Genomic DNA, 285,343 nt, shown 5'->3' with positions numbered 1-285,343 from the left:
CCATTTCTGGCACCCACTGTAGGTTGCCAACTCGCCAGACAGGTCTTCAGTGGTTCAGCCCTCTGGCCAAGTCACACATTCAGAGCAGTCCCACTTCAAGGGTAGCAGAGAGTTCACCAAACTGCCAGCTCTCACCAGGTCTTCAGCCCTCTCTCAGTGCCCTTTAAGTCCAGCTCAGGCTTCTAAAGGAGCCTTGTCCCCTTCTGGGAGCTTAGGCCACTTTACCTATGACTGGTAGGGGATCCCAGGCCCACCCCCTGCTCTGGGTCCCAGCCCGGGGACCCTACACACAGCACCCACCTACCACCTAGTTTAATTAATTGCTGCTGTTTTCCCTGGGCCTCTTCCCACCTGGTTCCTTTATCTTCACCCATTACCTTAGCTTGCAGTTCTCAGGTCCACCCCCTGCCAGCTCCAAACAGAGCTCCCTTCCTCGCCCTACAGTCCCAGCCAGGGTCTACCCTGCTTAGCCCCTGCAGCGTCTGTTATCTGAGCCCGCTGAGCTCTGATTGGCTGCATCCATGCACGTCGGAGGACCTGCCTTTGCTGCTCCTTTCCTGGGGTGTGGTACGGTAGGACTGCAAGGCCTCTAGCCCAGGACCATAAGGGCAGGTGCGCACCATCACTGGCACAAACAACGGAGTTTTGCTTTGCAGTTCATCTTTAAATAGAACAAAATTTGGGCCTACACCCAATCAGTGGCTCATTAATTCCACTGCTCTGCTTACACAGTTCACAATGCTTCCTAAAGTATCCCTCTGCCATGCAGCACTCGGGACAGACACAAGGACTTCAGAATAACACCAATCCAGACAGAATTCATGAAGAATCAGCCTTCTTCTTTATTACGCCTTCCCTTCCCCCTGCTTTCTAAGTCATGTATTGCCTGTCCTCCCCAGTTCTCAAAGCTACTATGGTCAGTCCTATGCATAACACTGTGCACACCCTTGGCTGTATATGGTCAACATACAGTAACAGGACCCTGCACTCTTTGATCTGAATGCTTAGGGCCGCAAGCTTACTCTACAGGATAATCAAAATGTCATGATGTTGTACCATTATGTTGTACGGTGCTGGTTAGTGCAGAGGTTCTCAAACTGTGCTCCACGGACCACCAGTGGTCTGCGAGCTGCATTCAGGTGGTCCACGGATAGTTCCCTTTAAGGTGCGCAGGCGTGGCTCCACTAATTAGGTGCCTGGACCCTGGAGAAGATGCACATGTAAGGTGAGGTGATGGCCTTGGGGGGAATAGGGGGTAGGTGGGAGGGGACAGTGGGGTGAGAAGAGGGGGTGGGGGGAATTTGGGACTCGCAGGGTTGTGGCGGCCAGAGAAAGCGGTGACTTTCCCCAACTCCAGGGCTGCGGCTGCTGGGGAGAGATGTCCCTCCATCCCAGCTCCAGCTCGGGGGATACTGCGATGGGGGAGAGAGGGAGAGATCCCCCTCCTTCCCAGCCCCAGTTCGGGGGCTCCCAAGGCGGAGGAGAGAGGGCACATCCATCACATTAGAGAGGTAAGACTACTGACATTAAAATGAGTTTTTTTTAACCAAAGTGCTTTGTGCCAGATATTAAACTGATAAGAACAGATATAACTTAGATAATATTTTTACTTCAAGGTCCCAGAGACACAGACAAGGTTTTCATCTCGAGGCCAAAAGACCAAAAACATCAAGACACTTGATCACGGCCTTGGATAGGCCAAGAGACTACTGACACTTGATTTGAGCTCCGAGGAGCTGAGAAACATTCATATTCCCCTTCATGCTTCAGCCACCATTCCAGAGGACATGCTTCCAGGCTGATGATGCTCATTAAAAAAATAATGCATTAATTAAATTTGTGACTGAACTCCTTAAGGAAGAACTGTATGTCTCCTGTTCTGTTTTACCTGCATTCTGCCACATATTTCATGTTATAGCAGTCTCGGATGATGACCCAGCACATGTTCATTTTAAGAACACTTTCACAGCAGATTGACAAAACACAAAGGTCCAATGTGAGATTTCTAAGGATAGATACAGCACTCCACCCAAGGTTTAAGAATCTGAAGTGCCTTCCAAAATCTAAGAGGGATGAGGTGTGGAGCATGCTTTCAGATGTCTTAAAGGAGCAATACTCCGATGCGGAAACTACAGAACCGGCTACAACAGTGCCTTGAGAACGCCTGTTCTCACTTTCAGGTGACATTGTAAACAAGACGTGGGCAGCATTATCTCCTGCAAATTGTAACCAAACTTGTTTGTCTGAGCGATTGGCTGAAGTAGGACTGAGTGGACATGTATTCTGTGTTGTAATTGAAATCAATATATTTGAAAATGTAGAAAACATCCAAAATATTTAAATAAATGGTATTCTATTATTGCTTAACAGTGCGATTAATCGCAATTAATTTTTTTAATCGCTTGACAGCTAGGGTGACCGGGTGTCCTGATTTTATAGGGACAGTCCCGATTTTTGGGTCTTTTACTTATATAGGCTCCTATTACCCCCCAACCCCCGTCCCGATTTTTCACATTTGCTGTCTGGTCACCCTATTGACAACCCTAATTTAAATAGGTGGATTTAATGCTGGGGAAAGGTGCTGCATTACCCACAGGAGAGGTACAGCATGGGCAGGGATAGGGCAAGGTTCCTTGCCCAGTCTGACAACCTGCCCCAGCCAGAATCAGATGCCCCTTCACAACCAGAGGGGAGCTCTGTCTCCACGGCCCATTTGTACCCCAGCTTATCTGCGAAGGGCTGTGTGTGTGTGAGAGCGAGTGTGTCTGCCAGAGCTGCTGTGTGAGTTTTGCTGTTGGTGTTTTGTGAGTGGGTTGGTGTGTGTGGATGTTTTGGGATATGTGTGAGTGTCTGTGTCTCGGCATGGCAGATTTCCCCATCTCACTAGCTGCAGTAACTTTTTAGTCCAATTGAAGAGCAATTTGTCCGCATTTGTAGCAGGTTGCAGTCTGAGGCCAGCTAGGGTGACCAGACAGCAAGTGTGAAAAATCGGGACGGGGGGTGGGGGGTAATAGGAGCCCATATAAAAAAAAGCCCCAAATATCAGCCTATAAAAATCGGAACATCTGGTCACCCTAAGGCCAGCAAGCCTAGTGGGCAGGCCGTGGCTCATCAGTGCTTCCGCCCCCAGAGACCTGGCAGGGGTGGTCGACTCACCGAGGATGGACTCAAGCAGCAGCTTGTCAATTCCCAGTGCTCCAGAGTTCTCCCAGACGGACGAGGGGTGGAGGGACAGTAGGGCAGCGTTTTTCAAAGTTTGGGTGGTGACCCAGTACGAGGACACGGCATGTAAGGCACTGGGTCGCCTTGCTCAGCACCCAGGGACCCTAGCGGCTCTGGGCAGCACCGCCGACAGGGATGTTAAAAGTCCCATCGGCGGTGTGGCCCAGCTCCAATACCATGCTGCACCCCAGAAGCGGTCAGCAGCGGGTCCGGCTTCTAGGCAGGGGGACCACAGGGCTCCACGCGCTGCCCCTGCCCCGAGCACCGGCTCTGCAATCCCATTAGCTTGCGCACCTTCACCTAGGAGCCAGACCTGCTGTTGGCTGCTTCCGGGGCGCAGCGCAGTCCGCGGTGCCAGGACAGGCGGGAAGCCTGCCTCTGCACCCCGGCTGCGCCGCTGACCAGGAGCTGCCGGAGGTAATCCACACCCCAACCTCATGACCCAATCCCCTGCCCCAGGCCCCCCAAAACCCAGAACCCCTTCCTGCACCTCAAACCCCTCATCCCCAGTCCCACCCGAGCCTGCACCCCCAGCCCTGACCCCCTCCCGCATCCCAAAACCCTCCCCCAACCCTGAGCCCCTCCCACATCCCAACCCCCTCATCCCCAGCTCTGTTGGGTCACGGGCATTAACAATTTTCTTCAACTGGGTCCCCAGAAAAAAGTTTGAAAAATCACTGCAGTAGGGGGACCCATCTATCCTGCTCCAGTGAGTCCCTGCCCAGTGCCCAAGGGGGAGAGATGTACAGTGTCTCGGTCCCCTCTTCCTGGTGCACCTGACCAGCCTCTCCTGGGCCACTTCCTGCCCCCTGCTCGCTTCGGTTTGGGGCCTGCGAGGTCCCGGTCAGCCTCAGCAGCTCAGCCCTCTAACTAAGCACTGCCCAGCGCTCGCCCCAGTATCCCTGGGTCAGGCCCCTGCCCTGCCAGCTGGGCCTTACCCCTCTCCAGAGGCCCACTTGGTCCCAGAAGCTGCCCCTGACTTCCAGCCGTTGGACAGCCTCCCTGGTAGCCTGGCAGCGCCCCACTTCAAGCACATCCCCCACTTGGGGCTTGCTCTGCAGTGTGCCAGGGCCCCCTTGGCCCAGTCTGGCTCCTTCCTTCCCTAGGCCCCCGCAAAGCCCATCGGTCTCCCCAACTCCCACCCACTCCCAGCCCCACTTCTCTTCCTTCCATGCCCACCCCACAGCCCCCCTTCCTTCCATGCCCACCCCACGCCCCCCTTCTCTTCCTTCCATACCAGCCCCATGCCCCCCCTTCCTTCCATGCCCACCCCATGCCCCACACCCCCCTTCTCTTCCTTCCATGCCCGTCCCACACCCCAAGCCCCCTTCTCTTCCTTCCATGCCCGCCCCACGCCCCCAGCCCCCTTCTCTTCCTTCCATGCCTGCCCCACGCCCCCAGCCCCCTTCTCTTCCTTCCATGTCCGCCCCACGCCCCCTTCTCTTCCTTCCATGCCTGCCCCACGTCCCCAGCCTCCTTCTCTTCCTTCCATGCCCACCCCACACCCCTTCTCTTCCTTCCATGCCCACCCCCAGCCCCCTTCTCTTCCTTCCATGCGTGCCCCACATCTCCAGCCCCCCTTCTCTTCCTTCCATGCCCGCCCCACACCCCCAGCCCCCCTTCTCTTCCTTCCATGCCCACCCCACACCCCAGCCCCCTTCTCTTCCTTCCATGCCCGCCCCACACCCCAGCCCCCCTTCTCTTCCTTCCATGCCCGCCCCACACCCCCAGCCCCCTTCTCTTCCTTCCATGCCCGCCCCACACCCCAGCCCCCTTCTCTTCCTTCCATGCCCACCCCACACCCCCAGCCCCCCTTCTCTTCCTTCCATGCCCGCCCCACAGCCCCAGCCCCCCTTCTCTTCCTTCCATGCCCGCCCCACAGCCCCAGCCTCCCTTCTCTTCCTTCCATGCCCGCCCCACGCCCCCCGTCTGGCCTTGGGGGGCCCGCGGGGTTGCAGGGCCAGCCAGGCAGCCTCTCTGAGTGCGCAGAGCCCGCCCCGGCCGGGAAGCGCTGCCCCCGCCTGCTACAGGCCCGTTGCCCGGCGTGGGAGTTTTGCCACTAGCTCCAGTGGGGACAGGATCGGGCCCGCCTGGAGCCGGGCCGCGGCCCCGAACCCCCAACCCCAGCCACTGCGCTGAGCTCATGGTACAGAAATACACCCCCCCCCCCGCCTCGGAGATGGTTTGCGTCGCGCGTAGCCCTCCCCCCCTCCCCACTAGAGGAGATGGTACGTTCCGCCGACCAGCCCTCCCGACGTCCGTTGGCGCTGGGGCAGGAGCTGCTGGCGAGCGGGGCGCGCGCGAGTGGTGCCGCGAGCCGAGCCGAGCCCAGCCCAGCCCCCAGCTGCAGCGGGCCGAGCCCTGCGTCCGGCTGGCCCCGGCCCCGCCCGGGGGGCATGACTCTGTTCGGCAGCGAGGACGGGTGCTGGAGATGTGAGTACGGCCCGGCCCGGCCCGCGGGCGCTGCTGGCGCAGGAAGGCGGGGACCGGGCGGGCGAGCGAGGCCGCGCAGCGGGGCTACGGCGCGGGGACGGCCGGTCCCCAAGCCGAAGGGAGGTGCCTCCCTTCCCCCGCCGGGGCCGGGGCCGGGGCCGGGGTCCGCCCGCGCTCTCGGGGTGGCCGCGGGAGGCCGCTGGGCCCGGGAAGGCCCGAGGGGAGGCTGGGCCCGGTCTAGTGGCGCTTGGCTGCTCCGCGCCTAGCCGGGGGGGTCGGGCGGCCGGGGCTGGGGGGTCGCTCCCGGCTTTGGTCTCGGGCCAGGAGGAGCGTTCGCTGCCGTTCAGCGGGGCCGCGCCATCTCGGGGAGCCGCGACAGCAGCCTCGGGCTCGGCCTCCAGGGGTGCCCGGATCCGCGGAGTCCCAGGGCAGAGTCCGGGATTGAGACCCCGAGACAGGAGATGCGCTGGGAGAAGCCGGTACATTAAGGAGCAGCAAGTCCCAGCACTGCGCGGTGTCCCCGGGAGTGCTGCGGGAATCCAGTGGCTGAACTGCTAGTAAAACCTGCCATCTCTCGCCTGGAGGACTGACGGGGAGCCAGTGTTGTGCCTGGAAAAGCTGCTGGGGCCATTTTGGGAATGGCAAAGCAGTGAGCCTTACTTCTGTAACTGGTTGAAATCAGAATTAAAGTAGAATGGTAAAGCGCCTACATTAACACGGGATGATGGGGATAAACCTGCGTGGCTTCTGCAAGGAATATCCTGCCTCTGCATCCTATTAGAATTCAACGAAAAGGAGAACAGCTGACATGGTTTATTTGGAGTTTTAAAAAGCTTTTGACAAAGTCCTTCATGACAGGAAACTCACGAAACTGGAGTCCAAAATAAGGAATTAACATGGATCAAAAACTGGCGAAGTGACAGAAAAACAACAAGCAGGATTATTTTCAACATGGCAAAAGGTTAACAAGGTTCTGTACTATGACCGCAGTTTTTAATATATTAATCAATGATCTGGAAAAGGAGGTGAGGTAGCAAAAATTTGCAGGTGACACAGGATCATTTAGAACAGGAGGACTTGTGGCACCTTAGAGACTAACACATTGATTGGAGCATAAGCTTTCATGGGCTACAGCCCACTTCATCGGATGCATAGAATGGAACATATAGTAAGAAATATATATACACATACCGAGAACACGAAAAGGTGGAAATAGCCATACCAACTGTAAGAGGCTAATTAATTAAGATGCGGTTAGTCATTTAGGTTAGTTAAGACTAGAGAAGACCAAGAGGAACTTCAGAGGGACCCAGTTAAGCTAGGTGAATGGGCAGCATGGTGGGAAGTGATATTCCATGTTGAGAAATGCAAGGCAATGCACATGGGAAGAAATAATTTGAACTACTCCTACACCTTGTTGTGTTCTAAATTAACTGTAACGACTCAAGAAAAAGTCCCGGATGTCACTCACTGAAAGTTGGCAGCAATAGTCAAAAAACCAAAATGTTAGAGTGCTTAAAGAACTGAATGGGTAATAATAAAAATATTATAACGCCATTTTATAAATCAATGGTCTGGCTTCACCAGCAATACTGTATTCAGTTCTGGCCACTTCATCTCCAGAAGGATATAGCAATAATTGATGGGTTTCAAAGATGGGTGACAAAAATAATTGGTGAGGGAAGACTTCTGTATGTGGCAAGATTGAAGAGATGGGGTCTGTTTAGTTTAGGGAGGGGCTGTGTGGAAGTATACAAAGCCTCAAGGAATACAAAATAATGAGTGGTCTAGAGCAGTGGTCTCCAAACTTTTTTGATCGCGCACCCCTATCAGTAAAACACTTTTGAGCACACACCCCCTGCTCTACCATTTTTGCCAAAGCAAAAAAAAATAGTCCTCCTCCTGCCGTGCACCCCCAAGGATCCTCTTGCACACCCCACTTTGGAGACCACTGGTCTAGAGAAGGGAGATCAGGAACTCCTGTTGACCCTCTCTGATTACTAGAACAAAGGGATGGTCAAATTGAAAGACAGCAAATGTAAAACTGTTAAAAGGAAATTCATTATACAAAGCATAATTCGGCTGTGGAACTCGCTGTCACAAGATATTGATGAAGCCGAGGGTCTAAGACAGAATGGACATTTATATTGATGATGAGGACATCTATAGCTCCTTCAGAAAGGATATTAACACCAATATTTTTAGATAGAATGTGAACACTCCTTCAGGGTACAAGCCAACTATGAAAGGATTTTGGGAAGACCCTTCCCCTAGGGGCAGGTTATTCCATTATTGTCCACTAGGGGGTTTCTTGCACATCCTTCTGAAACATGTGATGCTGGCCACTGTCCGAGGATGGATCTCTGAGGCTCTGATCTGGTGTGGGAATTCCTACATTCTGTTGATTGATGGTCTGTTGCAGTTTGCAGGCTGTTTGACAGTAGCTTAGACTGAAGCCCTATCTGAACTAGCATAAAGCAATGTTAGTGACACTATATTGCAGAGGCACTCGTACTACAGTGATGGGGGTCATAGAATCATAGAATATCAGGGTTGGAAGGGACCTCAGGAGGTCATCTAGTCCCACCCCCTGCTCAAAGCAGGACCAACACCAACTAAATCATCCCAGCCAGGGCTTTGTCAAGCCAGGCCTTAACCTCTAAGGATGGAGATTCCACCACCTCCATAGGGAACCCATTCCAGTGCTTCACCACCCTCCTAGTGAAATAGTTTTTCCTAATATCCAACCTAGACCTCCCCCACTGCAACTTGAGACCATTGCTCCTTGTTCTGTCATCTGCCACCACTGAGAACAGCCTAGCTCCATCCTCTTTGGAACCCCCTTTCAGGTAATTGAAAGCAGCTATCAAAACCCCTCTCATTCTTCTCTTCTGCAGACTAAACAATCCCAATTCCCTCAGCCTCTCCTCATAAGTCATGTGCCCCAGCCCCCTGATCATTTTCTTTGCCCTCCACTGGACTCTCTCCAATTTGTCCACATCCTTTCTGTAGTGGGGGCCCCAAAACTGGATGCAATACTCCAGATGTGGCCTCATCAGTGCCGAATAGAGGGGAATAATAATAGTCACATAAGTACTTTAGATAGAGAACATGGTTTGTTGTCTTGCTGGTTCTTACAAAAGCTCATCAAGACTACATTTGACAGAACCATTCTGTAGTGTCATCACACAGTACACCCTACAGCCAGGGTTGTGCCAGCACATTATGGGGCTCCGGAGCACCTCCTCCGTAGTGGCCAGCTGGAAGCTGGAGTTTTGGGATAAATCCTAAATGTAAGGCACTGCCTCATTGTGGGATGGAGTTAGGAGGACTGGCTAAAGTAGTGCAGCTGCATGACTTGTGGCTTCCCAACCACAGTGGGGAGAAATTGTTGTAAGCTACACAGGTTCAACTGGACCTGAGGTAAAGACCTCATCCTTTCCCCCCTTACAACCTGGGCTTGCAAAATGATGGGGACAGTTTCTGTGTCTGCACTCTGTGTTCTTTCCATATGGTGGTTTGGTGCAAAACCTTTTCACTTGATATTATTTGAAGTACTGGTGCAGGCTGGTCTAGGTCCACCCATAAGTAAAACCCCTCCCCATCAACTAAAGGGGAGAAATCACAAAGTCCAGGCTCCAGTTGATTACAGGGGACAACAAAGGAGAAAACAGGAATGGGAGTGAGGTCAAAGTTTGAAAATCAGGGAACCAGAGTGGGACACCAAGCAGAGAATCTCGGAAAGCGCTTCCGCCCCCAAGGAATCAGAGGACACGGCCCAGAGGAATTCTACATAAAGATATGAACAACGAGGGACTGGAAATGGGCCCCACCATAGTAGATCTCTCTCTCTCTCACTCACACTCACACACACAGTAGCTTCCTTCTCGTGGAGTGATGGATGGAAACTGACCAATGCCAGGAGGAAGGGAGCCACGGATAATCTTGATAGAGAGTTCCAAAGGCTGGCTTCTATTATAATTATTTAGTTCAAGATCCAGCAGGCTCCAGCATGCTTCTTGGGACACTGCGCCCTCACATACCCCAGAAATGTAGGCTGTGCTCTCACAAAACAGGCCCAAAGATCAGTAGCATGGCAGCCTTGGGGTGCATTGTGCTCAGGAGTGCCAAGCCAGGCAGGCCTAGTTTGGGGTTCGTTCTTCCTTTCACAGATGGATTCGAGAAGCTATTTTAATTGGCAAGGCATCAACAGTAAAAAGCGCCCCTCCTTCCATTTCTTCTCCAGCAAGTGGGGTGGCATGCTCCTAGCTGGACTGCAGCATCACCAGGGCCAGGTGGCGGGGAGAGGATCTTAGTCTCTGTCCCTTCTTGGGAGGCAGCGATGCTCAGATGGGTCAGGACTAGAGACTTCTTAAGCTCTAGTCACTCTCTGGAGCCAGGTCTCGCTCCCAACTCTGTCCAAGCTCTGGGAGTGGGTAGCTGTGCCCATCCACTGGCCTTGCACTGGGTGGATGTTGCTAGCACCTCAGCTAGGGTCTGGCCTTGTAGGGGACTCCCTGCCCAGCAGGGTGAAAGCCTGTTTCCATCATCTGGGAGCAATGCAGTTTGAAAGCCCCAGTGTGGTCAGGGATTCAGTTAGCTGTGATTGCACATGGGGGCCTGTGGGGAAGCTGCAGGGTGGAGGTTTCGCTCCACATGTGGTCAGCCAGAGATGGAAGGTAAGCAGAGAAATCACTGCAGGCTCCAAGAGGATGAAAACATGGTTTCCTGGGTTCCCTCCTAGGGGTCTCTACAGAGGGAGCTCTCAGCTTGGAGCTCCTTGAGGGTTTCTTGTCTTCAGTATTTATCATATTGGCTTCTACAAACCCTCGTACAAATCCAGGAATTCAACGGCCTGCCACTTCCCTTCAGTCTCTTCCACTTGCACCCCAAGTCATCCATTAGATCCATATGACCATCCACCCTTTGCCTCTGTAAATCTGCCTCCCACTTCTGCTGGTCTGCATGGCTCCTCCGTATCCTGATCGTCTCAGTACCTGACTGTCACCCACCCCATGGCCCCACCCTATCACCTCAGTACTTCACTACTACCCCCCCCCCGATAGCCCCATCACCTCAGTACCTGACTGCCACCTGCCCCATGACCCCTCAGTGCCCCCCAATTACCTCAGTACCTGACTGCCACCCACCCCATGGCCCCACCCTATCACCTCAGTACTTCACTACTACCCCCCCTGATAGCCCCATCACCTCAGTACCTGACTGCCACCTGCCCCATGACCCCTCAGTGCCCCCCAATTACCTCAGTACCTGACTGCCACCCACCCCATGGCCCCACCCTATCACCTCAGTACTTCACTACTACCCCCCCCGATAGCCCCATCACCTCAGTACCTGACTGCCACCTGCCCCATGGCACCTCAGTGCCCCCATCACCTCATTATCTGACTGTCACCCACCCCATGACCCCTCAGTGCCCCCATCACCTCAGTATCTGACTGCCACCCACCCCATGACCCTCTGTGCCCCCCAATTATCTCAGTACCTGACTGTCACCCACCCCATGGCCCTTCAGTGCCCCCCATCACCTCAGTAACTGGGTGCCACCCGCCTCATGGTCCCACCCCATCACCTCAGTACTTCACTACTACCCCCCTGATAGTCCCACCCCCGTCACCTCAGTATCTGACTGCCACCTGCCCCATGGCACCTCAGTGCCCCTATCACCTCAGTGTCCCTATCACCTCAGTACCTGATTCCACCCGCCCCATGGCCCTACCTCCATCACCTGAGTATCACCTGTCCCATGGCTCCTCAGCTCCATGCCTCTTGCCGAGGTGGTTTTATTTTGCCGGCAAAGCAAAGGAGTTTTGTTCGCGGAAAGAGCATTGTAGTGTGTGCAGTTTTGTTGATGAAATCTGACTTTTGTTGACAAAAGTCTGTAGTGTAGACAGGGCCTTAGTGTTGCTGATGTGCCTGCATGGAATTGTTACTGTGAAATCCAAAATCACTCCCATTGTCCACCTCAATGCCAGCAGAAGTCACACCAGACAGTCCTTGGCTTCTTCGCTAGTCGCCTGTTATGTTGGTGAGATTTTGTTTTTGTGTGTGATATGGACACTTCCCCACTGGGAACTAGACCCACAATTCAGAGACCAGTGAGTAGCATCAGCGGTTTGGTCTCCACCAAGCTATGCTGCAGTTCAAGTAGGCAACAATAGTGTTTGGAAGTCCTGGACAACTAGAGCATTATCTGGCTGACAGGATACAGTAAAAGTTGTTCTAATCTTCAAAAAAGGAAGCAGGGCTGATCCTGGCAATTCCTGCCTTGGAAGTCTAATTTCTAACCCTAGTAAAATAATAGAACAAATATTAAAAACAAAAAGAAAGCACTAACGCTTTGGAGGATAAAGGCACTATGAGCAATAACGAGAACAGGTTTAAAAAGACGAGTTCTAGCCAAAAAAATCTTGCTCATGCTTTTCGACAAAATTGGATATATTTAGAGATTAGTAAAGTATTTGCCACAGTGACTCACAAAAATCATACTCTTAAAATTGATTCAGATTGGCTTTGATATGGATATTACATGGACTAAAAAATTATTATGAAACCCTAAACAAAGGGCATTGAAAAGGAGCAGTTGAAATTGCAGGTGGAGAGGTGGGGATCCAGGTGGATAGGGGTTGGAAGAAGGTAAACGTCATATTAGTGAAACGTGCCAGAGTCTGCCAGTCAATGGGATAGAGTAAGATGCTATTCAACAGAAGAGTGGTTGAATCTGGCCTTAAATTTGCAGATGACACTAAATTGGGATAGTTGCCTACAGCAGAGAGGATAGAAATAGTACCGGTGAATTGAGAGAAACTGGAAATATGAGCAGAAAATAAAATGCAATTCCTCTTGGAATAAAATGCATAGTGATTTGGGGACAATATCATCCGATTTACAGATTTTCAAGGGAAGAGTGAAACCCGGAGGGCAGTGATGCTGAAAGAGACTGACAGATGACAGTAGAGGGCAAATTAGACATGGATGTGCAGTGTGATGTGGCAACAATGCTCTTTTGGACAGAGACCTCACATCGTGGACAAGGCATGAATAGTCCCGATCTGCATGAGGCACCTGGAATAGGGTGTTCGGTTCTGGACACCTCGTTCCCAGAAGAGAGAGTGAAACTGGAAGGGATTCAGAGAAGAGCAGCGGAATGATGAGACAGACTGGTTGTAGAGGAGCTGAATAGATAGCACGGCTAAGGTGGGGACATGACAACAGCCTGCAACTATGGAGCCTGTAAACACCAAGAAGGAGGAAGAATTATTGGCTGGTACAAGGCGGTGCAGATAGGAGCAGTGGGATGGAGTGATAATGTGTAGTGCAGGTTTTCTAGTGCTGGAAGGAACCTATTGCTTGGGCACAATTCAAGCTAGATGGGACAAAGCCCTGGAGAATATACTCTAGGGGACGATCCTGCACTGGCAGGGAAAGGGGCTGGATGACCCAGGAAACGGGCCTGAACCAAACACTCCAAACCTTGGATCCAGATCCCTGTTTCCACATCTGGCCCTTCCTCTCTCCTGTGCTGAGCCTAGCACCCAGAACTTTGGCTATGAATCTCGTATCTTGGGGCCATCCGTGTTTCTTATTATTCTGAGGCATAAAGGCCATCTCAGACACCCAGTCCCCACCCCAACACTTTATTGCCTTGCTGCTGTTATGTATGTTACCGTGTTGCCTAGAGGCCCAGAGGCGCTATTGCTGTCAAGACACATAGTGGGACGCAGTCCTTGCCCCAAAAAGCATACAGTCTAAATAGACAAGGTAGAGGGGCCATGGCTTGCCAAAGGTGACAAAGATCTGGGAATAGAACCTAATTCTCCTGAATCCCAATCCAGTGCTCTACCCATTAGACCACACTGCCTGCCAGCATGGCCTTGCTGGAGTGAGAGTCTGGGAGCAGCATCGCTGCAAAGCAGTGGCAATGTGAAAGGTCTCCCAAGTACGCAGGCACATGAGTGGGGATATCTTGGGATGGTTTCCCTCCTGCACCCCATTCCTTCTTAGCCGTGCCAGGCCATCTCTGCAGAGTCTGTCGCAGCTGAGGCATCTGTTGTTTGCCTGGGAACACCTATCAGCATTTCATGAATACTAATTCAGCTGGTACTTGGGCTCCGTGAGAAGTGTTCCAGAAGATGGAGCCCCGGGGATTACTGCAAACAAGAGGAGACCGTGTTCATTGCACAGGTGATGATGTGCAGACATGTAACAGGTGCAAATGCAGCGCCATGGAGAGAGGAGGGGCTGTCGGAGCAGTCCAGACCCTTCCAAGGCACTGGCAACCAACATACTAGTGGAGTCCTAATGGTTACTAAAGACTCGCTGTCAAGATAAAGAACTGGCAGCAACAGGAAGTACATCTGCTTGGCTGGGGCGCTGCCTGGAATTCCACAGCTCTGTGTCCTGTCCCAGCACATACTGGGTGTTGTATGGGCCCATCTCAGCCATTCCTGAATCCTGCTCTGGATCTCTGTGCGGGGCAGAGTAATGGTGGCGCCAGGATGATCTGTGGTTGCATGGCGTACCGGCACTACTCTTTGGATGCAGCAGCAAAGATACTCGGGTGATGAGTGCAGTCGGTACCAAGATAGATTTCCAGTCCATGTGCTGGGATGTGCAAACGTGGATGGAAAGCAGGAGCTGCGCCGATGGGAATGGTGAGCTCTTAGTCTGGGCTTTTGCTCCTACTGCATGTAACTCCCGCAGGTCTGTATGCGCAAAGCATACCCCTGGGGAGGCTCTTTCACTCATTCTCTCCACTGTGGGAAGGCAGAGGATCTTTCACCTCCATCCCCCATACTATTTCCTGCCAGCTCTGAGCTTCTGCACCCCTGACATTGAGCTCTGAGACTCCCCAGCACTGATTGGGGCTGGCACATGGGGTAGGGGACAGCGATGGTCCGTGGTGGGATCGGTGGATAATGGTCTTGCTTGAAAGGTTGTTGCATCCTCCCCAAGCTGCACTGGACCCTAGTTCCCCCTTTGGCAGGACCATTACTAAAGGGGCTTTCCTTCTACTGGGCTGGGAGAACATTCGTGTCCTGCACTGAAAGGCAGCAGGTATCAGCTGTTTGTGACGTCCAGCTGAGTGACATCTTGCCAGACTGGCTTGGCCTTGTATTCTTCTGCAAATTTTGTTTCCAGACAGCGTTCTGGACCCAGTCAGCACAGTTCACACTCAGCTGTAGGCACACCAGGCAGGGGTGGTTTATTCAGCTAGTGACACTGGATGCAGACAGGGTTAATGCACCGTGTTCTCTACCTGGGCTGACCCGTGCAGTTCTTAAGCCAGGTCAAAACATTCTCTGTCCTGATCCAGTGCAACTTCACTGAACCTGGGCTCAAGGCCTGTGTGGTTGGGGCCATGTTATTATTGGGACTGCAGCATCGACTCTCCAGCCGAGAGCTGGTCCCCATTGTGCTGGCCTCGGTACATATACTAACAAAGAGACTGTCCCTGCCCCAAAGAGCTCACAGGCGGAGGGGCAGCAGCTTGCTGAAGGTCACAAGGTAGGTCCGTGGTAGAGGCCTCCTAAGTCTCCCACTAATGCCTTATCTACTGATCCGTGCTGCTGCTAATAAATACGAGGCTTGAATCCATGACCCTGAGATTAAGAGTTTCATGCTCACCCAGTGAAGCCACCAAGCAAGGATGGCATCGGTCGCAAGAAGTCATTTGCTGCCCTGGCAGTGGGCCCAGCAGCTGCTTCTAGTGGAGCAGATAGGGGCGGGCGCCTCCCATCTGTTCATTCACCGGGAGCAAAGAGAAGAGCGTGGGCAGGATTCCTGTGCCCACCTGGAATGGACTTTGGACGCAGCTCCTGCCATGAGAAGAACCAGGACTGGATGTCAGTGGGCTACAAGGCCAAGCGCAGACCCTCACGTGGCTGTTTGCCTGCAGCAATAGAGGAACTTTACCTGTGGTTCTGGGACTATGTAACTTCTGCCCTTGGAAGCTGGGAATCCCCATCTGCAGAGAGGCTGCCTCACACGGGGGTGCCCCAGTCTGTTGAAGGCCCTTTCTAAAGCAGGCCACCAGCCTGGGCCATGTCTGGCAGTGGCCAGGGTACCTCCTGGGGTAAGAAGAAAGGACTGAAATGAAGCTCTCAGAGTAAGTGCAAAGAAAGTGCATTTGTGCCAATGGGAACATAGGGCCCTGGAGTACACGGAGACTGAGACACGAGTAATTGATTCCCCGGGGGCAACATTTCTGATGTTCAGATTGCCGTGTCTTTCACTGTTCACCCACCGGGCTTTTTATAAACCGTCTGGAGACTCCAGAAACACAGCAGCTGCAAGCCCCGTGTGTAAACTTTAGCGACCTGCTAACGCTCGCTCACTCCCCCTAGCTGTGTCAGTGACCATGGTGTAGGTGCTGGTGCCTCTCCCCTGGGAGGTTACAGGGACCACACCGGCAGGGGCACTGGCTCAGCCAGCCTGCAGACCAGTCACAGATTGCCATAGCTGCACCCCCTGCTCTGAAGCAGAGGTGAAGGGCCAGGCAGCTCCTCAGAGGGTAAATACTTTACTGTCCTAGCAGGGCTTTTGTGTGGCTAGCAGCACCCTGGCCTGGAGATGGCTTAATAACAAACGTTCCTCAAAGTCCCAGAATAGAGTCCATCAGCACAACACAAAGCTTCTGCTCTGACCTCTTCAGCCAGGCTTGGAGCGCATCTTTTGTCCCAAACTGCTCTGCACCAAGCAGCCACGCCTGGCCAAAACTCAGCTTTCTTCAACTCTCCCTCTTTGGCCTAGAGAGGTCAGCAGGCAAAGCCCCTCTGCTGCTCTCCTGGCCACCGCGGGTAGGACCTCCTGCCCTCTGCAGCTTCTGCCCTTACTTCCCCAGCAGCTCCCTCACCTCCCTTGGGTGAGAGAGATCAGTGGGTAACCAGCCTTCCCCTGCTGCTGTCGCTGTCTTTGTAAGACCCAGGTTCCTTCCCTTAAGCCCAGTTGGGCAGGAAGGAATCGATCACAGGTGCACTGGACTTCTCTTCCCTCCCCTCCCCCCCCCACTTCTTAAAGGGGCCAGTCAGCCTGTGACAGCCATCAACTGTGGTGACAATGCAAATAATTACCTTGTGCCCTAAGGCTGTTTAAACCCCTGGGACTGAGACCCCTCCCAGCCTCACCTCCTGTGAACTTCACCCCTGGAGGGCGTCTTTGAAACAACACTTGTACAAAGTGCTGCATATCCATCTGTGCTGATCCTCTCCACTTCAGCCAGAAATGGTAAATGGAAGGCTGGGCTGCCTCTTTGTTCAAGAGACCTTCAAAGAGAGCCCAGCCCTCTGCTGGAAGAAGTGCTGGCTACCCGTGGGTAGGACTCAGGTGGCATCTTGGTGACAGGTAGGGTAACCATACGTCCCGTTCTGGCCAGGACAGTCCCTTTTTTAAGCCCTGTCCCGATGGTCCTGACTTTTTTGGCAAAAGTGGGCATTTGTCCCGTTTGCTCTTGTCAGCTTGATCAGTTGGCAAGAGCAAACAGAACAAATGCTCACCTTCTAAAAAAAAAAGTGGGGTGTGGAGGAACGTGCTGGGGCAAGCAGTGATGCCAGCCCCGCGCAGGGCGGGGAGGCAGGGCTCAGGTGAGGGCATGCAGGTCGTGGGCAGGGGGAAGGCAGGGCACGGGTGAGTAGTGATGCCAGCCCCAGCCTTGCACAAACAGTGATGCCAGTCCCGCATGGGGGGGCTCAGGTGAATGGCTCAGGAAAGGCTTGCGCTAGCCCCACGTTGTGTCCCATTTTCCCTTTGGGAAATACAGTCACCCTAGACGGGGTGCTGTGACCGGCTTTTTGATGAGACCCAAAAGCAAGGTCCTGATCACTTGTGGTCATCAAAGATCCCGTGCCACTGGGATGTGAGTGGTGTTACACTGGCCAAACTCTAGTGTGGATAATCTCATTCTGCCTCTTCCAGCCCCCTTGTCGTTGCACTTGGCTGTTGGTTTTCTCTTCACATCCTGTCCTTACTGCTTGTGTCGTCTGTCCAGCATCTAGCACAATGGGGTCCAGTTCCTGGACTGGGGTCCCTAGTTACTACCATAATATAGGGACTACCTCTAATAATGGGGCTCTGTCCAGGAACCTGTACCCCAGGCCTGACCAAGAGGGACCATGTACAGACAGGCCATCAGCCATGTTCTGTAACTGGGTTAAAGCCCTGCTCACGCAGAATGTGAGCATCAGGCATCACGGGAGGTTGTGGCAGTCATTGGAGGATCTGGAAAGGAGGGTGCTTAGGGGGTGTGGGTTAGTGGTGATTATGGTGCCTTTGTATCTTCAGCATGTGGCAGTATTGTGTGTGGAGCGTTGCTCAGTGGTTGGAACCAGTGACTAGGAGTTGGGACTCTTGTATTCAGCTCATGGCTCTGATGCTAGTTTGCTTTTAGGCTAATGTGTTCAGAAGTGGCCTCTGGTTTTGGGTGTTTAATATGAGCCTGGTGTTCCGACGGTTCAGGCACCCTGATCTCCAGTTGAAGTCACGGCTACTGTGAGTGCTCAGCTCCTCTGACAGTTGGCCCCACCTGATTTCAAGTCAGGCATCAAAAACTCTCCCCCGCCAATCAGAGGCTATTTTTCAAAATGTGGCCTCTAATATCCCTGTGCCTCGGATCCCGTCAGTAAAATAGGGATCGTGATAGTGACTGGCCTGCTTGGGAGTGGGGGGATGAGGGAGTCCCTGTGAAGTGCTTGGAAGTGTGACGTGCTAGAGCCACCCTGGAGGTCATTCAGTCAGTCACCAAAATCGCTCCTCTGGTTCTCGCTGCTTGTGGTTCAGTTCAGAAAGGAGTGGGGGGGGCTTGAAAACAATAAGAAGATTCCAAAAGTGCCTAAGGGAGCAAGGGCCCAGTTCCGCCAAGGCATTTAGGCACCTGAGCCCAACTGAAATCAGTGGAAGTTAGGCGCCGAGGTGGTCCCTGAGAGCCAATGGGTGTTGGCTGCCAGTTCCCTGAGGTGTTTTTGGAACCCCCATGTTAAGGCAATAGACGTCTGTTTCTTCTCGTATCCCCCTTCCTTTCTGTCCCCACTCCTAGCCCTGTCTCACTCCCCCTCTGTCTCTTCCCCTAGACTTGGACATGGCCAGAGAACCCAAGCCGAGCCGAGCCAGGCCTGGACAGAAGCGGCAGCATGGTGGCACCCTCTACCAGTGAGTCTGCGTGGCGTGTTGTGGTCTGTTGGGGGTGGGGGTGCTTGCTTCTGGGCCTGGGGATTATCCTCAATAGTGTCGGAAGAGCCTCGGCGGGTCTCTCGTGAGACAAGACCTTTGCCCCGATGGTCTCTCTTCTCCCACCATCCCTCCTCCCCATATCCCATTTTCTTCTGCTCTTCACTCAGCCAGGTCCTGCTCCCTCCAGGTTCTCCTCCCATAGCCCACAGGGCCCCCTGCACCCCACCACAGCCCAGCCCTTGGTTGGCAGGGCGTTCAACTCTCGCTCTCTGCTGGGCTCTGGATGACGTCTCTAGTCGAGCCACAGGTGACTCCCAGAATGCCTTGCGTCCCACTGTGGGGTTGGAAGGGGTGGGGTGGCGCCAGCAGAGATGGGGTGACCTGCTGATACGCCGTGATGGCTCTCCGCAATGGCACAAGGCCTGCTCTCATGGGAACTCAGCCTCATGTTTTCAAACCTCAGATAAAGTGTCCAAATTACCCATGATCCTCTACTACACCCACTGTATCGGCCTCGCTTTCTACTGGCCGGGGGTCTGAGTGACACAGACTCGCTTTGAGCTCACTGGGGAGCTGGTGCTTTGGGCACCTTCATGTCCCAGGAGGGGCGGATTCCTTGTGGATGGTTTCCTCGCGCCGTTCTCCCTGGGTGGGGGTGGGGGTTTCCTCGCACCGTTCTGCCTGCAGTGGGGGGGGGGGGGGGGGCAGGGTTCCTCGCACCGTTCTCCATAGCTGTCAGAAGGCTGCATCTCAATGGAAACTAGGAGTTCTAAAGGTTAACCTGCTTTAGACATAATATGTTGAAATTCACAGTCCCAGCCCTGGAGATGTTGGTCCCTCTGAGGAAACTGCCAGGCTTGAACTGAGGAGCACAGGTGTTGCCAGACTGGCTTAGACCCAGGTCATAAGAACGGCCAGACTGGGTCAGACCAAAGGCCCATCCAGCCCAGTGTCCTGTCTTCCGATAGTGGCCAATGCCAGGTGCCCCGGAGGGAATGAACAGACAATCATCAAGTGATCCATCCCCTGTCACCCGTTCCCAGCTTCTGGCAAACAGAGGCTAGGGACACCATCCCTGCCCATCGTGGCTAATAGCCATTAATCCTCCATGAATTTACCTAGTCGTTTATTAAATACAGACAGTAGGATTTAAGTGGTTTCAAGTAGTAAGAGACAGAACAAAGTAAGTCACCAAGCAAAATAAAATAAAATGTGCAAATCTATGTCTAATCAAACTGAATACAGATAATCTCACTCTCAGAGATGCTTCAGTAAGTTTTTTCCTCAGACTGGACACCTTCCAGGCCTGGGCACAATTCTTTCCCCTGGTACAGCTCTTGTTCCAGCTCAGGTGGTAGCTAGGGGATTCTTCATGATGGCTCCTCTCCCCTTTGTTCTGTTCCACCCTTTATATATCTTTTGCATAAGGCGGGAGCCCTTTGTCCCTCTGGGTTTCCACCTCCTCCTTCTGAATGGAAAGACACCAGGTTAAAGATGGATTCCAGTTCAGGTGACATGATCACATGTCACTGCAAGACTTCATTACCCACATGCCAGCACACACATATACAGGGAGACTCACAGGCAAAACACAGCCATCTGCAGACAATTGTCCTGGTTAATGGGAGTCATCAAGATTCCAAACCACCATTAATGGCCCACACTTTGCATAATTACAATAGGCCCTCAGAGTTATACTTCATATTTCTAGTTTCAGATACAAGAGTGGTACATTTATACAAATAGGATAATCACACTCAGTAGATTATAAGCTTTGTAATGATACCTTACAAGAGACCTTTTGCATGAAGCATATTCCAGTTACATTATATTTAACTCATTAGAGTCTTTTCATAAAATCATATAGGCTGCACAACGTCACATCTGTCAACTCCTCTTTTTATAAGGGCTGAACTGAAATTCTGGATCCAGGCTGTCACGGAGTATGGGGGACTCAGGGCCCTGCACCCCCGGCTTCCTGCGATTCACCATGACTCTCAGCCAGCCAGTAAAGCAGAAGGTTTATTTAGATGACAGGAACACAGTCCAAGACAGGTCTTGCAGGCACAGACAACAGGACTCCCCTCTTGGGGTCTCAGGGCACCCCAGTCCTTTGGGAGGTCAGAGCCCCATCTGCCTCCCAGCCATTCCACCAGCCAGCTTCTGAAACTCTCCCTTCAGCGACCCCTCCCACAGCCTTTGTTCAGTTTCCTGGGCAAAGGTGTCACCTGGCCTCTAACCCCTTCCTGGGTTCTCATGTTACATGCTCAGGTATTCTCCGTAGGTCAGTCTCCCATCCCCCAATGCAGACTATCCTAGCCAACCTCCCCTGTCAGCATTCCCAGCCCACAGTAAGAACAGGCCCAGTTCGGCGCACAGGCATCCTCAGGCAGTGGGTAATGAGTTGGGTCTGGGACCCTTCTCTGCTCGTGAGCCAGTCCATCCTTCCCACATTAGCATGGAGGTGGCATAACAGAGCCCCTGGGGCAGGACGCGAAAGCACAGACCTTGCCTTTTGCAACCATCACGGTTAACTGGAGCCATAAGGGAAGGAAGGCAGCCTGGCTCGACTCCCCTGCAAGGAGACAGGTGAGTTGGGCAGCCACTGACCTTGCCGAGTAAACGGCCGGAAGTCAGCACTCTCCCTGAGGAGCAGGGCTGGGCTCCGGGGAAGGTAGCGTGTGGAGCAGGAGGGACACTGCCAGCTGGCCAGAGCTCTGTCTTGCTAGAGAGCGCTTGTGCATTGAGCTAACTGTTCTGTCAGTTGCCATGGGGATGGTGTCGCAGCCTGCTGGGATGAAGGCAAAGAGGGGACATCCCTGGCCACATGAGATCCATTGTTGCTGCTCGTCCCCCTCCCCCCCAGCTTATTGCTCAGCAGGCTGCATCTGGGGCACCCCACTTTGTGAGCAGGACAGTGCTCCCCAACATGGCTCAGTTATAGTGCACTACAGAGGCAGGTAACTCAGCAGTGCCTTGCACAGATGAGGAAACCGAGTCAGGGACTTGGCCAAGACCACAGATCAAGTCAGAGCCAAGGGTAGAATCCAGGCTCATGCCCCACCCAGTGGCTCATAATGCTGCATTTCAGTGGGGCAAGTTGTGGGGACCCAGACGGCTCTGCTGCTGAGTAATTGCCTTTCCTCTCCCACCTATGCAGGGCTCATCTCTGCAGCTGGTAAGCTCTTTGGAGCCGGGCCTGTACAGTACCTAGCGTGATGGGGCCCCAGTCTGACACAGGCCTGTAGATGCCATTGTTATACAGTACGTCAATCCTATCGCTGGCTACAGTTCTATACGGAGTGGTGTCCTTCCATATGAACGCACCCTCCCTTGCAGCTCTCCTGACATAGCCACTAGCCCACGCATGTTACCTCTCTGCTCTTCGGGAGCCTGGAGAAACATCCGGCTTGTTAGGAGCTTGGGAGCACTGCCTACACCTCCAGGCCTCTCACTGATTCATTATTCTGTATTGAGAGTCGCCCAGGACGCTTGCCATTTTCCCTCCAGGGAGAGACAGGCCTGCCCCTGTTGTGCATCTTGTGAAGCATGTGGTGGTTTTACTGCTCTCTGGGGGTTAATGCTGTTGACAGCATGAAGCTGAATACTCTGCGGGGCGGGGGGAGGGGGAACACTGTTGCATTAGCCAGGAATCGAACCCAGGCCTCCTGCATGGCAGGTGAGACTTCTTCCACTGCAGGAACCGGCTGACAGCAACCCCAGTGCTTAGCCAGGAGGATTGAGATACTGTAATCACAATTTTTGTCCAGCTCAGCTGCAGTGATGCTGCCGCTCCAACAGCAGGGCTAGGTTCTGGGGGAGGGGTGGGAGGGAACGATCCATTGGAAGGATCCTGCTTTGCTTGTGCTTTGTTCATTCTCAAGGATCCAGGCTGCTTGGGAAGTGGCTCGTGGTACAGCGAGCCCAGTGGGAAATGGCCCGGAGGCGTGCTTGAGGAGAGGCAGCTACTTTCGGGTTCTGCCCTGTTTTACTGCTAGCTTGACAAAGCAGTGTTGGGATTACAAAGAGCTCCATTGTCTGGGGAGAAGATTAGAGGGGGTGGAGTTTTAATTTTTTTTTTAATTGACAAAAATGATTTGGCTGCTGGTGCTTTACTGGGTGGCTGGTCTGGGAGGACTAGGCAGGGGCAACAGGGGGGATTTTCTGTACACTTCAAGCTTGCGCTCTGTTTGCTATCTCCAGCCAGCTGTGAGCTAGGACTGGATGCTGTAGGCGTGGATCTGAAGGACTGACTGTCCCTATAAGAACAGGCCAGAGAGAGAGATCCCCCGATGGAAACTTGGAAAACAAAAGGGCCTGAACAAAGAGTCCCGAAATAACTCCAGGTGCAAACAATAGCAGCAGTGGCAGTGTTGCCTGCATTCCTGGCGGCTGCTCTCCCCTCTGCTGCCAAAGAGCTGCTGCGCTGTGCCTTTAAAAGGAGGGCTGTTGCTATTGTTGTCTGTCGGACCAGCATGAACCATTCCTGAAACCCTCTAAAATACCACAGCCTCCTGCAACCTGAAATCCAGAACCAGCCACGTCCTCTGAGCAAGGCAGGAAGGGGAGCCAACCACCCCCTCCACCCAGGGTGCTTTTGGTTAACGCCCAGTGCTCATCAGCTCTAGGGGAGAGATAGCTCAGTGGTTTGAGTATTGGCCTGCTAAACCCAGGGTTGTGAGTTCAATCCTTGAGGGGGCCACTTAGGGATCTGGGGCAAAATCAATACTTGGTCCTGCTAGTGAAGGCAGCGGGCTGGACTCAATGACCTTTTTGGGGTCCATTCTAGTTCTTATACTATCTCATATCTCCATACATTATTATTATTAGCAATCTGATCAGTGCTCCAGAGCTGTTGTACGTACCCCAGGCTGGGCTCTAGGGCTTTGGGTGATGGTCCTCAGGAAGTGGGGTTGATGATTCTCCCCTTGGAGTCAAAGCCAACCAGCTGGCCCCCACCCCAGCTCGTTAGGGACTGTTGGAGATGCTGTCTTCTGGGCAAGGTTGTCCCCACTTGTGGTGATCAGAGGTCCCCTTGACACTTTTCCTGGAAGTCTCGGGGTCCAGGCCAAATGCCAAGGTAATAACATCTGGCACTTACATCGCTGTTGTCACCCAAAGGTCTCAAAGCATTTGACAAGGATGAATATCGTCATTCCTCATTTTACAAGTGGGGAAACTGAGGCACAGAGAGAGGCCAGGACGCGCCTGCCCAGGTCGCACAGCTAGTCTGGGACAGAGCAAAGAGCAGAACCCAGCCCCCTGGCCCCACCTAGTTTTGTCATTTAACCATGAGACCAGGAATGGATAACGGGTAGCCAAGGGGCTGCAGCTGGCCCCTAGACATGTTGTTGGGCCCGCCAGCCGAGAGAGGAGGCGGCACCACCATCTCTGCCCGGAGGGAGGGAAGGGGTGAGAGGCTCTGCCAGCACTGAGCGGCAGACAGCGAAAGGAGGCAAGAAGTGACTTTTCCCACCGCCCTGAGCCCGCACCTGCTGGAGCCAGAGAGGGAGGCGGGTCCCAGCAGGCTTCCTGCGGGATGGCCCTGGTGGACAGTGCCCAGGGGCAGTGGGGACCAGGGCAAAGGCAGGTTGGGGACCTGGCCTTGTCCCCCTTCCCGAAACCAGGGAGCTGAACACAGGCGGGCTGGCGCATGTGACGCCGCTGCGGGACCTGCTGCTCCGACGCGCTGCCCTGGGACAGCACGGCCCGCTTTCCTCCTCGACCGCGACAGCCCGCCAAAGAGTGAGAGTGGAGTGTGTGGCTCTCTGCCCATCCCTGGGTCAGCCCCTTCTGCCGCCTCGGCAGTGTCAGTAGAACGTGCTCGTCTTCACATCCCACCCTACAGCTCGGTGCCAGGTGCCGGGATCCCTGCAGCTGTCACTGGCTCCCTCTCTCGGAGCTCTCCCAGCTCGTTGCAGCTGTTCGTGGAGCCAAGATCTGGCCCCAAACTCCGACCTCTTTTCATGCCATGAGCCCCGTGCACAACCTGGGCCTCCCTCTCCCTTGCGTCTGATGGCGCTGGAGCCCAGCAAGGTAGCGAAGAAAGGGTCCCAGGGGTTGGATGCCACTTCAGAGCACGCTCCTCTACGGCCAGAAATATCCGCTTTGTAGTGGAATCTCTCCGCGCTCTCTGTGGACTCTCCTTTCCCACTACGGGGGATGCTGGGAGGGGGGTCACGTCAAATCTTCCTGCTGAAATATGGCTGTGCAGCTCATAGGGCTCGCCCCCACTCCTTCGCCTTGATTTTCAGCAGCAGCCCAAGGTGCTTGTTTCAAACGATATTTTGGATGCTGGGGAGAGGATGCCTTTGCACCGCCTGTGCTCAGGAGAGCCAAGCAGGAGAGCAGGGGCGGGGAGAGGGGATCCGTCGCTTACAAAGGTGTTGCAGAATGAATGAGCTACGGAGCCACTGTGTGAACTCTCCTGTCTTCCTCACCCCCCCCGAATGCCAGAATTCAAGATCCTGAGCTGAACATCCCAGGATTTGGGGTTGTTCACCTGGGGGCTTGGGCTTGGTCTGGGGGGAGTTTGGATCTGGAACCACTCTCCTGCTGGGTGCAGCATAGTCAGGCTCTGACCCCACTCTTGTTCAAACGTTTCCCTCCCAAAGTACGCAGATGAGGGGGGCAGGGAGGGCGTTTCCCCTCCCACTGCTGGAAGCGCTTTGAAATATGGTTTGGAATTACATTTTCAAGGAGGGACCACAGGGCCTGAGGAGAGAACAGCTCAGTCTAATGGGGACTGGGACCAGGGGCAGAACGCCCTGGGCCAATAGGCCTGAGGCACGTGGTTGCAGAAACTGAAGAGGAGGCCTCCTCGGATTCCTGGCTGTGTTTTGTAGCCGTTGCTTGAATTCCCCAGCGCGGGGTGGGTGGGTGGGTGGGTGTGTGTGTGTGTGTGTGTGTGTGTGTGCGTGTGCGTGCGCGCGCAATGGAAGGGGTCTTGTTTTGCTATGTGTGCGCTCACATGTTCCAAGATTCCTTGTTGGCTGGGGAATTCCAGCTCTCATTGGCCGCCTGTAGCATGTGGGCTAGAGTCCTTCCTGCACCCTGAAATAGCTGTTGGAGGCTTAACATATAGGAGAAGGGGAGATAAGCCCCTGGCACTATCCTGCTCTGACCTTGGAACACCGTGTCCTGGCTTCTCAAGCTTCCCCAATGCGTCGTGGTTGGGTGCGGGCGTTTCAGCAGCACTGTAGTGCAGAGGCTGCCTCTCCTGCCGTACGGGGCCAATGGCCTGTGTGACCAAGTGGGGATTTCCCCTTCTTACGTTGTATGTGAGTCTTATTACTGAGCCTATGTGAGTTTTACTGTTTTGCATGAATACGGTGCATGCCTCAGTTTCCCTGTGTGCTGCACCAATACCTCGGTGGTGGGAATAGCGGTGTGTGACTTTGGCTGAGACCTCTGGGGCAGGTGAGGCTGCTCCTGCTGCCTGTACGTATGCTATGACTGGTGCCCTTCGTAACCTGAAACCCAGGAGGGAGTGCAACCAGGTGACGACCAGGTGACTCTTTGCGGGAAGCAAGACAAAGACCAGGAGGAGGAGCAACGGGGGCAGGGGGGGTCAGAGGTCGGGTTGCTGGAAGCGGGCAGTCTGTTTGGGGCACTGGAAGAGGGAGAGTCCAGGGCATCTGGCCCAGGACTCCCCAAGATAGGACGTGGCTGAAAGTCACCGATGTCTGTAATAGCAAGCTCTGTTCTACACTTTGCTCCTGTCGACTAATAAACCTTCTGTTTTACCGACTGGCTGAGAGTCACGTCTGACTGCGGAGTTGGGGTGTGGGGCTCTCTGGCTTCCCCAGGAGCCCCGCCCGGGCGGACTCGCTGCGGGAAGTGCACGGTGTGGAAGGGGATGCTGAATGCTCCGAGGTCAGACCCAGGAAGGTCGAAGCTGTGTGAGCTTCTTGCCCTGGCGACAGTCCTCTCAGAGAGAGGAGACTCCCCCAGAGTCCGGACTGGCTTCGTCTGGAGCAGTTCCAGAGCATCGCCCAGTGACTCAGTGACAGTCTGTCCCTGGAAGCCGTCAATGGGTGACACGGCCCACGAAGGATCAGGGATCCTGGATATCCAGTTGGGATTTCAGCCATAAAAATAGTTCCTTGTGTACTGCTCCTAAAACCAGCTCCCAGACCCTGTGACCACAGACTTCTAATAGACTCATAGTAATTAGAGATGAGAAAATTCTTAGCTCACCGGTGCCACCTGTCTGCATCCAATACCGGTTTTTAAGATTGGGAAACTGAGGCACGGTGCTCTTTCCAGGATCACCAATTGAGTCAGTGGCAGAGGCAGGACTCACCTCCCCCCTCTCATGGCCTAGTAGGTAGGGGGAGAGAGACTGGGACTGAGCCCCACCTCTGCCCCTGACCTGGTGGGTCACTTCCTCTCTCTGTGCCTTCGTTTTCCCCTCCTTTCTGTCTTGTCTAGTCTGTCAGCTCTTTGGCTCTTGCAGTCTGTTTGTACAGTGCCATGCACCATGGAGCCCTGACCTCAGCTGCGATACTGTGATAGAAATGAAATAATCGAACCAGACAACAGGAGGATTATGATCCCCAGTTTACAGATTCGGAGCTAGCCCCGGTGCCATTAAGTGACTCGCCCAAGGTCATACCAGGATTCTGGGGCACAGACAGGAATTGAACCCGCTCTCCTGAGTTCCAGGGGCCCACCAGGCTAATTCTGGTGGATGGGTGGCGTAGCGCGAGGGTCCCTGTGTCCTTCAGCAGTGCAGCATGTGTGTTCTGAGGGTGCTAACTCACGGCTAAGGCTATGTTTTAGTCACACGTATTTTTAATAAAAGTCGTGGACAGGTCACGGGCATAAAAAAAAAATTCACGGCCTGTGACCTGTCCATGACTTTTACTATATACCCCTGACTAAAACTTGGTGCTCGCTGCGGGTGCTGGGGAGACGGTGGCGCATGGCCCGGGACCCCCGGTGGTGCTGGGGGAGGGGGCAGGAGGCGGTGCGTGGCCCGGGATCCCCGGTGGTGCTGGGGGAGGGGCCGGGCGGCGGTGCGTGGCCCGGGATCCCCGCTGGTGCTGGGGGAGGGGCCGGGCGGCGGTGCGTGGCCCGGGATCCCCACTGGTGCTGGGGGATGGAGGGCGGGCGGCAGCGCGTGGCCCGGGACCCGCGCTGGGGGATGGAGGGCGGGCGGCGGCACGCGGCCCAGGACCCCCGCTGGTGCTGGGGGAGGGAGGCCGGGTGGTGCCGCGCGGGCTAGGACCCCCGCTGGTGCTAGTGGGGGGGGGGGGGGGGTTGGCGGGGCTGGCCGGCTTCCTACCTGGCTCCAACTGGCATGGTCCTGCAGCTTCTAGGGGGAGGAGCGGCCAGGGAGGCTCCCGGTACAAGCGCCGGCTCCATAGCTCCCATTGGCTGGGAACCACAGCCAATGGGAGCTGTGGGGGTGGAGCCTGCGGGCGCAGGTAGCATGCGGAGTCCCAGCTCCTCGGCCTAGGAGCTGCAGGGACATGCTGGTGGGAACCAGGGAGCCTCTTCCCCAAGGTAAGCGCCACCCCACAGCCTGGTGCACGTGGCCCTGATGGACCATACGATTAAGTCTGTGTCTCCAGTTCCGTCGGTACAAACCTCTTGGAATTGACAACCACCAGTACCGACGCCATCCACGCCACGGATCTCCGTGTCCGACGCAGTGCCAGGGCTCCGCTGCCCTGTTCTCCCAGAGCATTGGACTCAATGACATCTCCATGCCGTGCACCATCTTTCTCCACATCACAGTCAGATAGTGAGCAAGGGCACTTGGGTTCCACCATTCGTCCTGCCCTCCATAGGGGCCCAATTTCATCAGGGACACCAGACGTACTGCCTGCCCAACTCTCAACCTCCATGGTTTGGGCAGCCATAGTACCAGCCACCAGCCCCCTTCCTCAAGGGCCGTTCTGGGACTCCTGGCAGGCCCAGAGGCAACAAGACTCCCAGACCCCTAGTGTGGTGTACCAGCAGGCAAGGAGGCACCCTCCTTCCGCTGTGACGTCAAAGGTTGGGAACCTCCTGGGCACTTGGGGGAGGAAGTTGAGGCTGAAGCAGAAAGGGAAGACACCCTTCAAGCTGGTCTCTCGTTGTCCTCACCTGACGAGGTGGTGATGCCCCCTCTGCCATCCATGGTGGATGATTTTAAGTCATTCCAGGACTTAGCTCAGAGCATGGCAGAAGCCCTGCAAATACAGCTGCACCAAGTGACTGAGTCTCACCACAAACTGGTGGCCATTCTACACTCTTCCACCTCTGCCAGAGTGGCCCTCCCAGCTGAGAGGCGCTCCTGGCTCCTGCCAGAGTTGTGGCAGACCCCTGTATCCGTCCCGCTGACATGCAAGCGAACAGACAAAAAGTATTATGTGCTGGCTATGGGCACGAAATTTCTATTCTCCCACCTGCCTCCCAATTCCATTATTGTGGATGCAGTTAATTCTAGGAGCTCCAGACCGCATTAGATGCGGCACACGTGGCGGCACGTTCAAGTTCCGCAGCCGTGATTATGAGAAGGGCCTCATGACTGCAGTTGTCTGCTTCCCTAAAAAGGTCCAACCCACGGTGGAGGCCCTTCCCTTTGAGGGAATGAAGCTGTTCACTGAAAAGACAAATGTTCCTTTCACACATTGAAGGATTCTTGGGTGACCCTTTGTTCCCTAGGGATACATGCCGGCCCACAAGAGAAAATACAGCCTTCAGCCGCTGTTTAAGTCCCGGTCATCGCAGTACGTGCCTCAGTGCTCATCACAGGGATCTTATGGGCCACAGAGAAAGAAATCAAGGTTCACCAAGCGAAAGCAATCGGGACCACAGCTGTCTTCATCTCACCCCTCAACCTCCAAGTGGCAGTTTTGACGGGTTGGTCGAGGTGAACATTCCTCACCACCTTACGCTGGGAAACCCCACTCCTCCTTTTGGAGACCGCCTTGCCCCATTCCTCAGCATCTGGGAACGGGTAACCTCTGACAAGTGGGTGCTGGAGATCATCCAGAATAGATATGCCATCTACTTCTCCTCCCTTCCCCATCCTGCTTCAGGGACCCTTCTCATGAGAGTTGGCTACGTCAAGCGGTAAACCATCTCCTCGGTCTCTCCTCGTTGATAGTGCTATCCAGCCCCCAAATCTTGGCCAGGCATTGCCTTCAGCTTCTGGGGCACATGGCCGTGGGCACATCTGGTATTGCTCATGCCAGACTACACATGAGATGCCTTCAAGCATGGTTGGGTTTGATTTACAGGCTGAACAGAGACAATGTGGCAAGCTTCTATCCATGCCCACCAGGGTCATGCAATCCTTAGACTGAGAAATGTGTGTACGGGAATCCCGTTTGCTCAATCTTCCAGATCCCTTCTCCTGACCACCGACGCATCCTTCATAGGATGGGGAGCACATATTAGTGGTCATACAATACAGGGCAAATGGTCTGTTGTGGAGACAGGCCTCCGGTCAACCTGCTCAAGCTCAGAGCAGTCAGAAATGTGCGCGCTCCCTTCCTCCTGCTGATCAGGGAAACGCACACAGAGGTCATGACGGACAACCTGGCCCTTACATATTACATGAACTGGCAGGGAGGTGCCAGGTCTCATTCCCTGTGTGTACAAGCACTGAAGCTGTGGAACCAGTGCATCTCCCATAACGTCTTAATATCGGTGACCCTACCGTCCCCGAGTCCCCAGGCGATGCTCTGGGACTGCTCCAGACGAAGCCAGCCAGGACTCTGGGGGAGCCTCCTCTCTGAGCAGACTGTCTCCAGGGCAAGAAGCTTCCACAGCTTCAACCTTCCTGGGTCTGACGTCGGAGCATTCAGCATCCATTCCACACCGTGTGCTTACCGCAGCGCGTCCGGCCAGGCGGGGCTCCTGGGGAAGCCAGAGGGCTCTGCACCCCAACTCTGCAGTCAGACGTGACTCTCAGCCAGTCGGTAAAACAGAAGGTTTATTAGTCAACAGGAACACAGTGTAGAACAGAGTTTGCTATCACAGAAATCACTGATTTTTTCAGCCAAGTCCATCTTGAGGGGAAGGGAGCCCCCTGAGTCACAAGCCAGCCAAGACTGACCCACTTCCAGCTGCCTGTCCCCTGCCCGTTGCACCTCCTTCAGCCTTTGACTCGCTTCCTGGGCCAAGAGTCATCTGGTCGCATCCCCCCTCCTGGGTCTCAGGTTACGAAGGGGCGGCCACAGCATCCGTGCAGGCAGCTGGAGCAGCCCCCACAAAAGTCACACCCCCTTATTCCCACCACCTAGACACAGGGAAACTGAGGCACAGACAGCATTCATGCAAAACAGTAAGACTCACATAGGCTCACATACAACATAACAAGGGAAAATCCCCACTTTGTCAGACCTACCTACTGGGAATACACAACACAACGGCCGACAGTCTCAGCCGCAAATTCCCACGTGACCATGAATGGGAGATAGTCAGCGATTCTACATGACATATTCCAACAATAGGGGATGCCAGTAATAGACTTGTTTGCTGCTCACCAGAAAAAGAAATGTCCACAGTACTGCTCCAGGGTGGGGATCGGACGACACTCCATGGTAGATGCTCTCCTTCCTTGGGACAAAGGCCTTCTTTACGCCTTCCCCCGTTCCCACTATTACTGAAAGTCCTGTTGAAGATAAAAATGGAAAAAGCAAAGATCATTCTGATTGTCCCGACCTGGCCCAGGCAGACGCAGTATCCTTACCTGGCGCAGCTGGGATGATGTCTGCTGATGACTCTACCTCCTATCGCAGAATGAGGGTCACACCCTCCTCCCCAATCTGCAGATCCTGCAACTCAAAGCATGGCTCCTTCATGGTTCCGACACACAGAAACATCTTGCTCTGAGGAGGAACAGGAGGTGCCGTTACACAGTAGAAAGGGCACTACTTGTCATACCTACCTTCAGAAATGGAAGAGGTGCCAGCCCAAGGGGTCACCCCTAATTCAGCCACCCTACCGGTGGTCCTAGACCACCTGTTAAGCTTAAAGAAATCACATCTCTGTATTAGCTCGCTGAAGGTTCATTTAGCATCAGTTGCAACCTTCTACCAGCAGGTAGAAGGCTACTCAATCCTCTCCCACCCAACTATAAAGAGGTATAGCAAACCTCTTCCCACAACCCAGGCCCCCACTCCCTAACAGCACCTCAACCTAATGTGAAAAGAACTGACTAGACCGCCATTTGAGACATGGCCTGTTGTTCACTAACTCAGAAAGCGTTCCTCATTGCCATCGCTTCGGCCAGGATAGGGGAAATACGAGCTTGGATGGCGCATCCCCTTTTTACTGTGTTCTTCCCTGGCAAAGTCACACTCAGACCCCATCCGAAGTTCACCCCTAAAGTGTCTTCTGCATTTCACATGAATCAACTTATGCAGCTTCCACCATTTTATCCCAAACCTCCTGAGGACAACAGGGAAGCCATCCTCCCTATGCTCGACGTGGAAAAAGCTTTGGCCTTCTATTTGGACAGAACAAAGACCTTTAGAAAATCTCTTAAACTCTTCCTCTCCGTTGCAGATAGATCAAAGGGTGTAGTGATCTCAGCTCAGCGGCTCTCCACGTGGGTCTCTGGCTGTATTAAATTCTGCTACCAATTGTGTGGGGTAACACCCCCATCTTCAATATGCACACATTCCATGAGGTCAATCTCTTCGTCAATCACCTTCTCCAAGGTCCCCCTGTCACCCACCTAGCTGCTCTGCAGATCTCTATCTGTGCATACCTTTGTATGGCACTATGGGGGATTCGGCTACAGACGCCCAGTTTGGTGCCACAGGACTGTCGTCTATATCAGACTTGACTCGGAAGTCCCATCCTCCAGTGGTGGATACTGCTCGGGAGTCACCTACATTGGAGCACTTATAGGGACATTACTTGACGAAGAAGATACCTTGTGCCCTAACGATGATTGTTTGAGATGTGTCCCCCTGTGGATGCTCCACGACCCACCCTCCTCCCCTTTACTTCAGTTCCCTCTGGTTGACTGTGCGGTCGAGAAGGAACGGAGGAGGGAAATGCCCACGCAGGCTGGCAAGCCTTGTGGTGAGTGAGGTAACGCACGTGCGGGACAGACTATTGAAATTCTCCGATCGGCAGTGTGGGGCGCACACATTCCTACAGTGGAGCACCCATAGGGGAGGCACATCTCAAAGAACCATTGTTACTGCACGAGGGTGAGTAACTTCTTCTTGCTAATGGGGAAAACACATTCTGAACAGATCAGCTCAGATTTTGTTCTGTGGTTTATTGAACTGAATAATGAGTCAACAGAAATATTCACTCCCGTGAATGCTTTGCCTGGTTGCAGCCAGCTGTTGCGTGGTGGTTGGTGGAGGAGTGGAACATGTTCTCTCCCCACTCTTATTCTCCTGATGATGTGGCCCCTGTGTTACCAGATTTGCCTGTGACTTTGGGGTTCGCTTATTTATTGGGGGGGGGGGTGTTTCTGTAATTCTGTCAATGTACTACTTGTGTCCTCACAGGGAGCTCTATTCCTGCAAGTCCCCCTCCCAGTGGAGCTCTGCTGCAGGACCTAGGTTCCCCAGGGCAGGGTTCTTCCGGCCCCAGGATCAGACGAACACACACATGAACAGAGCGCGTCTGAGAAGACTGAGTTAATCAGCACTCCCAAGCTGACCCCCTAGATGTCCCTGGACTCAGCAGGTTGGATCGAGCTGCACCTCTAAGCTGTCACCCTCATCTGCCGTGGGCACCGCACCAGAGTACAGCCCGCCTGAGCAGGCTGGGTCAAGCAGCACTTCCAAGCTGTCACCCTCATATGTCATATTTAGCATGGCCCTGTCCTCACATTCACGTTACAAGGGTTCTGGTCGTAACCCACTTGATGAGCAAACCCCACAGCGTTTTTGGGCGCTGCAGGGATCTTTAGCTTAGATACGAGGAGTGTTGCTGCAGAGCGAATGAGGAAACCAAAAAACCCCATGAAGGCGGACGGGGGCGGAGAAGCAACCAGCTTAACCATGAGAGTTATTTATTGCCAGGTACTAACGAGAGGGGAGCCGAACAAACAAGACCGTTATAATATTAAATCCAGCTTAAATTTGATTATAAAAGTCAGGTTTAGAAAACTGTAACTGATCACACAAGTCAGGGTCAGAAGGCTATGCCTAGAGAGAGAGAGAGCTGGGTTCTCACCACTCCACGAAGCTTGAATCGATCGGGGGTCCCAGGTGGTGGTGGTAGCTGAGGGGCTGGAGTGCTGGAGACAGGCAGAGCCCCCAGCATGATCAGTCAGGAGAAGATGAAGTCCCAGTGGAACAGATGCAGATTTTGGATCCAGGCATCAGAACACTTACTTGAGCAGGGTAGGGGTTTTTGTAAGGAAAGAACAATGGTTCAAGCGAGAACACTAGATCTGTTTATGGGTAAACTGATGGCTCAAGGGAGGATACCAAAGTTGTTTTGTTCAGGCTAGACCATAGGAACTGATCATTCCTGGCTATGGGTGGTGTTCCTTCCAGGGAGCTCACAATGCAATTAGGCAGCTTCAGTATTTTGGATACCAATAAAGGGTTTATTACTAGAATTGGTCTGATAACTACTGAGCTGGGTGTGTTCAGGCATGGGTTCATTAACATCTGGTGCAGAGATCCCCCATCATGCACTGCTTCCCTGGTCCCAGAGTTCCGGGCGGTTCTTGCCTTGAAGTCTCCATTCTGTATGGTAATGGAGATGCCTCCCTGTCCCACCTCCGAAGCAAATGAGGCCAGGGGAGTTGCCTTAATCTGTCACCCTTGTCCGGAGGGGTTTAGGGGTGTCTCCCATGGCCTTTTCATTGCTTTTTGTAAGTCTTTCTTCTGATCGGCTTTGGTTCAAGCAAAGGCTGGGGAAGGGGATGATCTTTTGTGAGTCAGACAGGCTGGATACTGCAGCCCAACCAGGTTCCTGGTTCCCCAAGAACACAGAGCTGATAGGTAACATCTATGCCCAGCCAGAAGCCTCCTGCATTCTCACTTCTGGTTCCCCCAAACTTTTACACCATGGTGTCACCTCTCATTCTTTGCCCTTCATCAGCCCCTTCTAGCCAAGGATCTCCAAAGCACTTTCCAAACATGAATGAACTAAAACTCAAAACCATTTTTCTGGGTGAGGTGAGGATCATTATCCCTGTTATACAGAGGGGGAAACAGAGGCAACGAGATGGGAACTGACTCCTCTAAAATCATACAGTGGCGCTGTGGGAGAACCGAATTCAGATGTCCTGATTCCCAGCTCTGTGTCTCCATCACAAGCCCTTCCTTCGGCTCCGATGTTTCTGCTGATGTAATAGAAACACTGGACCGCAGGAAACTTGCTGTGGACTTCTGCAGCCTTCTCCCGCCCCGGCACCTCGCAGAGCGGGGACACTCCACAGCGAAGCTTCACATTAGTATTCATCCCACAGCTGCTGACTCTGCCAAACTACAGCATCTGTTATTACATCCTTCATGCAGCCCCCAAACTTCTGGTTCATGGTGCATGATTTATCACAGGCATGCTGGCTTCTCGCCTTGGCGATGCTCTCTGACAGATTGCTTCTTAATTTGGAGCTGAAAGACCAGATAGTGTGTGCACAAAACCCGAAACCATGAAATTTAACATCAGAAACCTGTAACTGCAGATTCCCAGATAACGGGTCCTGCTCAGACTGCTCGAAGGGGGCTCCTCTCTGTCTAAACTCCCTGCTGAGACACAAACACGCTCAGTAATAGACTTCCTGGAGGGGTCTAAATGCCCTGAGAATCCAGAGTGAGCCTCAGTGGCAGTGTCCCACACAGCCAGAGACACCCCTTCGGTGCCCGTCTCCCCCAGAAGGCCGTTCCTGTCCCATTTGTACTGAAAAATTCCTGGGTTTGACAAAAGCCATAATTCCATTTTTATTGATTTTTTCCCCCCTAATTTTGGAAGTGCGGGAACACGCTAGATCCAGCTCCCCGCTCCGGAAGGAGAGATGAGTGTCCCGGGTGACCTCGCCGCCATCTCCCCTTTCTGACTGGGGAGCTGGGTCAGTGCTGGTATACGTCGTGTCGTCCGTTTTGCGCCTGCCGCATACAATACCAGCTTTACAGATCGCATGGAGAGTCGTGACAGGAGGCTGGGCACGAACTGCTGAGCCGCCCTCTGTCACGCCAGCTCCTATTAAGGGAAGTAAATCGGAGCTGGCTAGAGAAACCTGTTCCTGAAACAGCTCCCAGCCTGATTAGTCTGGGGCTCCAGAAAAGCTTGGGGGGACAGACACAAGAGGGGAAGCCAGGAGGATGGGAGCTCTTCTCTCCTGGCTCCAGAGGCTGGGAAGTCCTTCAGCCTGAAGCCCCCATGCTGTATATGATGGGAAGGTGGTGGGATTGCACCGGTGATTGCTGAACTTGAGGGTCTGTGGGAGGTTTTTGGAGCAGAGCAAGGGGGGCCGTTCTATGCCCTGTTACACGTGCGGGCTTGTCCAGGATCCTGAGCCAACGCGAGAGTTTGGTGGCCCAGAGATGGAAGAGCCCCTGCAGTGGCTGGTAAAGCAGCAGGAGGAGATGCAGAAGGCTATGCAAAGCTTGAAGCAATCCCCCCAGGTGGAGAGGCAGGATTTGCTTACCTGGCAGGCCGAGCAGCAGAAAAGCCTGCAGGAGCAGGCCAACATACAACAGAAGCTCCTGCAGAGGATGGCATCTGGGCACAGGACTATGGAAGATGGTCCCCGCGGATGACCCAGATGAATTCCTCCACACTTTCAAGAGGGTAGCCATGGGGGCTGGATGGGATAGGGCACCCTATCTAGCAGGCGAAGCCCAAGTGGCTTAAATGCTCCTGAGTGAGGAGCAGGCCAGGAAATACGATGTGGTAAAGCCGGCTGTCCTGCATTGGGTGGGACTGTCCTCTGAGAAATACCGCCAGAAGTTACGGTCAGCAAGGGGGTGTGTGGGCGGCCCTGGGCGTTCGCCCAGAGGTTGATGGACTGGGCCACCCGCTGGCTGAGACCCAGCACCCAAAGTGTGGGGGGGATTATGGACGCGTTGGTCCTAGAACGGTTCCTACAGGGCCTCCCCGACAGCATACGAGTATGGGTTACGTGGCATCAACCGAGTATGGTGCCGGGGCCATGAAGCTGACTGAGGAGTATGCGCAGGCCAATTTCCCCAGGAAAGAGGGACGACCATATAAAGACTTGGAGTCTGGGAGAAAGCCCAGAGAGGAAAAGGGAAGGCACCCAAGGAGCTCCCCCTGGGGCCTGACCATTTAAGAACATACGAACGTCCGTACTGGGTCTGACCAAAGGTCCATCCAGCCCAGTATCCTGTCCTCTGACAGTGGCCAATGCCAGGTGCCCCAGAGGGAGTGAACCTAACAGGTTCAAGTGATCTCTCTCCTGCCATCCATCTCCACCCTCTGATAGACAGAGGCTAGGGACATAACAAGGGGGACAGCCTGTACTTGGAGTGTGGCTGTGCTGAGTTTTGCAGCTGGGCTAACGCTGGAAGGCAGGGGAAAGGGCAGAGATTGTCCATCGTTCCGGTGATGGTGGGGAGGAAACCCCAGAGGGGCCTGGTAGATACGGCCTCTGCCTGGTTTCTTATCCAGAGAGGGCTGGTAAAGCCACACTGGATGGTTCCTGGAGCCAAGATGAACCTTGAATGTGTCCAGGGGGATGAGAGACAGTCCCTGTGTCCCAGGTGCCCCTTGAGGTCTGGGGCAGGTTCCAGTGGAGACGGGTCGGGGTAGTGGAGAGGCTGCCTTATCCACTGGTGTTGGTCATGGACTGGGACCCATTCCCAGGAGGGAAAGGAGGTGGTGGGAGGAAGACTACGGTGGGGAAAAGGGGAGGTCCCCCGAAGAAGGAGGTGGAACCACCTAAACCACAAAGCTCCAGTAGAGAGGGAGACCAGTCCCCTCAGGAAATTGCAGTGAAAAGCCCTAGACAACAGAGCCCGAGTCGGGAAGGAAGTGAGGAAGGAGGGATGGGGGAGACATCCCGCCCAAGACCCTTAGCAGAGGAGAAAGGCCCACCGGAGCTCTCTACAAGGCGACCCCCAGGAGAAGAGACCCAGGTCCCTGCTTGTGGGTTTGAGAAACCTGAGGCCCTGGGTGTCCAGGGGGAAGTAGGGACCAAACCCCGAACCCCTGCCGGAACGGAAGGGGGAAAAGGATGGGGAACACACCCGGGGGTGTGAATGGTGTGAGGACCTGTGGGTTGCAGTGGACCTATGGGGGTATCCACCCCCCACACAGTGTAATTTCTGCGGGTAGGGGGTAAATGAATCCCACAAGGAGGACCCCGGGAGGTCACCCGAAGGTAGAAGGAGATCTCCCCTGGAGTGCCCAATCCGGTAGAGGGGATGGGGAAGGACGAACCTGGCAGTTAGGTAAGGGGGGGAGGTGTGTGACAAGGTGCTGGGTACGAACTGCTGAGCCAGCCCTGTGCCACACCAGTTCCAGTTCCGGGAGGTAAATCGGAGCTGGCTAGAGAAACCTGTGCCTGAAACAGCTCCCAGCCTGATTAGCCTGGGGCTCCCGAAAGGCCAGACAGAAGAGGGGAAGCTGGAGACTGGGAGCTCCTCTCCTGGCTGCAGAGGCTGGGAAGTCCTTCGGCCTGAAGCCCCCAGGCTGTATATGGTGAGAAGGGGGTGGGCTTGCACCCTGTAAATAAACTGCACTGGTGACTGCTGAACCTGAGGCTCTGGGAGTGGTTTTTGGAGCAGAGGCAGGACCAAGGGGGGGCCCTGCTGTGCCCTCTTACAAGAGTTGTCAGCGTTGAAAGCAAATCAAAGTTGGGCAGCTGCTTTTCATGCTGAAGTGGGTTGAAAAGGGAAAGTGGTAGCTGACTGTGTTTCCGAACATGAGGGGTTTTCTGACAGCTTCCAAAGCCAAAAGCAGCAGAAGAGAGCGATCCGTACCCCGAGATTTATCCAGCAAACGGCAACGGTCAGTTCTTGCACCCGTACCCCCATTCTTTGTCATTTTTATAATAAAAACTAATAAATTTCCAGGAAATTTTAAATAAAACACCCACCCACCAAAGGCCTTATAACCCAGCCAGCCCCTCCGGACTGTTCCTCCTAGCTAATCCAGAGACACCCACAATTGCAAATATCACAGTGGCCTGCAGATGCTGCTCGCTGCTGATCCCTCCCCATGATCTAGAGATGCCCCCTACTCCACATGGTAATCCCCACGCTGTGTAAGCAGAGAAATCTCACCAACTACGCATTGCTGCATCCTCCTGGGAATTCCCAGGCCCCATGGCTGTGTGGCATTGCTGGGATGGGGGCATGGGGGAGGCACAGCTACCATCATGCTCACCACTGCGAATGATTCGTTCTCACCTCCCTTGCTATCTTCTCTCTCCTTCTGCAGCAGTAACTGTGACCTGGACTATGAGCTCTACAGGGACGATTTCCCTTACAGGTGAGCGATGTCTGGCCCCTGGGCACTGCCAGCTCTTCCCCCTGTGGTGTTTCGAGGGGGGAGGCTGATGAAGTGCTGTGATTGAATTCCTTTCCCCCTGTATCCCAGCTCTGAGTGGCCAAGTTTCATCTACCTCAGGGTACGTCTCCGGTGCAGAGGAAGAGCTGATTGCCGCATGGGCTAGGCACGCCCGTGCCAGCGTTAAGCTAGCTAGTGTGGATAACAGTAGTAGTGTAGACGTGGCAGCTCAGATTAATAACCTGAGCACAAACCTCCAGGGGAGCCAGGCTGCGCCTTTGGGTTGCTAGCCCATGCTGCCACTTGGTCACTATTGCTGCCCATGCTAGCTAGAGGGAAGTAACCTGGGCGTGCCTGGCCGCTGCAGTGACACCGTCACGTGCCGTAGACCCGACGTGTCAGCCGGTGCCTGTCCGCTGCAGTGACGCCGTCGCGTGTCGTAGACGCGACGTGTCAGCCGGTGCCTGGCCGCTGCAGTGACACCGTCACGTGCCGTAGACCCGACGTGTCAGCCAGTGCCCGTCCGCTGCAGTGACGCCGTCACGAGCCGTAGACGCGACGTGTCAGCCAGTGCCCGTCCGCTGCAGTGACGCCGTCACGAGCCGTAGACGCGACGTGTCAGTCGGTGCCCGTCCGCTGCAGTGACGCCGTCGCGTGCCGTAGACGCGACGTGTCAGCCGGTGCCTGTCCGCTGCAGTGACGCCGTCACGAGCCGTAGACGCGACGTGTCAGCCGGTGCCCGTCCGCTGCAGTGACGCCGTCACGAGCCGTAGACCCGACGTGTCAGCCGGTGCCCGTCCGCTGCAGTGACGCCGTCACGTGCCGTAGACGCGACGTGTCAGCCGGTGCCCGTCCGCTGCAGTGACGCCGTCACGTGCCGTAGACGCGACGTGTCAGCCGGTGCCTGTCCGCTGCAGTGACGCCGTCACGAGCCGTAGACCCGACGTGTCAGCCGGTGCCCGTCCGCTGCAGCGACACCATCACGAGCCGTAGACGCGACGTGTCAGACGGTGCCCGTCCGCTGCAGTGACTCCGTCGCGTGTCGTAGACGCGACGTGTCAGCCGGTGCCTGTCCGCTGCAGTGACGCCGTCGCGTGTCGTAGACCCGACGTGTCAGCCGGTGCCTGTCCGCTGCAGTGACTCCGTCGCGTGTCGTAGACGCGACGTGTCAGCCGGTGCCCGTCCGCTGCAGTGACGCCGTCGCGTGTCGTAGACCCGACGTGTCAGACGGTGCCCGTCCGCTGCAGTGACGCCGTCACGTGCCGTAGACGCGACGTGTCAGCCGGTGCCTGTCCGCTGCAGTGACGCCGTCACGAGCCGTAGACCCGACGTGTCAGCCGGTGCCCGTCCGCTGCAGCGACACCATCACGAGCCGTAGACGCGACGTGTCAGACGGTGCCCGTCCGCTGCAGTGACTCCGTCGCGTGTCGTAGACGCGACGTGTCAGCCGGTGCCTGTCCGCTGCAGTGACGCCGTCGCGTGTCGTAGACGCGACGTGTCAGCCGGTGCCTGTCCGCTGCAGTGACTCCGTCGCGTGTCGTAGACGCGACGTGTCAGCCGGTGCCCGTCCGCTGCAGTGACTCCGTCACGTGTCGTAGACGCGACGTGTCAGCCGGTGCCTGTCCGCTGCAGTGACTCCGTCGCGTGTCGTAGACGCGACGTGTCAGCCGGTGCCTGGGAGCGGCGCCAGGGCCCTGGGGGAGTAGGCGCTCTGCCGCCGGGAGCTGGGCTGGCACCCGCTGCCCCAGGAGCCTTGCAGCCAGGCTCTGTTCCGAGCTGTGCTGATTTGCACCGGCTGAGGATCTGGCCCCGATCTCATCATTAAGCCTTTATCTAATAGCAGCCGCTTAGCAGAGAGAGTCCCTGGGGATTAATGTTTCCTCCGTCTGTGCTGACAGTCAGTAGGCAGCCAAGTGCATTGGGGGCTGGGAGGGATGGTCTGTCTCTGCTGCACGACTCCTGGTAACGCTCAGGAGGGTAAAGAGCAGGGGGCTGCCCCTTCAAAGGAGCTGAAATCCCCCGGTGGTGCCAGGCGGTTTGGTGACTAGCCTGAGGGCACCACATTTCACCCATCCCAGAGCCACAAGGGCAGCTTGCCAGGACCCCTGCGCGGCACCGCATTGCCCTTGCCTGCAGCAGCGCTCATCGGTAATAGAGCAGGACGTCATGTCCCAGGGGCTGTGCGCTGTCTGGATCCCAGGGGCTGCTGTGGGCTGGAGTGTCCACCGGCTGCCCCGGGCATTCCTGCGCCGCTCCAGCTGGGCTTCCTTCATTCGGGGCTCAGCCATGTGCCTCTAGGCCCCCCACTCACTGACCGCCCAGGGGAGGGAGGAATTGAGCAGGGCGTCCCGACTGCCCCTGAGAGCACGCGCTGCCCTGAGGCGGGAGGGCTTGTGCCAGACCACGGGCCCCTGCTCCCCTCTGTCGCATGCTGCAGCCCGTTCTTGGGCATTCAGGCCTTGTGATTTCCAGGGCTAGCAGCTCCCTGCCCCCCACTCCTGCTCCCTGCTGGCATGAGAGGGCTCCATCCTCCCCACTCGTCCTGCAGACCCCTTCGTCCCCCGAGGACAGTGCAGTGCCTGTGACACTGCGCAGGGGATCATGCTAGGGGCTGTGTCTCCCCCTTGCAGGGTGTACGAGTACCAGAAGATCCCGCCCCTTATTAATCGCATTCCGGTCAAGACCAGACGAGCCCACGTGGGAGCAGGGGGCAAGAGCAGCCTGATCCCCCACCCGGGGCCGAGAGGCAGCAGCAACGCACCATTGGGTCGGACAAAGCGTAAGCGTTCCGGCTCGCGGGGGCGGGCGGGGGCTAACTGGAGGGGATGCTAGGGACACTGAGAGGATCGCTGCCTTAGGAAGTGGAGAGTGTCCTGGGGAGGGCGAGGCCCCAGGACAGCACGGCTTGGGCAGAGCGTGGCTCGGGGAGCACGCCTGGGGCGGGGGCTCCTCAACATGGCTTGCAGGAAGCACGTTCTCCATAGGAAGGAGCCTGCTGTCGAGAGCGCCCAGCTCGAGTAGCGAAAGAACTTCGCCTTTAAACAGGTTTTACAGGCCACTGTCTCCAAAACCTGCTCCAGGAAAGCAGCGCCTGGGCTCGGCTGCCTGGCGTGGGAGTGTGACAGGCCCAGCGTTTGCAAACGTAGGTGCCCCCGAAGCTGGGACCTTCCAACGTGCCAAGGGATTTGGGGAGCCTTGTGGAGGGGCCCTTAAAGGGGCCTGATGTTCCAGAACCCAGGCCCCTTCCAGGTGCCTCCAGGGGGGAAAAGTTTGGCCCAACTGCTGTGCATTTAGAAGAGGAAATACACAGCAGGTGCAAAGGGTGACAGGGACCTGCCCGCAGCTTGGAGGTTCAGACGGCAGCACCTAGCACGTAACTGATGCTTAACCACCAAGAGCTGAGTGTGCAGAATGGCTCTGAGGTGGGCCGCCCAGCCAGGCTGCCGGCCTCGCTGGGATCGCCCTCCCCATCACTTCCAGGCTAGGTCCGTCTCCACGGAGCTAATGGCCTCTCCTCCCTCATGCAGTGCGTGCCGAAGAGCTGCATTCCATCAAGGGAGAGCTGAGCCAGATCAAAGCCCAGGTGGACAATCTGCTGGAGAGTCTGGATCGGATGGACCAGCGGCGGGAGCGGCTGGCTGGGGAGAGAGGTGAGAGGAGCGGCGAGGGGAGGCTGTCAGAGCATTGGGTGTGCACAAGTAGGCACGTAGGCTGCTTGTGATCATGTGCCCCCAGATGGAGCTGTGAAGGCCCAGCATCCGGGCAGGAACCCCCCCCACACACACACAAGAGCGTACGCAGGGACGCCCCTGAACTGGTTCTGAGTACGGCTCCAGAGATGGCCTGGGGGCTGCAATGGGGCCCGAGCTGCACTGTGCAGAGAGGATAGGTGCAGCGCTAACCCGGCTGGTCCATTGCCTCCTAGGAACCTCCCCCGCCAGGCTTGCAAGTAGGACACTGCAGCCTGCTTCTTTGGGAGGATTCAGGGGTGACTATCGGGCTCCTGGCTGGCTGCCGCATGGCCCTGGAGTGGCTATCACAGACTAACAGCCCTTTGGCCTGGGTCATTTCCCTAGTGCCCTGTGAGCCCGTCCCTCCTGGGCAGAGCACAGAGCAGCCAGAGATCTCTGCTGTCTAGGGGCTGCTCTGATCTTGCAGGCTCCAAGGAGGGGGAGAAGAAGAAGAAGGCTCAAGTGAGCGAAGAGCCCTCGTACCCAGCGGGGGAGCCGCAAGGGAAGGAGAGCCCAGCTGCCGATGCGCAGAGCGACCTGAGGGACATCGACAGTGAGGAGGAGAGCACAGACACCGAGGAGACGGTAGGTCCCAGCAGAGCTGCTCTGTCCTGGGTAGCGCTGCCAACCGTCTAATCACACAAACACAAACCCCGCCCCTTCACTGAGGCCCCACCCTGCTCATTCCATCCCCCCCCTCTCCGGCGCTGGCTCTCCCCTACCCGCACTCACTTTCACTGGGCTGGGGCGGGGAGTTGGGGTTTGGGAGGGGCAGGGAGCCTGCCTTAGCCCTGCTGCGCCACTGGACTTTTAGTGCCGAAAATCTCCCGGTTTGGCTTCAGTAGCTTCCAGCAGAGAGCGCCCATTCCGGGAGCCTCCCAGCGAAACCGGCAGGTTGGCAGGCCTAGGCATGGGCCCTGCGTGGCTTAGGCAGGGAGAGAGCTTTTGGCCGCTGACTTTCTCTGGGCTTTAGCCAAAGGGCCCTCACTTGCCTGCGTGGGGAAATGTGCTGGGCATTCCCCTGAGCCACAGGAATGGCCATCTCCCAGCCCGTGTACCTCGGCCTGTGTCCCACCCCCGTCACGCCAGGCTCCCCTGCACACATCCAGCTGCGCTATGGGAGAGGGAGGGCTGCTGAGTGCGTGTAGCTGCTGGTGGGGGCGTGCGGAGAGACGGGCACTGAGGCCAGGGGCGTGGCAGTGTGTGTGCCGTGTGCCACGAATTAGTTCCTGGTTTTCAAGCTGGGGCCACCTGAGCTCAGAGTTGCTGGAATAGAGTTTTGGGAGAGGCTTGGCCTCCCTGCAGGACACAGATTGCCCCTGGCTGTAGCCCTAGCCAGCCAGCCCCCTCCAGGCCAGAGCTGGCATGCCCAGGACACAGACACTGTAAACACGCCTGGAGCGAGGAGATGCCCAGGGAGCAGGCTCCACCTGCTGCAAACAACCCTGCCACGGCGCCTTGACTGGCTGCATCCTAGCTGGGTGCCTTGGCAGCCCCTCCAGTGATACAGGTGAGCCAGTCAACGTGGCAGCCCCCCCCCAGGACACTCAGGAAATTAAAGGGAACAACACAGGGGCTGTTAAACAATTTTCTAACCAGCTGGCTTGTAACAGAGCATCATGATTTTGAAACAAATCAGTCTCATTTACTACTTTAATTCTTAAGACAAATTACTACTAACTTAATAAATCAGGACGCCTTTGTCAGCGAGTGGTACTGGGTATGCTTTGACTAACATTGTCCCAGACAGGTGGAGCAGGGCAACGAGGCCCTGCCATCTCCCTGCCATCACTGACCCACAGGTAGTCGTGTGCACACACGAGCAGGGGCCGTGCACAGGGATCCACAGGTAGCCATGTGCACATGAGCGGGACCGCACACAGGGCCCATGTGTTTTGGTACATGTGGCCGACAAGGATGAATAATGTAATGTAGTAATCTCTTTGCAGATGAAAAACCACACGTCAGACCCGGAGGGCAGCCAGTAACCGGACTGGGGCGCCACAGCCTTCCCCAGGTTGGCTAGCATTTCCTTTCCTGTGTTTGTATTTCTTTCAAGGCCGCCAGCTGGTGCCACACATGACATGAGTGTACCTGGTCTCAGCGCTAGCGCAACAAAGCCGTGTCCCGCGCCTCATCATTTCCACCAGCACCAGACCCCACCACACGGAGGGAAATCTCGGTGTTATGATTGTTCCTTTTAGCAGCGGGGGAAATGTAGTGTGGGGGAAGGGCAGGTAGAAAGCCCCCGAGGCGCTAGACTGTCTGGACCCTGGTGGCGTATTTAAGACCCATGTAGAAATCCAGGCAGCCCTCGCTTTGTCCGCAACCTGCACTGTTGGAACAAGAAGGTGTGTTGCTCTGTTGGTTCCCAAGCCATGCCATTGCTGTATGCAGCCCTGTGCCATGCAAGGGACCCACTGTCTCCCACTGCAGGGTTCCCCCCCCAGGCCCTACATCACCCCCTCCCGCTCAGGGACTAGCTCAGGCCACATGCAGCGTCGGTGCAGGATGGAGCTCCCGTCATTCCCTGTTTTTCCTGTGTGCCTCACTGTGGCTTCTTGCCCTGCCTCTGGGCCTTGATTGGTTGAGAGACGCCTGGTGCCACAGGAAAAACACTCTGGCTTTGGCCACTCTGCTCAAATGCCAGCTTCATCCGGAGCAGAACAGGGACCTCCTGGGGGACCCTTCCCATCGCCTGTCTGCGTGACCCACGTTACGGAGCTCAGTGAACCTTGCAATGAAGCGGTCCTAGAAAGAGCCAAAATGTCACCCACTCATGGCCGCAGCAGGCCGACGCGCTCGCCCAAGTCAACATTTAAGGCCCTGAGTTCTCGCTGCACCAGGTCGTTCAGAGCAGGATTTCCATGCCCCGATGGGATGGTCAGGCTCTTGCAGTCCAGCAGAACGAGCAGGGAAGCAGCAGGCATTTATTCCTTGCCTCCCACAAGGGCTAGCGCAGGGCTGCAGCGTGGTGACCCGCAGACAAAACGCTCCAGGACTAGTCTTGCTGCTTCCTTGTGGTGCTCATGGAAATCTCAACGAGGCAGAGCTCTGCTGGGACAGAACTGGCTTGTCAGCTACAGCTCGTACCCTGGGGCTCAGCCATGTCCCCAGCGTTCAGTCCCCCAGCCAAGGCTGCAGCATCTCTCCGAATCGCTGCTCGCTCTGCCGAGGCATGGCTGGTCACCAAGGGGGATCCCTCCCCCCCAGGGCTGCCAGAGTAACAAACATTCCCCCTTCTGTGGAATCACTAGGAAACCACAGAGCGAGAAATATCATTTCCATGTGCCAGGCCTTTTAGAGGCAGGCAGAGACAGACTCCCTGGCCTGGAGATTTTACATCTAAACCTCAAGGTTAGAGGACAGCACTGGGAGGCAGGTTTGAGCGCTACACCTAGCTCTGACACTGGCCTGCTAGGTAACCTTGGCCAAGTCACTCCACCAAGTCTCTTGTGCCTCAGTTTCCCCATTTGCGAAAGAGGGACAATACACAAGCCACTGCACAGGTTCATTGGGAGACTTTATCTGCTGACCTGTACATGAAACATTTGGACCTGGCTTCACTAGGGAAAAGGTGTGGTTAACCTATGTAACAATCCTAATGTAAACACGGCCATTGTTTTTAGCCTGTCTTGTGAGGAGGGGTATTTGTCTAGCTCCAGGACCCCAATGCTGTACAAACACCCAACATAAAGATGATCCGTGCCCCAGAGAGCGCACACGCCAAGAGCTGCAGCCAGGCAGCCGGGGGCACAAGGGACCAATGCCAGCACTGGTCAGCGGGACAGGCAGAGCGCCCAGCACTCCAGCAGCCTTGTTGTTGGCATCGCAGCAAAGGAGAGTTTTAAGGCAGGGTTGGAAGGGGTGGATAATGCGGCAGCTCCAGGGATGCTGACGGGGCACAGCTACCACGTGGGAGAGGCAGCCTGGGCAAGCACAAAGGGGCTGGTTTGAAGCTGTAACAAGTGGGTGATGGAGATTGGCCTCATGGTCTGGTCAGAGGCAGGCGCCAGCATCTCGCTAGTGAACAAGAGACGGTAGGTTGGGTGGGGACAGGCTGTGAAGGGCCCCAGAAGTAGGACAAAGGCTTCCTTCCATTTGATGTGCTAGAAAGGGAGGCTGGTCATAGCAAACACGAGGGGGGAGCCAGTGGTTCACGTTGACCAGCTACAACTTGCCTTGTCTACACTGGGATTTTAACCCAGGTTAAAAATACAGCTTGATTCCTAGTGAAGACACAGCCTTTGAGACCCACAAATGGAAAGGGCTTCAAGTGCTTGGTACTGCCATTACGTGGATGCTGGTAACAGCCCAGGGCCTCCTCGCCCAGGCAGTGTGGCTGAGAAACCGCCATCAAGCCAGTGCCCCTCCGTAGCTGTGCAGAGCACCCCTAAGAAGCTGTCGCTGTTTGCAAACTGGATAGCTTTGATTTTCCACTGGCTCAGAAAAGGTTTTTCCTTTAGTCTCACATGGCTTCTCTCTACCGTGCTATGTGATATGGTTCAGAGTCACTTCCTAGGAATTCCATGAGCAGCTTTACCAGAAATAAAAGAGGAGTGGGATTCTTTTCCCAGCAGGCTGATTCCTGCTACGTGAACAATGACATGCCCGTGCTTTGGGTTGTTTCACCTTCACCCAAAGAACCTGTATTCCCCCTCTGCCCCCATACTACTGTGTTTTGGAACAATTGTAGCTCCTTTCCGTGTCCCTCATTTCTAGGTAGTCTCTCTCACGCTGGTAGGAAATTGTGTCTGTATTTCTAATTTGCTCTGGAAAAAGAGTGTATTTGTGTTGGAAGGAAAAATAATAAATTTGTATTTCTTTTCTCTGGTTATTCGGGAGTCTGATGCTTTGATTTTCACATTGGAGAGAGAACAGCCTTTGTCCAACTGCCATTAGACAATGTCCCGGTTCTGGACTGCAGGGAACTGCTAGATTGGGTTTCTATAGCACCCATCTAGCCAAGTATTCTAGATGCCCAACACCACGAGTAACTGACTCATGCCAGCTCGAATTAAAATCAGCAGTAAAATCACCATGCCCCACGCCAGACCTCTGGGAATAATCTTGCTGTAAAAAGGGGACCATGGAACTAGCTGCCTCCTACAGGGAGGAAATTATGTGGCCACAAGCCCCCAGACTTCTATGGCTGCATCCCCTAAGGCCTCCGGAAACAGGATTGTGTGGCTAGAGAGAGAAAGGTCACTTGGACACAGCCCATTTCAGATGTTTGATTAAAACTAAACTCTTAATCTCTGCCTCCCAGAGGCAGTCGGGGAGTAAAATGAACGCACTAGTAGATAGGCAGAATCACAGCAATTAAGAGATTGAAAAGACTTATCGGCTAGGTCCTTAGACCCCCCCCCCCCCCCTGCTAACATAGGATTGTCCCTGTGCTATAGTATTTTGTGCATTGTGCAGTTTCATTGTAAATGGCTGACAGATGAGATGCTGGGAAGGTCATTACACAGGGAGTGGACTGCCCCCTTTCTGCACTAGAAGCAGATCATGGCTCTCATACTCTGGGTTTGTATAGGGCCTAGCACAAGGGAGACCTGATCCCAATGAATGGGGCTGGTTGGGAGCAGCGGTGTAAATTGGGAGTGGGAATCTACCTCCACCTGGGAGTTTGCCCCAGGATTTAAAAAATGCCGTCATGGAAGGAAGGACAACACTGGGACACTGCCCCTCCTCCACCCAGCCCTTGTGCAGGGCCAGAGCACTGCCTGGGCAGTTTTCCTCTGGCTTCCGTGGGGCCGATGGGGAATCAGTTTCAATACAGCTGCCCCAGTGACAGGAGCAGAACGAAGGGGTGAAAGGGTAGAGGACTTGGAACGAGGAGTGGAGGGCATAGAAGCCACACCACCAAAAGGCAAGCATACACCAGATGGAAATAAACCCAGGAGGAGCCCAAACAGAGAAGGGGGGAGAATGAAATGGCAGAATTGCTTCATTTTAGGGTGGAGAGTGTATCTGAGTTTCTTTCAGTTACCAGCCTAGTTAATTGTGGTAGTGAATTGGATTGGGAGGTGAAAAATACATCAGAAATAAGACATCTCTGCCTACAATGTCTGAAACCCATCTGAAAGGCGTGTGTGCAAATTCCCCTACAGACAAACATGACATCAAACTCATAGGCAAAAAACTGTGTATAGCTTTCTTGAGCCTGGAGAATAAAGACAGGATGGGTAGCATGATATCGAGTGCGATAGCTAGCTTCCTCTGCGCTACCTAATTGAGCTGAGAACATCTGCAGTTTTTGACCCAAGCAAGGAAACTTTTGTGCTCCGATAGTTTGTGTAGAAGTTATTTATTGCTCTAATTAGATGCTGTTCATTATCTCCCTTGTCCACCTATAACATTGTAAATGGCTCGCTTTGATTTGTTCATGTGTGACTAGAAACTGAGCTGGACCTACTCTGTTATGGAGATTTATGGACAAACTGTAGAGATGCCAGAGCTTACGGACAGAACAGACCATAGTCTGTCGTTACATTTTCTTAACCCTGACGAGCAGAGTGTCATTTTAGTGTCCTCTTCCTGTTTGCTCACTACAGCACAGCTACCCGCTTTCCACTGCTGAACTGAGAGAGGAAGAGTGTCCCTCTACCGAACCTTCAACATCCCCACCAAATGCCACTTGGCTCGTCACACCCTTTACCTCCCTCATAGAGGTGTTGTGAAGCTTAATTTCCCAAGGCCTGTGAAGTGCTTTGAGATCCTCCAGTGGACTGTGCTATGCAGCAAAGTTATTTATTATTTGTCTTATCAACTGGCCTTTCTGCTTCAAGAGGGCCATATCATAGTCACTGACCAAGGACTTCCTAGAACCCAGCCCCACCCTGAGGGAAAGGATTGGTCACTTCTCCATAGCACTATCTCCCTACATCCAGCCTTATGGATGGATCTATCCCCAGTCTAGACAGACTTTTAGAAGGCACAGTCAGGAGTACTAGCACATAAGGCTGGCCTATGTCTCTTTAGTTCACTTAACCCTAAGCTTCTCCAATTTACCTTGGTAAGGGACATTGGCCCTCACCTTAGAGGGGCTCCTCTTACCTCATTTCGTGCCACCTCTTGCCCTGCCACCAGTACAGAGGCCTTGATGCAGAGTGCTTCCAGATCAGTGTATCAGCTGCTAGGTAACAAACAGGTTATTAATTACCTTCTTCTGCCATATTTCCTAGCAACCATCAGCTGACTAATGACTCAAGAGCTCTCTAAAACAACCCTTACCTCAAAGCATTCTGCCTGGTGCAGCTCTGCTCGATTTCTGGTACCAGTTACAACTCGCCACGGGAGAGAAATTCAGACACTAAATCATCTTCCTTCCACCCCTGATCCATGTTCATCCACGGTACTCTCTAGCTTGTCTTCAGCCCAGAGCTACAACCAATAGTGGCTATAACTAAAGATCAGCAAACAGGCTGAAAGAGTTTTGCACAAGCCCACTCTATTACCTGCATGTCCAACCAATAATCAACCTTCCTGGAAGGCAGCTGTGACAGCACATAACTCCAGCCAGTATCAGACTGATGTCTCCCTCCTCAGCCCAAACAAAGCGTTTTATAAAGTTAAAAAGTCACCCGTGCATTCTACTTTGTAAGCCTTTGCCTGGGGTAAGTTAGTGTGCTGTTCTGCCAGTGAGAAATAGTTGCTAGATAAGAGAGGAAGGATGGCCTAATGGTTGTGTCATCATCCAGGACATCTGGGTTCAACTCCCTGCTCCACTAGACTCACTTAGGGCCAGGTCTTCACTGCAAAAACAGATGGTTTTTACACTGTGATTGCTACTCGAATTAGCTCCCTCCATGTAAAAGTCTAGGAGACAAAGCACAGCTATGTTTGTACCTCAACGTAGCTAGTCAAGATCAACCCAATACCCCTGCGCCATGGGGCTGACCTTGGTTAGTTACATCAAGGTAAAACTACAGTGCCTTACCTGCCATAGGATTTCACACCAAGATAGCTATCTCGATAGAAAAACACACCTTTCTTGCAGCGAAACCATGCCCTGTCTCTTGATAAGAGCACTTCCCTATCCCCTGGGGGGTGTTGTGAGGATAAAAATGTTAAATATTGTGGGGTGCTCAAATACTACTATGATGGGGGCCCATAAGTAAGAACTAAGAACAGCTATAATGAGTCAGACCAAAGGTCCATCTAGCCCAATATCCTGTCTTTCAGAAATGGCCAATGCCAGGTGCCCCAGAGGGAATGAACAGATCAGGGAATCAAGTGATCCATCCCATCGCACATTCCCACTTCTGGCAAACAGAGGTTAGGGACACCATCCCTGCCCATCCTGGCTAATAGCCATCGATGGACGTATCCTCCATGAACTTATCTAGTTCTTTTTTGAACCCTGTTATAATCTTGGCCTTCACAACATCCTCTGGCAAGGAGTTCCACAGGCTGACTGTGCATTGTGTGAAAAAAATATTTCCTCATGTTTGTTTTAAACCTGCTGCCTATTAATTTCATTTGGTGACCTCTAGTTCTTGTGTTATGAGGAGTAAATAACACTTATTTACTTTCTCCACACCAATCATATCCCCCTTAGTCATCTCTTTTCCATTTAAGGGAGATCAATAACATCTACACCTCTGCATAAACACTAATAGCTGTAATGCCTTCCCCTCTAGGACAAGACTCAAACCCAGCCCAGCTGTTACAATGTGCTCTTCCGTAACCATGGTGAAATTTGTTGCTGTCAATCCAGTTTCTAAAGCAAAGTTTTACGTAATTCCCCTTTTCCATGAGTAGAGGCTGATATGCACAAAGCTACCCTTTCCACACTAGAGGTGACCCCTATGGCTCAGAGCTGGAGAGCGGGCAGGAGGTGAAAACTAGCACTACCACTGCCTATACTCTATCTGATGCGTGGAGAAGTATGGATTTTCAGTCTGCAAGGCTGGGGACCTGGCACTTTTCACCAACACAGATTTCACCTGGAAAATGTTCCCATCAAAGGGCCATTAAAAAGGAGAGAATGAATTAAGATACTCACATAGATCAAAGTCAGGAAAAAGTGAACTTCACAGTAAGAAGATTTATTATCATATACAAATGTTTCCCATCTAATCAATTATCTTTGGTGGTGAATTACAAATAGGTCTTATATATGCACTGGATTTTACTGGGGAGTGGTTTCTGACTGTTGCACACATTTTAGTCACAAAGCATAAAGGCTACAGCCAACCCGTTTCATCATCATCACTTCTGTCTGGAACACATCCCCCAAATCAATACAATCCAGGGGTTGGGTGAGTTACACTATTACAGCACATTCGGCATGAAGGATCTCATTACCAATTCTTCCTATTGTGGGCAATTATTAACACTTTGAATGCAACAAGAAAAGAACGCAAATGTAAAGAAGCCCACAAAGAAAAAAAAAACTGCATTAGTACATGTCCATTGTATGGAGAATTTGAGTTGATTGGCACCTCTGCAAATTAAGCACTGACAGACAAAGAACCCCTACTGAGCAGAGTTGCAACCATAGAGGTAACAAGAAAGGGCCAGATCAAACCAAAATAATCACACTAGCATGGTTCCCTCCATTGTAGGGAAAGTGAAATGAACACCATGTAAAATGCAGTCTCGATTTTCAGGGGAAGAGTTAAGATATAATCAACAAATGTCACCAAGAAAAAAAAAAAATCACAGAAAAACATTTCAAACCATCTAATAAAACAGTTGTCTGCTGATCAGCAGTATTTCTTGCCATATCCTAGCAGTCAGTCAGGAGGCAACAGAAACCTTTTCAAATCTAAGGCAGGAGGGGCAGTTTTTTTCTGGAGCACACACTAAATACATTCGTACACACCAAAATATCAAGGAAGTGTAATCCTACCAATGGAACAATTGGACAGCTTCAAACTTGGCACAGAACCAACCACCTGCAAAACCCAGTTCATATCTCAGTGGCATCTGCTGAATTGTATTAACCATAACCATAAAGTACAAAAACCATTTCTATGATACTTAAAAACACACTTAAGAGTAGACAGTTGTATGGCGGACGATAGCTGCCATGGGCACGATGTGCCACTGGGTGTGGGGGACTTGCCCTAAGGTTTGCCACAGTTTCTATAACTTCTGCAGTGTTAACACCCATCTGTAAAGTCTCTTCTACAAGACATCTCCAGCTCACCCCACTCAGTACTGGAGCTGAGAAGAAAAGAAAAAAAAGTCCCTCCAGATGTTCACTCTCCAGATTCTGCCTCTCGTTTTCAGGCCCAATTACAGTTGAAATGTCCACAATTTTGCCATCATGCCAGTGCAGAATTTTCCTCAGGGCACGGGGGCTGGAAATGTCTATGATGTGTTCCCCTTGGTAGACCGGCCCCAATTCGGCTCACTTTTCCTTGCTGAGTGGAGCAGCCACAGCCTGGGGCTCTGGTCACACTGCCCCCTCCTTGGATCCCAGTGGCTTTCCCTTGGGAGAAGGTGCCGCTGCTCCGTGGATCAGTTACTCCGTCCCCTTAGCAGTCCAGCAGCAGGAGGGTGGGGTTGCGGCTCTGCCCTCCCCCTCCCCCCCAGCAGCGGGGCAGGTCTCAGCTAGCTTTGAGGGGGGGCTGCTGTCCTGCTCCCCAGCAGCGAGGGGGGACTGATCTCAAGTCACAGATTTACCACTGACACCCCCAGATTATCTCGGGGCAGGGGGGGGCTGGCCTGCTGGGACCCCCCCAGATTACCTCTGGTAGAGGCAGTGCTGCTGGGACCCCCAGATTAACTCTGGAAAGGGGGAGCTGGGCTGATCAGGCCCCCCAGATTACCTCTGGGAGAGGCAGTGCTGCTGGGACCCCCCCAGATTACCCCGGGAGGGGGGGCTGGGCTGCTGGGACCCCCCCCCAGATTATCTCTGGGAGGGGGGGCTGGGCAGCTGAGACCCCCCAATTACCACTGGGAGGGGGGCTGGGCAGTTGAGACCCCCCCAGATTATCTCTGGGAAGGGGGGACTGGGCAGCTGAGACCCCCCCCCCAATTACCCCTGGGAGTGGGGCTGCCCCATACCCTGCTCATCCTGGGGGCAGGGGGTCGGATCCGTTTCCCGGGGGAGCCGGGGGGCGGATCCGTTTCCCGGGGGAGCAGGGGGTCCCGGCCCGGGGGAGCAGGGGGTCGGATCCGTTTCCCGGGGGAGCAGGGGGCCGGATCCGTTTCCCGGGGGAGCAGGGGGCCGGATCCGTTTCCCGGGGGAGCCGGGGGGCGGATCCGTTTCCCGGGGGAGCCGGGGGCCGGATCCGTTTCCCGGGGGAGCCGGGGGTCCCGGCCCGGGGGAGCAGGGGGTCGGATCCGTTTCCCGGGGGAGCAGGGGGTCGGATCCGTTTCCCGGGGGAGCAGGGGGTCCCGGCCCGGGGGAGCAGGGGGTCGGATCCGTTTCCCGGGGGAGCAGGGGGTCCCGGCCCGGGGGAGCAGGGGGGCGGATCCGTTTCCCGGGGGAGCCGGGGGGCGGATCCGTTTCCCGGGGGAGCAGGGGGTCCCGGCCCGGGGGAGCAGGGGGTCGGATCCGTTTCCCGGGGGAGCAGGGGGTCCCGGCCCGGGGGAGCAGGGGGGCGGATCCGTTTCCCGGGGGAGCCGGGGGTCCCGGCCCGGGGGAGCAGGGGGTCGGATCCGTTTCCCGGGGGAGCAGGGGGTCCCGGCCCGGGGGAGCAGGGGGGCGGATCCGTTTCCCGGGGGAGCCGGGGGTCCCGGCCCGGGGGAGCAGGGGGTCGGATCCGTTTCCCGGGGGAGCAGGGGGTCCCGGCCCGGGGGAGCAGGGGGACGGATCCGTTTCCCGGGGGAGCCGGGGGGCGGATCCGTTTCCCGGGGGAGCCGAGGGTCCCGGCCCGGGGGAGCAGGGGGTCCCGGCCGCGCGGCTCAGGCGCTGGCCCCGGCGGCCCGCGGGCCCCCGGCCGCCCGGCGCTCGGCGGCGCGGAGCAGGCTGCGCCGCAGCAGCGGGTAGAGGCGCTGGCAGCCCTCCAGGCCGAGGCGCAGGGCCTGGGCCCAGCTCTCGGGCGCGCCGCCCTGCCCGCTGCCCAGCAGCCCGGCCACCTGGTGGAGGCCGGGCATGAGCGCCACGGTGAGGCGGGCGGCGGCCGCGCGCTCCTCGGCCTCGCTGGGCTGCAGCAGCCAGGCGCCGCCGGGCCCGGGCGCGCGGCACAGGCCGCAGCCCACCACCAGGTCGAACATCTCCACGCCCGCGTCGGCCAGCGCCAGGGCGGCGGCGGAGAGCGCGGCCGCCAGCGCCGAGCCGCTGTCCTGCAGCACGAGCGCCGTGAGCTCCAGGCGCGCGCGCGGGTAGCGCGCCAGGCGCACGGCCGGCGCCAGCGCCTCCTGCAGCGCCAGGCCCAGCTCGCGCTCGCGGGCGGCGGCGGCGGGGCCGGGCCGCGGGCGCGCGCCGCGGGCGGCGAAGGGCGCGCGGCGGAACTCGCACAGCAGCCGGCCGCGGCCCTCGGCCGCCTCCCGCGGCCCGCGCACGGCGCACAGCACCTTGGTGCCGCCGCTCAGCTCCACGTAGGCCGAGCCCTCGGCCTGGCTCAGCAGCCCGGCCCGCGCCAGCAGCGGCCGCAGCGCCGCCGCCTCCCGGCCCGGGGCCTCCGCCTCCGCCTCCGCGTCCGCCTCGCCGGGCGCCGCGTACAGCAGCGGGGCCTGCGACTCCTCCGGGCCCGGCACGCGCCGGTGGTCCAGCGCCATGGCGGCCTGCGCTCGGGGCGGGGCGGGGCCGTGCCGGGGGCGGGGCTGACCCTGTTCCCGCAGTGCCCCGGGGTAGGATGTGCGGGGCCCGCCCCTGGGGGGAGCTGGGGCCCAGGGCCTGGCCTGCGGGTGTTGCTCCCTTGCGGTGAGTTCAGGCACAGGAGCTGCTGTCTAGCCTGGGGCGGGGCGGAAGGAGAGGGGGACACCGGGGGGTTCCTGTTGCCCCGCCCCGCCCGCTTCTCCCCGGAACTTCCACACACCCTGGGGCAGCACTTCAGCGAGAACTACAGGGTAGCTGGGTGGTTCTGTGCCCCTCGCTCCCGTCTCTGCCATCAACCCCCTACTTCCCCAGGATCACACCCCAACGAGGCTGGGCTCCCTCCTGCCGGAGACACAAGGCGGTTCTGGGATTTTTCCAAGCTGGCTCAATTACATCAGTGCTAACCTCTACCATCCAGGCACTATACCAGCACAAAACAGGGCGTATGCTGGTTTGGGTTAGGTTTGTGGAGGCTGAATTGAGCCTTAGGGTACATTGGTAAAGTATCTATGGAGCCATACCTGCTCTGGTTTCCTGCACTTCATTCTTCCTTTCCTCATCCCTCTGTTTCTCCTTTATGGAAGCCTGGGGACTAATTCATAAAGGAAGCAGGATAAGGCCATTACAAGATACTACAGGGCAAGGGTCACTAAGGCCATGTTAGGGAGAAGCCATCCTCCGGCCCTGGTGCAAGCCTCTCTGTATACATTGCTCCTTTCCCTACTTCTCCAGGTGCACAGTGAAAAGCAGTTCTTAGGCCAAATGAACCATTGGATTCATTAACTTGTTCTTGACAATTTTTGCCAGCGGCAGGCACGACTGCAGAGGGCCAGATCATCTGATTAATATGCTGCTCCCACACTAATTGTCCTCAGCAAAGAAAAATGGCAACTGTTAATTTTTAATTAACAATCCTTTAAGTTCACAGCACTCACTGCCTCTGTCATTTTATTAACACTAAGCCTAGTGCTCACAGGTCCAAGCAGAGGGAGGTTTGTCCAGCTTAAGGGCAGGAGGGTGATATAACTACAGCAGCTTAGATTAATGCAATATTAATATTGTCAATGAACTGAGTAAAGAGCTTCCCCCATTATCTACAGCTGGGTAACAGAGGTGAGGGACAAAATACTCTAGCAGCTTGGAGCCCAGCTCCAACACCCATTCTCATTACAGCTCATGCTTCCAGTGGTTGTAACAGAAAGGGGAGGTTGGTATGCGCAGACTCTTGGTTTTGATGCATTTTAATTTATTAGAAGGTTGACAATATTTACTAATATTTAGCACACTGGATTGTGCTCTGCAGACTTTACATTAACTAGTTAATCCTCACAGCAGCCCTGGGAAGTAGGTCAGTATTATCAGCTCGATTTTAGTCAAGGAACAGCGACAGAGGGGTGAAAATGAAGTGACTTAACCATGGCCACAGCAGGAGACCTCAGAGCTGGATTAGGACACAAGTTGCTGGCTCTCTAGCCCTTGTTTTGAGCACAACGGCATGATTCTGCTTTTAGTCTGCTAAAATGGATTCAGACGGAATGACGTGCAACATCTGCCTCTGCAGACTCCATTAGAGTAAACTGTAACCTATCAGCCAGGCTGATGAGAATGAGGAGGGAGTGGAGAGCATTCCCTTATGTGCCATGAGCCAGTGCAGGGGCATTAGGTCAGTTCTTCAACTCGCCCAGGTGGAGCCTGGCAAAGTCTGTGGCCAGTTTCAGAGCCTTCTCTAAGCAGCCAACATTCTTGCCCGTAGCCTGGGCAGAGACATCTTTCCCACCACCTTTGCCATCCATCAGCCCCGACACCTCCTGCACCCACTGGTTGGCCTTCAGCCCCTTGTTGGCTGCCTCCTGGAAAAGCAAAAAAGAGTTCAGATTATTATAAAGACAGCAAAGTTTGGAGTCAATTCCAGTGCCGGCTGGGGGAAGGCAGGATTTCCAGGCTCTGTGCTGTGGCTGACAGTGCCAGGGGTTGAAGGAGCTGTCTTTTCCAAGCAGGCAAAGAGCCCCCATCTTTGTTTACATCAGTGGCTCAGACTACTGTACCCCTTTCAGGAGTCTGATTTGTGTTGCATACCCCAAGTTTTACCTCACTTAAAAACTACTTGCTTCCAAAATCAGACATGAAAATACAAAAGTGGCACAGCCACTAGTACTGAAAAATTGCTTACTTTCTCATTTTGACCATCTAATTATAAAAAAAATCAATTGGAATATAAATATTAAGAACAGCCATACTGAGTCAGACCACTGGTCCATTATAGAATCATAGAATATCAGGGTTGAAAGGGACCTCAGGCAATCATCTAATCCAACCCCCTGCTCAAAGCAGGACCAATTCAGATTTTTACCCGAGTTCCCTAAATAGCCCCCTCAAGGATTGAACTCACAATCCTGGGTTTAGCAGGCCAATGCTCAAACCACTGAGCTATCCCTCCATCTAGCCCAGTAGCCTATCTTCTGACAGTGACCAATGCCAGGTGCCCCAGAGGGACTGAACAGAACAGGGAATCATTAAGTGATCCTTTTCCTGTTGCTCATTTCCCAGCTTCTGGCAAACAGAGGCTATGGACACCATCCCTGCCCATCCTGGCTAATAGCCATTGATGGACCTCTCCTCCATGAACTTATCTAGTTCTTTTTTGAATCCCACTATAGTCTTGGCCTTCATGATGTCCTCTGGCAAGGAGTTCCACAGGTTGACTGTGCATCGTGTGAAGAAATACTTCCTTGTACTTACAGTTCAGTGTATAGAGTATAGAGCAGTATAAACAAGTCATTGTCGGGATGAAAGAAGTCGTTACCTTGTGCAGTAACGATGGTTCTTCGAGAGGTTTCCCCCTGTGGGTGCTCCACTTTAGGTGTCGGTGCGTCCTTGCACTGCAAATCGGAGATTCCAGGTAGCAGTGCTCGGTCTGGTCCTGCATGCGCAGTATCGTCTCTCGGTGTTGTTAGCGCCTCATGTAGCATGCACATGACCCAACCCTTTCAGTTCCTTCTTTACTGTGGAGCTCGAGGTACAAACTTTGAAGTTGGGGGGGGGGAGGGCAGGTAGTGGATCATCCACAGGGACACAGATCTCGAAGAGCCATCATTACTGCACAACGTGAATAACTATTTCAAGTAGTGTCCCTGTGGGTGCTCCACTTTAGGGGTCTATAAAGCAGTGCCCCACTGTGGACGGTAGGGGCTTGGGAGTTGTATGTTGTAGCAGAGAGCACAGTAAGGCCTAGTATAGCATCCAACATAGTGCACTGGGTGATGACATAGTGTTTTGCAAAGATGTGCTCTTATGCCCACGTGGCTGCCCCACATATATCGATTAGAGGGACATTGTTCAGGAAGGCTATGGATGTAGCCATGGCACAGGTAGAATGGGATCGGATGCCTGGTGGAGGTTCCTTGTTGTGCAACTGGTAGCAAAGTTGGATACAGGTAGCGCTCCATTTAGATAGAATGCTCCAAGGGCTGGGCAATATCGCTCTGTTATGGAGATACACAGGCTTGGGGATTTGCGGAAGGGTTTGGTTCTGTCTAAATAGAACACTATGGCTCATCTGACATCTAGTGTATGTAGGGCAACCTCTTGTGTATCCCCGTGTGGTTCAGGGTAAAGCGTGGGTAGGTGTATGGTTTGATTTACATGAAAGGACGTCGCTACTTTCGGTAAAAAACATGGGTGTGTGGTTGTAAGATGATTTTGTCTTTAGTGAACACAGTGTAAGGAGGTTCAGCCATAAGTGCCCTGATTTCGCCGACTCATCTGGCTGATGTGATCGCTACCAAAAACACAACTTTCATAGACATATGAAGGAGTGAACAGGGCGCCAGTGGTTCAAAAAGTGCTCTTGTAAGGCATTTGGTACATGATTCAAGTCCCCTGGTGGTGCCGGTTGTCGGACTTCTGGGTGCATGTTCCGTGTAACAACGAGGAAGCATATAGTGGTTGGGTGAGCGAAGATTGGCGTTCCTCCCTCCATCTTATGGTGAAAGGTTGTAAAGGCTGCTAGGCATACTTTGACCGAGCTTATGGCTAAGCCCGATTCTTCTGAGTTCTAATATATAATCTAATATGATCAGTAGGGCGCCGTGACTGCAGTTAGTTTTTGTTGGCACCATAGTGAGAATCTCTTCCATTTCTAGAGGTAGGTATGTCAAGGGCTAAATCTCCTGCTATTTAACAGCAGCTGTTTCACTCTTTCTGAACAGTCTGATTAGCTACGTTGGAACCATGTAAGAGCCATGCTTTGAGGTGGAGTTTCGCCGGATTCGGATGGAGAGTCCAGCCTCCATTCTGTGAGAGGCGATCCATCCACAATGGAAGAGGTCATGAAGCACACACTGTTAGGTGCGACAGGTAAGGGAACCAAGTCTGTCTGGGCCAAGTGGGAACAATCAGAATGTGTGCACTCTGTCGGACTGTATCTTGTGAATAACTCGTGGGATTAGAGGTATTGTGGGAATGCATACAGGAGTGATGTGTTCCACCATATGAGAAAGGCGTTCCCTAGTGACTTGGGTACTAGTCCCCCTCTGAAGCAGAAGAGTGGGCACTTGTGCTTTGCTGCTGATGCAAACAGGTCTATGGATGGATAGCCAGTTTAAGGACATTCATGTATTTCCCATTTGTGTTCCTCGGAGAAGTGTCTGCTTAACCTGTCCCGGGGTGTCGGAACACAACAGCGAAGGTGATGCCACAATGGTTATGTTGTGGCGAATGCACTAGTTCCACAATTTCAGGGCTTCTGTGCAGAGAGAATGGGAGCGAACTCCTCTTTGTCGATTGATATAGAACATGCATGTTATGTTGTCGGTCAGTATGCGGATTGATTTGTTCTGTATGATCGGGAGAAAGTGTCGACACGCATTGTATACTGCTCGGAGCTCCAGGAGATTGATGTGGAGTTGAGTTTCCGCTGCTGACCACTTGCCTTGTATGGCGTGTTGGTCTAAGTAAGCACCACATCCTACCAGGGACGCGTCGGTCAGGATTATTAGTGATGGAGGGTCCTGTTGGAAAGGGATCCCTGTGCAGATGTTTTCTGGTTTCGTCCACCAGTGTACTGACGCAATGACCTTTGAGGGTAGTGTCACTTTCTTGTTTAGAGAGTGTTTGCTGGGCTTGTACACAGTGCTCAGCCAGCCCTGTAGGCATATGTCGTCTCGCATGGTGCACGACGAACGTCGTGGCCGCCACATGACCTAGTAGTTGTAGGCAAGTCCTCACAAACGTTTGTGGGCTGCTGGTGACTGTCAATATGAGATTAGTTAAATTTATGAACCTGTGGTTGGGCAGCATTGCTCTGGCCTGTGTGGAATCGCGGTAGGCCCTGATGAATTCCAGTAGTTGTGTCAGGTTCAAAGTAGATTTCTGTATATTTATCTGCAATCTTAGCGTGTGGAACAGTTCGATGGCTGGCTGTACCCTGTGTGTTGCTTCTTCCCAAGTCGTACCTTTCAGTAGGCAATCGTCTAGGTACAGGAAGATAATCATTCCTCTCCTTTGTAAGTGGGCCGCGTCATTACCTGAAAGGTTTTTGAAAAAACTTGAGGGGCAGTGGAAAGGGTACCAAAGGGTAGTACTCGGTATTGGTAGTGGTTGGACCCTACAGAGAATCTTAAGAATCATCTGTGAGCCGGGTGTATGGTAATATGGAAATAGGCATCTTGGAGATAGAAGGCTGAAAACCAGTCCCCCCTGTCTAGTGTAGGGATAACTGTGGCCAGTGTGACCATCTTGAATCTGTGACTGCGCACAAATTTGTTGAGTTTCTGAAGGTCTAAGATGGGTCTCCATCCACTGATTTTCTTTTTGGTGAAAAAATAATGGGAGTAAAAACCCTTCCCTTTGTATTGATTTGGAACTTGCTCCATGGCACCAAATTGTAGGAGATGGTTCACTTCCTGTTGTAAAAAGTGCTTGTAAGAAGGATCCCTGAAGAGGGACAGGAATGGCATAACCCGATCTTATGATCTCCAGTACCCATTGGTTCGTTGTTATTGCTGCCCAAGCATAGTAAAATGGGCGCAGGCGGTGGCCAAAAGTTGGGGTAGGAGTGTCTAGCAGCACTGTACTGTGGGGGAGGTCGTTCAGACCCTCAACCAAGACTTCAAAACTGTGGCTCGGTTGCAGATGTTTGAGAAGACGAGGACTTGTTCTGTGGAGCCCTACGTCTTTGTGGACGTTGTTTGTTTCTGTTGTGATCAAATTGCTGTTGTTGTGGGTGTTGGAAATATGTGTCTCTACCTTTCTGGTATGGTGTATACCAGCGTCGCTTAGTAGACAGTGTGTATATGCCTAATGTGCACAGGGTGGCCCGAGAACCTTTCATCGTGTGTAAGACCTCATCCGTTTATGTGCAGAAGAGCTTTTCCTGGTCAAACGGAAAGTCCTCCACCTTCCCTTGGAGCTCTTTTGGGATCCCTGATGACTAACTAAGATGCTTTACATATTACGACAGCTATGGCCGTTGTTCATGCAGCAGTGTCTGCTACATCCATTGAGGCTTGTAGAGTCGTATAGGCAATTCTCTCTCCCTTGTTCATGATGGCAGTGAATTGGGGACGTTTGTCCTCTGGAAGGGCCTCTAGAAAGCCTTGCAGCTTGCTATAGTTATCAAAGTTGTATTTTGCCAGGAGGACTGAGTAATTGGCAACTCTGAATTGGAGTGTGGATGACGATTACACTTGATGACCAAAAAGGTCTAATCTTTTGTGCTCCTTATCCTGGGGGGTGGAGCGGAATTGAGGTTGTTTGCTGCGATGGTTGGCAGCTTCAACCACCAGGGAGTTGGGTTGTAGGTGGGAGAAAAGGAAGTCCATCCCTTTTGCTGGTACAAAGTACTTTCTGTCAGCCCTTTTAGGTAGGCGGTACAGTTGCAGGGATCTGCCATATATTCTCTGCCAGCTCCATAATCGCATCGTTGATAGGAAGTGCAATTTTTGATGAAGTAGATGTCTGCAATATTTGTAGCAGCTTGTGCTGGTTCTCTTGCACCTTCTCAAGCAGAATGTCCTGGCTGGCCTCTACTCTTTTGAAGAGGTCCTGAAACGGTTTCAGGTCATCTGTTGTACTTGGAGGTGGTGGTATGACAGCCTCATCAGGTGAGGAAGATGAGTTATGAGCTGGTGAAATGCCTTTCTGTTCCTGTTCTGAAATTTCTTCCTCTTCTTCTGCCACCCCTTCAAGTGCCTCCGATGTTTCCTTGCTCGGGGAAGGTGGAGGAGAATGAATTTCCTGTCGGGCTGGGGTAGAGGATCTACTATAGTGGGCTCTATACGCCGCCCAGGGGTCCCAGGGAGGCCACTGCATAGGGAAAGGTGGTGGTGGGCAGAATCAGGGTTGCCCATACCATTGTTGCATCTCATGAGATTGGCAGGGATTGGTTCTGGCAGCTTCCCATGGAGGTGGTCTCTCTGTAGGCGAAGAATGCTATGAGAACTGGCTACCCTCTGCATCCTCCCTCTTCATCACTGTAGAGAGACTGAGGCAGGCGATGTGAGGAGCTGCTCCGTTCATTGGCCCGGTGATTGCTCGGGGACGAGCAGCAGTGACTGCAGTACCGATGAGACCGCTATGTCTTTCTGATGCGGAAACTGCAGTGGTGCAGATGTGGTCGGTGTCGTGCCATTATTGTGGTCCACCTTTATCGAGATAGCGCCATTCTCGATCTGTCTGCCAGTACTGACGAATGAGTTGATGCTGATGGTGGCAGCATTGCCAGAGGAACTGGTCTCGGTGCTGAGTTCTGCATTGGAGTGGTCAGTGCTGTGGAGGAGGCATGACGTTTCGATTCCATGTCGGTGCAGCGGGGCTCGGCAGAGGTCCACAAGGGGCCAATGCTCCGGAGCCTCAAAGGTTCTCGCTTTAGATGAGCTCGGCACCGAGGATACCGATCTCACTGGGGACCTCTTCTTTTTCTGAGTGTTCCCTTTCCCGGAGGGGAGCGGGGGGGTGTCGCAGCTCATTTCCTAGATGGTTTGGAAGACTGAGCACTCCCGTTATTAGAGGTTTTGCTCAGAGAGCTCTGCTGATGTGGATTTGGTTTCCTGAGGAAGCTGAAGATATTTTTCCATCAAAATCATCTTGAGGCGGAGACCTTGGTCACGCCTTGCCCTACCCTTTAGGTTGCTACAATGAGCACATTTCTGGGGGATATGGGTCTCCCTCAAGAAATTTTTTTTTTGAATAACTGACTAATTAACAGTCTATGTATCTAAGAACTATATAACTACAATCTAAAACAGGGGTCGGCAACCTTTCAGCAGTGGTGTGCCGAAGGTAATACATTTTAACGCTTTTTAGAAGGTCTCTCTATAAGTCTATAATATATAACCAAACTACTGTTATATGTAAAGGGTGGCCTGCTGGGACTCCAGGCCTGAAAGCAGGATGAGCAAGGGCTGGAAACCAAGATTGGCAGCTGAGGTGAGTGGAGTAGGTGAGCTGGTAGGCCTGAGCAGGGCTGGAGGCCTGGACCCTGTCTGCAAGAGAGCCTCCAACCGAAAGCAAGGTGAGTGGAGCTACGTGGTAGAGACCCCTGCTGGCGAGGGGCCAGCAGCCAGAACCCCAGAGCAGCGACTGGCTCGGCCTGCCGCCACTCTGGGGTTTCTGCCCCCAGCTCCTGCCAGCTGAGGTCTCAGCCCGCTGCCAGCCTGGGGTTCCTTCCCCCTCAGGCCAGCAGCGGGTGCTGAATTGGACCCGCGGGGACCCCGGCTGGCAGGAGCCGGCAGCGGGAACTCCAAAGCAGGGCAGGCTGAGCGGCTCAGCCCGACCCCCGCTCTGGGGTTTCGGCTGCAGGCTCCTGCCAGCTGGGATCTCAGCCCGCTGCCAGCCTGGGGGAAGGAACCCCAGGCCAGCAGCGGGTGCTGAGTTGGACCCACGGGGACCCGGCTGGCAGGAGCCGGCAGTGGGAACTCCAGACCGGGGCGGGCTGAGCGGCTCAGCCCGCCGCGGCTCTGGGGTTTTCACCGGCGGCCCCTGCCAGCTGGGGTCTCAGCCCGCTGCCAGCCTGGGGTTCCTTCCCCCCCAGGGCCAGCAGCGGGTGCTGAGTTGGACCCGTGGCAGGTCCCGCAGGAGCCGGCAGCTGGCAGCGGAAACTCCAGAGTGGCGGCGGGGCTGAGTGGCTTAGCCCACGCCGCATGCCAGGAAAAATCGGCTTGTGTGCCAACTTTGGCACGCGTGCCGTAGGTTGCCGACCCCTGATCTAAAACTAAATTTATTTCTAGAAGGAGAAAAATGAAGAGGCAGCACTGCCGCTGAGCTCTGTCTGCAGCGGAGGATGGTTGAGAAGGAGGCGCCAACGTCACCGCAAGACTACTGCGCATGCGCGACCCGAGCACTGCTACCTAAAATCTCCGACCTGCGGCGCAAGGACTCACCAACACCTAAAGTGGAGCACCTCCAGGGACACCACTCAAAGAAGAAGTTTAGTTTGTACTAACTTCACTAGTGCTTTTTATGTCGCCTGTTGTAAAACTAGGCAAATATCCAGATGAGTTGCTGTATCCCTGGAAGACCTCTGTGTACCCCTGGTTGAGAACCACTGGTTTACATTACAGGCATCCCATGGAGAGAAAAGAGGGGTTGGAGGATGTCACGGAGTCCCCAGGCGATGCTCTGGAACTGCTCCCCACAAAGCCAGTCAGGACTTTGGGGAGCCTCCTCTCCCATGGAGCAGACTGTCTTCAGGGCAAGAAGCTCACACGGCTTCACCTCCTGGGTCTCTCCTGGGAGCATTCAGCATATGCCCCTCTGTGCGCTTCCCACAGCGAGTCCGCCCAGGTGGGGTCCTGGGGAAGCCAGAGGGTCCTGCACCCCCACTTCACAGTCAGACGTGACTCTTAGCCAGCCAGTAAAACAGAGGTTTATTAGATGACAGGAACACGGTCTAAGAGAGCTTGTAGGTACAGCGAACCGGACCCCTCGGCCGGGTCCATTCTGGGATCCTGCGAGCCAGACACCCCCGTCTGCCCTCACTCCTAGTCCCAAACCAGCTCCAAACTGAAAACCCCCTCCAGCCCCTCCTTCTCTGGGCTTTGTCTCTTTCCCTGGCCAGGAGGTCACCTGATCTCTTTGTTCACCTTTAGCTATTTCCTTGCAGGGGGGGAGGGCCCTGGCCATTTGTTGCCAGGGAGACAGAATGTCAGTGATTTATGCACACTGGCCTTTATCCCACCACCTAGAGACTTAAGAAATGCATAGGGAAAACTGAGGTACCCACACAGTATTCAGAGGAAACATTAAGAACAGTCCCACTTTGTCACAGGGACGAGAAGCCCAGTACTTCACATGGTCTATAAATACAGCATCCAGGGTGAAAGGGCAGAGGGAGATGCTGGGCCCCAATATATACAGGATAATATCAGTGATAGGGAAGTGAGAGCCAACTGAACAATGGGGGGCGGGGGAGGGGGAAAGAGTGTGTCATGGGAAACAGGGAACAGAAGAGAGGTGAGTGGACTTCATCTAATCAATGGCCATGAGCCTGATCCAGAGCGATTTCACTCTGAAGGCTTGTCTACACAGAGGTTTTCAGGAACAGCTTTCAAAGTGGGTTAGACTACACTAGCAACAAGGCCCTCTTATTCCAGATGAAGAGTGTCTGCATGTGGTGTTATTCCAGAATAGCTGTTTCTGAATAACCCCCATTGTATATCCCTGAAACTACCCAGGAAGTTTGTCCTTAAATTGGACCAAGTTACTGAAGTTATTCTTCAGTATGGCATCCCTTCCGCACCTTGTGCCTGACCCGGTTCCCGCCCAGGCAGATCTAGGGACCACTGGCACAGAATTAAAGTGCCAAGCAAAGCAGCCGGTAGACACGTTCCTCACTGGAGCAGCAGGGAGCTCTCACTCATGGAATATCTGCTGCACAGAGTTCGCACCTGCCAATGCCCAAGCCTGGCTCCAGCATCTACTGCTCATGTCACCTCAGGAAGCTCGGACTCTTGGTTTGCTCTTTGTAGTAAGGCGAAGCCCTGCTCTTGCACCAGTAACAGAACAAAAAACTGCAATATGCCATTGGATGCCAGTGCGAGGCTGAAGGGGCGCAGTCAGAGCAAGAGGACAGGAATTACAAAAAAGACCAGGTAGTACTCTAGAGCCTCTCTCCTCAGTGGCAGCTGCCCATTTTATGGGATCCTAATTCAAGGGTTTGTGTCTATTCCTATTTTTTGATCTCGTCTTACAACAGTGGTCCCCAAAAACTTTTCAGGGTTGCACCACCTCTTACCCCTGTCTGCCCCACTCACCCCAGAGCCGGGGTCAGGAGCGGGGCCGCGGCTCCCAGGGGGAAAGGGGCAGAGACTGGGGTCACAACTGGGAGTGGGGCCAGGAACCGGTGCTGGGGGTGGGGTGGGGCTGGGTCCCATGGGGGCTAGTCCTGGCCACGTCAAACCTTCCTCTGTGCCCCCCACAGTTTGGGAACCACTGGGGGGAGGGATAGCTCAGTGGTTTGAGCATTGGCCTGCTAAACCCAGGGTTGTGAGTTCAATCCTTGAGGGGGCCACTTAGGGATCTGGGGCAAAATCAGTACTTGGTCCTGCTAGTGAAGGCAGGGGGCTGGACTCGATGACCTTTCAGGGTCCCTTCCAGTTCTATGAGAGAGGTATATCTTCTCAGGATTTTTTTTTTTTTTTTTTTTTTTTTCCAAAACATGGTGGACACCCCTGTGCATGAGGGATGCAGGAATCCTGTAGTGGCCCCCAGCTGGTGGTGAGTGCTCTAACCCTCCATTTGAATGACTGCAGGGTTGGGCGCATGGATGCGCACACACACACGGTACTACCTGAGGTACTTGGCATAAGCAGGTGATCTTTCCAGCTTCATTATCCACTGAGAAGAGCATGGCCGCAGTCTGAGGGGAATAAGCCTTGAATAGCTTCAGAGATTCATTCAGGGCCTGTAGAGTGACACATATATACAGAGAGTCATGGCAAGAACCTGTCCATCCCAGCATACCTTCCACCTGGCCTCAGAATACACCGCACATTGCAGGCTCCCACACAGATTACTCTGCAGCCCCAGCCAGGACAGTCCCCACTGGCCCTGAAGATAACTTGACACAAGCCATTACCAGGCCAAGATACTGGATCAAGATCTTCCTCATGCATTTTGCCTCGAAGCAGCAAGCAGCACCTCTGCAGCACTCAGGCCTGCAGGACCTGAAAAGTGATACCTAGAATACTCAAGGAGCTGACTGAGGAGATGTCTGAGCCATTAGTGGTTATCTTTGAAAAGTCATGGAAGATGGGAGAGATTCCAGAGGACTGAAAAGGGCAAATATAGTGCCAAGCTATAAAAAGGTGACTAAGGAAAACCTGGGGAATTACAGACCACTTAGCTTAACTTCAGTACTCGGAAAGATAATGGAGCAAATCACTAAGCAATCGTTTTATAAACACCTAGAAGATAGTAAGGTGGTAAGTAACAGCATGGATTTGTCAAGAACAAATCGTGTCAAACCAACCTGATGGCTTGTTACCCTGTCAAAGAGCTTTCTGGATAGAGGGAAGTGGTAAATGTGGTATATCTTGACTTAAGTAAGGCTTTTGATACTGTCTCACAAACTAAGGAAATACAACCTGGATGGAGCTACTGTAAGGTGGGTGCATAACTGATTGGAAAACCATTCCCATAGAGTAGTTATCGGTGGTTCACAGTCAAGCTGGAAGGGCATATCAAATGGGGTCCCACAGTTCTGTTCAATATCTTCATCAGTGATTTAGATAATGGCATAGAGAGTACACTTTTAAAGTTTGTGGATAATACCAAGCTGGAAGGGGTTGCAAGTGCTTTGGAGGATAGGATTAAAATTCAAAATGACCTGGACAAACTGGAGAAATGGTCTGATGTAAATAGGATGAAATTCAAGGACAAATGCAAAGTACTCCACTTAGGAAGGAACAATCAGTTGCACACATGCAAAATGGGAAATGACTTGCCTAGGAAGGAGCACTGAGGAAAGGGATCTGGGGGTCATAGTGGACCATAATCTAAATGAGTCAACAGTGTAACACTGTTGCAAAAAAAGCAAACGTTCTGGGATATATCAGCAGGAGTGTTGTAAGCAAAACACAAGTAGTAATTCTTCTGCTCTACTCTGTGTTGATTAGGCCTCAGCTGGAATATTGTGTCCAGTTCTGGGCACCACGTTTCATGAAAGATGTGGACAAACTGGAGAAAGTCCAGAGAAGAGCAACAAAAATGATTAAAGGTCTAGAAACCAGCTATGAGGGAAAATTGAAAAAATTGGGTTTGTTTAGACTGGAGAAGAGAAGAAAGAGGGGACCTGATAACAGTTTTCAAGTACATAAAAGGTTGTTACAAAGACGAGGGAGAAAAATTGTTCTCCTTAAGCTCTGAGGATAGGACAAGAAGCAATGGGCTTAAATTGCAACAAGGGAAGTTTAGGTTGGACATTAGGAAAGACGTCCTGTCAAGGTGGCTAAGCACTGAAATAAATTGCATAGGGAGGTTGTGGAATCTCCATCATTGGAGATTTTTAAGAGCAGGTTGGACAAACACCTGTCAGGGATGGTCTAGATAATACTTAGTCCTGCCATGAGAGCAGGGAACTGGACTAGATGACCTCTCGAGGTCCCTTCCAGTCCTACGATTCTATGATTAATCAGCAGAAGTGGACCGCATGGAGGGTGGGAGCAGAGAGGCTGCATGGACTGGCAAGAAACAAGTCCCTGAGCACCAGGCACAAAGTCTTTCCAAAGGAGATGGAGCTCCCTCACTCGGAGAAAGATCTGGTGTATTTACAGAACTCCCAGGACAGGCTGTGTGTGTGGATAAGCTGATGCACACGACTCCAGTTATACTGTGAGATGCTGCCAGCCCAGGGGGCGCTGTCAGGATGTGATGTCTGTAATCCCACTGTGTGCGCCATCCCCCAGCACATTACTACACAAGGGACATGCCAGCAGCGCAACGCAGAAAGGTCCTGGACTCTGGTAATGGAACATAGCAAGGGAGATGCTGTGCAGATCGCAGTAATGGCCCCAGAAGAGAATTCTAGATCTAGAACAATGTTCTACTTCCCCACAGAAGCCAACAGGCCTGCAGATACTATGGAGACGAGGGCTGTGTAAGTGGGTGGCTGGAGCTGTGACACATAGGGCAATTTCTGGCAATATCTTTGAAAGCTATTAACTCGATGTCTTATTGTGGGCCGGGATTGGATGGCTCTCAAGATCGGTGGGGAGACCTGGGAGCTCCAAGGACTATATTGAAAATGTGCCAAACACTGGACTCTGGGGACAAAAAGTCTTCAGTAGATTTCCTGCAGACTCCCGAGGGCAGGTTACTACAATTTCCTCCATCTCCAGTTATGGAAAATCCCAGCCTTTGGAAGCTAGGGTCTAAGGCATGGGTCATTCCCTGCTGATCACCTGTTACCAGAAACTGGAGATCAGCCATTGCTTTATATAGCTCGGGCCTCTGAACTGCCAGCCTGGTTCTGGTTTGGAGTCAGAGCCAGTTATGAACTTGTCACTACAGGGAAAACCCAGTTGTGGGTTCTGAAGGACTGACATCTACTAGAGCCTGAGACTGGAGTTGGGGTGACCTCCAGTGCCTATGGGTTTTTGTTTTTGTAAATAGGATTTCTCTGTAATGCTGCATGCTAACTTATAACTGCAGGCAATGCACCAGGCCTATCTTCTGGAGAGGAGGCAAAGTGCAGCCTTGTAGGCAGTCTGGTTTGCTGGCAATAGCACAGTGTAGGCAGGGAGGAGTGCAGCCTTAAAGGTCCCCTGGTCAGGAGGGAGTACAATGCAGGTCTCCGCTCAGGAGAGGTGACGGCTGGGAGATGGAAGTGGCCTCTTGGGACCAGAGGGGGGAAAGCTGGTGCAGTTACCCTGAAACTGGCAGGAGGGATGGCTGGAATGAGAAGAGCTGGGAGGCTGTCCATGGAGAAGTTTAACAGGGGCATTCAAAGCGGATGGCTGCAGCCTCGTTTACCATGACTGTCCATTTACGACTGGTGCTTGTCAGTGGTAGAGCTCACTCAACCAGCACAGCCAAACAAGCGCCGCAAAGACGAAAGAATGGATTCAGCTCGTGGCTACTTGAGATGGAGGGGGATGGGAAATAAGCTTGCTCCCGCCTGTAACAAAACCAGCTGGACAGGCTACAGAATCTAAGAAATCAGAGCTGGAGAATGACACTCCACTCTTCCCTTGCGCTTGTCCTAGGCTCCACCTAGTCCCTGCCTGGGGGCCAGCACAGGACACACTGTACTCACCTGGCTAGTTTTCAATGTCCCATGTGACAGAACTTCCGCTGCTTCTCTGCAAATCTTCCTGTTCAGAAATGTTTCCAGCCTGTATTTCCCCTTATTCTAGCTACCTCCTTGGGCTACCGTTACTTGGGTCACTTAGGAAAGTCATTGAGAGATTTTTGAAGGGATCCCCATCCGCAGCCAGAGTCTGGAAGCTGGGATGTGGAAGCAGAGGAGAGCTAGAAGGACAAGTAATGGAGATCCTCACCATTCTGGTTATGTTTAGGGTGGGCTTAGTTAACCCAGAAGGAGGGGTGCAGAGACCCAGCACGTGAACAGCAGCACACCCCACTCCCCACCCTAGTGTGTGCCCCCAGATGGAGGCTCTCAAACCGGCTGTGTAATGAGTACGCTGCGGAAGTGTCCGCCTGCCCAGAGCACAAATCCAAAGGCTAGGTTCCGTGTGTACACAGGGGCCTGGAGAGGCTGTTCTGCCCTGGGAGCTGGGTTACCTTTGCTGAAGCTCCACTCTCCAATTCCAGGACCACCAGTGGCTGGTTCGGATGACTGTCAATGAGCTGCTTGGTCTTCTCCAGCACCTGCGAGAATAAGCGGCGAGTCAGACTGTAAATCGGTGCGTGTCGCTTGGACACGGGAGGTCCACTAGTGACAGGGCAAGATTTCAAACCTCTGCCAGCTGGAACTCCCCACCTCCCCCCTCCCCTCCCTGATCACTCCACCCCAATCCTGCACGGACCCAAACACTGGGCCAGCCACAGGGCTGAAAGTAACTTACAGGACTTACCGGTACTGCCGGAGTCCTGAGGGGCGTGGGCTCAACCGGATGAGGCAGGGCCTCTCAAGATTTAAAGGCCCTGGGGCACCGGCTGTGGCTAGGAGCCCCAGGGCCTTTAAATCAACCTGGGGCTCCCAGCTGCAGAGGTGGCTGGGAGCCCCCAGGGCTCAGGGGCAAATTAAAGGGCCAAAGGCTCTGGCCGCCGCGGAGCTCCAGGCCCTTTAAATCCCCCCTGCAGCTCCAGCGACCAGAGCTGTGGGCAGGATTTAAAGGGGCCGGAGCTCCCGCAGCTGCGGGGAACCCCGAGCCTTGCCGGGCTGGGGCAGGGATTTAAAGGGCTCTGGGCTGCCCGCAGCCGCGGGGAGCTCTGAGCCCTTTAAATCCCGGCCCCAGCCCAGCCGCCAGAGCCCTTTAAATCCCCGCCGCGGAGGCCGGTGCGGCACGGCATACTGGCTCTTGCCGGTACACCGTACCGGCTTACTTTCACCTCTGGCCAGCCAGGAGTGCAATGCAACCCTTGAGCATGTGCAGAGGACGATCTGTGTATGTGACCCAAGAGAAGGTTGTGCTGTACACAGCCTCCCCAATGCAGTCACCAGTTACCACATGGAGTCAGAAGCAATAACTACCAGTCCATTCAGCTGCAACCCATGAATACCCCACATCAGGCCCTCGGCTGGCCCTGAAGCATTTTCCAGGAACTAAGGTGGCTCGCCCACCTTTCTGTCCAACAGCACCCCTGGTGGTCAGCTGAATACATTTATTACTGTTACAGAGGACTGTCCAACCTCACTCCCATGAGGTAGCTGCAGAGGCATGGAGCAAAACAAACAGAGACCTTGACTGGAAAAGGTGGGTGCCAGCTAGACCCCCACATTTAGGCAGCGCAGGCCCCTTCCACAGGGAGGAGAGCAGCATACATTTATTTGGGTTGGGAGCAGGAAGCAGAGGCCACACGGATGTCCACCATAACCCCCATCCCACCAGCGTTATCCAGCTGGGCTAATGGGCTCACTCGTTTCTGGACGTCTGCTTTGCTTGTGCGGTCCAGGTCATCCATAACCTTCTTCAGTGCTCTGAGCGCCTCTCTCAGCTCATCCTTCTGCCACTGTGGGATAACTGCGGTAGCCAGTGTCTGGAAGCAGAAGAGCGGGGTTCAGGCTCAAGGCCTATCTCAACAGGAGGCCGAGGTTTCTATGCTCCCCTCCCTAATGAACTGGCTTTAAACCCCAAAAGCCACTCAAGCAGAGCACCCAGCAAGAAACTCCCTTCCCAACGTCACACATGAGACAGAGAACGAGGTGGCATTCGCTCAATCTGCAATGCACGGTCCACCTAGGATACTTCTGTGGCCTCCATCACCGTACTGTCCCAGTGCCTCCCAACCTCTAGCAGATTTAGCCCCTCAACACCCGTGTGAGGCAGGACAGGGCTATTACTGCTATTGGAATAGTGGGGACTGAGGCACAGAGATCCAGGGACGTTGGCAGAGCAGGGAATTGAACCTGGGTTTCCCAAGCAGCCCTTTAGGCACTAGACACAGGTCCCATGCACCCTTTGGCCCCAACTGCTAAGTGACTTGCTTTGATTTAAGAACCCAAGCTAAGGCATCTCACTCTTCTCTGCTCCTGCCAGTCTGATGCAATGCTCCTGGAGGGGCGGGGTCCCAACCCACCTCACTGAGGTCTGCAATCTCCTTCTGCACGTCCTTGTTGGGAGCAGTCTGGACCTTCACTTTGGCATCCAAGGCAGAGAGCGATTTCATGAGGCTGTCCGCATTCCTGAGTGCCTGAGAGCAGAATTCAGTTCTTAGCTCCATTGGAGGGCTACCGAGCACTGGGCTGTCCAACACCATGCAACAAAGGACAGAAATACAACCCGCGAGAGAGAGATGTTTCCACAGGGAGCTACAATGAAGATCTCTCAGCAGCAGAGCTCAAGAAGGAGGTGCTTGTCTATTAGCCAATCTCACACCCAGTACCTGCCACTCCCCTCCTAGTACTGGCCTATATCAGATGCTTCAGAGAAAGCCATTAAACCCCACAAAGATGCACCTCACTGACCCTGGGAGAAAACGCCCTCTTGACACCAGCTAGGGACCAGTTTACACTGCCCAGCACAAGGACTGGAACTCTTGTGATGTTTAGTCTTTGTTCACATAATTAATTGCAGCTGACAATATAGTGGTTGTCCCAAGAGCTCTGTCTCCACAGCTCTGCTCCAGGGCCGTGTTCTTTGTGCCATTTGCTCAGTAAGCGCAGAGAACACTTACAGATCTATCGTACAAGAGCTGAACTACTTTCCTGGGAAAGCATCATCCCATAAGACACCAGCCCAAGCATGGAAGTGCAGCCACTTCAAAACTAGCAGGAAGCATTTCTTCTCCATTTCTCTCACCCCTTTCACCACTCTTTGCCATCCTTCCTCACACCAACCTGGCTTGGCATGGCCTGGCAGGAAATCAGACACTGTAATCACTCCTGTTGCACTGCCAGTCTGACTGACACAGCTGGAGGGTGTGCAACAGTATTGCATGCAAGGCTCCCCAGCTCCACCCTCTGGCTGGAGGCCTGGCCAGGGAACCTCCCACACAGTTCTCCTAGATCTGCAAGGGCATCACTCGCTTCTCCCACCGGGCCTGCAGCTCTGAAGCTAAAGTTAGAAGCTGTAAATGCTGCAGGCACCTGGGGTCAAGTGCTTAGTGGTATCACCCCAGTGGAGTCAGCGGTGCAAGGACCATTTAAACCCAGTGGAGGATCTGGCTCTTAATCTTTAATACAGATGAAAATCTCTTGTCCACGATCAGATTGCCACACGCACATGCTCCAGGAGGCTACTCACAATACTTGGATTTCACAATGATCCCCCTTCTCTCTCCACTTACCTTCAGCGCCTCAGCACCAGTGATTGCAACTATCCTCCGGATGCCTTTAGCAATCGCTTCTTCAGAGGCAATCACAAAGGGGCCAGCATGGCTTGAGTTCTGCAGGTGTCTTTGGAAAGAACAGACAAGGTGAGGTGGCTAAAAATCTTATCACTGCCTCCCCATCCTCTTTCTGTTCAGATACTCACGTCCCTCCACAGAACTCGACGGAAGTGATGGAGCCAGCGGCGCTGGAGGGATCGGCCAGCATGTCCTCCACGGGGATGCCAATGGAGACGACACGCACGGGATCGGGGTAGGTCTCATCAAACACAGCCCGTAGGCCCTGGATAGCTTTTGCTGCTGCCAGAGGGCAATCCTTGGCATACACAGTCTGGGGAGGTCAAAGCAAGGGGGATCAGATGGGCACTGCCAGCACAGACAGAAATGCAGATACAGGTTAACAGCTGTAACCAAAGCATCAGAACTTCTCATCTCACTTTCAACAAGCAACAGTTGCATTTGTCTCTGGGTGAGCAGCCTCTACTCTCACACCTTCTCCTCTGAGACATAACGCCCGTTCTGTGCTAACCACTGCTTAGAGTGTTAGAGTCATAGCCTGACAGATTTTAGCATCCAAATTAGCCTATGGCTAATGGCTCATCAATGATCCAGCGACACCTGTGTGCTTTTCCAAACCTGGAGAACAGTGACCATGAGTACTCTACTGGCCAGCCCACCAAAGAGAGGTCATGTACACTGACAACAGGTGCAGTGAATAAAGAACAGCCAATTTATATTCTGGGAAATATTGATGAGGCTCTCAGAGTTCAGTTTAAACCTGTATTTTCCCATGAAAATAAAGCCACATCTTACCAGGAAATCTGAGTTTACACCAAAGAGGCCAACAAAGAGCAGCTCCTTACCCTCCAGTGACTGTGGTTCTTTGAGATGTTGTACTCAGTGTGGCTCTCACTCAATAGCAGTGCTATGAGAAAGAAGCCGCTCTGAAACACGGGGTGCAGGTATCCCTAGGATGGGATGCACATTGACACACACTTGAGGAACGTCTCTTGCTGAGAACATGATCCTCATGCTCTCAGCTTTGCAGTACCATTGCATCCCGCTCAGGACTGTGCCACATTACAGATCAACACTGGCCACCTCCAGACCCAATCTAACATGAAGGGCATGCAGCTAGAAGACAGAGAGCCAGCTCCCGTAGCAGGAGATATTCAGGTCATGTCTGAGATGAAACCTCTACCCAGGAAACATGGGCACAGCTATGCAGGGTGATCTGCTGTGAGGAGACAATGGGATCCTTGATCTGCTCTGGTCAGCCAATTCCACACTTGCTCACACTACACAGCTGACAGTCAAGAGGGTGGGACAATAAGGAACTGGGCTGTCAAGGCAGCACGTGTCTTTCCGTCTGCCCCACTCAACATCAGCATCATTTTTTCTGCAAATTAATGCCCTGATTCTCCACTTGGCCCAGGTTTAGGAGGTAGAGAAGGAGTGTGCGTGTAGCATCACCACCACCACCACCGGGGAGTGAGGCGGAGGGTTAACTCAATGGACCGAGCACACTGGCAAGCTGAGCCTGCGGTCCCACCATCAGAGTCCTCCAACAAGCACCCTCTCCCCTGAGCACACCTTGGCTTCCTTTATCATTTGGTTGGCACTCTCTTCTGTTTTCTTGATCTCCTGGGTGGACATGGCTCCCCTGGCGGTGAAGTCAAATCGCAGCCTGTCTGGGGCAACCAGGGATCCTCTCTGGTCGGCGTCCCCCAGCACCGAGCGCAGGGCAAAGTTGAGGATGTGGGTGGCAGTGTGGTTGCTCATGATGGGTCTCCGCCTTGGCTGCAGGGAGCAGAGGGAAAGCAATTATTAAAGGGCTCTGTTGGAGGGGCTGCCACATGCCCCCTGCTTACACACCGTTGGCCCAGCCCAGTGAGAACTGACTATCCATGGGACAGAGAAGCAGGAGGTTACAGCTACAAATCAGTTCTGCTTCAAGAGAAATCTGGGCCAATGCTGGATGGAGAGATCAAAAACAGCTTCTGTCTTGAGGCTGCTCTGGGACCAGCATCAAGGAAAACAGTCTCAATCCAGTTCCCAGGACCCCGGTCACAGAGATCATCTCCCCAACTGTCCCGCTGGTTGGCAGTGCTTGGTGAGAGGCTGCGGAGGGGGCGAGGCACAGTGGGGGGAGTACACAGGGCGTGGCAGGCTGCCCATGTACAGGAGAGAAGAAGATTTTACATGCTAGGGTTCAACCAAGTATCTTCTATCAACATTGAGACACCCGAGAGAAAGAAAAATTTCTTCAAAAAAGAACTAGATAAGTTCATGGAGGGACAGGTCCACCAATGGCTATTAGCCAGGATGGGCAGGGACGGTGTCCCCAGCCTCGTTTGCCAGAAGCTGGGAATGGGCGACAGGGGACGGATCACTTGATGGTTATTTGTTCTGTTCATTCCCTCGGAGCACCTGGCATTGGCCACTGTCAGAAGACAGGATACAGACCTTTGGTCTGACCCAGTATGGCCGTTCTTATGTCCTTATGTAACTGAAACCTCGTAGAGACCAGGGCAGCTGGACAATCCCTTCCTAGCCAGGATTTCACTAGTGCCCCAGTCTAACCCCCATCGCATTAACCCTTTAGGGCAGAACACAAATTCCAGCCGCCAGCTCCTGGGGGACTCGTGGCTCAACCTTAGCTCTACTAAATGACATGTGCTGGGATGCCCTGGTGGGAGCAGGCAGTGGCCTCAGAATGGTGGAAGAAAAGGAGACACCGATCTCTCATGGGAAAGAGAGATGGTGTCACTCACCGTAGCATTACTCTAACTCACCTCGTCAATATACAGACGGACTTGGTCTCCCACTTTCAGGCTCCCGTAGACCATTCCTATGTGAAGCACGTAGCCCCCCCGGATCTGCACGTTCTTCACCGTGAACTCCGTTTTCTGTACCAGATGGGGGAGAGCACAGACAGCAGGGGAATTGTTGTTATTATTCCACCCAGCATCCTGGATGGCAACTGAAAAGCCCCCAGAAGAGTAAGTCCCAGGAACACAGGCCTCTCTGGTAGCATGAGCAGCATGGTAGCATGGGTCGGCCAGCTCTCTCTGGGGACTGACAGTTGCAGTGGGAGTGGGGGACAAACAGGGAACTAGAAAATTAAATTAAGACCAAGGAGGAAAGGTGGCTCTGGGGAGTGCAGTGCAGAGCTCAGTTAAGCCCCGATTCCAATCACTGAACAATCGGCCATTACCGCTCGGCAGGTCAGGATCACGGACAAAGAGCCAAAGGGGGGGGCCTGCAGATTTGGCCTCCATCACATGTGAGCACTCGATCATCTGTACCGTTTATCTGCACACACCCCTGGGAGGCAGGTCAGGGCTAGTCTCCCCATTGGCATCGACAGGATTAAATTCAATAGTGCAAACTACTTCACTTTGGCAGGGAAAATAAATCAAATGAACAGCTACAAAATGGGGACACCTGGCCAGGCAGTCATATTGCTGGAAAGCACCTGGGGGGGTCCTAGTGGATCACAAATTGAATCTGAATCAGCAATATGATGCACTCGCAAAAAAGGCAAATGTCATTCTGGGGTGTATTAGCAAGACTGTGGTATGTAAAACATGTCCTGTGCTCAGCTCTGGTGAGGCCCCAGCTGGAGTACTGTGTCCCAGTCTGGGCACCATGCTTTAAGAAAGACGTGGACAAACTGGAGAGAGTCCAGAGGGGAGCAACGAAAGTGATCAAAGGTTCAGAAAGCCTGACCTATGAGAAATGGTTAAAGAAAGTGGGCAGAAAGGAAAGCTGGGGGTATGGGAGGGGAGGGCTTGATAACAGTCTTCAAGTTATGTTAAAGGCTGGTACAAAGAGAATGGTGATCAATTGTGCTCCATCTTCCCTGGGGGTAGAACAAGAAATACAGGGCTTAATCTGCAGCAAGGGAGATATAGGTTCAATACAGTATTAGGAAAAACAACGAGGAGTACCTGGGGCACCTTAGAGACTAACAAATTTATTTGGGCATAAGCTTTCGTGGGCTAAAACCCACATCAGATGCAAGGAGTGGAAAATACAGTAGGCAAGTATAAATACACAGCACATGAAAAGATGGGAGTTGCCTTACCAGGTGGGGGGTCAATGCTAGTATTAGGAAAAACTTTCTAACTCAAAGGGTAGCTAAGCTCTGGAACAGGTGTCCAAGGCTGGTTGTGGAATCCCCATGGAGGTTTTGAAGAACCGGTTGGACAAACACCTGTCAGGGCTGGTCTAGGTTTAATGGTCCTGCCTTTGCGCAGATGACCTCTTGAGATCTCTTCCAGCCTTCTATGATTGTACAGATGGGGAACTGAGAGCCTAAGTGATTGTCTGTGGTCCCTGTGGCTGAGCAAGGAATTGAAACTGGGTCTCCCACAGCCTAGGCCAAAACACTATCCACCGCACCACCCTTCCTCTCCCTCCCTGTCCCAGCCCCACTGTCTTTTCACCCCTCTTTCCCAAGAATGGCACTCAGGGAGTGGTTCTGTTTGTACGTCAGCACACAGGTGCCTGGTCCCACTTACATCCTCGCTGCTGTCGTTGTCCTTGACCAGGTAGCCCTCGTCATAGATCTGACCGCCCTGCTCGGCGTAGAAGCAGCTCTTGTCCAGCACTATGCCGCACTCCTGGCCCGTGGATACTTCCTCCACAAACCTCTTCTCCCTGCGGATTGCTTGCACAGTGGCCACTGGGCTCTCAAACTCTGTCGCCGGTGGGAGAGGCAAGGTCAGTGAGACGACAATCCCAGCCATTTACACATAGCCATAGACACACATGCCCAGCAGCCACTTCTGGAGTGCTGGAGCGATTGCTTAACAGTTTAAGACAAGATGTGAAGGAAGAACACTGAGTGGAACCTGCAGGGGGACATTTAGCTGGGGTGCGGAAATCGCTGGGGTGGTCAGCTCTGTGGGGCAGGGGCTGCCTTTGTGTTGTGTCCGTACGGCACAGAGCACAATGGGGCCCTGATCCATGACCAGGGCGCCTCAGGGAGCAGGCCCAGGGCTCAGTAATGGACCAAGATACCGGGGAATCCAGAGATGCCCAGATACAAAGCTGGGGTGAAAAGGAACCACTAGGGGGTCCCAATGATCAGGCAGGGAGCGTATGAGCTGGACAGTCCCTAGAGCAGCCAGAGAAATCGGTTCCCTTTAAAAGGTTTCCCTGTCTCCAAACGGTCAGTGTCTTCTCCTGCCAGGCAGTGGATTTGCCCCTCTGATTTGCACTATCCTCCACCTGCCTCTGTTGGCAGCTGTCAGCCCGGCATGGTTCTCTCTCCTCCCTCAGCCCTAAAGGTTGCCAGCCAATCACCGGGCAGGCGTGAGATGCAGGAAGACACAAAGGCACCTTCGCTGCAAGCTGCGGCAGAGTCCACAGACTAGCCTCCAGGCCTGACCCCATGCAAGACCCACGAAGCGAGGCTAGGAGCAGGGGAACCATTTGGAGGACACTTTGTCACATACCGTAAACACCACTGGGATCCGACGTGTAGTTGTATTTAGGCGAGTCGTCAGTCACCTCCAGTCCCCGGGTGCGGAGCTCTTCAATAGCATAGATGTCCAGCATGATGAGGTCTTCCGCCCCATCTCCCTTGCCCTGAGACTTCAGCTGAGAATGGCAACAGGTGGAAGTGTTAGGGGCAGGGAGAAGATCCCTTAGTACTGCCACAGGGATCCAATCCTTGTGCATCAGCTGGTTGGGCTTTAGCAGCACATGCAGGGCTGGAGGCATGACTGGGGCAGAAGGGACACCCGACATCGTGGGCCAAGTCTAGTCTATGCTGTAGCCCTGCATCAAACACACCGATATTCACAGCGAGTCTGCCAAGAAACTGAGGAGGCAAGAATCCAGTGGGATGGCAGGGATCCACGTTCTGTCCCCCTGAAGGCCACCAGGTGAAGGATGCTCTGAAGCAGGGTGACTGGCAGCACGACAGCACTTTGGTAGCAATCCCGTCCACCCACTGTGGGGCGCTCCCTGCACCGCTACTCAGCTACTGCCAAAGGGGGGGCTAGCGAGGGTTCTGCTCATCCCGCGCCTGCTCTACTGCAAGTCAGCTGCAATGCAAAGCAGCCAAGCTGTGAATCCAATACTGCACTGGCTGTGCAGGACCCACAGTGCCTAGCTCTGCGCTACTGAAGCACCCAGAAGGTGCTCAGCGGGTAGCATGAAGAACACAGCTGGATTTGTAGGAGCTTTGTCTACACTAGGGATTGGGGGCGGGGGGCTCCCGGTTTCTCTGGCCCTGGGGCAGCTTCCATGCTGATTCCAATGACGGGACCACAGGTCTAGGCAGAGCGCTAGGGTTCTAACCATCAGATAGCTCGGCTGCATTCAGAGCATGCCTAGATCACACAGCATGGCCTGAAGCCTGCCTACACCAGTGCTCCCACAAGCAAGGCTGCACCATCCTACAGTAACGGGGGGAGGGGGAGAGAGTCTCTCAGAAACTCTCCTGTAAATAAGGCCTATTACTATAGGGTAGATTAAAACCAGGGCATCTTGGATCTAGTCTCAGGATGAGGGTGCATGGAGCACTCTTGCACTGGACGTTGTAGAACCGAGGTGCAGTAAGTTTCCCCTTTCCCCCCCTTCATGCAGAGACAGGCGCTGGCAGGATGATCCAGGTGTCTTCCCAGTCCCATAAATGCAGCATTACATGGCATGAGTCCCAGATCCATGTAGAGCAGTGGTTCACAACCGGGGGCTGACGAGCTAGTTTCAGAGGGTCCCCGAACCCCGGCGCCCTGCAAGGCAGAAGCCCCGAGCCCCAGTACCTTGCAGGGCAGAAGCCCGGAGGCCTCGCCCCCTCCTGCTGGGTCTGGAGTTTTTAATAGCATGTTGGGGGGGCCTCAGAAAGTAAGATTGAGAACCCCGACCTAGAGACCCATCTACACAGAGATTGCTGTTGGCTACACCCACACTGTTATTCCTCTGTTGAAGAAGTCTTAGCCCAGCCTACAGAAATCTAATCAGTGAGTCTGCTTCAGGCAGCAATGGGATGAACACAAGAGGGCATATTTTCAGAAGAACCTGTGACGTGGGACAGATAGAGCCCAAGGGGGACACAGGCCAGAGCAGATGAAAGGCAGGTTTCCCATAACCACACAGGAGGAGGAGGTTTGGAGTCTGTGTGGACAACATGGTGCTCTCGATTGCTGAGATCACGAGAAAGAAGGAAGGAAAACCACACGACATCTGCACAGCCCCCCGTGAAGGTTTGTGATAGCAGGGCTGATTCTCATGCAACCTGCTCACTGTTTACTTCCGGGAATTCAGCCTTCAAGAGGGCAGTGGGGAAAAAAGCTCCATGAGAGCTGGCAAGGAGCGAGGCACCCTGGGAGGAGGCAGAGGTGCCCAGTGTTTCTCCATGCAAATGAGGCTGCACCCTCAGGATCTGCCCTCCAGCCAGACTTCTTGTGCTTTGCCCCAGCCTGCCCCAGGACCCAGCAACATGGCCCAGGGCACTCAGAGTCAGATTTTCTAGGAGACGCCCTGTTGTAAAGGCGCAGAGTGTTGTCCCTTTAAACCACTAACAAAGGAGTCTTCCCACACCTGTGCCCCCGCCTACTCCTTGTAGTAGGGTCAACACAGAGGGGCTGGTCTTTACCTGAGCCATCTTCCGCTCTTCCTCGAAGCCTTCCATGTCCACAGTGAGGCCCTTCTCCTCGGCAATGAGTCCAGTGAGATCCACGGGGAAACCATAGGTGTCGTATAACAGCCAGGCAGTGTCCCCTTGAGAGGAGAAACAGATCAGTCAGGTCTCCCACTACTCCTCCATCAGAACCCTCCCACCTGGAGCAAACCAGCTCCCAAAGGGCCTGGGACACTTCCTCGGCTAACGGGGAAGCCTACGAGACTCGGCAGTGGACCTTGGAGATATGCCTGGCTAATGGGCACTGCCAGTCAGCGGTCACAGTGCCGGGGTCACAGCCTGCAGGACACCCGTAGATGGATCTCAGTCCAGTCCCTAGCAGACAGCTGTCCACAGAAAGATGTCGCCACCCACCAGAACAGGAACCAATTGTTGGCAGCCGCATCAGAGAGCCCAAGGACTGAACAGGCCATGGAGACGGGATCATCTTGTAGGTCACAGGTGAGCCCGTGGCAGGATGGTGCCTGGGGGGGCTCACTCTACAGCTGCCCCCGCTGTGATAGAGGGCTTCAGTCTCCAGTACCATCAATCTGACACCTTTCACCCTGCTAAATTCACAGGCAGCCCAGCTGAGCCCTGAACGACTCAGTAGCAGATTTCCACCGGACACAGCTGGTGTGTCGGGGCAGGAGGATTCCCTGGAAGCCTCATTCAGCATGAAAGGAGTGAAAACAAACCTTACCAGGGATCGTTTTACTGCCTCCCAAGCTCTGGATCTTCCTGTCTAGGATGCGGCGCCCTCTACTGAGCGTTTTCAGGAACTGAACCTCTTCTTCATTGATGATATCCTTCACCATATACGGGTCCTTCTTTAGCTCGGGGAACGCATCGCCCTGCAGACACAGAAGTAGCAGCCATTAAGAGCAGAGATCAGCATCAGACAGTGGATGGAGTCTCCAACCATGCACAACCTTGGAGTCTCATGCAGTTACTGTGCAGCAAAGGGACCTACCAGCGACTGCACCACGACGTCGACCAGTGAGGCGAAGAAGCCCTTGGGGGCATTGAGCTTCTCGTGGGAATAGCGCACGGCCCGCCGGAGAATCCTTCTCAGAACATACCTGCAGGAACAGCGCAGAGAAAGGGGATCCTCATTCCGATGTTACACCCCTCTCCCCTCCCACCAGTGGGATCCACCAGCAGCTAACCATGGGCAATGCGACTGAGGGCCTCTTCCTCAGTTCCTCCCACCTAGTTTTGGAATCCACGCCCTCAGCTCCTGTGGGTGGGAGATGAGGTGCGCTGGAAGAGTGTGGGAAGCAGGACTAGAACAGCAGAGGGGCTAGGTGTCAGGACTGAGGGACATCAGCACAGCTGTGAGAGACACGAACATGCGCCAGGCTGCATCAGAGCCTAGGTCCATCAGAGGAAGGTGTAAAATCCCTACAGTAATAGATGGGAGATAATCTGCCCTCTATTAGTTAGAGCCTAGCTTCCACCCAGCAGCATAAGGTTTCACATCCCGTCCCAAAATGTTGGGATCAGTAATTATGATCACTCTGGCTATTCTTGATATCTGTATAAGTGTCCAATGCCTTTTTGAATCTTGCTAAATTCTTGGCCTCACAGACTTCCAGTGTTCATGAGTTCCACAGTCTAATTATGCACTGCGTAGAAAAATATTTCCTTCTATTAGTATTGAATTTTCTTCCTTTGAATTTTATTCAATGTCCCCTTGTTCTTGTGTTATGAGACACAGACACCAGAACTACTGGATCTACCTTCTCTAGAACAGTCAGTATTTTCCATACTTCTACTGCATCCCCTTTGCTCTCTCTCTTTGCTCAGGTAACAATCCCAGTTTTTCCAATCACTCGTCACATGAGAGTTTTTCCAGGCCATTGATCATTCTCATCACTCTTCTCTGACCACCTCTCTAGTTCTGCAATGAGATAGGGTGACCAGTGACAGACAAGGCCACACCTTTCATTTACATCAAGGCATTTTACTACTTTCAGTGTTATTCTCCACCCCATTCCTGACATCCTAAGTCTCACTGCTTTGACACCCAGGTCCCTTTCTAGGGTTGATCCATCTATGAAGTTTACCTCCTTTATTTTTAGCTTTGGGGCCTTTTTGACTAACCTTCACATTTTACTGAAATCTCCCTTTCTAAAGGTTAATGATGCTGTGTCCCTTTCTGTAGCCTACACGCCCCTTGGATATCAACACTAATTATATTGTGGTCACTGTTAGAGTGGCTCAACTCCTCTCCCTTCTTGAACTGGTGCCTGTGCATTCACTTAAAGCCGAGTTAAGAACGACCTCTCCTGTTGTGCTCTAGAACTAGCTGACCCAATGGGGCCAAGTTGGAATATTTGACCATTTCACATGGTTAGTGGGGGTCTCCAATTACTACCATGTTGTTCGATTTTGCTACCTCTGATCTCTCACCACTGCGCTCACTCAATCTCCTTTACTTGACACAGAGGCCTGCAGTATAGCCCTATTCATATATTTACATCCTTACAGCTTGGGAACTGCCTCCCTGTGGAGCAGCTGCACGTCAGCATTGAGGGACATTGGCCGAAGCGTGTGTGTGGCAAGCCCAGAGCTGGAATAGCAGGGGCAGAGCTGAATCTCAGGACCGAGATGCACTGGCAGCACTGGGTGAAAAGTCTGCACAACACTTACCCAAACCACAATAAGCCTGGCTCCAAGCCCTGCTATTGATCCCTTCCAGCCTTCTCAGTTACAAGGAAACAGGGCCTTGCATGTGGAGGTGGTTCAAATGCGGGATCTCCAGATGCCCAAAGGAGTGAGAAGACCCTCACTGCACCCAAAGCAAAGGGGGACATCACACCACCTCTGTTTCCAAGATCAAGATGTCAATGGCTGTAAGTTTCACCTCCCTCTAAATGGTGGAATTTCATCATCGCCATGACTGAATTGCAGCCTCTGGACACACACACCCGCAATAACGCCACTCTGGCTTCCTCCCCGGTTCAGTAATGCACAGTTGTGCCACATGCACTCTTACCCTCTGCCAGTGTTGTCAGGTCTCCCTCCATCAGCAAGAGCCACGGTGATAGTTCGGGCGTGGTCTGCCAGGACTCGGTATGCCATGTCTATACCGTCTACATCCTCAGCACCAACCTTCCCTGTGTACGGCCTGGCCCCAGTGCCCTAGGCAGAGAGAGGAGACAGTGGGTATGGAGAACTTTGCTGTCCTGCCTGATCAGAGAGACACACACACACATATGGTTAGAGACATGGCTCTGCTCGGCAGCATGGCTTGGATGACCCAAAGTCCACGGCTGGCCTTGCTCTCCTTGCTCAGGGCCAGTGGAGGCTGGGAATGTTATGGAGGCACCACACTCCTCTGGATGGGAGGAGGTTACCTCGCTGCTCTGCTCTCCTCCTCCCCCCCCCCCCCCCCGGAATAGAGGTTGAGTGGCTCTGGAAGGAGCCAAGCTCAGCTCTCCCTGATCAGAAGGTCACGCTGGGCACACGCAAAATGAAACTGCTTGGTTCCAGCATTCAGACAGAGCCCAGGTCAGCGAAGGCAGAGACCGGATTTGGAGTGACAGCTGGGACAGGGGCACGGCTGGTTTTGCTATGTTGGGTCACAGACTCCAGCCAGGCATAACCAATACAGCCAACAAGTCTTTCCCCCAAGCAGTTTCACTGCAGTCCCCATTCCATTTACCACGCTCTGTTGCTGCTTTCAGGGCCTGGCTTCTTCCTTCACTGACAAAGCCAGACAGTGTTCAGGCTAAGCCGCCTTAAAGGCGACCTGTGAAGAGAAACGGGTTTGTGGCCCTCTCTTTGTTCTTTTATGGTCGATGGAGATGGCCTGGGAAGGCTTTTCAGAAACAAGCCCCCAAAATGCAGCTTTTCTGACTGGTTTTTTTTAATATTCAAATATTGATCCTGTCAACTCATTGGCAGAAAGGACTCTGTGGACAACTGGGAGACTGGTAGGATGAGGATATCAGAAACCCCCAGTAAGTGAAAGCCTACTGGGGAAGGGATTTTTATCAGACTGTGAAACCCATGTGTTAACATCTAGAACGAGGGAAACGTTCAGGAGAAAGGATGTCTTTGTTAAAGATTCAACACCCCTCACCCCCACCCCCACTCCAAGGGCTAAGATTGCTCCCAATCCACAATTCAGAGTCCTCCAGCAAAATCAAGATGATCACATGGATATTCCGAATGAGAAAAGCAAGCAGAAAAACAACTCTTTTTGAAAAAAAATCTTTTCAGGCTTTATGTATCCATCAAAAAGGAGCATAAATCCACCCTCTTCTGCTGCACACCTTTCAGACACCACCCAGCAGGCCAGCATACAGAGATGGATTATAAAAGTCAAGCTACATAGCCCGGCAAGCCTTGGAGCAGGGGGTTTTAAGTAAGGCAGGTGACTGGATGCTGAAGTTTGGCTTTGGACCTAGTTTCACCACCTAGATCCCCACATTGGGTCCCCACAGTGTCTTTCCAGTTGAGAAGAGCTGGACGTGGCACCCTCCAGAGCACAATGAGACTTCCCCGAGTGCTTAGACAGGGTCGGGGAGAGTAATCAAAAGGAGAGATGGGGCACCCTCTCCACCAAGACTCCCAAAGGAGGGACATGCTGCTTCTACAAAGTTCCCAGCCTCTGCTGGCCCTGAGCATGACAAATGGAGCTTGGCCCTGAACACGGAGCTGTGCCATCTCAAGCCTACTGATCAGGTCTGTTTGTTTAAAATGGAAGTCCCTTTGAGTCAGGCTTTCTAGGGCTCTGAAAATCTCTTAGTGCAGTTAGAAAGCTTGCAAAAGGAAGGCAGCTATAGAGGGGCGGGCGGTGTCTCCTACTTTCAAAGACGACTAAATGGTTCATGGTCAGCACATCTCACATGTTCTCCCCAGATTCACTCCTAAAGCAGCAGCTACGGAATAGTCTAGTCTTCTACCCTTGCCAAGGTACAAATCTGCAAGCCAAGCGCTTTTAGGTTCATGACAGGTCGTTCTCACAGCTGCTAGGAAGTCACCATGGTCCCATCCTCTGGGACAGCTTCCCTGACTGCACGGTGCCATGCACACCTATGAGGCTATGCATAACAGGGGAAGCAGATACATTTTGATCAGGTTCAATGGCCCAGTCATGGATCTGTACCTTCTGGATGGCTTCAAAGTAGGGGATGAAGAGATCAGTGTCATAGTTGGACATCTTGTTTTGCAGCACAGACACCAGCCTTTCCAGACCCAACCCAGTATCAATGTTCTTCTTGGGAAGAGGTTTCAGGGTCCCGTCAGCCTCTCTGCCCAACCCCAGGGAGAAAGACAAACAGTCGTTGAACGGGTTGCTGCAGGGAGGTTGCCATCTCTTCCCTCATCCCCACATGACTTTAAATGATCCCATTGGTCTTATGAGGCAGGCATACACATGGGCCCCTGGGAGCCTTAATAAGAGGGTAATGAACAAGACACTCAAGAGCAAACTAGAACCAGCATAAACAAATCCTCCCTCACCCCAGAAAAATGGGCTGAATAAGTGTCCGCTGCCTCCCGTATATGGGGGTAGGGGGGAGCACCACCAAAGTCACAGGCCAGTGGCGGAATGGCCCTCCTTCCAGAGCTAGAACGAGGGAAAGGTCAGCAGCCTCAACCCCACTGATCAGGGGCTGTGATGGGAGATGGCACAGACGTGAGCCCGGTGTTCGGTCTGAAGGACTCTCACTGAATGACAGGCAGCTTGCAGAGCCTCCGAGCAGCTGTGCTGACACATTCTGCTCTCACTGCTCCATGACAGTCCTTTCACTCAGTAGCTGGGCTTGGTTATTTGCTCCCAATGGCTGCTTGGGCAGGATGGTTAACACACAAAATACGCTGTACCAAGTGACATGGGGCGCTGAGAGTGCAGCTTATCTGCGCGGGTGTGGAGGGTGAAGAAAGAGGAGTTTTAATGGGGCCCCCCTGTGCCTGACGAGGAACAGCAGTGGCGGGAGCTAGTCACAGGGCATAGGTGTTACCTCCCACTGTTTTTCTCTGTGTAACAGCAAATGAACTACAACCTCCCTCCTCCTAAATCCCAAATTTCACAATTTAACCATATTCCCCCAACACCCATCGGGGGCAGCTCAGAAGCCAGCTGTGGGGTTGGCGAGAACAGTTCACACTGGAGGGTGGAGGCTCCCAGTGCTGCGGCTTTCCAGAGCTGTCTTTTTACTAGAGTGAAGTGCTCATTCTCCATCAAACAAGAAATGTGTGGAGGGGGCAGGCTCTTGGCTCACCTGTTAAACTGTATGAACACCAGATTCCAGATCTCCAAGACATTGGGGTCATCTTGATTGACGAGGTGCGCGGCATCCCTATCCCCAATCCGGTCATAATGAATCTCACTGCAGGGGCCGCAGGGGCCTGTGTCTCCCATTTCCCAGAAGTTATCCTTCATGCTGCCAGGCAGGATCTTGCTCTCAGCCAGTCTGTACCAGGAAAGTGCCCGTTAAATTAGAGAGGTGAGAGCAAGACCCCCCCCAATTCAGGGGCAAACAAAGAAACCACCTTTTACTCGTTAAAACTCATTGAATGGATTGGAAGAGCCCACAGGCTTTTGAGAGAGACCCAGCTGAGATCCTGCTTTCTAACACCTACCAGTTGGACTTCCCATCCTAGCAGGACCAAACAAGTGCCCCCCACCCAAACTGACACATTCACAAGAAGCTCATCTCTCCTGGGGAGAGGCCTGTTGCACAGAGAATATTTTTAAGGTGCCACCATGTGCTTTTAAAACTGAAAGTGATCAATTTTTTACAACCTTCTGTCCTCAGGGAGGAGGCCCTAAAGGCTGCAGCTGGCCACTGGCCTTGGTTAGGCTTCATTAGAGGTTTTCTTCTGTGTAGAATGCCCAGGCTTTATTTAAACAAAGCTACAACGGGATGCACCTCAATCACTCCCTTTTCATAACGAGTGTCACCTCAAAGCACTTGGCTTTATGGCTCTGCCACCCAGAGAACATGATCTGTGATATGCTGCCTCGGTGAAGACCCATTGATGTGCGTCCATTGCCAAATAAGACATGCTGCATTTCCTTAAAATAAAATGCCATGTGAAGTAAATACCACCCACTGTTCCCACTGCAAAGTATATGGGATTTCAGCCAGCAATGTATCTTGGGCATGGTCATAAATTGGTTTCCATGTGGTTTCCGATTCCATTTCAGTGGTATAAGGCAGGGATGATTTAAATCACTAGTCAGGAAGACTCGATTTAATCATGGATTTCTACATAAAAGTGCATTCTTGTTGGTTGTTATAACCTTAATACATATTCTTCACAGGTAGAGGAACTTCATTAAAATATTCCCAAACTGCTGTCATTATAGGTTTTCCCTTCTAGTGAGAGAATGGTATGGTAGAACTCAAATCAATGAAGGCTACACTCAGAAAGGCCTCACGACTTCTGGAATATACTGCTCAAACAGTTTCATTTTTGTTTCTACTGCCTGTCCCTCCCTTCTCAAATTTATCTCCAGACATCTTCTCCTTGTCCAGATCTATTTATCCCCCAACAATCTTCTATTCATTCAACTTTTTGAAACTTTGCACTTTTAGAGAGAGGGAAGGGATTGACTCCGTGTACACAAATTTGCAGAGGGACAGTAGGGTTGAGGTCTGCTATTTCTCACCTCTATATATTATTTATTTATGTCTTTAAAAACATTTTTGCTGTTAACAAGCATGTTATCTCTGGAGACAAATCCACAGTTTGAAAACTGCAAAACTAAGCATCTCTGATGGTATCTTCTAGACTGGGCACTGAGTCCCATTGGGTCGATAGAAAGATTAACCTAAATAATCTCTACAGCAGCCCCTGGAACCCCATAAAATTGGGTCCCTAATCCATGAACTGTTGGAACTGATTTACAAAACTTTTCTTAAACATTACATGAATATATTGTCTCATACTATAAAATTAGGATTTATGATCCCTGTTCCGTGATGAGATATCTTTGAGCTATAATGTATCTTAATTAAAACTATCTTTAGATAGATTTTTCCCCTCAAAAAGCATTTTATCAAAAAAATCCGATTTTTTTTTTTTTTTTTTTTTTTTAAATAATTGATTTTTATTCACCCTGCTTTAAAGGTTAATTCTTTCACGGCAATGGCCCACTCTTGCTGATGGAAGAGAATTTGCACATCCTGAGTCTGTCCAGTAATCCTGTGCTGAAAGGATTCAGCCTTCACAGGTGCATCTACAATCCCAGAGATCCCACTTCCTAGCTGGCAAGGGTTGCATGGTTACGCAGGGTCAATGTTTTACTTGTTTCAATCTCTAATCGCCCAGGCTCAGGTGCCACTGGAAATCCAATCTGTGACTACAGAACAAAGCAGCAGCAGATCTCAGCTCTTGTAAAGGGCAGTAAATTAAATCATCACTAAATGGAAACTTCCCTTCCCCTCAAATTTCCCCAGCCTTCTCCCGTTCCAAACACCCATTCGAAAAGACAGATTTTGCAGCATGCCCTGGAAATCAGCAGATCCAGACTATTTCAGCCCAAGAGGAAAGCAATCCCCAAGTCACAGGCTCCTTGTGGAAAACACCAAGTCAGCAGCTCCCATTCTGGCAAGCCAAAGCAATTCCACCTCGAACGTTTTTGCTGAGCACTACTGCAGCAGGATGGCGCAGGAGTGCTCTATCAGGCAGACACATCCCAGGCCGTTTAGGGCTTTACCGATCACATCCTACACCTTTAACTCCATCTGGAAACCAACAGGCAGCCAGGCCACGGAGCATCAGTGTCACGTGAGTCATCTCAGGAGGGAGGTCAAAGACTGACTGGGCTGTGGGGAGTGAATTATTTCTCACCCCATCAGGCTGTCCCTTTAGGGTGTGGTTTGGCTCACTGGTGAGACAACGTGAAGCTTATTCTGCCTCAACCATGGCATGGGCAAACAAGGGACTCCAGGTGCCAAGGCTGCCAGGCCTGCACCTATCACCAGCACTGTTTTCATAAGAATAGTTATATTTTTAAATGCCCTTACCCCAAATCCCGCCAGATCTGTTTGCACTCAAGGTCTGGCTCTAATCCGGCTGCCTCGTTGCCACCAAAGTAAGTGACATAGAGTCTTTCAATGGGGATGCCAAACTCGTTGGTGAGAAGGTCCAGAGCCAGTTTACAAGCCAGTTCCTGCACCAGGAAAGACAAGGTGAGTGAGGAAAAGCAAAAAGATCTTCTTACCCATACAACACAGCCCAACCCAGAGCAGACAGGGGTTGAAGGCACAAACTGTAATGCCTCAGAATAGGCTTTGCACATCACAAGTCTAAAGTAAACTGAATAGGAAGCACAGGGAACACAGGAAACATCCTCTCACTGACTCCATTGCGTGCAAAAGAATTGAGGCCTGGAACCTACACAATGGATTGCCCCTCTCTCTAGACCCACTGCACATACCCCTTTGAACTGCCAGCTCTGCCAAACACCTGCCCCTCAGAACCTGAAATGAGCTGAAGTCTCAGACTTTTAGATAGCAAATAAGCTCAAGAACCGGAGTGCTTTAGCTAACGACAGCTGAAACAGGCAGGCCAATATTTGCAGGGGCCAGGAAATCCCCATACATCAATAAACTGAACGTTCCCTGGATGGCTTCATACAATCAGCCAAAGAATAAAAAATTAACACCTAGCAGGTTCCATTGTGATTCTCTCTTTCCTCGTTGATTTTTGGTTCAACTGTTATTTTAATCACCTTGCTGCACTTTGATCAGCTTTATGAAGTTCCTTGGCACAGCATTAACTCTTGAACTAAGCCACTTGCAAGGACATCACACTTCCCCATTTTATGCTCCTATCTCCTCAGCAAGTCCTTCTCACTAACTCCGGCTTGCACCCAGAACATCCGCTGGAACCTTGCCTCCAAAGTTCTAATGCCTGCAGTCTGAGTCACCTACAAATGAAGGGCTGCAGAAAGTGCACTGGAAAATGATCGTTCTGGATGATAGCCTGCCTAGACGCTAAAAGCCTGATACAAGGATTTGCTTTGCCTTTCGTAGCCCACTGGACCAGGAGACTTTAATCCAATTTAAAAATACTGGTTTATTTGTATTTTTTATTGATTCCCTATTATTATAAGAATGAATGTTGGTCACGCTGCTGTAGTGCTAACAAGATGTTCAGATAGTGCTGTGTAAGAGGTCATAAAAGTACAGAGATTAGACAGACAAGAACAATTCTACAGAGAGCTTTTCACATGCGAAGTGCTTTACAAACGTTAGCTAATTAATCCTCTCAACATCCCTGGGAGGCTGGTAGGCAGCTATGGGCTTTTTCCACCTATAAGAGTCCCAAGTGCTTTACTATCCGATGCTCAGATACGTTCTTCTTCGTTTTTGCATTTTTACTTTCTATCAAATCAATGGCCCCACTGCTGTGAGGTGGTATACAGAATTTTCTGTCTTAGGCAACTGACTTATGCATCTTACTACCATGCTCAGGGGCTAATTGATCACCAGATTTGGGGTCGGGAAGGAATCTTCCCTCAGGTCAGATTGGCTGGGACCTTTAACCAACCCTCTAACAGGCATAGCCAACCTAATCAGTTCCCTGCCATCACAGGGAACATGGGCATTAGTGGCATCTTAGTCACTCCCATTCTCTGCAAGCAGCACACAATAGTCCTTGTGTTAGCCTCCCAAGGACTGGTTTAACTGAGGTCATTCGGCTCAATGTAGAGGTATTTGGGTGAAGTTTAGTGACCTGAAGGTCAGACTAAATGATCTCATGGTCCCTTCTGGCCTTAAACTTCAAGAAAGCTCCGCTTAGATTCCAGATCCCCATTGACCTTGAAGCTTACCTTGAAGTAATCTCCAAATGACCAGGACCCCAGCATCTCAAAGAAGGTGTGGTGGTAGACGTCTTTCCCCACATCATCCAGGTCGTTGTGTTTGCCCCCAGCTCGGATGCACTTCTGGGTATTGGCGGCTCTGGTCAGTTTAGCCATGGGGTGGGAGGGATCAAGGGTATTGAGGAAAATGGGTTTGAACTGGGAGGAAATAGCAACAAGATGATTTAAACTTAAGAACTCACCTAGGCAGCGAGCACTCTGTGGGTCAGTATATGTGGGCCAATAAGAACATGCCCGATGCGTGTATTTAGAAATGCTGAGGTCGCCACTCCACCACACTAAGGCACCTTTCCATCACTCCTGCCAAACCAGGAGCAGTACTGGTGGACTCCCAGGGGTGCCGCATCCACCTGTCTGTGCCAAGGAGGACAATTATGCTCCCCCCTCCCCCCAATTCAAATAAAAAGACTACCAATGTTTTTTTAAAAACATGATTTGTTTGCTTGGTGCTAAGCGCCTGTAGTCTTGTCCTGACTGCCTGGGTTCTTGGATCAGGCCCTAGTGACGCAATGACAGAATGGGAATGAGGAAAATGCGGCCTGGTGCACAGAACGGAAATGTCTCTGACGAGCCCTCTGTGTGTGAGCAAGACTCCCCTGAGAAGCAGGGAGCAGTCTGCACCTCCACCAAGGATTCCGTATGGGGAGGGAGGGAGGCTTTAAACACCAACCACGGCTTAGCAGAATCATTGTGGAGAAAAGCTGCCCAGGGATATGCTGATTTAGTACATCCCCCGGGTGCCATGGCCAGACTCCATTCCCAGTCAGGGATGCCCTGCTCTGCGCCCTCCAGAGTCCAGGGACATCTTATCTATAATCATCACATCACAGCACTGGGAGCCCACAGCCTGACAGGGGAACTGTTGGAGCAATTCAGGCCCATTATATCTCACCAGAATGAATTTCAGTGTGATAAGTACTACCCACAATATACACGGCTAAGCACCCCTCACTTCTTTGCTCCTGCAGAAAGCACAGGACAAGTACCAAAGTCACACAGTCCTGGGAGAGAGTCCTACCTGATTCATGCCAGCATTGGCAAAGAGCAGTGTAGGATCGTCCAAGGGGATAGTCGCAGATGAGTGGACATAGGTGTGCTGGTGCTCCTTGAAGAAATCAATGAACTTTTGCCGGATCTGCCTAGCTGACAGTGTAGTTTCCATCCTGAGATCACCACGCAAAGCTAGCAAAAGAAAAAAGAGAACGCAGATGGGTGAAGGACACATTCTACTCAGTTTAATGGGACAGTCATGAATAAGGATCCTGGGGAAGGGGCAACTGGGATGTAATTCACCCAATTCTTTTGTCTGGGTCTCAGGAAAGTTCCGATTTTCAGATGTTAATTTCTAGTCTCACTTGTTTCCAGGAGTGATGTGAGAGACTCACTGTGCCATACATGGTACTGGGCTAAAGGATCACAGATTCCACAGCTTTAAGGCAAAACATCCCCTCCAAACTTGTGTGGTGGATACCAAACCATTAAGTCAGATTGAGCCTGGCTCCTCTGGGGAGGGGCCCTGAGTCACAGACACAAAGGCCTGCAGTACTGGTGACTCTGTGTTGTGGCTCATGAATGCCATCCAACAAGGATCACATTGCCTCGCAAACACAATAGACAGAAAATGGATTTTAAGTGATCATTGCATGCTCTACAAACCCCGAGTTAGGGCTGGCAATTCAGTAATTCACTTAGCAGGAAAAAAGGGAACAGATTGTTATAGTTTAAAGAAATCCTAAACACCAGGATGAAAGGAAATCGGGACTTAAGGATCCTGCACCAATCATCACTATCCTACAGCAAATTGACTCCCAGCCCTTCTCCCCAGAGAGCACTGGCAGCTTCCCGCTTCATGCTGCAGTCCCTGAAAGTGTGTATGGGAGAACTGATAAGCGAGGTCTACTCCAGCTGCCAGGAGACAGCAGGCAGATGTAGGAAAGGGGTCTGAATGGCTTCTTTCTGGCTGCTTCTCCAGAACCACAGGAGCAGCAAAGGAACCAGCAGCATGATTGTCAGTGCAACACCCCTTCACCATTTCCACCCAGGCCCAGATTCACAAAGGCATGTAGGCACCTAGCTCCCATTCAATCTCTAAATATCTTAGAGGAGCTGAGTCTTGGAGTCCATTCTGGAACCCTCCAGAGGAACTGAGAGAGAAAAAGGTGTCCCATTTTCACAAACAGGAGATGGAGCAGACTCTGCCTGTCCACCACTCAAGTCATTAGAGCAGCAGCCGCTCTGACGCTCTCTGAGCAAGAAAGAGGAGGCTGGGGTTGGAAGCAAGGGGGAAAAAGTTACATTTTTTTAAAAAAATCATTTTTGAAGTGCACTAAAACCCCTACTGGCATTTTAGCTGTCAGGCTGTTTCACTTCTCCCAGAGTGAGGATTTTGGCAAGAACCACCCATTTAGCAACTTGGCCAAAGGTCACATACGGAGCAACAAATTGAACCCAGGAGTCCTGACTTCCAGTCCCCTGTTCTAACCAATACCCCTCATAGCATATGCAAATGGAAAACGGGCTATGCCATGTTAAGCAGGGCTAAGATGATGCAACAAGACCCCAAACAACTACAAATAGGGAAACAACCCCAAAGCACCTGGCATTGGCTACTACGAGAAGACCATTGGTCAGACCCAATACGGCCTTTACGTTTTTAAAGTACATTTAACATGCAGGCCCAGAGGGCCTGACATTTGGGAGATCTGGTTTGAAGTATTATAGGCAAAAAGCTGCACTCAGCTCTACTCCAGAATGCCATGGCCAGGGTAGTACCGGAGCCACGCCATGTGCGGCACTGATACAGGCTCCCTGTGTGCCAGGAGGTCCCGCATCCCCGCCCCGCAGCAGGTCTCCCCAGCCCTTCTGACGTGATGGGGCGCCCACCCCTGCGCCCACGTGGCACGACTCCCAGGGCACATGGAGCCCCAGGCCCCGCCACCCGGAGCCACGCCATGTGCGGCACTGATACAGGCTCCCTGTGTGCCAGGAGGTCCCGCATCCCCGCCCCGCAGCAGGTCTCCCCAGCCCTTCTGACGTGATGGGGCGCCCACCCCTGCGCCCACGTGGCACGACTCCCAGGGCACATGGAGCCCCAGGCCCCGCCACCCTGAGCCAGACTCCCAGCATCCCCTGCGGCTGTGGCCCTAGAGCACCAACCCCAGGGGATGCTGGGAAAATGGCTCAGGAAATGGGGCACCGGGGTAAGGGGGGGGGGCTGCTCCCTGCCGGCACGATGTAGCCCAGTCCGGTCTCCCCTCCCCCGCCCCCAGAGCCAGCCCCCCCCCCGGGCCTGCCAGGCTTTACCTCTGCCCCGCACCGCCACCAGCAGCACCGCCGCGCCTCGCCGCGCAACCTAACCCGCTGCAACCTCCGCCCCGCCCCCACACCACCCTCGGCGCGGGCGCCGGCCAGCGATTGGTCTGTACCGCTGACAGTCACCCGCGGGGCCCTGGGGCGGCGGGTTTGTGACGTCACGTGGAAGGGGCGGTGAGGCGGCTGATGCAACGCAGTGAAACGGCCTCTCGTGGGGGAGGGGACAGGGCCGCCATCTTAGTTTCGCGCTGGGCGGGGCCCGCTGGGAGAGAGGGGCCTGGCGGGGTCCAGGCTCCCCCTGAGGCGGGCGCTGCCCGGCCTGCCCTCGGGTCCTACAGGCTCGCCAACCGTTCAGCTGTCAGGCCAGGCCCCTCAATCGGCGTTAATTCGTTTCCCAGCCCCACCAGCAAACTGCCCTCGGTGCCATGTCCCTGCCCGGCTTCTCCGAGCCCCGGTGTCCCGGTGGGGACGCGGTCGGCTCCGGACAGGGTGTCGGCGTCGCGGTTAGACAAGAGACAGCAAGGCACCGGGCTGGCATTGCAAGGCACCGGGCTGGCATTGCAAGGCACTGGGCTGGCATTGCAAGGCACCGGGCTGGCATTGCAAGGCACCGGACTGGCATTGCAAGGCACCGGACTGGCATTGCAAGGCACCGGACTGGCATTGCAAGGAACGAAGTACCTTAGCCAAGCCTGAGTGTATGTGTGCGAGAGCAGAACGGAGCCTCAAAACTCGCCAAGAGTTCAAAGCTCATGCCAGGATCCCAACGTGGGGTGACGCCATGGACCCGTACCATTGAAATACCAGCATTCAACTGTTCAGCTACATCACTCACAGGAAGTTACACTAGGGGCAACGAGCAGAGAATCCAGACATTGCCCCTCAGTAACGGGGAATTGAAAGGAGGTTGTCTGTGAGTAAATACGATCCACTAGAGAAGAATTTCAGCTACTTTCCCGTCTTCAGAGAAGCAGCCGTGTTAGTCTGTATCCGCAAAAAGAACAGGAGTACTTGTGGCACCTTAGAGACTAACAAATTTATTAGAGCATAAGCTTTCGTGACCCAGCCCTCCCAGTCTTTATTTAGGCAAGACATTAAAAATCATGATCTTCATAAAGATACTGGATTTATGATTAATTACAACAACCTGCAACCCACTAAGCTCCCCGTTTGTCCTGGGATTCCAAGGGAGTTAATGGGCTACTTCACCTTGAATGGTCCCCTTGAAGATGTGCTAACTACTTGTGCTAAACTATCTGTTAGATCTAGTGTTTAGCTGTGACACTTGGCCTTGGCTACACTTGCAGATGTACAGCGCTGTGAGTTAAACCTGACTTCATGCAGCTGAGTAGGGAAAGCGCTGCAGTCTGTCCACACTGACAGCTGCCCAGCGCACTGTCGTGGCCACATTTGCGGTAATTGCAGCACTATTGGGAGCGGTGCATTATGGGCAGCTATCCCACAGAGCACCTTTTCCCATTCTGGCGCCGTGGGTTGTGTGAAGGGGGCGTGGGTGCAGGGGATTCTGGGTCCTGTCCCAATGCCCCGTGATGCATCGCTTCGCATCCCAGAAATCCCTTTGTTTCCGTCCACCTTTGGCGCCATCTTTCAACGGTTTCTGTGCAGCGCGATCTGTCTGCGGGAAATGGAGTCTGAACTGCTGAGGCGTATGCTGACGAGTCTTGCCAGCACGTCACGTTTGGCTGTGGAGCTATTCCTTAAGATCCAAAGTGACAGTGAGAGTGAGGGTGAGGAGTCCGATGATGCTATCGAGCCGCGTAATGCGTATGACACGAAATTGCTTGTGGCATTCACGGACATGCTCAGCACTGTGGAACGCCGCTTTTGGGCTCGGGAAACAAGCACCGAGTGGTGGGATCACATCGTCATGGAAGTCTGGGATGACGAGCAGTGGCTGCAGAACTTTCGGATGAGAAAAGCCACTTTCATGGGACTGTGTGAGGAGCTTGCCCCCACCCTGCGGTGCAAGGACACGAGATTGAGAGCTGCCCTGCCAGTGGAGAAGCGGGTGGCTATTGCAATCTGGAAGCTGGCAACTCCAGACAGCTACCGGTCGGTCGCAAACCAGTTTGGAGTGGGAAGGTCAACTGTTCAGGAAGATGCAGGCCGGGACTTTTTTCCCAGAGCGGAAGATCACAGTAGGGGAAGTTGAAATGCCCATTGTGATCCTTGGAGATCCCGCTTACCTGTTAATGCCGTGGCTCATGAAACCCTACACAGGGAGCCTTGACAACAGCAAGGAACGGTTCAACTACAGGCTGAGCCGGTGCCGAATGACTGTGGAGTGTACCTTTGGCAGTTTAAAGGGCCGCTGGCGATCTCTGTATGGGAAGCTGGACTTGGCCGAAAACAGCGTCACCGCGGTTATATCTGCGTGCTGTGCCCTCCATAATATTTGGGAAGGGAAGGGTGAAAGCTTCACTCAGGCATGGACCGCCGAGGTTCAACACCTGGAGGCTGAATTTGCACAGCCAGAGAGCAGGGCTATTACAGGGACCCAGCGCGGGGCTGCAAGGATTAGGGATGCCTTGAGGGAGCAATTTGAGGCTGAAAACTAGCAGTGATATCTGGTGCCCTGCACGGGAGTGAAGTGCAGTAGTTCCAATCTTTAGGAATCAGAGTCTGCTTAGCAGACAAGCAGACTTGCAGTGCCTGTTTATTTCCTGGGCTAAGGAGTCTTTTACTTTATGCAATAATAAAGAATGTTTTCAAAGCCAAAGAATCCATTTATTGAAAAGAAAAAAATTATTTATTGAAAAGAAACAAGGGGGTGGAGTGGGGAACGGTACAATCACTGATTCGCGTATGTCCTTTCTGGTGTGCTGTGCAGTGAGTGCTGCACTTCAGGATAGCTATACTGCATGGTGATGGGGGTTGAGTGCAGAGGGTGAGGGTCGTGGTTTTCAGGGCTGGGTGGTGACGATACTGATGTTGGAGGCAGCGGGTGGCGTGAAGAACACGGAAGTTGGGGAAAGTGGGTTGGAGGTGACAGTGGGGCAACGGAAAGAGTTTTGGGACAAGGGCTGTGGGGGGGTGGCGTTTGCATTTGTGGTACTGCTCCTCTTTCTGCATGGCTACCAGCTCCTGGATAGTGTCTGCTTGGCGCTCCAGGATGCTTATGAACCTATCAGTGCTTTGCTGCCGGTGCGCAGTGCTTTGCTGCCGGTGCGCTGCATTTTCCTGGCGGATCCTGCTTTCTCTCTCCCTCCAGTTCTGTGCTTTCTCATTCTCTTTAATAGATTGCCGCATCACTTCTTGCAGCATGTCTTCTTTGCTTTTTCGCGGTCTCTTCCTGAGTCTTTGCAGTCTCTGAGGAGGCAATAGAGGGACGGCTGAGGTCTCAAGGTTGATGCAGCTGTATAGGCAAAACGCAACATTTAACAGAGGCAGCATTGTTTATACCAGACAGAGTAATGATTTCCCCCTCCCCTCCCCGCTCTTAAGGAGTAGAAAACACACAGAGTCTACACAATAGCATAATTTTCCCGTCCGAAACAGAGCACACATATCCCACGGAAGCCTCAAAATGGTGAGTAAGGGAGACTGTTTCAGGGCTGCACTGTCCTCTGGGTTTCTGTGCCTTGGGGAGAGCCAACAGCTTCAGGGGGCACCTACACTGAACACTGTCCCAACATTTTCCACAGGAGTTCGTCCTGGATGATATCTCGCTGCTGAGGGTGACCTGGGAAGCAAGGGAGGGTCTTCTACTGCAATGCGGCTTCCGCCCTGGCCCATATGCAGCTTGCCTGTGTGCAGCAATGGTCCCCCCGCCCCTCATGGCACAGTGGCGCGGACACGATAGCCTGGCTGGGACAAGGACCACAGTGGTTCTCCCGATAAACCTGAGCAAGCGCATTGCACACGTTCTGGATGAGACATTCGAGGAGATTACCGAGGCCGATTACCGCGATGTGATAAACCACATCAATGCACTATTCCGCATCTAGGCATGCATGCCTAACTCTCCTCTCCCAAAGAGCCCGCACCGAAAAAATTCCTTCCCGAAAAAAAAAAACGCTTACCGGGAACCTGCTCTTCTGTTTGTCCTCCACCAAGTACCGGCTGCTGCGACTGGCTACCTTCCTCCTGGCTCGAGAAGAGCTCCTGGCTGCATGGGTCCAGGGATTCCGGGGTGTCTCCATCCGGCCCACCACCATCACTCCCATTTTCCTCCTCCTCCTCCCCCCACCGGCTCTGAAGTGTCTATGGTGGTGCTCAGAGTGGAGGTGGGATTAACCCCAAGTATTGCATCCAGCTCTTTGTAGAATTGGCAGGTCGCGGGAGGGAGCACCCGAGCGGCCGTTTGCGTCGCGGGCTTTGCGGTAGGCACTTCGCAGCTCCTTCACTTTAATCCTGCACTGCAGGGCGTCCCGGTCATGGCCCCTTTCCATCATGTCCTTTGATACCTTCCCGAAGGTATTGTAATTCCTACGGCTGGAGCGCAGCTGGGACTGGACAGCTTCCTCCCCCCAAACACTGATGAGGTCCAGCAACTCGCCATTGCTCCATGCTGGGGCTCGCTTGGCGCATGGAGGCATGGTCACCTGGAAAGATTCGCTGATAGCACTCCACGCCACGCCGGGCTGAGCAAACAGGAAGGGGATTTTTAAAATTTCCGGGGAATGTAAAAGGTTGGTCACATGGTTGGTTACCTGAGGCCAGGGCAGTAGAGTTTGAACTGATGACCAGAGTGGCTAGAACAGGCATTGTGGGATACTGCCAAATAATTCTGGAGGCCATTCACAGCGCATTGGGCGGCCACACTGGTGCCACAGCACTGCAGCGGCAGCGCAATACTCACTATTCCTCTCGGAGAGGTGGAGTACATGCAGCGCTGCAACCACGGTGATACAGCGCTGCAAATGCCTTGCCAGTGTGGACGGGAGTGAGTTACAGTGCTGGAGGCGGCTTTACAGCGCTGTAACTCTCAAGTGTAACCAAGGCCACAGTATCTTTTCAGACCTGAAGAAGAACTCTGTGTAGCTCGAAAGGTCTGTTTTGAAGAATGGCCACTTTTTTAAGTCCGTTATTGAGTGTCCAGGGAGATTGAAGTGCTCTCCTACTGGTTTTTGAAGGTTACAATTCTTGCTGTCTGATTTGTGTCTCTATTCTTTTGTGTAGAGACTGTCCGGTTTGGCCAATGTACATGGCAGAGGAGCATTGAAATCAAGTTTACAGAAATTAAGAAGGAAGGTACTATACATCTGGGGTCAGGCTTGAGTTAAGAGAGATTACAAGTATCGGTTACAAGGTTCACAAGATACATACATAGACCCAGAGTGTTAGCAAATAAATGATCTTGGATATGCCACCCATAGAATATATTTAGAGTTCAAGTTAGTATTGGTGTAACAAATTCAACTGATTCTATTTTTTAACCACAATAGTCTCCCCGAGGGGAGGTGCACTGTTCCTGGAAGTACTGCAATACCAGGTCAATGCATGGAGTGGATGGAGCAAGCTCCCATTCCATCTCCCTGTTCCAAAAATCCATTTAATATATAGTCTTCAGCTAGAGAACATATCAGATATTAAACTGATAAGAACAGATTTAAAATTTTATTAGAAAATATTTAAAAATAAATGATACAGAGAATTTGAAGCGTCAGTTATTGGTCATCAGGGGTAACATACAGAGTATAGGGGGGATGCTAGTATTTTGTTAGTGGGCAGCACGTAGCATATACAGTCTGCAATGTCCCCGATGGGGGGTATACATACAGTGGGTGAGATCAGGATACTGTCAGCAAGCAGTGAGGGTACATCACTCATACAAAAAGTACAGGCAGTCATGGGTATATAATTAAGCAGGCCGGGTAATAGGGATGGGTGACCCTCACATGATGGAGTTCAGTTCGGTTCGGTGGGTTCAGGGCTCAGGGGATAAAGTCCAACAGGGGAGGTTTACAGGTCTCTTCCCCCTTGTGGGTGCATGAAGTCACACTGGCTCACTCCCGGTATTGGCCGTGGCCGGTGGTATGCTCTGTGTAAATGTCTTGAGACCATCGAATAGTGTCCGAGAGACCATTAGACGTCTCATGAGCCGCACGTAACGACGGCCCACCCCACAGGTCCTCAGCACACGTTCATTGCAGGGGTCCCAGGCACCCAGGGCCCCAACGATCACAGCGTCGGTGTAAACCTCGTAGTCCTTTGCCCGCAGGGTGTCAGCTAAGGGAGCATACTTTTCTAGTTTGCGGGCTCGGGCTTTGCAGAAGGCCGGGGTCCTGTTCTCGAAGGGGATCGTCACGTCGAGGAGGAGGATCTTTTTTCGGTCCTTGTCCGTGACGACGATGTCCAGGCACAGCGGGCTGTCGGTGTCGGGGATGGTGCGGTTGACGGCGATCTCTCCCAGGTGTGGGGCGATGGCCTTTACTAGGCGGTCTTGGACGGTGTTTTGGCGCAGCTGCCAGGCTCTGGTGTGGGGTTTGCAGCTGCACAGTACGTGGGGCAAGGTCTCCATGGTGTACCCGCACTTCCTGCAGCGCTTGTCCCGGTTCCCGTGGCGGATGGCTCCATTGAGAGGGACGCAGTTCAGACGGACATGGTGTATGAACTGCCAGTCGGCGAATCGGGTGAAGCTGCCCACAGGGAGAAAGTGGTTGCTGGAGTCCCACTTGCTGGTCACCTCGAAGGCCTTGCCCTGGTCCGTTTTTATCCTCAGGGAGTCCACGTACAGCGCGTGGACGGCGGCCTTCAGGGACTTCTCCAGCACGCCTGTGGCTCCGGGGCTGACGATGGTGTTGCCCTCCATCCCGATCCACGGTATCAGGACTCCCAGCTCCTGCCATTCCTCGCTCCATTCCCAGCAGCAGCCCAGTCACTTTCCCAGTCGGCGTGTGGCATTGCAGGCGCGGGACCACAGCGAGGCGATGTCGACCCCGTCTCAGGCGAATTCGCCATCCAGGGAGCCGCTCAGGAAGGTGGCTACATCTCGGTCGGAGGGAGGTCTGCCGATTCGCTTCTCGATGACACCGCGCAGGGTGGTTGTTGCAACATTCTTTACTTTGGCATCCGGGCACGTCAGGAGGCGGAAGGTGTGTGTGATGACCGCGATATCACAGAGGTCTCCCATGCGGGGGACGTTGGCGCCACCGTGCCTGTGTGCGATGTATATGAGTTCGTTGCTGGCTCTCTGGGGCAGGGACAGCCATTTCTTGACCAGCTGCCAGATGGTGTTGTCCACCTTGTTGAGGGGTACCTTTGCCACGGCAGATCCTCTCAGGACGAAGGCAATGCGGGGGATCAGGAAGGTGTTGAGTGCGTTGATTTTCTGCCACGGCACCAGCAGGGACGCATCGATCTTGGTGCCGTCCTGTAAGATCTCCTGGATGGTATCCTCAGGGGTCTGCCGGACACGGAAGCCCATCGGCGTGCCTAGGTGCTGGTACGCCTGCCCCTCTGCCAGGGGAATGACGGACTCGCCCTGGATGAGGAACTCCGTCGTCAGTACTGAGTCCCTCTTGCTCCCGTCGACGTGGAGGGACGTGCACTTCTTGGCATTGAAGCGGAGTCCCGTCCAGTCCGCGGCTCTCCCGATGGTGTCGAGCATGCCCTGGAGCCTCTCAGAGTCGTCCGTGATCAGGACCAGGTCGTCTGCGTAGGCCAAGATGCTCAGGTCGCCGTGCAGGTCGAAGCCATCGGCGCCGTCGGAGAGCACCCGCAGGATCGGCTCCATGGCAAGGTTGAAGACGATGGAGCTGAGGGGGCAGCCCTGCTTCACACCGCTGCGGATCGGGATCTCGGCGGTCTCCCCTTCCACCGAGCGGATGGTGGTGCTGCAGCCCTCATAGAGTTCCCGGATCAGGCGAAGGAAGGTCTCCGGCATCCCGAACTCCTGGAGTGTGCTGAAGATGTGGTGGTGGGGGACGGACCCGAAGGTGTTGGCCAGGTCAAGCCACGCTACCGCGCACTGCTCCCACGCTCTCCTGGCTGTCTGGTTGACGGTCTGGAGCAGGAAGTTGTGCTCGTAGCACCCCTCCGATGGCATGAAGCCCTTCTGGGCGGGGCTGATGGCTCCCCCTGTCATCGCCCACTCCGTGATCCTGGCTGCCAGGCAGCTGGTGTACAGTTTGTACATCGTGGAGCAGAGGGAGATGGGTCTCCAGTTGCTGGGGTCATCTCACTCACCCTTCTTGTGGATCAGGACGGTCATGGCCTTCTTCCAGGAGGTGGGAGACCGGCCAAAGCACCTGCACAAGTTAAAGATGTTGGAGAGCATGAGGCAGCCGGGGTCTCGTTTCTTGAGGAGGCTGTAAGGGATGCCGTCTTTTCCAGGTGCAGTGTTCTTGGTTCTGGAGAGCCTGGCCGCCACCTCTTTAGGCGTGAAGTCGGCCTCTAGGTCGTCTGCATTGGCAACGTGGGGTAGGGGGCGGAGGCACTCCGGGTGCTGCGCGTCGTTCCTGGGCATGCCGCCGAACACTCCAAGGAAGTGGTTGTAGAGGCGCTCGGGCGGGATCGTGCGGCAGGACGGGGGCCCGTCGAAGACTCTCTTACGGCCTTGAGGCGGTTTGTTCAGTACAGCTTCTGGATCCTTGAAGCTGCTGTCGGGTCATAGCGGCGGCTGGTGTTCCTCCTTCCAACTCCTCTGGTGGTGGTGTTGTGATTCGGGATGGGCCGTCTGGGGGCAGGCCGGACGGTTTCCTGGTTTAGTGTCCTCTTGGAGGCAATCTCTGCAGACAGCTCACGGGTGAGACTGTCGATGAGTGGGTCAAATTCCTCGAAGGAGGCTGCCGCTTGGAGCTCCTCGATCCAGGCGGCCTGCCAAGGCTTGTCTGGCCTAACTGTCGGCTGCTGGTCCTCGGGTTCCTCGGTTGGCGTGGGCAGTGGGTTTGCCATGTGGTCCGTGGGTTGTCCCACTTGCGGCTCAGGGGACCTTTCGGCTGGTTCTTGAGGCATAGTCGCCGGTGGGGTAGCATTATTGCTGGTTGCTGGTGGGACCTGGATTGGGTCGGTGGGTGCGGGGGTGACGCCCGGTCTTCCGCGTGCGGCTGTTGTCTGGGGGGTTGCTGTGGGAGCGTGTGACCTTCTTGGGGCAGGGATCGGTCTGGTGTCTTTTGGGTCCGTGCTGGTCCGTCTGACGATGGGGGTCTGGTGCTGTGGTCTGGTCATGGCATTGGCTCCCCTGATGGTAGAAGTTTGCGGAGCGGTCTGGGGGGTGACCCCGATCCCCTGGTGGGTGGGGTTCGCAGTGCGGGCTGAGGAGTCATGTTGGCTCCTCTCCTCTTGTGGTTGGTGTTTGTACGGTGGTCTGAGGGCCGGCGTCGGTACCTCCGGAGGCAGGATCTCGGGCAGCCACTCATGGTGGGGCGCTGACCCTTCTTGGGATGGGGTCACGCTGGTTGGGCGTCGGGAGGGCGCCGAGACATCTCAGCTCAGAGAGCTTCCGGGTGACCTGGGAAGATGTGACAGGTCTCCTGCTGGCAGGGGCTCAGTCGACGTTTCTCACTGCGGTAGGTGTCGTCTCGATGGCGGGGCCCTGGTCCACCGGCTTGGGGACTGGAGTGGGTCTTTGGGCAGCGGCTGGCGGGGGCACCCCTGTTTCCTTGCGGCGCAGGAGCAGCAGGCCGGGGCACAGGGCGGGGGGACCGGAACCGGGGCCGCTGCTGTGCGGGCTTTCTTGCAGCTGGCCTGGTGCGTTTTGCATCTCTTCTGGGACTCAAAGGGCAGGCTGCAGAGGGCGCAGCCGAAGGCGGTGGACTTGTTGTGGCACCTCTTCAGATGCCTGGTGACCCCTCCGAGGAGATGGAAGCGTCGGGGCGGCAAGCAGATGGGGCAGTTGAGCGCATCTGCGGCAAGGGGGTATTTCAAATAAATGAGGTCGTCATCAGTCCCCTGTGGAGCGGGGGTTTCTCCGGCTGGTCTGTCCCCTCTGGGGGGGTGGGGTCAGGTGGTCTGACTAGGCAGGCGTCTGGTGGAGTCCTGGGATCCCTCTGGTTGGTGTCTGGGGCTGAGCAGCCATCTCGGTTGGGTGCTGGGGCCCTCCTGGCCGCCTTCTGGCGTATGGCTGGTGGGGGGGGGCATCCCGCAGCAGCAGTTGTGCCTCAGGAGCACTGGGGATGCTTCCCGGTGGCTGGAGCTCTTGAGGAGCAATGGGGGTGTCCCGTTGAGGGTCGGGGGGGGCTGCTGGAGAGCAGGGGGTGTGTCCGGTGCCCGCAGGAGAACAGGGGAGCAATCTTGTGACGGCTGAAGCTGCTTTGGTGGCTGGGGCTGCTGGCGAGTGGCGGGTGAGTCTCTCTCTGGCTGAAGTGCAGTGGGGGCATCTCTTCGCCTCTGAGGCTGCCAGCGAATGGCAGGTCGGGGTCTTGCCTGCTGGAGCGCATCGGGAAGCTCCCAAGGCATCGTAAGCAGCGGCGGCTGGGGTGCTGGCCATGGCTCCCCTGGTGGCTCAGGCAGCAGCGGCCGGGGCGCGCTGTGGGGCTCCCCAGGCTGCCCAGGCAGCGGTAGCCAGAGCGCAGGGCAGGGGTCCCCTGCCAGCGGCTCGGGCACCAGTGGCTGGAGCACGTGGCGGGGCTCCCCGGCTGCCGCTGCCCAAGCAGCCCGGGGAGCCCCACAGCGCGCCCCGGCCTCTGATACCGAGGCCTCCCTCCAGCGCTTGTGGAGGGAGGAGGAATGGCGAGTCTGGGGAAGAGGCGGGAATTTGGGGAGGGAGCCAATAGGGAAGGAGGGGGCGGAGTCGGGGCGGGACAAACAAGCAAATATTGGGACAGTCCTGATAAAATCGGGATGTCTGGACAACCTACGGGTCCCCCACTGATGCAGTGCGTGGAAGCTCTAGGGTCTCCCTGCCCCTGGGGCTGGGCTGCTGCAGGGTCCCCTAACCTGCAGGCACCGCCCCCGCAGCTCCCATTGGCTGTGACTCCTGGCCAATGGGAGCTGCAAAGCTGTGTGCTGGCTCTGCCTACTCTGTTTGAAAGGTCGCTTCCTTGCAGTGTGAATTCAATCAATGGGTGTGGCTGATGTGCGACTGCCCTGCTGGGAGAGGCCCGGAGGCAGTTTGGGAAGATGGTACACACTTATGTAGGGAAATGGCTAAAGTACGAAGGTAGGGCCCTATGAAATCCGCTTTATCACTGGGGATTTACTATTTTTTGATTTTGGTGTTTTCCATTTTTTAAAAAATTAATTCCAGCTTTATGGGGCTTTTTTAAATCAAAATTGTTTGATACATTGACAACATTTAGTGGCCTCACTATAAATGCCCCCAAATTTTCAGAGTTGGATTGCAATGGGCAAAACGGATTTTACTAAAGAAAGAAAGAAATCCTACAATGTAAACAATACACCCTGCAGATTTACAGTGTATGGTAAAAGTGCCACATTTAAAATCCCTTTGAAAAGTAGCATTTGGTAATATGACCGAACTGACATTGCTGAACAGTGACACTAGCAGTCCGCAGACGTGGGGGCAGAGGGGAAGGGGCGTGTGTGTGCGTGCCTGAGTGAGCGCTGTCTCTTTAAGCAGAGCACTCACCAGCCTGAACACTTGTTCAGACAGCAGCTGGCAGCAACCGGTCCTGAGCCAGAGGCTGGTGCACAGTCAGGCACCCGTTTGTGCCCCCACCCCCATCCAGGGCCGGTGTAACCACTAGGCCAACTAGGCGGCCGCCTAGGGCGGCAAGATTTTGGGGCGCCAAAAAGTCCACAGCAGCATCCCTCCTAGTTCTGCGCCGCCTCCCGCTGCCACTCCCAAGGCAGGAGCCAACGCCGGGCTCCAGCGATCTGCGAGGGACAGAGGCGGCGGGCGGCATCTGAGCATGCCACCACCTCCTGCCCGGGCTCCAACTTTCACAGCTCCCGCCCTCTCCAACCCGTGCGCCCTCGGCCGGGCACTTCCCCCGTGCAGCAATAGCCAGAGCTGGGGGGGCGGGAAGTTGCTGTGGGCCCCACGGTTCAGGGAGCTGGGAAAGTTGGAGCCTGGGGAGGAGGCAGCTGCGCGCTCGGATGCCACCCGCCGCCTCTGTCCTCCGCAGATCGCCAGAGCCCAGCGTTGGCTCCTGCCCTGGGAGCAGCAGCGGGAGGCGGCGCAGGACTAGGAGGGATGCTGCTGTGGACCGTGGCCACCAGGCAGAGGGGTTTCCTGTGAAATGTTCCTGACCATCGCCGTCTGGCTGGCTTGGCAGGAAACCTTCGCGACGCCGACCCCTATAGCCGATGACTTGAACCTGGGAGTTGTAAATTGCAGCTACTCGGGGTCCCCTTCCCATCATGTCGCAAGGGCCAAACCTCCACAGCTCACAAAAACCCTGGACTTTCTAGTTGTATTTCCCTGTCAGGATTAATCTGGGATATCTATGAGAAAACAACCTGTTTAAAAAGCTACATGATTAAATAATTGATATTTGCATTAACCTAACTTTCAAAAATATGCCCCAACTTTTTTTATTTGCAGTGTTTAAATCAAGAAAACAATTCCAGCTGCAGTGATGCATCTTGCTCTTTAAACTGTTCAGAAAGCCACAGCATACAAAGAAATTAATGTAGCTAACATTTTAAAAAGTAATTCAACTAATTATAAAACATAGCCACAAAACTAGGAAAATCGTGCCAAGACTGTTGGTTTCACACTTCCCACATAAGGAAATGATTAGTAAAGAAACACATATTATGCATAAGTAGAGTCAATGTCAAATAGAAACAGAAGTTTCAGTAAATATTAGTTTAAACTTAAAGACAAACTTTACAATATGAAATCATATGGGAGGAGCCTATTTTATAAAGAACATTTCAAAAAAGCACTTTTCAGCAGTTGTTGGAAAGTTGTCAGGTCATTTTTAAGTAGAGATGTCAAACGTCTGAAAATCTCTTATTGAACTTCTTACTATGAACACTGGAAAAGGACCAGAGTGATGGGATTTAGCAACAGGGACACATGATTTTATACGATCCCTTGTGCTGTCACATTATTTAAAAGAGACAAAGTGGATGAGGTGAGATCTTTTATTGGACCAACTTCTGTTAGTGAGAGGGACAAGTTTTCGAGCTACACAGAGTTCTTCTTCAGAAACCATTGAAAGATGGCGCCAAAGGTGGACGGAAACAAAGGGATTTCTGGGATGCGAAGTGATGCATCACGGGGCATTGGGACAGGACCCAGAATCCCCTGCACCCACGCCCCCTTCACACAACCCACAGCGCCAGAATGGGAAGAGGTGCTATGTGGGATAGCTGCCCATAATGCACCGCTCCCAATAGCGCTGCAATTGCCGCAAATGTTGCCACGACAGTGCGCTGGGCAGCTGTCAGTGTGGACAGACTGCAGCGCTTTCCCTACTCAGCTGCACGATGACAGGTTTAATTCACAGCACTGTACATCTGCAAGTGTAGCCAAGGCCAAGTGTCACAGCTAAACACTAGTTCTAACAGATAGTTTAGCACAAGTAGTTAGCACATCTTCAAGGGGACCATTCAAGGTGAAGTAGCCCATTAACTCCCTCGTAATCTCAGGAAAAATGGGGAGCTTAGTGGGTTGCAGGTTGTTGTAATTAACCGTAAATCCAGTATCTTTATGAAGATCATGATTTTTAATGTCTAGCAACGTTTTGAATTCAAGCTCCCAGGCTCATCTTTTGAAAAGTGTTTTGCAGGTTTCCTTTGAGGATGAGGACTGATAGGTCAGATATCAAGTGATTTTGTGGGGGCCCAACTCATGAGTTCTGAATGTTTGAGGTTGGCAATACTGAATATTACATCATGTCACCAACGAAATTTAAGTCAAGGTTGCTCAAACTTTTTCACAGGCCGCATCTTAATACAGTTATTGTTTCATGGCCCAAATCCTCCCTCTCTGACAATCACGTTGTATCCAAATATGGTAACCCTACCTACGCCAGCTCTGCGTTGCGGGCACCAGTGTACTGTTTCACTACGGTACAAAGTGGCAATGATTTTTCTCGTTGTGCGCAGCCATTACCCTTCTGACCGGCTGTTTATAGTGCTACATTTACTAGTTTTCGGAGGTTGTCGACTGAGGCGAACTATTTTTGTTGAGTGGTTTCAGATCTAAGTCTCTGGCAGTTGCTGCTGCATCATTTCGCTAACACTTTGTGTCAGTTGTGTGTGTACGTGAAGTATTTGAGGGCATATGTTTATCATGTGCGAATATGCGTGTGCAGGTTGTTGAAATTTGTCATATTGATATTGTCAGTTGTTGTTGTATGATGGAGTATCCGCCATTCTAATTTTATACATTTTATTAATAACAATAATTGGATGTTCTAAAGGTAGAATAAAATGTAGAAGATTTTGATATGCAAAAATGAAGGATGGAAGTATACGTGACTAAAAAGGTTGTATTTCCCATTACAATCAACATTGCTTAATTTTAAGGAAAAGTCATCTTGGTCTCTTAATCAATGTTTACATCAAACAGTTGATGAAATTCAAATAGTGACTCCTGGTTAGTAAGTGACATGTATTCTCTATCCTTTACTTTGAATAGTGAACAAGGAAAAGAACTGATAGGAATAAAATTTCATGTTTTTTGTTTTCAGTTGATGCAGCCTCACGGCAGATAGATATGTAGACTAAATAATAAAATTAATACATTTTCAATCTGAATGTGTATTAAGTCTAATGAACAATGCCACATTATGCAGTATTCATTTTTGAAAGTATATAATAAGCGATGCTCCGGGGAGCGGGTGGGGAAGGGGGAGGGGAGGTGCAAGGTGGAAGTTTCGCCTAGGGCGCAAAATATCCTTGCACCGGCCCTGCCCCCATCCCAGCTGAGTGGAGATCGGGTACACCGGCAGGGGGAGGGGGACCCCCTGACATCAGCCCACCCCTCCCTACTCTGCACAGTAAATCAGGAAGCTCCAGATCCGGAGCAGCTCAACTCTCTGAAGTGCTGGTGCACCGAGCTCAGCCATGCAGCCTGCCACTGTGGTCCTAGTGCTGTGGAACGCAGGATTCTGCAGTCATGTTTTCATTCCGTGAGTCTGTCTGTGTTCTCGTGAACGCAGATTTCATAGGGCCCTATCTAGCTGTGGATTGCACTGTAGGTCTGATTCTCTGTAATATCCTGAGTATGTCTGGCAACGTGAAATCGCATGAACTGGTCCTTTCGTATGGTCTGGCTCTGGTGAGGTAAGATTGAAAGATCTTCTTTGCCCAGTAGGAAAAGGACAGACTCGGGGGAGTGCATTATTCTCTTCAGCAATTCCATTTTGTAGTTCTTTGACAGCAAGATCCCAGTTGAATGTGTGGGTTAACTCTCCCGGGCAGGGTCAGGTTTTCTGTTTGCTGTTTTTAATTATTGAAATGCTCTTCTCTTGTTTGTAACCTACGCATATGTTTGTGCATCTAATTGCAGAGCAGAAGCAGAAAATTGTCAACGTTCCCCTGAGAACGTCCATGTGGGTGTCTGTCAGTGAGGTTTCTCTTTCTGTTATATGTTAAATGTTTGGCTATTTGTTGCTTGGCTGTTGCCAGCTAAAAGGATTTAGTATCAGAGGAAGGATATATCCTCCTGGTTAGCAAAAAAAAGCACCACATTTCGTGACCAGATTGTTGATTTACAACTAAATATATTTTGATGGTTCCTAACCAAGGAAAGTCAGCCTTTCTTTAGGAAAATGACTAAAACACAAATAAAATTATTGATTTAAAGCAAGGTTTTGTGCATGGTGATTTACAACTCTTTCATTTAAATCAAACCACCCTGATCTGAGCAATTTAAAAATGTTAGCTTAACTCAAGGTGGTTTAGGTCTAAAAGAACCTTGCTTTTGTATTAATTGAAGTTAGTTCTATTTACCGTTCCTAATCTATTTTCATGAACATTGGGGGGGGGGGGGGGGCGGGCAAGGAGAACCCAGTTCCATAAAGAAGGCTACCCTGCAAAAGGGGAAATACGGCGGGGGCGGGGGGGAGCAGCAGAGTGGCATGGGTGGGAGGGTGGCGGCAGGGGAAGAGCAGGCAACGGAGGGAATGAAGGAGGCAGGCCCTTTCCCTCCAGCCCTTCTCGGTTTGGAGAAGAGAAAGGAAGATCTAATCCTGAGGCTGAGAAGAACCAAACAGGAAATGTGAAGATGCTCCTGAAAAGCCTCCCAAGCCAAATGAAAGGGCCGGGGGAAGGGAGGGAAAGACGAAGGACTCAGTGGCTTGATGGGAAGGGTTGACAAAAGGAGCTGGCACCGTTTGATGGTCATTGAAAACTGGGTATCGTGTTGTAGGTGCTCCTGCCCCTTCGCTCTGCCACACTCTGGGAGCTGGGATTACACCTCTACGGCAGAAAGTAATATTGCCAGATGTGTGTGTTTAGATTCTGGCACCAAAATCCACAGAAAGGGACTTAGCTCTGATTGGGTGCTGTCGCTTCTCAGCACCTCTGCACTACCTTTCTCACCAATGTTGGATTTTCAGCCCCTCCATGTAAGTGGCCTGAATTTAAGGTGTCTAAGTGTATGTACCCAAGTCTGCACATGCTGGGTTAAGTCCTGCACATGCTGGCTAGGAAGGGACTTTGTGAGAAGACAGGTTGTCTAATCCACAGTTTTTCAGCATGTGGGTCGGGACCCAAAATTGGATCACCAGAATATTTCAAAAGGTCACATGGCAGCTCCTGTCCCACAGGGCCAGCTGGGTTCCCTTCCCTGCCACAGTCACTGCAACCTCTGGGCTCCCAGAACCACTCAGGCTTGGCCCAGCCATCATGATGACTGCAGTCTGGGTAGGCCAAACTTGAGTGAGTGGCCCGGCAACCCCCTGAGCCATGTCACAAGTCCACTCACACAAATGCGGTCGAGTTGGGGGGTGAGGAGGCCAACCTGAGTGGTGCTGCACCCCCAAGGTTGCACCACCCAGAGTGGAGAGCCAAGCCCAGCCAGCCCCACAGCACAGGCGCTGTAGGAGCCACCACTGTGAGGTGAGTGCCGGCAGAACCCAACCCACCGGGAGGCGGAAGCCACCCAAAACCACCCCAAGGCCTCCACCCCCAGACTATTTACTGGGTCGTGACAGGCCATAAACAGTTACAAATGGATCCTGAGCCCACAAAGGTTGAGACCCACTGGTCTAATCTGGAGTGGACCCTGAATTCTTACAAGTGGTTCTAGCTAGAAAAAAATTCCTGTCAGGCAGTTCTATGTTTATAGTCTTCACGCAGGTAACAAACACTATAATTAGGTGCTTGAACACTACAGGGATGGGCACAGTATAAGAATCTGATCAGTTTCCAAAATTTCTACCTCTTGGATTGACATCTTCCATGCTTGGACTCTGTCTAACACGGTGACTGCTGACACACAACCCCCGGGACTGTCTGTGTGTCTTGGATGTGCAGTCAAAAGAATGTTCCTTTCTTAGCAGCGGGTTCACCTTATCCATAGGGTTTGTATTAGTTAATCTCTGAATTCAGTAACTCTCCAAAGACATTAGTCCCTAGTGCAAATTAAGCAAGTGCCTACTGTATTCTACTCAATGGGGAACTTCTCTGCGATAAAGAGAGGGAACAAATGTGTGTGTTGCTGTGTTTGCCTTCAGGTTGGGATGTGGTGCTGGGGTGGCTACGGCAGGTGTATTGGAGCCATCACCTGAGGAAGAATCTGGTTGGAGGATATGGAGAAGAGCAGGCTGAGGAAGTGGAGACAACAGCATCAACAGAGACAGAAGTGGACAGTGCCACAGAGGAGGCTCAGAACCCACAACCGCAGGGCAATCAGAAATCCAACCCGTCACAACCTCTTTATTCCAGGGGCTTCTGCCGTGTCTTTCCACGATGAGTGGGCACGATTAGATAATCTTCTGAGTGATGTCAGTTGCCTCCTACAAAACTAGGTGCAAACAGGAGTCCACTTTATTTACAAACAAAATAATCAGGCCCCAGGTCTACGTGATCAATCCAACAAGTGCTGATCAGATCTCCTAGTAGCAGGAGCCACTTTCAAAGAGAGAGGCCACCAGCAGATCAGATGCCCCTCTGTTATCTGTCACTCTCATTCTTTTTTCGAGTCCTGTGTCTAACTTACTGTTGACTGAAGCAGAGTGTTATAAGGAGCCTCCCAGCTGGCCACGTAACCTCTCTGAAGAAGGAAATTTCAGTCAATTTTGGCTATAGCCCTATCTCTCTTCTCTATTTTCCTGCTCATCTGCAGACACATGCTGTTCCGCCTGGTCCATCCTCCTCTGGAAGAAGCTGTTCTGCCTTCTCCGAAGAGATCGGGATCAGTAGCAGTTGTGTGTAATTGTACGTGTCCTAGCTACAGGAAGTGTTGCGTAGTGCATAGTAGCTGAGGAGGTAGAAGCAGTCCTCCCAGCAGAAACAATTCAGATGGCTCCTAGGGAAATGTGACCTAAATGGAGCTCCTATAACTAAGGTGGGTGCAAAACTGGTTGGAAAACCATTCCCAGAGAGTAGTTATCAGTGGTTCACAGTCAGGCTGGAAGGGCATAACGAGTGGGGTCCTGCAGGGATCAGTTCTAGGTCCAGTTCTAGGTCCAGTTCTATTCAGTATTTTCATCAATGATTTAGATAATGGCATAGAGAGTACACTTCTAAAGTTTGTGGATAATACCAAGCTGGAAGGGGTTGCAAGTGCTTTGGAGGATAGGATTAAAATTCAAAATGATCTGGACAAACTGGAGAAATGGTCTGAAGTAAATAGGATGAAATTCAATAAAGACAAATGCAAAGTATTGCACTTAGGAAGGAACAGTCAGTACTGCGGAAAGGGATCTGGGGGTCATAGTGGACCATAATTTAAATGAGTCCACAGTGTAACGCTGTTGCAAAAAAAGTGAACATCATTCTGGGATATATTAGCAGGAGTGTTATAAGCAAGACACAAGAAGTAATTCTTCCGCTCTACACTGCGCTGATTAGGCCTCAACTGGAGTATTGTGTCCAGTTCTGGGTGCCACATTTCAGGAAAGATGTGGACAAATTGGAGAGAGTCCAGAGAAGAGCAACAAAAATGATTAAAGATCTAGAAAACATGACCTATGAGGGAAGATTGAAAAAATTAGGTTTGTTTAGTCTGGAAAAGAGAAGACAGAGGGAAAATAACAGTTTTCAAGTACATAAAACAGCGGTTCCCAACCTTTTTCATCTGGCGGGTGCCAGATGATGAGCCACGGAGGACCGTGGCGGCGGATGAGCATCCACCGAAATGCCACCGACAAGCGGCAATGTCAATAGGCGTCAAAATGCCACCGAGAAGCAGGATCATCCGGAGGCATTGCCGCCAAAATGCCACCGCATTTTGGCAGATGCTCATCTTCCGGTCAGTACGTGGGTGCACTTAGACGCCCCAGCGGGCACTGGGTTGGGGCCCCTGATATAAAAGATTGTTACAAGGAGGAAGGAGAAAAATTGTTCTTCTTAACCTCTGAGGATAAGACAAGAAGCAATGGGCTAAAATTGCAGCAAGAGCAGTTTAGGTTGGACATTAGGAAAAACTTCCTAGCTGTCGGGGTGGCTAAGCACTGGAATACATTGCCTTGGGAGGGTGTGGAATCTCCATCATTAGAGATTTTTAAGAGCAGGTTAGAGAAACTCCTGTCTGGAATGGTCTAGATAATACTTAGTCCTGTCAGGAGTGCAGGGGACTAGACTAGATGACCTCTTGAGGTCCCTTCCCGTCCTATGATTCTATGAAAAAACTAGGCTAAGAGGAGGACTGTTGAGTGCAGGTTTATAAACATCTCTGCATGGAATTGAATGTAGGGGTTACAATCTAATGGAGCTGGGGACAAACGCTCTATCTCAACCAGAAGTTATGGGCTTGATGCAAGAATTCCTGGGTGCAATTCTATTGTTTGTGTTAATGTGGGAGGTCAGACTAGATGAACACAATGGTCCGTTCTTGCCTGTGATTTTGTTTTTTGTTTTTATCAGTTGGTCTGCTTTCAGAGCCTGCCTTGCAGTTGTGAGCCCAGTCTATGTTACTTGGTGGTTTTGTGGGGGTAAAGTGACCGGGAGGCAGAGGGTATTGGCTTACAGAGACAATGTCTTATGCTTTGAGACAAATATGATTAAATTCTTTAAGATTCTTAAAACTAGAAAATACTGTGAAGAACTCTAAGAAGGCCTAATGAAAGCCAGGTGATTGGACAGCCCAATGGCAGATAAAACCCAGTGATGAGACATGCAGGGTAATGCCCTTTGGAAGAACTGTTACATCTTCAGCCAGAACACCATCTTCATTTGTGGTCATCTTGTTTCAGAGTCCAGAGGTAGACAACAATTCAAAACTGATAAAAAGAAATGCTATTTGCTTTACATAATTCGCCTGTGGAACTTGTTGCCACAATATACCCTCGAAGCCAAGAGTTAAGTGGGATTACAAAAGGGATTGGATGTTTATTTGAATAGTAAACATCCAAAGTTGCATCACATAGGATTTAAAACAAAATCTTAAGGGGTAGAAACCCTCATGCTTCAGGGCATAAACCAACCAGTAACTGTCAGGTGTAGGAAGAGATATTTTCCATGGGCAGGTTAGTTCATAGCTTTGTACTGCAGGGTTTCTTGCACCTTTCTTTGTAGCATCTGGAAGTGGTTACTGTTGGAGACAAACTAGTGGACTAGGTGGACCACTGATCTGATCCAGTCTGGCAATTCCTGTATCGAATTGAAGAGACTGAGAACTGCTAATCTCATATAATCAAAGAATTGCCAGGTATGGATTGATACAATCTCTGCCTTTCCCTGCCTTCTGCCTGGAGTAAGCATTGAGCAGGATGTAAATGGTTTGCCCAAGGGGAGCGGTTTGGAGAGGATAGCTCACTAGTTCCTTCAAGAGCGGAAGGTTCAATTTCTCTATGTGAAATGAGAGTTATATTAGCCCCTCCCTCGTTGCCTGTTGTTTGAACCATGTAACTGTATTTATCTGTAGAGAAAGTCAGAGATGTGCTGGTGTCCTACAAAAATCAGCAGTTTGGGGTAAGTGCGATTTGATGAACTCTTCAAGAACTGCTTCTTTCCCTGCTATGTGACAGCTTCTGTGCTCTTATCACAAATCTTCTTGTTCAAAGACTGGAAACTGACATGCCTTGGAAGAGCTGACTTGGAATAGCTGGGTGCAAGGTAGCCTAGTTTATTACACCAGAAGTTTCAGTTCACATGGAATTCTAGGAATCCCTTTCCCCCACCCCACCCTCAGCACTTTTAAAATCACCCTGGGGGCCAAACCTGCATAGGATTGTCACACCAGTACTTCTGGTGCTTCTGGCCACTCCTGTTCATAGTAGTAGAGTGAAACCAGTTTGATTGTTGCCAGTTGCAGAAGTGCCAACGCTTACCTAGTGTGAAGGAGCAGTGGTGTAGCAGTTCATCCAAGGACCTGTAGATGGGGCCATGAGCATTGCTGATAAGAGAGAGCGCTCTGGTCTCAGGCGGACCTCGCTCTGCACATCAATGTCAGAGAACTGAGAGCGTGTGCCTGGTGTGCCAGACTTTCAGAGTCCATATATCAGCGTGCTGTGTATCAGTCCTCATGGGCAACAGCACAGCGATGTTTTATATCAACAAATGGGGGTGCATGCTCCTCTCCCCTGTGCCAGGAAGCCCTCATGCCGTGAGACTTCTGTGTGGAGCACTCGATCACCTGCAGGCAGCAGGCATCATACCTCCCTGGGATACAGAATGAGCTGGCAGACAGTCTCAGCAGGTCTTTTCATGGCCACGAGTGGTCCCTCCGGCTGGACATAGTGAGCTCAGTCTTCCAACACTGGGGCTTTCCCCAGATAGATCTGTTTGCCACACAACGCAACAGGAAGTGTCAGCGATTCTGCTCCTTCCTGAGTCACAGCCCAGGCTCCATCACAGATGCATTCCTACTTCCGTGGGGAGGCCGTCTCCTGTACGGGTTCCTCTCGTTCACAGCAGATGCAGCCTCACATACAATGGCCACAGGGGTTGTAATGAGGAGGGGTTCCTGGTTGCAGGTCTCTGGTCTACCCCATGAGGTCCAGCAAACAATCCAGGACCTCCCCTTCGAGGGTTCAGCCCTCTTTTCTGATAAAAAGCTGCTTCCGGGAGCTGCGCAGAGCAAGCCCCCGACCCCGCTCCCCGGCAGGAGCTCGAGGGCCAGATTAAAATGTCTGAAGGGCCAGATGCAGCCCCCGGGCTTTAGTTTGCCCACCCCTGGTCTAAAGTCACCCCCTTCATGGAGCTCAACTTTATTAACAAACAAAACAAGAAGATACTATTAAAGCACTGATGAAACCTTGCCTGCTGCGAGGGTTCCTCTGTCACCACTGCTCAGCCCACACTTTAGAAGACCCTCTATCTCTGAGAGCCACTCCCCCTCTTATATCCACATAGGGTAACAAGGCACATGCCTCAGGGAATCAGCCAAACCCACTTCTCTCTTTCCCAGATGTATTAACACTGGCTAACCTGGTGAAGTGTTTCAGTTAAACACAGCCAGCCCGTTACCATTAATGGTTGAAATCTTGGCCCAATTGAAGTCAATAGCAAAAGTCCTATTGATTTCAGTGGGCTCAGGATTTCACCCACTATGTTTCATTTAGCTATGTTGCCACTGGGAAAAAAATTGCTCTATATACCTTTTAAATGACAATTGCACTAGAACTGCTATTAATTGACAAAATGTACAGTAATTGAACTCGTTTTGGTTAGTTTTTATTGTGTGGAAAAGCTGTTCCCTTCCCCTTCCCCAATCATGCACAATCCAAACTGAGGGCAGGTCTACACGTCAGACTTAACTCGATCTAACTTACGTCGCCCAGGGTGTGAAAAAGACACCCCGAGTGAGGGAAGTTACAGCGATGTAAGAGCTGTCTGCACCAGCCCTATGTTAGTGGGAGAGACTCTTCCGCCGATATATCTTCTGCCTCTCGCAGGGGTGGAGTAATTATGCTGCTAGGAGAGTGCACTCCCATTGGCATAGAGTGTCTTCACTAGACGCCCTACAGCAGCTGTGCCGACGTAGCGTTTCTAGTGTAGACCTGCCCTCAGCTATCATCGTGAATTCAGAAATTGTGAAACAGGAGCAGAAAATAATTTGTACCAATCTTGGGGGAGAGAAAGTTGTTGGCGAGAGGAGAGGAACAGGAGTGTAGTAAGAGATCCATATCCAGTGCATTGGCTGGGACAGATAAACTAATGTTAGGTGGGCATTTCAAAGAAGCCTTGGAAAGTTCCAGCCTTGGTCATTACTTGGACTGGTCTTATGAGTTTAAAAAGATGCATTCAGAAACTGATACAAAAATAAAATAGTTTGGCAAGTATTTCATGCTTACATCAAGTTTTTGACTGTAGCAGTGCTCTCAAAATAGGAGACTTGTAAGCTGAAGGTAACCGTTTGCACAGCTCTAGAGCACTGAAAATTGTCAGACAAGTGCTTTGAGAGCCTTGAATTTGAAGCGGCCACATGTTGTTTTGTTATTAAAAAGCCAGTAGATAATTGAGGAACATTTGTTTTTGCATTTATAGATGAATGTATTGGAAGAAGATTGGGCAGTGAGTTTTGCTGTATGAATGTTTAAAATATGATAGAAAAGTCCCCCAGTTACATTGCTGTGTTTTATGTAAATTGTGAACTCTTTCAGAGGGTTTTCCTGTTTTTCTCTGTTTTTACAAATAAAAAAGGAAAAGTCTCACCGTTCTCTCAATCTATCGTCTGCTGTTTGTGTTCCATATCGCTCACGGTTACACCTGTTTTGCAGCTTTATATGTCTGTCTGTCTCTCTCTCAAAAAACAAACAAACAAAACCAATGGAGCCTAAAGTACAGTCAAACTTTCTTTTTCTTTTAGTCTGTTCAAGTACTTACTGTTGTGTATTAATGTTTGTGCAGTTCTTTGGAATACTCCGATGTGGTATAGAGGATGAACATAATGAAGTGGAGAGCATTATTTAAAATATCCTAAATTAACATGAAAAAATTATAGTTACTAAATAAATGTGCAACAGTTCAAACAGCAAAACTGAAGAAAACAAATAATCCAATAGGATGCTAGGCTGGAGTTAAAGTTTAATTTAACATTACTTATTTCCTCTTACTTAAGTGGGCTTTTCACTAATTAAGTGTCAATGGGGGTTACTTCTAGCACTGAGAAAAGTATTTTCCATTTCTTTAAAAGCTTGCTGTAGAGTCCTCTTTTTAGATGTTATTTTTCTTTCTTGCATGTCATCCATTAAAGATTAGCTGAGGGCGGTTGGAGCATGGAGAGATTATGAATGGCAGAACAACTCCTGTGGAATAATAATCAGGTTTTGATATTTAATGTTTCTTATTAACCTTTGGTACAAAGAGAAATCCAGGTTCCTGATAACTCATGGAGAAGATGAATTAAAGATCCTCTTCCAATTAAAGTGAAATAAGACCTATATTGGGCTTTAGCCAAAAGAACTCACTAGTTATCTACCCTTATGTTTATAAACCTAAATACGTATGACATTCTACAGTTGTAAAAAGTATATAATGCATAGACTTTCACAAATTATTCAGCTCTCTGCGTATAATTATTCCTTGTGTTTACAGCATACATAATTATTCCTTGGTTTTCTTGTCATTAATGTTGCATTATGCAGACCCACTTTCTAAATGTTTTATCAAAATGTGTCGTTATAAATAGTAAAATCTTTAAAAAGACAATAGTGTTTGAGTTATGAGGTTGGGAAAGTACACTGAGCTGTCGAAAGAACAGACAATGTAGATTTTTCTTTGCAACTCTGATGAAGAACTGTTGGCAACATAATGAATGTTTCACTTCAAAGTTTACTTTGAAATGATCAGAAATGTCAATAGTCTAAAAACAATATACAGGTCACAACTATCTAAAGTATAAAATTTGATTGGATGGAACAAGTTCAGCATTTTAGTTATTAAGCCATGGATGTTTTTTGCTTTTATGTAAAAATAAATCCAGCATTTATTTCGGATAAGGCCCTGTTAGTGAGTTTTTGCTCCATGATGCCAAGTAAACCGTATATATAAGAATTGTTTTTCCTTTACACACAAAATAAAGGACTTCAAATCATGTTCTTTTTAGGGAATAGCATGGATTAAACCCACTATAGTTGTTGAAGTATAACACACAAACATGACCATAATGTGCTTACATTTGTATACGTACCCATGTTACTTACCCATCTTTTTTTCATTAAAATAATGAAATAAAGCTATTCAGGAATCAAGAGTTATTCACAGAAAAAGGCTGAACAAGATTGCTGTTCAGTTTTTGAAAAGTCAGCTGTGTGGAATTCAGTATGTTGAAAGCAGCGGGATTAAATTTGTCCAAGGATTAGCTTTCACAAGAACCAGGTTAGGCAAGTCCTGTGGAGAGTCGGTATCTAAACCCACAAAAATTACTTTTTCTTTTTCACTGGCTTGGATCTGAGCACACAGTGAAACCATGGTACAGAGACACTTTTGATAACTGCCAACTATGTAGTTTTAGCCATCAGTGTGTTTACAGCATTGGAAATGTAGGAGCAGGTGAATACAACAAACTAAATATATATAGCAAACACAAAGCAATAAAAGTGTCAGTGTGTTTTAGCTGTGTTTGTACAGATTGATTTATCTACAGAGTCACATTTATATGTAATAGCTTGTAGTCCGGTAACTCCTAGTACAGACCAGTCAAAAATGTTTTGCAATTTTTGTACATCAGCAATGTGCTTCTAATTTTAGTTACATGACAAAATTTAAAATAAATTAATGGTAATTTTCAAAATTGCACTGAAGAACCTGGCCAAGTTGTCCGTTTCATAGCAGAACATTACAGATCATTTAAAAAAAAAAAAAGTAAGACATGGGAGCTTTGCCATTGAGTTCAATTAGAGCAGAACAGGGCCTTTAGGGTTAGAACATTCCAGGCTTATCAGCATTTTGCAATGTGTGTGGAGGCGGATTAACCGTACATTTTAATGACAGTCACAGCAATGTAATTACTCTGTTTCAGTTTAATTGACTGTTATAAGTTCAATTTCTAAAATAAGAAATTGGGGGTTAATGACTAGACTCAAACTTGAAAAAAGTCTGTCAATTTATTTTGATTTCTAAAGTAAATGAATAAAGAAAAGATTTTTTTAATGGAAATTGTTGGCAAGTGTTTTTAAACAAATATCAATGGTACTGGCCCATCTAGAAATGGCAAAGACAGGCTCCAAAGCCTTCTCTGCCCAGAAGGGCAGGGCACCCCAATGCTGGGGGAGGTGCAAAGATGAAAAGGAAGGTGGTTCTTAGTGAACCCCTTCCCCATTTTTCTCCTTTCTTGCCCCATGCTTGCCCTCCTTCCAAAAACAAGTGTAAGCAGAGTCAGGATGAGCTCTACCCTGACATCTGGTAGTGAATTATGGCAAGGGTGGAAAAGAACTTCAGGGGCTGATCTTGTTTGCATAGGCACACCCACCAGCCTAGCCTGGGACAACAACAACTGAAAGTGGTTACTTTGGCTGGTGTGGGATCCCCAGTTTCTCTGTTATTGGGGCAGGAAGAATAAAGTGTTGTTACTCTGATTCTGTGAATCAAGGCCAGTGGAACTGTTGTATGACAGAGGGACTCACCAGTAACTAAGTAGCACTCGCTAGACAAGGGGCATGGGTTACAAAACCCAGTGAATTGAGAGAGGTTGGGGACAGAGATGTGTACCTGATAGTATGGGCCCGAAACACCAATTACACTACCTTCTCTCCACTGTTAAATAGCAGAGCTAAGTTTGCTTCCATTAGAAGTCTAGCTAGAAGTTGCTGAGCTGAATTCACTTTGGGCCAATGGTGTACCAGCACTGGGGTTCCCTTACTACAAGCTGAAATCACTGAGTACTGTGTTAACTAGTGGGGGAGCCTGAAGAAATATTGCTAAGCAGCTGGCAGAGCTGAGCAGTTTGTGGGACGGTTGGACCGGCCCATGGAATAGTGAGCGGAGCGGAGCTAGCTGTTTGCGAGGTCAGCTGGAGCAGTTCATGGGACCGCTGGTGGAGTGGAACGGCTAGTAGAGCTGAGCAGTTTGTGGGACGGTTAGAGCGGCCCACAGAATGGGGAGCAGAGCAGTTTGCGGGGATGGCTGGAGGAGAGGAGAGGCGCGGCGCGGCTGGTAGAGCGGAGCCATTTGTGGTAAAGGCTGCAGCAGAACTCCACGGAGAGGAGTTCTATATAGGTGGGGCAGTTGGCCTCAGACCACGTAAGGTGCCCCTTAACACCCCGTGTGCCCCCCCATTTTCTGCCCAGGCTGGGGGAGGGTAAAACTCTGCAGATAAACTTTTGAACTCTGGGGCAGCACTGACCAGGAACAGAGACTTTGGGGTTGTTGGACTTTGGGGTGATTGGACTTAAGACCCTGAGGGGAAAAGGACATTGCCAAACTTACTTGGAAGTGGGTCTTTTGCTCATGGTTTGTGTTATGAATCCTGTTTGTGGTGTTTCCACAGCATAATTCCGCATTGTTTCCCTCCTTTATTAAAAGGCTTTTGCTACACTCAGATTCCGTGCTTGTGAGAGGGGAAGTATTGCCTCCTAGAGGCACGAGGGGGGGTGGTGTGTAATTGTCCCAGGTCACTGGGTGGGGGCTCGAGCCGGTTTTGCATTGTGTTATTGAAATGGAACCCCTAGATACTGAACCCGGCCCTTGTTGCTGCCAACTTAGAGGGGCAGAAGGGTTACACAAGCAAACCCCCAAACCCCCAAAACCATTTATACCCATTCCACGGGATAAATTTCAGCTGACAGAGTCTTCATAGAAAGAACTAAACAGAACAAACAAGAGACCCATTACAGGAATCTTAAATTCAAAGCATGATTTTACCAAGTGTGGTGTTTCTTGTATTTTACTTTCACTTTGATATACGTTCGGTGGGGAGGGATAAATAGAAAATATGTCATTTACTTTGTTTTCCCACAAACTAGAGCTTAACTCTCTCTAGAGCTGTATGGACGTATTAGTCAAATCATATAGTAAAAAAGACTTTGAAATATTTTATTTTCAGTTCTGAAAAATTTTAACTAAGGAAACACCAAGCATTTCTTCATAAAAATGTACCCTGTTACCCCAGCATTGACCATAACATTAAAAATACATACAGTAACTCCTCACTTAAAGTTGTCCCGGTTAACATTGTTTCGTTGCTGATCAGTTAGGGAAGATGCTAGTTTCAATTTGCGCAATGCTCCCTTCTAACGTTGTTTGGCAGCCACCTGCTTTGTCCACTGCTTGCAGGAAGAGCAGCCCGTTGCAGCTAGCTGGTGGGGGCTTGGAACCAGGGGTGGACCGGCAGCCCCCCATCAGCTCCCCCATCAGCTCCCTGCTCCCCTAAGTTCCCTGTGCAGCAGCCACCCAGCAGGCTAGCAATTGCAGGCAGTTCAGCTGTCCCTCTCCCGACTGCCGTGTGCTGCTCCTCCCCTCTGTCTTGGAGCTGCTCCCAGGAGCTGGGGGGGGGGGGGGCTAATGTCAGGGTGTCCCCCTCCCCCGCTCCTGCCCCCCCACTTACCCCTTCTCCATATAGAGCAGAGTAGGGACACAGACGAGGGAGAGAGCTTGCTGGCCACAGCTGCTGTCTCAACTTCCTGAGAGTGGGGTCAGCGTCCTTAAAGGGACAATTCACAGCTCTCTCTCACTCACACGCACACACACATATCATATGTCTCTGTCGCTCTCTGCCATGCTGTCTTCCCTCCATTCGTGCTGCCTTGTACAGTGTGAGAGGCTACATGAACGTGTTAACCCTTGAGGGCTCAGCCAAGTGCTAGTTCATCATTTAGCAGTAAGGCATTCCCTGGGAAATATCCCACCTTCTTCCACCCTCTGACTCCATCACCTCAACCAAGCTTCACAATCATCATTGCTGTGTACAGTATTAAATTGTTTGTTTAAAACTTATACTGTGTGTCTGTGTCTATATCTATCTATATATATATAGTTTTTTTTGTCTGGGTGAAAAAAAATTCCCTGGAACCTAACCCCCCCAATTTACATTAATTCTTAGGGGGAAATTGGATTCGCTTAACATCGTTTTGCTTAAAGTCGCATTTTTCAGACCCATAACTACAATGTTAAGCGAGGAGTTACTGTACTACGTATAACCATTACAAGTACTGTGATAATTCCAACTCTAAAGAAAAGCCCAGGTCATGCAGAGTTCAACAACCACTAATCTTGAATACTAAATCCAAAACCAAAAACCCCTCAGATCATCCACCAATATATTATAAACCGCAAATTGCTTTTGCCACTCGTATTCCATGAACATGCCCAATAAACAATCACAACTAGAGTTAGTAACAAAATACTAACAAACAAATAAAACCCTGCAGTACTTCTTTGAGCTTTTGGTTTTTGTTCTGACACACACACACATACACACACACACACACACACACACACAGAGCAGAATTTTATTATTTAGTTTATAAAACACCTTATAAAGTGCAAAAATATTGGTATATTTTGAAAGTCAATTACACTGCTGTAATATTTATTATATCTTCTGAGATAATACCATGGATAGTGATCTCATCTTTTTGTTATAAGGTCTTGCCTTTTTTCTGGCTTTTTCAGTTTTTGATCGGAGTAATGTTAAGTGATTTCTGCTGAGGGCGATATTTTAAATCCTAACAATTTCTTCTTTCTTGCCTTTCCTATTCAGCTTTTCTATTTACACATATGACCTCTAGGAAATCAGCAAACAGTCTTCTTTCCTGGGAAACATACTCCCTTCCTTCCCCCAAAGTTCTGTTGTTTGGAGAATCATGAACTAATGTTTAAACTAGAATGATTTCCAACACGCTCTCTTGCTACTACTGTATTTTAAAGGTAGTTTAAAAAGTGTGGAAGACAGGTTTGCAAACAGAATCAGGTTTAACTAAGAAATTATGTACACTACTTTGACTCAGTAAACTCATACTTGGTACGGTTCATCTCCTTCATGTTTACTTTCGCCCATATTAGAAAACAATTAGCTTACTAAACAAATTTGAGTATTTGGGGGGGGGGGAGAATCTACTTTGAGCCTTTCTCATTTGACTAAGAATTACAGGATATTTGATAAGCTTGTTTCAAAATGGGCATATCCAAATATTCTTGTAAACACCCAATAATTTGTTTTACCTGCAACATAAGTATTTTACTTAGTTGGCTTACATAGTAGCTAATAATATTTGTTAATGTAATTTAATGGCTGTGAACCTTTACTGAATAAATATTGAAAGTTATACAAGTCAAAGAAAGAGGCTCTCTAATAACTTTTGGAAAAGCTTCCGTTTAATAGTTAAGGAGAAAAGTTTATAGGACATAGCAGAAGCAATTAACAGCAGATTTTACATTTCATAAAAAGAAAGAAGCATATGTATTTGCTTTATTCAGTCCATCATAATTTGCATGAGAGCGGTGGGTGTTTAATGAGCACATTCCAACTAAAACGCTGTATTGATTTTCTAAGTGAACTTTGTAATGGCTGTCTACCTCACCAAAGCGGTCTGTTTACAGTTGTTTTCTTTACTAAAAACTACAAATATTTTAGAGTTGATGGGCTTAGCATAAGGATCATTTTGAAATAAAGAGCTCCAGTGTAATAGGTTTTTTGGTTACAAAGATGTTATTAAATTATTCCAGAGCAGATAAAATTTAGCTATTCATCAATGTAATATATAAATATATTTCAAGTACACTTTTAGTAAGCATTGGAAAAGAGTCTGGGGTGGTTTTTTCATTAGGTGAATTTTATCTAACATTGTAGGAATAACCTCTAGTAACTCTTGCATGTCCTGAGTTATACGTGCTATTGCTAAATTATTGTTTTAATTTCTTATTTCTAAAGTCTTCATTTTAACTTAATGCCTGAATATACATATTCAGTTCATGTCATATCATGTTTCAAGGGGGGGGGGAATTGTATACAACATTTTATTCTGGTTGGTCAGCTCTCGAGATAAACAGGGTAGGGTTGGTTGGGACTTCGATGGCAGGATTCCAAGGAAAACCCAGGAGGGTGGAATTGGTGATTAAGTCGCTGGTTCTCATTTCTTAGGCTACATCTACACTACAGGGGGGAGTCGATTTAAGATACGCAAATTCAGCTACGTGAATAGGGTAGCTGAATTCGACGTATCGCAGCCGACTTACCCCGCTGTGAGGACGGTGGCAAAATCGACCTCTGCGGCTTCCTGTCGACGGCGCTTACTCCCACCTCCTCTGGTGGAGTAAGAGCGTCGATTCGGGGATCGATTGTCGCGTCCCATCGGGACGCCATAAATCGATCCCCGAGAGGTCAATTTCTACCCGCCGATTCAGGCGGGTAGTGTAGACCTAGCCTTAGAGTCAGACACTGAAGTAGGTGCTAGCATGGAACTATGGGCCATTGTGCTACTGCCGGTGCCATCTTTCGTTGTGAACATAAGAACCCAATTGCTTATGTTCATACACAAGCCCATGACACTTTTCATAAGCATAGAGCTATCGGTCTTGGTGTTCCAGCCTGGATAACTGCATTCTTTCGATCAAAATATCTCCCATGGAGTTTTATTTGGACTCTCATTCTTCATATCCTGTCCTAAATATAGCATCAAAATATTGTGCTGTTAACAGATGTTCTCTTTCATTCCAGAGGTGGCTGCATTTCAGTGGGTGATGATTTCTTTATAAAGTTTGTAAAGCATTTAGAGATCCTTCCAGTTGAAAGATGCTATATAGGCAAGTAAAGTTGTGGTATTGTTGCTAGTGGTATTTTTCTGTAACAGAATGCTAAATTATATACAAATACTCTCTTTTTTCTGGTCACTCTTTTGGTCCTTATTTCTAGAGCAGTTTTCGATAAAGGAAGGTGCTAAGTATGTGTCAGTGCTCACAAATGACATCATGCTGCCCAGAATTCTCCAACAGACACAGGGCGCCTGGCTACCGCAACAGCATGTGAGGGCTCCATGTGGCTTGCCCAAGGAGTGGGTGTGGCCATGGCTCCCCCTGGCCATCCATGGGGTGACTAGTGTCATTCAGTCCTAGTCCCCATAGGCTCACAAGGACAGAGATTAGCTCAAGCCCGCCATTGGAGTTGGGGGGAGGGAAGGTATACCTTGTCCCCTGCACCATACTCCTTGCACATTCACCCTGGGGTAGCTCTAGGCAAAATCCTTTTTTGCTTATTTATCTTCAAATATGAGCTTGATACTGGGTGGGAGATAATTTTTGTTGTTGTTGTTGCAGTTGGGTGTTTCTCATTATTAACTTTGAAGAATTACCATTTTATGCTCCAGTCCTACAGCCCTCCTGAACTCTGTGCAGCTGCAGGCGTCTGCCTTTGCCAGGCAGCTTGTGGGAGTGGGGCTGTACTTCTATACCTGCCAGATCAATAACTCTTTCAAATGTTGAATATTGCTGTGAAAAGAAATGTCTCAGCCCATGTAGCTACTGTGATAATTGCACCCTGTCTGAAAGGATTTTTAAAAAGAAATATTGATATAATTTTAGAACATTTAAAATTTATGAATATTAATTGTCAGATACTGTCAGAAATGAATGAACATGTTGACCATGAAAATATGGATGTAGAATCAGAAGAGAATCTGGCCAGCAGAGAAATCTGGCAGATGGTAGATGAGACTTCTGCAACCAGTCAAGTGAGTTCAGCAAGAACTTTGCTGCTTTCACAGGGAATGTATGCAACCAGGAGGGCAAATGTCAGGGACACAATGTTCCCCTATCTGTTATTTGCTTACTGGAAGGTTGTGGCACTTTGTGCCTGAAACCAGCATCCTGGAACCCCCATACTCACCCGTCATATAATTATGCTATGTTGTGTATGTACAAAGTATGCCTTGTGAGGCATCATTTTAAAAGGCTTGATCTGTTGAACATTAATGTCCTGTTAGATTGTATGTGCTATCACTGTATGGGAAGTTATGAAGTTTTGCTATGTGTGTGTTACTGGAATATGTTGTGCGGTTGGGAACACCCACAACCAGCTTTTCTGGTGCACAATGGAGCAGCCAGACACTGACGGTGGCCCATTAAGGGAATCCACACTCACAAGGGCTGCCCCAGGAACTGTATACAATGGAGATGTCTCAGAGAGAGCACATAGACAATGGAGACTGCTTAACTCACATCATAGCCAAGGCCCTACCAAATTCATGGCTGTGAAAAACATGTCTCAGACAGTGAAATCTGGTTTCCCCCATGAAATCTGGCCTTTTGTGTACTTTTCCCCTACACTATACAGATTTCACAGGAGAGACCAACATTTCTCAAACTGGGGGTCCCAACCCAAATGGGGGTCACAAGGTTATTGTAGGGGGGTCATGGTGTTGCCACCCTTCTGCGAGGCCTACAGAGTTGGATGACTGGAGAGTAGCAGCTGCTGGCCAGGCACCCAGCTCTGAGGGCAGTGCCCCTCCAGCAGGAGTGCAGACGAAAGGGTGGCAATACCATATTATGCCATCCTTACTTCTGCGCTGCTGCTGGACGTGGCACTGGCTTCAGAGCTGGGCTTCCAGCCAGCAGCCACCACTTTCCAGCTGCCCAGCTCTGAAGGCAGCGCCACCAGCAGCAGCAGCGCAGAAGTAAGGGTGGAAATACTACGATCCCCCTACAATAACCTTGTGACTCCCCCTCCCTCCCAGGCCAACTCGCTTTTGGGTCAGGACCCCTAGTTACCACACTGTGAAATTTCTGATATCATTAAATTTATGATTTTAAAAATCCTATGACTGTGAAATTCCACAAAATGTGGTAGGGCCTAATCACAGCAAAAGGTCTTTTATACTTTCTTCCAGCTTGGTGGAAAGTGACATCATCATTTGGCCTCTTTCCCCACAACTCAACCCCTGGAAACACGTCTGGAGGACAAAGCCTGAACTGGGGAAGTGGTCCCAGGCTGAAGAGACGTCCAGCCTGTGTATGGAAGAGCTGTGACCTGCTTGTATTATCTAACCGGGTGAGCCAGTGCTTGATTTAAATCCTGGCTAGTTTCGAAAACGCAGATTGCAATGTTACTTTTATTTATTAGGTAACCAACTTTGATCTGGGCGCTTATCACTTGTAATCACTTAAATGTTTTATATTTTACCTTAAACAGGGTGTTTTGGTTGAGGTGCTTGGGAAATCTGCTCTGTGTACAAAAGCTGGTGCACGTCCTCTCACATTGAGGCAGGGGCAGACTAGGTAATAAGCTTTCACTGGTCAGGCTTCTCACCAGGGCAAGATGGGACAGCTCTGGGGTGCAACACTGGGGAGCTGGAGGAATTGGCTAGAGCCTCTCTATTGTTAGTTTGTGAGTGGCTAGGAGAAGCATTCATGTAACTCAGCTGGCTGTGTGAGTGCAGGATCTGGAGGGGTTTGCAGCTTCTCACAGCATCACTATGTGAGAGGGCGCTCGGGTTGGTAAGCCAGAGGGCTCAGCGGTACCCCAGTTCCAGATTGCACCCCAGGGAGAACCCATCACAGAAGTACCCCAAGAGTCCACAAGTTTTTCCCCATTTCATCTGCTGTATAGGAGAGACATCAGAGGTCCTCTTGATCACAGAAACTCCTGGGAGCGTGGCTCTGAGGCAGAGGGGAAGCTGGTGGCTGAATATGTGCAAAGGGCTGGGAGGATTCACAACCTGTGGTGGGGATAGTGCAGCAAAACCTCCCCAAAAGCCAAGCAGCTCCAAAAGCACGGTCTGATCCTAACCCTTGGGAGTGGGGATTTGACGGGGGTGAGTCCCTAGAGTTCACAATGCAGAACGCAGGGAAGGGCCCGTGGAGGTGGGAGGAAGGGTTCATGACCTTACCTTCAGCGTACAAAGGCCCCGCACCAGGCTGCACCTCAGACTGTGCTAGAAACAGGTTCAGAACATATCACAGCCAAGAAGCCTTTGTAACCGTGACGTGCTGTGCAGGGCAGGATTCTCACAGCCCCTGGCCTTGGGAGCTGAATGCCACGGTGACACCTCCCCATGGAGCACGGAGGGATGTGAAGAGTTAACCCTCACTGACAAGCAGATGTTCTGGTGGTGCTGGGAAGGGACCGGCAGGTATTTTCCAGTAGGCCAGGATCTGCCTCATGAAATGGTCCAAAGCTGGATACTGCGGGATCGCAACCTGCACTCAGCCCATCGGTCAACTGGGAAAGGGTAGGAGCAAACTCCTAATGAGATCAAAAGGATTTTGGACATGGGGATAATTTCAGAGTCAGATGGTCCCTGTGTTTCTCCAGTTGTTATGAGTATTAGTAGCTCCTACCCTGAGGCCAGGGTTGAATCCCCAACCAATGCAGAGAAATCAAATTTCTGCACAGCTAGACCTGGGAATTTTTTGCTAACATTTCCTACAACAGACAAAGCCTGAAAATGCAGAAGGGATTTTGCAAGAGAGAAATTAGAATTTGGCCAGGAATAATTCCCTGGGTCCTATGGAAAATTATTTCCAGTCTGAATAGCGTTTGTGTTATGGACAACGTTATCAGCACACTTGGCCTTATAAAAAGAAACCAGATTATTGAATGAAAACTGTTGAATGTATGTTATTCATTAAATGTGCAGTAACCATTTCAAAAGGAATCGAATCCCAAAATAGATTAGAACAGAGCCCTAGATGTATTTCCTCATACTCTGTATTGTTGAAGTAGCGTACGTTTATTACAAGAATTGGAATGGCCGACCTAGCTGCTATTATGACAGGATGGTTTAGGTGAGTGCAACAAGAACTTGTGACACTCTATACTGGGTAGCAATGAACGTATGTAACGCTTTGCTTGGCGTCTGGTAAGGCGGGGTTCTCAGGCCCTACACAGCAGATGGACCAGAGGAGGCTAGCATGAAATCAGAGCTTTGGCCAATCTGACCATCTTTCCTCATTAGACTGTAGTGACTTCCAGCTACTGCTCATCTCCAGATGAAATACCATACAACACCAGAGGCCTAAGATACACACACACCAGGAGAAGGAACAGATACAGATTTTATTTTGTACAACATAAAATAAACCCCATTTTTCCAACTGTGGCACATGAAAGAAAACCAACCCATCCGATACAGTAAAAGTGCTCATAATACTGAAACCAAAGGGCAGGGGAGAGCAGGCTGCTTACAACAGAAGGAGAGGAACAGAACGCTTCAGATTAATCCTTTTATTAACAAAAAAAAAATAGTTTTAAGACAGTCGTGTGTCGAAGTAGCAAAGTACACAGAGGCTATGGGGAAGGCTGGCAAGCTGCTCTTCGGACTGGTTTATAGGAAGGGTGGGTGAAGACAGGGGTGGACCATGAGTCACCTTTACAGAGAGCCCGGCAGTGCCAGGCATCCGGCAGAGGACTGTAAATTCAGTAGGATACCACAGGACCCATAGGTGCACCACAGAGGAACCCTCCATTTCTCCAGTTGGTGGGAGCATTTGGGGCCCCAGTCCACCAGAGATGCACGTGAATAGCTCCACTGACTCGAATGGAGCTACGCAGCTGCATGAACCTGCACATGTGCAGAAGGAATCCATGCAGAATTGGGCCCTTGGGTTGTCTTTCAAAGTTCCTCAGGACTGAACCATCCTGGACCAGCCCTGAATTGACAAACTTGCTCTCTGCAGCTCCCCGCACGTCAGGACTGCCCCGACTGAGTGCAGAGCGATTTCTGAACTGTTTTGATGGTGATGGAGATAAACTGGGGCAGTCTCAGCTGAGTCCAAGCTGGTTCCGCTCGTCTCAGCTCCATGCTGGAAGGCACCAGTGCCCCTTGCCCATAGCCTCTGTGTAGTTTCCTCTATGTACAGTACAGTGGTATTTGTAGACAACGCACCCCACATTCCCATTTCCGCGGGGGTGGGTTGCAGCATGCTCATGCAGGTGTTTGTTGGCCAGGCTGCTAAGGAAAGAAGTGTTAGCAAGTCCTTGTAGCCGGGTGAACTCACGGAAAAATGGAATCACTCCTCCTCCGGCTGGGCAGTGTGCGCTTTGCAGGAGACCTAGCCGCCAGACTGGCTCTTGGATTCGAGACCACATGGTTGGTGGGGTGGCTCCTGTCACTCCTTGACTGTCAAGCCAGTCCCACCCTCTGCCCATCAGCCAGGAGGGAGACCAGCCCTTCCAAAGACAGCAACTGGATTTTTAACCAGGTGCTTCTCCCATCCCGTTGCACCAGCCAGCACCAAGAGCAGCAGCAGCTCCAGAAAAGGCGGCGTCTGGCAGCCTCTCTGCTCTCCCCAGGAGTGGCGTTTTTCAGCTAACCCCAGCACCTCGCTCCGATTGGTTTTTAACATGGCGGCAGGGAAACAATGAAGGAAGCAGCCAAGCCTGCCACTGAAAGCAGAGGACATGGACATCCTGGCATGGTTGGTGAACCCCAGACACAGCAGGGTCAGTGGGTGGAGTCCAGTGTGACAGACAGTATGTGATTCAAGGCACTCTGTTGCTCATGGTTTGTTTTTTATTTCTTAAAAAAAAAAAAAAAAAAAAAAAATAGATAGCGGAGAGTGGGCTTGCACTAAACCACTTCTCCCTCCCCTGGTTCCCAAGAAGAGAGCGGTGCAGAAAGAACACAGGTTTCACTGTCCTATCAAGCTCCCCAGCATGCAAGGACTTGCTGACTTTTGGTTTCCAATACACTATTACAAGCCTCAGAGGGTCACTACTATGGAGTTACTTCTTTTGGCCTGGATTATCCAAAATGACTGCTTGGCAAGCAGGTCATGTGATCGCATGACATCACAAGCAGAACCTTTCGTTTTAAAAAAACAGCCTCAGACCTTCATCCACCTCACTTCTTTAGAGCCCTGTAGACTGAAAACGAGAGCCATCTGTCTGGCTGCTGTAATAGGCCCCAGGACATTCATTTCACAACTGCAGAAGAAACCTCAAAACGGGAGAGATTGCCATACAGAAAAGTCACAGATACCAAAAGAACCCCCTTTCCCCATCCTAATTTCTTTAAATAACTATTGCAAAAAGGAGACCTGGCCGCTCTGGGCCCTGTGTCTCCCAATACCACACAATCCAACGAGGATACAAACCGGAAGAAATTATTCTATTCAATACTGTTTGGCATGATTGCATTTTATTTAGTCCATCAAATACCTACCTGAAAACCCCACCAAGCAAGAAATAAGAAGCCGTTCTCCTTCGATTTCACTAATACTTCTGAGAGCATTTCATAGCTGCAGGCTTTGCCCCCTAATGGAACACACCCCAGTTTGGACCAATCCCACCAAACAAACCTCTGTAGTTGGATGAGGTTATTTCACTCTCTCTTTGCATCCTACCACTAGGCCAGGAGCTCGCACTTGACTGTGTAAACCCCACGAAGGCAGAGGAGATGATAGTTCCCAGTGCAAAGCAGGGACTGGCTTAGGTTGGGTTCCAGTCCAGTGGCATGGTCCAAGCCAAGCTAAAATGAATGCACAGGAAGGGCAGGACATCCCTATTGGATGAGAAGAGTTAAGGGTGGCAGAGAGGTCTCAGCTTGCAAAAGGGAGCCTGTGAAAGTCAGCAGAAATGAGATACTCCTTCCAGTGGTTATAAGATTTCAGAGAAGCCTTTCCCGTTACCCTTAACTCAGCCTCCTGCCCAAAGGCAATTAGTCCATGGAGGAGTCAAACCCTAGAGGTCCTTCATGATTAAAAACTGGGCAAGCGCTTCAGGATTTGGGCTGTCTAGATTTAGTTTTTCATTTTTAAACACACTTCATTCACCCAAATTCTAAGTGTTCTACAATTTGCTCTTTCATCTAGTAGCAGAAAGGAAATCCATTTTTTTCCTTTATCTAGTGTGCAGAAGCACCCCCAGGCCAAACACTGTTGGGATCTCCATCAAGGACGGTCCCCTACCTGGATTCAGAGAGCTTTCAGCAGGTACCTTCCTGGCAAGTTCTCTACAAATCCATCCTCCCTGCTCCCCACCTCTCTCCTTTCAAGTCTTCCTTTGATGCCCACCGGCCAACTCTCACTAGCTGCCCCAGCTGTCTCTTTGCAGGGGCAAATTAGCATCTGGAACGCGGAGAAGCAGCCCACTAGAGAGAGGAGAGGCTCTGCCCGTAACATCAGCAGTGAGATCAGCTGTCTAAGGCTAGGACAATCCCTTCACCAAAGCCTGGCAACTTCCAGCTAAATGGCTAGTTGCTACCGCAGCTCAATTCCGAGGGGAGGATGAGCGGGGAAATTTACAAGGAACCTGGAAAAGCAGGACCTTACCCAGCCGTGGGCCACCACTTCCCAGTCATCAGAACTTGCCTTTGCAAGAAGCCAAGACTCTTACAAGGACAGCTTGTTGCAAGAACACGCTCTGGTGGAAGAGATAATGGAGGCTACATTTGCGGGGGAGGGACTGGGGTGGGGAGGTAGATTGTGGTTCTAGACTAGACTAGAGAATTCCCCCTTCCCTCTCCAAACCCAGGTGGGATTGGGATGGAGATGGGGAAGGGGTCTAAGCCACAGGTTCTGCAGACTTCTTAGCTGCCTTTGGCATGGCTTCTCTTCATTCGGTCCTATCAGCCAGTCCTAGAGCAAGACACAGTCCCTTCTCACGGGAGTAAAAAGGCAGACACCAGGCTTTCAATGGAGGTTCCCCCTCCTCTCCGTTCCTCCCACTTATTGAGACTAGCTCCCAACCAGCGTTAACCACTGGTCAGTCTCAGAAGCTTCCAGTCTGCCAAGACCCTACATCAGAAGCACCCAGATGCTGCTTCTCCCTCTTGATGTTTCCAATGGCTTTAAAATCCTCTGCTCAGCAAGAACTCTTCTCAGCAGGCTCCATTCCTAATGGTTTGGACCCAGCTGGCTGTCAAAAAGCCAAGAACCGCCCCACACCCCTTCCTCTACTCCCCCATCCCCTCCCTTTGCCAAGCTGGAACGTTCCCAGTCACCGATTGTGCCCACACCCAAAAGGAACTGATTGTCTGGTCAGCATTTTGAACCAGATTGTACAAAATAAAGAGACACTGGAGCCTCCTCTGGGAGAGCGATTGCCAGGCTCCAAGAACGTTAAAAAAGGAGACGTTCACCCGGGTGTTTCCAAGCTTCTTCCGGCTGGGCTCAGAATGGGGCGGCTCGTGTAAAGACCACCCCACTCCATAGGGTCAGCCAGGGCTGAAACTCACAGGCTAGTGTCATTCCACTGGGAGATTGGTCGAAACATGCAGCTTTGCCTTCGGCCTGTGGCCACGATTGGTTGGGCTTTGTTCTGAAGTTATGATTGTTTTTAAAAAAAGAGCAGCATTTGGTTTGACCATGAGGCGAACCGGGCTGGAAGCCTCCAACATAACCAGGGGCCGGTTTTCCTTGTAAATCCTTTTCATCCGAAACTTTTAAACAAAAAGAAGTTTCCTTTTCTCTCTAAACATGATTGGCCAGCAGAACCAAGTACCCCCACTTGGCCACTGGTCAGGTGGGGTCACAGACCGAACCCTGTAGCTCATTGTGATTGGTCGGGGATCTGTCACAGCGAGGCCAGCGACAGCGATCCGTCTCTTGAAACCTGATTCTGAAATAAAAGCTAGAGGACAGAGCCCAGAGCGTCAGTTGCCGCGGTAAACTTGGATCTTGCTGGTTTTCGCCAGCATGTCAATTATGTGCGCCTCAAAGTCCGCATCATGCACCCCGGTCTTCCGGAACTCCCCTGCATAGCGATTGTTCTCCCAGTAATGGTGCCAGTTGCCCCGGCTGTCTGCCCCGAATCCAAAGACATTCACCTGCAGCCAGAGAGGGGGAACAGCAATTACATCAAGAGCATCAGAGCTTGGCAGGCGGAGATGCTGCTTCTGGGCAGGAAGCAGCACAGGGCAGGAAGGTGCATTGTGGGTTTTTCTGCCTGCCTCTGACATCAGGCATTAGCCAAAGGTCCAGCCTGGGGAATCCTGCACTCTGGTGTAACATGGTACATTACAGCAGTCTGCTCAGGGAACCCTTTCTGAGCACCAATCTGGAGCCCAGGCATTAGGAGTCGTCATACTGAGATAGGTGCGGTCCATCGGACAGACAGAAGTTGATCCCACAACCCCGGACGTGCTTGGCAGGTCAAGAGCACGGCCTCATGCTCTAGTTTGGTAAGGAGTGGGCTGGAATTAAGATTGGGTCACAGTGTATAGGCACCAGCGTGTTACGTAACACTGGGGGGAGGGGAGGGAAGGTCTCTGGCCTGGGTCATGCAGGAGGTCGGACTAGATGATCACAATGGCCTCGTCTGACGTGGGATCTCGGAAAGACTACCGTTTTGGGCTGTATTTTGCCTGAACGAAGAGATTCTAAGGGACGGCTGGGGAAAGGTACCAAGCGGCACAGTGGGCTTCAAATAAACCCCGGTAAGAAGCTACCTGAGTCCAAAGCACAAAGCAGAACCCTTAGCCCAGCCCAGCCTAGGATGCCCTGCCACCACTCCTGGCAAATCACCACCACTCCCAGAGGGAGCCGACGCTTTTCCCAGAGTAAGAAAGCCTGCAAGGACTTGGATTGGCTTTTTCAGGCCATTTCAGCACGAGATGGATAGACAGTAGCAGCAAACCGCTGTCTAGGAGACAGTCGCCATTGGCAACCGTGGGCAGACTTCAGCAATGCTGTGCTCCCGTGCAGGAATGCTAGGCATGGTACCAGCTGCATGAAGCTGGCTAGGACTGAGTGTTACTGGCCAGTGCGTCTCTTGCCTGCGTGGTGAGGAGGCAAGTGCAGGGGAGGGCACGTCCCATGGAACCCCAGATCTCTGGCTCTGCCCTGGCGGCCTTACCAACCATTCCTGAACCCACCTCATCGCAAACATGAAGCGCGAAGAACAGCACTAGCATCCCCGTGGAGGGGTATCGCCCGTGGTGTTCGGTCCACCTGTCGTGAATGTATTTGAAGAAGGCTGGGTTGTAGATCTGCACCTGGAAGAAAGCCGAGGTCCAGAGGTCAGGCTGTGTAAATGCTCCCCAAAACTAAAACACAGGGAGGGGAGAAGCACAATCACAAGTAGCTCAGGAGTGTAGGCTGGTCTAGAACCTCCCTCCTCTAATGGTCAGAAACATTCTTCTAATTTGGGCATTGCAAAGTCAGTCCCACATTGCTTGGTTGTGTGGGAATCTGGTGCACTCTCCCAGTACCGATCAGCTCCAGGCCACCCCCCTCATGGGGACACAACTGAATGCAAGATCAGCTGTGGGACCAGCAGAACATGGTGCGACCTTTGGAAGAAGGCAACCCCCGAACCACAAGAAGTGAAGAGTCTGAGAAGTTCACGGTACCCCTCGTCGAGAAGATACAGCAACGTTCACTGGCTTCTAGCTACCCCAGAGCCCCCGCAGCCTTGTCTGTGCTAGGGATGAAGCTGTTGGACAAAGACATTCATTTTCCAGCCAGGACTGGAACGGTTGCCCACGCTCTCAGTGCTGAAGTGCCAAGGCAGAGTTAAGGGAAACGCTCCAGAGTGGACAGGAGTGGGGGTTTCTCTAGCCAGCGGATGCTGAGCAGGGTGTTCTGTAGCCCCCCTACAGTCAGGGCTGGCCTAGGAAAGGGAGCCTGGAGCCAGCCTTACCTTCTCCTTGTCCACGCGAAGGAAGGGCTTCACAGGCGCATACGTGCTGGAATAGCAGAGAGGCAGGTTATCTCCAAGGCCACCCAGCACTCCACAAGGTGTAACCATGAGAGGGGACACACAGCAGGGGAGAGGTCAGTCACTTGCAGCCCGATTCAGGAGGGTCCTGCAGCCTGGTCCCACTGACATCAGGAGCAACGCTCAGCTTAAGTACCATCCTGAATCGGGGCCTTTGAAACAGGGATCCAGGCCTGCCGAGGTCCCCTTCTGCCGGGTGGTGAGGGGGGAACTGCCAATGCACTCCTCCCTCCCTGCCCAGCAGCTGGGTCCCGCTGGGGGGGGGGAGAGAGACCCCCGCCCCTTTACAGATGGGGAAACAGAGGCCCAGAGAGATTACGCAATTCCCCCCCCCGCCCCATTTCCTTTTATTTTCCCTGCATTTACCTTCCAGTCACCTTGGCAATGGCTTCTCATTCTAGTATTATGGGATAGTGTTAGAAGGAGGTGCCCTTCCGAATACTGAGGTACCTCAGGCAGTACCACACCTTTCCCCTGGAGGGCAGCAGTGGGGGGGCCCTCTGCAAGTGATCCCTTCCTTCCCTCCCTGCATTAGGAATGGCGCCAATTCACTCTGTGGGTAGAGCAGCGAGGGCGAGTTACCAGCCCGTGCGGGCATCTGCAGGGGGTGGCAGGCGGGTGTTACTGCAACACTCGCGAGCGCATGCTCTGCTCAGCATTAAACAAGCTTGACGGGGAGAGACAAGCCCATGGGTGGAAGAAGAGCTGCTCAGAGTCTCTCCAGGGCCCCGTTCGCACAGTAGGCGTTAAAGGGTTCTGGCTTAGGGACCGTACATTTCCACTGCCCAGTGGCCTGGTGCCCCAAATTAAGTAGGCAGATGCTGTAATTCTCTCCACGCCAGTCTGGCTCCCAGTCAAGCCACCGGCTCTCGCCCACTCCGCCCTCCTGCCTTCCTCTGGCGAACGCTACTAGCCCCGCAGATCTAAGTCCCCCGTTCCGAGCATGGAGCAGGGCCTGGCCAGCTTCCCCCGCACTACGTCCTAGTAGCAAGTCTCCTCCTGCACCTCAAGGGGCTGCCACTTGGGGAGTGCCCTGGGCACTTCTGAATACCACAGACAGCTGAACGAGAGCCTCATTTAGGGCCTGATCCTTTGCCCAAGGAATCCATGGCAACATTCACTACTGGCTTTCAGTGGTGCAGGATCGGACTCTGAGCAGAAGCCATCAGGAGATGGTGGCTTCTGTTCATTCCCAGCCCTGCACTGGGAGCCAGCAGCCAATGGGGACAGGCTCTGTGTCCCCCGCATGGCGCCAGAGGGGCTGGCACACAGCGTCTCAGAGCTCGCCGGCCAAAGGCCAGGCAGGAGGAGTGTTTCTTCCCACAGCCTCGCCGGCTACTCACAATCTGATCTGCCCGGTCGACAGGGCACTCGTGATCCACAGCAGGTCCAGGGCTTTGAAGGGCACCAGCACGAAGCTGACGTTGGCAGGCAGGTTCTTGGCACTCTCTGGGTACATGAAGTGATGGGTGGTCCTGCCCCCGACGTCGGCTTCAAACCCCACCGTGGGGGCCTGGTTCATTCTGCAGAGAGAGCAACCGTCTCGTGACCGTCAGGTCATTTGCACAGAACAATTGGCTTGGTTAGACACATAGGGCAGCAATCCTGCTTCAGCTAGGTACACTGCGTATGTGCTTCGTAATCAATGCAAGGAACCCTTTCCATTCCCTCCCCCGCTGGTCAGTCTCCAGCCGCCGTGCTGCATTCATTGAGGACTCTGCATTTATTTGAGGCTGTCTCCTCTTCTCTTTAAAGACTTTTTTTAAAGACATCCCAGCTATGGTCCTGCAGGGTTCAGAACTCACCGTCCCGAGCCAGCACACCTCCACCTGCTCCGCTCAGGCGCACAGCCAGGGCCCGAGCTGCAGCCACGTCAAACACCCACAGCAGCCTTTGAACATCCCCGGGAGTTTGGGGAGCTGAGCAGCCAGCCCTTAGCTGTAGCTGTAACAGTGTCAGTGGGACAGACAGAAGCAGGACTGCAGTCCAGCAAACATGTACCCAACGCCCCATGGGAACGCTGCTTTTTAAAGCTATAGATTTCCACTTGGGGGCAGGGACTAGCTCACGGTCGGTGTTTGTACAGCACCTGGCCCAGTGGTACCCCAAACTCAGCAAGTTCTAGGAACAGGCCCTGCCAGACCGGACTAGGCCAGGGATCCATCCCAGTGGAGAGCAGCCTGTGCTAGATGCTTCAGTGGGATGAGCAAGAGACCCAGCCCCAGGGAACGCATTTCCCAACTCCCAGTATTCCCCAGTGCAGACTGGCTCTACGGGCCAGGGGAAGTGACCCTGGGAATTTAAAATCCCCCACAAAGACTGGCTGAGTTCTAGATGAGGGCAGGGCAGGGAAGGCCTACAGAGCGATCTGAACCCTTGGGAAGATGGCCCCAGTCAAACAAAATGTGGTAAATACACCTAAATGCAAAGTTATACACCGAGGACCAGGACTGCAAGGAAGCCAGATGGGAGACTGTGCCCTAGAAAGCAGTGACTGAAAAAGATTTAGGGGCCACATGAGCTCTCGTGTGATGCGGTGGCCAAGAAGGCTCGCATGATCCTTGGATGTACAAGCAGGGAAGTAGTGGGTTGGAGCAAGGCGGTGATTTTACCTTGGAACATGGCATTGATAGGACTGATACTGGAATCATGCATCCAGTTCTTGGGTCCACGTTTTAAAAAGGATGTTGAAAAATGGCAGAGGATGCAGAAAAAGAGCTGGAGAAGACACCGTAGAGCAAGAGAGTTAGTTCTGTCTGTTCAGCTCGTCAAAAGGCCGATTGCAAGGTGACTAGATTAGCGTGCAGGTACCTTCACCAAGAGAACATCCCTGGTGCTAACAGGGTCTTTAATCAAGAGGAGAAAGACCGAACGAGAACCACTGGCTGGAAGCTGAAGCCAGACAGAAATTAGGCACAAATTGTTCCCAGTCAGGGTGACGAGCTGGTAACAGTGGGTTCTCCATCTCTTGATGCCTTCAGATCAAGGCTGGATTCCTTTCAGGAAGATCTCATCAAAGTGAAGTTATGGGGTTTCATACAGGGCTATCTGGGTGCAATGTAATGGCCTGTGATCTAGCTGATCTAATGGTCCCTTCTGGCCGTGAATAGGAACTCAATGGCTCTTCCCATCAGCAGTCATGACGTCACGTTTCTCTTGTGACTTTGCTCTCTTCCACCATCCAGAGCTCCTTGCTGCACTGTACCACATCACCCAAAGTCCAAGCTGCATTTCACCACTACGTGGCAGCAGCGAAGCAGGAATTGGACACGGAGCCGGTTCCGGGAGAAGCCCCGGCTGCACGCATTTCTGGCCTGGCTTGCGGCCTCAGTAGTGAGCATCCTTTCCAGGGTGCAACTGTCCCCAAGTCACAGACGGATGGAACGTGACGAACCCTATAAATGTTCTATTACGCACACGACAGGAAACGCCCCAATAACAGGTGCTTGTGCAGCCTCCCGCTAGCCCCTGGCGCTGCCGGCTTTAATGACACGACCACTTTCCCTGCAGCAGGCCTGGCTCATTTTGTGCCCAGGACGGGGCAGTGCTCAGATAATGAACAGCTATGGACAGTTCTGACTGCGATCCACCGGCCAGTAACCACTGCCCCCCAAACAAACAGTGCCAGAGGCTGCTGGCACGGTGACAGGAGCTAGCACGGACCCCTGATCGAGCCATTGCGGGGGACACACAGGCCAGCCTGGAGAACGTTCTCCGTGAGCTTCCCTGAGGCTGGGCGATTAGAGACAGGGCAGCAATCGAGGAGTTTGTCAGCGTCAGGAGCTGGTTTCTGGAGCAACGTCCTAACGGAAGGATCGATACAATTCCGCTGGGGCAGTGAGACTGCAGCGAAGGTGGAGCTGGACCAATTCCTGCCTCCTGCAGCAGCTGCTGCATTCGGCTCCGGCCCCGCTCTCGGCTAGCTATGTATGGGCAGGGCCCTACCAAATTCACGGTCCATTTTGGTCAATTTCACGGCTGTAGGATTTTTTTTAAAAAATCATAAATGTCATGATTTCAGCTATTTAAAATCTAAAATGTCACGGGGTTGTAACTGTAGGAGTCCTGACCCAAGAAGGAGTTGTGGGGGGATCACAAGGTTATTGTTGGGGGGGGGGGTACTGCTACCCTTACTTCTGCGCTGCTGCTGATGGGGGTGCTGCCTTCAGAGCTGGGCAGCCACAGAGCAGCAGCTGTTAGCCTGGCGCCAGCTCCAAACGCAGCACCCAACAGCCGCCGCCCTGCGGCCGCCCAGCTCTGAAGGCAGCGCAGAAGTAAGGGTGGCAATACCCCCCCCCAAAATAACCTTGCAACCCCCCTGCAACTGCCGTTTGGCTCAGGACCCCCAATTTGAGAAACACTGGTCTCCCCCGTGAAATCGGTATAGTATCAGATAAAAGCAGCAAGAGACCAGGTTTCCCGGGGGAGAGCAGATTTCATGGTCTGCGATGCGTTTTTCATGGCTGGGAATTTGGTAGGACCCTACGTATGGGGCAGGAAGAACAGTTTGATTTTCAGACCCCAAGCTGAGCTGGCAGTTCGAGCGAGTTTTGTTCTGGCGTAGGTGAGCGAACAGCGTCTGCAAGTCAGAGGGAAAGTAAACAGCAGCCAGGCATTTCTACAGCACCTTCCATCCCAAAGGCTCCTGGGGGCTCCACGAACCTTTACATATGCGGCGCAGCGCCACTCAGAGGCAGCTGCCACAGGACAGAGCATGCCGGGCTGGCAACATCTTGCCTAAGAGTCGGGTAGAGCAATGCACACAGCGAGGGCTGATTCTGGTCAGTGAGGCTGGGTAAGCCTCTGCACGGAGGCAGATCGATGGGACGTTATCCAGGCCGACTCTCCGCTGCAAGACTGGGCTGGCATTTGGGGAAGAGGCACATTCCTGATCACAGCCCTACTTCAGAAGTTATTCCCAGAAAATGACACTGCACAATCTCAGTGCCTAGCACCTGACGCTTGCTGCAGAGGAGCGTGGAGACACAGGGGTGGCCTCCCATGTGATCCAAGGAGCCCGGATTGGTCTCAAAGCCCTCACCTGGGTTCGGATACTTTTGGAGCCATAATTCCCCATGGCTGCGAAGCGCCAGTGTTTTTGAGAACCCTGGGTCAGCATTAACTTAGACAGGGACCTCTCCCTGCAGCTGAATGTTCCCAGCCCCACTCAGAGTCAGGGCGACATCTTCTCCTGCCCCCCACTTCCCTGGCAGAGCAGCAACTCCACGTGGGAAGCCAGTCCCCAAGCGCCTCCCTCCTGCATATAGGAGACCCCAGCCCAAATATACCCTCCCTGATCCAGTGCAGTCCCAGGGCCCCCAGAATCCAGCCTCTGCACAAACACAACCCGCCGCGTGCCAGCAGCCACAGGGCCCGGATTTATGGACTCCTGTGTCGGAGGGTGAGCTCCAGCGGGCAGAGGACAAAGCCAGCAGGAGCGATCACAGCGGTAAGACAGCAAAGGCAACCGGGCTGCATCCAGATGAACCGCTGGCCAGCTTACGACAAGTGGGCGTTCCTCCTGCTAGCTGCAAAGGGAAGCGGGGCGGAGAGTCTATGACAGGGCCAGTGATGCGGCCCTAGCTACGCCATGGTGCGGAGCCAGGCCTGGCCAGGGAAGGGGTTGGGGAAAGGGCGCGGGGAAGGGAGGAGGGTGTCCAGGTGTCTGACAAGGGCAGGGGAACAGCCAGGTGTTCTAGCTACTGCTCAGGGTCATCTAGTGACCAGCACAAGGACACTGATGAAAACGGACAGCGAATGGCTGATCCACCTGGACCATTCCACCAAAGCTCTTGGTAAGAGGCCTTCGGGCTTCCCGAGAGGGGAAACCAGCATGCAGAGGGGGGTGCGCAGCAGTGGGGTCTTCAAAAGGGTCCAGCTGACTTAGGAACACCAGCTCCACCAGGACTTGTGCTCCCCAGGTGATTCAGAAGATCTGAACCCGTCCCCCAGAGAGTCAAAGGGCTCTTGGCCTGTGTGGGCAATCGCACCCGGCCGTTCTGATTTTTGGAGCAAAGAGCGTGGATCAGAGAGCAGAGCTGTCTCAGGTGGCAGCTAGGCTGGGAAGCGAAGGCCGGATGGAAGGAAGGTCCTCCCAGCAGGGCTAAACACCCTGGAGGCCAAAACACCCAACCCCTGTCTACCCCGCAGCCCCCACCAGTGCTGCCACGCACAGCAAGTGAGGGATCCCTGGTCCCTCTAGTGCAGAAATGGGCATCGCGGCGGGGAATCAAGAAGGAAGAAGGTGGGAGACCTCACCACGAAGGTGGATGAGCCAGTCCCAGATCAGCCAGCGGCCTCCTGCACCGCCCTGGCCAGGGGATCTCCGCCTGCGATTTCAGCACTCAGCTCAGCTTGGTGTGGATCTCGAACCCTGGACGCGTCTCTACTGGTGATCCTGAACATTGCAAGTAGCCGACTCTTTCCTCCCTGAGCCTGCACTGTGCCACCAAAGCATGCTGGGAAACCTGCCTTCCCACCCCACCCCACCCCATTGGGGGCGGCCATGGGGAAGCTGGGTACACAGAGATTTTATCGTTCCACTGTTTCAATGATCGGAAACAGAAAGGTCTTTAAAAGAAGGGAGAAGGATTGTTCCTCCCACCACCGCCATTTACTAACCAGGGCCTGAGTCCTTGGCTTGAGCCTCCCAGTCGGGCTGAGAGTGAGGAGCAGCCGCCTTCCCTTGGAGCTGCGGGGCTCGGGACTCAGCCCTGGCCCCACATCTGGGCTTGTGGAACTGGCGTTTCCCAGATTGTGACCCTGGGCTGACAGCTGCTGGACGCGGCTCTCACCGTCATGCTGAGACCCCCGGCTCGGGCCTGCAGCCACGCTACAGAACAGGGCTTGGACCAAATCACAGCAGGACTCGGGCTCTGACTCACCTCCTGGCACGCTCCTGTGGCCTGTGATTCGTGTGTGGATGGAAGGGGGTGTGGGCTCAAACCTGAGTCACAGCCCAGGCTCAGTGTGCAGTGTAGACATACCCAGGGAGGCTGCGACCTGACGCTGCATGTGCTAAACACTGCAGCCACCTCTCTGCACACCCCACTCCCTGCTTTCCAGGGCAGGTCCCAGCCTGGCTGTCCTGCGTTCGTCACAGACAGCCGCTCCCCAGGGACACGACAGCTCCCGACACACGCAGCTCTTCCCCTGCCCAGCAGCCACTTCCCGAGACTGGAGTTAATGAAACGAGAAGCCCCGGCCTGGGGAGGGCGGTGGAGACAGGACTCAGCCTGCACAGAGCCAGGCCCGAGAGAGAAGGTGCCCTCTGAGGACTTGGAGGGGCGGGAAGCTGCTCTGAAATGCAGGCAAGAGCAGCACGTGCGGACAAAGCGCTTTCACCTACTTTGCTCAGACATGATCCAACGCGAAAGCCGGCCCGGCGCTCAGATTGTGCCTCCGTCCGCAGCTCGCTGCCCCACGGGAGCCAGCCGCACCCCCTCCCCAGCGGCGCCAGCCACCCACCTCATGATGAAGTTGTGCCCGTCGATCTCTCGCCCGTAGCCAGAGCCGCGCAGGTTGCCTGAGTTGCCCACCACAGCGCAGCGCCGGCACTTCCTGGGGTCGCGGGAGCCGTAGGGATTCTCGCCCGGCACGATCTGGAAGAGCTTGCCCAGGACTTCATTAGTGTTGTGGGACTTGAACTGGGGCTGCAGCATCTGCAGAGACACACAAGGGCCAGTGAGACGTCTGGTTTCTATAGCACCCATCTCCATGGCACCCAGCCCCAGCCACCCACCTGGGCTAGACAGTCCTGCTGCCAGGCACTGCTCAGACTGCGCCCATCGGCCTCCGACTGGCAGCCGCTCCTGGGGCACTGGGCAAAGGAGGAGATGGGGCCGGCCTTACCAGCAAGCTCCTGTGGGCATGGGAGCAGCATGAACAACGCTCCTGGGACAGGACCGGAGACCCACAGTGGTGGGGGGGGAAAATCGGAGGAGAAAGGAAGGGGCAAGATGTTAAAGCAGGGCTGGGCAAACTTTTTGGCCCAAGGGCCACATCTGGGAATAGAAATTGTATGGCGGGCCATGAACGCTCACAAATTGGGGTTGGGGTGCAGGCTCTGGTTGGGGGTGTGGGCTCCAGGGTGGGGCCAGAAATGAGGAGTTCAGGGTGCGGGAGGGGGCTCTGGACTGGGGCTGGAGCCGAGAGGTTTGGGGTGCAGGAGGGGGCTCCGGGCTGGAATCGAGGGGTTCAGAGGGCGGGAGGGGGAATCAGGGCTGGGGCAGAGGGTTGGGCCGCGGGGGGAGGCTCAGGGGTGCAGGCTCCAGGCAGCGTTTAACCCAAGTGACTCCTGAAAGTAGCGGCATGTCCCTTCTCTGGCTCCTACACAGAGGCACGGCCAGGCGGCTCTGCACGCTGCCCTGTCCACAGGCGCCCCCCCGGCAGCCAAGGCCGGCTCCAGGCACCAGCTGAGCAAGCAGGTGCTTGGGGCGGCCAACGGAGAGGGGCGGCACGTCCGTCTCTTCAGCAGCAATTCAGCGATGGGTCCCTCGCTCCCTCTCAGAGTGAAGGACCTGCCGCCGAAGAATGAAGTGGCGGCGGTAGAGCTGCCGCCGAAGTGCTGCAGATCACAATCGCGGCTTTTTTTTTTTTTTTTTGCTGCTTGGGGTGGCAAAAATCCTGGAGCTGGCCCTGCCTGCAGCTCCCATTGGCTGTGGTTCCTGGCCAATGGGAGTTGCGAGGGCGGCGCTTGGGATGGGGGCAGTGTGCAGAGTGGAGCCCCCTGGCTACCCCTACGCGTAGGAGCCAGAGGGGGGACATGCCGCTGTTTCCGGGAGCCGAGTGGAGCGGCCCCCACCCCTGCTCCCTGGCTGGAGCACCAGAGTGGGGCAAGCCCCAGATCCTGCTCCCCAACGGGAGCTTGAGGGCCAGATCCAGCCCGCGGGCCGTAGTTTGCCTACCCCTGTGTTAAAGGAACAGCGACATATTTTCAGTCTGGGCCCAAGACTTCTGCCCCGCCCCGCAACCCCTGTGCCTTTAAAGACAAGGTCAAACGTGCAAGACCTTGGGATGGTTTGATCCCATGAGCGGCTCACCAGTCTGAAACACAGCTTCAGCATTAAGTGGGCTTTGCTGCAGCCCCCAGGGCACACACCAAAAATAGCCCCTAGGGGATTACTCACACTGCCTGGGTCCAACCCCCGGCTGGATAACAAGCCGAAGCAGTTGGCACACGGCTGCCACACATCAGCCACTGCTCCTCCCACTCAGAGTCTCTCTCGCAATTGGGGAAGCCAGCGTGAGCTGGGCCTGGCTGAGATGATGCCCAATGTGCAGCTTGGGTCTCTTAAATGCTTTGAACGGACTGCAAGACTTTGCATTTAAGCGGAATCCTTTTGAGACAAAAGTGTCTCGGAGAACCAGCAGCATCAGGTTTCAAATTCTTTGCATTTTTAACTATGCCGTTTCCTTCCCTGTGTCATTTACATTTTGGCCTGGTAACGCGGGAAGGCGGGGTGTGGTTTTGTCGAGTTTGTCTTCTGAAGATGGAGCTTACGACCAGGATGGTATTCTAGGGGCGTCTGTGACCCTTCCAGACCATGTTCTTATGTTTGAAAGCTCTTTGTTCGGCACCATTAAACAGCAACCCAGAACTGACAGACTGGATCACACCCAGACCCCATCTAATCCACGTTCCATCTCCAGCAAGTGCAGGGACCCAGGGGTGGGCAGCCATGGGATAATCTGCCCCACCCGACCCCCCCCGAGCTCTCCTCCTGGTCTCTAAGCCCATCGTCTTGCAGTTTTGTCCCCGCTGGGACAGCAGAACTGACCTAACGAAGTCACCCCCCTTTCCAGTGCACTGCCCTGCCAGACTCTTTCACACTGGTGTGACAGCAGGCTGGTTTGCCAGCACTGCAGGGGAAGTTGTAATGAAACCCATCGCCAGCCAGACGGAAGAGCGTCGAGAAGGACGGTTCACATAGTGCTGTCAGCCTGCCTGGCGCTTCGGAGACAAGTGAGACAATGAGGGACCCAATTCTCACTCACACTCCGCTCACTTCCTTATTCTTGAGTTACATCCGCACACGAGTGGACGCGGGCCCACGCTGCTTAAAAACACAATCACTCTGGAGGGCAGGAGGGTCTAATGGACGGGGCACCAGGCTCGGACTCTGCAGATCTGGGGTCAGCTCCCTGGCTCTGCCACAGACTCCCTGGCTGACCCTGGCCAAGTCTCTTATTTCTCCCCGTGCCACTGGTTTCCAGCTATAAAATGGGGATAGCGCTTTACTGGGGTGTTAAGGAGGAACTCTGTGTTTGTGGGGCTCGGGTATTGCAGGGATGCGAGTCCTCACAGGTCCCAGCCAGTGATTTCAGTCCACGTTGCCCTGAGAGCATCTCGTATGAAGCACCTGCCTTGTTCTGCCCAGCAGCCGAACGCAGCAGGCTACAGAACGGGGGGCGGAAGGGCAGCTTGGTGCGGAGAGCCAGAGTGCTGGCTCCGAGACCCCCCACAGGGCAGCGGTGAAACACGCGGTTGTGCCGGCCGATGGCTCCAAGCCCAGCCTCTCCCATCCCTGCAGAGGGACGCTCTCCCGAGCTCCCACCCATCGGCCTGGCCCAAGAGCATCGTCGGCTTTTATAACAGCCACTGAAGACCCCCCAGATGGTAAGAGTTTGCAGGACCAGCTAGGTCATACAGGAGCCAGTGGCTGCAGTGGAGCAACTCCCGATTCCCAGGGTGGGAACTGTCTCTAGGAGTAACACTGCATCAGGGCAATCGTCAATATTTAAAGCGCCCGATGCTCCTGCTCCCATGGCTAGATTCTGCTGGGCGAATAACCATCCCGAGGCACTCTCCGCTCACAGGAGACACGGGCTGGAGTGAAGAGGGTCAGTGCTAACCGAAATTTCCAAGGAACCATCCAGCCGTGCCAGGGCAAGTGAGGAGGACTCTATTGTCCAGGGGATTAGGGCACTCGCCTTGGATGCGGGACACCAAGGTGAGTAATTTAGACAGAGTGGGATAGCCTGAGAAAGCTCCAGCCCAGAATAGACCAGTGGCCAGGGCTCCCTGCTGCAGTGCGGAAGAGCCAACCTGAAAGCCCTTCACCACATCAGGCAGTGTGTGTGTGTGTGGGGGGGGGGGGACATGAACCCAGATCCCACCTCCCTGATGAGTATCCTACTCACGGGGCTAAAGTTCACAAGGGTGGGGCCCCACCCCAGCCGTTTTGGGACTTGCTTGCTGTTGTCAAAACGCCTGAAAGTTGAAACTAAATGCGGGGGTCAAAGGAAACATTTCACCAAAGGAGACGTTCCAGCTTCTCCCGTCTGGAAGCGATTCAGGGAACTCGGCAGGAATTCACCAATACTTTGGGTCAGCCCCAAACGTCCTTTTTCAGCAAACAAACCATTCAGCTGAAAAACATCACCCAGCCCTACCCGTTCGCCAACCGCAAATCCAGGGCTAGCGTAGGGAGAGTGGTGGAGGCAGTGGTACCGGTGGGTAGGCAGAGCTTGCTCACTTCTCATTTAGGAGCCTAGATTAGTTTATCCACTTTTTTTTTTTTTTTTTTAAAAACCACTAAGCCACTGGAGCAGGGCTCTCGGGGCCCAGAGCCAGCATTGGGCTCAACTGCAAGAAGAGCGGGGGGACGGAACGAGCCCCTCGTGGCGGATCGAGAGCCCACGCACCATCACAGCTGACGGGGACGGGCGGGGAGCACAGGGGCTCTCGTGGACTCCCAGAAGGGACGTGGGAGATCCCAAGGACGAGAGCTAAGACTCTCCCGCAAGCTCGGCCTCAGCTGGGCCAGCCAAGGCTGTGCCAAAGCAAAAGTGGCCTCTCCATCGCACACCCCTGGCAAGCTCGCCACAGAGCCGTGCAGCAAGCGGCAGCAAAGGCTGCGAGCCCATGGACAGACGGGGCTCATTGCCCAGAGCTATTGGGCAAGCAAGGGGCTTCTGTCTCCATGCCACCTCTTGGCCACTAAGCCTGGAACATCAGCTAATGGCCCTGACAGGAGGGGCGGGGCAGGCCCCCCCAGCACAGGCAAGGAGACGAGTGGGAAGAGCAGGAACACCCCCCCCTCCCCCGCCCCGGGTCCTGCACAACTCAGGCGCCAGGGGACAGGCCTAGCAGGAGAGAGACCCGGTCACCCCCACAAAACAAGCCAGCCCCTTCCCAGACAGCAGCCAGGCCGAGATGTAGGAGCTGACGCCTCCTTCCTTCTGGAGTGGGGTGTAGCCGCCAGGCCCCATTGCAAGCTAGGCTGGCCGGGCTGCTCTGGGCACAACAAACTTTTGGTCCATGGGGGCCTAGATGCACCGAGCCCCCTCAACTCGGCAATGGCTACACGCACTTGGCACTTCTGGAAGAATGAAAAGCACAAGCTGGCAACTGACAGCTCCCCTCCCCCCGCCTGGGCAGCTGCATGTGGGCATCTGGACGGGCGGCAAGCTGGACAGCTGGCTTGAAACCCAGAACCAAGGCATCTGTGTGTCAGGGCCCCCAATTTGCCGGTGACACATGGCACCCAGCAGCAGGGCGGCTGTGGGCAGCAGGCAAGGTCTAAAAAGCCTCGTTTTCACGTTGGCATCGCCTTTCCCACGGAAAAGAATCTCTCTGGGCACAGGCAGCAACACCAGCAGCAGAGATCCCCTCACTGCCCCCCATGCCCAGCAATCCCTGGCATCTTAATTGGGTTTCAGGACATCTGCCTCACACCTAACCAGGTGCTCCCACAGCCCCCATCATCTGCATGAGTGCCAGGAACGTGCCAGGATTCTCTATCCAGGGTAACAGGGAGACGGGATCTTTACTTGCTGCACAGTTAAAGCACACGAGACTGGATGCATGTCTCCAGAGCAGAGGGGAGCTATCCCTGACAGCATGTGCTAGGAACTGGGGGCCGGGAGAGGCGGAGCCTTCAGCCCACGCGAGCTGATGTTCTCGGGGTGTCCCCTCCCCTCCAGGAATACATCCATCTCCCTGTGAGGTGCAGTTCACTGCATTTTAAGTTGGGGAAACAGAGGCCAGAAGAGTGACTCACCCAAGGCTAGGGAGCAAGTCAGTGGCAGAGCTGGGATGGGAGCCCAGGGGTGCCAATTCTCCGCTGCCGCATGCGCAGGGGTGTGATTTTACAGCTGTGCCGGCAGGACCGAACGGCAGAGCTCTGCTTCCTGGCAAAAGTGACTTGATGAGAAGCGGGCAATGGAGGGTCAGGTCCAACTCCCAGCTGTGCTGTGTGCACTAACCACTAGACCGCACTGCTCCCTGCAGGCTAGACACGGGAGCACCCCAACTTCCCCAAACTCCACCCTCTGTTCAGTGCACCCAGCCCCAGGGAAGGCAACGGGGCTGCACAGGGGTCACGGAGGCAGCGCTCAGCCTGGGAGATTGCCTCATTAGCGGGGCTAGGAGGAGCCCAGTTGGGCTCAGCACCAGCATGAGCTCATCTCATTGCCAGATGGCCAGGGCCCGTTTGATTGGGAGGCCCCGAGAGCCTGGCAGGCCATTTGCACAGAGACACGTTGCAGATTAGACCTAGGCCGCCAGCAGGCTCTGGGCCCCTAGAGGGGAGTGGGTCAGGCATTCGAGCAGGCCTCCCGGGAGGCCAAGCAATGCGGCCTGCCCAGCAGCAGTGCGGCCTCCGGGTGGGCGAGGGAGAGAAGGAGGAGGGGAGGAAGGGGACTCCCTCCCAGCGCGAGTGCTTGAGATCCACCGACCCACGGCCCCCTAGCAGGGGCTCACTCACCATCCACCACCTCTGAACATCCGGCAGGAGGTCCATGTTCTCCTTGGTCCACACTGGGGAGATGTTGCTGTCGTAGTGGCTGGTGAACCACGCCAAGGCCCCTGCGTCCTCCGTGCACCTGCGGCAGGCGCACCCCTCCCCGAGGCGCCCGCCCTGCCGGAGGCGCTGCATGCCGGCGTAGCCGGGCACCAGTTTGACCCGGTGGAAGCCGCCCGGGCTGTCGGGGTCCAGGTAGGCCATGCTGGGGTGCGAGTACGTGAAGAGGAGCGACATGACGAACACTAGCAGGAAGGCGGTCGAAAGGAACCAGAACCGCAGGGAGCACTTCATGGTGGAGGGGGGATAGGAAAGGACCACCCTGCCAGGGCGGGGTCACCGGGTCCACTGGGCTGGCTGCTGACGTGCCAGCCGGCCTGTGCCGACAGTACGCTGCCCACCCTCTCTGCAGCAGCGGCAGAAGGGCATAGGGCAGGCTGGGGGGATGCACAGGGCAGGGGGGAAATCCACTGGAGATTGGCACAGCGATGCGTCCGGCTCCCCAGGGGCGCTTTAATCACCGCAGGTGCAGTCACGGCTCTCTGGACGCCACAGAGCCCAGCTGGGTCCCAGATGCTCCGATCCAAGCCAAGGCGGGGAGCAAGGGAGCGGCTGCAAGTCCGGCTGCCAATCCCCAAGCCCTGGATTAACAAGCAACAGGAGCCCTGGTCTCTCGTGGGCAAACAGCTCCCCTCTGCCTACGGCCCCAAAGGGGAGCCGTACTCCTCATCTCCTGCAACGCCGCTGGCCCGGGGACGAAGGGAGCAAGTCTTGGTGCGCGCAGACCCAGGGTCTAGCCCCTTGTCGGCCGGTCACCTGCTGCACGACTCTGTCCAGGAGGGGGAAGAAAAGTGCATCTCAGGGGGACTCTGCACAGGGGGCTAGAGCCAGGTTCCCACCGCGCCTCGCCCGCACCTGGCTGGCTGCTGCTTTCCATCAGCGTCTCCTCGCAGCTGAGGGGGCCTCGCCGGCTCTGGTTGCCTGGGAGACAGCTGAGCTCTTGAGGAGCTCCACATCTGGAGCAGGGCCCGGGAACAGCTGCAGCTCGGAGGGGGTCTCTCGGCGGCCCCCCCCGCCCCTGGGCCGTGTGCGCAGCTCCTGCTCAGCCCTTCCACATGCTCTCAGGAACCCCCAGCTGGCGTTCAGCTGCAGCCTCCCTCATGCTCTGCGGAAGCCGGCCTTCCCCGCTGCGTGGGCCTGTCAGTAATCCCCTGGCAATCGTCCCCTGCCGCTCGGTTGGAGGAGCTTCTGCTGTGACAAAGCCCTGGAACTGCAAGGGGGCAGGGATGGAGGAGAAAAGAGATTTAAAAAAAACAAATCACTAACAGCAAATAAAAACAAGCTCAACTGCTAAACCCCACAGAGCTGGCCACTGCCACCACGAGCCTAACCTCAGCCAAGGGGCAGCCGGAGCCCAGTAGCCCACCTGGGGCTGGTGGAGCAGGGGAGAAGCTAGATGAAGATCTCCATGAGTGGTCAGGGAGAGTCCTGAAACATGCCCCCTTCTCCCAAACCTCCCCATGCTCCACCTGAACGGACGTCAGCCTCGTACATGGTACGCCAGGTCCTCTCCGGTGGGAGAAGAGGAAGGGACCCCCCTGCTCCGAGACCACTTTGCATGGGTCTCTTGTTCAATTTGGTACAGTGAGGTTAGAAGTCCCCGCGTGAGTCAATCCCGGGAAATCCCCCTCAGACCACCCATCACAAGAGACATTGCATGGTGAGGTGCAGTTGCTTGGAGAGGCCCAGGGCTTCCACAGCAGGGGTAATGCAAGCCAGGCCGAGCTATGTGGGGAGCTCAGCCCTGAACCAGAAGGGGGTGCTGCAAGGTCAGGACAGAGGTCTACCGACAGCTGTCTGGGGGAGGAGCTGGTGCTAAGTGGATCATCTCCTCTGTGCAGGTAGGTGCACTGTATAGGGAGCCTCTTGGTGATGGGCCAACAGTCAAGATGAGCCACTCACGGCCTGGAGACTCTCCCCCATGCCCAGATCCCACGGGGCCCGTTGGAGCCAGCAGGCGCCGCTGCCACCAGAGTTCAGGTGAGAGCCGTGTCATCAACCTGCACAGATAGAACGCTGCTTCTCTGGGCTAGCTCGCGACCGCCTCTAGAGGGTCAGTGGAGTCCCTGCGGCCCCTGGGAGGTGCTGCTCGGGGCCCGACAGTCAGGGTGGAAAGGGCAGCCATAAGACCATGCTTCTTTACCCTCCACGGGTTTGCTGGGACACAAGGTGAACCCGCTCCTCACACTCCTTTCCCCGCTCCACCTGGAGGCTGCTTTTCAGGCCCCCACTGCAACACCTGAGGGACTAGACACACTCAGAAGCAGGCCCTGACCCAGCCACAGGACTCAACCCCCCATGGCAGCCTCCAAGACGTGACCAGCGTTTCAGGTGGACCCATCCTTGCCAGGAGGAATATCCCTGCTTCTGCCAGGACAGACTGCCTCAGCGCCAGGCCAAGCCAGAGCAGCCACTGGCACAAGCAGGCATGGCGTCGCCGAAGGGCTGGTTACACATCATTCCAGGGAAGGCGCTGCCCATGCACAAAGCAGCTCCGGACTGGCTGAGGGAGGGATGAGCAAAGGTTAAGGTGGCTGCGTGGCTCAGGATTAGCAATGGCGTCTAGGCTCTTTCACTCCTAGGTGGCCGGTTCAAGCCCGGCTCACGCCAGTGGCCACCCCACCTCAGAGCCTTTTGGGTGATCTCAGTCCAGTTCCTCCTGCATTTGAGAAGGGAGCGCTCTCCTCAGAGATGCAGGAGGCCCACGTGCAGCAATGAGAAGAGAAGGGGTCGGGGCCAATCTGGGACTCTACAGAATTGACCCTCGGTCTCCACCACCACCAGCTTCCTGTGGGCAAGTGGCTTGGTCTATGCCTCAGTTCCTCATCTGTGCAATGGGGACAACAGGCCTGCCCTCCACACATAGGCACGTGAACCACAGGGGATGCTCAGATACCATGGTGACAGGAGCAAGGTAGGTACCAGAGGCAGAGGAAGGCTGGGCAAGTGGTGAAGGTACAGGTGTGGGGGAGGGGTTGGGGCATCAGGAGACCCGAGTTCTATTCCCAGCTCTGCCAGTGGACTCCCTGCGCAACCGCCTCCAAAGCACTAGGGATGAGTAATTCCCACTCCCGCACAGGGGAGGGGGACATGCGAGATAATTTCTATCCGTGAAGTAAATCACTGGTACAATTCATTAGTATCTTAGCAGAGCACCCAGATGCCCCAGTCACGGACCAGCACCCGGCGGTGTCAGGCGCTGTACAAGGATGCCCTTTGCCCCCAAGAAGATTCACCAATGGACCGTGCTGGAGGAGTGCAGAGCCTCTGTTAGGCTGGTGTGACGCCCCTGCCTGGGGAGCTCAGCCAGCGCGTATCCAAGCACGGTCCAGAGGAAATGGATGCATTTCTGATACAAGGGACATGTACAGAGGGGTGTGTATAGAGCAGGGGTGGGCAAACTAAGGGCCAGATCCGGCCCGCCAGCCGTTTTAATCTGGCCCTCAGGCTCCCACGGAGGAGCAGGTTCTGGGGCTCGCCGGGGAGCCGCAGCATGGCCCTCCTCCAGCTCCTACGCGTAGGGGCAGCCAGGGGGCTCTGCTCTGCATGCTGCCCCCACCCCAAGTGCTGCACCTGCAGCTCCCATTGGCCAGGAACTGCAGCCAATGGGAGCTGCAGGGGCGGTGCCTGTGGACGGGGCAGCATACAGAGCCGCCGGGTCACGCCTCTGCGTAGGAGCCCGAGAAGGGACATGCTGCTGCTTCCGGGAGCCACTTGTGGTAAGTGCCGCCCGGAACCTGCACCCCTGAGCTTCCCCCCGCACCCCAACCCCGCTGCCCTGATCCCTTTCGAACCCTCCAAACCTCTCGGTCCCAGCCCAGGGCCCCCTCCTACACCCCAAATTCCTCATCCCCAGCCCCACCCCAGATCCGCACCCCCAACCAGAGCTCTCACCCCCTCCCACACCCCAACCCCAATTTTGAGAGCATTCATGGCCTGCATACAATTTCTATTCTCAGATGTGGCCCTCAAGCCAAAAAGTTTGTCCACCCCGGTACAGAATTTCATTTCATGTGTTTGCCTACAGGCGGTCAGTAGGGGGCGTATTTATACCTGCCTAGTCTCTTGTGGAAGCAGATGCTTCTCACCTAGCGAACTGCGGTTCCCGTCTGCGAGCAGTGGGCAACATGACCTTTCAGAAAAGCCTCCCCATGGCACTCTGAATCCTGCTGCCTCTTGCTTTCCCTGACGCTGGACTGTGCAAGCACGTGGGAGGAGCCTTCTGCGAGGGCCAAGGCCCCGAGCGCTGTCAGAGGCAGAGCCTGCCAAGGCTTGCAATCAATTGCTCACAAACCCAGCCAAGCAGAAGATGGAGAGGACAATCTGTTCCACTGCATTGCCTGCCTGGGGGCAGTGCCCAGGTGAGTGGTGCCTCTCTGGATTTCTACCCTAATGTGGCCTCACAGGCTGATAGACTGGCAGCACAGGGACTGTAAAGGCAAGTTCAGTGCATGGGTTATCGGAGACCTATGTTCATTCATTGCAGTGAGCCAGGAGATGCATCCCCCGCACTGCCAGGCCTGGATACCACCTTGGGCAGCCTCAGTCGGTGAGCCACAGCTGGTAAGATTTCGGCTATTAAGACCTGCCTCCCCTTCAGCCCATGCACTGGCAGGGCAGGAGCGGGCCCTGTGGACAGCCCCCTCAATCATCGGGAGCCGCGTGACTTGCTGCCAGAGACAAGGTCTGGAATTCCCAGCTGGATCCTGGCTTCCAGGCCCAGAGTAGATGGGCTAACGGGCTGAAAGCAGGAACGTCCCAGGCAGAATGGGAACGAGAAAACCCAGCACTTGTGGGACCTGCCAGTGCTCTCAGTGACACCTGCGATCACGGCTGTCAACGGGTATCAGAGGAAGGGAGTTTAAGCTCCTTTTCCAGTTCGCCATCTTCACACCTGCGCGTTCCCGTGCTGAGTGTTTGAGGAAGTTCTGATCTAGTTCCAGTTCTGGCACTCAGGACTTAGCTGACCCTCTGCTGCTGTGTGTGTGGCTGCCTGTCTGGGACAGGCTGCATGTCTCACTTGAAACGTTATCCTAAGGTGAGTCACCATAGAGCACAACCAGAACCTGTCCCCTAATGCGCAGCCCGGCAGAGACGGGATTGGAATTCCATGGACCACATCCACCATGGGTTCCAGATACAACGTGCCGATCAACGCCACTACGAGCTTGGAGGCTAATGAGTTCCCTAGAGTTCGAGCTGGGCCAGCATAACCTTCCCCCACGCTGCACCTCCCACTCCCCAGCAATGGGCCACAGCCCTCCCTAGAGGGATCCACAAGTTTCCACAGCAATCTTGTGCCCTCTGAGCTGAGGCCAACAGCGAGGAGGTGCCAAGGGTGGCATTTGCTGCAAGTCCCTGCATCAAGACCCCACTTCCACAAAATCATAAGCCACCTAGGAGCCAGACAGCCACAGCTTTCCTCCAGGCAGGGCCGGCGTTAAGCCGATTCGGCTGATTCCCCGGAATGGGCCCCGCACCTAAGAGGGCCCCGCAACGTCCGGGGCTGCCAGCAGAGCGGGGGAAAAGAAAAAGCTGCATCCTGCTTCTCCCCCCATCCCTTCAGCGCTTGCACCGCCATACAGCTGATCAGCGCAAGCCTGGGAGGGAGGGGTGAGGAGGAGGAATGCGGCGTGCTTGGGGAAGACGTGGGGCCAGGGCGGGGATTTGGGGAGGGATCCAATGGGGCAGGGAGGGGGCGCGAGACAATTCGCGTCCTGGCGTGGGGCCCCGCACCTGCTAAAGCCGGCCCTGCCTTCAGGTCAAGCTGGGCTGAATTCAGACTAGCCACTGAGAGGTCAGCAGCACCGTATCCCCATTACCCATCGCCTCAGAAGACAGGGCCGGCTCTGGCTTTTTTGCCACCCAAAGCAAAAAAAACGCCCGGCCGGCTGGAGCAGCGGGGGGAGGAGGAGGAAAACAAACCTGCCCCCGGCCGGCTGGAGTGGCGAGGGGGGGTGGGGGGGAGGGAAACAAACCAGCTGGCTGGAGCAGCAAAGGGGGGGAGGTAAACAAACCTGCCTCCAGCCGGAGCGGCGGGCAGGGGGGGGACGACAAACTGGCCCACCTGCTGGAGCAGCGAAGGAAAGAAAAAATAAAAACAAACAAAAAATACCTGCGGGGTGGTGGGAGCGTGGGTGCAGAGGGACTCCCGGCCCTGCAGACCCCAAGCAGCGGAGTGCGCACCCCGGCTAGCGGGGGTGGGGGGGAGGGGAGAACGGAGGGGCCAGGGCTCCCTTAAAGCGGGGCGCTTGCCACGCGGCCCCGCCCGCTGCGCCGCCTGCTGGGAGGGCTCCGCGCCGCTCCATTCAGCAGGCAGGGAAGGATGCGGGCTGCCCTACCGGGCTTGATGCAGGGCGCTCCCCTCCTCCGCCCCCTACAGGGCAGCGGGAGCAGTAAATCAAAAAGAAAAAACCTGCTGGGGCGGCCAAAGCGGTGAAGCGCAAAACAAAACCAAAAGGATTCGCTGGATGCTGCCCTTTGAAATCTGCCGCCCCAAGCACGAGCTTGCTCGGCTGGTGCCTGGAACCGGCCCTGTCAGAAGAGGCCATGCGACAGTAATGAGCCTCTGAAAATACCAAGGCAAGTGGCTTATTCATTGTGCTCACCTAGCCTGACCTCCAGCATAACACAGGCCAGAGACCTGCCCACGATCACTCCTAGAGCAGAGCGTTTAGAAAAACCTCAACGCTTGATATAGCTAGTGTCAGTGATGGAGAATCTCCCATGCCCCTTGGCTAATCGTTCCAGTGGTTAATTGCTCTCGCTATTAAAAAATTACACCTTCTTTCCGGTCTGAATTTGTCTAGCTTCAACTTCCAGCCTTTGGATTGTGTTAGACCTTCAGCTGCTAGACTGACGAGGCCATTATTAAATATTTGCTCCCCATGTAGATTATAATCAAGGCATCTCTTAACCATCTCTGTTAAGCTAAGCAGACTCAGGGAGCTCAATCTATCATATAAGGCAGGTTTTCTAATCTTTTAATCGTTCTTGTGGCTCTTCTCTGACCCCTCTCCAATTTATCAACATCCTTCTTGAATTGTGGGCACCAGAACTGGACACCGCATTCCAGCAGCGATCGCACCAGTGCCAAATACAGAGGGAAAATCATTTCTGTACTCTTACTCAGAATTCCCGTTTATACATCCCAGGATCGCATTAGCCTCTTTGGCCACACTGTCGCACTCGGAGCCCACGTTCAGCTGATTATCCACCACACCCCCCAAGTCCCTGCTTCCCAGGATAGAATTGCTCACTGTGTAAGCATGACCTACATTCTTTGTTCCTACATGTACACATTTATATTTAGCCATATCAACATGCATGGGGTTTGCTTGGACCCAGTTTACCAAGCCATCCAAATCTCTGAATCAGTGACCTGTCCTTTTCTTTATTTACCACCAATTTGTGTCATCTGCAAACTTTATCAGTGATGATTTTAGGTTTTCCACCAGTGCATTAATAAAAATATTAACTAGCCCACTGGAAACACACCCATTCAAAGATTCCCCATTTACAGTTACATTTTGAGATCTATCAGTTAGCCAGTTTTTAATTCACGTAATGTGTCATGTTTATTTTATATCATCCTAGTTTTTTTTTTTAAATACAAATGTTGTGCAGTATCAAGTCGAATACCTTACAGAAGTCTGAGTAAAGCATGTCAGCATGACTACCTTTATCAACCAAACTTGTAATCTCATCCAAAAAAAAAAAAAAGCTATCAAGTTAGTTTTACAGGATCTATCTTCCATAAACCCTGGCTGATTTGCCTTAGTTACATTACCCTCCTTTGAGTCTTTATTAAAATCGAGTCCTGTATCAGCCATTCCACTATCTTGCTTGGGGGCAATGTCAGTTTTCTACAATTCCTAACATCTGATTTATAATTCATTATTATTAATTTCCCTTTGCTGCCATTACATATCCAGCTGCCTTCATTTCCCATTTAAACCAGGTCGTCGTTTTTAAAACCAGAACATCCTTCTTCTCTGTTTGGGGCTATCTGGGCATCGAGCCCGTTCTCAAATGATTCCCAATGGTCATTCACATTTTTCTGATTCAATTCTTCCTCCCATTTGACTTCTCAGCTATTAAGACTCATGCACCCTTGTTGATAGTCTAGAAAGGCACCATGGTACCATAACAGAAAGGATTTTTGCAGCTATGAGCCCAGTCTTGTAGCCCTGGCTCATGCAAGGAGCCCCATCTACGCCAGTGGGGCTAGTAGTACAAGAGGGTTTGCCAGGCTAGCCTGGACTCGGACATTTCCCAGCACTGACAGCTACGTAGTGATGAGCTATCTCCCATCCAGTCACTTCCGCTGGTCTCCCCAAGGACCTGCTGTCATAACTATAAAGGGAAGGGTAATAGCTGTCCTGTGTACAGTACTATAAATCCCCCCTGGCCAGAGACTCCAAAATCCTTTTCCCTGTAAAGGGTTAAGAAGCTCAGGTAACCTGGCTGGCATCTGACCTAAAGGACCAATAAGGGGACAAGATACTTTCAAATCTTGGGGGGGGAAGGCTTTTGTTTGTGTTCTTTGTTTGGGAGTGTGTTCGTTCTCGGGGACTGAGAGGGACCAGACATCAATCCAGGTTCTCCACATCTTTCTAAGCAAGTCTCTCCTATTTCAAACTTGTAAGTAAATAGCCAGGCAAGGCGTGTTAGTTTTCCTTTGTTTTCTCAACTTGTAAATGTACCTTTTACTAGAGTGTTTCTCTTTGTTTGCTGTACTTTGAACCTGAGACTAGAGGGGAGTCCTCTGAGCTCTTTAAGTTTGATTACCCTGTAAGGTTGATTTCCATACTGATTTTACAGAGATGATTTTTACCTTTTTCTTTAATTAAAAACCTTCTTTTTAAGAACCTGATTGATTTTTTCCTTGTTTTAGATCCAAAGGGGTTTTGGATCTTGATTCACCAGGAGTTGGTGGGAGGAAGGAGGGGAATGGTTAATTTCCCCTTGTTTTAAATCCAAGGGGTTGGATTTGTTTTCACCAGGGATTTGGTGAAGGTTTTTCAAGGTTTCCCAGGGAGGGAATCCATTGAAAATGGTGGCAGCCGAACCAGAGCTAAGCTGGTAATTAAGCTTAGAAGTTTTTATGCAGGCCCCTACATTTGTACCCTAAAGTTCAAAGTGGGGATCTCAGTCCTGACACCTGCTTTTTCTTTTGACTTGGCTACGCAAGCCAGCAGGAGCTCCATGCCAGCAACGCCAGACTGGCATGGAGCGAGAGGCAGAGGCAGCTTGCAAAGGGAAAGGAAAAGAGAAGCCATGCTGCAGATGTAGTCGCTTCTGACCTGGAGGCAGATGAGCTGTGTATGAACCAGGCAGGCCATGGCATATTCCGCAGCAGGCAGGTGCAGCGCCAGGCAGTGGTTGTGGGGCACATGGGATGCAGCCTTCACATGGACCCCAGGAAATGTTGCCTATCTAAACCCCTCATTACTCTAAAAAAGCCCCGCCTCAGATCAAAGCAACCAATCACAGCTTCCCTGGGCAGGAGGGCACCTGCATCGGGGCATGTGTTTAAACACAGAGCACGTGAACTGGAGCCAAAACGAATCGACGTGGGGAGAAGGGGGAGCCAATTCAGACTGAATCCCTCCCAACAGCCCCAGCCGCCTCACTCACCTCCTCAGGTGGTTCCTCTAGCCATTCAGCGGACCGCCTGCTCACTCCCGCAGCAATTCGTGCAAGCCCCCAACCCTTCCGCTACCTGCAACAGAAAAACAGCATCAGCACTGGCTGCCAGCTGCTGCGGTCCACAGTTCTCACAAGGCCTAACCCAGTGGCTCTCCAACTCCGCCGCCATGCAGGGGAGAGACCATATCCCCTCCCGTATCCTCCTGTCCCGCCCCGGCTCTCTGCTTCATTTCACAGGCCACGCTGTGCTCAGACCATAGCTAGAGCCACTGAGCTAACTGGGCCCGGAGTCATTTCGGAGGCAGATTGTCCCCCCTCAGTTCTGCCATCAGCGATGAGGCTTGGTCTGCCAGGCCCCAGGGCCGAGCTCCTGGGGGCAGGAGGAGAGGCAATGCCTGGCTCAGGGCCCAGACCTTGCCCCCGGCCGCTCTTGCAGCACATCTCTGGTCTGGCGTCTCCACGGGATGGCCACTGTCCCCACGGCAGAGTTCATCCTTCCCTGCGTAGCGACCAAGTGAGTGACTGCATGTGCAGAACGCAGCCCATCCCCATCCCTTTGAGGGCAGGCCCTTGCTCTCCCTCTGTGGCCTGCACATCACTTCACCAGCCAACCCCCAGCCCCATCTTAGGGGCCACAGCTGCTATTCCAGCCCCTCCAAACAGGGCTCCAGGCCCAGGGGGGCCCAGAAACACAGACCCCGGAGCCCTGCCTACAGCACCCCTCTGTGCATCTGTCTACCCAGAGCTGGCACGGAGAAGCTCTGCTCCTTCCGGCCACCCTGCCCAGCCCCCTCTGGACAGGGCTGGAGCAGCACAGAGCGCTTGGGATGTGTGAGCACTGCACCAGGAGCAGGACTTCCTGGAGAGAAGGTATCATCTGTGATTCCCCATCAGATGTGGGCTGCTCTCTTTCCAGGGGTCCCTGCCAAGTTTCCCCAAGAACTCCCCTCTAGCTCTCCTGCACAAGGTGAGAGGAGAGAGTCACCTCGGAAACCACCCAGCACCGCCCATGCTGCAGGTGTTGGCACCAACTCTTGCCATGGCCAGTACGTTTCTTCCACAGCCCCTCCCCGGTGACTTTGCTCCTGCTCTGGGGACAGGCTGCTTGTAACAAAGTAAATACAAATGAAAGGGGAGGATGTGCCAGCACCAAGCAAACACTAGCGCAGAGCTCCTTAGAAAGCCGAGATAGTACTTCCTCATTTCCTCTTCCCATCGCAGCCCTCAAGTGCCCACATCCTGGTCACCTGAGCCACCACGTCTCCCCAGCACGGGATGGCAGTGGCGCATGGGAACGGGCTTTGCCTCAACAGTACTTTCAGCCCCGGGGGAACGCCGACCCTCCTCTGGCACGTGGAGCCCGGGACCAGGAGGGCTGCCCAGAACGAGAGGGCAGAACGTCTTGTGCGGCTTTGCAAGGACACCAGCAGCAGGGTGACCTTGGTCCCAATTCAGATTTTGTAAAAAAACAAAAAACAACAAAACCACACACACAAAAAAACCCACACACACCAATAAAACGCTCCAGATCGACAGAAATCCTCGAAGGAGATGATTTAAAGAGTGATTCCAAAGGAAAAACATCCCGTGGCAGCGAGTGAGCCAAACATCACAGCACTGTGCTGGTGCATGAGATCGGGGGGGGTGGGGGGAGGGAGGGGAAAGAGGACTAGCTCATTTCCCCCTCTCCCCCTCATCACCCAAGCTGAAGAAGAGGCAGAGAGGGGAGGCAGCACAAATAGCCAAGGAATGGGTGTCTTAAAAAGGGACACGGCCCTGCTAAGAATCTGATCATTTCAAGCCCAGTCCTTGAAGCATTTCCTGAGGCACACGGCCGTTCCAAACAGGTGCAATTGCATTGTGAGGCCATTATCTCTGGAAAGCCTTTAAAAATCACAGCCTGTGATAAATCTCCTGGGAGCAGCTCAGCCCCCCTCCCCGCTCCTATCAGGCCATCTTTCTTGCAAGATTCACAGGGGCCCTTTGCAAGGTGGCAGAGAGTTGCTCTCACCAAAACACGGCAGCGGACAGGTCGCGATAACCTATGCCAAGCTGATCGTGTCCGGATGTTACATGCAGCGTCCGTACATATAGGAGACCCAGGGAAGGGAGAGCGGCTTTGACAGCTTGTGCTATTCAGATCAGAGGCCAGGACACTGGGTAGAATCTCTTTGTGCCGCTGAGCTTCAGAAATTTAAACAAGAGACAAGGTCATTTCCAGATTGGACTGTCAACAAGCTGTTGCAACACCCTCCCAGTGCTGGACAAGCGTCACTGCTTGCCAGGCTGCCTCCAGCTTAAAGCCAGGGCTTGTTCAGTCTGCCTGATGAAGCAAAGAATCTGCAAGGGTCTCTTCTCTCCTCCAACCCCCAATAGCCCGGAGGGTAACAGAGCTGCAGGGGGCATCAGACTCCGGTTGCCCTCCACACTTCCCCACCAAGGCTCCAGCCTGCAGGTTGGAGGCGCGTCCCATAGGACCTATGGATCCACAGCTATCGTTTTGTTTAGAGCACTTGAGAAATTAAGACATTTGCACAAAAATAAATGTGACCTGATGCAAGGTCCGGATCCAGTCTGTGGCCGAGCAGAATCCCCTGCCCTGTACCCTGCGAATATGGGGAGTGCCAGGGTGAATGCATTTCCCCAGCAGTCACAGTAGGTCACTTCCAGGCCTAAACACCTGTCATGTCACCATGCACCAGCTCTAGTGCTCCACTCCAGAGGTGGTTGCATTTCAGTCCTGGGGAAGGAACTACTGCATCTCTGTGGTTTGTAAAGTGCTCTGGAGCTAGGATTTCTCAACCAGGCTTATTAAAAACAGAGATTAGGAACCAGTTATTCCTCCCAAACTCATTTAATCTGACTGCTGGATCTGATCAGTGCTCTGACACTAGACACAGGACTCTGTTTAACCCCTTTGCTAGAGGGCTAGGAACTTGCTAGGCAGAACAAGCCATCATTACCCTCTGCACAAGAGAGTCGCAGGGGGATTACACGCACCTGACCCCACTGTTCGGCTGAAGCCCCCTCTCAGTCACAGGCATGGAGGGACAGCTGCAACGGGCACCTCCTTGAGACCCTTCTCCGGTGCAATGGAGCTAGAGCTATATGGCCCCATCACTGGTTGAGCGTATCATTTGGTGCTGGGGATAGTGGGGAAGGGACAGAAATGCTGCAGCCCCCTCCCCTCCCCTCCCCCCCCCCGTTGTCCAACTACAAGCCTTGCACTGAAGCCCTGACCTACCCCACAGGCCAAGCAGTCCTGTCAAAAACGGAGGCAGAGCCGAGGCAGAGCCAAGTCAGCTGCCCCTTCCCCTCACGTCTCCTGGTCTGTTGTCCCACAGCTAGAAGTACAAGAACATCAGAGATCTCTTCCACGAGATGCCTTCAAGAACATGCGCTACAAAGCCAGTGGCCTCCTGGCTGTGGTCTGGTATCCAGCACCTGCCCCCCAAAAAGTGGCAGAGTCCTAGTTTTTCAGAGTCCATCCAGTTCTGGGCGGGATGTAGGGTGCTTGTGGACATCAACGCAAGCTACTTGCCAGGAGTCACACATGGGCACTGGCAGCTGGCTTCTTTACCACACTCAGAACCTGGTGGATACATAGCATCTCCGAAGCATTAGACAAGGGAAAGGGGCCCATTGCCTTAAAAACAGGAAGGAGATCACCTGCGCTCACCTCCGATCAGGTTCCAGCAACAGCCCTTGGGTATCTGTAGTCCCAGTGCCAGAGACCCAGCCGTACGCTGAACCCATTGGGGGGGAGGGATCATAGTCCTAACTCTTCTCACACACCCACTCCCTGAAGCAGGGACTGATCCGGTCAGAAGGCTGGCCTGGATCCAGGCTGCCCAAATTAGATTCCTCGGACATTCTTGCGATGCCCCACATGAGACCAAACAAGGCAATGTCCCGTTATCCACAATCCCCCCCCAACCCCCCGCCTGCTCCCCAGCACTCGTCTCCAGCTCCAATGATCTCCTCTGCTCCTGGCACAAAGGCTTATGCTAATACCGCTGATCCGATCAGCTTTTATTTCCGCAGAACAGCTGAAATCTGCCTCCCTCGCTCCCTCCCCGGCAGGCCTGTAAGTTCCTGGAATATGCTCATGCAGCCCTAACCGGCATTTATTTTAATCACATTAAAAAATGATTTATGGATCCAAGAGAAAGCCACAGAAGCCAGGATGGGGCTCGGCCATCGTTCCATGCTCAAAACATTCCCACACCCCGCCAGGCCGAGCCCACGGCACTGGCCCAGGGGGTCAAAGGGAACAGACTGGACGGAGACAGAACTTCCCGTTAGTCCCATGGCCATTGACTGCGGCCAGAACAGCTGAAGCTCTGCAGCTCCTCCTCAGCATGCAGCCCTCACCTCCCTCCCAGGATGGGTTAAAGAGGAGAGGAAAACTGTCCTCATCCCTCTGCAGAGGGGACCGACACCCCCAAATACGGGCCAGCTTGCAAGGGACACCCGAGGACGTTGCCAGAGTCCAAGAGAGAAGCACGGGCTGGAGGCTGCACGTGGAAGGAGTTTGGATTCAAGGAAAGGGGACGGGTGGCGATATGGAGGGCGGGATCTATTGGTCTAGCATCTTAGGAATTAGCCATAATGCTCCAACGGAATCAGGACGAATGTAATTACTGCAATACAAAAAACCAACAGATTCAGCCCTTCTCCTGAATTCAGATTACACTAACCCCCCCCCCCCCCAACCACACACACACACACACACACACTTTAAAAAAGTGAAGCCACAGAAGAAAAATTCTGTAGAAGATTTGACCCCTACAGAAAATTAACTTCACACAAATTCTTTTCTTGTTTTTACCTGGGCGACAGCCAAGAGGAAAACTGCCTGTATAATCCTAAATCTTACAGCTCCATAATCAATGAGCTCCTTTGTGAGCAAATGAGGCAAAAGGTTTCTGGGCCAAGATGGGCGACAGCCACGAGATACAGAGGGACAGGAAAAGACATGGCCTAGTAAGTAGCATGGCAAATCGTCAACCTGGTCAAACCCACGTGGCTCTCAAAACCAGCCCTGCGTCTTTCCAGATAAACCAGCCTCGTTGTTTGAGGACCGAGAGCAATGAAGGTTCTGCCCTGGCTTATTCTTCAGAATTCCCAAGTAGTTCTCAAATCTAGGGAAGGTCTTTAAGCAAGGGAGACATTTGTTGCCTTAACATCTGCCATTTCCAGTTGTTTAGAAATATTTTCAGCTCTAAGCTGAATTACAGTTTCCACTTTCTTAAAAGCCTTGACCAAATCTCGTCCCCAAATACTCCAAGAACGCAGAGATCAAAGGGCTTGCAACGCCAGGAGAGCTTAAGGGTTAGACTTAGGCTGTTCCTCCAGCCATTGCCTCGGTAGCGGATATAAGTTCATAACCAATCAAGAGGCACTATGCTCTGGTCGAAATAGAACGTTCATCCACCCCTGCTCTACACACAGCACCAGGGCATCGTTAGGGAGACAGCATTCGCAAGTTTTGCACGGCTTCTAATGACCTAAGATCTTTTCAGCCCCAAATTTCCACACCATGGGGCACAAACGTGAACCCTGAACCCTCTGTATCTGCGTCTGCTCTCAATCAAATTACCGCCATGCACAGAACAAAACTAAAACCTGCCTGCATGGAAGGCTCACCCCTTAGTCTCCTGTATGTGTTTAACCCATTCACCCCGTATGTAAAAGCAAAATACCCAGATAAGGAAAAGGACTTGACCCATTCAATACAATTATCATCAATTGTTTGTTTAAACCAACTTTGGTCTACAGCAGAAGGTAATTATTTTAGTATTACGATAGTTTTTTAGTCATACACTCCTGCTACAGAAAGTGCTAAAGTCATTTAATAGACGCTTCAGAACTGAAGGAGTGTGGGACAACACAGTCATGTGCGGACTAGAGGACTGACACTGCCTGAATCAGAATTTTAGGGGCAAAAATCTCGCTCCTCCTCTAATAGCCCAACTACCTCATTGATAGAAAATTTAAAAAAAAAGAGAGGGTGGGGACCAGTAAACACCCCTGATGTGCATCCTTTGTAACAGGAACAGGGTCACTTACCTGACCCTTCCATCCTAGCCTAACCCGGGCCATGGTTTGGCCACGAAGGGCTCTGCAAATGGTCTATCCCATCCCTTGTGAGTTTCCCCCAGAGATGATCTGTGTCAACAGCATCAAAAGCAGATTTCAGATCAACGAGGGCTGCATGTAGTTTATCCCCCTTGGGGGACCAATGTTTATAGAGCAAATGTGAGAGCAGGAAACGATTATCTATAGTTGAGTGGCGATTCTTAAAGCTGGCTTGTTCCTCAGCAAAAAGATTTCCGCTCTCAGCCCAGTGCTCGGATCTCCGGGGGGGGGGGGGGGGGGGGGAGGGGGGAGAGAGAGAGATCTGGAATAGACTTTCTAAGACCACTTCTATCATCCAATTAGTCTTTTTTAATTACCCTGAGAATTTTCTATCACCTTCTTTCATAGAGGGGCATTCCCCGCAGAGAGGCCTGCAGGGGAAATCTCTGTTATTTATAACAAATAATTTTGCTAGCCCATCAATATCCTTATAGACATCCTCTATATGGAGAGGTACAGCTATTCCAGGAGAGCATGATGGGTAAAGTCCATCGACAGACCATGTGACTGGATTGGCATCATAAAGAACAGAGAGAGGAAAAAAAATCTCTCCTAACAACATTTAGGGATAAGAACTTCAATATTTACATTAATCTTACCCTCACCTCCAACATCCAAAATACTAAAAAGATAATTTCTCAGCAGAGCAAGTTCAAATCCCTTCCAACGGGCCCTTTGATGATCAAACTTTTTTCTATTTAAACCATTTCTTTATCGTTCTTTCTAAAAATAAGCAATTTCCTAATGGAATCTGGTAAACCCCTTTCTCTAATAGACATTGCAATAATCTGAAGCTGTTTCTTCTAACCAGCGCAATACAGATCACACCAGATTATTTTATCTTGGCTGGGATGAGAATCTCTTTTCTTAGTAGCCAAATCGTACCTTTTTTAAAAAAAACAATCAATCAGTAAATGCTAGATGGATGTATCATGCATCTTTAAGTTCCAGTAATTGGCTCTTCATGAGTAATCGGATGTTAGAAACTATAAAATTTGTACCTAATTCAAGAATGGAACACGCTTTGCCCCTCCCCCCCAACCCATGTAGAAAGGGGACAACTGAACAACAGTCCAACTGAAGGAGTTGGGGATCGCTACCCAGTTTAGAAGCCACTGCGCAATTAGAGAAACAGGACCAGCTGAAAAATCAGAACTACAATAAACTATTGAACCGCTCCCTCTAATTGAGATAAATGCAAAATGGCCCTGAGCAGCACTGCATCCTCTGCCGTTCAACACCTCCAAGCAAAAGCTATTTAGGATTACTGAAAATTTGCAACCCAAGCTGCAGAACTGGAATTAATTTGCAAACTAGATACCATCAGATTAGGCCTGAATAAAGACTGGGAGTGATTGGGTCATTACAAAACCGAAACTTAATTTCCCCATACTAATTTCTCCCTACTGTTACTCACACCTTCTTGTCAACTGTCCGTAATGGGCCACGCTCTTAACACTTCAAAAGTTATTTTTCCTCCCTTGGTATCCTGCTGTTAATTGATTTATCTCGTTAGACTGACCTAACACTTGGTAAAGCAACCCCCATCCTTTCATGTATTTATACCTGCTCCTGTATTTTTTACTTCATACATCCGATGAAGTGGGTTCTAGCCCACGAAAGTTTATGCCCAAATAAATTTGTTAGTCTCTAAGGTGCAACAAGGACTCCTCGTTTTTTGGGGGAAGATTAAGAATTTCTCCATTCCCAGTTGAGCATTAAAGTCTCTCAGAAGAACAACATTAGCTAATGGGTAGTTTTCCATAAGCGAGTCCAGCTCTGCCCAGAGGGACTCATTATAAAAGGAGACCCCAAGGGGAAGACAAGTAAACATTCAGGTTTATTAGAACAACATTATCTGAAACAATAAAATGAAAGGCCTGGCAACGGGAGTTACCCTGCTGACAGGGAAACCAACAAGGCCGACTCCCGTGTTTTCACCTGTTCCTCAGTGCCCTGGGTGGCCCTGAGCGGGGGCTGCAGAAGAGAGATCACCCAACATGTCCATAGCAACTTGGCCGCAGCGTGCTCTAAAATGCTATGGAGGGAGAGGCCATTCAGGGACACACAGGGCAGCCAGCTCCCAGCTGTGCAGGACTAGCAGGATGGAGGCCGCAGCCTCCAGGAACGCCAGCATGCCAGAGGAGCGCCAGGCAGTGCAAAGCCTCCAAGGCCTTTGATGCAATTGTGATGGGCCTGGGGGAGCTGGGCGACCCGCCTGCACTCAGCAGCACTCGGCCCAGCATGCGGCATGTGGAAAGTCTCTTCCTTAGTGAGCGTAGGAGAGAATTCAGATTGGGCAGGGAGGGAATGCCACAGCCACCAGCGGTCTGGGGCCGGCCTAGGTATTACCCCTACCCACTACTCTCCTGTGGAGTCCAGTAGCTCAGGGACTGTGCAGGGATCCGTGACGGGGAGGAAGGGAGACAGAGCATGCGTACATCAGAAGTGGCTGAGCTTTTCCATGCCATGCTAAGCCCAAAGGAAATTCCTCTATGGACCAAGCATGAGACAGAGACCCAGGAGTTTTCACGTTACCATCCCAGCTCTGCTACCAACTCACTGGTGGCCTCAGGGGAGTCACTGCCCCTCTGCGACTCAGTTTCTCCACCCTTCAGATGAGGATAAAAACACTCCCCCCAGAAGCATTATGGGACTTGCTAGTTAACGCCCAAAGGAGTACCACATCCTGTGTTACGTCCAGCTTTGTCTCTTCCACACCGCTGACGTTCCCTCGCTGGGTCTGACCTTGTATTCTAACAGATCACCCCCAGCAGGCCTGCCCCCAAACAGCCGGTACCGCCTCGGTGAAACCAGCTGAGCCAAGCAGAGATGCCACCTGCCGCTGGGAGCGCCAGGCTGCTCTCGCTTCTGTCCCGTCACCTCCTCTCAAGAGGATTCACGGGAGAACCCCATCTCCGCACCAGGTACAGGTCGGGCATTTGCATCTCTAATGGCCTCCCACACTGCAGAGGCCACCAGCCTTCCCAGGTGCGCATGCCGCAGATGCGCCCCCCCCAACTGAGCTCTGCCAGCTGATTCTGAATGGCACAGGAAATTAACGATCTCCGAAACGGCAGAGAACGAGAGAGAGAAATCTGCTGCGCTCTCCAGGCACCAGTGGCGTGTTTTCCAGCCTGAGGGAGGGCATTGGGGAACGTGTCGCCTCCTTGGCAAACATTCTCAGTATTATTCATAAAGACCTTGCACCTCACCGCTGAGCAAAACGGTGAATAATTAACCAGGCAAAACCTTGGCTGCTCCAGATAGCTTGAGCACACACTGGACAGCAACAGCCTTCTGGTGTGTTTGCCCTGCGGGCTGAGCTATGGCCGTCCCTACCCACAGTGTCCATTAGAAGCTGCTCTCTTGCCCCGAGATGAGCAGGCCTTCGAGAAGGAAGCACTACCTGGAAAGTTCAGATCCCAGCCCTCCGGCTGCAGGTCGCCCTGCAGGCCCACGACTGGGCACAGAGAGAGATGGCCAGGCAACAGTTGGGATCCCGGCAGTCAAATCTCCCCACAAGCACTTTCACGCTTCCGCCCAGACTACTGCCCCGATCCCTGGGAGGAGGAGTCTGCCCGAGTCAGCCAGACAGTCATCCACATCTCGCCTTCACACTCGCCTCCACCACCAGGCCGGCAAAGCACATGGCTACGGCGTGCGATGTGACCACAGCTCGTTACACGTCACAGCCATCTCACCAGCACCTTGTGCTCCCCATCTGCCTGTTGGCTCCTTCCACTTCAATCATAAGCTTTTCGGGGCAGGGTCTGGGGGTGTGGGCATGCTCCCCCCCGCCAAGAGCACCTAGAACAACAGGGCTACTGCAATGCAAATAAATCTTCAATTTCTGCCCCTCCATCCATGCCCACAATTCCCAGTGTGGTCATTGGGAAGCAAGGTGCAGATTGGAGGGTAGATCTGGGCAACAGGGTCGTAGGTGCTAGAGAGGCCACGTTCTTCCAGCAGCATAGACTTGCCGACACTGCATTGCGTAATGCTGGAGCAGTAGCAGCACGAGGGTAACTGAGTCCCGGTCTACACTGGGGGGGGGGGAGGGGGAAATCGATCTAAGTTCACGTAACTTCAGCTACGTGAATAACTGTTTACGTACTTAGATCTACACATTGCGGTGTCTTCACTGCAGTGAGTCGACTGCTGCCGCTCCCCCGTCGACTCCGCCTGTGCCTCTCGCCGAGCTGGAGTACAGGAGTCGACAGGAGAGCGCTCGGGGGTCAATTTATCGCGTCTGGACTAGACGCGATAAATCAATCCCCGCTGGATCGATTGCTGCCCACCGATACGGCAGGTAGTGTAGACATACCCTGAGAGGCAAGTCCTCCCCTCTAGCAAGGCCTTGCTCTATGGATGAGCAGAGGGTGGGAAAGCAAGAAGGAGAATAACTGAACTCCCGACAGCTCGGAGTCTCCCATATTGCTGGTCTCCAGAAGCCACCTGCAATCAGGTCTTAGATTATAATATGCTCACAAAAAAGCCATGAACACCAGTTCTACCTAGTCTGATAGGGAAACTGGAGAGATGCTCAAAGTTCTCATGGGCTCCTTCAATATTCAAATCACATGGATACAATAGACACCCTGGATAAGCCAACTTCTCTTCTTTGTTGGAAACATCCTAAGAGGATACCGGGGTCTGGGATAAGTTATGTTAGGTCGGTGATGTGCAAAGGGTATGAGCTTGTGGCTTAACATCTTAGTTCTTCTACTGGCTCCCGACAAAGACATCCCAGAGACTGGTCGGAAATGCTAGAGACTGCGCCGAGATTCTTGGGCCCTTCTTCAGAAGAGCCTGTACCAGTATCCTCAGGGCGAGGCCTCATCAGGACCCCAAACTTTATGCAGTATTATTGGGTAGCTGAGTTACCAATGCAGCTCGGACTAATGGAAAGCAGGATTCAGAAGGAAAAGCCTGTCCGATTTAAGACCTCCATGGGCGCTGCAGAAGGAACATATACTTAAACAAGACTCTTGATTTAGTGCGGTTGGGCCAAATCCTCAGCTGGTGTAAACTGACAACTCCACTAGCTTCAGCTGTGTAACGCCAGTACACACCAGCTGAGGATCTGGGCCAGAGTAAATGCATTATGAGGGGACCTGGAGTTACCGTACGGGGAGGAGCCATTTCCTCTATTCAATGGTTTGCTTCACCGGGTTAAATAATTGGGACAGTCTTGTAGAAAGCAGCATCAAATATTATAGTAGCCTCTTCGAGGCTGGAGAATTACATCAATTACAGGATGGAGTCTAATCTTCTCCTACACAGCAGAAAGAAATGGCATAACTAGAAATACACCTCTACCCCGATAGAACGCTGTCCTCAGGAACCAAAAAAATCTTACTGCATTATAGGTGAAACCACATTATATCAAACTTGCTTTGATCCGCCTGTGACGAATTGGGCCTGTTCTTACTGTGGTGTGTGAATGCTGACAGGGGAGTGTGGCTGGATAGTCTGCATTGGGGGATGGGAGTCTGAGTCTGCCCGAAGGCGAATACCTGAGCGTGTAACATGAGAACCCAGGAAGGGGTTAGAGGCCAGGTGACACCTTGGCCCGGGAAACTGAACAAAGGCTGTGGGAGGGGTCGCTGAAGGCAGAGTCTTGGAAGCTGGGTGGTGAGATGGTGGGGAGGCAGAGATGGCTCTGACCTCCCAAGGGGGGCTGGGATGCCCTGGGACCCCAAGATGGACCTAACTGAGGGGGTCCCTGTTGTCTGTGCCTGCAAGACCTGTCTTGGACTGTATTCCTGTCATCCAAATAAACCTTCTGCTTTACTGGCTGGCTGAGAGTCATGGTGAATCGCAGGAGGCCGGGGGTGCAGGGCCCTGAGTCCCCCAATACTCCGTGACAACTGGTGGCAGAGGTGGGATCTACTGCACCCCGTGGACGGCGCTTCCTGCAGTAAGTGACTGGGGAGCAGTAAAACAAAGGGGGATTGACGGGGACCAGGCGTGCTGAAGAGTGAGAGAGAGACGGTTATTACCCCTGGGAGTGTGTCACCAGCGAGAAGGACTTTTGCGGTAACAGGGTCCCCCGGGGGGATCGCAGCGAGTGGTCCCAGGGGCGGAGGAGTCTGCAGCTCGACCCTGGCAGAGAGGTGGTGACCTCGAGAAGGGCTGGCACACTAGGGGTCTCCCTGGGAACTGTGGGGAGCTGTGAGCACACAGGCCGGTGAGTGGCCAGCAGGAAGATGTATGCCAAGCGGCTTAAGAGCGACCTGGTGGAGCTGCGCAAGCAGAGGGGGCTGCACAGTGGGAGGCTCACCAAAGAACAGCTCATTGCCCGGCTGGAGGCGGAAGATCGCGCGAATGAACTGATCCCTGTGTCTCAGGGAAGCAGCCTGGCAAATGCAGCGCAGGCACCAGTGTCTGTCCCAGCTGGGAGTGGTCAGCCGGCTGCTGAGGGCTTCCCGAGACCCCTCCTTCCTATGCCTAGGGGAAGGGTGGGGAGGAGCCCAGCAAATACCGGGTGCCGTGACCCCCCTGGCCAGCAGGGGATCCTCCCGGCGAAGCTCGCCGGCCAGCAGAGGATCCTCCCGGCGACGTTCGGCATCCGGGGAGCGGAATTGGCTGGAATGGGAGAAAGAGCTAAAACTGAGAGAGCTGGAGGATCGTGAACAACAGAGACAGCATGAAGAGAGACAGCATCAGCGTGAAGAGAGACAGCGTCAGCATGAACGGGAGGAGAATGAGAGACAGCGTCAGCATGAACTGGAACTGGCGAGATTGAAGGGCAGTGAACCCCCGGCTGCGGTGAGTGAGGGGGGACCCAGGACTGCACGGAGCTTTGATAAGTGCATCCTGGCCCCACACAAGGAGGGGGAGGACATGGATGACTTCCTGGAGGCCTTTGAGACGGCCTGCGAGCTGCACCGGGTTGATCCCGCGGACAGACTCCGGGTCCTTACCCCCTTACTGGACCCCAAAGCCGTGGCATTGTACCGCCAACTGGAAGAGGCAGAGAAAGGGGACTACGAACTATTCAAAAAGGCCCTGCTACGAGAGTTTGGGCTGACTCCTGAGATGTACCGGGAAAGGTTCCGGAGTCAGGATAAAACCCCTGAGATCTCATATCTGCAACTAGCCGTCCGCATGGAAAGATACGCCAGCAAGTGGGCTGATGGGGCCCAGACGAAGGAGGACCTGATTAAACTGCTGGTACTGGAGCAACTGTATGAGCGGTGCCCATCCGACCTGAGGCTGTGGTTGGTGGACAGAAAGCCAGAGAACCCGCGACACGCAGGGCGGCTGGCCGATGAGTTTGTAAAGAGCCGGTCAGGGGGTGGCAGGGAGGAGCCCCAAAGGAACAGGCCCGCCGCGATGCAGAGAGAGAGTCACCCTGGGACCTCCCAAAGGGGGAATATGGGGAATCCCCTCCCACGGGGAATGCCCAGCGTCAGGGACAACCGACCGGCTCGAGGGGACCCACGGGACATGAGCTGCTATTACTGCGGCCGAAGAGGCCACGTTCGGGCCCAGTGCCCCAAGCTCAAGGACGGACTGAACAGACCGAACCCGCACCGGGTTAACTTGGTAGAGGCCCAGACGGACGAGGGGCAGGCTTCTCACGCAAGAGGGGCTGGCAGCTTATCAACTGCTCAAGAGAGAGAAGGGCCCCAGGCCAGCTCCTCTAGGGGGCTGGATGCTCCAGACTCAGGGTTTTTGGATTATACAGTGGGCGCGGGGCTGTCCCTCCGGAGAGAGTACCTTGTTCCCCTGGAGGTGGATGGGAGGAAGGTCAATGGATACTGGGATACGGGCGCAGAGGTGACGCTGGCCCGGCCCGAGGTGGTGGCCCCAGATCAGGTGGTGCCCAACACCTACCTGACCCTGACGGGGGGTGGGTGGAACACCAGTCAAAGTGCCCGTGGCAAGGGTACACCTGAAGTGGGGGGCCAAGGAGGGCCCCAAGGATGTGGGGGTACACCCGTATTTGCCCACTGAGGTATTGATGGGGGGGGGACCTGGAGAACTGGCCAAGCAACCCCCAGAGGGCACTGGTTGTGACCCAGGTGACACCTTGGCCCGGGAAACTGAACAAAGGCTGTGGGAGGGGTCGCTGAAGGCAGAGTCTTGGAAGCTGGGTGGTGAGATGGTGGGGAGGCAGAGATTGCTCTGACCTCCCAAGGGGGGCTGGGATGCCCTGGGACCCCAAGATGGACCTAACTGAGGGGGTCCCTGTTGTCTGTGCCTGCAAGACCTGTCTTGGACTGTATTCCTGTCATCCAAATAAACCTTCTCCTTTACTGGCTGGCTGAGAGTCATGGTGAATCGCAGGAGGCCGGGGGTGCAGGGCCCTGAGTCCCCCAATACTCCGTGACACCGCCGAAGTGCGCAGCCCCGCCCGCCCCCCAGAGTACTGCTTTACCGCGTTCTGTCCGATATAACGTGACCTGATATAACACTCATAGACTCATAGACATTAAGGTCAGAAGGGACCATTATGATCATCTGGTCTGACCCCCTGCATGCTGCAGGCCGCAAGACCCTTCCCTGGACTCTACCGTTGAAGTCCCCAATCCTGTGTTTTAGTGACTTCAATCGGCTGAGACCCTCCTGCTAGTGATCCCTGCCCCATAACACGAATTCGGGGTAAAGGTGTATAAGACAAGGGAGTTGTGGAATAACTGACCATTTCACTCCTGGACTCTCAATGGAAAGAGGTTAAAGATAAGCCATTTGCCTAAAGTTAAAATAAACTACAAACAAGTGGTGAAAGACTCTCTTCCCAGTGGAAGAGATAGAGCAAAATGAGATTTTAGCTGCCTTTAACTTGATGGGATTGCACCAGAAAAAAAAAAAAAAAAGGAGAGAAGATGGTGGTGGTAATCTCTTTTATTGGACTATCTTCTGTTGGCGAAGGAGACGAGCTTTCCAGCTACACAGAAGTTGGTCCAATAAAAGATATTACCTTGTCTCTCGCATACCTTGGGCGCAAACAGCTACAACACTGCAAACCTATTAAAAAAAAAAAAGTGATTCTATCGATTTTATTCTAACCCCTCAAGGCTGTGGTTCATGAAATGACTGCCACACGGACAGTGCTGACGGGCGGCAGTGGGGAAGTAAACAGAGATATAAACTTGATATTGCCTAGAGAGGGAAAACTGCTTACAAAAGCTGTAAGTATTGCCAAAAGTCTTGCTGGAAGACGAAATAGCAAGACTACTTCCTGTGTGGAGAATTTAAAAGCGAAACAATGAAGCTGGAACGAATTGTGAAACTCATTGTTTCTAGCAAATAAACATACTATACCAAGGACACGGCAGCTGAACAAGCCCTGGCCCCAGTACAGAGAAGCACTAAAACATGAGCAGCAACTTGAAGCAGGAGAATGTCAATAAGGCTATTAATGTAAAGTTACACAAGTGTTCTGCTGGATCAGGGCCATAATGACTGGATCTGCCATGTAGGGCGTGTGGTAGAGACAAGTGTTGGAAAAACCACTGTGTTAAAAAAAACAAACAAACAAAAACCCACTACTTAAAAGCCATGTGGCATCCTTTAAATTACACAGCAGAACATTCTTCTCCTACTGGATCCTGAGACTCCATTTAAACGGAGATTGGATTTAATTTCAGTTCTAGATTTTGAACCGATTAAAGAGTTTGCAAGTGAAGTGCAGTTGGGAATTCTGCCTGTGTGTTTCCCAGTGTGAAAACCAATACGGGAGGTTACAATGTGGCATTGGCCTTGGTTAGCTTATTATTTCTTAGCTTCTCTTCTATTTGAAATGTTTATTCAAGCTGTTTAATAGCTGTGGAGCAGGGTATTGTGAGAAGGAAAAGAGTTAGAACAGTGGTTCCCAAGCTGGGGTTCGTGAACTCCTGGGGGTTTGCAAAATGTTACAGGGGGTTCTGGGGAAAAAATTCCCTAATGGCGACAGAGCTGTCTACAGGGACCCCGGGCAGCCCTGGAGAGCCTGGACTTCCAAGAGCTAAGCAGATCAAAGCAAGTGTGTCTAGCACACTGAGGAGATTTAAACTTCAAGACTCCTTATAAGAAATGGAAAAGGGAGGTGGCTCTTTTTTGCTGTTTTTAAAATGAAATCGGCAGCTAGTATTGTTTTTAAAATTATTATGAAGAACAAGTTTAAGCTTTGTTGTAATGTGCGTTGTTTGCCTGGACTGCTCAAGACCTAAATGCTTGTGTAGGAAGAACAATTTGAGTTGGCTTCTTAAATACCTTCATGCTGTTTCACATCTGATACTCCTTGATGAAACATAGGAGCCTCGTCTTATAACAGGGTTATTCAAAGTGATACAAGCTATGAAAGTGAGATCTTGGAAGAGCGTTGCCATCTTCATAATGTAATAAAAATACTGTAATGATAAATAATAAATTAATAGTGTGTAATAAGCATGTCATAAAAACAAATTTTATATTTCCAAGATCACTGCTTTTATAATTTATACCCAAGTAAAGGAGAAAATCCCTGGAAATATTCATTTTTAGGAGGGGATTCGTGAGACTTGACATTTTAGTGAAAGGGGTTCACAGGTTGTTAAAGTTTGGGAACCACTGAGTTAGAGGGACAGATGCTCTTGACTTAAAATAGCCTTGTGCCAATTCACAGTGGCTGAAGGTCTGAAATGCAGATGACTCCAATTTGTGCAAATTGTACAGCCAGGCCCTTGGTAAGAGGTAGGTGCCTTTAAAAACAAATTGTAAAACTGAAAGATATTTCGTATTTAAGTCACACAACCCAGCCTAGCCATGTGGCTTGCTGTCTCCCTCTAGTGGCAATCCATGGAAAGAGGTTGAGGAGTCTGCTACTGCCTCTTACCTCAGTGGTTCTCAACCTGTGGTGGTGTCATAACTATAAAGGGAAGGGTAATAGCTGTCCTGTGTACAGTACTATAAAAATCCCTCCTGGCCAGAGACTCCAAAATCCTTTTCCCTGTAAAGGGTTAAGAAGCTCAGGTAACCTGGCTGGCATCTGACCTAAAGGACCAATAAGGGGACAAGATACTTTCAAATCTTGGGGGGGGTGGGGGGGGAGGCTTTTGTTTGTGTTCTTTGTTTTGGGAGTGTGTTCGTTCTCGGGACTGAGAGGGACCAGACATCAATCCAGGTTTTCCACATCTTTCTAAACAAGCCTCTCCTATTTCAAACTTGTAAGTAAATAGCCAGGCAAGGCGTCTTAGTTTTCCTTTGTTTTCTCAACTTGTAAATGTACCTTTTACTAGAGTGTTTATCTTTGTTTGCTGTACTTTGAACCTAAGACTAGAGGGGAGTCCTCTGAGCTCTTTAAGTTTGATTACCCTGTAAGGTTAATTTCCATACTGATTTTACAGAGATGATTTTTACCTTTTTTTCTTTAATTAAAAGCTTTCTTTTTAGAACCTGATTGATTTTTCCTTGTTTTAGATCCAAGGGAATTGGATCTGTGTTCACCAGGAGTTGGTGGGAGGAAGGAGGGAGGATGCAGTGCTGCTCAGGGCCATTTTGCATTTATCTCAATTAGAGGGAGCAGTTCAATAGTTTATTGTAGTTCTGATTTTTCAGCTGGTCCTGTTTCTCTAATTGCCCAGTGGCTTCTAAACTGGGTAGCGATCCCCAACTCCTTCAGTTGGACTGTTGTTCAAGATTTGAAAGTATCTTGTCCCCTTATTGGTCCTTTAGGTCAGATGTCAGCCAGGTTACCTGAGCTTCTTAACCCTTTACAGGGAAAAGGATTTTGGAGTCTCTGGCCAGGAGGGATTTTTATAGTACTGTACACAGGACAGCTATTACCCTTCCCTTTATAGTTATGACAGGTGGGATCCAGGAACCATGCCCAAGGGGTCCGCAAAAGACTTAGACTGAAAACAGACTGAACAGAATTCACCTGTATATACAGATCGCCAAAGGGGTCTGCAAATGAAAAAAAGGTTGAGAACCACTGGTCTTGGCTAAGAGACCTGGTCCTTCAACTCAGGCTGACGAGGCTCGTGCTCTCTGATCTGGCGGTTCAATCTCCAAAGACAACCCCGCTAGGGCAATCGTTTGACGTGAGAGTTTTCACAAGAGAAGCAGGAATCAAAGCCTGAAGTTAGGCACCTGACGTGAAGGTGGCAGAGACCGAGAGTTATCCCAGCTAGGGAAGCAGCCCTCAGAGCTCCACAGCAAGCAGCCTTGGGCTCTCGGCTCCCCAAAAAAGCAGCAAAAACCCTCAAAGCAAGAACCCACTTGCTTCCTCTTCAGAAGTCTCATGCCTCAGCAGGCTGCAAACAGATGCACGTGGGAGGCGGGGAGGGGGAGCTGCAGAGCAGCGTGTGCTCTGCCCAGAAGTGTAGGACAATATTTGAGATTTAAATTTGGGTGTGAATGTTTAATGACAAAAAGGTGCCAGACTGACAGCGCTGGCTTAGGGCCTCGTCCTACTTCTCATCAGTGCAGAGTTTGACCTCTTCCCCAGAGAGGCCCATCAGCAATAGCCATCACTGGTGGACTTGGGGGACGAGCCAGACGCTCTGTTTCAGGTTACAGGAACTCTGCTTGGTTTAGGGGCCTTTTTGAAGGGTCTGGGGGGGAGAACAGATGCAGGGGGCACTTGATGCTGTGAATGTTGCTCCTGACTGTGGAGGAAAACCACTATCAAGAGGAAGGTTCCTACAGCTTTTCCTAACAGGCGCCCCACAGTGAGACCCAGTCCCAGAGTTCACAGGCAATCTGAAAGCGGGGGACTCCGATTTCAACCCTGCCTGTTTAGATCTAAAGGGATAGGTCAGGTCTGCAAGTGCAGAATCCTCCTTCCATGCCCCTCTCTCTCCCCCGGGGGCCTGAAACCCTGCAGCTAGGCAGAAAGATTTGCAACCACAACGCTGGCAATAGCAATAGGCCTACTGATCTCTAGCCCTATCCTCACCGCTCCATTCACCACCCCCGGCTTCCCTGAGGAGGAAATCATTTCACACACGTTCCTGCTGTGTAGCAGTCCAGCCAGAATAAGGAGATTGATCTTCCTACAGCAATACACACACACACACACACTCTTCAAATGAGACTGCCGGGCTAACCAAGTTTAATACTCAATTAGGACATATTGCATCCAGAGCGCACATCAATAGCGTCAAAAGGGTTTGCTACACTGATTTTGACAGTAAGTCTACACTACTATTTATTATTTATAGGCTGCGGACGATACAGAGCACTCTAGGAGACGTGTAAAAGAAGCACAAGGATCTCAGTATAGCTCAGAGAGAGAACGTGACAATATTTCAGATGCCAGAGAAGGCAGATTCAACCCAGCCCAACTTGCTGCTGTAACACTCCCCTCGGGAGCGCCAATAGGGAGCTGTAATATTACAACACAGAGGAGGCGTGTCAGGATTCCATTTTTAAAGAGTTACTTCGGTGCTATTCACAGATACAATCAAACTAGACTTTCATATTGCATAGGACCAAGAGCCCGATGCTGGCAAGGAGAGGGATGGTTGGGTGGCAGACGCTACCATCCTTCTTTGGTTTGGCATTTTTCAATTAATAGAACGAGGAGCACTTGTGGCACCTTAGAGACTAACACATTTATTTGGGCATATGCTTTCGTGGGCTAAAACCCACTTCATCAGCACCTATGAAGTGGGCTTTAGCCCACGAAAGCTTCTGCCCAAATAAATGTGTTAGTCTCTAAGGTGCCACAAGTGCTCCTCGTTTTTTTTTCCCTAACACAGACTAACATGGCTACCCCTCTGAAACCTTAAATTAACAGGACAGTCTTCGTTCATTAGTCCAGTTCGTTACGGCCGCCACCACATTCTCGTCCACAAATGCTGCTGGGAACGAAGGGAGTTACAGCAATGAGCAGCCGGTGCTTCTGTCATCACCAAGTGTAGTTCAGACCCAGAGGATGCAGGACATCAGGCACGGCAACAACAACAAAGTCCACTTGAGACGAGGTTCTGATCCTAGGCAGCTAGCTAGGTGCATTACTGCATCACGCCATGCTCCGCCCATTGGCAGCATAAGCGCCGCAGCCCCCGTGATCAGTTAGCGGCTTGTGACGGCAGCTAACGCACTCAGGACCACATCCCAGACTGCTTGCACATGCCCTCAGACCCAGAGTTTTAGTTGCGATCTTCAAGACCCACTGTGGCCTCTGCCCGGCGGAGCTGGAAGCCACTCGGGAGGACCAGTATCCCTTGTGGAAGAGCTTTAAAGAATCTCTGCCACATTTCAAAGCACGTGGGGCTAGGGGGAGCAGCATCTGGTATGAACATCCCTTCTACTTTTGCTCCCGGAAATGGAGACATCCTCTCTCACAATGGAAAATCAGACCAGCTTATTAGGGGAACGTGGGGGAAGAGCAGCGGCTCCTTCCAGCTTTGAAGATTATTAGGAACTCATGGAGACAGAGGTCAAAGAGTGCTCAAGAGCAAAGACAACGAAAAACAGAGGCGAGATCCATCAACCCCTCCGGGGAGAGTCAGTCTACTGCCAGCAGAGTCACTTGTGCCTTGAAGCCTCTATACCTTGAGCAGGGAAGCGATTATCTGCCTGCACAGCCATTCAGGTCAGAGGTACTTCCTAGGGGCTGCCATCTTCAGCCCCTTCTGCACTGGGGGTTTCCCAGGGGCTGCTGCTCTCAATGATCTCCAGGGGGGCACTATGAACTTTGGTGTCCATGCAGGCTTTACTATCAACATTAAAACCGGCGCCCCGAAGGCGTAGCTGAGATCAGGGCCCATTGGACTAGCCACACTAGGAAGAGAACGTCCCTGCCCCAAAGAACTAACCGTGGAAATGGAGCGAGAGGGGAGGTGACTTGCCTTAGAAGAGCTGGGAATAGACTCATCTCTCCAGTCCTCCATTTCAACCAGCTCCCACTTGCTCTAGAGGCCACAGATGCTCTGACACCACAGTCATGGGCCCTGCATAAGGAGCTAAGGAGAAAGGACTAGGCCCTGAGCATGGTTTAGACAGAACATGGCTAGAAGGGAGTTCTGCCAGCAAGCCAACTTCCTAAAGGGGAAAGCGTTTGGGAGCCAGAAGTAACCCTTCCCCCTACCATGCCCCAAACAACCTCAGCCCATCAAATGGCCTCCTCCCACCCCGCTGCACACACCACACTGCTGTGTCTGCGCCCAAGCTGTGCATAGTAAGGCTCAGAAGCGATTCCCCCAACTGCCCAATGCTGAGGCTGTCCAAGACTTCTCACAGCAACACCATCGCTACAAGCTCTGCGCATAGGAACAAGCCACCTTCCCCTTGGAGCCTAAAAAGGTACCTGTGTTGCAAACACAGACAGGAGCCAAGAGAGCCATTTAACCATCATGCTTTATCAGCCAGGCCTTCTCCATTGCTATAGCCCCTTCCAGGGGCTTGAATTAGCCAGCGAGAGGTCACTGCTCACGGCAGCATGGGCAGAGCCACAGGGAAGCCAGGCACCTCCCTCCCACCCACCTCTGATGAGGTTCAACAAGGACAAGAGCAGAGTCCTGCACTTAGGACGGAAGAATCTCATGCACGGCTATAGATTAGGGACCGAGTGGCTAGGCAGCAGTTCTGCAGAAAAGGACCTAGGGGTCACAGTGGACAAGAAGCTGGATATGAGTCAACAGTGTGCTCTTGTTGCCAAGAAGGTTAACGGCATTTTGAGCTGTATAAGTAGGGGCATTGCCAGCAGATCAAGGGACATGATCATTCCCCTCTATTCGACATTGGTGAGGACTCATCTGGAGTACTGTGTCCAGTTTTGGGCCCCACACTACAAGAAGGATGTGGGAAAATTGGAAAGAGTTCAGCGGAGGGCAACAAAAATGATTAGGGGGCTGGAGCACATGACTTATGAGGAGAGGCTGAGGGAACTGGGGTTATTTAGTCTGCAGAAGAGAAGAATGAGGGGGGATTCGATAGCTGCTTTCAACTACCTGAAGGGGGGTTCCAAAGAGGATGGATCTAGACTGTTCTCAGTGGTGGCAGATGACAGAACAAGGAGCAATGGTCTCAAGTTGCAGTGGGGGAGGTCTTGGTTGGATATTAGGAAACACTATTTCACTAGGAGGGTGGTGAAGCACTGGAATGGGTTACCTGGGGAGCTGGCAGAATCCCCATCCTTAGAGGTTTTTAAGGTCAGGCTTGACAAAGGCCTGGCTGGGATGACTTAGTTGGGATTGGTCCTGCTTTGAGCAGGGGGTGGGACTAGATCTCCTGAGGTCCCTTCCAACCCTGAGATTCTAAGATTCTAGGATTTCCTTGCCTTGGCATTTGCCAAGAGACCGGCCGACAAGGATGACACGGGGCTGGGCTGGGGGAGCAGCTGCTCCGTATGCCCTGAGCCACATCAGCTGCAGCGGGCAGAGGAGCGAGTGCCCATGCATGGGTCAGCGCCTGCGCATGCTTAACTCGACTGTGCATGCACAGCAGCCTAGGGACTTGCCTGCACTGCACAGTTCACTGCGCTGCCGGGGATCCAGTTACTCCATTCGCCCTCCACATGCCCCAAACGAACCCGCCGCAGATCTGGTGCTGAGATGGGCCCTGACGGTCCTTCGACACATCCCATGTGCTGGCCAGGACCTGGGCACACAGTTGGGGGCAGGGCCGGCTCTAACTTTTTTGCCGCCGCAAGCAGCAAAAAAAAAAGCGCTGCCCCGCCGTAACACCCCCCCCCCACTGAGTGCTGCGCCGCCGAAACCCCCTCGCCGCCAAACACCCCCCACCCCCGCCATACTGCTGAACCTCCCCCGCACAGAGCAATGCCGAACACCCTCCACCGAGCGCCACGCCGCCGAACAGCCCCCACTCCTCTGCCGCGCTGCCAAACACCTCCCGCGGCGCACTGCTGAACCCCCCTGCGCGGAGCGCTGCCGAACAGCCCCCGCCGAGCGCTGAGCTGCCGAACACCCCTGCCCCCTGCCGAGCGCCACGCCGCTGAAACCCCCGCCGAGCGCCGCGCCGCCACATTGTCGAAGACCCCCCGTGGAGCGCTGCGCCGCCGAAAACCCCACCAAGCATCGCGCCGCCGAACACCTCCGCCGCCCACGTAGCGCTGCACTGCTGAAGCCCGCCCGCCCCCTCCCCCGCGCGGAGCACCACCAAACACCCCCCCCGCCGAGCGCTGCGCTGCTGCAATCGCCCCCTCCCCCCCGCCGCGTTGCCCTCCCCACCCCAAGATTGGCCGCCTCTTACCAGGTGCCGCCCCAACCATGTGCTTGGTTACCTGGTGCCTGGAGCCGGCCCTGGTTGGGGGTGGGGGGCACCCTTAGATCCTGCCACACAGACCAGACAGGTGCGTTCAGGGACAGCCACACAGTGCCCAGGTCAAGCCGCCATCCCCAGGGCCCGCGCTTCCATTTAGGCAACCTAGGCGGTCACTTAGAGCACCAGGATTTGGGGGGGGTGGCATTTTGCCACCCTCGGCAGCAATTCTGCGGCGGGGGGGGGGGGGGTGTCCTTCCGTGCTCCGGGTCTTCGGCGGCAATTCTGCGGCGAGTCCTTCACTCGCTCTGGGACCCGCCGCCGAAGTGCCCCGAAGACCGGGAGTGCGGAAGGACCCCCCACCTAGGGCTCCAAAAACCCTGGCGCCGCTCGTGGCCATCCCACCCACCCCCTCCGCACAGTGCCCTGGGTAAGGGCCACTGCTGTGCCGTTTTCGCCCTGCTTAGCACTCTCCCCCTCCTGCTGCTGGTTTCCTGCAGAGAGAGACAACGCCGTTCTAGGTTGGGGTGTGGCATCGCCACACTCGCGGCCGGCTGCACCAGGCAAGAGCCCCTCACACGCCCAGCGAACATGGCAGGAGCTGTGCCCAGACAGACAGACGTGTCTCGGCCCCTGGGCAGACACCATACTGCTGGAGCCCAGGGAGCAGCCACAGAGCGGCCCCCGCCCATAGCCCTGCTGGGGAGGACGTGCCTGGCTGAGCCCGCCAGTTGGTGACGGCAGGACTGGTCTGCGTGGGGATCACAGCACCGGGCCCCAGGGCATGCAGAATGCACTTGGGTCAGGGCCCTGAGGGATGGGGCAGGAGCATTCAGTGCACACGCTGGGTCCGCACCCCTGCGCTGCAGGCTGGGAGCGGAGAAGAAAAGAGTGGAAGAGAGTCACTCCCTGTGCACGGCTGGATGGCGGCCAAGAGAAAGGCGTAAATCAAACACAGACAGATCCCGGGCCTCCTGCCCAGAAGCGAAATGCTGCTTGCAGCCCCCGCGGTTCACAGGTTCCTCCCAGAGTCAGGCGGTTCAGTCGGCGGAAGGGGGCTGTTTCCTCCTCTCCCAGCCCCAGGCAGATGACCCAGGCTATGCTCATTAGGTGAGATCATTATGCCAAGCTGCTGACCCTTTTCTCTCTCCCCCCCCGCCCCAAGCAATCTGGGCTACAGACCCCTCCCCCACTAGAGGCAGGGCAGCCAGAACAGGGCTTCTGGGTAGCTCAGACTCCAGATGAGAAACCTTCCAGAGGGAGGTCCCCAAAGCACCCTCCCTCCCTGTCTGATTAACTCTGTACCTCACCAGGTATAGCTGGGGCCTCATGGCCACACACCTCTCATTGGGTGCCAGGCACATGCCCAGAGCTGGGGGGTGGGAGGGGTGCAAGGAGGGGAACAAATCCTCCTGCAAACAGATGCGGTTTCTCCTTGATCTCCACAATGAGAAACTGGTCCCACCCCCCAACACAACTTCCCACCCTGTCACGGTGCGGGACCTTCGCCCCATAACCCTCATTGGTGGGGTCATGCTGGACATGGGGCAGAAGCTCTGGGGCAGGGAATCCTACCTCCTACCCTGTGGGTGCTACGGGCCTCTACTCAAACGGTCTAGTTAGTGCAAGGGCTGGTACCAACCCACAGAAGACCAAGACCGTCACGCTGTCTGGACTGGCTCCTGACTGAGCACCAACCTCAGGGCAGGCTGTCAAACAGCAAGACAGATGCCCCAAACCAATTGTACAGTCGAGAATTCGATTTCACCAAGCCAGTAACAAATGTGATCGCCTGGATCAGTACAACAGTCTTACCATGGAGTCACAGACAGCCCCCTTGTACATTCCAGTCTTTCTTGCCACCCAAGCAAGCAGGACTCAGTGATAGTTGGTTGCCACACACCAAAGATCACAAAATCTTATAGTGGTGAACATATTCCTGTTCTGGGTATTTGTAAATTACAGGTCATAGCTAATGACGACTACTACACAGGGGAGCTGGACAATTTGTATAGTGGAGGTGCTGAGAACCATTGAACAACAACAACAACAAAACTGTAAACCCTGTACACAATAGAAACCACTTCAAGCCTGGGGGTGCTGCACCCCCAGCACCCTGAGTTCCAGCTCCACTGCTACTCCAAAACTTCTCTTTTCTAAAAGGGACAAGGTATTTCTGTCTTAGGTTTAGAAACATGTTTAGGGCTAAATCTAATTGTTTGAATTCAGACTCTTCAGGATTCTGAAACGTTAGAAATAGAACATCAATTTACAGAGTTATTCATAGGTGGTGAACTGGATTTAATGTATAAAATTAAGTTAAATGAAACAAAAGAAACCAGTTATACATGCAACTAGAAAAGTACCCTTAACTTTAAGAAACAGGGTGCAAAAGGAATTTGAAAGGTTAGCTAGTTAATTTAGATACAGTTAAAAGAGTGGAAGAGCTGAGTGGGTGAATTCGTTAGTAATAGTAGAAAAGAAAGATCAATCCTTATGTTTAGCTCCAAAAGACTTAAATAAGAATGTTAAGAGGGAACATATTAAAATACCTACCAAGGAAGAAATATTTAGACAAATGTCAGGAGCAAGACACTTTTCTTCTTTAGATGTTTTGATTGGGTCAATTGCTATGTAAGCATAATATAAGGTTAACTAAGAATCTTTACTGGCTAATAAGAACCAGCCGGAGAGAGCATCCCCCCCAGCATGACTCAACTCCCAGGCTGAGTTTGCAGCACTAGCAGCTACAAAACGCACGAGATTCAGACTGAGAAATATGGGCCGAGATTTTTCAGGGCACCCAAAACGAACCCCAGTTTTTAGTAAGTGCTGCACATCCACCCACTTTAAAAATAAAATCAGGCCTCTAATAAAAGGGGGCACTCAATCACTAGGCCACTTAGGAAGAAAAAAACCCTCTCTCTCTCTCTCTCTCAAAATCCCATCATGCTGTTGGTTTCTCCACAGACAGGGCTGGTGCAAGGAAGTTTCGCGCCCTAGGCGAAACTTCCACCTTGCGCCCCCTCCCCTCCCAGCCCTGCGGCAGCTCCCCACCCCCCCTCCGTCCTGAGGCACCCCCCCCACGTCAGCTCCCCCCCACCCCTGAGGCGCCCCCACCCCAGGGAGCTGTGCGGCAGCTCCCCACCCCAGCTCACCTCTGCTCTGTCTCCTCCCCGAGCACACCGTCCCCGCTCTAATTCTCCACCCCTCCCAGGCTTGCGGCGCCAAACAGCTGATTGGCGCCGCAAGCCTGGGAAGCGGGAGAAGTGGAGCAGCCGCTGCGCTGGGAGAGGGAGTCTGAGCCGCACGTGTCAGCGCGCCGCCGGCAGCCCAGCAACGCTGTAAAAAAAATTGGGGGCACAGCTTTTTGGCACCCCCAAATCTTGGTGCCCTAGGCAACCGCCTAGTTTGCCTTAATGGTAGCACCGTCCCTGTATACAGAGCCACACCTCAGTCATTACAGCATAAGTAAGAGCGGCAGAGAACCATCAAGCTACAGCAGAGGAACTGTTCCCAGGAAATGGAAATGTTTACTGGTAGTCCCGTGGTAGCATTGCAGGGTAGGGACCCAGGAAGAGAAGATTAGCAGAGCACAAAGAGGATTAAGTAGGACAAGTGGTTTCAGATGCAAAAGATTATTCCTTGGCCCCACTTGCAGTGGTTTGGAGCAGGCCTGCGCAGGTCTCACACTTTCCATAGCCCAACTCAGAACCAGCCCCAAGAGCTGGGGATTGAAGTCATTGGCCAGCGGGGCTGTGGGGGACCCTTGCCCAACCCAGAGCTGCGTTGGCAGCTTGCCAGGAGCATGAAGGCTGCCTCTAATCTGCATGGAACAGACTAGAGCAAACTGTAGCTGCTCCTGATAGGACGCTGCAGCCCACAGAGACTACAGATTCCCATCATGCAACACTCCATCTTGACAGGAAAGACCTGTAGCCTGTTGGCCATGTGCTCTGCAGGACGATGTTTTGCTCTGCTAGCCGGCAGGCTACTTATCTCTGTGTATGGCATGTACACAGTTCACACTGGAGTTCGTGAGAGGCATTGTGCACCAGAGAGTTCTGCCAAGCGGGGGCAGGGTGTGGCATTGTTGAAACTAGTGTTCTAATCTACACTGTGTTTCATTGAGCCATGTATTTACAGAGGTCTCCACAGTTCTAGGCAATGGAGACCGTGATAAGGCGGCCCCATTCTAAGCTTGTGGGATTGGCAGTTTGCTGTTGGAAGTAAACGGGAAAGAAAAGAGTGGAGGCAACAGAATGAAAGGCCAGAAGAATGCAAGGGCATCATGCCAGATGGAGCAAGGATTCTCCAGCACTCCCTGGGCTAACCCAAGGGCATGAGCACAAGTGCCAACTTCTACTGATTGTGACATGGACCCTCCATGGCCTGGTGTACCATCTGCCAGAGCTGAGGACACAGAGCCGAGTGCCCCTGCAGTGGTGGGAGTCTCCCTAGCTGTCCTGTCTCCCTGCCATGAGACCTCTTGGTTCTAGAGGGCTAGTAATGCCATATGCACCTTCCTCCCCCACCTTAGTCCTAGCTCCCACGCCACACCACCCTTCTTCTCCATGCTGAGCATCCACAGTGCTTCCTGCTGGACCAGCCCCTCATCGGTAAACAAACATTTTGCCCCAAAGCCTCCTATGTTAGTGGATTTGCATGCTGCATATGCCACATCTTTAAAGCAGTGGGGAAAGCGACACAAGAAATACACGCACACCCTAGTGAAAATTCAATGTGCGGTGCTTAACCCCCCCCCCCCCCGCCTGCCCTTCCCCCCACCAAAACCAACTATGTTTCATCACTAGGGGAAGACATTTTAAAGGGTTACATTAAAGGTTTCCTGCAAACCTGTTCAGCTTCCGGAGTCCCATACTTAGTGGCTGTCCTCCAGCGAGCGTCCCAGCCCCGCTGCCGGCTCCAGTGGGTGCTTCCATTGAAGGGGACAGTGACCCCATATGCAGGGGTATGTGGATGAGGAAAGCGAGAGCCCCAGAGAGCATCTACATCTGAGCCCATGGCTCCTAAGAGAGCTGCTGCAGGTGAAACCTTCCAGCTCAGCCGGCCTCAGTCGGCAGCTGGAGATCAGAGGAGGGATATCTGAGGGTACGTCTACACTACGAAATTAGGTCGAATTTATAGAAGCCGGTTTTATAGAAATCTGTTTGATACAGTCGATTTTGTGTGTCCCCACATAAAATGCTCTAAGTGCATTGAGTCGGCGGACCGCATCCACAGTACTGAGGCTAGCGTCGACTTCCGGAGCATTGCACTGTGGGTAGCTATCCCACAGTTCCCACAGTCTCCGCCGCCCTTTGGAATTCTGGATTGAGATCCCAATGCCTGAATGATGCAAAAACAGTGTCGTGGGGGGTTCTGGGTACATGTCGTCAGGCCCCTCCCCCTCCGTCAGAGCAACAGCAGACAATCGATTCGTGCCTTTTTACCTGGGTTACCTGTGCAGACAACATACCACGGCAAGCATGGAGCCCGCTCAGCTCAGTGTCACCATATGTCCTCTGGGTGTAGATGGTGCAGTATGACTGGTATCCATCGCCGTTGTATTCCTCAGTGAGTTCGGTCAGAGGCACCTGGGCAGACACGTTTTGTCTCCTGGAGACTCAGTCCTGCCGGCAGTCCTATTGAACTGTCTTGACGATGATGGCTGGCCGTCATAGTACAGCATCTTCTGCCAAGCACCCAGGAGATGCCGATGGCTATCAGTCATGCTGCACCGTCTGCTGCCAGCTTAAGATGTAAAAAATAGATGGACCAGATTTGTTCTGTATTCATGTGCTTCCCCCTCCCTCTGTGAAATCAACAGCCTACTAAACCCAGGGTTTTGAGTTCAATCTTTGTGGGGGGCCATTCTGTGTGACAGTTGTTTGTGTTTCTCCCTGACGCACAGCCACCTTTGTTGATTTTAATTCCCTGTAAGCCATGTCATCACTCGCCCCTCCCTCCCTCCCTCCGACAATAGTTTTGCGCCTTTTTTCAGCCCAGATGCCATAGCACTGGGATCATGGAGCCTGCTCAGATCACTGCGGCAATTATGAGCACTATGAACACCACGCGCATTGTCCTGGAGTATATGCAGAGCCAGGACATGCCAAAGCAAAACCAGGCGAGCAGGCGATTGCAGCGCGGCGACAAGAGTGATGAGGAAATTGACATGGACATAGACCTCTCACAAAGTACAGGCCCCAGCAATGTGCAAATCATGATGTTACTGGGGCAGGTTCATGCCGTGGAACGCCGATTCTGGGCCCGGGAAACAAGCACAGACTGGTGGGACCGCCTCATGTTGCAGGTGTGGGACGATTCCCAGTGGCTGCAAAACTTTCGCATGCGTAAGGGCACTTCCATGGAACTTTGACTTGCTGTCCCCTGCCCTGAAGCACCAGAATACCAGGATGAGAGCAGCCCTCACAGTTGAGAAGCGAGTGGTGATAGCCCTGTGGAAGCTTGCAACGCCAGACAGCTACTGGTCAGTCGGGAATCAATTTGGAGTGGAGTATCAGAGGGGTAGCCGTGTTAGTCTGAATCTGTAAAAAGCAACAGAGGGTCCTGTGGCACCTTTAAGACTTTAAGAATTTGGAGTGGGCAAATCTACTGTGGGGGCTGCTGTGATCCAAGTAGCCAATGCAATCAAAGACCTGCTGATATCAAGGGTAGTGACTCTGGGAAACGTGCAGGCCATAGTGGATGGCTTTGCTGCAATAGATTCCCAAACTGTGGTGGGGCGATAGCCGGAACCCATATCCCTATCTTGTAACCGGAGCACCAAGCCACCGAGTACATAAACCGCAAGGGGTACTTTTCAATGCTGCTGCAAGCCCTGGTGGATCACAAGGGACGTTTCAGTAACATCAATGTGGGATGGCCGGGAAAGGTACGTGATGCTCGCGTCTTCAGGAACTCCGGTCTGTTTCCTCCAGCTTTTGAAGGGACTTTCTTCCCGGACCAGAAAATAACCATTGGGGATGTTGAAATGCCTATCGTTATCCTTGGGGACCCAGCCTACCCGTACACTGGCAGCCTGGACAGTAGTCAGGACCTGTTCAACTACAGGCTGAGCAAGTGCCGAATGGTGGTGGAATGTGCATTTGGAGGTTTAAAAGCGCGCTGGCGCAGTTTACTGACTCGGATAGACCTCAGTGAAGCCAATATTCCAATTGTTATTGCTGCTTGCTGTGCGCTCCACAATATCTGTGAAAGTAAGGGGGAGACATTTATGGCGGGGTGGGAGGTTGAGGCAAATCACCTGGCCACTGATTATGCGCAGACAGACACCGGGGCGGTTAGAAGAGTACAGCAGGGCGTGGTGCACATCAGAGAAGCTTTGAAAACCAGTTCTGTGACTGGCCAGGCTACAGTGTGAAACTTCGATGAACCCTCTGCCCCCCCCCCGTTTGTTTCTCCTTGATGAACCCTCCACGCCACCCCCCCCCCCGGTTCACTCTACTTCCCTGTAAACTAATCATCCTCCCCCTCCCCCCTTCGAGCACCATTTGCAGAGGCAATAAAGTCATTGTTACTTCACATTCATGCATTCTTTATTAATTTATCACACAACTAGGGGGATAACTGCCAAGGTAGCCTGGGAGGGGTGGAGGAGGAGAGAAGGAAAAGGACACACTGCAGTTTAAAACTTTAACACTTATTGAAGGCCAGCCTTCTGATGCTTGGGGAATCATCTGGGGTGGAGTGACTGGGTAGCCGGAGGCCCCCCCCCCCCCCCGCATTCTTGGGTGTCTGGGTGAGGAGGCTATAGAACTTGGGGAGGAGGGCTGTTGGTTACACAGGGGCGGTAGCGGCGGTCTCTGCTCCTGCTGCCTTTCCTGCAGCTCAACCATACGCTGGAGCAGATCAGTTTGATGCTCCAGCAGCCGGATCATCGACTCTTGCCTTCTGTCAGCAAGCTGACACCACCTATCCTCTTCAGCCCGCCACCTCTCCTCTCGTTCATATTGTGCTTCTTTGCACTCTGACATGGACTGCCTCCACACATTCTGCTGTGCTCTGTCAGCGTGGGAGGACATCTGGAGCTCCGAGAACATATCATCCTGAGCCCGCCGTTTTCTCCTTCTAATCTTCACTAGCCTCTGTGAAGGAGAAACATTTGCAGCTGGTAGAGGAGAAGGGAGAGGTGGTTAAAAAAAAAAAAAAAGACATTTTAGAGAACAACGGGTACACTCTTTCACGTTAAATTTTGTGTTCACATTACACAGCACATGTGCTTCCGTTACAAGGTCGCATTTTTCCTCTTAGATTGAGGGCCTGCCGGTTTGGTGAGAGATCACTCACGCAGTGCCAGGCAACAGATTTCGGCTTGCAGGCAGCCATGGTAAGCCACAGTCTTTTGGCTTTTTTAACCTTCTTAACATGTGGGAATGGTTTCAAAACAGTAACGCCCTCATTTCCCATAACACACACCCGTTGGATTGGCCATTTAAAATGGGTTTGCAATGTAAAAGGAGGGGCTGCGGTTTCCGGGTTAACATGCAGCACAAACCCAACTACCCCCCCACCTCCCCTCCCACACACACACACAATTCTCTGGGATGATCACTTCACCCCTCCCCCCCACCATGTGGCTAACAGCGGGAACATTTCTGTTCAGCCGAGCAGGAACGGGCACCTCTGAATGTCCCCTTAATAAAATCACCCCATTTCAACCAGGTGACCGTGAATGATATCACTCTTCTGAGGATAACAGAGAGCGATAAGGAATGGATGTTGTCTGCATGCCAGCAAACACCGGGACCATACGCTGCCATGCAATGATTCCAGACTACGTGCTACTGGCCTGGCGTGGTAAAGTGTCCTACCATGGCGGACGGGATAAGGCAGCCCTCCCCAGAAACCTTTTGCAAAGGCTTTGGGAGTACATGAAGGAGAGCTTTCTGGAGATGTCCCTGGAGGATTTCCGCTCCATCTCCATACATGTTAAGACTTTTCCAGTAGCTGTACTGGACACGATAGCCAGGGCAAATTGATCATTAATCATTAAACACGCTTGCTTTTAAATCATGTGTAATATTTACAAAGGTACACTCACCAGAGGTCCCTTGTGTGCCCTCAGGGTCTGGGAGCACGCCTTGAGTGAGTTCGGGGGTTACTGGTTCCAGGTCCAGGGTGATAAACATATCCTGGCTGTTGGGGAAACCGGTTTCTCCGCTTCCTTGCTGTGAGCTATCTTCCTCGTACCCTGAACCCGCTTCCCTGTTGCATGATTCTCCATTGATGGAGTCAAAGCACACGATTGGGGTAGTGGTGGCTGCACCCCCTAGCATGGCATGCAGCTCTGTGTAGAAGCAGCATGTTTGCGGCTCTGCCCCGGACCTTCCGTTTGCCTCTCTGGCTTTGCGGTAGGCTTGCTTAGCTCCTTAATTTTCACGCGGCACTGCTGTGCGTTCCTGTTATTGCCTCTGTCCTTCATGGCCTTTGAGACTTTTTCTAATATTTTGCCATTTCGTTTACTGCTACGGAGTTCAGCTAGCACTGATTCGTCTCCCCATATGGCGAGCAGATCCCGTACCTCCCATTCTGTCCATGCTGGAGCTCTTTTGCGATCCTGGGACTCCATGGTTACCTGTGCTGATGAGCTCTGCGTGGTCACCTGTGCTCTCCACGCTGGGCAAACAGGAAATGAAATTCAAAAGTTCGCGGGGCTTTTCCTGTCTACCTGGTCAGTGCATCTGAGTTGAGAGTGCTGTCCAGAGCGGTCACAATGAAGCACTGTGGGATAGCTCCCGGAGGCCAATAACGTCAAATTCTGTCCACACTACCCCAAATCCGACCCGCAAAGGCCGATTTTATCGCGAATCCCCTCGTCGGAGGTGGAGTAAAGAAACAGGTTTAAAGGGCCCTTTAAGTCGAAAAAAAGGGCTTAATTTGATTTAATGCTGCTAAATTCGACCTAAACTCGTAGTGTAGACCAGGCCTGAAGAGTGAAAGTTATGCCTCCAATGGACTCCAGCAAATGCTACAGCCTCCCCTACCACCATCCCCATCCTACCTGTATGATCACCGGCCACTACACATCCACTCAGGTGCCAGGCAAAGAACTGCAGCTAGTTATCCGAGAGCAAGAATCCGGCAGAGCACATGCAAGATTTCCCTGGGCCCCTGAGAAACATCCAAGCAGTAGCCAGTCTCATGAGGTCTGGGCATCTGCCACGGGATCATGTGGCTGTGGTTTGTGGAGGCAAGAGAGGGGATTTTGAATCCCAATGCAAAGAGGATTTGGACTGGCCAGGTCTGCCTAAAGACAGCAGCGTCCGACTCTGACGAGACTGGCCAGGGTAATGAGGGAAGGAGAGGTCTCACAGGAACCAATGGTAAAGCCACTCGGAAGGCAGCGACTGGCAGAACGTGGCTGGTGTGCCCACCCAGATCCCCACAGAGGGGCCCAGGCAGACCCTGAATCTGGGGAAAGAGGCCCTTGAAGCCCAAGACACCCACTCCCCCAGGCTGGGACAATGGTGCAGCATCCAGCGATTGTTCAACCCACATCGGTGCCGCCCCAAGAGTGGGCAGCCGCTTGCCTAGGCACAGAGCTAGAAACCTAGACCTCAGCAGAGTGGGACCCTGCTGCTCCACCAGACTAGCCACCCCCCTCGAGCTCAGCAGCCAACCCACCTACAGGCTCCCAGGGGCCGGATTCTCCTGGAGTGAGGAGCAAACACCCCAGCAGCCCCTGCCTGGACTGCTGTGCCCACTTCCACCCCAACACCAGGAGTCAGGCTGGGGCGGGATTGGCCCCTCCCCATCCAGGAGCCCATGGTCCGACACCAGGCTCCAAAGCGTTCCATTCAGGCCTAGAACCTGCGGGGTAATTCCTCCCCCCACTCAGCAGCTGGTGTGAATTATGACCCTGCAGGTTTAAACCAATTCCTGCTAACGAGCATGAGCAACAATGGGTTTCCCGGCGTGAGAGTCTAAACGGGTATGAGGTTTATCCAGCAACCGGCACGTGCATCCCAGACACGGGGCTGCTTCTCTCCCCCACCCTGCCTCCGGCTGTAATCTTTTAATTCCGGGCGACCCGCCAAAAGCCCAAACCAGAGCCGCTTATTGAGGAGACAGACTCGCGTCCGCCAGCCTGGGTGGGAAGCAGCCTCAGAGGCAGGTTCTTGTGTCTCTAGGTTACCCGGAGCTGCCACTTGGGCCACCGGTTCAGAGGCTTCCCAGCAGCAGAGGTGGATTAAGGTTTTGTGGTACCCTGGGCCAGAGTAAGTGGGGGCCTCCCTCTCCCCCCCCACTTCTGCTGCAATCCTGCCCCTGTTCTGCCCCTTCCGTCTACAGCCCCGCCCGTGGCCCCACCCGGTTCCACCCAGGGGCCACCACATTCCACCCCCCCATTGCAGGCCGCAATCCGTTTGCTCCTTTCTGTCCCCCCCTGACTGCGGCCCCAAGACTGGAGAAGCTTTGTCCCCCCACCACCACCACCACCTCCCCCTGCCCGAGGGCCACAGTGGGAAGTGAGAGCTCCCCCAGCCCTGAGAAGCTAGAGCTCCTCCAGTCCCAGGCCGCAGCTGGGGTCCAGGTTTCCTCCACCTGCCCGGTGTTCCTGGCAAGGAGCAGGGTCCAGGCAGGGGGGTGCCCATTTTTCCAGGGGCCCCATTGGCCCACTGGCTAAACCACCACTGCCCAGCAGGTGTGATAGCATTCAGGGTCAGCCCACGAATAGCCTTCAGCAAGGAAGGCGAGGGAGTGAAGTCTCCAAGCCGCAGGCTTCAGCCCCAGCAGCAAGGGGGTGGGGGCTGCTTTCATTTCCGCTGGCTGTGACTTTCCACCCAGTTATGGCCATAGCTTTCCTGCTGACTGCATAAGAAAGCCAACAGACGTGCATCTGTGGCAGAAACCACAATTAGAGACGGACGAGAGGCTGGATAATCCAGTGGCAGGATTGGCCACACATGAAGTGCCCTGTAAGAAGCAATCTAGTTTTAAGTGTCCCAAGCAATGAGGCTACCACCAGTCAGCCGGCCCCATGGGAGACTGCTCGCCAGGCTAACCCAGCAGAGAGCTACTCCTGATGTTCACCCTACACATTCTCCTTCTTCATCAGCTCGTTACTCCTAGTTCTACTTTCCCCCCACCCCACCCCAAATAATTCCTCCAGGTAGACGTCTACACCGTCCCACCATTTGTACATTGCTACGATCCTCACCCGAATTTGCAATGCAAACTGCTTTCTATTGCATTTTGCTTTGTCGATCCCTCCTTCCTGCCTTCTGATTATTGCAGTCACGGGACGGGGAGAGAGGGGCCTGCACATATTTAGATTCCTTTGTTTATTGTGCTTGTGTAACCCACCCACCTTGCAGTGGGAGACAGGAACTTCCAGGAGTCTGGATTTGCTTGCCCTGAAGCCAACCCAAGTAGCAGCATTATACCACGCACGCTCCACTACATATAGCTGAAAGCACTGCTTTTATGTGGGCACCGCAGAAACATTTCCATGCACTTCCTTTGGCACTACTGTAGCGCCGCCGGCCTGCTGAATATTCATTGTTTCATGTACATTTCAAGTGAGACAACAACCTAATCTCCCTGGTCTCCGGCTCCAGTCAGTTACACCGGAAGACAAGTGGCTTTGGAATTCTAAACCGAGCTTTTCAAAAATGAAACCAGTTCAATCCGATGGTGCTGGTTCCAGCCCACGTTTCTTTATGTGCAGCAGCGCGAGGACAGAGCAAGGAACGCACAAGTCTGTGCAAAACCACTAAAGGCCAGAAAGGGGATGGGGAGCAGAAGTGCCTCCAGCTTCCTTTCCAGCTAGGAGGAAGGCCAGTCCGGGAAAGCCCCAAATGTCAAGTGATGTGGTAGCAAACGGATGCTGCCATTAAGATTCTCACAGGGCTTTGGAGCGGAGCTCCGGCTCTGCTCCAGCTCCGGGCAAAAGCCTGCAGCTCCACTGCTCCGGAGCTGCTCTGGATTCTGAAAATCAGCCTCTTAAGTGGGCAAGTACACATTCAAAGAGGTGCGTGTTAGGTGTGGAAAATGTGCATTGGATGCATAGACATTTTGCATCCTTACATCCTAACTTTATTATTTGGAGGTTAGCTACACGCTGGCAGATTTTGTGCACAGGGAACAACTCTGCCCTGGCGAGGAAGAGGAACAAGAGTAACTTACGGGTCTGTCCATCCCTATGAAACGGGACTGCGTCCAGACTCAGATTGCTAACAAAAAACCTCATCCCTTAAGCAGAGATGCTCAGACAAAGCCAAGCATGTAGGAATCTTATATAGACACAAAGCGCTAGGCAGCTGGACAGTCCACCCATGTAGAACAAGCAGCATTTGCTGGATCAGATTTAAGGAGAGTTTGACTTGCCTTTGGCAGCAACTCACTTTAAGCAGCTACTATTTCACGGGGATGCTCCTTGTAACTCATGTTTCACGACAGGATGTTGTGGGCAGCATCAAGGAGCTCCATCAAGTCTTGCAGATTTCTCCCCTCCCAGATGGATTCAAGGAGCCCAGAAGCAGATGGCTCTTTGGGGGTATTCGGACACAGCTGCCCTTCCCAAAACCATACATGCCTCTTCCTGTCCCCTCCCCCCGTGCTAACCCAGATATCGCCCACCGAGCTTCAGGTTTATGGGGAGCTCCATTTGAACAGTGCCATGCAGTCGATGACCCAGAAACCAGGACTCTAAGAAGTTCAATCACACTTCCTCGGTAAAAGCAGCAAAGAGTTCTGTGGCACCTTAGAGACTAACAAACCTATTGGAGCATGAGCTTTCGTGGGTGAATACCCACTTTGTCGGATGCATGTCGAAGTGGGTATTCACCCACGAAAGCTCATGCTCCAATACGTTTGTTAGTCTCTAAGGTGCCACAGAACTCTTTGCTGCTTTTACAGATCCAGACTAACACGGCTACCCCTCTGATACTTGACACCTTCTTTGGTTTGGCATTTTTAAATTAATAGAACGAGGAGTACTTGTGGCACCTTAGAGACTAACACAATTATTTGGGCATAAGCTTTCCTGGGCTACAGCCCACTTCATCAGATGCATGCACCTGATGAAGTGGGCTTTAGCCCACGAAAGTTTATGCCCAAATAAATGCGTTAGTCTCTAAGGTGCCACAAGTACTCCGTTTTTTTTTCTGACACAGACTAACACGACTACCCCTCTTAAACCTTAAATTAACAGGACAGTTAAGGACAATAAGGAGTTTTTTAAAATATATTAAGAACCAAAAGAATACTGAACACAGTATTGGACTATTATTAGATAGAAGTGATACAATTATAAATAATGCAGAAGAGGCAGAAGCATTCAATAAATGTTTCTGTTCGGTATTTCAGGAAACATATGGTGCTAATACTCTTTCCATCCACCAGTATCTCTGGAGGATGTTAAACAGAAGCTGCTAAAGTTAGACATTTTTGAATCAGTGGGTATGTCTTCACTACCCTCCGTATCGGCGGGTAGCAATTGATTTATCCGGGATCAATATATCGCATCTTAACTAGACGCGATATATCTATCCCCGAATGCGCTCACCGTCGACTCCGGAACTCCACCAGAGCGAGCAGCGGTAGCGCAGTCGACGGGGGAGCCGCGGCCGTCGATCCCGCGCTGTGTGGACCCCAGGTAATTCGATCCAAGATACTTCAACTTCAGCTACGCTATTTGCATAGCTGAAGTTGTGTATCTTGGATTGATCCCCCACACCCCCCCCCAGTGTAGACCAGCCCAGTAGGTCCAGATCACTTGCACCCAAGCGTTTTAAAAGAGCTGGCTAAGGAGCCCAGTGGACCATTAATGCTGATTTTCAATAGGGCTTGGAGCACCGAGGTAGACTGGAAGAAAGTTACTGTTCTGGGAGTATTTCAAAAAGGTAAATGGGATGACCTGGGTAATTATAGGCCTGTCAGCCTGATGCCGATCCCGGGCAAGATAATGGAGCAGCTGATACAAGACTATTAATAAAGAATTAAAGGAAGGTTCCGTAATTAATTCAGATCACATGGGTGGATGGATAATTTGATATTTTTTAATTAGATTAAAAGTTTGGTTATACTTAGAGTTCTGTAAGATGTTTGACATGGTACCGCATGACATTTTAATTAAAAAACTAAAATGATATAAAGTTAACATGGCACACATTACAGAGATTAAAAACTGGCTAATTGATAGGTCACAGAATGCAACTGTAAGTGGGGAATCATCATCATAGAATATCAGGGTTGGAAGAGACCTCAGGAGGTCATCTAGTCCAACCCCCTGCTCAAAGCAAGACCAACACCAACTAAATCATCCCAGCCAGGGCTTTGTCAAGCTGGGACTTAAAAACCTCTAAGGATGGGGATTCTGCCAGCTCCCCAAGTAACCCATTCCAGTGCTTCACCACCCTCCTAGTGAAATAGTGTTTCCTAATATCCAACCTAAACCTCCCCCATTGCAACTTGAGACCATTGTTCCTTGTTCTGTCATCTGCCATCACTGAGAACAGCTGAGCTCCATCCTCCCTTCAGGTAGTTGAAGACTGCTATCGAATCCCCCCTCACTCTTCTCTTCTGCAGACTAAAGAAGCCCAGTTCCCTCAGCCTCTCCTCATAAGTCATGTGCCCCAGCCCCCTAATCATTTTTGTTGCCCTCCCCTGGACTTTCTCCAATTTGTCCACATCCCTTCTGTAGTGGGGGGCCCAAAACTGGACAAAATACTCCAGATGTGGCCTCACCAGTGCCAAATAGAGGGGAATAATCACTTCCCTCGATCTGCTGGCAATGCTCCTACTAATGCAGCCTAATATGCCGTTGGCCTTCTTGGCAACGAGGGCACACACTGCTGACTCATATCCAGCTTCTCGTCCACTGTAATCCCCAGGTCCTTTGCTGCAGAGCAGGTGTGTTTGCAGAGGAGCCTTGCGCGGATTGGTTTTGGGCCCTGTGCTACTAAATATTTTTAACAATGATCTGGAAGAAAACAAAACCACCACTGACCAAGTCTGCAGATGACACAAATTGAGGGGGTGAAATAACGAAGACAACAGATCACTGGATCACTTGGCAAAGTGGGCGCAAGCAAACAATATGCATTTTAATACAACTAAATGTAAACATATACACATTAGGAAAAAAGAGTGTAGACCATACTTGCAGGATGGGGGACTATCCTGAGAAACAGTGTGTCATAACTATAAAGGGAAGGGTAACAGCCCTCCTGTGTACCCTACTATAATCCCTCCTGGCCAGAAACACCAAAATCCTTTTACCTGTAAAGGGTTAAGAAGCTCAGGTAACCTGGCTGCCACCTGACCCAAAGGACCAATAAGGGGACAAGATACTTTCAAATCTTGGTGGGGGGAAGGCTTTTGTTTGTGCTCTTTGTTTGGGAAGTTGTTCGCTCTTGGGACTGAGAGGGACCAGACATCAATCCAGGCTCTCCAAATCTTTCTGAACAAGTCTCTCATATTTCAAACTTGTAAGTAAACAGCCAGGCAAGGCATGTTAGTTTTACTTTGTTTTCTCAACTTGTAAATGTACCTTTTACTAGGGTGTTTACTTCTGTTTGCTGTAACTTTGAACCTAAGGCTAGAGGGGGGTCCTCTGAGCTCTTTAAGTTTGATTACCCTGTAAAGTTATTTTCCATCCTGATTTTACAGAGATGATTTTTACCTTTTTCTTTAATTAAAAGCCTTTTTTTAATAACCCGATTGATTTTTCCTTGTTTTTAGATCCAAGGGGATTGGGTCTGGATCCACCAGGAGTTGGTGGGAGAAAGGAGGGGGAAATGGTTAATTTCTCCTTGTTTTTAGATCCAAGGGGATTGGGTCTGGATCCACCAGGAGTTGGTGGGAGAAAGGAGGGGGAAATGGTTAATTTCTCCTTGTTTTTAGATCCAAGGGGATTGGGTCTGGATCCACCAGGAGTTGGTGGGAGAAAGGAGGGGGAAATGGTTAATTTCTCCTTGTTTTTAGATCCAAGGGGATTGGGTCTGGATCCACCAGGAGTTGGTGGGAGAAAGGAGGGGGAAATGGTTAATTTCTCCTTGTTTTTAGATCCAAGGGGATTGGGTCTGGATCCACCAGGGAATTGGTGAAGAGTCTCTCAAGGCTACCCAGGGAAGGGAATTAGCACATTGGGAATGGTGGCAGCGGACCAGATCTAAGCTGGTAGTTAAGCTTAGAAGTTTTCATGCAGGCCCCCACATCTGTACCCTAAAGTTCAGAGTGGGGAAGGAGCCTTGACACAGTGATTCTGAAAAAAGATTTGGGGATCATGGTGGATAATCAGCTGAACAGGACACTGGAACCAAAAGAGCTAATGCGATCCTGGGATGCATAAACAGGGGAATCTCAAGTTGGAACAGAGGTTATTTCATCTCTGTATTTGGCTCTCGTGTGACAGCTGCTACAATGCTGTGTCCAGTTCCTTCTGCTCACAATTCAGGAAGGATGTTGATAAATTGGAGAGGGATCAGAGAAGAATACGAGAATGATTAAAGAATTAGAAAATATGACTTTATGGTGATCAACTCAAGGAGGTCAGTCTATTTAGCTTAACAAAGACGGTTAAGGGGATGACTTGATTATAATCTATAAGTAGCTACATGGGAAACAACGATTTAATAATGGGCTCTTCAATCTAGTAGAGAAAGGTCTCACATGAGCCAATGGCTGGAATTTGAATCTAGACAAATTCAGACTGGACAGAAGGTGTAAATTGTGAACAGTGAGTGTAATTAATCATTGCAACAATTTACCAAGGGTTGTGGTGAATTCTCTATCATTGACCATTTTTAAAATCAGACTGGATTTTTCTAAGAGATCTGCTGTAGGAATTATTTTGGGGAAGGTCACTGGACCTGCATTACACAGGCAGTCAGACCAGATTATCACAATGGACCCTTCGGGCCTTGGAATCTCCAGGGGGGGAAAATGCCCTTCCCCAGTGCAAAGGCCCCAGAAAGAAAGACCCACATTTTCAGGTTTCCAGATTCCCAGAATGAAACAACCTTTTGTGTCCAAACAAAAATTTTCTTGTCAGAAAAACAATTTAGTCAAAACATTTTCCTCCCCCAGGCGGAAAATGTCACTTTAGACAAAGCCACGTTTTCGGGTGGGGGGTTTGGACAAAAAGAGTAGAACCGTTGTAGTCATGACAGAACCAGGCCACAGAAGACAGCCTCCTATTTTTCCTGGAATACCGAGCTGAGAAGATCTTTGCAGCAAGGCAGAGGTGGCCCTTGCTAGAGAGCTGCCTTCACTTTACGACAGCTTTGAGAAGGCCGGTGTTCGGCTGAACAAGCTTACCTAGGAACCGATCTTTCAGGAAGCAAGAGCATTCTGTGCAAGAAAGGGCAACGTCAATTGCCAGGGGACAGTTCTAAGTCTCTCTGACCTTTTCCAGGAATCGATTTGTTGGAAGAATAAGTCCTGTGCAGAGAGATTCTCTCATTCATATTCACACACACACACACACACACACACTTATCAGCCAGCTCGGGGCTAGAAAACAGCTTCCTGGGATGGAAGAGGTGGTGGCAAGAAGGTGAGCGGCGATCACCGGGTTGCTGATGCGTTAGCCCTCTGCTCATCCCATTCTTGTTCTGCACACTGGAGAGCAGATCCTTTGGCTCCCACTCCAGCAGGACATAAGCTGACATTCCATGGACTATTAAGGGTCTGTAGACCCTAATTTTAGAACCACCGTGCAAGAGAGCACGAGCCAGTAAGTGCAGGCATGGCCAGGACATCTGTTAAGACCCCTTTAAGGTGAGGGGCTGCCTGGGCTGTCTCCAGACAGGGCATGTGGGAGGGGACAGCTGACTAAGCATCGTGTGACTGCCTGCTGGAGGCTGTATTAGAGGAGCTTCTGACTTACTCTTGGGATGACGACTGTTGAGGTAGGCCCAAGGGAAGTCCCTCCACGAGGGCCTAGCACCAGGCAGCCAAGCAAGGAGGAGCTTTTTACAAAGGAAGCTGTTGTCAGTGCACAGCCAGAAGTTTGCTTCAGTCTTCTCACAAAAAACAGCACCTGACCGGACAACTAGCAAAATTACCACAGACAACAAAGGAGAAGGGATGCAGATTGGGATAAGTAAAGAACACAGATCTTCTGACCAATTTGAATAAATTCAAATCAGCGGGGCCAGCTGCTCTTCACCCCAGGGTGCTGAAGGAATTAGCTGAAGAAATCTCAGAGCCACTGGCAATAATATTTGCAAACTCATGGATGACGGGAGAGGTCCCAGAAGACTGGAGAAGGGCTAACTTGGTGCCCATCTTTAAAAAAGGGGATGGGGGAGAAAAGGAGGAGCTGGGGAACTATAGACCAGACAGCCTGACCTTGATTCCTTGGAAGCTACTAGAGCCACGTATAAAACATTCAATTGGCAAATACCTGGAGGGGGTGATCATTAGCAGCGAGCATGAATTTACTAAGAACAAATCATGCCAAACCAGCTGGATTTCCTTTTTTGACAGGGTAACTGGTTAGGTAGACAAGGGGAATGTGGTGGACATAATATACTTGGACTTCAGCAAGGCTTTTGACACAGTCCCACATGACATTCTGATAAGTTAGCTGGAGAAATGGGAGCTCAGCGGAACTACCATTAAGCGGATACAGAATTGATTAAAACCACCACAAACAAAAAGAGTAACTATTAATGGAATGATGTTGGATTGGGGGAGGTCTCAAGTGGGGATCCACAGGGCTCTGTTCTGGATCCAGTGTTGTTTAACATCTGTATTAATGATCTGGCTGTAAGAATAGAGAGCATACCAATCAAATGTGCAGATGACACAAAGCTGGAGGGCGGGAGGGCTGCCAACACTTTGGAGGATGGAGCTAAAATTCAGAGGGATCTTGATAAATTGGAGAACGGGGCTATCAACCACAACATGAAATTCAAAGACTATAAAGTGCTACAGTTAGGGAAGAAAAACCAAATGTACAAATACAGAATGGGGGAAAACTGGCTTGGCAACAAAATTGCTGAGAAGGATCTGGGAGTTGTGGTGTTTCACAACCTCAACATGTGATGCTGCTGCAAAAAAAGCAATGTGTCTGTCCTTTCCAGGCACAAGGAGGGGGGAATTCTGGGAAGGCTCTGGAAGACTAGGGCACTCACCGGTATCCACACTGCAGAGTGGTCACATTAGCAGCTGACAAGTTGTGCTCTCTTGGCCTACTACCCCTGCCAAGGCAGCCTCCGCACTCAAATGGAGGGGCTGTGTGTGTGGACAGGACTCAGGTTATAACTCTGTAGTGAAGACATCCTGAGACAGGAAGTAGATGCTGTGTCAGACTTCATTCTCCCCATGACAATCAATTCCCTGTTTTCCTTTGCTTGGCAGGACTGGGGGCTACCTAATTAGGGCCTGGTAAGCTCCCCATTCATTCTTCATCACAAGACCCTGCATGTTCAGTGCGGACAGCTACGGAGCCAGGCTGGGGGCGGGCAGCTTCGAACATAGCAATGGGGGGAGGGGGAAGAGATAAAGAGTTATAGTAAAATCCCGCCATGTGACACATCAGCAATGGCTCAGACAGCTCCCAGGCTAGGAAAACACAGATCTAGGTCACACTAGGGCAGACACTCACTCCCTCCCTGCCACGGCGAATACCTACAGCCGCTGAGATTCGGCCGTGCGGTGAACTGAATCTAAAGGGGCATCCGTACAAACAGGAGAAGGAACAGGTTTGTCATCAGTGAGTCATAAGGAGCCCGGTCATGAGAACAAGGACAGAGACGGACACACAAACGCTCCTGCTGAGGCGTTCTCAAGCAGCCTTGAGCACAACCTCCCCCACCCCCCCATATAAACAACAGGAGGCCAGTGAGCAGCGCCTGCCCCATCCCAGTGGGTCATGCTCCGAGCCAGACAGAAAGGAAAGCAAGAGGATAGACTTCAGCCAGAGGAGACAGGGACGCTGCGCTGGCTTTACCTAGTCATTTTCAGAGGTCACAGCTGTTGCCTCCGGTGACTAAAATAGCTCTCTCTATGTCCCCAGCGATGGAGAACTGGCTGGATTTCGGAGGGCAGCCTCTGGACTGCAGGAAGTGCAACCAACACCGGGGAATCCCTGGACTCACCCCAGTAGCAGTAGGCAGCTCGGTACTGGTCTGATTCCAAGCCCAGATACCAATAGGCACTACCTGAGAGGGGGGAGGGCAGTTGATAGCAGTGCACGCATGCACCTCTCTCTGCTGGGGAACAAGGGACGGACGATTCCGGCCACTGGAGTTCACATGGTGGCAACTGACCAGCTAGGCCAGGGCTCCCAAACTCCCCTGTCACAGCTCCCTCGTGGTGCCCCTCACAGCACCGTTTGTTTGTACGTCATGCTGGGCTAGGTCCAGCCATGCGGGGTGGGGAGCTCCAACCCCTTCCTCCCAGAGAGGATCCCACCACCCACACACAAGCACAAAGCCTCACGTCGTGGGCTAGAGAAACTCGCCCCCGCCCCCAACAGTTCTCAATGTCCCGCAGGCATCCTCTGTTAGCAAAGAGAACAAGAGCAGCACAGCCACTGGGAGCAGGGTTACGCGTCTCGCGGTATCTCCTCGTCTAACCATCACTCCTACACCAGAGAAGGGGCAGAATCTCACCTGGTCGCACTCCCAAAAGAACAGGAGCTAGCCTGAGACCCAGCTTCAATCCCCTGCTCTGCCACAAGACTTCCTTAGGCAAGTCACATAGTCTGTGCCTCAGTTTCCCCATGTGTGCAAGGGGGATAACAGCACGCTCCTTCTCCCAGGCAGGTGTGAGGATACATGCTCTGAGGAGGCAGATACAGTGAGCAGAGACTCATTGGAACTTCGTGCTGCAGACTCTGCAATGGGCAAGGTGCTAGCCCTCTCCAGCACAGCACAGAGCATAGAATTAGAGAATATCAGGGTTGGAAGGGACCTCAGGAGGTCATCTAGTCCCACCCCCTGCTCAAAGCAGGACCAACCCCAACTAAATCATCCCAGCCAGGGCTTTGTCAAGCCTGACCTTAAAAACCTCTAAGGAAGGAGATTCCACTACCTCCCTAGATAACCCATTCCAGTGCTTCACCACCCTCACAGTGAATTTTTTTCCCCTAATATCCAACCTAAACCTCCCCCACTGCAACTTGAGACCATTGCTCCTCAGTGGTAGCAGACAACAGAACAAGTACAGCATGATATGCTCTGGCCATCCGTGGCCAGAGGATGGCCCCCTGAGGAACGCTGCCAGCTGGCAAGGTCAGAGCCACCCCCACACTCTATCCCAGGGCATTCAGCAGTAGCTGGATGTAGCAAACGGCCTGGCTGGAGGGTACCAGCCAAGCCCTCCCAACAACCACTGATGCTGCTAGACGGACTCTGGTGTTCAGGGAGGAGCTGCTGGCAAAGCCAGGACCGCAGTTCACTGGGGGTCTCGGCTCCGTCAAGCTGGGTCTCAGGCTAGCGCCTGTTCTAATTTGCTATAGACGGTTAACCTGCAACATCCCCTCCCCGGAATCCTAACCCAGAGCTAGGGAAAGGCCAACAGACGGGTGCAGACACTGAGGGCAAGAGTCCGACACTGGAAGATCTGGCACAGACCCACACCAAGTCCCAGAAGGGCAAGGGCAACATACTTCTCAAAGTCACTGTAAACAGAAAGCACCCCTTAAAGAGAGGGACTGAGCCTGGGCGCGCCAACGTCTGGACACTCCTGCAGCCAGCAGATCACTGGGAGAGTCACAGTTTCTTCAACCCCTGCAGGCTCTGGATCAGAGATGAGGGTGCCCCATGCTCTGCCGCCTGCCCGGCGGGCAGCAATTACCACACCTTCCCCCGGCTAACAAGCAAGCCCAGGTCCCAGCTATCCGTGCGGGAGATCAGCTCTCCTAGGAGCCCCATTCTGAGGTTGTTGGTCCAAGGCTCCAGCCATGGCTTGCTCTCCCAGGCAGAGGAGTGAGCTGCGACACTCCCACTCCGCTGCAGCCTTGGGCTCAGCAGGGCTGTGACACAACCCAGGAACAACAGCTGCAAGTGGGGTCTCCCTGCATCCAAAGACAGATTTGGGGTGTAACGAAGAGCTCAGCTGGCGTCAATGGGGAAGGGGAGAAGCAGCTTGATGGGGCTGGTCTGCCTTCTTCCCACAAGCATCCATCAAAGAGGACTGGCTGACCAGAACCTGGCAGGGGAGTGCCGAGCACAGCAGCTCTCACAGGTCCTGGCAGGATGGGGAACATCCCATCTGCCTGGCTCAGACCTGGCCCCCCTGACCACCCTCTGCACGCCAGATGGCGGTTGACCTGCCTGCCCCAGCTGAGGCCTCGCTGCAGGAATAGGCCACCGCCGTTGGGAGCAGTAAGGAAGGTGGCATCAGCACATCTTGGCACTCTGTAGAAGACACTGTGGGTCAGTGGCTGGAATACAGGCCTGGGAGCCAGGAACGACCAAGCTCTGCTGCCTGCTTGTTGGGTGGCCATGGAAAGACACACACACAATGCAGCCTGGGCAGAGATACTGCCCCACCTTGCTGGCTGGCTGTAACAATTAGCAAATGCTTGAAGACCAGGAGACATCCCAAGCTGTGTCATAGGCCTTATACTGCTGTGCTCCAGAGGGAGGGTCTGGACCTCTGGATAAAGAGGCTTTCTGCTCTAGCCCTGCTGTCAACATGAAGCTCCCAGGCGACAGTGATTTGCTAGTATTTTGGGGGCACACAACGTTGTGTTAGCTGCCAACATAACTGCATTGGACCACTGGGGCAGTCAACACTGCTCGCTGGCCACATCTCTTCCTCCAGGGATGAAGGGTGAGCACTGCAGGGCTATTCCACTGTGCTCAAACCAGTTTTGCAGCCCTCCTGCCTCTAGACAGTTAGAGCCACAGCTCCAGCCCTCTGACCTGAAGAGATGTGATACCAGTGCTACCAAAATCAGCCAGCAGGAGGCAGCGTGAGGAGCCATCACCTCATGCCGCTTCCCCATTCCTTACCATATAGATCTCCGCTAGGAACGTGCAGCAAGTTCTGTCCCTACCAATTTCCCCTAGCTGCAGGTTCAGCTGGGAAAAGCGAGTGGGAGCTCATGCAGAATAACCTAACAAACAGTGATGGGGAAGGGTACGAAATGGAGACAGAGGGAATTAGTCCAAACAAAGAGGCCTCACGGACCATTTTACGGTCATGCTGGTAAACAAGAGGAATGTGGGACTGGAAATCAATGGCACAAAACTGGTGTGTCAGAAATTAGGCCTAATTGGTGGCCAAATAATGAGGGGATGGGCTATTCCACCCACCTCTCCCTTTTGGGGTCCTAAAAAGAGACTAGTATCAGGGGGTAGCCGTGCTAGTCTGTATCTACAAAAACAACAAGGAGTCTGGTGGCACCTTAAAGACTAACAGATTTATTTGGGCATAAGCTTTCGTGGGTAAAAACCTCACTTCTTCAGATGCAAAAGTGCACTTCTTCAGTGAGGTTTTTACCCAGGAAAGCTTATGCCCAAATAAATCTGTTAGTCTTTAAGGTGCCACCAGACTCCTTGTTGTTAAAAAAAGACGGTTCTGGGGAGAAGGTGCCTACCACGATGCTGGGTGGCTGCAAGACAACAGAAGGGAAAGAACGCACTTCCAGTTCTGTTGTTTCTCTTTGAAGTCCGTAGAGCTAGCAGAACTAAAATTCATTTACAAATTTAACACCATTAAATTGGGCTTGAATAGGGACTGGGAGTGGCTGGCTCATTACAGAACCAGCTTTTCCTGTCCTGCAATTGACATCTATTATTGGGAGTGGACTACATCCACCCTGATTGAATTGGCCCTGTCAACACTGGTTCTCCACTTGCAAAGTAACTCCCTTCTCTTCACATGTCATTATATAAAGTCTGCATCTAATTTTCACTCCATGCATCTGAAGAAGTGAGGTTTTTACCCACGAAAGCTTATGCCCAAATAAATCTGTTAGTCTTTAAGGGGCCACCGGACTCCTTGTTGTTCTTGTTTAAAGCTGTTGGACACTGGCCACTTGCCTCTTTAGACCCTTTATTCCATCTTGATGAATACACGTGAGCCCAGACAGCAGGTCCAGGATTAGAGAGTTCATAAAAGGGAGGGCCTGGTGGTTTGCACGGGTGTCTGGCTTCCGAGGGGCAAGTCTGAAAGGGAAGCAAACGCCTGCTCGAACCAGGGGCTGCTTCGGGAGAGCCGCACATCACACAACGTGCAGGCCAGCAGCTCTTTTTGCCAACAATTCATTGCAGTGCATGATGGGAAGCAGAGCCGAGGCAGAGCAACTACAGTATTGCCAATCCCAAATGTTCAAAAATCACGAGAGTGGCTTTAAAAATCCCAAGATTATTACAAATAATAGATTTGGGGTTATTTTTATTTACCTTTTGAGCCATTAGCTTCAAAATGTGACCCCTTTCTCCACAGCCACGAGGGCTAGAAACTTACTTTTTCTTTCAGAGTGAAGGCTGAACTCATCACATCTCCACGTGACTCCAGGAGCTGGGGCTTTACAGAAAACAATAAATTACCCTGAGACTCATGATAAAAATCACGTGAGTTGGCAACACTGTGGTTGGCTGCTCTCTGGAGCGTTGGTGCTGGACGAGGTAGGACGGTAGCTGAGCAGCAGATCCAAAGACCATGCGGGCCGACTCCCTGCTGGCTAGACTGCAGGACCAGAACCCAACACTGGGCCTTGATCCCAGGAGCTGGAGATCCCAGGTCCTCAGAGTGCCCGCCCCCATGACAATGCAGTGCCCTGCCTCCAGACACGCTGCCTTGTGGATCTCCTCAGAGCTCCAGGTGGCAAAGGACAGGTTGCTAGCCACTGAAGGACCAGAGTCAGTAGCCAAGCTCTCCCCAATTTCAGGAAGGCAGGATCAATCCCCAGGGATTGCTCAGGGGGCAAAGTGGATACTGCCCGCACATCATCAGTAGGGAAGAGCGGAGTGGTGGGCTCAGGAGAGCTCCCAGTACTACCCCAGCATCAAGCACTTCCACAGATGGCCCTGGGAGAGGAGCCCATTGGTGCCAAGACGAGGGACATGCCTGCTTGAAACGCCTATAGTGCAGAGCAGCAAATACTGCCTTCCCCAGGTGTGCCACGCTCCAGAGAGAAGGTCTGGACGGGCTGTGCAGGCTAGACTGCCTGAGAGCAGCGGGAGAGTTCAGAGAGAACCCAGTGCATCTCCTGTTTGAAGCACTTCGCAGACACTGAATCTCCATGTCCAAGAAGCCCTCCAGGCCTCCCCCTGTTTGACACATGAGGAAATGGAGGCGCATGCAGGTGAAGCAACTCATCAGGGTTAGCAGCAGAGCCGGGAGTAAAACTCTGGCCCCCAGCCGCCATCCTGCACCCCATGCCAGGATGCCACATGCCCCCCAGATGCACACTCCTAATGATATGTCTGGCAGTCTCATTTGCACCAACTGGGGATCTGACCTCCAGGGGGGGCATGATCCAGATGTTAGGGAGCTAGCTTGGGACCCAGGGGGGCTATGGTTCCCAACTCCTTGCTCTGCCACTGTGACGTTCCCCTCTAGTGTTATCTGGACCGGTGATCTGCTAGGTCACCCCAATCCTTGACTCTGGGAGCCAGCCTTACCCTGCTCTGCTGTGAGAACCCCACTCCTGGGCTGGTCACGCACAGCCTCTGGCACGTAAGCTGCTCCCAGCTCCTTGCAACCGAATGACACTAGCCAATAGCTCCGGTCCCAGACACAACCCTAGGAACCTCCGTCCTGCAGTGTCCAGTTATGCCCGTTGGACACTGCAAGCTTATATGAGCTCGTCAATTTAACAAAGAAATTGATAGGTACCAGGCTTGTTATCCCAAGGGGAGTTTCTGACACGCTTCAAACCAAACACACTGCTTCAGGTAGAACAAACCAACCGATTTATTAACTATAAAGACACATTTTAAGTGATTATAAGTCAATCTCAAACAGGGGGTCGTGAGGTTATTACCTCCCGCTTTGCCTCCAGCATTTATAATGGTGTTATAAATTAAAAACACTTATATATTTAAGGGGGGGGTGGCACTCAGAGACTTGCTATGTGAAAGGGGTCACCAGGACAAAAGTTTGAGAACTACTGTTATAAGTCAAAACATAAGTCAGAGTTAGTTACCAAAAGAAAAGAAAATCGAAGCACCCAGTCTAAACTTTTGACCCTATTAGGCCAGGCAGCAACTAGATGAAGCAGTTTCTCACCCCACTGGATATTGCAGTCCTTAATATACAGGTTTGTTCCTTAAACCTGGGCCAGTCTCCTCTGTTGGAATCTTGTCGTCGTCTTCTTCTCAGTGTCTTGGTTCCTTGTAGCATAGGTGGGGGCAGGAGAAGGCCCAGTATGTGTCCACGCTGTCTGTTTTATACCCTCAGTCCATGTGCTTGAGGAGCACAAGTCCAGGCATGTCTGGGGGCATTGCTGAGTCTCTCCAAGCAAGGTTGAACAATTCCCCTGGGGCGGGCTCATGGAGGTGAGTCATCGCATTGTAGCTCCCTTGCTGGACAATGGCTGTTGATGGTTGTTTGACACCTGCCCGGGCGTTGGTTACTTTCCTTGCTGTTGCCTCTGGGAAGTGAATATCTGGCTGATTCCCCAACTTACAGCATGCTTTAGTGACCACCATACTACACAATTCTCATAACTTCATGTGTATCTCTATGGATAGAGAAATGACTTTCAGCAGATCGTAACCTTTCCCCTGATACACAAAACATGGCTTGGAAGGTAAATCACGATTCTATGTAAATGGGGAATCTGGGGATTACAGGACGCTCCCCCAAGGTGTAGAGTGGCACAGCCACACGTTACCTGTGGGACCTTGGGCAAGTCCTCGTTTCTCTGTGCTCAGATCCCCAGCTTACAGATGAGGCACAAAGGAGCCAACAGCACATCCCTCCTGCACAGGGGTGTTTGGAGGCTAGAACCATTAACGATCGAGAGGTACTCCGGTACCGCCACGAGAACCCAAGGCAGATGCAGCATTTAGTTAAATGGCCATGTTCTAAAACAGCATTAAGAGACTCCGAGCAGGTCACATGAACGAATCTCACCGTAATGGCTAGTAACCTGCTACTTTCAGTTCCCAAGGAGGCTTCATAAGAGTATCAAATACAGCACCCTCGCCCAAAGATTGGAGTTGTCCCTTTGAACGGGGGGGGACGGGGGGGACGGGACGGACGGACGACTATGGCGCAAAAAAATGTCACTGTGTTGAGTTACTCAAATTCCTGTGTGGCAATTCAGCCAAGCAATTCCCTCCCCCCTTCCCCAGCGTCACATCTCGAACAGACTCCTTCTAAACGGACAGGAGGTTAGGCTGTTCCCAAGCGTCGGATATTGTCTGGAGTAAGAAGAGTGAATGAACCAACTGACTGTGCTCCAGTTTCACAACAGTTCATGTCATTACTTAACAGTGAGCCCTTATGTTTGCCAGGCTATAATTTGCTTTGCTATTGTTCTCACTAGAATGTGTTCAAATCTAGCATGTGGGTGAAATAAGTCTTCACATGTACTTCGTTGTAATCAGACTTCCTTCTCTTAAAGATATAGCACTGTCTCATGCTTACTACCTAAGATACAGAAGGGGATAGGGTATTTGAGAAGGAGAGGGTGTTCATATAACTGCAGGCTGTGCTGTTATCCACAAGGATTGATAGTTCAGATGGAACAAAACGTTACGTAAGGCTGAATTAAGAGGGACTTATGCCTTTAAGTTCAGTATTTAAAATCAAATATCACTAGTTAAGTCAAGTTTTTAAAACCTCTATTACAGCGGTTCTCAGATGTTCAGGCTGCAATGCTACATCGCTCGAAATTGCCCTCTGCTGTTAATTCCCTCTGAAGCACCTGGCACTGGCTACTGTCAGAAGACAGGATACTGGGCTAGATGGACCATTAATCTGACCCAGTACGGCCGTTCTTATGTTCTTCTATACCCTCTACCTTCCAACCCTGTCGCAAATGGCTGAGCCCAGTCACACAACTATAAAGGTCATGTAGCAGACTAGCAAAGCGTGGACTGCATAGGGCACTCCAGTGGCCTCTATTGGCTGGTTCACTAAAAGTTAACAGCCTACTACTGCCACCAGCTAGCCTAGCAACTCCTGTAGCTCAAGCAGGAGCTGCTTGTTCGGTGCTGTTGAAGGTTCTGGGTTCTAAGCCTACACCCAACCCAGGGTGGCCCATTGCACTTGGTTAGAAGATGGCCTGGTCTGCTTGGCTTCATTTGCTCACTCCCAATTGTGGGTTGGTGCCAGTCCTTCCTGGGAGCAAGGATTTATACATAATGTGCCCCTTGCAATCCCTCGGATCGCCTGCAGGTTACACGGCAGCCCAGACTTTCCCTCACATATCTGCATGTGACAGAAGTTGCAGCCAAGCAAGGGGAGATTTAGGACTCAGTTGCTGAAACCTCCAAGAACAGCCTTGGTGATGACAGCTAACAGTAATATGGGCCAAACACTGCTCACCTGAGAGCTCCACTACAGTGAGTTACTAATGGCATTGCAAAAAGAACAGGAGTACTTGTGGCACCTTAGAGACTAACAAATTTATTTGGGTATAAGCTTTCGTGGGCTAGAACCCACTTCATCAGATGCATGCAGTGGAAAATACAGTTGGAAGATATACATTATATATACACACACAGAACATGAAAAAATGGGTGTTGCCATACCAACTCTAACAAGACTAATCAATTAAAGTGGGCTATTATCAGCAGGAGAAAAACTTTTGTAGTGATAATCAGGATGGCCCATTTCAAACAGTTGACAAGAAGGTATGAGTAACAGTAGGGGGAAAATTAGCATGGGGAAATAGTTTTTACTTTGTAATGACCCATCCACTCCCAGTCTTTAGTCAAGCCTAATTTAATGGTGTCAAGTTTGCAGATTAAATTCCAGTTCTGCAGTTTCTTGTTGGAATCTGTTTTTGAAGTTTTTGTTGTTGAAGAATTGTGACTTTTAGGTCTGTAATTGAGTGACCAGGGAAATTGACGTGTTCTCCCACTGGTTTTTTGAATGTTGTAATTCTTGACGTCTGATTTATGTCCATTTATTCTTTTGTGTAGAGACTGTCCGGTTTGGCCAATGTACATGGCATAGGGGCATTGCTGGCACATATCACATTAGTGGATGTGCAGGTGAACGAGCCCCTGATGGTGTGGCTGATGTGATTAGGTCCTATGATGGTGTCCCTTGAATAGATATGTGGACAGAGTTGGCAATGGGCTTTGTTGCAAGGATAGGTTCCTGTGACAGCCCAGAGAGCCTATGGCTTAACTAGACAAGTCAAAGCATGAGAAAGGAAACTGAGGCACGGGGAGACAGGTCATTGGCCAAGCCGGGAATAGAACCCAGATCTCCTGACTCCCAGTCCAGTGCCTGGATGCACTCAACCACAGTGCCTCTCCAGGGATGAGGGGCAAGTAGGATCTGGCCCTTAATGTGGCAAGAAGAGGCATTATGGGTGCTCTGGAAATAGCAAGCCAGAGTGAACAAGCCGTACGTCTCTGGAGAGCTCCACAGGCCGCTGCCCCAGGCATAGACCTGTTGGTTTAGATGAGCTCTGCCTGGGGCATCATCATCAAGGTCTCTTCACCCGGCTGCGGAGCTCAAGCGAGGAGCGAGCTGGGAAGGAGCCGCAGTCCGCAGGGACGCGAGTAATACAATCCCTGTCTTCACGAGATCAGGGGAAAAGGCCTCGGCATCTGGCAAACTTCCTGCAGCAGCTGAAATGCGGATCCTTCCCCAGGGAGGCTGCCAGGGCCAAGACAATTTTACTTTAGTCCAGAGACATTTGGTGTGGGAGGAGGGAAAGGAAAGGGAAGAGAGCCCTGGACCTCCCCTCTCCCCCCTAATGCTCCAGGGTGTAGCCTAGTGGACAGAGATCTCTCTATGGAAGGGCCCAGCTGACTTGGACCTCCCGGAGTGGGGACTGATCGTGGGGCTCTGGGCATGGCAGCCGCTTCTCTCCTCCTCAGGAGTGGGAAGTTGCCCTCCTGGCACTGGGTCGCTGTCCGGCACTGCGTCATGGTGCCCCCACCGCGCTCGGCTGGCCTACCAGGGAGCACCTTGCGCATGGAGGGTGCTAACCCCCATGTTCTCACACGCCCTGGAGAGGGGAGGGAGAGGGAGGAGGGCTCCTTGGCGCCAGCTGAGAAAACACAGCCGAGACGCCACGACGGCTGCTGCTTAGCAGGGGCTGGTGGTTCTGAAATTACAGCCGAGCGTCTCCATGGGAATGCAAAGAGCAGGGAAATGGGTTAACAACGGTTCCCTCCTCTTCCTCTCCACCACTGTTCCAGTGGAGGTTTGAGACGCCTCAGAGACCAGAAGCCCTAGGAGGCCTTGCAGGCTGGAGAGGCACAGCTGGGCTCTGCAGCAGGCCGCAAGCTGTATCTGAGGAGGACCCAGGAAAATCCAGTTGTCCGCTCACCACATCAGCTGCTGCCATTGCTCTACCCCAGGGGCAGCCAACCTGAGCCAGAATTTACCAAGGTACATTGCCAAAGAGCCACAGTAATAGGTCAGCCGTCCCCACATCAGCTCCCCCGACTCCAACCTGCAGCGCCTCCAGTCCCCCGGCAGCCCCACCAATCAGTGCCTCCCACACCCTCCCCATGCCTCCCGCCCGCCACGATCAGCTGTTACGCAGTGCAAAGGAGGCTCTGGTGGAGGGGGGGAGAGCGAGGGCATGGCAGGCTCAGGGGAAGGGGTGGAATGGGGGCAGGGCCTGGGGCAGAGCAAGGGGTTGAGCAGTGAGCACACCCCGGCACATTGGAAAGTTGGCATCTATAGCTCCAGCCCCGGCGTCAGCGCCTGTGCCAGAAGCCGCATATTAACCTACGAAGAGCCGCATGTGGCTCTGGAGCCACAGGTTGGCTTCCATTACATAGGGTTTAAAGTTTGGTTCAATGCCTCCCATCACCCCCACTATAAAACCTGCTCCAATGCCTGTTTCCTAGCGCAATGGGGGCAGTGCAGGGGCGGCCCGTGGACCACTTGCAGCTCAGGAGGGGCAACCAATGTCAGCAACAGGCCCCAGCGCACACAGTGCGGCCAGGCTGCAGCAATTGCGATGAAACGTTGCATGCGGGTACCTGCAGCCTCTGCCGGCACTTCTCCAACTTGCCTGGTAAGTTCTGTGCAGCTGTCAGGCTGCTCGTGCCGCCATTGGCTCGGCAAGTCTGGGCACCCTCCGGCTGGGCCTGAGCAGGCACTGGTGCGGGTTTCTAGACACGTGAGGGATACCTGGAGAGGCACCTTTGCTCAGGCACCCAGCTGAAGATGGTAGAGGAGCTGCTGCACAGGGCTCTCTAGGGAAGGGCCCAGCTGACTTGGACATCCCGGAGGGGGGATTGAACCAGACTTCTCAAAGCCAGGATCACAGATTAATAAGCCCGATGTGAGAGACTGCTGGAAGGAGGCAAACGAAAGCATCGTAATTTACGTCACCAGTGTGCCAAGTGGATGTGCCCAGCCCTCGGGGCCCAAGGAATTAGTTGCATTAGAAATGTTAGCTCGAGCATACCCGCCCGTGGCCGACTACGCTCCTCTTGGCACCAGTCCAGGGCTGGTTTCTTCAGGTCCTGCTGAGGAAGATCCAGCGTGGGGACTACTGCTGGAGAAAACGAGCGCAGCAGCACAGTGACGTGAACCAGCTGCTGCCCGGATCTCTGCTGCCGTTCAGAAAGCTGTAGGCTGCCGCAGAGCTGGGATGTCATGCTCTAACTTCCACGGGATGCTCTTTGGAGCAGTTTGTACAGCACTGAGCACAGTGGGGTCCCGGTCCATGGTTGGTGTCCCTGAGTACTACCACAGGACAAGTCAATATTAATAAGTCTCACTCTGCTGTGGCAGGTGGCTCCCGGATCCTTCTCCCTCCCATAAGGAGAATCACTGGAGAAATCTACCCTCTTCTCTGAGCAAGTGCCATCAACTTAGCTCTGCCTAGTGGGAATGTCGGATGAGAAAGTCTGCCATCTCAGACCCAAGTAACCAGAGCAGAGACCACAGAGTCTGCAGACAGCTCATGCTTGGAGCCTTTCCTCTAGGAGCTAGCCCAAGGGCGGGCAAACTTTTTGGCTCAAGGGCCACATCTGGGAATAGAAATTGTATGGCGGGTCATGAATGCTCACAAAATTGGGGTTGGGGTGCGGGAGGGGGTAAGGGCTCTGGTTGAGTTGTGGGCTCCAGGATGGGACCAGAAATTATGAGTTCAGGGTGCGGGAGGGGGCTCGGGCTGGGATGGGGGTAAGGGCTCTAGCTTGAGGTGGGGGCTCTGGGGTGGGGATAAGGATGAGGGGTTTGAGGTGCAGGAGGGGGCTCCGGGCTGGGATCAAGGGGCTCGGAGGGCGGGAGGGGGATCAGGGCTGGGGCAGGGGGTTGGGGCGCAGGAACGGCTCTGAGGTGCAGGCTCCGGGCAGTGCTTACTTCAAGCAGCTCCTGGAAGCAGCAACATGTCCCTCACCGGCTCCTATGTGGATCCACAGCCAGGCAGCTCTGCACGCTGCCCTGTCCACAGGCACCGACCCTGCAGCTCCTATTGGCTGCAGTTCCTGGCCAATGGGAGCTGCAGGGGCGGCACTTGGGGCAGGGGCAGCGTGCAGGGCAGAGCCCCCTGGCTGCCCCTATGCATAGGAGACAGAGCAGGGCCATGCCACTGCTTCTGGGAGCCGCGTGGAGTGGCCCCCGACCCTTCTTCCCGGATGGAGCACCAGAGCGGGGCAAGCCCCAGACCCTGCTTGCCAGCGGGAGCTTGAGGGCCAGCTTAAAAAGTCTGTAGTTTGCCCACCCCTGAGCTAGCCACAGAGAGATCAGACCTTCTTCTAGAAGCAGCTCTGTGAAAACTGAGCCAAGCCTCATCCATCTCCGTCTCTGTTATTCAGAACCTGTGGGTGGCAGAGACACTGACGAGCATCAGGTCCATTTTCTCAGCGCTGCTGGCAGGCTAGCTAGTCACTGTGACATGGGACTCAAGAGGGAGGCTGGTGGATGGCAGGTTAGAAAACAGATCCTCGCCATAGCAGCACCCAGGATGCTGAGAAAGGGGTACAAAAGCAGAGTGCTCCATAGTGGCCGAGAAACTCCGGTGTGTGAGGGATGGGGTAGGAGTGCTACACCCACGGCATTTTATACTCGCCGCTGGTGTGCAAGCATTTTAGAGGCGCTGCTAAAGCCAGGGGAGAAATAAAGATCTCCCTCCAGGAGCTGGACGCTTCCCACGAACAGCAAGAGTCCAAGGATCTATGATAAAAATTAAGCTGCGATCCCAGGCCTCACACAGGGCCACCCTCAAAATAGCACAGCTGCTGTGTAACTCGACTGGAAGTGTGAAAGTCCAGTGTGCCACTTCCACAACACTACCACACTGGATCTCCACCTTCCTGAGGTCCAGACAGCTACAGTCTGGGAAGGGATCGAGAAACAGGATTCAAATGCCCCCAACTTCCATAAAAACAGAAAGCTACACGGCCACTCCGGAGGTCACAGGGGCTAGAGAAATACCCTAGCGAGCTCTGTGGCCATGAGGCACCTACCAAGTGAAATGTAGCACCAGGGGGTCACAAACTGGTATCGCGGTGTTCTTCAGCTAGCACCCATGGCCTTTGGTAGGGGGCCAATCCTGGACAATGCCCCTTGCAGCGAACGGGACGGGAGGATGCTCAGCAAACAGGATAGGGCCCCGCCTCCCTGCCACATGCACCACAGACTAAATGCATTCAAGCTTAGCAGCTCCGCTGCATCATGTCGTCCTTCCCACATGCTCCCTCCCCTCACCCCGAACAGGGCCCAATTACAGAGATGTGTGTGAATAGCTTCCCCAGTCACAAACCTCCTCTGCCTGCCTGCTCCGTTCAGCCTCTGTCTCCTGCATGATGTTAGGGACTGAATCGGCCAGGCAGCGGCATCAGCCAGGTTTGCCATCTGCACCGACGGGGAAGGGAACGCCGAACCAGCACAAGGCAGGGACACGGAGCAGGGAACAGTGACTGATGCGCAGGCTGCCAGGGGGCTCCACCGGCTCTGTTCTGCCCTCGCGTCCCAGCCACGCCACGAGCGCTAGGACTTCCCCCATCATGCAGGCTATTCCTGCACACACAGGCTCCCAGGAGCTCTTAGCCAGCAAACTAAAGCCTTGGCAGGGGGAGGGGAAGACGTCAGGCCGAAGGGGAAAGCAAAGCAAAGCTCCATGCAGGGGACTTCCAACCTGCCTGACAGCCACACTCCAGGCTGGAGGAGCTCCAGGGCAGTGTATACCACCAACTCATCAGGAACACCCACCATCTGTAGAGATCTCTCTGCAGCCTGCCGGGGCTGACGCGGGATTCACCCAGAAGCAGTGGGAAAGGAGCAGCGATCCCAAGTCTTTAATTTAAAATGTTATTTTGGAGCCCTGGGAGTGACTCTGAAGGGAGGGTGGGACCGGGTGAACCCTGGCCCGAGGAAACAGGGCTGGGGAGGAGAGTAGCCTTGTTGAGCAGAGCACACAGGACACTGATCAATTTTAGATCTATTTCCTCATTGGTTTTACCCGCGCTCCCTCGCTCTGAAGCGCACACAGGAAGGGATGCGCCTACTGGCTTTGTTACCCATTGCTAGGAACGGCCTTGGCACGCCTCCTTCCACGGCTGAACGCTCAAAGCATGGAGACACTTGTCTTATGGGTACTTTCTCCTAAGACAGGGGACTCAGGAGAACTACTTCCCACCTTCTTCACTGCTATGCCTCTCTGGGAAGCATGTTCTCCCAAGGTCGTGGTTTTATTAGCGGTTAGGTGTCCCATGGCGATCTACCTGCACAATGTGCGTCTCTGCTCTGAAAAGCAGTGCAGGAAAGGAAGCGTTATTTGCATTTCTTTAATTATCTGACTTCTAGCAGCCCCCAAAGGCGACCAATCCGGGTGCGCTTGTGCTCAGTATGGTACAAGCCAGTAAGTAGCAAAGAGCGACTGGAGAGCTTACGTTCCTTCCTGAAAAGAGCCTTTGGCATCAAATCTTTTAAAAAGCCACTACACTGGCGCACTGGACCATTTAAAAAAAAAATGCACATCACATTATTCTACTATAATGCCCCAAAATCCACTACTGCTTAAGGTAGCAACACTACAGCGTCTGGCGTCATTAGTGCAACTGGGAAATTCCATAGGACAGTAGCGTGTAGGGTGCAACCCCTCCCCCCCCCCCACCTCCGGGAATATGCAGGGCTAGCAGGCAGGGAGGGGGCCCTGACTGCTGGTCTCAGATTTCATTTAAAACACGTCAAGGCCAGATTTTGACGTGCTCAGCAACTTGACGGCAAATGTGCCGCGCTCGCAAGGAAAGACGCTTTCCCCTAACTGCCGGTACTGCAAGCTCACAGCATCCGAGGAACACGCAACCCAGCCCCACTCGACTACCCCCTGCCCTGTCGCCATCACCAGCAACGCGAGCTCTGCACAGAGATGCACCAGACAGACTAGCTAGCCTCGCCGGCAGGGCTCGGGAGTCAATATGGCTGGCGTAAGAACTCTTGGGTCATTAAAGCAAGCAGCTCTGGACAAGCAGCCCCAAGGGGCCGTGTACCCAAATAAACACACGTGAGCTCAAGACCCAGGCTCAGCTCACAAAGGATTCTGCTAAACAGCTGGATGACAGCCTGGGCTACCACCTAGTCCTAGCTGCAGCTGATGGGCTGTGGGATCTCCAGCAAGTCACCTCCCAGGTGCCTCCGCTCCCCCTGCTGTGGAACAGGGCTGTTCCCCCCTTCGCGCTCAAGAAGGGAGGATCAGGTACCCTGGAAAGCTACGGAAAAGCATCACCTGCTTTCCCAGTGGAGGTATCTTCCATGCACACGACTCCCATAGGCCCAAAAGGGAGGTCAGTGCACACGGAGACCCTGCAGGATGGGGCCCAAGGTCAGTGCTAAGCAGTAACCCCCATTCCTCTCATCAGGACAGGAACGGGCTGGAAGCAGCGGACGCCACACCAGGAACACACCACGCAGGCTTCTCTTCGGGTTTCTATTCTAATTAACGATTGCAGGCAGAGTCCAACCGACTCCATCACCTTCGCTTGGCAGGAGCCTTTAATAAACCTGGGAAGCTGCCAATTTCAGGCCTATTAAACGGACAGCATTTGAGTGCTGAGCTACAGGTTACTGCAGGTGACAGAACCCCCATTCTGTTATCTAGGACTCCAGCAACTCTATCCCATTGTGAAGTCTCTTCCCTTTGGTCTTTGGGGATCTAGATATATTTTTTTGATCTGTCAGCACCAAGTTAATGGGACCACGATGAAAACCCTTTGGCCAGGCATCTGCAGTGCAACAACAGGAATCTTAAAGGCTGCCCCGAGAGACAAAAATAAAAAAATTGCGGTGAAGCCAAGTAGCTGCAGAGTCTAGTGTCTCGGATTACAAGGTTAACAGTTTCCTGTCTCCTTCCTTCCCTCTGGCCCCAGTGTCTGCTGCAGACAGAACATCTGGCTCTGATCAAATCTGCTCACTCCTGCACGCTGCATAACTTTCAAGCTGGGCTTCTCATCCATGCCTCAGCCAGTCACGGCCAAGCTCCGGCGGATGGCAGCGATCCAAATGGGAGGTAAAAACTTGCCCACTGCAGCAGCGTGCTCTCCCCTCCTTGGCGTAAGTTTTCTAGAGCAGAGGAGAGTTAGAAGCACTGATCAGCCCCAGGGTGATAATAAGGTCCCAATTCGCAGAGGTACCCACCACTCACATATCCCACCAGTTTGGCTACAATGCAGAAGACAGCACAGTCCCCAGGAGCACACCTAGGCCTTTCTTTACAGCGGTGCATTGCAGGCAGCGTGGTGGACAGTGGGCATTGCTATTGAAAACCAGAAGAACAGGAGTACTTGTGGCACCTTAGAGACTAACAAATTTATTAGAACATAAGCTTTCGTGGACTACAGCCCACTCCACGAAAGCTTATGCTCTAATAAATTTGTTAGTCTCTAAGGTGCCACAAGTACTCCTGTTCTTCTTTTTGCGGATACAGACTAACACGGCTGCTACTCTGAAACCTGTCATTATTGAAAACCAGTTACCTCTCCACCACCAGCTGGCGGAGAGGAGGGAGAAATCAATGCTGAGCTCCCACTGCTGGGCTTAAGGACTGTTGTTTCAGCAAATACATGGTGGGATGCAAGAGTGATTTCATTTAAGGAGAGGCAGGAGCCCCCCAGACCATACTGAGCACAAGGAAAATGCAACAGTGGCACAAGAGGACAGGAAGCAGCAGGCCACGCACTGGCCTATAAGGTGCTCACGTAGCCCTAGCAGGAGGGAGGACGAGTTGATATCATAGGGTCATGAAGCACTCTCAGTGGCTTGCTTGGAGCATCAGGCTGGACATACCTAGAGAACCTAACCCCTACAAGTTCACATGCCAACATGGCCAATTCAGCCCCTCATCTTTCTGGAGAAAGAAACTGAACCCTATTGGCTTTACAGCATTGAGACTTTTTTGGACCCTGCCTGGTAGAAGTCCTGTCTCCTGTGTATGGACGTTAACAGTCCAGTTACCATCAGAAGACCCTGTGAAGAAGGGGGATCACTTGCTGGGTGCCACAGCTGCTGACTTTTGCTGGTCAAGTTGTACCCATTTTTTTTAAAATGCTGGTCACCCAGCTACAGGAGAGCTGACTGCATTGACAGCTCATTTCCATTCTACGCCGTACAACAAGAGAACATTAATTACAGAAACTCTCCTGGCCTGGACTAGGAATATGCCAGGAAAAACCCAGATTGACTTTGAGATCCCAGACTTGACTTAGCAAAGGGCTGGGGGAGAAGCCACAATTGATTTTCGCTTGAGAACTGAGCAGACAGAATCCCGACGTCAATGAGAGGCACTAGACTCGGGATCTCAGGACATAGGAGCCTGTCGGCGGGTTTTTAGAGCAGTTTGATTCTGGAGAAACTCACGGCAAGTATCCCATGGAAGTGCTAGGAAAAGAAGGGGTTTGTCCCTAAATCACCGCTCAAGATGCCCTTTCTTCCTGACGAACTAGGCATTCGCCCATGAAAGCTTATGCTCCAATACATCTGTTAGTCTTAAAGGTGCCACAGGACCCTCTGTTGCTTTTTACAGATCCAGACTAACACGGCTACCCCTCCGATTCATGATGGAAGGCCCTCTAATTCGGACGCAAGGCCCAGGCTCCTGCTCTCCACCAGACATCCAGTGGCCATGCCACAACGCACAAAGGCACATGGCACTGGGAGGGCAAAAGGAAAGACAACACTAGGTTTGCTGAACAGTTCAGCAAACAAACCAACCCACCCGTAGCATACCTCCACGATGTCTAGCAACGTGCTAGAGATGGTCACGAACCGCACCAGGTGCCCAGTTAAAGCGACATTGGCACGTAGGACTTTCTCCACTCCACAGCCCGGCTACCCTTCCTTTCCTCCCCGCATGCCTGGCGAGGGGCAATTCTCACCAAGCACCAGCTGCCTGTGTTACCTCCTTCCGCAGAGAGCGGCTCACTACACATTGACCCCCACCGGTTTAAGGACAGCCTGACCCCAGGGTCAGCGGCTCCTAGGCTCAGCTCAGGAAAAGACAGACGTGTACGTTACAAAACAAGCCGCAAAGCAATTCCTAAGTGCTAATCTAGGGCTCCCTCGGGGGCCCAGGACATGGCTTGGGCTCAAATGCCACAATCAAAATGTCAACCGAGCCGACAACCCTTTGAAATGCACCTTTCGATCAGGCCGGACTTCACGTCTATGACAAGTCCCCGGGCCGGTCTGTAAATCCCGCGGCTGTCACGGTGCTGGTTTGCTCGCCCGTCGCAGGGAGAGGAGCCCCAGCAAGCCAGAGGCACTGCGGTGAAGGGAAGCTCGCAGCAGGCGGAGAAGCCGGAGTTAGAGACGCCCCCATCCCTTGCCCCGCAGGGCAGGCCCGGGGGAAAAGCCACGCCGCAGGTACGCGGCGGCAAAGCCAGCGGTTGTGGTGGCAAACACGCCGCCCGGTTCGAGCCCCGCCGGCCCGGCAGAGCGGGGGTGGGAGGACACCGCTACTGGGGGGGCTCCGGCTCCGGCTCCACCCACGCAAGACAAAGCAACTCCCCTCCGCTCTGCTGTCACCCGCGCCCCGGCCGGAGCCCCGTCCCGTCCCGCGCGGCAGCGAGCCCGCCTCGCGAACCGGACCCGCCGGGGGAAGCGGCAGCTATCCCGACAGCCCAGCCCGCCTCCGCCCGCCGCTCGGCTGCAGGGGAGCGGGGCCAGCAGCCCCCGAGCCGAGCCCCGCATCCCGCATCCCGCATCCCCGCGCGCGGCAGCATCGGCACCTGGCTCCGCTCCGCTCGGCTCGGCAGCCCCTCGGCGCTGCTGCGGGACCGCTGGGGCCGGGCGGCACGATCGCTCCCGGCCGGCGGCTGCTGCCCTTCTACCCGCCCACCCGCGGCAGCCCCACTTCAGCTCGCAGGGGCCCCCTGCCCGCTGCTGGCAGAGATTTCAGGGGGAGGGGGCGGTCCCACGCGACGCTGGGAGTTGTAGTCCACGCGGGGCCAACAGCCCCCGGCAGACCGCAGCGCTGCTGGGGGACGGAAACTACAACTCCCATGATGCGCTGCGCGCGGAGCCGCGGCTCCTGCCGGGGCTGGCGGGACTTGTAGTCACCTGGGCCTCCAGGGGCTTTCTTCCTCGGGAACAGCCGGGCCAGGGGAAACTACCGTTCCCAGCATGCAACGCGCCCGCCTAGACTAAAAGCCACAGCTACTGCGGGCTGTGATCAGAAATGGGGAAGGAGGAATTCAGGGATGTTGTGGAGGCCAAGCAAGACTATAACAGGAGTCAGAAAGGAACTAGATAAGTTCATGGAGGATAGGTCCATCAATGGCTATTAGCCAGGATGGGCCGGGGTGGTGTCCCTAGCCTCTGTTTGCCAGAAGCTGGGAACGGGCAACAGGGGATGAATCACTTGATGATTCCCTGTTCTGTTCATTCCCTCTGGGGCACCTGGCACTGGCCACTGTCAGAAGCCAGGATACTGGGCTAGATGGACCCTTGGTCTGACCCAGTGTGGCCATTCTTATGTTTTGGAAACAGGTCAGCTATTCCCAGGGTCTGACACCGACAGCCCGCACAGCCCGAGAGCAACCAGGGACATGGCTTGTGACAGGCTGTCCCACCCCCGCGTGCACAGTGCAGCCTAGACTCACTCCCCACTAGGGTGACCAGAGAGCAAATGTGAAAAATCGGGACGGGGGTGGGGGGTAATAGGAGCCTATATAAGAAAAAGACCCAAAAATCGGGACTGTCCCTATAAATCGGGACATCTGGTCACCCTACTCCCACTACAGTTCCATGGCCCAGACCCACAAAGGTACATGGGTGCCCAGCCCTAGTCTCAGGTTGAAATGCATAAATTCTGGTTTTGTCTCCATTGCAAATCAATCCACCAAACTCCTACTGAACCCCATAGGCACCTAAGTTTCTAGGCATCTGGATACCTATCTCCACCTAGGCCCCAAAACAATGCAGTGGAGTGGGGAAGCAGATGTTCATCTTCCTAGGTCACAAGCAGGGCTGGGCCTGGGAGGCATGCTCAGAGGCTCCTACCAGGTCAGATCCCATTCGCAATCTGGCAGGCAGAGGCCATAGCAGCAGTCACCCACCTTCTAACTCAGGGATGTGGGAGGCCCGTGTTCAACTCCCCATCTGCAAGAGGGAGAGAAAGGAATTGAACAGGGTGGAGGGTGCGCTAACCACAGAGCTATGGGGTATTATGATTTGGGGGGGGGTGTTAGGGTTACCAGACAGCAAGTGTGAAAAATCGGGACAGGGAGTGGGGGATAATAGGCGTCTGCATAAGACAAAGCCCCAAATATCAGGATTGTACCTATGAAATCAGGACATCTGGTCACCCTAGGGTGGGACTCCCTCAATCTCTCCTGTTGATGCTGTTCCACTGCGGACAAATAATGAAAAGGGGATTGGACCTTGGATCTCCTAAATGGTTGTCCTAACCACTGGGTTACAGAGTCCTTCCCACTTGCTTGTTTTTTCTGTCTCTCTGGCCTAATGACTAGTTAATCCACAGTGGAACAGCTTCAGCAGGAGAGACTGAGGGACCCTCCTATCAGAATATCCATAGCTCAGTGGTTAAAGCACACGCCTGAGAGATATGAGATCTCTGTTCCCCTCTTCCCATGGGCTAGCTTAGGCCTACCGTGCTGGCTCGTTTGCATTCCATTCTAAGGCACCTATCTCTCCCCATTCATTGTATAGGGAGCCTGGGAACCTAACTCACGCTTTGTGCATCACAGTGTTGTTCCTCAAGTATCGGGGTAGCCGTGTTAGTCTGGATCCACAAAAACAACAAGGAGTCTGGTGGCACCTTAAAGACGAACAGATTTATTTGGGCATAAGCTTTCGTGGGTAAAAAATCTCACTTCTTCAGATGCATGGAGTGGAAGTTACAGATGCAGGCATTATATACTGACACATGGAGAGCAGGGAGTTACCTCACAAGTGGAGAACCAGTGTTGACAAGGCCAATTCAATCAGGGTGGATGTAGTCCACTCCCAATAACAGATGAAGAGGTGTCAATTCCAGGAGAGGAAAAGCTGCTTCTGTAATGAGCCAGCCACTCCCAGTCCCTATTCAAGCCCAGATTAATGGTGTTAAATTTGCAAATGAATTTTAGTTCTGCTGTTTCTCTTTGAAGTCTGTTTCTGAAGTTTTTTTGTTCAAGAATGCTAACTTTTAAATCTGTTATAGAATGTCCAGGGAGACTGAAGTGTTCTCCTACTGGCTTTTGTATGTTACCATTCCTGATATCCGATTTGTGTCCATTTATTCTCTTACGTAGGGACTGTCCGGTTTGGCCACGTACATGGCAGAGGGGCATTGCTGGCCCATGATGGCATATATAACATTAGTAGAGGTGCAGGTGAACGAGCCCCTGATGGTGTGACTGATGTGGTTGGGTCCTCTGATGGTGTCGCTAGAGTAGATATGGGCTTATGCCCAAATAAATCTGTTAGTCTTTAAGGTGCCCCTGGACTCCTTGTAGTGTTGTTCCTGTGATTCATTAGGCACTACGATGATGTTCATGGCAACGCTAAGTCCCTTTGCAGATCCGGGCTCACGTGTTTATCTGACCTGCCGTACTGTCTCTTCTTGCTTTAAATTAACTGCTCATTTGAAAGTTACACTGCTTTGAGCCTTAGGGCTTGGCTACACTCGGGACTTCCCAGCGCTGCCTCTCCAAAGGGAGTAGCGTGCAGCGCCGCAGGCACTGATTACACTGGCGCTTTCCAGTGCTGCACTCGCTGCGCTCGGGGGGGTGTTTTTTCACACCCCTGAGTGCAGCAAGTTGCAGTGCTGTACAGTACCAGTGTAGCCAAAGCCTTAGAGAGTTTCCTTAAATACACAGTTCAGCTCATAAACCCGTTATCCCACTTCTCTGAACTTGCTTAACTTCTTGGAATTCAAAGTATCATCCAATATACCCACTTTTGTGTATTCTAAATTTTTCTCATGTTAAAAACAATTGCAGATATTCCAAAGCATCTTTAGCTAAGGGTCTCAAATCTAACTTGCAAACATTAATTCTCCCAAACAGCCCATGAGGTAGGTATTATTCTCTTCCTTTCAGATGGGTACCAAAGAGGCTAGAGAACTTCCCCAAAGTCATCCAATGAATCACTGGAAGTGCTTCACTGGAAACTGGGGTTTAGGAATCCCCTGCTTATTTTACCATTATACAACTCTGATATCTGTGAGCCTGGGGGATCGGTTTAATTGCTTAACTCTACCAATTACTTTGAAAGGGACATTGCATTTTAATTGCATTGTAATTAGAGTTGAGAAGCAGCACTATCTCGTAGCAAGGAATCAGGACACTTGGGTTCTGTTCCCTGCTGCGTGACCTTACACAAGTCATTTCCCCTCCACTCTTTCTCTAATTAGAATTAATATCTTTGAGGCAGAGACCCTCTGCGACTATACACATGTATTGCACCTCGCTCCATGGGGGCTCAACTAATAATCAGGGATAAATTTTCTTAATCAGGACAATAAGACATTCTGATAAAGAGGCAGGTGATTCTCTTCTCTTCACCAAGGCACCCTTTTTGAGATGGCTTCTTTCTCCCGCTCTCCGATCTGAAAACATGTCTATGAAGATTTATTGCATCTGACGAAGTGGGTATTCACCCACAAAAGCTTATGCTCCAATATGTCTGTTAGTCTATAAGGCCTTGGCTACACTTGCAGATGTACAGCGCTGTGAGTTAAACCTGTCTTCGTACAGCTGAGTAGGGAAAGCGCTGCAGTCTGTCCACACTGACAGCTGCCCAGCGCACTCTTGTGGCCACATTTGCAGCACTTGCAGCGGCATTGGGAGCCGTGCATTATGGGCAGCTATCCCACAGAGCACCTTTTCCCATTCTGGCGCCGTGGGTTGTGGGAAGGGGGCGTGGGTGCAGGGCATTCTGGGTCCTGTCCCAACGCCCCATGATGCATCACTTCGCATCCCAGAAATCCCTTTGTTTCCGTCCACCTTTGGCGCCATCTTTCAACGGTTTCTGTGCAGCGCGATCTGTCTGCGGGAAATGGAGTCTGAACTGCTGAGGCGTATGCTGACAAGTCTCGCCAGCACGTCACGTTTGGCTGTCGAACTATTCCTTAAGATCCAAAGTGACAGTGAGAGTGAGGGTGAGGAGTCCGACGATGCTATCGAGCCGCGTAACACGTACGACATGAAATTGCTTGTGGCATTCACAGACATACTCAGCACCGTGGAATGCCGCTTTTGGGCTCGGGAAACAAGCACCGAGTGGTGAGATCACATCATCATGGAAGTCTGGGATGACGAGCAGTGGCTGCAGAACTTTCGGATGAGAAAAGCCACTTTCATGGGACTATGTGAAGCGCTCGCCCCGACCCTGCGGCACAAGGACACGAGATTGAGAGCTGCCCTGCCAGTGGAGAAGCGGGTGGCTATTGCAATCTAGAAGCTGGCAACTCCAGACAGCTACCGGTCGGTCGCAAACCAGTTTGGAGTGGGAAAGTCGACCGTTGGAATCATGTTGATGCAAGTTTGCAGGGCCATTAATCGCATCCTACTCAGAAGAACCGTGACTCTGGGTAACGTGCAGGAAATAGTGGATGGCTTTGCACAAATGGGGTTCCCTAACTGTGGAGGGGCGATAGATGGGACGCACATTCCTATTCTGGCACCACCCCACCTCGGATCCGAGTACGTTAATCGGAAGGGGTATTTCTCTATGGTTCTCCAGGCGCTTGTGGATCACTGTGGGCGTTTCATTGACATTAACACAGACTGGCCCGTAAAGGTGCATGACGCATGCATCTTTCGGAACACTTGGCTGTTCAGGAAGATGCAGGCCGGGACTTTTTTCCCAGAGCGGAAGATCACGGAAGGGAAGGTGAAATGCCCATTGTGATCCTTGAAGATCCCGCTTACCTGTTAATGCCGTGGCTCATGAAACCCTACACAGGGAGCCTTGACAGCAGCAAGGAACGGTTCAACTACAGGCTGAGCCGGTGCCGAATGACTGTGGAGTGTGCCTTTGGTCATTTAAAGGGCCGCTGGCAATCTCTGTATGGGAAACTGGACTTGGCCGAAAACAACATCCCCGCGGTTATATCCGCGTGCTGTGCCCTCCATAATATTTGTGAAGGGAAGGGTGAAAGCTTCACTCAGGCATGGACCTCCGAGGTTCAACACCTGGAGGCTGAATTTGCACAGCCAGAGAGCAGGGCTATTACAGGGGCCCAGCGCGGGGCTGCAAGGATTAGGGATGCCTTGAGGGAACAATTTGAGGCTGAAAACCAGCAGTGATATCTGGTGCCCTGCATGGGAGTGAAGTGCAGTAGTTCCAATCTTTAGGAATCAGTGTCTGCTTAGCAGACAAGCAGACTTGCAGTGCCTGTTTGTTTCCTGGGCTAAGGAGTCTTTTACTTTATGCAATAATAAAGAATGTTTTCAAAGCCAAAAAATCCATTTATTGAAAAGAAACAAGGGAGTGGAGTGGGGAACGGTACAATCACAGATTCGCATATGCCCTGTCTGGTGTGCTGTGCAGTGAGTGCTGCACTTCAGGACAGCTATACTGCATGGTGATGGGGGTTGAGTGCAGAGGGTAAAGGTCGTGGTTTTCAGGGCTGGGTGGTGAAGATACTGGTGTTGGAGGCAGCGGGTGGTGTGAAAAACACGGAAGTTGGGGAAAGTGGGGTTGGAGGTGACAGTGGGGCACAATGGAAAGAATTTTGGGACAAGAGCTGTGGGGGGGGGGCGTTTGCGGTACTGCTCCTCTTTCTGCATGGCTATGAGCTCCTGGATAGCGTCTGCTTGGCGCTCCAGTATGGTTATGAGCCAATCAGTGCTTTGCTGCCGGTGCGCGGTGCTTTGCCGCTGGTGCGCTGCTTTTTTCTGGCGGATCCTGCTTTCTCTCTCCCTCCAGTTCTGTGCTTTCTCATTCTCTTTAATAGATTGATGCATCACTTCTTGCAGCATGTCTTCTTTGCTTTTTCGCGGTCTCTTCCTGAGTCTTTGCAGTCTCTGAGCAAGCGATAAGAGGGACGGCTGAGGTCTCAAGGTTGATGCTGCTGTATAGGCAAAATGCAACATTTAACAGAGGCAGCACTGTTTATACCAGACAGAGTAATGATTCCCCCCGCACTTAAGGAGTAGAAAACACACAGGGTCTACACAACTGCATAATTTTCCCGTCCGAAACAGAACACACATATTCCACGGGAGCCTCAAAATGGTGAGTAAGGGGGACTGATTGTTTCAGGGCTGCACTGTCCTCTGGGTTTCTGTGCCTTGGGGAGAGCCAACAGCTTCAGGGGGCACCTACACTGAACACTGTCCCAACATTTTCCACAGGAGTTCGTCCTGGACGATATCTCGCTACTGAGGGTGACCTGGGAAGCAAGGGAAAGTCTTCTACTGCAATGTGGCTTCCGCCCTGGCCCATATGCAGCTTGCCTGTGTGCAGCAATGGTCCCCCCGCCCCTCATGGCACAGTGGCGCGGACACGATAGCCTGGCTGGGACAATGACCACGATGGCTCTCCCGCTAAACCTGCACAAGCGCATTGCACACGTTCTGGATGAGACATTCGAAGAGATTACCGAGGCCAATTACCGCGATGTGATAAACCACATCAATGCACTATTCCGCATCTAGACATGCATGCCTAACCCTCCTCTCCCAAAGAGCCCGCACCGAAAAAATTCCCTCCCCCCCAAAAAAAAACGTTTACCGGGAACCTGCTCTTCTGTTTGTCCTCCACCAAGTACCGACCGCTGCGACTGGCTACCTTCCTCCTGGCTTGAGAAGAGCTCCTGGCTGCATGGCTCCAAGGATTCCGGGGTGTCTCCATCCAGCCCACCACCATCACTCCCGTTTTCCTCCTCCTCCTCCCCCCCCACCCCGGCTCTGAAGTGTCCATGGTGGTGCTTGGAGTGGAGGTGGGGTTAACCCCAAGTATCGCATCCAGCTCTTTGTAGAATCGGCAGGTCGTGGGGGGAGCACCCGAGCGGCCATTTGTATCGCGGGCTTTGCAGTAGGCACTCCGCAGCTCCTTCACTTTAATCCTGCACTGCAGGGTGTCCCGGTCATGGACCCTTTCCATCATGTCCTTTGTTACCTTCCCGAAGGTATTGTAATTCCTACGGCTGGAGTGCAGCTGGGGCTGGACAGCTTCCTCCCCCCAAACACTGATGAGCTCCAGCAACTCGCCATTGCTCCATGCTGGGGCTCACTTGGCGCGTGGAGGCATGGTCACCTGGAAAGATTCGCTGGTAGCACTCCACGCCACGCCGGGCTGAGCAAACAGGAAGGGGATTTTTAAAATTTCCGGGGAATGTAAAGGGTGGGTCACATGGTTGGTTACCTGAGGCCAGGGCAGTAGAGTTTGAACTGATGACCAGTGTGGCTAGAACAGGCATTGTGGGATACTGCCAAATAATTCTGGAGGCCAGTCACAGCGCATTGGGCAGACACACTGGCGCTGCAGCGCTGCACTCGCTATTCCTCTCGCAACCACAGAGATACCGCGCTGCAAATGCCTTGCCAGTGTGGACGGGGAGTGAGTTACAGCGCTGGGGGCGGCTTTACAGCGCTGCAACTTGCCAAGGCCTAGGTGCCACAGGGCTCTTTGTAGCTTTTTACAGATTTATTGTGGCTGTCCCGGGCTGCATCCTCTCGGCCCTGCAAAGCTTGCTGCGGATGGCTCTGCTGGTTCCTCCCCTTACGGCTGCCCAGGCCCAGCCGGAGCAGGTCACAGAGCTGGAGCCAGCGGGCAGGTGGCACACACCGAGCAGGAGTCTCTCGGCCCCAGGTGAACGGGACATGGGCCAAAGCCTGCGGGCTGGGGGCGCAATGCACCCTGGGAAGTGTAGTTTAGCCCTGCGTGGCGCGGGCCCACTCTGGAACCCGGGGCGGAGGCGCCTCCTTTAGCCTGGGCCCGGCTAACGAACTACAGCTCCCAGCATGCAGCACGGGGCGCGGCCGGCGGGGAAGGGGCTGAGGTAAAGGGGCAGCGCCGGGAAGCCCCGTCCTGCAGCCGCGGGTAAGTCCAGCCCAGCCCCCCGGGCGTGCCGGGGCCGCCCCCGGGCGCAGGCCGCTCCCTTCCCCGCCGCCGGGGCTCGAGCAATGTTCCCTTCGGCGCTGGGGCAGGGCCCGCGTCACACCCGGCCGGGGGCTCAATTCGCAGCCGCGCTGGAGCCCAGCTCCGCAGGAAGCGACGGGGCCTTTGCGCCTCCCCGTAGCTGGGGGAGCTGCCCCGGGGCCGGGGCCGGGGCCGGCCGGCAGCTGGGGCGCGGGAGAGCAGCTGGGCGGCCCCGCTCTGCCGGGGCGGGTACTGCGTTGGGCCAGCCAGGGGCTCTCCCAGCAAGGACCAGGGGGCAGTGGTGAATCTGGCTCGGAGAGACCGGCTTTACAGCAACCTGGGCGGGCCTCTGATCCGCACGGGCGTAGGGTGACCAGACAGCAAATGTGAAAAATCGGGATGGGAGTGGGGGGTAATAGGAGCCTATGGAAGAAAAAGACCCAAAAATCGGGACTGTCCCTATAAAATCAGGACATCTGGTCACCCTACACGGGCGGGCAGGTGCAGCTGGCGAGGTGACCCCCTCGAACTGATAGGCAGCTGGCATCCCAGGCACGCAAGGGTACAGCAGGTGTTCCCTACACACAGCCTCGTGCTGCGGGGTGTGTGGGTGTGTGTGTGGAGGGGGAGCAGGAGCTGCTGCTTCCTGCCCACATGCAGGCCCAGAGGTGCCGCTCCCGTGCACATACATGCTGACATATGACAGATGTTCCTGTCGTGTGTGCATAGGGACGTAGAGGCAGCATTCTCTGCGCCCCTTACATTGCAGGGCAAGTAACTATGATATGCACAAACACACCCTCCCTTCCATTTCCTGGGAGCAGTAACCTATCGATATTCATCATGTGTTGTTTAGTTAGACTCTGGACACTCTTTGCAGCAAGAGTGTCTCTACTGAGTGGGTTTTTCCCAGTGATCATAGAATATCAGGGTTGGAAGGGACCTCAGGAGGTCATCTAGTCCCACCTCTTGCTCAAAGCAGGACCAACCCCAACTAAATCATTCCACCCAGGGCTTTGTCAAGCCTGACCTTAAAAACCTCTAAGGAAGGAGATTCCACCACCTCCCTAGGGAACCCATTCCAGTGCTTCACCACCCTCCTAGTGAAATAGTGTTTCCTAATATCCAACCTGGACCTCCCCCACTGCAACTTGAGACCATTGCTCCTTGTTCTGTCATCTGGTACCACTGAGAACAGTCTAGATCCATCCTCTTTGGAACCCCCTTTCAGGTAGTTGAAAGCAGCTATCAAATCCTCCCTCATTCTTCTCTTCTGCAGACTAAACAATCCCAGTTCCCTCAGCCTCTCCTCATAAGTCATGTGCTCCAGCCCCCTAATCATTTTTGTTGCCCTCCGCTGAACTCTTTCCAATTTTCCCACATCCTTCTTGTAGTGTGGGGCTCAAAACTGGACACCGTACTCCAGATGAGGCCTCACCAGTGCCGAATAGAAGGGAATGATCACGCCCCTCGATCTGCTGGCAATGCCCCTACTTATACAGCCCAAAATGCCGTTAGCCTTCTTGGCAACAAGGGCACACTGTTGACTCATATCCAGCTTCTCGTCCACTGTAACTCCTAGGTCCTTTTCTGCAGAACTGCTGCCTAGCCAGTCGGTCCCTAGAATCTCAGGGCTTATTTTGCGATACATTAAATCCCATTTATTAGGAGTGAAAACCCTGTTTGAGGAGCATTTCCAAGCACTTTCCGTTAAATTACACCAAAACCAAGCCTCCTCCGAAGCCCTGTGCCCTGCAGAGGAATTTGCAGCAGCGATGGGTGGGTCTCTAGGGTCTACCAGCCCTGCTGTCCCTTGCGAGCTATTTTCAGCACAATCTTTCTGTGGCTGTTCTTGTTCAGATCCATTCTGAAATGCAACATAGGGTTTGTTCCCTGGAAGCAGAAGCCCTGCTCCAGGGGCACCGCTGAAGGCTATTGGAAAGTCCACAGAAATGAGATCAAATGGTTCTGCTTTATCCTCGGGTTTGCTGACGTGCTTGTGGACTCCTGGTAGAGCCGAGGACAGACTCACTGGTGGGAATGTGAACTTGGCCTTTGTTCTCTCACCAGCTTCTGGGCAGGGGAGGGCTCCTTTGGGGCATTTCTTTCTGATTGCTAATGGATCGGCTGGAGAAAACTGCATATGGAATCACAAGCTGACCCCTCCCTCTCCCCGGCTGCTCAGGGCTGGATGTTGTTTATACCTCTCTGTACACCTAGTCAATGGGAACCTTTCCATTGATGTCGAGGGCCCAGGAGTTCACCCTCTGCGTTTATGGCAGATGGCACCTGCCTGACGTTGAGGGACTGTTAGTGATACGCTTCTCCCATTGGTTACAATTTTGGAACGTCTCATTCACGCCACCGTCTCACAAGACAGGTCAGTGGTCAGCCAGGGGACGTGACAGGAGGTGGAGCCAGGAGAGGCGTGAAATGATAGTAAATGCCTGCAGGAGAGAGGCAGGGTTTGAAGCAGGCGCTTGTAGCTGGGTGGCAGTAGGATCTAGTGGGTGGAGAGGAGCATTGAGGAGTCCATGGTTCTACTCTCAGCTCTGAGGCTCCCTCTCTGTGTGTCCTTGGGTGGTCACGCCCCCTCTCTCCGTTTCTCGGTCTGTCAGACGGGGGTGTTGTGGGGCTGAGCACGTTGGGACCCGCTATGGAAACGGAGAATATTAACATTTACCGGGGGGCGTGGCTGTGAAAAAGCAACTTCTGACGGCAGGGGGGGCCCAAGACCAGAGACAATGGAGTAGGGGAGTGGCCCCCAACTTTTGAGGGTCACGTCCCCCCTTACCCCGTCCATGTTTCCTCCCTCCCCTGGATCCGGGGCTGGGAGCAGGGTGTGGCTTGGGGGGGGGCATGGACAGGGGTACGGGCGCCAAGGCCTGGGCCGCAGCTGGGGATGGCTCTGGGGCAGGGAGCAGAGCCTCAGCCAGGGGCCAAGGGTGGGGGCAGGAGCGGAGCCACAGCTGGGCCCCCATCTGGGTGCAGAGCCACGCCGAGGCCAGGCATGGGGCCAGGAGCCGTGGCTGGGGCGGGGCTGGGTGGCGCTCCCTCCTTGCCCCCTGTAGGAGCTGGCCTGGGCTCGCTGTGCCCCCCTGAACATTCCTCCGCACCCCCATGGGGGGTGCACCCCACAGTTTGGGGACCTCTGCTCTAGAGGAAGCTGCTGCCATCATGTCTGGCTGAGGAGGCGGCTACAGAATGAGTCTTCTGGCTGCCTTGTGTCTTGCTCATCTAATGGTGCCTTCACCAGTGCCACTGCCTGCTCTGGTGGGACCGTGAGTGGGAGGAAGCTGTCCCTCCAGATGAGCGAATAAGGGACAGAGACGGTGCCTGGAGACCTGAGCATGAGTTGCTGAGCTTCTCGGGTGGTCTGAAATGTGCTGCTTTCACCCTTGATCTGCCAGCCAATGTGCGTTGGATTTCTCCCAGGCACGTTTCTTCATAGGTTGTTGATTTGCGAGGTATTGCAGTGCCGCGTGCTGGCCAAAACCATCTAGAGGTACACTGGAGGAAGGGGAGGCACTTACACTTCACTGGTGGTGCACTGGCATGCATTTTGTGCATCGCTCTGTGAGATCCAGTGCTTTTGAGCATTGGGCCAGCATCCGAGGTGCTAACAACCTGTATCTTACTTATATAGCACCAGTTGGGTCTGGACTTTCTTGGATTACTTTGTTGGGGCAGGTGAAATATTCTGGACTTTGTCCCTTATAATTCAATGGTTTTCTTCCCTCTTTTAGTCCCGTATTTCTTTGCTTCGATTCAGGGAAAGTTGGCAGTGACGATTGCAATGTACTGATATGTGCACGTAGTGTTTGGAGCGCCTCTAGTGGTATTTCTGATTATAATACTTCTTAGAACAAGTAATTTCCCATTGGGCTAGATGACCCAGATTTTTCACAGGAGGTTTGAGTGTTTCTGTGTCTAGAAAGTGGAGACACAATAAAGCCTGGTGGTTTCTTAGGAGAGGATACATTTGAGGTGTCTATCCTCTTCTGTAGATAAGCTTGTTTCTGGAGGGGATGGTACGATGAGGTTGCTTACAATGGTATGTGGCCTGTCTGTGACTGCTAGTAGCAAATATCTCCAAAGGCTGGTGATGGGGCACTAGACGAGGAGGACTCTGAGTTGCTACAGATAATTCTTTCCCAGGTGTCTGGCTGGAGGGTCTCACCCACATACTCAGGCTCCAACTGATCACCATATTTGGGGTGAGGAAGGAATTTTTCCCCAGGTCAGATTGGCAGAGACCCTGATGGTTTTTCACCTTCCTCTGCAGAGTGGGTCACGGGTCACTTGCTGGTTTGAACTAGAGTAAATGGCGGCTTCTCTGTAACTTGAAGTCTTTAAATCAAGATTTGAGGACATCAATAACTCAGCCAGAGGTTAGGGATCTATTACAGGAGTGGGTGGATGAGGCTCTGGGGCCTGCAATGTGCAGGAGGTCAGACTAGATGATCATGATGGCCCCTTCTGGCTATACAGTCTATGAGTCTGTGTAGAAACAAATTAAATCTTGTGCTTGCACAATACACTACAGGCACAAAGTGCAGTACAAGCATTTCCAAGATAGTATAAGATTAAATTTGATTTCTGAGCCTTCTGAATTCTGCAAACCACCTGGGTTTTCCAAGAAAACTCCTTGGCTTTGGAGAGAAATCCTTTTGGACGTACACCTAGGGAACTGAACAGAGCCAACAGATCCTCAGTATGCTTTGTGAATGCCAAACACCAGTTGAAAGTTCCTGATCTGTCTCATATCGTGATCTGTCTTTGCTAAATATTTACTAGCTAAGAACCTGTCCTCAGAGTTACGACCACCTCTGGAATGGAGGCTGTTCAGAACTCTGAAATGTTCGTAACAAAACATTATGGTGGTTCTTTCAAAAGTTTGCAGCTGAACATTGACTTCATACAACTTTGAAACTTTGCTATCTTAACTATCTTCATTTAAATGCAACAAGCACAGAAACAGTTTCCTTTCTTTGTCAAATCTTTTTTTAAACTTTCCCTTGATTTATTTAGTAGTTTACATTTAACACAGTACAGTACTATATTTGCCTTTTTGTTTTTGTCTCTGCTGCCTGATTGCATTTTCTGGTTCCAAATGAGGCATGTGGTTGAGCGGTCAGTTCATAACTCTGAGGTTCTACTGTACTACTGTTGCATAATGGGGCATAATCTGCAAATTAGGTGCCAGTTGCAATTATCAAGCCTTTTGTCTTTTATTGGACCAACTTCTGTTGGTGGAAGGTATACGTTTTCAGGCTACACAGAGCTCTTCTTCAGGTCGGTGTAGCTCAAAAGCTTGTTCCTTCCACCTTACAGAAGTTGGTCCAAAAAAAAGATGTTACCTCACCTACCTCGTCTGACTCAAATCCTCACAGCTACAACAGCACTGTGAACAAGTCCTATGTCTGCATTTTAGTGGCTAGTGTCTTTGTTGTGCCATTCGCCGCCGCAGCTCTAATTTAAGAGGTATGATCATGCGGACACTATTTGACCCTGGTCTCCAGTATGGCAGATGGGACTCTGTAAATACGTAGCTAAATGTCTGTAGCTGACACTGGTCTAACTGCATCGCTCAGGGGTATGAAAAAATCCACATCCCGGAGTGACACAGTTATACCGACCTAGTGTAGACAGCGCTCCATCGATGGGACGCTTCTCCTGTCGCCACAGCTGCCGCCTCTCGGGGAGGTGGAGCACCTTCGCCCATGGGAGATGCTCTCCCCTCAACATAGGTAGCGTCTTCACTAAGTGCTACAGCGCATCTGCACCGCTGCAGCTTTTTAACCGTCCTCGGTTATTGCAAGAGAGTCAGATGCCATCAAGTTCCCCCAAAAAGGAATCGGCCAAAACTCCACCACCACTTTCTGCCGTCTATGCTTTGACCAAGGGAATGTGCGCTCATGTACATTGCAGAGCCTGTTCCTGGCGAGTAAGCCACAGGATAGGTGTGGTGTTGGTCACCAGGAAGAAGCAAAACCACATTTGACCAGCAGTGATTAGGAGCTTTCGATTGGTGTCTGGCATTCATAGGGGCTCTGTAGGAAAGAGGGTATTTCCTGGAAGCTGCAAGGATAAGACATTATCTGTCCTGCCTTGAGATGGCATTTGCAGGCCAGGCGGATGGACAGATTTCCTAGTTTCACTGCAGCATCTTAGGGTCTCAATAGCCTGTAACACGGGGATAGTGGAAATGCAGGCTGTGGGCTGGATGGAATTCTGTGCTGTAGCTTGTGGTTGCCCTTCTCTTCAATAGCAAAGTGGGGTTCGGGGTCACATGCCCACACATACCCATGCTACATTTTGTGTCAAGCAGCCAGCCACTGGGGACTAAATATCCCAGTATGCAATTCTACAACTCGTAGCTGGCCCATGGAGACTGCCCGTCCCAGCCTGGAACCAAGCAGCTGGAGCCTGCACATCCCAATAGGCAACGTCCCATCTTGTCCCAAGTGTGACCCATATTCTTGATGAGAGCTGGGGCAGTCTGCTTCATCAGCGGACTCCCTGGCAAGCTGCCAGTGTGGCCCTGGGCTGGGCAAAAGCTGGGTCCCCCTGTTGTGAGGCTGCAGTCGTCAGGGCCCACTGTGCTAGGTGCGGTACAAACACAGAGAAGCAGTGTGTGCCCCAAAGAGCTCACAGTCTAGACAGACAAGATAAAGAGCAGAAAAAAGCCACTTGCAACACTTTCAGAGCCAGTGGTTTGGGTGATACCCAGTGGAGCAGGCTGCAGCTCTTTAAGGCAGCTCCTCCCAGCTGGCCCCATTAAGTTGCCCTCAGCAGGTTCCCCGACGCTGGCAACAAAGTCTTTCAACAGAACCCGACCAAACAGAACTTGGACCAAAAACCCCTTCTGACAGAAGTCTTTTCCTCGCAAGCATCTCTGCTGGGGCACAGCCTTTATCCCTGGCATGGAGGCCAGGTCACCCCTCAGTCCTTTCCCCTGGGTTGGGAGAGGTCAGCAGACCTTGCCCTGCTAACATCTTCCCCATTGCAAGGAAAGAGGCAGTTTATATACTGACCACTTTCCCCAAGCTCATCTTGATTGGCTGAGACGGAGGGGAGCCCTGCCCCACCCTACACTCCAAGACTCCTGTTTCCAGGCCCTTAAAGAAACAGTAGCCTGACATTTCCCAGGGATCACTTCCTTTCTCCCAGCACCTGCCTCTGCCATTCCCTAGAAACTTGTCTGTTCCTAAACCCCTGGAACAGAGTAGCGTGGCCTCCCAGATTTCCCCCTCTCGCCTTAAAGGGCCAGTACACCCCATTACACCTGATTTGCACACAGATTCTTATAAATATTCCAGGTTTTTTTTAACCGACGTGGCTATACTGTCACTGGCCCAAGTGTGGACACCATTATAATAGCACCAAGGTGCCTTATACCAGCATATCTCATTCCCCTTCCCAAACGGGAATAGCTCTGCTGCCATAAGCGCACGTACTGGTCTAACTGTGTCCACACTAGGGGTTGTCCAGTTTTAACTCTTCCGGCATAGTCAACTTATGTGAGTGGACAAGCAGGTCTTCGCATGTGACTGCTCAGGGCACAGAGCAGAGCCCATCAAGCAGGTGGGAGCTGCAGTGAGACCAGACTGCAGCGTTTCTGATTCCTGACGCTAGGTGCCATTGCATGCTCCCTGGGAGTTTTCACTTGCCCCCAGTGGAAGGAGGCACATTAGAGAGCATAGTTAAGGTTGGCGCTTAAAGCCGGGCTTGTTCTGTATGAAGAACACAGCGTCTCCTTCCCGAATGTACAGCAAATTTCTAGAATTTACAAGCAAATCCATTGATAGAGCTAAAATAATGACAGCTTGGAATTGGCAGTTTTCCCCTCCTGCCTGCAGTTTGCTCCTGTTCTCCAGTCAGCGGGTGAGTTTTCCTGCCTGCCCCAAAGAGATCCTCAGGGTGCGTCTACACTGCATTGTAAACCCAGGTCTGTAGGATCCAGGCTTGTGGACTTGGCATTGCCAACCCCGCACTTAAGCATCCACACTGCATTGTAAACCTGGGTTTATAGTTCCCAGCGGTGCTAACACGTCCATACAGCGCTACGCAGACCTGTCTTGGGTCTGCGGTGTGAGCTGCATCCACACGGCAGCATGAAAGGGCTTGGAGAACTTGGGCTCTGACCCCCCTCCTTAGAAGGTCCTAGGACCTGGGTCCTGCGTGTTTGCTGAGCTGAGTCAGACCAATCGGTGTGTGGGCAGGACGGGAAGCTGGGCTCACATTGGATCTGAGCCTGAGTTGCAGTTTGGACAGACACTTGCAGCCTCAGAACAGGTTTTATCCAGTGTCTTTGGCTGTGCTCACAGCTAAGCTGTGTCCCGCACTGGTTCAGATGTATCCGCCGCCAACGATGGTCACTTTTGCAGCCTAGATAAGAGCATCCATTGTCCAGGCCACTGTGTCCATTCAGAGAGGAGCTGGTGGATGAGAACTGGGCTGGAGGCACAGCTACAGGGCCAGTTTATTTCACAAACTACCATCGGATGCAAACAGCTTTGAGTCTCTCCTGACCTGGCTATGAACAGCGCCCAGACATGAAAGACTGGGTTCCCATCACCTGAGCCATGCCATCCCCGTCTATTTCATCAACTAGCATATTTATTAAATATGGAAAGTGTAGGGGACAATTTCCTGGTGCAAGTGCTGGAGGAACCAACTAGGGGCAGAGCTCTTCTTGACCTGATGCTCACAAACGGAAGAATTAGTAGGGGAAGCAAAAGTAGATGGGAACCTGGGAGGCAGTGACCATGAGATGGTTCAGGATCCTGACACAAGGAAGAAAGGAGAGCAGCAGAATACGGACCCTGGACTTCAGAAAAGCAGACTTTGACTCCCTCAGGGAAGTGATGGGCAGGATCCCCTGGGAGAATAACATGAGAGGGAAAGGAGTCCAGGAGAGCTGGCTGTATTTTAAGGAATCCTTATTGAGGTTGGAGAACAAACCATCCCGACGTGTAGAAAGAATAGTAAATATGGCAGGCGACCAGCTTGGCTTAACAGTGAAATCCTTGCTGATCTTAAACACAAAAAAGAAGTTTACAAGAAGTGGAAGATTGGACAAATGACCAGGGAGAAGTATAAAAATATTGCTCAGGCATGCAGGAGTGAAATCAGGAAGGCCAAATCACACTTGGAGTTGCAACTAGCAAGGGATGTTAAGAGTAACAAGAAGGGTTTCTTCAGGTATGTTAGCAACAAGAAGAGGGTCAGGGAAAGTGTGGGCCCTTTACTGAATGGGGGAGGCAACCTAGTGACAGAGGATGTGGAAAAAGCTAACGTACTCAATGCTTTTTTTTGCCTCTGTCTTCACGAACAAGGTCAGCTCCCAGATTACTGCATTGGGCAGCACAGTATGGGGAGGAGGTGACCAGCCCTCTGGGGAGAAAGAGGTGGTTCGGGACTATTTAGAAAAGCTGGACAAGCACAAGTCCATGGGGCTGCATCTGAGGGTGCTAAAGGAGTTGGCGGATGTGATTGCAGAGCCACTGGCCATTATCTTTGAAAACTCATGGCAATCGGGGGAGGTCCCGGATGACTGGAAAAAGGCTAATGTAGTGCCCATCTTTAAAAAAGGGAAAAAGGAGGATCTGGGGAACTACAGGCCAGTCAGCCTCACTTCAGTCCCTGGAAAAACCATGGAACAGGTCCTCAAGGAATCAATTTTGAAGCACTTAGAGGAGAGGAAAGTGATCAGGAACAGTCAGCATGGATTCACCAAGGGCAAGTCATGCCTGACTAACCTAATTGCCTTCTATGACGAGATAACTGGCTCTGTGGATGAGGGGAAAGCAGTGGATGTGTTTTTCCTTGACTTTAGCAAAGCTTTTGATACGATCTCCCACAGTATTCTTGCCAGCAAGTTAAAGAACTACGGGCTCGATGAATGGACTATAAGGTGGATAGAAAGTTGGCTAGATCGTCGGGCTCAACGGGTAGTGATCAATGGCTACATTTCTAGTTGGCAGCCGGTATCAAGCGGAGTGCCCCAAGGGTCGGTCCTGGGGCCGGTTTTGTTCAATATCTTCATTAATGATGTGGAGGATGGCGTGGATTGCACCCTCAGCAAGTTTGCAGATAACCCTAAACTGGGAGGCATGGTAGATACGCTGGAGGGTAGGGATAGGATACAGAGACAAATGAGAGGATTGGGCCAAAATAAATCTGATGAGGTTCAACAAGGACAAGTGCAGAGTCCTGCCCTTAGGACGGAAGAATCCTATGCACTGCTACAGACTAGGGACCGAATGGCTAGGCAGCAGTTCTGCAGAAAAGGACCTAGAGGTTACAGTGGCCGAGAAGCTGGATATGAGTCAACAGTGTGCTCTTGTTGCCAAGAAGCTAACGGCATTTTGGGCTGTATAAGTAGGAGCATCGCCAGCAGATTGAGGGGCGTGATCATTCCCCTCTATTCGGCATTGGTGAGGCCTCATCTGGAGTACTGTGTCCAGTTTTGGGCCCCACACTACAAGAAGGATGTGGAAAAATTGGAAAGAGTCCAGCGGAGGGCAACAAAAATGATTAGGGGGCTGGAGCACATGACTTATGAGGAGAGGCTGAGGGAACTGGGATTGTTTAGTCTGCAGAAGAGAAGAATGAGGGGGGATTCGATAGCTGCTTTCAGCTACCTGAAAGGGGGTTCCAAAGAGGATGGATCTAGTGGTAGCAGATGACAGAACAAGGAGTAATGGTCTCAAGTTGCAGTGTGGGAGGTTTAGGTTGGATATTAGGAAAAACTTTTTCACTAGGAGGGTGGTGAAGCCCTAGAATGGGTTACCTAGGGAGGTGGTAGAATCTCCTACCTTAGAGGTTTTTAAGGTCAGGCTTGACAAAGCCCTGGCTGGGATGATTTAGTTGAGGATTGGTCCTGCTTTGAGCAGGAGGTGGGACTAGATGACCTCCTGAGGTCCCTTCCAACCCTGAGATTCTATGATTCTATGATTTAAAGCTCCTGCCCCAGTTTCTGCTCAGATCGTAACCCTCCTGAGCCCCCAGCAGAGCCAGTCACAAAGTGTCCAGCTGGGGGCACCATTCTGTGAGACCAGCTGTGTGTAGAACGGCCTCCCCTGTGCAGACCTGTTGCATCAAGGCTGCTGCGCCAGCCGGGGACTTTGACGTCTCCTCCTCGGATAAGGTTTATCTGGCTAACGCTGTTGGGAACTGAACTTAGCCCTGTTTGGCTGCAACTCGCCAGCCTCACGCAGCCCTCGCTCACCAGCCGCACAGCACAGAGGGGTCCCCGATCACAGCCAGGCCCTGAGCCTGTTACACAAGGGCCCCATCCTGGGGGTGCCGGTGCCTCGTGAGGGGTGGGTCGGTGATGGGCAAGTGCTGCAGCCTTTGCGTCCCTTGTACAGAGCTAGCGGCGGGTGCCAGGCAGAGACGTCCAGTGCACCTGGATGGCGCCGAGAGGGGTGGAGTGGACCGTCATCGTCCTGACCTGCCAGCACAAGGACAGCGTGTGTGCCTTCCAGAAAGGCAAGTGGGGCAGGGGCCCGGTGCTGACACGGACGCATCCCGGCTGGGGGCGGTTCCCAGCCCTCAGAGCTGTTTGCCAAACTGGGGATGGACGTGGGCTTTGTGCGGGACAAAGCGCTGGCCAACGCCACGCGTAGCCTGGGCCGATTCTCTGCAAGCTTCCCCCTCCCGCAGCTCACTGATCCCTATCTGTGTGAAAATTTCTTCTCTTTTTAAGTCGTGGCTGAGATTCTCACGTCATTGCAGGACTGCCAGAGTTTGGGGTTTAACGAGAGCACCAGCTATTCCACTGCAAAGTTCCCTATTGTATCTCACTTTGTCCAGTTTGAGCTCCTACCCATTCATGGGGAGGACCAACACTAGCTCCAGTGGCTGCATCTGTCACAGCTGGCTGCAGAATGAACTCAGAACAATGGTTTTAGTCAGTTTCACTTGCAGCCTGTGGTGTTAAGGACCTGCAAGGCTGTCATCTGTCCTTTGCCCACACAACAAGGGCTGACCGCAGCTGGGGCCTCTGCCTGCTAAGCTGACACAGATACAGTGGCAGTGTTCAGTGCTGTCTGAAGTCACCAATTGGGCCAATCCTAGGGCTGTGGAGCAAAGGACAGGAGGTGGCTGTTCTGCTCAGAGACCTTCTTCCCATTCCCCGTGGTGGCTCCACCTTTGCTTTGCTGTCACACACCTGCCCCTGCACATGCCAATGCGGTTTCTGAGTGTAGCTAACCTGGGTTTCTCAGGCTCACCAGTGCTGCTTCTCCCTGGGACCAGAGTGTGTTGCTGTCATTCCACTGGTGTATCTCCTGTGGTGCAATATTGGGGGACAAGCTGCTGCCATCCCAGTATTGAGTCATTATTTCTTGGGACATGGTAGCTCTGGGGCAGGAGGCTCCCCTCTGAACTCCCAGGTCTCAACAGGTGGCTGACGTCAGGACAAGAATCAAGGGAGGCAGGGTATCTAATGGTTAGGACTCCGGGATCCCGTTCCTGGCTCTCTGCTAGACTCCCTTTGTGGCTTTGGGCAAGTCACTTCTCCTTTCTGTGTCTAAGGCCTGGTCTACACTAGGAGTTTAGGTCGACTTTAGCAGTGTTAAATCGAATTAAGCCTGGACACATTCACACGACAAAGCCCTTTCTTTCGACTTAAGGGGCCCTTTAAACCGGTTTCTTTACTCCACCTTCGACGAGGGGATTAGCGATAAAATCGGCCTTAGAGGGTCGGAATTGGGGTAGTGTGGACGGAATTCAACGTTATTGGCCTCTGGGAGCTATCCCACAGTGCTTCATTGTGACCGCTCTGGACAGCACTCTCAACTCAGATGCACTGACCAGGTAGACAGGAAAAGACCCGCGAATGTTTGAATTTCATTTCCTGTTTGCCCAGGGTGGAGAGCACAGGTGACCACACAGAGCTCATCAGCACAGGTAACCGTGATGGAGTCCCAGGATCGCAAAAGAGCTCCAGCGTGGACCGAACGGGAGGTACGGGATCTGCTTGCCATATGGGGAGATGAATCAGTGCTAGCTGAACTCTGTAGCAGTAAGCGAAATGGCAAAATATTAGAAAAGGTCTCCAAGGCCATGAAGGACACAGGCCCTAACAGGCCATTCACAGCAGTGCCGTGTAAAAATTAAGGAGCTAAGGCAAGCCTACCACAAAGCCAGAGAGGCAAACGGAAGGTCCGGGGCAGAGCCACAAACATGCCGTTTCTACGCGGAGCTGCATGCCATGCTAGGGGGTGCAGCCACCACTACCCCAACCGTGTGCTATGACTCCATCACTGGAGAAACAGACAGGGAAGAGGGTTCGGGGAACGAGGAAGAGGAGGATGAAGATAATGTAGATAGCTCACAGCAGCAAGGAAGCAGAGAAACCGGTTTCCCCAACAGCCAGGATATGTTTATCACCCTGGACCTGGAGCCAGTAACCCCCGAACTCACCCAAGGCGTGCTCCCAGACCCTGAGGGCACAAGGGACCTCTGGTGAGTGTACCTTTGTAAATATTACACATGGTTTAAAAGCAAGAGTGTTTAATGATTAATGATTAATTTGCCCTGGCAATCGCGGCCAGTACAGCTACTGGAAAAGTCTGTTAATGTGTATGGGGATGGAGAGGAAATCCTCCAGGGACATCTCCAGAAAGCTCTCCTTCATGTACTCCCAAAGCCTTTGCAAAAGGTTTGTGGGGAGGACTGCCTTATCCCATCCGCCATGGTAGGACACTTTACCATGCCAGGCCAGTAGCACGTAGTCTGGAATCATTGCATGGCAGCGTATGGTCCCGGTGTTTGCTGGCATGCAGACAACATCCATTCCTTATCGCTCTCTGTTATCCTCAGAAGAGTGATATCATTCACGGTCACCTGGTTGAAACGGGGTGATTTTATTAAGGGGACATTCAGAGGTGCCCGTTCCTGCTCAGCTGAACAGAAATGTTCCCCGCTGTTAGCCATGCGGTGGGGGGGAGGGGTGAAGTGATCATCCTAGAGAATTGGGTGTGGGGAGAGGAGGGGGGTTAGTGCTGCATGTTAACCCGGAAACCGCAGCCCCTCCTTTTACATTGCAAACCCATTTTCAATGGCCAACCCAAGGGGTGCTTGGTATGGGAAATGAGGGCGCTACAGTTTGAAACCATTCCCACATGTTAAGAAGGTTAAAAAAGCCAAGACTGTGGCTTACCATGGCTGCCTGCAAGCCGAAATCTGTTGCCTGGCACTGCGTGAGTGATCTCGCACACCAAACCGGCAGGCCCTCAATACAAGAGGAAAAATGCGACCTTGTAACGAAAGCATATGTGCTGTGTAATGTGAACAGCAAAATTTAACATGAAAGACCGTACCCATTGTTCTCTAAAATGTCTCTTTTAACCACCTCTCCCTTCTCCTCCACCAGCTGCAAATGTTTCTCCTTCACAGAGGCTAGTGAAGATTAGAAGGAGAAAACGGCAGACTTGGGATGACATGTTCACGGAGCTCCAGATGTCCTCCCACGCTGACAGAGCACAGCAGAATGCGTGGAGGCAGTCAATGTCAGACTACAGAAAAGCACAGTATGAACGAGAGGAGAGGTGGCGGGCTGAATCACGGGATGAACAGAGCAAGTGGCGGGCTGAAGATGATAGGTGGCGTCAGCTTGCAGACAGAAGGCAAGAGTCGATGCTCCGGCTGCTGGAGCGTCAAACTGATATGCTCCAGCGTATGGTTGAGCTGCAGGAAAGGCAGCAGGAGCAGAGACTGCCGCTACAGCCCCTGTGTAACCAACAGCCCTTCTCCCCAAGTACCATAGCCTCCTCACCCAGACACCCAAGAACACGGTGGGGGGGGGCCCCCTCCGGCCACCCAGTCACTCCACCCCAGATGATTGCCCGAGCATCAGAAGGCTGGCCTTCAATAAGAGTTAAAGTTTTAAACTGCAGTGTGTCCTTTTCCTTCCCTCCTCCCCCACCCCTCCCGGGCTACCTTGGCAGTTATCCCCCTAATTGTGTGATGAATTAATAAAGAATACATGAATGTGAAGTAACAATGACTTTATTGCCTCTGCAAGCAGTGCTCGAAGGGGGGAGGGGAGGGTGGGATGGTTGGTTTACAGGGAAGTAGAGTGAACTGGGTGTGGCAGAGGGTTCATCAAGGAGAAACAAACAGAAGTTTCACACCGTAGCCTGGCCAGTCACAAAACTCGATTTCAAAGCTTCTCTGATGCACACCGCGCCCTGCTGTGCTCTTCTAATCGCCCTGGTGTCTGGCTGCGCGTAATCAGCGGCCAGGCGATGTGCCTCAACCTCCCACCCCGCCATAAATGTCTTCCCCCTTACTCTCACAGATATTGTGGAGCGCACAGCAAGCAGCAATAACAATGGGGATAGTCTTTTCGCTGAGGTCTGAGCGAGTCAGTAAGCTGCTCCAGCACGTTTTTAAATGTCCAAATGCACATTCTACCACCATTCAGCACTTGCTCAGCCTGTAGTTGAACAGGTCCTGACTACGGTCCAGGCTGCCTGTGTACGGCTTCATGAACCATGGCATTAAGGGGTAGGCTGGGTCCCCAAGGATAACGATAGGCATTTCAACATCCCCAACAGTTATTTTCTGGTCCGGGAAGAAAGTCCCTTCCTCCAGTTTTCGAAACAGACCAGAGTGCCTGAAGAAGCGAGCATCATGTACCTTTCCCAGCCATCCCACGTTGATGTTGGTGAAAGGTCCCTTGTGATCCACCAGGGCTTGCAGCAGCATTGAAAAGTACCCCTTGCGGTTTATGTAGTCGGTGGCTTGGTGGTCCAGTGCCAAGATAGGGATATGGGTTCCGTCTATCGCCCCACCACAGTTTGGGAATCCCATTGCAGCAAAGCCATCCACTATGGCCTGCACATTTCCCAGAGTCACTACCCTTGATAGCACCAGGTTTTTCATTGCCCTGGCAACTTGGATCACAGCAGCCCCCACAGTAGATTTGCCCACTCCAAATTGATTCCCGACTGACCGGTAGCTGTCTAGCGTTGCAAGCTTCCACAGGGTTGTCACCACTCACTTCTCAACTGTGAGGGCTGCTCTCATCCTGGTATTCTGGCGCTTCAGGGCAGGGGAAAGCAAGTCACAAAGTTCCATGAAAGTGCCCTTACGCATGCGAAAGTTTCGCAGCCAGTGGGAATCGTCCCACACCTGCAGCACGATGCGGTCCCACCAGTCTGTGCTTGTTTCCCAGGCCCAGAATCGGCGTTCCACGGCATGAACCTGCCTCAGTAACACCATGATTTGCACATTGCTGGGGCCTGCACTTTGTGAGAGGTCTATGTCCATATCAATTTCCTCATCACTCTTGTCGCCGCGCTGCAATCGCCTCCTCGGCTGGTCCTGGTTTTGCTTTGAAATGTCCTGGCTCTCCATATACTCCAGGACAATGCGAGTGGTGTTCATAGTGCTCATAATTGCTGCGGTGATCTGAGTGGGCTCCATGATCCCAGTGCTATGGTGTCTGGTCTGAAAAAAGGTGCGAAACTAGTATCTAATGGACGGAGGGAGGGAGGGGCGAGTGACGACATGGCCTACAGGTACAGGGAATTAAAATCAACAAAGGTGGCTGTGCATCAGGGAGAAACACAAACAACTGTCACACAGAATGGCCCCCCACAAAGATTGAACGCAAAACCCTGGGTTTAGCAGGCCATTGATTTCACGGAGGGAGGGGGAAGCAAATGAATACAGAACAAATCTATTTTTTACATCTTAAGCTGGCAGACGACGGTGCAGCATGAGTGATAGCCCTCAGCATCTTCTGGGTGCTTGGCAGAAAATAGCATACTACGACTGATAGCCATCATCGTCGAGACTGTTCGATAGGACTGAGCATGTCTGCCCAGGTGCCCATGATTGACAGCCACTGCAGTACGACGACGACGGATATCAATCGTAATATACCATCTTCTACCAAAAGGCAAGGGGCTGCTGCTGTGTGCAATGCAGCCCCATGTCTGCCAGCCCCACGTCTGCCAGCACCCAGGTCGCCGATGAGGGCTACCAGTCATACTGCACCATCTACTGCCAAAAGGCAATTAGCTGCTGCTGTGTAGCAATGCAGTACCACGTTTGCCGGCACCCAGATGACATATGTCGATGGTGAGCTGAGCTGAGCGGGCTCCATGCTTGGCGTGGTATGTTGTCTGCACAGGTAACCCAGGTAAAAAGGCGTGAATCGATTGTCTGCCATTGCTCTGACGGAGGGGGAGGTGCCTGACGACATGTACCCAGAAAGCCCCGCGACACTGTTTTTCATCATTCAGGCATTGGGATCTCAACCCAGAATTCCAATGGGCGGCAGAGACTGCGGGAACTGTGGGATAGCTACCCACAGTGCAATGCTCCGGAAGTCGACGCTAGCCTCGGTACTGTGGACACGGTCCGCCGACTTCATGCACTTAGAGCATTTTATGTGGGGACACACACAATCGGCTGTATACAACCGATTTCTATAAAATCGGCTTCTATAAATTCGACCTAATTTCGTAGTGTAGACATACCCTCAGATTCTCCCATCTGTAAAATGGAGCTAATACTAGTGACCCCTCTGTGCTCCCTTAGCACACGGCTTTCCGTTCCTGTGATAGGGCAGGGGGCTGGTGGGAGTGTTCCTAACAGGGTTCACCTGCGCTGGGACCTCACTCTGCTATGACCCCATTTTCACTTCAAATCCCCACACGAATGGGCAGGTGGACAGGGGTGGGGCTGCTTTAAAATAGATGGAGACCCTGCTGGGAAGAGCAGTGACCCACCGAGCTGCCTTAAGGAGGGGCTGGTCAAGCTGTGATCTCAGCTACACGCCCTGGCATGTGAGAACTTCCCTGGAGAGGGATTTCAAGGAAGCTCAGTTTGGGGAGAACCAAAGCAAAAACTTTCAGCTTCCAGGCTTCCCTCAGGGAAGGGTCTTGTCAATTCTTGTGAGCCCCTCCCCCCCCACACCACCACTACCTATCCCCACTATAGTGATCTCAGCTATACTGGTGCTGTCGGGGTCCTTCACCAGAGTTCACTTCCCTCTACTTCTGCTTCAGCCAAGATTCCCCCTCAATGCCGCCTCTTGCTGGGAAGTCTCCACAGTGCCATCTCTTTGCAAAGTCCTCGGTGGAGAGGATGACAGGACCCCTGAGCGGAGTTCTTGCCATCAGGTAGGAGCCTTGTTCCCCTCAGTCTCCGTTCAGTCCCATTATCTGACCAACGTGGGGCTCGGGTACAGTCCCAGGGAGAACCCAAAACCTCATGGAGGGTTTCAGGTAGAAAACTTAGGAAGAGTTCATGAGCTGTACTTCCCCTGTTTGCTGACAGAGGGCGGCGGAGTTCTGGGTAAACAGCTGATGGAGCAGGTGTTGGCTGCTCTTTCCCCCCTTCACCAATAGATGGCGGTAATGAGCTGTGTAACATCTGCATTTCAGGCTGCCAGGCACACACATTGAATGGGCTGGTAGCTGTGAGCTCTGCTACCAGCGCCACAGAGTTCCAGTACCAGGGTGACTGACACTCGTAAAACACAGACAAGGAGGGTGAGGCAGGTAATCTCTTATTGAACCAACTTTTGTTGCTTTTCAAGCTCCACAGAGCTCTCCAGGTCACAAGAAGCTGGAAAACTTGTCTTCCACCATCAGAACTTGGTCCAGTAAAAGATATTACCTCACGCATCTTGTCTGTCTCTCATCCTGGGACCCACACAGCTACAACAACACTCCTGAACTGGATAAGTTAGATTGTTCCAGTGGATGGATTGGTGCATACAGCCTGAAAGAAAATTGTACAAGGACTTTGGGGCTAGACCTGGTCAGAAACTGTTAAATATCTTCCACAAACTTTTGAAAGGAACAAATGAATCTTTCTGTGATGTCTTTGGATTTTTAGGGAAATATTTTTTGTTTTTACATTTTTCAGATTTCAAAAACTGAATTTTTTGGCTCTCCTGCAATTTTTTTTAAATGAAACACTTTACTGACATTGTTTCCAAATTAACTTTCTTCAGAAATTTTTGAACAAAGTTTGACCAGCTCCACTGTAGCTCAGCACTCTCTCCTGCCTCATTTGAGCACTGGGCCACTTGCAGCTTGGTGCTCGGTCTACTGTGAGGTCACTGGACCAGATCCACCAAGATATTTAGACTGCTAATTCCTGGTGATTTCAACAGGAGTTCAGGGCCTAAATACCTTTTGAGGATACAGACACTGTCCCATTCTGATTCTTCAGTCCTCCAAAGTGTTGTGCCAAAACCAGGGTAGGAAAAATCTGCTATTTCAAGAAATGCAAGCAAGAAAAACCTTGTCCCAGATCACAAACCGCATTGTGTTCCCTTCTCAAGTGAGCTCACAATGCCCCAGTGATGTAGGAAAGTGTAGTTAATCCTAAATTACAGGCTGGGAAAGGGATAAAGTGTTAAGGCTGATGGGAGAAAAGGATGTATCTATAGTAACTTATCAGTATCTTAAGATGCAGGAGACTGGTTCCAGTGTCAGTCATGGGAGGCAGTGATCTGCCAGCAATAATTCTGCCTGTGGTCAAAGAAGGCGGCTATTAAATGCCCAGTGACATTATGTGCTGAAGTGTCACAACTTTGGACCTGGAAACTGCTCCCCTCCCCTGTGGTCGTGTTACATCCCAGCACCAATCACAGGCAAGGGGTTAACTGACTGGGCTCTAAGGCTGGCCAATCGGAGAGTGAGGTGACTCTCTCCTGAAGCTATTGGCACAGCCCATGCAGAAGGGGAGGTTTAGCAACAAGCAGGCTGTGGAGAGGAGACTCTGGAGGACTCTGCAGCACAAATGGCATTTGTAGCTGCTGCTGGTGGTACCTCTTGTGAGGGGGGAGAGGCAGAGAAGTGATGGACTTTCCCTGTGCTATGTTCAGGAAGGAGCAGTGACTGCCCAATAAAAGGGCATTAGTTGAATTTCCCAAAATAATGTCTCTAAATAACCAGTTCTGTTATTTTTGAAGTTTATTTAGGGTTCATGAAAAGGGGTTTCCCTGACCCACGTGCAGCTCAGGGCTCTGTGGGGGGCTGTGGGGACCCAGGTGCAGCCTCCAGGGCCAAGGTGAAAGCAGTGATCCTCTGCAGAAGGGGAAATGGGACACCTGTTTTGTGGTTCCCTATCCTGAGCACAGGAGATGCCCTCGAATGACTGGAGGCTGCAGGATGGAGTTACCGATGGTGCAGCGACAGAAGGAGCAGCTGTCTGCAGAACATCAGGCCACTGGGGAGGAGATTGGTGGCCTGATCCTGATGGTCAGGAGCTTGAGGGAGAGCTAGAGACACTGCGTGCAGAGACCTCGAAACCCTGGAGAAGATGAAATTCTATAGACCGACTGAAACTAAGATAGGCATTAAGGAGTGTGGGGCACTTGGGGAATATGGCTATATGACTACGATAGATGGAGTCTATTTTGGGTTGGGGGTGAGAGCAGTCCAGAGGGGGCCTCACAAGTAAGGGAAAAGGCAGGTTTTTGTGGAGGGGGTGGGTGGGTAAGGTATGTCACTCGGTGGCTGTCACCTGGAACTGCAGTAGGTCCTGCACCCCTGTTGGGCCAATGAAGGGGGCCAGGCAGCACCTGGGGCTATAAGGGGCAGGGGGCATTCCTGAGAGGGAGGGGCTGTGAGGAGGAACTGGCTGTAGGGAGAATGGGGTAGGAAATGACAGGAAGCATCTGCCAGAGTCCCTGAGATGCAGAAAGTGAGCACCATGATCTGGAGGGGGGAGGTTACAATCAAATAAATCCCTGATCTGACCTTCCTCCCCCCACACTCGGTTTGGGTTCATGTTGCCAAATAGAAGCTGAAATGAGGAGATTGTTGCAAAACCAAGACCACGGCCTTCCCCATTTTCCTCTTCCCTTAGGTCCCCTCCTGCACCGCTGTTGGTGAGCGCCACCTACAGTTCACGTGGTATCTTTGCGCAGGATATCGCATCCTCCCTGCAACCGCCTTCCCAAAATACGAGTCACTCCTATTGACTTCACCTGGGAGAGGCTGTCTCCCTGCAGGGAGAATCGGGCCCCGATGGCTTTCAGGCGGCTGGGTTTACAGAGGTTTGAGACCCTACAACAACGTTTTGAGCATTGCCCTGTGGTTTGGGTTCCGTGCTGCTGGGAAGCTGATGGGGGAGGGGCAGGAAGTGGACACAGAAGTAACATGGTGCTGGCCCCTCTCCCTCATCTCATCCCCTCCAGCTGCGTGCTACGAACCCCAACTGACCCTGTCCCGTGTCCCCTGGTCGTGCTCCCCGTCCCCCGGGGCAGATCATGGAGTTCTGATTTCCCAGAGTGCCTGCAATGAGATCGACAGACCCCCCCGCCAGGCAATACAGGGGAAATGAGCGCTTGTGGGCCAAACCAGCACCACCCGAGAGGTGCCAGACTGGGGGGAGGTTAAAAGAGAAGAGCGCTCAGCTGGAGCAGACTGCAGGGGACAGCAGGCTTCTGGCTCCCAGCTCCTGGGAAATGCTGGCTGAAGAAGGTAAGAGCTTCTTGGATGCCGATGGCTGCCCCTTGCTCCAGAGGGGCCAGGGCTGAACCCGCCCTGGGGGACTATTATTCGCTGCTAGGCTGTGAGGACAGTTCTGGCGCTCAGGAAGCGGTGGCCCCACCATGCCAATGGAAGAGTTGTTCTGGGGTCATTGACCACCCCTTTCAGAGCCGCTCCTCGGTGGCTTGGCCAGAGGGGCTCTTACCACCAGAGCAGCCGGGCAGAGCGCTTGGATGTGGCCGACCAAAGGCCTTGCCCTGGCCCCTTCGGGCATCCTGAGAGAGGAACATGGTAACAGTGCCGCTGTGCTTCCTGCTTTCCCCTCGACCGGTGCACCTGGCCATTTCCCCTCCCCGTCGCTGGGGGGCCGCGCACACAGCTTTTCCCTCTCTGGGATGGTGGGCTGTTCTCCCCGTGCTGGGGCCCTGCTGGGGTGGCAGAGCGACATGGGGCCATGCTGGCACTGGGGGGGAGCAGTTCACCTGGGAGGGACTCTGCCCTGCTGCATGGCTGGGAGCATGGGCATGGCAGAGGGGCACAGGACAGGTTTATAGAAAAGGCAAAAGACGAAGGGAGACATGTTCTCTGACGGATTTTATTGTCTGTCTGTTTCTAAATGGCCCAAAGGGCTGGTCCCTGCTCGATGCCCCAGAGGAAGGCGAAAAACCTCCAGGGTCTCTGGCCAATCTGCCCTGGAGGAAAATTCCTTCCTGACCCCAAACATGGCGATCAGTTTCACCCTGTGCATGCGAGCCAGGACCACAGTGGGGAAAGGACCCACTGGTCACTATGATTACACACCGTACCCCAGGCTCCTCCAGGGTATTGTCTGTGTCCCAGCACTAACCAGCCTCCAGTGGTTTTTCTTTGCTTACATCCCAGCAGATGGGACAAGCGGCTCCCCTTAGCCCAAGAGGTGACCCCAGGCAACTTTTGAACATTGTTTCATGAATACTGTCCATGCTGGCTGTGTTTCCTTCATCTGAAAGTAAAACCAAAGCCACTGATGTCACTCAGAAGTGACAAGCAGGTTCATCACCTCCTGAAAGATGAATCTTCTGACATCTGCCATCCCACTCAGCTCCTCTTAGATCTTGAGATGTGTGGTCAGCTGTAACAAACCCTTTGACACAATATAAGTTAGCAATTTTGTGGCGCTCAGGGTATGCTCATTTGTTAGACTTAAATGCTTCTCTTACCTCTCCTTTGAGCCAATTCTGTTGCTTTATTGAATGAAGGGTCTTTTTCATGGTTTCATATTTTGAGATCCAATTGTCCTTTCAAGTGTTGGATCTGTTCAGCTCCATTCGTATTCCCTTCTACTCCAGTACTGAGCCTCTGTAACTCTTCTTCTGAAAAGACACATCAGCTCACAAACTAGTTCCTGGAAATCACAGCCGTGGCTGTAGAGATCAGCATTTGCTTATTATCAGATTTACAGGCCCACAAATGTACATGATGCATCATGATCTGTTCCATTTGGCAATAAGAGAATCCGAAACGCTCACCTCCTAGTCAGTGATGGGCTGCTGCATTGTGGGTTTGTAACTTGATAAGTGATTATCTTCCCATTCTAGTTAAGGAAGGCAACTTTGTTTTCTCTGCAGATCTGGCAACATGTGTTCCTTTCCTAAGACATATGACTGCTTATAGTCCTCAATCCCTAGGAGATCAGATCAGCTGCATTTCTTTCACCTGAAAGGAAACCAGATCCATCAATTTCTCCATTAGGAGGGGAGTCCCTTACCTCATGGCAGCAGTGCTGAGTTTAGCTTCTTTCCTTTCTGTAGATATCACTGAGCTTCTAGGAATTTCCCGAAGTTGTCACACCCTCAACATTCAAATCAGCTGCATTCCTCTCATCTGAAAGTATAAGAGGATCTATTCATTTCCACTTGAATGTTAAAGAAACGTGCTTTTTTCCTTCCTAACAGACATGCCTGGTTCAGCAAGCCGCATTTGCATTCATCCCTTCTAGAACAAAACAGCCCTCTAGTTTCCTTCCATCTGGAGATAAGATGTGACCTGTTAATTTGCGCTGTAAGTGTTGCTTTAGCACAAGATTCATTTGACAACCAGGAAAACTTAAATGCTTACCTCCATGTCTGTGATGTTCTCCTGACTTACTTCAGATTCAGATTTGTTACTAGCTGAACTATTTGATGTGACTAGTTTTTTTGTTTTGTTTCTCCTTGAAATAACAGCATCTTGTCACTGGAGTCCTCAATGGATTGAGCAGCTGGCAAGTCCAAGTTGCTTTGTCTTGCATCTGCTTTTCATATTCTCCCCATGACAAGTAAGGTCCACCACAGATCTTCTCCCTGAAGTAAAATCCACACCACTTGATATACCAGTCTCCAAACATCCATGAGTTTTTCTTACCTCCTTGCCCGGGACAACCACTTACCCTCACTTCTCCCTGGTAGGAATGACCACCTAGTCTGTTCATATCTCATATTAGAAAAACCTGCAATGAATGTTTGACAGAATTATTTATTATTACTCATTACCAGCTATGAAGAGTCATCAATGGAGAAGGTTTCTTAGCATCCAGATCATTAAGCTTCTAGAGACCTTTCAATGCTCACCTACTTGTCAGCAACGTTCTACCGCAAGACTTTGATTCCTAGAGGTACAGCCAGCTACCCTGGCTAAAATTTCAAACCTATAAATGGCTGCTTGCCTTTTTCTGAACTAGAAGTAAAAGATGCTTTTCTTCCCGGTGGCCCGGTCTTACCTGGCTGACTTTTTTCTTAAATTCATCATCCTCCCTTTAATTGGAAGACCTTCATTTCACCTGAAAATAGAAAGAGAGCCTTTAATTCCTGCCCCCATGCTGTGAGGAGGTGCCTTCCTTACCTCTTGATAGAAATGATCAGTTCCACTTATTTCTTGACATTTGATAAATAAGCAACAATGATCACTTCTGTACAAACAGAATCAGTTGGACAATTTATCTCTGCAAATGCGAGAGCAGGTGAAATGCTCCTCTTCACACTCTGGTTAGTTGCACTTTTCCTTTGTTACATCCTTTAGGAAAAACCAACCACTATCCAGGAAGGAAAAAGGAGCAAAGATCATCATCATTACTTAGAATTACTGACTACTTACATCTGAACCAGTAGCTCCCACTTTTATTGCTTTCTTTAGTAAAGCAACTTCTTGTGCCCTTTAGAGATGAAGATTTCATCAGTTACATTTCCTCCACCTGAAAGTATGAGCAGAATCATTTACTATTATGGGAATGGCGTATTGTAGTTCTTACCTCCTTAAAAGGATGGATCAGCTAATTCCTGGATTGAGCAACTGGCAAGTCCATGTTGCTTTGTCTTGCATCTGCTTTTCATACTCTCCTCTTGACAAGTCAAGTCCACCACAGTTCTTCTCCCAGAAAGTGAAATCCACACCACTTGGTATACACAGGATGTTTGGAGACTGGTATTTCTTACCTCCTTGCCCGGAACAACCACTTACCCTCACTTCTCCCTGGTAGGAATGACCACCTGGTCTGTTCATATCTCATATTAGAAAAACCTGCAATGAATGTTTGACAGAATTGTTTATTATTAGACATTACCAGCTATGAAGAGTCATCAATGGAGAAGGTTCCTTAGCATCCAGATCATTAAGCTTCTAGAGACCTTTCAGTGCTCACCTACTTGTCAGCAATGTTCTACCGCAAGACTTTGATTCCTAGAGGTACAGCCAGCTACCCTGGCTAAAATTTCAAACCTATAAATGGCTGCTTGCCTTTTTCTGAACTAGAAGTAAAAGATGCTTTTCTTCCCGGTGGCCAGGTCTTACCTGGCTGACTTTTTTCTTAAATTCATCATCCTCCCTTTAATTGGAAGACCTTCATTTCACCTGAAAAATGGAAAGAGAGCCTTTAATTCCTGCCCCCATGCTGTGAGGAGGTGCCTTCCTTACCTCTTGATAGAAATGATCAGTTCCACTTATTTCTTGACATTTGATAAATAAGCAACAATGATCACTTCTGTACAAACAGAATCAGTTGGACAATTTATCTCTGCAAATGCGAGAGCAGGTGAAATGCTCCTCTTCACACTCTGGTTAGTTGCACTTTTCCTTTGTTACATCCTTTAGGAAAAACCAACCATTATCCAGGAAGGAAAAAGGAGCAAAGATCATCATCATTGCTTAGAATTACTGAGTACTTACATCTGAACCAGTAGCTCCCATTTTTATTGCTTTCTTAGTAAAGCAACTTCTTGTGCTCTTTAGAGATGAAGATTTCATCAGTTACATTTGCTCCACCTGAAAGTATGAGCAGAATCATTTACTATTATGGGAATGGCGTATTGTAGTTCTTACCTCCTTAAAAGGATGGATCAGCTAATTCCTGGATTGAGCAACTGGCAAGTCCATGTTGCTTTGTCTTGCATCTGCTTTTCATACTCTCCTCTTGACAAGTCAAGTCCACCACAGTTCTTCTCCCAGAAAGTGAAATCCACACCACTTGGTATACACAGGGATGTTTGGAGACTGGTAGTTCTTACCTCCTTGCCCGGAACAACCACTTACCCTCACTTCTCCCTGGTAGGAATGACCACCTGGTCTGTTCATATCTCATATTAGAAAAACCTGCAATCAATGTTTGACAGAATTGTTTATTATTAGACATTACCAGCTATGAAGAGTCATCAATGGAGAAGGTTCCTTAGCATCCAGATCATTAAGCTTCTGGAGACCTTTCAGTGCTCACCTACTTGTCAGCAATGTTCTACCGCAAGACTTTGATTCCTAGAGGTACAGCCAGCTACCCTGGCTAAAATTTGAAACCTATAAATGGCTGCTTGCCTTTTTCTGAACTAGAAGTAAAAGATGCTTTTCTTTCCGGTGGCCAGGTCTTACCTGGCTGACTTTTTTCTTAAATTCATCATCCTCCCTTTAATTGGAAGACCTTCATTTCACCTGAAAATAGAAAGAGAGCCTTTAATTCCTGCCCCCATGCTGTGAGGAGGTGCCTTCCTTACCTCTTGATAGAAATGATCAGTTCCACTTATTTCTTGACATTTGATAAATAAGCAACAATGATCACTTCTGTACAAACAGAATCAGTTGGACAATTTATCTCTGCAAATGCGAGAGCAGGTGAAATGCTCCTCTTCACACTCTGGTTAGTTGCACTTTTCCTTTGTTACATCCTTTAGGAAAAACCAACCATTATCCAGGAAGGAAAACGGAGCAAAGATCATCATCATTGCTTAGAATTACTGACTACTTACATCTGAACCAGTAGCTCCCATTTTTATTGCTTTCTTTAGTAAAGCAACTTCTTGTGCTCTTTAGAGATGAAGATTTCATCAGTTACATTTCCTCCACCTGAAAGTATGAGCAGAATCATTTACTATTATGGGAATGGCGTATTGTAGTTCTTACCTCCTTAAAAGGATGGATCAGCTAATTCCTGGATTGAGCAACTGGCAAGTCCATGTTGCTTTGTCTTGCATCTGCTTTTCATACTCTCCTCTTGACAAGTCAAGTCCACCACAGTTCTTCTCCCAGAAAGTGAAATCCACACCACTTGGTATACACAGGGATGTTTGGAGACTGGTATTTCTTACCTCCTTGCCCGGAACAACCACTTACCCTCACTTCTCCCTGGTAGGAATGACCACCTGGTCTGTTCATATCTCATATTAGAAAAACCTGCAATCAATGTTTGACAGAATTGTTTATTATTAGACATTACCAGCTATGAAGAGTCATCAATGGAGAAGGTTCCTTAGCATCCATATCATTAAGCTTCTAGAGACTTTCAGTGCTCACCTACTTGTCAGCAATGTTCTACCGCAAGACTCTGATTCCTAGAGGTACAGCCAGCTACCCTGGCTAAAATTTGAAACCTATAAATGGCTGCTTGCCTTTTTCTAAACTAGAAGTAAAAGATGCTTTTCTTCCCGGTGGCCAGCTCTTACCTGGCTGACTTTTTTCTTAAATTCATCATCCTCCCTTTAATTGGAAGACCTTCATTTCACCTGCAAATAGAAAGAGAGCCTTTAATTCCTGCCCCCATGCTGTGAGGGGGTGCCTTCCTTACCTCTAGATAGAAATGATCAGTTCCACTTATTTCTTGACATTTGATAAATAAGCAACAATGATCACTTCTGTACAAACAGAATCAGTTGGACAATTTATCTCTGCAAATGCGAGAGCAGGTGAAATGCTCCTCTTCACACTCTGGTTAGTTGCACTTTTCCTTTGTTACATCCTTTAGGAAAAACCAACCATTATCCAGGAAGGAAAACGGAGCAAAGATCATCATCATTGCTTAGAATTACTGACTACTTACATCTGAACCAGTAGCTCCCATTTTTATTGCTTTCTTTAGTAAAGCAACTTCTTGTGCTCTTTAGAGATGAAGATTTCATCAGTTACATTTCCTCCACCTGAAAGTATGAGCAGAATCATTTACTATTATGGGAATGGCGTATTGTAGTTCTTACCTCCTTAAAAGGATGGATCAGCTAATTCCTGGATTGAGCAACTGGCAAGTCCATGTTGCTTTGTCTTGCATCTGCTTTTCATACTCTCCTCTTGACAAGTCAAGTCCACCACAGTTCTTCTCCCAGAAAGTGAAATCCACACCACTTGGTATACACAGGGATGTTTGGAGACTGGTATTTCTTACCTCCTTGCCCGGAACAACCACTTACCCTCACTTCTCCCTGGTAGGAATGACCACCTGGTCTGTTCATATCTCATATTAGAAAAACCTGCAATCAATGTTTGACAGAATTGTTTATTATTAGACATTACCAGCTATGAAGAGTCATCAATGGAGAAGGTTCCTTAGCATCCATATCATTAAGCTTCTAGAGACTTTCAGTGCTCACCTACTTGTCAGCAATGTTCTACCGCAAGACTCTGATTCCTAGAGGTACAGCCAGCTACCCTGGCTAAAATTTGAAACCTATAAATGGCTGCTTGCCTTTTTCTAAACTAGAAGTAAAAGATGCTTTTCTTCCCGGTGGCCAGCTCTTACCTGGCTGACTTTTTTCTTAAATTCATCATCCTCCCTTTAATTGGAAGACCTTCATTTCACCTGCAAATAGAAAGAGAGCCTTTAATTCCTGCCCCCATGCTGTGAGGGGGTGCCTTCCTTACCTCTAGATAGAAATGATCAGTTCCACTTATTTCTTGACATTTGATAAATAAGCAACAATGATCACTTCTGTACAAACAGAATCAGTTGGACAATTTATCTCTGCAAATGCGAGAGCAGGTGAAATGCTCCTCTTCACACTCTGGTTAGTTGCACTTTTCCTTTGTTACATCCTTTAGGAAAAACCAACCATTATCCAGGAAGGAAAAAGGAGCAAAGATCATCATCATTGCTTAGAATTACTGACTACTTACATCTGAACCAGTAGCTCCCATTTTTATTGCTTTCTTCAGTAAAGCAACTTCTTGTGCTCTTTAGAGATGAAGATTTCATCAGTTACATTTCCTCCACCTGAAAGTATGAGCAGAATCATTTACTATTATGGGAATGGCGTATTGTAGTTCTTACCTCCTTAAAAGGATGGATCAGCTAATTCCTGGATTGAGCAACTGGCAAGTCCATGTTGCTTTGTCTTGCATCTGCTTTTCATACTCTCCTCTTGACAAGTCAAGTCCACCACAGTTCTTCTCCCAGAAAGTGAAATCCACACCACTTGGTATACACAGGGATGTTTGGAGACTGGTATTTCTTACCTCCTTGCCCGGAACAACCACTTACCCTCACTTCTCCCTGGTAGGAATGACCACCTGGTCTGTTCATATCTCATATTAGAAAAACCTGCAATCAATGTTTGACAGAATTGTTTATTATTAGACATTACCAGCTATGAAGAGTCATCAATGGAGAAGGTTCCTTAGCATCCAGATCATTAAGCTTCTAGAGACTTTCAGTGCTCACCTACTTGTCAGCAATGTTCTACCGCAAGACTTTGATTCCTAGAGGTACAGCCAGCTACCCTGGCAAAAGTTTTAAACCTATAAATGGCTGCTTGCCTTTTTCTGAACTAGAAGTAAAAGATGCTTTTCTTCCCTGTGGCCAGATCTTACCTGGCTGACTTTTTTCTTAAATTCATCATCCTCCCTTTAATTGGAAGACCTTCATTTCACCTGAAAATAGAAAGAGAGCCTTTAATTCCTGCCCCCATGCTGTGAGGAGGTGCCTTCCTTACCTCTTGATAGAAATGATCAGTTCCACTTATTTCTTGACATTTGATAAATAAGCAACAATGATCACTTCTGTACAAACAGAATCAGTTGGACAATTTATCTCTGCAAATGCGATAGCAGGTGAAATGCTCCTCTTCACACTCTGGTTAGTTGCACTTTTCCTTTGTTACATCCTTTAGGAAAAACCAACCATTATCCAGGAAGGAAAAAGGAGCAAAGATCATCATCATTGCTTAGAATTACTGACTACTTACATCTGAACCAGTAGCTCCCATTTTTATTGCTTTCTTCAGTAAAGCAACTTCTTGTGCTCTTTAGAGATGAAGATTTCATCAGTTACATTTCCTCCACCTGAAAGTATGAGCAGAATCATTTACTATTATGGGAATGGCGTATTGTAGTTCTTACCTCCTAAAAAGGATGGATCAGCTAATTCCTGGATTGAGCAACTGGCAAGTCCATGTTGCTTTGTCTTGCGTCTGCTTTTCATACTCTCCTCTTGACAAGTCAAGTCCACCACAGTTCTTCTCCCAGAAAGTGAAATCCACACCACTTGGTATACACAGGGATGTTTGGAGACTGGTATTTCTTACTTCCTTGCCCGTCACAACCACTTACCCTCACTTCTCCCTGGTAGGAATGACCACCTGGTCTGTTCATATCTCATATTAGAAAAACCTGCAATCAATGTTTGACAGAATTGTTTATTATTACTCATTACCAGCTATGAAGAGTCATCAATGGAGAAGGTTCCTTATCATCCAGATCATTAAGCTTCTAGAGACCTTTCAGTGCTCACCAACTTGTCAGCAATGTTCTACCCCAAGACTTTGCTTCTTAGAGGTACAGTCAGCTACCCTGGCTAAAATTTGAAACCTATAAATGGCTGCTTGCCTTTTTCTGAACTAGAAGCAAAAGATGCTTTTCTTCCCTGTGGCCAGGTCTTACCTGGCTGTCTTTTTTCTTAAATTCATCATCCTCCCTTTAATTTGAAGACCTTCATTTCACCTGAAAATAGAAAGAGAGCCTTTAATTCCTGCCCCCATGCTGTGAGGAGGTGCCTTCCTTACCTCTTGATAGAAATGATCAGTTCCACTTATTTCTTGACATTTGATAAATAAGCAACAATGATCACTTCTGTACAAACAGGATCAGTTGGACAATCTATCTCTGCAAATGCGAGAGCAGGTGAAATGCTCCTCTTCACACTCTGGTTAGTTGCACTTTTCCTTTGTTACATCCTTTAGGAAAAACCAACCATTATCCAGGAAGGAAAACGGAGCAAAGATCATCATCATTGCTTAGAATTACTGACTACTTACATCTGAACCAGTAGCTCCCATTTTTATTGCTTTCTTCAGTAAAGCAACTTCTTGTGCTCTTTAGAGATGAAGATTTCATCAGTTACATTTCCTCCACCTGAAAGTATGAGCAGAATCATTTACTATTATGGGAATGGCGTATTGTAGTTCTTACCTCCTTAACAGGATGGATCAGCTAATTCCTGGATTGAGCAACTGGCAAGTCCATGTTGCTTTGTCTTGCATCTGCTTTTCATACTCTCCTCTTGACAAGTCAAGTCCACCAAAGTTGTTCTCCCAGAAAGTGAAATCCACACCACTTGGTATACACAGGGATGTTTGGAGACTGGTATTTCTTACCTCCTTGCCCGGAACAACCACTTACCCACACTTCTCCCTGGTAGGAATGACCACCTGGTCTGTTAATATCTCATATTAGAAAAACCTGCAATGAATGTTTGACAGAATTGTTTATTATTAGACATTACCAGCTATGAAGAGTCATCAATGGAGAAGGTTCCTTAGCATCCAGATCATTAAGCTTCTAGAGACCTTTCAGTGCTCACCTACTTGTCAGCAATGTTCTACCGCAAGACTTTGATTCCTAGAGGTACAGCCAGCTACCCTGGCTAAAATTTGAAACCTATAAATGGCTGCTTGCCTTTTTCTGAACTAGAAGTAAAAGATGCTTTTCTTCCCGGTGGCCAGGTCTTACCTGGCTGACTTTTTTCTTAAATTCATCATCCTCTCTTTAATTGGAAGACCTTCATTTCACCTGAAAATAGAAAGAGAGCCTTTAATTCCTGCCCCCATGCTGTGAGGAGGTGCCTTCCTTACCTCTTGATAGAAATGATCAGTTCCACTTATTTCTTGACATTTGATAAATAAGCAACAATGATCACTTCTGTACAAACAGAATCAGTTGGACAATTTATCTCTGCAAATGCGAGAGCAGGTGAAATGCTCCTCTTCACACTCTGGTTAGTTGCACTTTTCCTTTGTTACATCCTTTAGGAAAAACCAACCATTATCCAAGAAGGAAAAAGGAGCAAAGATCATCATCATTGCTTAGAATTACTGACTACTTACATCTGAACCAGTAGCTCCCATTTTTATTGCTTTCTTCAGTAAAGCAACTTCTTGTGCTCTTTAGAGATGAAGATTTCATCAGTTACATTTCCTCCACCTGAAAGTATGAGCAGAATCATTTACTATTATGGGAATGGCGTATTGTAGTTCTTACCTCCTTAAAAGGATGGATCAGCTAATTCCTGGATTGAGCAACTGGCAAGTCCATGTTGCTTTGTCTTGCATCTGCTTTTCATACTCTCCTCTTGACAAGTCAAGTCCACCACAGTTCTTCTCCCAGAAAGTGAAATCCACACCACTTGGTATACACAGGGATGTTTGGAGACTGGTATTTCTTACCTCCTTGCCCGGAACAACCACTTACCCTCACTTCTCCCTGGTAGGAATGACCACCTGGTCTGTTCATATCTCATATTAGAAAAACCTGCAATCAATGTTTGACAGAATTGTTTATTATTAGACATTACCAGCTATGAAGAGTCATCAATGGAGAAGGTTCCTTAGCATCCAGATCATTAAGCTTCTAGAGACCTTTCAGTGCTCACCTACTTGTCAGCAATGTTCTACCGCAAGACTTTGATTCCTAGAGGTACAGCCAGCTACCCTGGCTAAAATTTGAAACCTATAAATGGCTGCTTGCCTTTTTCTGAACTGGAAGTAAAAGATGCTTTTCTTCCCGGTGGCCAGGTCTTACCTGGCTAACTTTTTTCTTAAATTCATCATCCTCCCTTTAATTGGAAGACCTTCATTTCACCTGAAAATAGAAAGAGAGCCTTTAATTCCTGCCCCCATGCTGTGAGGAGGTGCCTTCCTTACCTCTTGATAGAAATGATCAGTTCCACTTATTTCTTGACATTTGATAAATAAGCAACAATGATCACTTTTGTACTAACAGGATCAGTTGGACAATCTATCTCTGCAAATGCGAGAGCAGGTGAAATGCTCCTCTTCACACTCTGGTTAGTTGCACTTTTCCTTTGTTACATCCTTGTAGGATAAACCAACCATTATCCAGGAAGGAAAAAGGAGCAAAGATCATCATCATTGCTTAGAATTACTGACTACTTACATCTGAACCAGTAGCTCCCATTTTTATTGCTTTCTTCAGTAAAGCAACTTCTTGTGCTCTTTAGAGATGAAGATTTCATCAGTTACATTTCCTCCACCTGAAAGTATGAGCAGAATCATTTACTATTATGGGAATGGCGTATTGTAGTTCTTACCTCCTTAAAAGGATGGATCAGCTAATTCCTGGATTGAGCAACTGGCAAGTCCATGTTGCTTTGTCTTGCATCTGCTTTTCATACTCTCCTCTTGACAAGTCAAGTCCACCACAGTTCTTCTCCCAGAAAGTGAAATCCACACCATTTGGTATACACAGCGATGTTTGGAGACTGGTATTTCTTACCTCCTTGCCCGGAACAACCACTTACCCTCACTTCTCCCTGGTAGGAATGACCACCTGGTCTGTTCATATCTCATATTAGAAAAACCTGCAACGAATGTTTGACAGAATTGTTTATTATTAGACATTACCAGCTATGAAGAGTCATCAATGGAGAAGGTTCCTTAGCATCCAGATCATTAAGCTTCTAGAGACCTTTCAGTGCTCACCTACTTGTCAGCAATGTTCTACCGCAAGACTTTGATTCCTAGAGGTACAGCCAGCTACCCTGGCTAAAATTTGAAACCTATAAATGGCTGCTTGCCTTTTTCTGAACTAGAAGTAAAAGATGCTTTTCTTCCCGGTGGCCAGGTCTTACCTGGCTGACTTTTTTCTTAAATTCATCATCCTCTCTTTAATTGGAAGACCTTCATTTCACCTGAAAATAGAAAGAGAGCCTTTAATTCCTGCCCCCATGCTGTGAGGAGGTGCCTTCCTTACCTCTTGATAGAAATGATCAGTTCCACTTATTTCTTGACATTTGATAAATAAGCAACAATGATCACTTCTGTACAAACAGAATCAGTTGGACAATTTATCTCTGCAAATGCGAGAGCAGGTGAAATGCTCCTCTTCACACTCTGGTTAGTTGCACTTTTCCTTTGTTACATCCTTTAGGAAAAACCAACCATTATCCAAGAAGGAAAAAGGAGCAAAGATCATCATCATTGCTTAGAATTACTGACTACTTACATCTGAACCAGTAGCTCCCATTTTTATTGCTTTCTTCAGTAAAGCAACTTCTTGTGCTCTTTAGAGATGAAGATTTCATCAGTTACATTTCCTCCACCTGAAAGTATGAGCAGAATCATTTACTATTATGGGAATGGCGTATTGTAGTTCTTACCTCCTTAAAAGGATGGATCAGCTAATTCCTGGATTGAGCAACTGGCAAGTCCATGTTGCTTTGTCTTGCATCTGCTTTTCATACTCTCCTCTTGACAAGTCAAGTCCACCACAGTTCTTCTCCCAGAAAGTGAAATCCACACCACTTGGTATACACAGGGATGTTTGGAGACTGGTATTTCTTACCTCCTTGCCCGGAACAACCACTTACCCTCACTTCTCCCTGGTAGGAATGACCACCTGGTCTGTTCATATCTCATATTAGAAAAACCTGCAATCAATGTTTGACAGAATTGTTTATTATTAGACATTACCAGCTATGAAGAGTCATCAATGGAGAAGGTTCCTTAGCATCCAGATCATTAAGCTTCTAGAGACCTTTCAGTGCTCACCTACTTGTCAGCAATGTTCTACCGCAAGACTTTGATTCCTAGAGGTACAGCCAGCTACCCTGGCTAAAATTTGAAACCTATAAATGGCTGCTTGCCTTTTTCTGAACTGGAAGTAAAAGATGCTTTTCTTCCCGGTGGCCAGGTCTTACCTGGCTAACTTTTTTCTTAAATTCATCATCCTCCCTTTAATTGGAAGACCTTCATTTCACCTGAAAATAGAAAGAGAGCCTTTAATTCCTGCCCCCATGCTGTGAGGAGGTGCCTTCCTTACCTCTTGATAGAAATGATCAGTTCCACTTATTTCTTGACATTTGATAAATAAGCAACAATGATCACTTTTGTACTAACAGGATCAGTTGGACAATCTATCTCTGCAAATGCGAGAGCAGGTGAAATGCTCCTCTTCACACTCTGGTTAGTTGCACTTTTCCTTTGTTACATCCTTGTAGGATAAACCAACCATTATCCAGGAAGGAAAAAGGAGCAAAGATCATCATCATTGCTTAGAATTACTGACTACTTACATCTGAACCAGTAGCTCCCATTTTTATTGCTTTCTTCAGTAAAGCAACTTCTTGTGCTCTTTAGAGATGAAGATTTCATCAGTTACATTTCCTCCACCTGAAAGTATGAGCAGAATCATTTACTATTATGGGAATGGCGTATTGTAGTTCTTACCTCCTTAAAAGGATGGATCAGCTAATTCCTGGATTGAGCAACTGGCAAGTCCATGTTGCTTTGTCTTGCATCTGCTTTTCATACTCTCCTCTTGACAAGTCAAGTCCACCACAGTTCTTCTCCCAGAAAGTGAAATCCACACCATTTGGTATACACAGCGATGTTTGGAGACTGGTATTTCTTACCTCCTTGCCCGGAACAACCACTTACCCTCACTTCTCCCTGGTAGGAATGACCACCTGGTCTGTTCATATCTCATATTAGAAAAACCTGCAACGAATGTTTGACAGAATTGTTTATTATTAGACATTACCAGCTATGAAGAGTCATCAATGGAGAAGGTTCCTTAGCATCCAGATCATTAAGCTTCTAGAGACCTTTCAGTGCTCACCTACTTGTCAGCAATGTTCTACCGCAAGACTTTGATTCCTAGAGGTACAGCCAGCTACCCTGGCTAAAATTTGAAACCTATAAATGGCTGCTTGCCTTTTTCTGAACTGGAAGTAAAAGATGCTTTTCTTCCCGGTGGCCAGGTCTTACCTGGCTAACTTTTTTCTTAAATTCATCATCCTCCCTTTAATTGGAAGACCTTCATTTCACCTGAAAATAGAAAGAGAGCCTTTAATTCCTGCCCCCATGCTGTGAGGAGGTGCCTTCCTTACCTCTTGATAGAAATGATCAGTTCCACTTATTTCTTGACATTTGATAAATAAGCAACAATGATCACTTTTGTACTAACAGGATCAGTTGGACAATCTATCTCTGCAAATGCGAGAGCAGGTGAAATGCTCCTCTTCACACTCTGGTTAGTTGCACTTTTCCTTTGTTACATCCTTGTAGGAAAATCCAACCATTATCCAAGAAGGAAAAAGGAGCAAAGATCATCATCATTGCTTAGAATTACTGACTACTTACATCTGAACCAGTAGCTCCCATTTTTATTGCTTTCTTCAGTAAAGCAACTTCTTGTGCTCTTTAGAGATGAAGATTTCATCAGTTACATTTCCTCCACCTGAAAGTATGAGCAGAATCATTTACTATTATGGGAATGGCGTATTGTAGTTCTTACCTCCTTAAAAGGATGGATCAGCTAATTCCTGGATTGAGCAACTGGCAAGTCCATGTTGCTTTGTCTTGCATCTGCTTTTCATACTCTCCTCTTGACAAGTCAAGTCCACCACAGTTCTTCTCCCAGAAAGTGAAATCCACACCACTTGGTATACACAGGGATGTTTGGAGACTGGTATTTCTTACCTCCTTGCCCGGAACAACCACTTACTCTCACTTCTCCCTGGTAGGAATGACCACCTGGTCTGTTCATATCTCATATTAGAAAAACCTGCAATCAATGTTTGACAGAATTGTTTATTATTAGACATTACCAGCTATGAAGAGTCATCAATGGAGAAGGTTCCTTAGCATCCAGATCATTAAGCTTCTAGAGACCTTTCAGTGCTCACCTACTTGTCAGCAATGTTCTACCGCAAGACTTTGATTCCTAGAGGTACAGCCAGCTACCCTGGCTAAAATTTGAAACCTATAAATGGCTGCTTGCCTTTTTCTGAACTAGAAGTAAAAGATGCTTTTCTTCCCGGTGGCCAGGTCTTACCTGGCTGACTTTTTTCTTAAATTCATCATCCTCCCTTTAATTGGAAGACCTTCATTTCACCTGAAAATAGAAAGAGAGCCTTTAATTCCTGCCCCCATGCTGTGAGGAGGTGCCTTCCTTACCTCTTGATAGAAATGATCAGTTCCACTTATTTCTTGACATTTGATAAATAAGCAACAATGATCACTTCTGTACAAACAGAATCAGTTGGACAATTTATCTCTGTAAATGCGAGAGCAGGTGAAATGCTCCTCTTCACACTCTGGTTAGTTGCACTTTTCCTTTGTTACATCCTTGTAGGAAAAACCAACCATTATCCAGGAAGGAAAAAGGAGCAAAGATCATCATCATTGCTTAGAATTACTGACTACTTACATCTGAACCAGTAGCTCCCATTTTTATTGCTTTCTTCAGTAAAGCAACTTCTTGTGCTCTTTAGAGATGAAGATTTCATCAGTTACATTTCCTCCACCTGAAAGTATGAGCAGAATCATTTACTATTATGGGAATGGCATATTGTAGTTCTTACCTCCTTAAAAGGATGGATCAGCTAATTCCTGGATTGAGCAACTGGCAAGTCCATGTTGCTTTGTCTTGCATCTGCTTTTCATACTCTCCTCTTGACAAGTCAAGTCCACCACAGTTCTTCTCCCAGAAAGTGAAATCCACACCACTTGGTATACACAGGGATGTTTGGAGACTGGTATTTCTTACCTCCTTGCCCGGAACAACCACTTACCCTCACTTCTCCCTGGTAGGAATGACCACCTGGTCTGTTCATATCTCATATTAGAAAAACCTGCAATGAATGTTTGACAGAATTGTTTATTATTAGACATTACCAGCTATGAAGAGTCATCAATGGAGAAGGTTCCTTAGCATCCAGATCATTAAGCTTCTAGAGACCTTTCAGTGCTCACCTACTTGTCAGCAATGTTCTACCGCAAGACTTTGATTCCTAGAGGTACAGCCAGCTACCCTGGCTAAAATTTGAAACCTATAAATGGCTGCTTGCCTTTTTCTGAACGAGAAGTAAAAGATGCTTTTCTTCCCGGTGGCCAGGTCTTACCTGGCTGACTTTTTTCTTAAATTCATCATCCTCCCTTTAATTGGAAGACCTTCATTTCACCTGAAAATAGAAAGAGAGCCTTTAATTCCTGCCCCCATGCTGTGAGGAGGTGCCTTCCTTACCTCTTGATAGAAATGATCAGTTCCACTTATTTCTTGACATTTGATAAATAAGCAACAATGATCACTTCTGTACAAACAGAATCAGTTGGACAATTTATCTCTGCAAATGCGAGAGCAGGTGAAATGCTCCTCTTCACACTCTGGTTAGTTGCACTTTTCCTTTGTTACATCCTTTAGGAAAAACCAACCATTATCCAGGAAGGAAAAAGGAGCAAAGATCATCATCATTGCTTAGAATTACTGACTACTTACATCTGAACCAGTAGCTCCCATTTTTATTGCTTTCTTTAGTAAAGCAACTTCTTGTGCTCTTTAGAGATGAAGATTTCATCAGTTACATTTCCTCCACCTGAAAGTATGACCAGAATCATTTACTATTATGGGAATGGCGTATTGTAGTTTTTACCTCCTTAAAAGGATGGATCAGCTAATTCCTGGATTGAGCAACTGGCAAGTCTATGTTGCTTTGTCTTGCATCTGCTTTTCATACTCTCCTCTTGACAAGTCAAGTCCACCACAGTTCTTCTCCCAGAAAGTGAAATCCACACCACTTGGTATACACAGGGATGTTTGGAGACTGGTATTTCTTACCTCCTTGCCCGGAACAACCACTTACCCTCACTTCTCCCTGGTAGGAATGACCACCTGGTCTGTTCATATCTCATATTAGAAAAACCTGCAATCAATGTTTGACAGAATTGTTTATTATTAGACATTACCAGCTATGAAGAGTCATCAATGGAGAAGGTTCCTTAGCATCCAGATCATTAAGCTTCTAGAGACCTTTCAGTGCTCACCTACTTGTCAGCAATGTTCTACCGCAAGACTTTGATTCCTAGAGGTACAGCCAGCTACCCTGGCTAAAATTTGAAACCTATAAATGGCTGCTTGCCTTTGTCTGAACTAGAAGTAAAAGATGCTTTTCTTCCCGGTGGCCAGGTCTTACCTGGCTGACTTTTTTCTTAAATTCATCATCCTCCCTTTAATTGGAAGACCTTCATTTCACCTGAAAATAGAAAGAGAGCCTTTAATTCCTGCCCCCATGCTGTGAGGAGGTGCCTTCCTTACCTCTTGATAGAAATGATCAGTTCCACTTATTTCTTGACATTTGATAAATAAGCAACAATGATCACTTCTGTACAAACAGAATCAGTTGGACAATTTATCTCTGCAAATGCGAGAGCAGGTGAAATGCTTCTCTTCACACTCTGGTTAGTTGCACTTTTCCTTTGTTACATCCTTGTAGGAAAAACCAACCATTATCCAGGAAGGAAAAAGGAGCAAAGATCATCATCATTGCTTAGAATTACTGACTACTTACATCTGAACCAGTAGCTCCCATTTTTATTGCTTTCTTCAGTAAAGCAACTTCTTGTGCTCTTTAGAGATGAAGATTTCATCAGTTACATTTCCTCCACCTGAAAGTATGAGCAGAATCATTTACTATTATGGGAATGGCGTATTGTAGTTTTTACCTCCTTAAAAGGATGGATCAGCTAATTCCTGGATTGAGCAACTGGCAAGTCCATGTTGCTTTGTCTTGCATCTGCTTTTCATACTCTCCTCTTGACAAGTCAAGTCCACCACAGTTCTTCTCCCAGAAAGTGAAATCCACACCACTTGGTATACACAGGGATGTTTGGAGACTGGTATTTCTTACCTCCTTGCCCGGAACAACCACTTACCCTCACTTCTCCCTGGTAGGAATGACCACCTGGTCTGTTCATATCTCATATTAGAAAAACCTGCAACGAATGTTTGACAGAATTGTTTATTATTAGACATTACCAGCTATGAAGAGTCATCAATGGAGAAGGTTCCTTAGCATCCAGATCATTAAGCTTCTAGAGACCTTTCAGTGCTCACCTACTTGTCAGCAATGTTCTACCGCAAGACTTTGATTCCTAGAGGTACAGCCAGCTACCCTGGCTAAAATTTGAAACCTATAAATGGCTGCTTGCCTTTTTCTGAACTAGAAGTAAAAGATGCTTTTCTTCCCGGTGGCCAGGTCTTACCTGGCTGACTTTTTTCTTAAATTCATCATCCTCCCTTTAATTGGAAGACCTTCATTTCACCTGAAAATAGAAAGAGAGCCTTTAATTCCTGCCCCCATGCTGTGAGGAGGTGCCTTCCTTACCTCTTGATAGAAATGATCAGTTCCACTTATTTCTTGACATTTGATAAATAAGCAACAATGATCACTTCTGTACAAACAGAATCAGTTGGACAATTTATCTCTGCAAATGCGAGAGCAGGTGAAATGCTTCTCTTCACACTCTGGTTAGTTGCACTTTTCCTTTGTTACATCCTTGTAGGAAAAACCAACCATTATCCAGGAAGGAAAAAGGAGCAAAGATCATCATCATTGCTTAGAATTACTGACTACTTACATCTGAACCAGTAGCTCCCATTTTTATTGCTTTCTTCAGTAAAGCAACTTCTTGTGCTCTTTAGAGATGAAGATTTCATCAGTTACATTTCCTCCACCTGAAAGTATGAGCAGAATCATTTACTATTATGGGAATGGCGTATTGTAGTTTTTACCTCCTTAAAAGGATGGATCAGCTAATTCCTGGATTGAGCAACTGGCAAGTCCATGTTGCTTTGTCTTGCATCTGCTTTTCATACTCTCCTCTTGACAAGTCAAGTCCACCACAGTTCTTCTCCCAGAAAGTGAAATCCACACCACTTGGTATACACAGGGATGTTTGGAGACTGGTATTTCTTACCTCCTTGCCCGGAACAACCACTTACCCTCACTTCTCCCTGGTAGGAATGACCACCTGGTCTGTTCATATCTCATATTAGAAAAACCTGCAATGAATGTTTGACAGAATTGTTTATTATTAGACATTACCAGCTATGAAGAGTCATCAATGGAGAAGGTTCCTTAGCATCCAGATCATTAAGCTTCTAGAGACCTTTCAGTGCTCACCTACTTGTCAGCAATGTTCTACCGCAAGACTTTGATTCCTAGAGGTACAGCCAGCTACCCTGGCTAAAATTTGAAACCTATAAATGGCTGCTTGCCTTTTTCTGAACTAGAAGTAAAAGATGCTTTTCTTCCCGGTGGCCAGGTCTTACCTGGCTGACTTTTTTCTTAAATTCATCATCCTCCCTTTAATTGGAAGACCTTCATTTCACCTGAAAATAGAAAGAGAGCCTTTAATTCCTGCCCCCATGCTGTGAGGAGGTGCCTTCCTTACCTCTTGATAGAAATGATCAGTTCCACTTATTTCTTGACATTTGATAAATAAGCAACAATGATCACTTCTGTACAAACAGAATCAGTTGGACAATTTATCTCTGTAAATGCGAGAGCAGGTGAAATGCTCCTCTTCACACTCTGGTTAGTTGCACTTTTCCTTTGTTACATCCTTGTAGGAAAAACCAACCATTATCCAGGAAGGAAAAAGGAGCAAAGATCATCATCATTGCTTAGAATTACTGACTACTTACATCTGAACCAGTAGCTCCCATTTTTATTGCTTTCTTCAGTAAAGCAACTTCTTGTGCTCTTTAGAGATGAAGATTTCATCAGTTACATTTCCTCCACCTGAAAGTATGAGCAGAATCATTTACTATTATGGGAATGGCATATTGTAGTTCTTACCTCCTTAAAAGGATGGATCAGCTAATTCCTGGATTGAGCAACTGGCAAGTCCATGTTGCTTTGTCTTGCATCTGCTTTTCATACTCTCCTCTTGACAAGTCAAGTCCACCACAGTTCTTCTCCCAGAAAGTGAAATCCACACCACTTGGTATACACAGGGATGTTTGGAGACTGGTATTTCTTACCTCCTTGCCCGGAACAACCACTTACCCTCACTTCTCCCTGGTAGGAATGACCACCTGGTCTGTTCATATCTCATATTAGAAAAACCTGCAATCAATGTTTGACAGAATTGTTTATTATTAGACATTACCAGCTATGAAGAGTCATCAATGGAGAAGGTTCCTTAGCATCCAGATCATTAAGCTTCTAGAGACCTTTCAGTGCTCACCTACTTGTCAGCAATGTTCTACCGCAAGACTTTGATTCCTAGAGGTACAGCCAGCTACCCTGGCTAAAATTTGAAACCTATAAATGGCTGCTTGCCTTTTTCTGAACTAGAAGTAAAAGATGCTTTTCTTCCCGGTGGCCAGGTCTTACCTGGCTGACTTTTTTCTTAAATTCATCATCCTCCCTTTAATTGGAAGACCTTCATTTCACCTGAAAATAGAAAGAGAGCCTTTAATTCCTGCCCCCATGCTGTGAGGAGGTGCCTTCCTTACCTCTTGATAGAAATGATCAGTTCCACTTATTTCTTGACATTTGATAAATAAGCAACAATGATCACTTCTGTACAAACAGAATCAGTTGGACAATTTATCTCTGTAAATGCGAGAGCAGGTGAAATGCTCCTCTTCACACTCTGGTTAGTTGCACTTTTCCTTTGTTACATCCTTGTAGGAAAAACCAACCATTATCCAGGAAGGAAAAAGGAGCAAAGATCATCATCATTGCTTAGAATTACTGACTACTTACATCTGAACCAGTAGCTCCCATTTTTATTGCTTTCTTCAGTAAAGCAACTTCTTGTGCTCTTTAGAGATGAAGATTTCATCAGTTACATTTCCTCCACCTGAAAGTATGAGCAGAATCATTTACTATTATGGGAATGGCATATTGTAGTTCTTACCTCCTTAAAAGGATGGATCAGCTAATTCCTGGATTGAGCAACTGGCAAGTCCATGTTGCTTTGTCTTGCATCTGCTTTTCATACTCTCCTCTTGACAAGTCAAGTCCACCACAGTTCTTCTCCCAGAAAGTGAAATCCACACCACTTGGTATACACAGGGATGTTTGGAGACTGGTATTTCTTACCTCCTTGCCCGGAACAACCACTTACCCTCACTTCTCCCTGGTAGGAATGACCACCTGGTCTGTTAATATCTCATATTAGAAAAACCTGCAATCAATGTTTGACAGAATTGTTTATTATTAGACATTACCAGCTATGAAGAGTCATCAATGGAGAAGGTTCCTTAGCATCCAGATCATTAAGCTTCTAGAGACCTTTCAGTGCTCACTTGCTTGTCAGCAATGTTCTACCGCAAGACTTTGATTCCTAGAGGTACAGCCAGCTACCCTGGCTAAAATTTGAAACCTATAAATGGCTGCTTGCCTTTGTCTGAACTAGAAGTAAAAGATGCTTTTCTTCCCGGTGGCCAGGTCTTACCTGGCTGACTTTTTTCTTAAATTCATCATCCTCCCTTTAATTGGAAGACCTTCATTTCACCTGAAAATAGAAAGAGAGCCTTTAATTCCTGCCCCCATGCTGTGAGGAGGTGCCTTCCTTACCTCTTGATAGAAATGATCAGTTCCACTTATTTCTTGACATTTGATAAATAAGCAACAATGATCACTTCTGTACAAACAGAATCAGTTGGACAATTTATCTCTGCAAATGCGAGAGCAGGTGAAATGCTCCTCTTCACACTCTGGTTAGTTGCACTTTTCCTTTGTTACATCCTTTAGGAAAAACCAACCATTATCCAAGAAGGAAAAAGGAGCAAAGATCATAATCATTGCTTAGAATTACTGACTACTTACATCCGAACCAGTAGCTCCCATTTTTATTGCTTTCTTTAGTAAAGCAACTTCTTGTGCTCTTTAGAGATGAAGATTTCATCAGTTACATTTCCTCCACCTGAAAGTATGAGCAGAATCATTTACTATTATGGGAATGGCGTATTGTAGTTCTTACCTCCTTAAAAGGATGGATCAGCTAATTCCTGGATTGAGCAACTGGCAAGTCCATGTTGCTTTGTCTTGCATCTGCTTTTCATACTCTCCTCTTGACAAGTCAAGTCCACCACAGTTCTTCTCCCAGAAAGTGAAATCCACACCACTTGGTATACACAGGGATGTTTGGAGACTGGTATTTCTTACCTCCTTGCCCGGAACAACCACTTACCCTCACTTCTCCCTGGTAGGAATGACCACCTGGTCTGTTAATATCTCATATTAGAAAAACCTGCAATCAATGTTTGACAGAATTGTTTATTATTAGACATTACCAGCTATGAAGAGTCATCAATGGAGAAGGTTCCTTAGCATCCAGATCATTAAGCTTCTAGAGACCTTTCAGTGCTCACTTGCTTGTCAGCAATGTTCTACCGCAAGACTTTGATTCCTAGAGGTACAGCCAGCTACCCTGGCTAAAATTTGAAACCTATAAATGGCTGCTTGCCTTTGTCTGAACTAGAAGTAAAAGATGCTTTTCTTCCCGGTGGCCAGGTCTTACCTGGCTGACTTTTTTCTTAAATTCATCATCCTCCCTTTAATTGGAAGACCTTCATTTCACCTGAAAATAGAAAGAGAGCCTTTAATTCCTGCCCCCATGCTGTGAGGAGGTGCCTTCCTTACCTCTTGATAGAAATGATCAGTTCCACTTATTTCTTGACATTTGATAAATAAGCAACAATGATCACTTCTGTACAAACAGAATCAGTTGGACAATTTATCTCTGCAAATGCGAGAGCAGGTGAAATGCTCCTCTTCACACTCTGGTTAGTTGCACTTTTCCTTTGTTACATCCTTTAGGAAAAACCAACCATTATCCAAGAAGGAAAAAGGAGCAAAGATCATAATCATTGCTTAGAATTACTGACTACTTACATCCGAACCAGTAGCTCCCATTTTTATTGCTTTCTTTAGTAAAGCAACTTCTTGTGCTCTTTAGAGATGAAGATTTCATCAGTTACATTTCCTCCACCTGAAAGTATGAGCAGAATCATTTACTATTATGGGAATGGCGTATTGTAGTTCTTACCTCCTTAAAAGGATGGATCAGCTAATTCCTGGATTGAGCAACTGGCAAGTCCATGTTGCTTTGTCTTGCATCTGCTTTTCATACTCTCCTCTTGACAAGTCAAGTCCACCACAGTTCTTCTCCCAGAAAGTGAAATCCACACCACTTGGTATACACAGGGATGTTTGGAGACTGGTATTTCTTACCTCCTTGCCCGGAACAACCACTTACCCTCACTTCTCCCTGGTAGGAATGACCACCTGGTCTGTTCATATCTCATATTAGAAAAACCTGCAATGAATGTTTGACAGAATTGTTTATTATTAGACATTACCAGCTATGAAGAGTCATCAATGGAGAAGGTTCCTTAGCATCCAGATCATTAAGCTTCTAGAGACCTTTCAGTGCTCACCTACTTGTCAGCAATGTTCTACCGCAAGACTTTGATTCCTAGAGGTACAGCCAGCTACCCTGGCTAAAATTTGAAACCTATAAATGGCTGCTTGCCTTTTTCTGAACTAGAAGTAAAAGATGCTTTTCTTCCCGGTGGCCAGGTCTTACCTGGCTGACTTTTTTCTTAAATTCATCATCCTCCCTTTAATTGGAAGACCTTCATTTCACCTGAAAATAGAAAGAGAGCCTTTAATTCCTGCCCCCATGCTGTGAGGAGGTGCCTTCCTTACCTCTTGATAGAAATGATCAGTTCCACTTATTTCTTGACATTTGATAAATAAGCAACAATGATCACTTCTGTACAAACAGAATCAGTTGGACAATTTATCTCTGCAAATGCGAGAGCAGGTGAAATGCTCCTCTTCACACTCTGGTTAGTTGCACTTTTCCTTTGTTACATCCTTTAGGAAAAACCAACCATTATCCAAGAAGGAAAAAGGAGCAAAGATCATCATCATTGCTTAGAATTACTGACTACTTACATCCGAACTAGTAGCTCCCATTTTTATTGCTTTCTTTAGTAAAGCAACTTCTTGTGCTCTTTAGAGATGAAGATTTCATCAGTTACATTTCCTCCACCTGAAACTATGAGCAGAATCATTTACTATTATGGGAATGGCGTATTGTAGTTCTTACCTCCTTAAAAGGATGGATCAGCTAATTCCTGGATTGAGCAACTGGCAAGTCCATGTTGCTTTGTCTTGCATCTGCTTTTCATACTCTCCTCTTGACAAGTCAAGTCCACCACAGTTCTTCTCCCAGAAAGTGAAATCCACACCACTTGGTATACACAGGGATGTTTGGAGACTGGTATTTCTTACCTCCTTGCCAGTCACAACCACTTACCCTCACTTCTCCCTGGTAGGAATGACCACCTGGTCTGTTCATATCTCATATTAGATAAACCTGCAATCAATGTTTGACAGAATTGTTTATTATTAGACATTACCAGCTATGAAGAGTCATCAATGGAGAAGGTTCCTTAGCATTCAGATCATTAAGCTTCTAGAGACCTTTCAGTGCTCACCTACTTGTCAGCAATGTTCTACCGCAAGACTTTGATTCCTAGAGGTACAGCCAGCTACCCTGGCTAAAATTTGAAACCTATAAATGGCTGCTTGCCTTTTTCTGAACTAGAAGTAAAAGATGCTTTTCTTCCCGGTGGCCAGGTCTTACCTGGCTGACTTTTTTCTTAAATTCATCATCCTCCCTTTAATTGGAAGACCTTCATTTCACCTGAAAATAGAAAGAGAGCCTTTAATTCCTGCCCCCATGCTGTGAGGAGGTGCCTTCCTTACCTCTTGATAGAAATGATCAGTTCCACTTATTTCTTGACATTTGATAAATAAGCAACAATGATCACTTCTGTACAAACACAATCAGTTGGACAATTTATCTCTGCAAATGCGAGAGCAGGTGAAATGCTTCTCTTCACACTCTGGTTAGTTGCACTTTTCCTTTGTTACATCCTTGTAGGAAAAACCAACCATTATCCAGGAAGGAAAAAGGAGCAAAGATCATCATCATTGCTTAGAATTACTGACTACTTACATCTGAACCAGTAGCTCCCATTTTTATTGCTTTCTTTAGTAAAGCAACTTCTTGTGCTCTTTAGAGATGAAGATTTCATCAGTTACATTTCCTCCACCTGAAAGTATGAGCAGAATCATTTACTATTATGGGAATGGCGTATTGTAGTTCTTACCTCCTTAAAAGGATGAATCAGCTAATTCCTGGATTGAGCAACTGACAAGTCCATGTTGCTTTGTCTTGCGTCTGCTTTTCATACTCTCCTCTTGACAAGTCAAGTCCACCACAGTTCTTCTCCCAGAAAGTGAAATCCACACCACTTGGTATACACAGGGATGTTTGGAGACTGGTATTTCTTACCTCCTTGCCAGTCACAACCACTTACCCTCACTTCTCCCTGGTAGGAATGACCACCTGGTCTGTTCATATCTCATATTAGAAAAACCTGCAATCAATGTTTGACAGAATTGTTTATTATTAGACATTACCAGCTATGAAGAGTCATCAATGGAGAAGGTTCCTTAGCATCCAGATCATTAAGCTTCTAGAGACCTTTCAGTGCTCACCTACTTGTCAGCAATGTTCTACCGCAAGACTTTGATTCCTAGAGGTACAGCCAGCTACCCTGGCTAAAATTTGAAACCTATAAATGGCTGCTTGCCTTTTTCTGAACTAGAAGTAAAAGATGCTTTTCTTCCCGGTGGCCAGGTCTTACCTGGCTGACTTTTTTCTTAAATTCATCATCCTCCCTTTAATTGGAAGACCTTCATTTCACCTGAAAATAGAAAGAGAGCCTTTAATTCCTGCCCCCATGCTGTGAGGAGGTGCCTTCCTTACCTCTTGATAGAAATGATCAGTTCCACTTATTTCTTGACATTTGATAAATAAGCAACAATGATCACTTCTGTACAAACAGAATCAGTTGGACAATTTATCTCTGTAAATGCGAGAGCAGGTGAAATGCTCCTCTTCACACTCTGGTTAGTTGCACTTTTCCTTTGTTACATCCTTGTAGGAAAAACCAACCATTATCCAGGAAGGAAAAAGGAGCAAAGATCATCATCATTGCTTAGAATTACTGACTACTTACATCTGAACCAGTAGCTCCCATTTTTATTGCTTTCTTCAGTAAAGCAACTTCTTGTGCTCTTTAGAGATGAAGATTTCATCAGTTACATTTCCTCCACCTGAAAGTATGAGCAGAATCATTTACTATTATGGGAATGGCATATTGTAGTTCTTACCTCCTTAAAAGGATGGATCAGCTAATTCCTGGATTGAGCAACTGGCAAGTCCATGTTGCTTTGTCTTGCATCTGCTTTTCATACTCTCCTCTTGACAAGTCAAGTCCACCACAGTTCTTCTCCCAGAAAGTGAAATCCACACCACTTGGTATACACAGGGATGTTTGGAGACTGGTATTTCTTACCTCCTTGCCCGGAACAACCACTTACCCTCACTTCTCCCTGGTAGGAATGACCACCTGGTCTGTTAATATCTCATATTAGAAAAACCTGCAATCAATGTTTGACAGAATTGTTTATTATTAGACATTACCAGCTATGAAGAGTCATCAATGGAGAAGGTTCCTTAGCATCCAGATCATTAAGCTTCTAGAGACCTTTCAGTGCTCACTTGCTTGTCAGCAATGTTCTACCGCAAGACTTTGATTCCTAGAGGTACAGCCAGCTACCCTGGCTAAAATTTGAAACCTATAAATGGCTGCTTGCCTTTGTCTGAACTAGAAGTAAAAGATGCTTTTCTTCCCGGTGGCCAGGTCTTACCTGGCTGACTTTTTTCTTAAATTCATCATCCTCCCTTTAATTGGAAGACCTTCATTTCACCTGAAAATAGAAAGAGAGCCTTTAATTCCTGCCCCCATGCTGTGAGGAGGTGCCTTCCTTACCTCTTGATAGAAATGATCAGTTCCACTTATTTCTTGACATTTGATAAATAAGCAACAATGATCACTTCTGTACAAACAGAATCAGTTGGACAATTTATCTCTGCAAATGCGAGAGCAGGTGAAATGCTCCTCTTCACACTCTGGTTAGTTGCACTTTTCCTTTGTTACATCCTTTAGGAAAAACCAACCATTATCCAAGAAGGAAAAAGGAGCAAAGATCATAATCATTGCTTAGAATTACTGACTACTTACATCCGAACCAGTAGCTCCCATTTTTATTGCTTTCTTTAGTAAAGCAACTTCTTGTGCTCTTTAGAGATGAAGATTTCATCAGTTACATTTCCTCCACCTGAAAGTATGAGCAGAATCATTTACTATTATGGGAATGGCGTATTGTAGTTCTTACCTCCTTAAAAGGATGGATCAGCTAATTCCTGGATTGAGCAACTGGCAAGTCCATGTTGCTTTGTCTTGCATCTGCTTTTCATACTCTCCTCTTGACAAGTCAAGTCCACCACAGTTCTTCTCCCAGAAAGTGAAATCCACACCACTTGGTATACACAGGGATGTTTGGAGACTGGTATTTCTTACCTCCTTGCCCGGAACAACCACTTACCCTCACTTCTCCCTGGTAGGAATGACCACCTGGTCTGTTCATATCTCATATTAGAAAAACCTGCAATGAATGTTTGACAGAATTGTTTATTATTAGACATTACCAGCTATGAAGAGTCATCAATGGAGAAGGTTCCTTAGCATCCAGATCATTAAGCTTCTAGAGACCTTTCAGTGCTCACCTACTTGTCAGCAATGTTCTACCGCAAGACTTTGATTCCTAGAGGTACAGCCAGCTACCCTGGCTAAAATTTGAAACCTATAAATGGCTGCTTGCCTTTTTCTGAACTAGAAGTAAAAGATGCTTTTCTTCCCGGTGGCCAGGTCTTACCTGGCTGACTTTTTTCTTAAATTCATCATCCTCCCTTTAATTGGAAGACCTTCATTTCACCTGAAAATAGAAAGAGAGCCTTTAATTCCTGCCCCCATGCTGTGAGGAGGTGCCTTCCTTACCTCTTGATAGAAATGATCAGTTCCACTTATTTCTTGACATTTGATAAATAAGCAACAATGATCACTTCTGTACAAACAGAATCAGTTGGACAATTTATCTCTGCAAATGCGAGAGCAGGTGAAATGCTCCTCTTCACACTCTGGTTAGTTGCACTTTTCCTTTGTTACATCCTTTAGGAAAAACCAACCATTATCCAAGAAGGAAAAAGGAGCAAAGATCATCATCATTGCTTAGAATTACTGACTACTTACATCCGAACTAGTAGCTCCCATTTTTATTGCTTTCTTTAGTAAAGCAACTTCTTGTGCTCTTTAGAGATGAAGATTTCATCAGTTACATTTCCTCCACCTGAAACTATGAGCAGAATCATTTACTATTATGGGAATGGCGTATTGTAGTTCTTACCTCCTTAAAAGGATGGATCAGCTAATTCCTGGATTGAGCAACTGGCAAGTCCATGTTGCTTTGTCTTGCATCTGCTTTTCATACTCTCCTCTTGACAAGTCAAGTCCACCACAGTTCTTCTCCCAGAAAGTGAAATCCACACCACTTGGTATACACAGGGATGTTTGGAGACTGGTATTTCTTACCTCCTTGCCAGTCACAACCACTTACCCTCACTTCTCCCTGGTAGGAATGACCACCTGGTCTGTTCATATCTCATATTAGATAAACCTGCAATCAATGTTTGACAGAATTGTTTATTATTAGACATTACCAGCTATGAAGAGTCATCAATGGAGAAGGTTCCTTAGCATTCAGATCATTAAGCTTCTAGAGACCTTTCAGTGCTCACCTACTTGTCAGCAATGTTCTACCGCAAGACTTTGATTCCTAGAGGTACAGCCAGCTACCCTGGCTAAAATTTGAAACCTATAAATGGCTGCTTGCCTTTTTCTGAACTAGAAGTAAAAGATGCTTTTCTTCCCGGTGGCCAGGTCTTACCTGGCTGACTTTTTTCTTAAATTCATCATCCTCCCTTTAATTGGAAGACCTTCATTTCACCTGAAAATAGAAAGAGAGCCTTTAATTCCTGCCCCCATGCTGTGAGGAGGTGCCTTCCTTACCTCTTGATAGAAATGATCAGTTCCACTTATTTCTTGACATTTGATAAATAAGCAACAATGATCACTTCTGTACAAACA

General features: G+C 51.3%; 4 protein-coding genes, 3 long non-coding RNA genes and 1 other non-coding gene across 10 annotated transcripts; 2 read left to right on the top strand and 6 right to left on the bottom strand.

The window, feature by feature from the left end:
• The first annotated feature begins 5,486 nt into the window (after positions 1 to 5,486).
• LOC128849082 (heterogeneous nuclear ribonucleoprotein C-like) lies at positions 5,487 to 47,808 on the top strand. Its single transcript, XM_054049457.1, has 7 exons — positions 5,487 to 5,655; positions 18,741 to 18,819; positions 39,172 to 39,222; positions 41,871 to 42,019; positions 42,768 to 42,890; positions 43,399 to 43,556; positions 44,921 to 47,808. The coding sequence occupies exons 1-7, from the start codon at positions 5,619 to 5,621 to the stop codon at positions 44,957 to 44,959; spliced, it is 636 nt and encodes a 211-aa protein (XP_053905432.1). The 5' UTR covers positions 5,487 to 5,618; the 3' UTR covers positions 44,960 to 47,808.
• Positions 19,595 to 39,165, bottom strand: LOC128849083 (uncharacterized). The gene is made up of 3 exons (XR_008447161.1): positions 31,532 to 39,165; positions 31,326 to 31,453; positions 19,595 to 20,308 (listed from the first exon to the last, which is right to left on the bottom strand). It is a non-coding gene; the product is annotated as an uncharacterized LOC128849083 (long non-coding RNA).
• A 6,369-nt stretch (positions 47,809 to 54,177) lies between the features above and the next one.
• On the bottom strand, positions 54,178 to 55,682 carry EXOSC6 (exosome component 6). The gene has a single exon (XM_054049089.1). The coding sequence runs from the start codon at positions 55,653 to 55,655 to the stop codon at positions 54,840 to 54,842; it is 816 nt and encodes a 271-aa protein (XP_053905064.1). The 5' UTR covers positions 55,656 to 55,682; the 3' UTR covers positions 54,178 to 54,839.
• A 1,238-nt stretch (positions 55,683 to 56,920) lies between these two features.
• AARS1 (alanyl-tRNA synthetase 1) lies at positions 56,921 to 96,507 on the bottom strand. Its single transcript, XM_054048779.1, has 21 exons — positions 96,438 to 96,507; positions 94,153 to 94,316; positions 93,084 to 93,272; positions 91,273 to 91,418; positions 88,519 to 88,710; positions 87,402 to 87,546; positions 85,284 to 85,429; positions 83,256 to 83,364; positions 82,986 to 83,136; positions 82,259 to 82,383; positions 80,112 to 80,256; positions 79,173 to 79,351; positions 77,442 to 77,555; positions 76,240 to 76,446; positions 74,793 to 74,977; positions 74,605 to 74,713; positions 73,396 to 73,509; positions 72,736 to 72,855; positions 71,437 to 71,523; positions 67,484 to 67,597; positions 56,921 to 57,545 (listed from the first exon to the last, which is right to left on the bottom strand). Exons 2-21 carry the CDS (start codon positions 94,294 to 94,296, stop codon positions 57,360 to 57,362), a joined length of 2,907 nt encoding a protein of 968 aa, XP_053904754.1. The 5' UTR covers positions 94,297 to 94,316; positions 96,438 to 96,507; the 3' UTR covers positions 56,921 to 57,359.
• A 5,357-nt stretch (positions 96,508 to 101,864) lies between these two features.
• LOC128849095 (U2 spliceosomal RNA) lies at positions 101,865 to 102,050 on the bottom strand. Its single transcript, XR_008447173.1, has one exon. It is a non-coding gene; the product is annotated as a U2 spliceosomal RNA (small nuclear RNA).
• A 30,240-nt stretch (positions 102,051 to 132,290) lies between these two features.
• ST3GAL2 (ST3 beta-galactoside alpha-2,3-sialyltransferase 2) lies at positions 132,291 to 225,938 on the bottom strand. 3 transcript variants are annotated; one of them, XM_054048754.1, is made up of 9 exons: positions 165,369 to 165,477; positions 164,380 to 164,552; positions 162,357 to 162,441; positions 152,622 to 153,927; positions 146,380 to 146,573; positions 140,256 to 140,435; positions 138,835 to 138,880; positions 138,068 to 138,187; positions 132,291 to 137,020 (listed from the first exon to the last, which is right to left on the bottom strand). In XM_054048754.1, exons 4-9 carry the CDS (start codon positions 152,949 to 152,951, stop codon positions 136,847 to 136,849), a joined length of 1,044 nt encoding a protein of 347 aa, XP_053904729.1. In that variant the 5' UTR covers positions 152,952 to 153,927; positions 162,357 to 162,441; positions 164,380 to 164,552; positions 165,369 to 165,477; the 3' UTR covers positions 132,291 to 136,846. The 3 variants fall into 3 exon arrangements, with proteins under 3 accessions (XP_053904729.1, XP_053904727.1, XP_053904728.1); XM_054048752.1 differs by lacking the exons at positions 164,380 to 164,552; positions 165,369 to 165,477 and adding an exon at positions 225,914 to 225,938; XM_054048753.1 differs by lacking the exons at positions 164,380 to 164,552; positions 165,369 to 165,477 and adding an exon at positions 225,324 to 225,552.
• A 21,647-nt stretch (positions 225,939 to 247,585) lies between these two features.
• On the top strand, positions 247,586 to 249,230 carry LOC128848888 (uncharacterized). Its single transcript, XR_008447120.1, has 2 exons — positions 247,586 to 247,697; positions 248,608 to 249,230. It is a non-coding gene; the product is annotated as an uncharacterized LOC128848888 (long non-coding RNA).
• A 7,045-nt stretch (positions 249,231 to 256,275) lies between these two features.
• On the bottom strand, positions 256,276 to 258,280 carry LOC128848920 (uncharacterized). Its single transcript, XR_008447134.1, has 2 exons — positions 257,209 to 258,280; positions 256,276 to 257,052 (listed from the first exon to the last, which is right to left on the bottom strand). It is a non-coding gene; the product is annotated as an uncharacterized LOC128848920 (long non-coding RNA).
• Between the last annotated feature and the right edge of the window lie 27,063 nt (positions 258,281 to 285,343).

This window comes from Malaclemys terrapin, chromosome 14, assembly GCF_027887155.1.
Source record: "Malaclemys terrapin pileata isolate rMalTer1 chromosome 14, rMalTer1.hap1, whole genome shotgun sequence".
In the NCBI taxonomy this organism is placed as follows: domain Eukaryota; kingdom Metazoa; phylum Chordata; order Testudines; family Emydidae; genus Malaclemys; species Malaclemys terrapin.
Note: the sequence above shows the minus strand (reverse complement) of the source record. Positions and strands in the feature narration are given on the sequence as shown.

Bases quoted from the DNA above. Each gene is read 5' to 3' on its own strand.
- AARS1 (XM_054048779.1), bottom strand. From the start codon at position 94,296: ATGGAAACTACACTGTCAGCTAGGCAGATCCGGCAAAAGTTCATTGAT. The intron at 83,365-85,283 runs GTAAGAGTGCAT...CTGTTCCTGCAG, and splicing joins CCTGACAACACTGGCAGAGG to GTATGTTCTGAGAAGGATTC. The intron at 73,510-74,604 runs GTAAGTGGAGAG...TTCTGCTCTCAG, and splicing joins CTGGTGCTGAGGCGCTGAAG to GCACTCAGGAATGCGGACAG.
- ST3GAL2 (XM_054048752.1), bottom strand. From the start codon at position 152,951: ATGAAGTGCTCCCTGCGGTTCTGGTTCCTTTCGACCGCCTTCCTGCTA. The intron at 140,436-146,379 runs GTGGGTGGCTGG...CTCTCTCTGCAG, and splicing joins GGGCACAACTTCATCATGAG to AATGAACCAGGCCCCCACGG. The intron at 138,188-138,834 runs GTAAGGCTGGCT...GCTTTCTTCCAG, and splicing joins TTCGCGTGGACAAGGAGAAG to GTGCAGATCTACAACCCAGC.
- LOC128849082 (XM_054049457.1), top strand. From the start codon at position 5,619: ATGACTCTGTTCGGCAGCGAGGACGGGTGCTGGAGAT. The intron at 5,656-18,740 runs GTGAGTACGGCC...CTCTTCCCCTAG, and splicing joins CGAGGACGGGTGCTGGAGAT to ACTTGGACATGGCCAGAGAA. The intron at 42,891-43,398 runs GTGAGAGGAGCG...CTGATCTTGCAG, and splicing joins GCGGCTGGCTGGGGAGAGAG to GCTCCAAGGAGGGGGAGAAG.
- EXOSC6 (XM_054049089.1), bottom strand. From the start codon at position 55,655: ATGGCGCTGGACCACCGGCGCGTGCCGGGCCCGGAGGAGTCGCAGGCC.